This window comes from Diplotaxodon limnothrissa, linkage group LG11 (assembly GCF_057381915.1).
Source record: "Diplotaxodon limnothrissa isolate DT_005_m linkage group LG11, D_limnothrissa_male_GT1.1, whole genome shotgun sequence".
NCBI lineage: Eukaryota > Metazoa > Chordata > Actinopteri > Cichliformes > Cichlidae > Diplotaxodon > Diplotaxodon limnothrissa.
The window spans coordinates 11,682,990-11,971,347 of NC_140606.1; the positions used below are offsets into that span (position 1 = coordinate 11,682,990).

The 288,358-nt window shown below is 41.0% G+C and overlaps 7 protein-coding genes across 9 annotated transcripts; 2 read left to right on the top strand and 5 right to left on the bottom strand.

Annotated features, from left to right (window-relative positions):
* Positions 1-21,469: 21,469 nt before the first annotated feature.
* On the bottom strand, positions 21,470-100,707 carry bckdhb (branched chain keto acid dehydrogenase E1 subunit beta). Its single transcript, XM_085365101.1, has 11 exons — positions 100,418-100,707; positions 98,040-98,117; positions 97,778-97,846; positions 93,286-93,419; positions 89,213-89,368; positions 87,247-87,355; positions 81,858-81,955; positions 80,408-80,518; positions 52,546-52,632; positions 37,349-37,503; positions 21,470-21,928 (listed from the first exon to the last, which is right to left on the bottom strand). The coding sequence occupies exons 1-10, from the start codon at positions 100,593-100,595 to the stop codon at positions 37,363-37,365; spliced, it is 1,161 nt and encodes a 386-aa protein (XP_085221227.1). The 5' UTR covers positions 100,596-100,707; the 3' UTR covers positions 21,470-21,928; positions 37,349-37,362.
* Positions 100,708-101,989: 1,282 nt separating this feature from the next.
* Positions 101,990-111,007, bottom strand: ttk (ttk protein kinase). Of its 3 annotated transcripts, none has more exons than XM_085365104.1 (24): positions 110,920-111,007; positions 110,615-110,837; positions 110,426-110,532; positions 110,191-110,334; positions 109,924-110,035; positions 109,760-109,841; positions 109,527-109,642; positions 109,258-109,345; positions 108,999-109,107; positions 108,670-108,892; positions 106,821-106,927; positions 106,120-106,263; positions 105,830-105,990; positions 105,455-105,600; positions 105,069-105,195; positions 104,686-104,778; positions 104,415-104,572; positions 104,126-104,277; positions 103,882-104,006; positions 102,853-102,927; positions 102,580-102,756; positions 102,311-102,407; positions 102,141-102,226; positions 101,990-102,058 (listed from the first exon to the last, which is right to left on the bottom strand). In XM_085365104.1, the coding sequence occupies exons 1-24, from the start codon at positions 111,005-111,007 to the stop codon at positions 101,990-101,992; spliced, it is 3,009 nt and encodes a 1,002-aa protein (XP_085221230.1). The 3 variants fall into 3 exon arrangements, with proteins under 3 accessions (XP_085221230.1, XP_085221229.1, XP_085221228.1); XM_085365103.1 differs by having other exon boundaries at positions 105,830-105,999; XM_085365102.1 differs by having other exon boundaries at positions 105,830-105,999; positions 108,670-108,895.
* A 1,264-nt stretch (positions 111,008-112,271) lies between these two features.
* On the top strand, positions 112,272-119,743 carry ebag9 (estrogen receptor binding site associated antigen 9). The gene is made up of 7 exons (XM_085365105.1): positions 112,272-112,558; positions 112,881-112,975; positions 113,289-113,379; positions 113,506-113,661; positions 116,464-116,574; positions 116,953-117,044; positions 119,123-119,743. Exons 2-7 carry the CDS (start codon positions 112,893-112,895, stop codon positions 119,238-119,240), a joined length of 651 nt encoding a protein of 216 aa, XP_085221231.1. The 5' UTR covers positions 112,272-112,558; positions 112,881-112,892; the 3' UTR covers positions 119,241-119,743.
* A 3,609-nt stretch (positions 119,744-123,352) lies between these two features.
* Positions 123,353-131,062, bottom strand: sybu (syntabulin (syntaxin-interacting)). Its single transcript, XM_085365107.1, has 7 exons — positions 131,039-131,062; positions 130,643-130,829; positions 130,061-130,261; positions 127,787-127,886; positions 127,455-127,607; positions 126,048-126,203; positions 123,353-124,517 (listed from the first exon to the last, which is right to left on the bottom strand). The coding sequence occupies exons 1-7, from the start codon at positions 131,060-131,062 to the stop codon at positions 123,353-123,355; spliced, it is 1,986 nt and encodes a 661-aa protein (XP_085221233.1).
* An 11,009-nt stretch (positions 131,063-142,071) lies between these two features.
* On the top strand, positions 142,072-147,463 carry gdf6a (growth differentiation factor 6a). Its single transcript, XM_085365108.1, has 2 exons — positions 142,072-142,432; positions 146,502-147,463. Exons 1-2 carry the CDS (start codon positions 142,072-142,074, stop codon positions 147,461-147,463), a joined length of 1,323 nt encoding a protein of 440 aa, XP_085221234.1.
* A 38,712-nt stretch (positions 147,464-186,175) lies between these two features.
* On the bottom strand, positions 186,176-232,373 carry LOC146622397 (uncharacterized). Its single transcript, XM_085366808.1, has 7 exons — positions 232,249-232,373; positions 231,758-231,780; positions 230,843-231,510; positions 228,734-229,279; positions 227,891-228,088; positions 227,674-227,787; positions 186,176-186,286 (listed from the first exon to the last, which is right to left on the bottom strand). Exons 1-7 carry the CDS (start codon positions 232,371-232,373, stop codon positions 186,176-186,178), a joined length of 1,785 nt encoding a protein of 594 aa, XP_085222934.1.
* An 8,515-nt stretch (positions 232,374-240,888) lies between these two features.
* On the bottom strand, positions 240,889-243,683 carry eny2 (ENY2 transcription and export complex 2 subunit). The gene is made up of 5 exons (XM_085365109.1): positions 243,502-243,683; positions 243,180-243,260; positions 242,673-242,743; positions 241,761-241,835; positions 240,889-241,563 (listed from the first exon to the last, which is right to left on the bottom strand). Exons 2-5 carry the CDS (start codon positions 243,245-243,247, stop codon positions 241,490-241,492), a joined length of 288 nt encoding a protein of 95 aa, XP_085221235.1. The 5' UTR covers positions 243,248-243,260; positions 243,502-243,683; the 3' UTR covers positions 240,889-241,489.
* Between the last annotated feature and the right edge of the window lie 44,675 nt (positions 243,684-288,358).

The following is a 288,358-nucleotide window of genomic DNA, read 5'->3' on the forward strand; positions in this document are numbered from 1 at the left end:
TATCCTGGATTAGGTTCATGAGCTCGCATGAAGAGATTCTCTGCTCCTTCTCTCAATCCTTCAGCAGCTGAGGATTTGAACAGGCAAATTCCAGTTTTTCTGACAGAGCCAATTCTTCATCTTCCAAACAAGTTGTTTTAAGTTCATCAGTCCAGACAGTTGACTGTAGACGTCTATGGCATGCTAGTTATGGAAAATGCCCCGAGGCATATCTGAAATCCATGAATATTTCTCATGGTTAGGAGATGGTCACAGGAAGATGCTTGAATGTGCAGTATGAGTTGCTCTACCTCTGTCCACACTTGGCTAAGTGTTGGGCTAGTATATTTGCTATTCTCAGTCACAGAGAGATAATGCAAAATATTAATTAAAAAAACAGAGACCTTTAATGTTGTGCCTCAAATCTGCTCAAGCTAATTTTCCAGTTTTGGGGTCCAGCTCCTAATGCTTCTATTACCACTAGGACTACTTTGGACTTTACCTTTCATATCTGCTCCAGATGTTTGTTCAGCACCTGGTTCTTCTACATTTTCTTGAGCTCCTTCTTCCCGATGTTGCTGTCCGCTAGGATTGCCACATCTATCACAACTGTGGTCTTCTGTTCCTTGTCAACAACCACTACATTATGTCTGGTTGGTTGGCCAGCAGCTGTTTGTCTGTCTGGAAGTGGAAGTCCCAAAGGACCTTACTCCTGTTGTTCTCAACCACCTTTTGTGGTTGAGGACTTGGGGACTTCTAATCCATATGCAGCACAGATGTTCTTGTACACGATCACAGCCACTTGGTTGTGCCTTTAAGTTTATTCTGTCCCAACTTGCTTCCTACACCCTATTACTATATGTTGAATAGTCTCTGGGGCACAGGCTGCAAATTGGGCTCTGCCAGCTGGTACTTTGGGCTTGTTCTTGAGCTCCCATGATCAGAGCCTCTGTGCAGTCCTTTAAGCCATTTTTTTCCATCCACTGGTAGGATTTCTTGATGTCAGCCACTTCTTCCATCTGTTGATGGTATATCACATGAGGGGCCTGGTTTTCCATCGTAGATCTCCATCCTCATCACAGTCTTCAGGTGCCTGCAGCATTCTTGGAGCAGCTCATCTTGGGATGCCATCTTCCTAATACATTTGCAGATGCTCCATTTTTCATACCGGATTCTGGGGTTCACACTCAGTAATCTTTGCCTTCTCTCTTTCGCTTGTTCATAGAGCCTTAGTGTACTAGACTTCGAGCAAGAAGTTTTTGTGTATTAACATTAGTGTCATCTATTTCCTCCTATGGCCAACTTATTGCAACTTATTATTCTAGCTGGGTATCTGATGGCCAGTAGGGGAGCATGTATTGATGGCTTAGATCTCATTCTACCACTGAGTTGGCTTGTCAGCACCTGTTTTACCTTCTGGCAGTATTTGGCCCTGGCTGACCTTCATGCATCTTCATGATGGCCTGTGGGATACCCAGGTACTTGTAGCTGTCTTGTATATCTGCTATTCTCCCTTCTGGGCGCCTACACCCCTTCAGTCTCTCTTTGCAACCATTTAGTCACACCTACTAAACACACACACAAACTAAACTGTAGTTATACAAATGTGTGTGTGTGTGTGTGTGTGTGTGTGTGTGTGTGTGTGTGTGTGTGTGTGTGTGTGTGTGTGTGTGTGCGCGCGTGCTACGTGCATGCCATTTAGCCAAATATTTGCCTTTGGTGTAGGACTGGTCAGTGGCTGGGAGTTGGGAGACCCATGAAGAGAGGAGGGAGGGTGTGCCTCGAGCCAGTCGGTGCCTTTGAAAGGGGATCAGAGCAAGTTTTTGTCTAATTACTAACATGTTTTCACCTAGACATGTAAGCCATGGCAGAATCTGCTGAGTGACTAAAAGAAACTGAGAAAACTAAACAGTTGGCTGGGGGGGAGTACTGTTATTGAATTCAACAAGGAAATGCCACAGCTTGTGTTATGAAAATATCTTGATTGACCTAAGTCCTTTCCAGATTTAGTCTTTTCTTAGCATTGTTGTCCAGAACTCTAAAAAAGGCAAACATTATGCCAGCCAAAAGAGACTAACTACTAACTAAAACTAGACACTCTCTATAGAGAGAATTAATACAGCTTGGCAGTCAAGTCCATTTTCATCAAACTCCAGGAGAAAAACTAAAAAGAGCAGTGATATATGGTGAGACGTCTTTTGTATCTGAAGCCAACGTTGGCAGAAACTCATGGTCTCAATGAAGAATGGTTTTGCTACCTACACACTGAACCATTATTTTGACACCCTTCTATTTCACAGTGAAATCTAAGCTCCCTCCGAGGGTATCATTTACTGTGCGGCTGCCTTACAGTTTTCAAGAAAATTAAAATTAATGTGAAATAATTTCCAAAATTATAGCACACTAGAAGAGCAATCCCTAGCTGCTTACTCATTTGTGAACCGCAGACAAGCGAGAGACTCTGATTCACGTTTCACTTTTAAAAGAGTCTCAGCAGGGGAGTCGAGGGAAATGTCTTCCTGCCTCACCCACACTTCCTGTTCAAAGCCTGCCTCCATAGAGGACAAAAACCCAAAACAGCTATCAGTATTAAGACACAGCTTCCTCTTATCAGCTCTGCCACAGGGAGATTTACACAGTTTGTTTCCAAAATGTCTATTATGTCTTAAATCACCCGTGTCACCCATGAATAGGGCGAACAAACACTTGTCTTAATTACAAGCAGCCACAATATCCATCTTTTAAGCGATGATTCATTATTATTCATGAAAAAAAAATCAGCCAAAAACATTTGCAACTAAATCTTTACCAGACATGGTACCGCAGCTATTCACACTGTGTGTAAAAACATGCTACACAATAATCAACTCCATGTCACTGCAGAAAATAAACTAGCTTTCAGCTTCTGCAGTGAGTGGGTATGACAGCATTCAAATTTGAGCAGAACCTTCATACTGAAAAGATCTACTCCGAGTCAGTGCTCTGAAGACCTTGCATGCAGCAGGCAGCTATTGTTTCCTCCATTGTTCTCCGTAGCGACTTAAATAAAGAGAGTCTCCAAAGCCACACCGCTCTAAATATGTATTTCTGCTGTGCTAATTAGAGACTGTCTGTCAAGCGGGCACTGAGCCCAGGATGAGGGATGGCTAAATATACCAAAACAAAAACAAAGCTTCCAAATGGAAAATTATAAACATTTAGACAGAAAAATCAAGGTCAAAATTGAAAAATATAAGTGTGTATTTGCTTAACTGAAGGAGAAGTGCAGCAGCGACAGAAGTCTGTGGTTTGGTCACAAGTTTTGAGACTGTGACTATGAAGCAGGAGCTCTGAGAGATTTTAAAAAGGCAGGAAGGGTCACAGTGTCACTGAGGCAGTTTGCAGAAATTTCAGACAGAAAATGTTCTTCCTTCTATTTTAAAGTGGTTCAATTTAGATGAGCTGCTGCAAAAAGTGTTCTGTGATTCCACTAGTGTAATAAAGTGTGACTTTAGCAGGAAAGAATATCAGATATTATCATATACATAATGGTGATTATCTTTAGATTCTTTGGGCAACTTTAAAAACGTTGTAGCCACGTTTGCTACAATGAAAAAAACAGCAAACAGTTATCTAGTTTTATTTTTATGTAATTTGACGAGTATTCAGTCATGTGAAAAAGAAAGCTTTTACAGGACTGTGTGAAAAACTAAGTACACTCTTATTGTTTCCATACTTCAGCTCAATTCAGTAATACAGAGAAAACCCCAACAATCAAACGCGCCCCTTCGAGCAAGCACTTGGTGACAGTGGGAATGAAAAACTCTGTTTTAACAGGAAGAAAATGCTTGAAGAACCAGGTGTAGGGAGTGTTGGGTGTTGTTCACATTACGCATAAAAATTTGTGCCAGTTTAAACTATTAAAGATTGTAGTAGGTAAACTTATCATTTTCTCACATTTCTGTCACTGTTGTGTTCTCACAGTGGTTGTTGATCAATGGCCATGATGAAGGAACTTACCTCCCAGCCTATTGTTCCTTCAGTGGGCTGGTTTCAGTCATTATCCAAATGTTCTGTTTATAAGATTGAGGAACGAAACGTTTCTTCCACTGAAAACGCTACGTCCAGATGAACAGAATCAACTTTAGGAGGTTCTGTAACTGTTGTTTATTTTGTTAAATTCCCTCATATTGGATGTATCCTTGCAAACCAGCTCTAGGTTCAAGTTCATATGACATCCATCTGAGGAAAGTTGGCGCTGCCTGATAAAGACATTCTTAGCAGGAGCATACCAAAGTCTGAGCATATTATGTAGAAACGCAAAGTTCTGGCTTTTCCAGTCTCAGGGGGGTCGCAGGTCAGTCAGTTCTCATCACTGCCCCCCCAACCCTCACCCCAACCCCCCCACCCCTGACTCACTCCCAGCTCAGATAGATGTGCTCTGACTCAGCTTCCAGGAAGGTGAAATGTTTTACTGCTCGCACATTTCCCTTTTGCTGACCTCAAATGACTCCTCTTCTCCCTCCCTGCAAAATAACTGTTCCTTGAGATCCTTCAGCACCGCTGCTCAATGGCACATCTGACACAGCTGGGAACCGAGAGAGGAGTGAAGGGCTCTGTTTCTCTGAAAAGTGCGAGTTCCTTAAAGAGTGGAACAATAGAAGTCATGCCACAAGCCCTGACTGGTATGTTCAGTCTGTGAAAACATTACATTTTAAGGCACGATAGTGTATTTTCGAGCTCTGCACGAAGGCTGGCATGTTCAAACTGTGGAAATATGTGTCTAGCAGATGGTCTTGATGCAAAGACCGACAGAGAGTCGTGCCGATATCATGCTGTGCTAATGGTTTGGTAAAGCTGCAGTTTCTAGCTACTGACTGGCTAATATCATAGCAAACTGTTACTGTAATAAATTCTCTCATAAAAACTCTTCATGGAGGAAAAGCTCAATTTCCAGACCACTGCTGTCTGAAACTGCTACAACTGCACACACAATATATATGAGACAGTGTAAGATAACACAAATGGCTTGATGCGAATGTTAACTGGACTTTTCTTTGGTGCCTTTCCCATTTGTAGATATCGTATGAGCTGATTAACTGCATACTTATAAACATCCCAGAGGAAGCTATTTATCTCATGGAATGCAGGAAGATGCAGCCTTTATACAACTCTTGGACAAGCAGCTGATATCAATAGATCATTTTGTGATAAGCAATAAAAGTGGTTTACACTCGTTCTTCTCGATGGGAGCTTAAGTACAGAGGGACATCAAAGTGTTGGACAGAAATGCTGCATGGCAGATGCTGTTGATGAAGCGTGCCCAGACATTTTTACCTATTTTTAACATTCCTGCTGACCAGCTGCTGAGCAGACCCTATCTGACCACCTACAGCTGAAAGGATACTGGATGTAAGCATATTCACAGAATGTGAGATAGCATACTTAAAAACAGGCAACATTTACCTCAGATGCCACAAACCCAAAATTTAACAATAATCGGCTATAATGTGGAGATATCGCTTCTCTAGCAGTTTAGCTCATCAATCGCTTAGAACTGAAATGCAATGAACGTCTGCACTTTATAGTCTGGCGCAGTTATGTAGCCATGAAAAACTGAGGATGTCGCCAGCACAATGGAAAAGTAAAAACTCTTGTGACAGTTTCTAGATTTAAAGCCACCATTCGGAGAATTTGGAAAGAAATCCCCCTCTGGATGAGTTCAGAGGCAGTATTAAAAAATCAAAACAACGCTGAAATTCATCCATCCATTCTCTTAACCGCTCATCCAACTTAGGGTCAGGGGAGGGGGCTGGATCCTGTCCCAGCTATCATAGGATGAGAGACGGGGTACACACTCGAGATGCCACCAGTCCATCACAGAGCTAAGCGACACAGACACAACCACATACTCTCACATGCACACCTACTGGATTAATAATCCACAAATAACCTCACAGGAATGTCTTTGGAATTTGGTGGGAAACCAAAGCACCCTGAGAAACTCCATACAGTCACAGGGAGAACACAGATACTCTCACATACAAGAAGACTGCAAATCATTTTAATGCATTATCACATCTTTGTGTCAACAGAAATCAATCAGTATATTCTGATAAAAGCAGAAACCAGAGTTGCTCAGGCAGCATATTAGAAATACTTCCTTAGAGTCACAGGTTGATGGCATTTTTTATATCACAATTTGGTGTATGCTTATGAGAACACTTACTCACACCTAATCAAGTATATTTTTATTTCATTTGCAACATTTGCAAATAAGTGGTGGAAATGCTTTTTAGTGGTAACCAAATGAATTTTTATTCAAATTCAAAGGGGTATGATGGAGTTTTCTAAATTGTGACAAACTGGTTGCTGAAAACTGTTAGCCACACGCGCGCGCGCACACACACACACACACACACACACACACACACACACACACACACACACACACACACACACGGCCAGTCCAGTCGATTTCATGTTACACTCATACTTCCATAGGTGGTAAAAACTATGCCACACAGTCGAAAAAAATGACAGACCGTGTCCTGAGTTGAGGTCAGAATTTGCTAAACACATGTCATGGAGGCAAAGGAGTGTGGTGGAAAAGTGGCTATCATGTGTGTTCTTTGCAGACACAAAAAGAAGAAGAATGCTGTGACTACAAAAAAAGATGTTTTTCTAGATGTCTGCCTCATCTCTAATCAAACAGATTGTCTACATGTGGCGCACTGTAACAGTGTCGACTCTAATCCATCTGCCTAACATACTGTGTAACGCTGATACTTGTATCACTGTTATATGTTAGGCACTTTCAAAATGCAGGTATCACCTACACTCTTACTTCTCTTCTGTGTAACTGCATTGAGAGTATTCAAGGCTGCTGCTAAATATGCTGCTTACACAACATTTTCAGTAAGGATAACAATGCAGAAAGGCCATGTGAGAGATGAAATAGTATGTAAGGTTTGGATAATTTCTCATGTGGCTCTTTTAATTTTTTCTAAGCACTTTAAGTGTAAAAGCTTGTCAAATGGTTAAGCTAAGAAAAAATAATAATGGGAGTTCAGTTTTAAAGAATCTTCTTTAAACTCCAGACCAAGGCTTTATTCATTATTCCTCTTCACAATGTGAAGACTGATAGGCAAGAACAGCCTTCCCGTTGAAGAATTTTTCAACTTTCTTATAATGACTTTTCCTAGAACAAATATTAGACAAGCATTTTCCTTCTCTGTTTCTAATGCACAAACCTCAAAGGCTGCTCTAACAAAATTTCAAGTAAAATGACTGAAACTCTATTGAGGTGGAAGCTGACTTTGTCTGAAAACATAACTTTCGAGAAGTATGCCAAGGCCCTTGGAGTTTCCATTTGTAGGCACAGTACAAACAGTTTAAGCTAATTCACCAATTGGGATTTCAATTTTCTGTCCCAAATAACCCAGTCCAAATAGAGACCTGTTCTGTTTCCACTGTGAAGACAACAACAATGACATAATCTCACCAATAATCAGGATGTTACCTTAACCAAAAGCCTTTCGGGTCTGTTAAATTCACCTTCTCTCTTTGCAAACATCATGCTCCCCCACTCGCGCAGATGGGATGCATTTGTACAGTATCAGTTTTCAGACATAATAATGTGTTGTTACCACCAAGGTGAAGTGCAAAAACGCTGCCCTTCTCGAATGGGCAACACATAGAAACAGAACTTTCCACAGAGAGCCTTACATGCAACACTCCTGCAGTTAGGCTGGAAATTATTTCATTGCTAAACAAATTAGAGCCCCTTACGTCAGGTGACACTGAACTGCCCTCTGTCTCTAACAGGACGTCACTGGCACATTAAAACACACTGTCAAGCCAACAGCCAGGCAAAATTACATCCATTCAACCAAGAGTGTTTAGTATCCCCCCCACCACTTTCCAATAACTCCATTGCAACCAACTGTCAGACAAAATGGCCAGAACTTTTGTAACTCTGTGATGATGAAGAAAGACTCATTCATGATATCCAGCAGTTCTGCATGAGAGGGGAAGCTCTGATCGTAAGACAGGCAAATGTGTTTTGTGTTTTAGAGTCGTTCAGAGTGCCCTGTTTGGTTTTAAAGAGACATGTGGACAACACTTGAAAACGCGAACAGTATTTGCTGTGGAGTCAATTCTTAGGTCTTATGGCACTAGTGAACTAATGTACAGTGCATGCTTTGTGTCTGTGTGTGCACTTGTGACAGCACACTGCTTGCAGGTAAATGTTTGACTAGGTAATGAAGCTTTGAATAAATGGAACAAAAACAGCTGGTGTTCTCCATCAGTCCCGTGTTATTCTAGGAGGTAAACACTATGGTCTGGGTTTTTACAGGCAAATACACTTATCTCATAAGGACAGAAGTTTATAGGCAGTAATTTTATCCTCCGAGTGATTATCGAACATAATATAATCCACAGAGTTGAGAGAGATTTCAGTTCTGCCTTAAAGGGTAGAATTTTTAACACTTCGTTATTTTCTTTCCTGTCAAACACTATATGAAGGACTGACCTATAAGGAACAGCGTTCACGTGCCTCTCTGTCAAAGTTCAGCAAAGGCTTAGCTTTTTATCTCTCCATTACCAACAGGTAATAAAATGTAGGCTGTATCCTGTTCTGCATTAGTGTGCCCTAACTCCATGAACCTCTGAAGTCAGGGATCCTTTCAGATCTAAAGAGCAATTGGAAAGTATCCCGGCAAAGATAGATAACACAGCCTGTTCTATAAATAAAACAACTATAAAACAAAAACACAATAGCTTACTTTTAGCTTGAGAACAGACAGATGGCATAATTACAGTGTCAAAAAGGTTGCGCTGTGTAGTTATTGTGCTGTGCAGCTGTTAGTAAACCCATTACTAAGCTTCAACTCAATTTTATTTATATAGTGCCAAATCACAACTGCTATTTGTAAGGTAAAGACTTTACAATAATACAGAGAAAACCTCAAGAAACAGACAACACCCTATGAGCAAGTACTTAGTGACAGTGGGGAAGGAAAAACTCCTTTTTAACAGGAAGAAACCTTTGGCAGAACCAGGCAGTAAGTTTGGGGCAGACATGTGCTGCAGTTGGTTGGGGGATAAGGGGAGGAAGACAGGACACAAGACATACTGTGGAATAGAGCTGAATTTTAATAACAACTAATGATTGTGTGCAAATCAATCACAAGTGCAGCAAAATATATCTCTTTGCAAACAATCCCTTTTGTTTCAATTTACAGAAAATGCCAATTTAAAAAAAAATCATTTTAAATGTGGAACGACATTTCTATAGCAGACAGTGGAAAATGGCTTTTCTGTCATTTTCTTGTTTATCTATTGCTTAATTACTTTGGTGCAGTATGAATAGCAAAAGCTAACCCTGAAAACGACATGCTCCATGCACTTCGTCACACTTTCCAAAGCTGTCCTGTGGGGTGGATTGGAGTCTTTGCCAGGCCAATTCTGGACCTTGGGCCTTATGCTTGACACCACCGGTATTAACTGACAGTCGCCAGTTTAAACAGTTTCTCTTTGCTTGCCAAATCCTTTGGTTCTGTCTTTAACATTGTAGGATCTTTATGAAGCGACTTGAGACAACAGCTGTTGTGAACTGGCTCTGTATAAATGAAACTGAACTGAACTGGTTTGGGTCAGCTGGGCTTGCATATTTTGTGTAAATCTTTTATTCCAATCTATGACCTTTATGTGATGCATAAATCACAGTTTTCCCAACAAGAATGTTACAACTCAGCTAAGATTTACTTTTTTGCTGACCATAATGTTTTAAAGGACTTTCATGCAAAGGTAACACTTAGAGGCTTTTAATTTGACTGACAGAGGCCTTGCCACCACTCATTACTGAAGGCATGTTCAATACATCTCTGTTGCACAGATGTGAGCGGTCATGACATGCTGTACTGCTCATTTGACGTTTTTAATAAAACCAGCAGTGTTTTTCTTATCAGTAAAAATGAACGTGCTTCTCAGAAATTAGTTTCTAATTCGATTTATAGAGTTTATGTAGCACTGCAAGAAACAATGAAGTTAACGACAAATGAAGTTATTTGGTACTTTTTTCTGTCCACAACAGATCATTTACTTTATCACTATCTTCATTTTTTGTCTGCGTTAATCACAGAAAACTATCCCAGGCTGTTTGTGTTATAATTAAATATCACGTTGAATAAATACAAAGCAATCTCGTGAATTTGTACCAATGTTGTAAAACATGCCTCTACGACCGCTGAAATGTACAAAGGGCCACATTACAGGCTGAGCAGTTCTATAATCTCCACTCATCTGTGGTTGTACAGTTGGACATGCACCGGAGGATCTTCACCCCCCGTTGCTTTGCGTCGTGACCTGCCACCCTGGGTTTTTGAGTTTCATGTAAATTTAGTGTGTAATGACACACTGTCAAGCGCACAGATGCTATTATGGTATCCCTACCAAGCAGAGGTCATCTTTTGCCACCCCACCCAAAGGAGGGATCGCTGCGCCAACATGGTTAAAGGCCCTGCTTTCACCCAGACCAAAATGACATATGATTTTATCTATATATTGGCAAGAGTTTGTGGTGCAGAGTGCTGAGAATCCTATCTGAAACTGTACAGGCCAAACAGATACTTAAGTGAAGTTTTCTTTACAGGTTTTTATATGTGCTAAAATTTAGATTTCTTTGTTCTCTTTTGATTCATTTAGAGTCAAGAGACTTTAAACTGGGGAAACACTATTACAAGTGCCCCCCAAAAGTTTATTCTCTTCATCTGGACGTATGGGACAATGGGAGAAACATTTTGTCACTCATTCAAGTGATTTTTCAGGCTCAGCTAAATGCACTTTTCCTCAACCTTATAAACAGCATAATGACTGAAACTAGCACCACTTACGAACAACGGCTGTGAGGTCAGTTTCTTGGTTGGGACAGTGGAAACGTAGGAGGTACTCCAGCCAAGTCTCTAAGATTATGAGAAACAGGGAAGAGAGCATTTGGCATGCAGACAAGTCCATCCATCCATCCATCCATCCATCCATCCATTTTCTTCTGTTTATCCAGGACTGGGTGCAGCAGCCTAAGTACACCTGGGGTGTCCTGGTGCCCAGTCATCTCCTCCAGCTTGTCCAGGGGAAGACCAAGGTGTTCCCAGGCCAGTTGAGAGGTAAAACCTCTCCAGCATGTCCTGGGTCTACGGCCGGGGCCTTCTCCTGGTGTGACATGCCCGGAACACCTCACCCATGAGGCGCCCAGGAGGCATCCTTGTCAGATGTCTGCACTACCTCCATACTCCACTTTCGATGTGGAGTATGGAGATGTGGAGCGGCTCTACTCTGAGCCCTTCCCGGATGGCTGAACTACTCACCTTATCTCTAAGGGACATGCTATCCACCCCACGAAGAAAGCTAATTTTTACCGCTTGTGTCCATGATCTTGTTCTTTTGGTCACTATCCAAAGCTTGTGAACATAGATCAAGTGGTAAATTAAGAACTCAGCTTTACGCTTAGCTGTCTCTTCAAAATAATGGACTGGTATAGTGTCTGCATGACTGCAACCGAAGCACCAATCCATCTGTCAATCGCTCACTCCCCTCACTTGTGAACAAGACCCTAAGATACTTAAACTCCTCCACTTGGGGCAGTAACTGTCTAATTGTATAAGGATCAAATGGCTTATAGCAGCAGGCCACACCCCATACTCCTGAAGCACCTCCCACAGAACACTATGAGGGTTTTCCATGGGCTCTTCAAAGTCCTCCAACACCCGAGTTTTTGCTTCAGCCACTGCCCGAGCTGCTTTCTGCTTGGCCTGTCAGTACCTATCGACTGCCTCCAAAGTCTCACAGGCTAGCCAAGCCCAATAGCACTCCTCCTTCAGCCTGATGGCTCCCTTCACCTCTGGTGTTCGACATCTGGTTCAGTGGTTATCAACCACTTTGTGGCTGCAGCTCAGTGCAGCAGCAGCGTCAATAATAGTGCTGAACATGGTCCATTTGGACTCAATGCCCCCAGTCTCTGCTGCTGTCGAAGCTCTGCCAGAGGTGGGAGTTGAAGGTCTTACGGACAGGGGGTGCGTTCTCAGCGCACCCTCACTATTCATTTAGGCACCCCAGGTCAGTCAAGCATCCTTCCCTGCCACCTGATCCAACTCAATACCAGATGGTGATCAGTTGACAGCTCAGCACCACTCTTCACCTGGGTTCATCCAGAACATATGGACATATAGATCTGATGATACAATAACAAAATTGATCATTGGGCCGCGGCCTGGGGTGTCCTGGTGCCACATGCTCTTAGGGACATCCTTATGTTCAAACATGATGTTTGTTATGGACAAACTTTGATTTGCACAGAAGTTTAGTAATAGAGCACTGCTTGGGTTCAGATCTGGCAGCCCATTCCTCCAAATCACACCCCCCTGCAGATCTCTCTTTTGCAGATCTCTCATGAACGTAGAAGTCTCCCAGTAAGACTACCCTCCTTCAAAAACCCCACCCAGGGACTCCAGGAAGGCTGGTAACTCTGAACTGTCATGGCGCAGACAACATTCCCGACCCGAAGGCCCAGGGAACAAACCCTCTCATCTACTGGGAAAAAACTCAATGTGCAGGCAGCAAGTCGAGGGGATACTAAGATACCCACCCCGGCCTTCCGCCTTTCACCAAGAGCATCCCCAGACTGAGACAGAGTCCAGCCTGGAACCAGGAGACGGGTTCCAGAAGCAAAAGCTGTGCATTGAGGTGAGCCTGACTATACCTAGCCGGCACCTGTTAACCCTAACGCACTAGCTCAGGCTCCTTCCCCACCCGAGAAGTGATGTTCAGATGTCCCAGTTGGTAATCTCAGTACCAAGAATAGATCAGCCAGGGTCTACGTCCATGGCCACCACCCAGCTCACACTGTACATGACCCCTACGACTCCTCCTGTGGTTGGCGGGCTTACCGGAAGGTGGGCCCATATCCCTTTCAGGCTCGGTTGGGCCTCATGGACTAAGGCCTGGCCACCAGGCACTCGCCCGTGGGCACCTTTTCTGGGCTTGGCTCCAGGGCAGGGCCTCAGTAACCCTATGCCAGGTAGGGTGAACTGTTTCCTAGATCTTCCACTCATAGGGGTTTTTGAATCACTTTTTGTCTAGTCCCTCACCCAAGACCAATTTGCCATGGGAGACCCTGCCAGGGGGCAAACAAAAACACAAAACCCTGAAATCTACCAGTACACTTCTAATACAGCTGTCCTAAATTTATGGTTTTTGCAAGCCAGGATCAGAGCTACATGCTTTGAAATGTTTTTCTTTTCTTTTTGTTTGCAACAGAGTCGATTTCTTGGAAGCTCAGCAAACATCACTGATGGAGTTTCTTGTACAGTTCACAAGGCTGTTCATGTTAGTTTTACAAATCGTTTACAAAGTGACACATTGAGTACATTTGCTCCCAAAATATTAAAAGAAAATAGGCAAGTGGCGCACACTGTGACACACATCTTGATTTCTATGCTCCTAACAAGAAAAAATTAAAATTAAAAACAACTGAAAGAAATAGCCAAATCTGCAAAGTGAGTAACATTCAGAAGATTTTCCAGATGGCTGTTTTACATTAAAGCGTTGGGACTTTCGCTGGGGGTGTAGATTTGAATTTAAGCCATCCTGTTGAGAATTCTGGGCCTTATAGCCCTTCCTTTAAAAGTCCCAGGCAGGCAGCGCCACAGGGAAAACATCACTCTATTAAGTTATTATTCACACTTTGAAGTCCTTCTCACCTTTCTCCTAAACTCCACTCAGCTCAGCATTTAAGGCACAAATTAAAAGCAAAGGCCTTGAGGCATGGGGCCATCTGGTCCTTCGTATGCCTCGGCTGTACATTTCATTAGCAGGCTGATTTTTCTTTCCCCACAGCATGAGACTCGGTGAAACAGTACGTACTGAGGGCAAGAGGCAGTAAGACATTTTTACATCACTTAGCATGACTGTTTCTAAACTGAGCATATGGGGAAGAATCTGACTAAATTGCAGTTTTCACATGCAACTGCAAGGAATGAGAAGATGAAAGAATGATTTGAAGATCAAAGTGCTATGTTTTAACATACTACAAAGGCAAAATGGGGTTTTTTTGGTGTTTTTTTTAATTTGCTTTGGAATAAAGTAAAGTGTATGTAAGTGCCAAAATTGCTTTCATAGTGTCTTTCACCCATTTATACAATACCATAAAAATTTAAATTTATACATCAACACTATAAATTCCATTTGTGTTGATGTAATTCAGACATGCCTCTGAAATGATGATCTGTAAACAATGAAAGCACCTGTATTCTTAAAACAAATCATAGGATGAGAATCTAGCAAATTTAGTTATCATTTGATGTCAATTTAGATCTGTATAAGCTGCACCCAGTTATATTTTTACAGCGTTATTGCATCAAATGATTTAGTGTAACACGAAGTGTAATGTGAATGTGAGTCACTTGTATTGAAAAGGTCACAGGAAGCCACGCAATTGCAGGTGCCCTAAGCTCTATGAAGCATTTTAGCAGCTTTTTTTTCTTGGGTATTTGTAGACCTCATAAGACAAAAATGTAGAGACTATCTGCTTACACATTTTTCACAGTTTAGCCAAAAGCTTATTGGGAAGGTTAAAAATGAGTATTATTATTATTCATTGTCATGCTTTCTTGAAGATAAAGGGTTTGGTAATAGTCCGGTTTTGTTACATGTCTTTTTATCTTACTTCCAAGGAGCCAGGCTTTCATTGTTGGACAATGGCTCGATCGATTTTAAATCCAGTTTTTCTACCAAGGGTGGATGGGTGGCTGTTAATGAGTGTTATTATTTCAAGAATAAGCATGACCCAAAGAGACCAGTGCATACATTACACATTCATTTAGACAAGCAAAGATGCACTCAGGATTCAGGTCAATACTTTCAGGTAAAAGTTTTGCTTGAAGGGTCCAAACACTGTTGTGCCAGATGATTGCTAGAGAAGAAAGAACAGGTTAGAAGTGTTTCCAATGAATCTAAGGAATGAACTGTGAATGGACACCTAACTTGGGTCTCTTTTCTGAGTTGCAGGTGGGGAAGGCAGATGACAGCTCTAGAGGTAAGAAGTGGTAGAGGGTGAGAAAGCAGATAAATATTCTAGGGTGAGTATTGTTGAGGAATTGCCAGATCTTCAATAATTACTTCCTCCAAACCATCAACGTGTCTTTTAGACCCCATTCCTACAAAACTGCTCAAAGAAGTCCTGCCATTAATTAATGCTTCGATCTTAAATATGATCAACCTATCTCTAATAATCGGCTATGTACCACAGGCCTTCAAGCTGGCTGTAGTTAAACCTTTACTCAAAAAGCCATCTCTAGACCCAGCAGTCTTAGCTAATTATAGGCCAATCTCCAACCTTCCTTTCATATCAAAAATCCTTGAAAGAGTAGTTGTCAAACAGCTAACAGATCATCTGCAGAGGAATGGTTTATTTGAAGAGTTTCAGTCAGGTTTCAGAGCTCAGCACAGCACAGAAACAGCTTTAGTGAAGGTTACAAATGATCTTCTTATGGCCTCTGACAGTGGACTCATCTCTGTGCTTGTCCTGCTAGACCTCAGTGCAGCGTTCGATACTGTTGATCATAATATCCTATTAGAGCGATTAGAACATGCTGTAGGTATTACAAGTACTGCGCTGCAGTGGTTTGTATCATATCTATCTAATAGACTCCAATTCGTGCATGTAAATGGAGAGTCCTCTTCACACACTGAGGTTAATTATGGAGTTCCACAGGGTTCAGTGCTAGGACCAATTCTGTTTACATTATACATGCTTCCCTTAGGCAGTATCATTAGAAGACATAGCATACATTTTCACTGCTATGCAGATGACACCCAGCTCTATCTGTCCATGAAGCCAGGTAACACACACCAATTAGTTAAACTGCAGGAATGTCTTAAAGACATAAAGACCTGGATGGCCGCTAACTTTCTGCTTCTTAATTCAGATAAAACTGAGGTTATTGTACTCGGCCCTGAAAATCTTAGAAATATGGTATCTAATCAGATTCTTACTCTGGATGGCATTACCTTGGCCTCCAGTAACGCGGTGAGGAACCTTGGAGTCATTTTTGACCAGGACATGTCCTTCAACGCACATATTAAACAAATATGTAAGACTGCTTTCTTCCATTTGCGCAACATCTCTAAAATTAGAAATATCCTGTCTCAGAGTGACGCTGAAAAACTAGTTCATGCATTTATTACTTCCAGGCTGGACTACTGTAATTCATTATTATCAGGATGTCCAAAAAACTCCCTGAAAAGCCTTCAGCTAATCCAAAATGCTGCAGCAAGAGTCCTGACAGGGACTAGAAAGAGAGAGCATATTTCTCCTGTTTTGGCTTCCCTTCATTGGCTTCCTGTTAAATCCAGAATTGAATTCAAAATCCTGCTCCTCACATACAAGGTCTTAAATAATCAGGCCCCATCTTATCTTAATGACCTTGTAGTACCATATCACCCTATTAGAGCGCTCCGCTCTCGCTCTGCAGGCCTACTTGTTGTTCCTAGAGTATTTAAAAGTAGAATGGGAGGGAGAGCCTTCAGTTTTCAGGCCCCTCTTCTGTGGAACCAGCTTCCAGTTTGGATTCAGGAGACAGACACTATCTCTACTTTTAAGATTAGGCTTAAAACTTTCCTTTTTTCTAAAGCATATAGTTAGGGCTGGACCAGGTGACCCTGAATCCTCCCTTTGTTATGCTGCAATAGATGTAGGCTGCCGGGGGATTCCCATGATGCATTGAGTTTTTCCTTTCCAGTCACCTTTCTCACTCACTATGTATTAATAGACCTCTCTGCATTGAATCATATCTGTTATTAACCTCTGTCTCTCTTCCACAGCATGTCTTTATCCTGTCTTCCTTCTCTCACCCCAACCGGTCGCAGCAGATGGCCGCCCCTCCCTGAGCCTGGTTCTGCCGGAGGTTTCTTCCTGTTAAAAGGGAGTTTTTCCTTCCCACTGTCGCCAAAGTGCTTGCTCATAGGGGGTCATATGATTGTTGGGTTTTTCTCTGTATCTATGAAGCGCCTTGAGGCGACTTTTGTTGTGATTTGGCGCTATATAAATAAAACTGAATTGAATTGAATTGAATCTTGGTTTGCAAGTTCAACTGGAGCCAAGGACACATCAAGCCATTCCATCGGGTTGCAGGGGCCAGCCAAAATACACAGCAGTAGGAGTTAGGAACAGAGATGACAAAACAAGGTCAGGAAACTAGGTAAATCACAATGTTTGAAGCAATGGTCTGGCCAAGAGTGGAGGTTTCAGCTAGGCATTTGTTCCAGAGGAGTGTTGAGGAAATGCGAAGCAGGTGTGCAGTGGACCAGAAAGTAGGGCCGAACAGTGACCCAGGGTACACTCTACCTGAGAACAAGATAGAAACAAAAGCTTCTAGGTGGCCTGCAAGCTTGGTCAGGGTTTGTCTTGTAAAAGTCAGAGATTAGAAGGGGAACCAGGATGTAAGCCCAATGAACCAAAGACCGCCCCTCAGGATCATAGGCCCTGACCCTGCCAAGGAGGACTGGAAATCCCAAGGTGTATCTGGCGTGAAAGTTCTGGTGAATTTTCACAGGTCCTGATACCATTCCAGGTATGTTGGAAGTATTCGGAGCAGGGGTACGGAAAATGGAAGATGGTGCTGAGCAGACTACTACTATGATGGGTTTGCACTTCTTTCGAGCCAATTGTGGAGTCCTCACAAGAGAGCAGCTCATTTTGTCACAGCTCATGTGAAGAATGTTAAAGAATAATCCCTTATGAGCTCCATCATTCCAACTGGTTTCAGCAACTGGGATGCAGAATTCGTTAATCTGATTAGTAATTCCTCTAGCATATCTAATATGCAGTTTGTCATGGTGGCAGAATATGGTCTAACACTTTCTTAAATTCTGCTCTTGAGTAAACTGAAAATGTACGAAATCTTAGACTGAAGTAAATTAATAAGGAGTATGACTAAAGGCTAAAGAACACTGGAGAAGAAAGCTTTGACAGAGGTTTGCCTGTCTTCAAAGATATCAGGAATTGGAAAAGCCTGAGTGGGAGGGATCACACTTACTGAAGCCTCTGGCAAGTGAGGAGGACCGAAAGGGTGAGGACTGAAGGAGTCTGGCATTTATCTTTTGAATTGCATTACTCAGCAGATCTAAGGATATATTGTTGGCCTGCTGCTTTTTTACTAGGAAATATCATCATATGAACAGCAGCTGAGTCTGCTGAGCCCACTGAGTGGTCAAATCATTCAGTTATATTTACAAGAATGAACAAACTGGGAAGCAGGGTTCCGGCTAGAACTATTCACGAAGACTACTTAAAGCAAAGCTTACCCAAGACTGTTCACACACTCGATATCGACTTTCATGCTAGTCAGAATAGTTTTTGCCTTACAGTATATACTACATTTCTATTTATGTTTGCAAGTTTCAGTAAATCGATGCACTTATTTCCCATTTTCTTAGCAAAATGTTGTTGGGAAACTGACATCCCTCCTATTATTTTATACTATATTTTGTTTCTCTTTGTTTTTGTGTTGTTCAGCACTTTAAAAACACACCAGGGCGGAGGGAGGTTTTGGAGTCTTCTCACACCCCCGTTCTCTGCGACCTGCTGGAGCGGGGGGCCGGGAGGAGGAGTTGGCCGTCCAACTGGGGTCTGGAGTGTGGGGCCTCCCTGCTGCTGCGGAGTCTGCTCCTCCCCACCGCAGGGAAAAAGGGTAACACCACCTGGGTCTGGGTGCAGTTTCCCCCTCCAGAGTACGCTTGGGGAGTGTGATTGTGTGTACAGTGCCTCTCTATGTCTGTCTCCACGTTGGTTGAGTGTTGAGTAATTGCATACGAGAGCATGAGGGTGGGAATGGATGCTTGTATCGGTGTGTGCCTGTATGTCTGTGTCTATATGTCAGGTTGGGTATCAGACGCCACCTCTCTGAGAACATCTCAGGCCCTCTAAGGCAGCGGTCCCCCATCCCCGGGCCTTGGACCGGTACCGGTCCGTGAGTCGTTTGGTACCGGGCTGCGAGAGTTGAGGCTCAGTTGTGAAATGTATAGTTTTCAGAGTTTTTATCGGTTTTCAGCATTATTTTGTTATCATTTTTATCGTTTACTCGGTTTTCCTGGGTCTTTTCACGTGTGTTATGAATAAATTTTCTTTTTTTCAGTACCGGTACTAGTTTTATTTTGTTGTATTTATCCACGACACCTTAAAGGCCAGTCCATGAAAATATTGTCGGGCATAAACCGGTCCGTGGCGCAAAAAAGGTTGGGGACCGCTGCTCTAAGGTATGGAGGCCTATCTCCCCCCACCACTTCCCCTGCCAGTGGCAGACGCCCTCAGACATCGGTGCGTTGGTGGTTCTTTGTGTCCGGGGGTGGGCGCCCAGGTACACACCGGCTCACTCCTTGGTGGCTGCTTATCGGGGCCTGGAGCCTGGGGCTCGCTCGGGCCACTTCGGGGGTGGGGTGCCCTCGGCCTCTCTGCCTGGGGCTCGCTCACTCTGGCACAGCTGGCTGCCGGCGGAGCTCACGGGCACGTCACTGCAACCCCCCCTGGCTTCTGCTCCGCGGCTGCTGGATGACCCCTCATCTGGGGCTCTCCTCAGCTCCTTCTGGGATAGTGGCACAGCTGCCCCTCTGTTGGTCTTCCTTGGTCTCTTGTGTTCTGGGGGCCTCTGGATGTCTGGAGTCTTGATCTCCTCCATACCTGCTTCATGCCCTGGTGGACGGGGCTGTGGCCCCCCACACCCTCTAGCAGATCATTACATGAAGGAACCTTTTAAATACAAGCGTGCTCATGCTCACAGGTGTACACACGGGTGCTCACACACACAAACTACACCATTTTTGGCTCCTACCTCAAAGCACACTGTGCGCTGTCGATTTTACGTGCTGCACAATAATGTTTAGTATTTACTGTTATATTCCCATATATCATTGTGATGTTGTTTATTGTATTGCTCTCGTTTTCTTCTGCTTGTTTTCTTTTTTCTTTCTCAACAGGTGATCCAGGTGATTGATATATGCATTTTTTGTGTGTCTGCTTATTTAGTTGGTTTTTGTTTTTTTGCCCTTTATCCCTGTCCCTCTTCTCCGCTGTTTTCCCCCCTCTTCCTTTCTCCCTTTTCTTTTCCTCATTTAAGTCTGTCCCGTATCTAGCAAGTGAAAATAAAATAAATAAATAAAATAAACAATAAAAGGTGAATCAAATAGACCATTTCGGCAAGGCTGGGATGGTCAATTTGGTAAAGTAAATCCGTTGGGCATCTTTCCTCGCCTTTAGACAATAATTCTGATGGCAAAAGAACCAAACGGGACAGGCAAAAGAACAAAACAAAACAAAAAACAAAACACACCAGGCTTGCCAAAGTGCTATGTAAATAAACGATGGTGATGATGATGATGATGAAATGTCAAGACAGGAGGGGTGACTTTTGCACAATACTGAATGATTTACAGTCTACTATATAATCCTAAAGAGAAACTGTACCCATTTCCACTTGTATACAGGTTTTGAAGTGTCTAACGGACATGCAAAGATATTTGCCGAGCACTTTTGAACGATTTGTTTTTTTTGACCTAATGATTACCTGACCAAAACTTTACAGTCATACCCAGATACTTAAATGATCAGCACATATATGTGGCACATTAAGCACTAGTTGAGGGCACGATTGCTTCTTGTCAGTGTTTATTAATGGAATTGAGGGCAGGTTTTCAACTACTGCTTTTATTGTCCATTGAGAAACCATAACTCAATGGACAGAAACATGCAGTAAATGGGCAAAGGCTCCCAACCACGATCATGATTGATTGATTCCATGTTGAAATCTAAAATGGCAAACATGGACAAGAGGTTTAACAAGAAAACTGATTTCCTTGTCATCGTTGTATTTTTACTCAGTTGTATATAGTATTTGTATTTGTATTCTATTTTTATCTTATTGTATATTTATTTTATTTTATTCTACTGTATATAGTATTTTATTTTATTCTATTCTGTACAGTTGTGTACTGTATTTATTCTTATTGTATTCTAATTTTTGCCTCATAACTTTTGCACTGTCCACTTCCTGCTGTGACAAAACAAATTTCCCACGTGTGGGACTAATAAAGGTTATCTTATCTTATCTTATCTTATGGAAGCGCTGATAAGATGGAAAAGCCTTAAAACATCCCAGTAATGGCCATGTGATAAAATTCTACAACTTTTTCCATCGTTTCACAATTTTACATCTTTAAATCAAAGCTGCGATAACAGAAAACCCATCATCTTTAGACTCCTCGCAGGCTGAACAAGATGAGCAGATGGCTGAAAAATCAAAAGTGGTGCAATAAATACAACAAAATATATTGAATGAGCAATAAAATATAGCTGTAAAATATTTTACCAGACCTCTTGAGCAGAAATTGTTTTCTGTTTCTAACATGACAAAGTAAATCCCTACAAATCCAAAACACCAAAACCAAATGCTTTCACCAAATCAGCATCTTTTATTTTCCTTAAAATCCACAGATCCACCTTTATTAGTACAACAAGGTTCAGTTCATGTCAAACTAAATTAAGATTAGAGCACAGTTGGACACATTCAAATCAAAAGTAACAACACAGAGAGGCAGACAGTCACAAATGAAACCAAATACACTTTTCCCCACAGTATCCAACTTTGACCTAAGAGATAACTAAATCACATTAGTTTTACATGGAGTTTCATCGAGCAAATGAAGTCACTTATGTCTTGCAGAAGAACAAGGCTCTCTAATTCAGAGATATGGTAACAGTCTTTTAGTTTGAGGACACAGAACAACATGGAACCCATCTGGTTACCGCTTTCTGATTGGATGGTCAACAAAGTGTCTTTTCCTGGCTGCTCTCCACTGTCTGGATGAAAGAAGAGGAAGAAGGAGAGGCGATCAAGTTCAGGGCTACCAGGAGTTGGCTCTGGAAAAGGAGAAAGATTCAATGAGTGAAGAACTTGGCAGTGTGCTGTAGATGGCAGATGAGGAGGAAAACAGATCTGGATGGAGATGTTGGATGTTGGATGCGATTAGAGATGTAATAAATGCCTCCTTCAGACTTACAGGCCAACATTTAAAAGGCTATAACTCAAGGTGACAGTAATAATTAAAAAGGAATTGCATAAGAGCTCTCAATACATTATTCAACATTTCTGGAAACAATCAAAGGACCAGAATCAAACTGTTAGTATTAGATTCCCAGGATGAAGTTCCACAAATCCAGGGGCATACCCCTGTCATCTATGTCCTGTTAACGCTTGGCATTAAAATGAGCCTTGGGTGGTCTGATTACAAGGTGGTAGGTATTTAAACACACATAATAAATGCTATGGCATTTTCAGAACTCTCCAGCTTCACATCAGGTACATACACTTTATGCAGAGTGACCACATGCACGTCCTCAACTACAATGACAAATCTATGGCAATTTATTTTGATTAATTTACAGTTAGATTAGCAAATCCAGACAGGTGTTACTACAACATTTACAAATTTTTTTACTGAGAAATTTGTACATAAACAGTTTTGGTATTTGCTTCCAATCAGGGTTACAACGTTTACAGTTTGTCAAATGTAATTTTTATGTTGGAGCACAGCAAAAGATACAAGTGCAAATAGAACAGTAAATGTTACAGTTAGAGATATTGGTAATCACATTATTGGTAACAACAAAGATACAGGAAAATATGTGCCTGATCTTTAGTGCCACTTCCCTTTTTGAAAGCAATAACATGAAGTTTAACATGGGAAAAATTACATTTATGGATATGAAACTTTGCAAGAAATAAAAGTAAAATGAGGCTGACTGTATTTGACAGTAAGTACTCTTCCCCCTGTTGGATTATAATATTATTTTATGCCATGTTATACCCCTAATTAAAGATTGTGAATTATTATGTAGTTTTAGTTTGCATTATTCTCCTGGATTAGCAGAAGGTGATAACTATTACATTTGTTAAACTGATTTGCATTACGTTAGACTGCTGATTTATTGTGAATGAATGATATTGTTTTATGATGCATTATACTGCTGAGTTATAAGAAATACTGTTCGCAGAAAGTCATCGCCTTATTTGTCTGATTAGAAGAGAACAGAACATACTGGAGTTTTCTGCCCCATCTCAGCAGGAGCAGATAAACAGGGAGCCAAGGTCATAGCTTAGGCGCTGTGTGAGAGAAAGCATGTGAATGTTTAGGCTTTTATGATTAGGTGGGGGCCACTAGAGGCTATAAGAGTTTGATCAATGCTCCACCATTTTGAGATCTGATGCTGTCTGCGTACGGTGTCCATCTCCCACGCGTGTGATCATTAAAATCATCGTTTGACTCAACCCGGCCGGACCAGTGTTGTTATTGTGGTTTTCCTCTTGTATCCATCCCCAATATTTGAATCCGTAACAGTTTGGGGGCTCGTCCTGTGGTATGGGGGTGGAAGTTGGAGGTTTGGACGGTCCGAGGTTGTCGAATGGACAGGCACAAGCCAGTGGTCTGACGTGAGTGGGCATAAGCCGGCTTATACAAAAGGTAAGGCACTACCTGTTGAATTATTTCCAAAGTGTGCCAAATTGGACACGATAAAATTAAAGTCTACTCACTGAAATTACTGGTAGATGTCTGTTTTGATTTTGATGAAAAAAATCTCATGAGTTAAAGCAGTTAGAGGCTGCTAAGAAATTGAGTTAGAGGCTCAAGTGTTTCAAAAAAAAGACACTGGTCTGACCAACCAGTGATGACACGACAAGTTTAGTGGTAAAAAGATTCACATTGTGACATGTTTTCTGCTGATTGATTAATACAAGTGATTACTGAATGAAAGAAAATTCCTTTTTTGGGCTTTTAAACATGATCTTAAGAATTTTAACATGTACCTGTGTTGTTCTGTAAGCTTGGTGGGTTATGAGTTGGTTATATGGTGAGAAAAAACAAAAAAAGGGGGAGAGAAGAATGACACAGGGCCTGGCCCCGTTGTTTCTCCCCTCTCTGAATAACACAGCCAACACAACATCATTTTCCTGTTCGTCTGTTTTTGTTTTGTTTGTGTTTTGTTTTTTCTCTTTATGTTTGATTACAGGCTGCTTTGTCGGCCTGGAAAGCTGAGGCTGACCTGGACTCCTGCTCTCCCCTCTACCATCTTTGCTCACTCCTCTACCATCTTTGATGTGACCCTGACCAAATGCTACAGCAGCTGGACCCACAACAACAACCTGCAAATGTCAACAGTGCTGCAGGAAAACAATCTCATGCAGCGGAGACAGAGAGCGTTAAACCCAAGGCCCGTTTCACTACACGGGGGAGATTTCCAGACAGCTTCAGCTGAAAGAGCTGTGACGAGATGCCCATTAAGCCCGGATGAAAAGTGAGGCCGAGCAAAAGAATGCTGACCTTAACAACTCTGCATTAAAACTGTGCAGGACAGTGACAGACCAACACGGATGATCGGGCAGCAAAAAGGGCGTGTAAGAGACAAGAGGAGTAACTGAGGTCAGGAGGCACCTCAGAATGGACAAAAGCACAAGAAGAAAATAAGCTGAAGGCACAGGTGTCGGGGCTCGGCCAGGAGCTGACCTCTGAGAAGAGCCGAACAGCAGAGCCGCAGAAGGCCGTGGAGCAAAGCAAGGAAAACATCAATAAACTTCAATCTGACGTGTACGGAAAAGACTCTGAGGTTTCTGCCCTCAGTAAGAGCTCAAGGCATCAGAGCAGAAACTGAGCATGGCTCAGGAGGAGCTGGCTGCTAATCGAACCCATCAGTCAGGCTTGGAGTCCCAGACACAGGACTTGAAATCAGGCCAGAGCTTGCTGGAGCAGGAGGTTGCCAAACCTGACCAGAAGCTTCAACAGCAGGAGCAAACCCTGAAGGAGCTACAGAAGCAAAAGGGTCAAGTTAAGGAGGAGCGGAACAAGGAGAAGATGCAGGACACTGGAGAAAAGGACTGCCTCAATTGGGGCCAGAACCAGTATGGACAGAACTTTGAGCAGCAGCATCAATGGATGCAAACAGACTGAAATGGAGGAGGGCAGGACCCCAGGGCACGCTTCAGGCCGTGGTTTACCCAGAACACCAGAACAGGAAAGTGATGAACACAAACACACACATCTACATGCACTGACTCAGAATGAAGAGAAACACACATATGAGCACATATGCACTCGTTGATTGAGTGAGAACTGACACACACACATGCGCGCGCGCTGAGTCAATTCACTGAGAAATGACATACACACACGCACACAAATCGAAATGCTGATTCAATTCACTGAGAAGTGATACACACACACACGCTTGTGCAATGAAGAGTGATACACACACACACACGCTGATGCAATGAAGAATGCTTTACTAACAAATGCTTATGCTGACACGCAAAATGCTGCACACAAACATCCAAATTCAGAATCTGTTACAACAACAAGAAGCCATTGATTGTTTATTGGTTAAATGCATTTCATCTCACCCAGAGGGCATTTGTGTAGATTTAGGGGACGGGGTCTAAAGCAGTTTGGTTATGAAAACAATGTCTGTGCGTGATGTCTGTTTATGGCTCAAGGCCTCGACTGAATTGATAAGGAGCTTGAAAAGGAGCAGGGGCACAGAGTGAAAATGATGAATTAACGGTGTGAGCCTTATTTCGGAGCGCCACATTTTTGTGATTGAGATTTAATTGAAGGAGGAACACACTGAAAAAAAGAAAAAAGAAAAAAAAAAAGGGGGCAGACAACGACACACACACCCCATGCATGCTATTGCTATTTATTGTGGATTAACCTGTCAAGGGCAAGAACAAAAGAATTCTGCATCAAATACAGGAAATCATAGCTTTCCTGTATTTCCTACATTGTTGGCATGCTGGTTAGTGCTGTTGCTTGACAGTAAGAAGCTCCTGGGTGCGGGTCCACAGTCTGGCTAGTTTGCAGTGGTTTCTCTCTGGGTATTCTGGTTTCCTGCCACAGTGAAAAGTCATGCAGTTATTAGAGCTAGGTTAATTGATGATTCTAAATTATCCATGAATGTAAGTGTAAACGGCTGTTTGTTTCTATCTGATAGACTGGTCGGCTGTCCGGGGTGTACCCTGCCTGGGAACCTATCACTTCAGGGTTATTTCCCGGCCCTGCTGTAACCAGGATAAAGATAGGAGGATGGTAGTTGTTGTAGACCCATTCAATTTTTATGGTAACCAGGATCTAGACTTTGTTGAACCGCATGCAATATGAAGACAACATGTAGTATTTAAGTGACCAAGTTGTATTTGGATAAAAGTTATTGAATAGTGTTGAAATAAACTGACAGAATTGAAGGATTAAAATATTCCAGGAGCTCAACTTTCTCCATCTGAACATGTTTCAATCGTGTTTTATGAACACAAAATGCACAGGTTTACTAAATATGAAAAGGTTGTGTTGATTTAACTCAGTTGTTTAAGTTTCTGCCAAAGCAAAACATTTGTGTGCAACCAGTGTCCACTATTGAATCAAGTAAATCCAACATGTTTTTTTTTTTTTCTCAGTGCAAAAAGGAGTTACGGTACCTGTATTCCTACACAATATTGTCCCGGGAGGGAGAAAAACTTTCTGGTGAAGTTTTGGTTGATTTTTGGGTTTTGCTTGACACTAGGTTTATTTTATTAGTGAGGTTTGGATTGTTTTCTTTCTCTAAGAGAGAGAAAGATGGTTTTATGCTTGGACATGTTTGCAATGGGCCCCAGTATTTGTTATTATATGAGTATTTTATTGGTTACGTTTGTTTTTGCCTTTGTTACAGTGCACTGAAATAAGAACATCTGAGAGGTGTGATCCACCGGTGGTGATGTTTTGGTATTTTGTGAGTTCCTGATTTAACAAATCAGCTCTTTAATCCAGGCCTGAGAGATTGAACTTTAAAACGCTATAAAATATTCTTACTGGAAACAGTCGCAACGTATCTTCCTCCATGATTGTAATGGGCTCTGGAGAAATTCACTTATATGGGACATTGATCACATGAGAAGTCCTGAGCCTAAAAGGATTGCAGCGAGTCAATCCAGTCCAAAAAAACAAGGAACTGTTTTCCTTTAAAATGATGATGTCATCTTGCTGGTGATGGAGGCTCGAATAGGTTGCGCGTGAGACTCCATTATCAGCAATATCGGGTATGAATGTGTGTGGATGTATGCATGTGACTGGACTGTGATGGACTGACGACTAAAAGTTTTAATTGACTTGATACTGAGACAAAAACGGTACCGACTTTAGGATTAGTAAATGTCCACAAACAATTCACCCAGCCTGTAAAAGAAGGGTGGATGTTTTGTCTTGCTTTGTTTTGTTTTTGCAGGAACAGAAGGATGACAGAGACTAAAGGGGGAGGCTGTAGCTTCACATGAGTGTGAACTGCAGACTTAACCCTTTGGTTGCTAATTTTGAGTTACTGATGTTTGCATTAAGAAAATTGTGTTTTAGTAGCTGTGTTTCGATTAATGTATCACATTATATTGTTGGGAAGGTTAAAATGCTAAAGTAAAGAAAAGGTTTGATTTCACTCATGACTGAGCATGTTATTATTAACCATAGCAGGCCACTGTAAATTGTCAATTAACCTTTACAGAGGTAAAAAAAAAAAAAAAAAAAGCCAAAAAAAGCCAAAACCCTCTATTGAGGTCTATGAATAACAGGGGAATGATAGGCTTGTCACATTCAAAATGGATATATGTAATAATAAACACTGGTCCGTCTTTTAGGTGCTTTCTTGAAATGGTCAGCAATTTAAAAGTAGGATAGAACCGACAGGGGCATGTGCTGAGAAGTGGTGCTGCACAAGAACAAGAGCGAAACAAAGAAAAATTATTGTGTTTAGCTTTGATACATTCAAATTAAAATGTACCATTACACTCAGAGGATCAATATGAAATCAAATATATGCTAATTTTGTATGAAGTACATGACTGATAACTGTTCTGTCCTGAGCTTTCGTTTTTACAGCACCCACTTGACCACACCAACAGTTTCTCGCCACCAAAAGGGGGTACTTGCAAAGAATAGGGAGGAATATCATCAACACTGGGAAAGGTAAGCCCCGAAGGGGGTGATGACACCATAAATTTCACTTATGGTCAAATTCTCAAAATTTGACCCCAAACATGAAAAATTCTTCAAACATTTAGAAACAGAGTGGAGTTCTAGATAAATATAATGTGCCAAACCACATGCGGATGGAGAGTTGGACTCGATAAGATGGTGAAACAACACGCAGTAAAATGTTGATCATATTGATTATGTTTATTCCAGTGTGCAGAGCAAGGTTAGTATCATTAACGAAAACTAACGAAATAATGAAAACTAGAAGTGAAAAAACATTTTTGTTAACGGAAATAAAATTTAAAAAAAAGGAAAACCAACTAAAACTGTAATGAGTGTTCACAAAACTAACTAAAATTAACTGAATTTATAGCAAAAATGTGTTTAGTTTTCATTGATGTGTGCGTGTCCTACAATAGTCAAGGGTGAAAATGAAGTTTAGTTTCCAGATTTTTTCTTGCTGTCTCATTATGCCAGCAGGTGGCAAGTACGTTAGTCGAGTCGTCTGTGTTGCTGCTCTGTCCACGCGCAGAATCATGTCAGGAAAAGTCGGGAGAAAGCGCCAGAGTCCAATTTGGGATTACTTTGAATATGACTGTGTTTTGGATAAAGCAAGTGTCTTGTAGTGGAAAGAGACAAATTAGGAGGGACATTTCTAAAGGGAAAAAAATCCCACCCACAAACCTTAAAGTGCATTTGAAAAGCTCACACCAGAAGGCTAACCTAGCTTACCTTGAGAAGGTAAGGGAGCACACTCAACCCTCATCCCCAGAAAAGTAAGTAAGTAAGTAAGTAAGTAAAATTTATTTATATAGCACTTTTTTAAGACAAAACGCTGTTACAAAGTGCTTCACAAGAAAACATATCAAACAAACAATATAGCAACATAAAGAAAGTATAAAAGCATATCAAAAAAAAAAAAAAAGCAATAGTACAATATAAATATAAAATAAAACAACATGTTACGCATTAACAATTCCCAAATGCCTGTCTAAACAGATGAGTTTTAAGCTGTTTTTTGAAAGAAGCCATCGTGTCGATGGTGCGTAGTGGGGGGGGTAAACCATTCCACAGTATAGGAGCCAGGGTTTGAAATGCGTGATCCCCCTTTGTTTTCAGACGAGTCCGTGGGATAGATAGACGACCGCTATCAGTGGATCTAAGAGTTCGCTTTGGAGAATAGGGCTGGAGAAGCTCCGAGATATAGATGGGGGCCCCACCTTGTAGAGACATAAACGTAAAGGTGAGGATTTTGAACTTATATCTATACTCAACCGGAAGCCAATGCAGGGATTTTAGTATAGGAGTGATATGGGAAAATTTATTGCTATGGGTCAAAAGCCTTGCTGCAGCATTCTGAACCGCTTGGAGCCGATTTAGTGAGGCCTTAGATACGCAGGAAAAGAGTGCATTACAATAATCCAGCCGGGAGGAGATAAAGGCGTGGACAAGCATCTCCAGTTCGGTTGTGGAGACAATAGTCCTGAGTTTGGCAATATTTCTTAAGTGAAAAAAGCAAGAGCGGGTCACGGATTTAACATGGACATCAAAGGACAAAGATTGGTCGAAAATTATCCCAAGATTCCGGGCAGTGGCTTTTATCGACGATGAAAAAGCACCCAGATGTTGACTAATCTGTGGCTTGATATTCTCCGGGGCTAGGATTAAGCACTCGGTCTTGTCTGCGTTCAACTGCAGAAAATTGTTTGTCATCCAAAGATTGATTTCCTTAAGACAGTCCATAAGAGTGGATAGCTTGTCTAATTCCCAGGATTTAAAAGAAATGTATAGTTGGATGTCGTCCGCATATAAATGATAGGAAATATTTTTGAAACCGCTAATGATCCGGCCTAAGGGAAGAATATATAGTGAAAATAATAGGGGGCTTAGAACCGAAACAGAAGCTAACCCCATGCAAGGCAGCGTGATGCATCCCGAGACAACAGGACTGGGACATCTACATAACTGTGTGAGTCAATTGCCTTCAAAAAGTTTATCAATTCACTTGAACCAAAATTACGAACACACGGTGCTGCAAGAGTTAATAGTTAATAGTCTCAACACCCAAGGATAAGCAGAAGAGCATGACTGATATGATGAAACTGGGATTTTGTTACACTTAATTTTTGCAAACACAACTAAAACTATAACTGAAACTAATCAAAACTAAACTGAAACGAAGGATTTTCAGAAAAAAAAAAACTAGACTAAACTAGCAAACAATTGGTAAAAACTAATTAAAACTGATATAAAATTGAAAATCTGAAGTCAAAACTAAATAAAAATAAAAACTAATGAAAATTGCAAAACTGTTAAAACCCTGGTCCAGACTGAGATGGCGTTGGACATCTTCAGGGCGGAAAAGGGTTGGTGTGACCAAGGTGTGGTTTGGCTTGTTGTATGTATATTTCGAGATGATATGGCTCTGGATGGACCAGTTACCAGGGCATGGAAGGAGGACAGACTCATTAAATGAGGAGAAGGAATTTTCTGGGATTGGAGATCCTCTGGGTGAGTGGTTGACTAAAAGCATACATAAAATAAAAGCTATTTTTCATTATTGATTGGTAATAGATTGATAATTGGCCACATTTACAGCTGTATTGACTTGTTGTGGACGCAGTCTACTTCATGTTTAAGCACTCTAATTAACAGATTGAAAATAGTGACATTAGAGGAAGAGTATGCAGCGCCACCCTGTCAGATGCCAGTGACGGTGGGGCTCAGTGATTAATCAGGTGAGCCGGATTCATGGCTGAATCAAAACATAGATTCCCCTGCTGTGGTCAGTAAGGGGAAAACAGGGGGAAATAAAATTAGAAGAGGCATGGATAAATGTTTATGTGTGAAGTTTATAAACGGGATAAAGGGGGTGTTTTACTGTTATTTTAACATCAGCATTATTATTGCATCAGAATCATATAACAAGCATTGCATTAACAGGGCTCTAGAGTGCGACCAATTTGGTCGCAAATGCGACCAAATTTTTCAGTGGTGCGACTAAAAGAAAAATATTTGGTTGCACCTGTGCGACCAAATGTTCGGGTAGCAAAAAAAAAAAAAAAAAAAAAAAAAAAAAAAAAAAAAAAAAATCTGCAACCTTCCCTGTGGTCAACAACAGACACACATTTTGCCCCTATCGTGGAATAAACCAATCAGAGATAGTAAGGGGCGGGACCTCTCTGATTGGCCGTGGTCCAGTTGAAAGTGCAGGTGGAAGTGGGAGGTGAGTAGCTTGAATAAAGCGATATCAATTCATTAAATCCTGAATCGACTTTTAAATATAACTGTGTTTTGCCAGAAACGCCAGATTCTCAGATTAAAGCTCACAAAACCATTTCAACAACAACCAAACAGCAAATGAGAGCAGGTACACGGATTCCACACAAAGACGTAAACACAGAGCGGACCGACGCATCAGAATCAACTTTTTCATTCTCGGCTTTCTCACCCGACGGCTCGTAGACGGACACGCTGTCGGAGCTTAGCGATCCTGATGCGTCCGGTCCGCGCTGTGTTTACGTCTTTTTGCGCTGATTCTGAGCTGCAGGTTTTGTCTCTCTCCAACCAAAATTCACCGAGCCAGCAGCAAAAGAAGCAGCAAACTGCGCTTCACTTTGATCAATGTCGTCATTAATTTTGCTGTTTTGCTTCCACGACTATTAAAATCACACTTCATGCACAGCTAGCTCTCTCTCTATCTCTCTCTGTACTTCAAGAACAGTTTCCCGTCTCCAATCTCTGTTTTCTGTATTATTCATTCGCTTATTACCCACCAGTCTACCGTTGTTTACAGCGCTGTCGGCTGCTGTCTTTTTTTCTTTTTTCACTTAAATGACCTCGGAAAAAAAAGCCTATTTTTTTCTGTTGTTCAATACTGAAGAAATTTAAACATTATATGTAGAACATTGTAGAATATTTTTAAGGTTATCTGCTATAAAAAGCCAGACCAGGAAAATCTTTCATGTTTTTCTGTGTTTTATTCTTAGTTACTTTCACACAAAGGCATCTGCTGTGATGTACTGATAAATGATCAGAATTATAATATTTCTGACTCTTCTGGCTATGTTGAATCGAATCGGGACTTTGAAAACCGGAATCGAATGGATTATAGAAATCAGTGATGATACCCAGCTCTAGTGAGCAGCCTAGGCACGACAGAAGTGGATGTAGCTATAATAGGAAAAGAACTATTGCTAACTTTTCTGTTAAGTTAAGGCCTGATCCTTCTGAAATTCATAGGCAGTGCTCTGACACGGTGTCATCAATCTTTGAATGCTGAAAAAGCACGGTGTATCCAGAAAAACACATTATATTATATAAATTATTATAAAATTTGTGTGCACCTAACTTTTGTGCCGGTACGCCCATGGCAAAAAGTTAGTCTAGAGCCCTGATTAATCATTTATTGAAGCTTTTGACATTGTACTAACATTTGTGTTCCATTGATGGTTATAACCTCAGGTTAATCTCCTATATACAGGTGTCGGGGTAATCATATGATCTTTCATTGCAGGTGTAACCATGATCATTTTTATACATATTCCAGTTTGTTGCTCATTATAGAGTTGTGCTCGAGTTAATAAGGGTTAAAAGCTACAGTCAACGCGATGTTTGGCTGATCTATGGACTGGAGTGACTTCGAGCATAGAAGGCCGCACGCGCTTACATAACACCGATGTCATGCTTTTCTTTGTGATCTTTTATTCAGTTATATCTTTTGCTAAGTTTTAAGTAGTGGCAGTTGATTAGACAACATTCAAACTCCTAAAGTTTGCAGATGACACCACTGTCATTGGCCTCATTCAAGATGGTGATGAATCTGCATACCGGCAAGAAGTTGAGCGGCTGGTACCCTGGTGCAGACAGCACAATCTGGAGCTGAACACTCTTAAGACTGTAGAGATGACAGTGGACTTCAGGAGACATCCCTCAACTCTGCTCCCCCTCACCATATCAGACAGCCCTGTGTCAACTGTGAAGACCTTCAAGTTCCTGGGTACAACCATCTCCCAGGACCTGAAGTGGGAGACCAACATCAACTCCATCCTCAAAAAGACCCACCAGAGGATGTACTTCCTGAGACAACTGGGGAAGTACAGTCTCCCACAGGAGCTGCTGATCCAGTTCTACACTGCGGTCATTGAGTCTGTCCTGTGCTCCTCCATCACAGTCTGGTATGGAGCAGCCACTAAACAGGACAGGAGCAGACTGCAGCGGACTGTACGGACAGCAGAAAGGATCATCGACGCCCCCCTGCCCTCCATCCAGGATCTGTACCTCTCAAGAACCAGGAAACGGGCAGGGAAAATCATCACAGACCCCTCACACCCTGCACACAGACTTTTTGATCTGCTGCCCTCTGGCAGACGGTACAGAAGCCTGCAGACCAGGACCACCCGACACAGGAACAGTTTCTTTCCCCTCGCCATCTCCCTTCTTAACAGTTGACCTGTCACACTGCTCCCACTGCCAGACTGCAGCTGCACCTTATGTACATTTTGTAGTATTCATTCCACCTCATTCATTTCTGTATCTTATGTATATAAGTTAGATTCGTTATTTATAGTTGGTTTACACAGCTTTGTGTATGTATGTGTAATGTGTGTATATATAGAGACGTGTGTGTGTGTGTGTGTGTGTGTGTGTGTGTGTGTGTGTACACATACAGGGAACCAAATTCCCTGTATGTGTCTGCACATATACTTGGCCAATAAACACAATTCTGATTCATTTAATATTACATACCTGATTCAGAGCATTACACACAGATCAACTTAACAATCTGCAAAACCTTGTAGCTGCAATGTTGTGTCTCCATAAGGGACAGTTGGCTCCAGGAGATAAGTGGGAGTCAGTGCCTGTCCTCGAGAAGGAGAGAATGTTCCTTTGCTGTGTCAGAAGTAGTCAACAAGTTCATATTCAAGTGAAGTTCATATTAATAAAGGTTTTGTTTCTTGGCAATTCTGCGGATGCAGGCTCTGGGCGGAGCCAGGAGTTGAACAGATCTAACATGACAATTAAATTGATTTCATTCCCTGGCACAGGATGACAGGACTGGAGCACCGACACTGGATAGAAGGTCTCATACTTTCTAAGATATGAGGTCACTAACCTCTTCTTTTCATTTTCTAGCTCCGTTGATTTGACACATGGGAATGTGTCAAAAAGGGGGGGGGGGGGGGGGGGGGGGGAAGTTGAGTTTTAACATCAAACAAGGGTTATATGAACATTTTTATGACTTCATTTGTGTTTTTAATAACTTAGGTATGGTAAAACTTAGGCTAAAGGCTAAAGGCTCCTCGGACAGAGGTTCTAGTCTGAGTACGTCTGAAGGGTATAAGGTAGCACCAAAATAAAGCTGTGGAAGAACTGGGGAGTGTCATCTGTACCTGCTATTGTTGTAATAATAGTTTTCTTGCATCTAAACTGCGCAAACACAGAGGTCATCTCACATATGTCATCAACAGGGGGACAAAGGACCTCAGGAGTGAGAAGAAATGAACCTGGCCACACTGGATTACAGGGTGTAGGTGAGCTCTTTATTCTAAAGAGCTCATCAGGGGGAATGATGGATTATAATATTATTTTATGCCATGTTAGACCCCTAATTAAAGATTGTGAATTATTATGTAGTTTTAGTTTGCATTATTCTCCTGGATTAGAAGAAGGTGATAACTATTACATTTGTTAAACTGATTTGCATTACGTTAGACTGCTGATTTATTGTGAATGAATGATATTGTTTTATGATGCATTATACTGCTGAGTTATAAGAAATACTGTTCGCAGAAAGTCATCGCCTTATTTGTCTGATTAGAAGAGAACAGAACATACTGGAGTTTTCTGCCCCATCTCAGCAGGAGCAGATAAACAGGGAGCCAAGGTCATAGCTTAGGCGCTGTGTGAGAGAAAGCATGTGAATGTTTAGGCTTTTATGATTAGGTGGGGGCCACTAGAGGCTATAAGAGTTTGATCAATGCTCCACCATTTTGAGATCTGATGCTGTCTGCGTACGGTGTCCATCTCCCACGCGTGTGATCATTAAAATCATCGTTTGACTCAACCCGGCCGGACCAGTGTTGTTATTGTGGTTTTCCTCTTGTATCCATCCTCAATATTTGAATCCGTAACACCCCCCTCCCCCCCAAGTTACATACTGGATCTCCTGTCCAGCCATTTTCTTAATTGCTTATTAAATTCAGGGGCGGGTGAGAAAACAGTGCTCAGAAGCACTACACTACCATACCACCCATACTGAATCTTACAAAACCCTCTAAAAAATACAAAGTCACAAGAAAATCAGACGTATCATTAAAAAAGCGATTTATTGTGTGGATGCCAAAAGGCATCCACACTGTTGAGTTCCTGTTTCTCTTTATTCTTTATTCCACTATTTACTAGTTGCTTCCGTACACTTTTTGGCACTCAACTACTCCCTCAGTTTTTGTGCTATTTTCACCGTTCAAATCTTAAAAAATTCTGCTCTTTCTGGCTATGACTTTTGGTGCTCATAACTTCTATAGTTTTTCAGATATTGAATTTTTTTTTTTTTGCAATGTTTTTTGCCCATTTCTGAATATTATCAGTGGCCTCACTGATTTTCCTTGCCGGGTTGACCTGTGTTTTAGCTCAGTGAGATGAGCATCCGTTCTCGGACTGGGAGGTCCGGGTTCAAATCCCACTTATGGCAACGTTTCTTTCAGTTAACAGTTAAACTTTTTTAACTCTTTTCAACACAAATTTCAGCTTTTTCACCACTTTTCAGCAAAATCTTCAGTTTTTTCAGCTGTTTTCAACAGAAATTCTGCTAATTGAACTCTTTTCAGCAGAAATTCTGCTGATCCAACTCTTTTCAGCAGAAATTCTGCTGATTGAACTCTTTTCAGCAGAATTTTCAGAATTTTCACCTCTTTTTTTGCCAAAATTCTGCTTATTCAGCTCTTCTGAAAATTTTTCAGCCTTTCCACCTCATATCAGCACAATTCTCAGCAGCTTCTGGCTCATTTCAGCACAATTGTCAATCTCTCCACCTCTTCTTTTTGAGTATGAGTTTGGCTCAGTGAGCTAAATAGCCGCCCTCAAACCAGGAGGGCCAGGTTCAATTCCTGCTCAGGGCAGCATTTTTTTTCCCTTTCAACTTTCAATTTTTTCAGCTTTTTTCAACAGACATCTTCAGCGTTAAGGCATCCACACTGCATTTTCGCAGGAAATGCAAATTTTTCTAGTTTTTAAATGTTTTGTTTTTCTTACTAAAGGATGGTTTCTGTTAAGAAATGGTTGAAAAAAGAAAAAGAAACGTATTTCTCACAAACTAAGCTATAGAGAATGATCGTCCTTACTGTATGCAGACACATGTGCAATTACCCCCTAACCGCCCTGCATGAGCCAGGAAAAACCCTGTCTTCACTGGAAGTAATAAGATGATGTCATCATCCCAATACCTCACATAAGATGACTTCAAACATCTGTATTCTGTACCATGCAGAACATTTGGAGAACCTGTTAAATGTTACTAGACAATATTAGATACACAGTAACAATTAGGACTAGATACGATCACGCACACTCAGCTAAGCTCTAAAAACAGATACAACAAAGATGGACCATGAACACTCTAGCTCTACTGAAGCTTACCCATGCAAGAGGTCAACTTTATTTTTCTCATCTCAACTCCAGTAACTTTATGGGCGAACACTATTTAATAGTTGGAGCGCTGTATTACACAGTTACATGAAAACCAGATGCCTTCATTTTTTTTCTTACTTATAAAACACTGTTAAATTGTTCCCTCTTAAATAAATTGAAAAATTTGGTGTTGGTTTAAAAACAATACTGTATGTTGTATGACTCCCAGAAACTAAGACTGTATTAGTCATTGTAGTTACAACTAGCAACCTGTAATGTTTGTAATTACCAAAATTTGCACAAAACCGTTCAAATGCACAATATATCCAACAGTGGCAACTACCAACAGATAAATAAAATGCAGTTTTGCATGGCAACAACATTTGTAAGTCTTGATAAAAATCCTCTACATGTGCAGTGACGGCTTATATGAAACACAATCTGAGTGTTTAAGAGAAGAGGCAATCAGATTTCCTATAATGATGCTTCTTGCTCCTGAAGGCAGGTCGTAGTTAAGACACCTTCTCATGTTTGCATTACTGATATAAATAATACATATTACAGGGTAGCTGTTGGCAGGCTTTAATATAGAATAAGAGTTAGAAAATTACATAATGTCCCATCATAAATTTGCTTCAAAAAGAAGCTGTCAGCTCTCTCCTACCTGATGGGGGTGGTTCAGTAGTTGATCATCTTCTTGATTGCTTCAAAGCACTTCCACTTGTCTGGGATGTAGAAGGGCTCAAAGATGTGCGGGAAGGGGGTGTCGTAACCGCAGACCCTGCTGATTGGAGCCTCCAGGTTAAGAAAGCACTCCTCCTGCATGATTAGAACAAAAGCCACCATCGTTATTTGTGTGGATGCTTTAAGCATCCACACTATTGAGTTCCTCTTGGGACTTCCATACACTTTTTGGCACTTAACTACTTCCACAATTTTCAGCCGATTTTCACCGTTCAAATTTTAAACTATTCTGCTATTTCTACTAATGTGTGCTCTGTCTTTTGGTATTTTTCACTATTATACTTTTTAAAATATTAAGCTTAATTTGTCCCATTGAAATGAATGGGAAACTTCTGCAATTCTGCTAAAATTTTCTTGTTTTTGAAACTTAACTACTTCCTCATATTTTCACGTAGAACAACCATTCAAACTTTAAAATGTTCTCAAATTATTGGGCTATTCAGGTATGATTCAACTTTTTCAAATCTTTTACCGTTTTACTTTTATGCCTCTTAAAGTTTTCAGTTGCAAAATTGTGATTTTTCACAAAATACATGTGTTGTTATGGTTGCTATGCACTTGGCTTCCAGTGTGCCACAGAAGGTTTTGCAGTCTTCTCTTCATGTCCGAACAACTTCTTGCTACTCACTCAATTTTCACTCAACCTCCTCAAATTATACATCAAAACGTAAGTATTTTTGCTGGCTTTCAGAAAATGTCACTGTCACTGTTGTGGAAGCTACAGATTTTTATCAAATCGCCTCAGAGCAACACAAAGTTTTAAAACTCTCCATAGAAAGTCAATGGAGAGTTTGTTCAAAACCAGCGCTGGATTTCTCTAATGAGAGGCATTTTCAAATTGTCATATCTCCGTAACAAAGCAAAGTTAAGACATGAGGCTTGTGTCAATTCATCTTCAGACACTGCTGACACTCACGGTCGGAGCAGTTTTTACAGTCATCTTACCGTTGAGCCATAAATTACGTTTGTTTGAGGGGTGGAAATCTGTCCTCTCAGTTTTCAAACTCTGAAAATGAAGCAGTTTCTTCTCTCGTCATATCTCCGCGACAGAATTACAAAGAGCTATGAAAATCGCAGTCAAAGTAAACCAAAGTCCGCTGATTCACCCAGTACTTGTGCTTCTATCCAACCTAGTTTTTGAGTTACACAACGTTTTGTAACTCCAAAAAACGGCGTTTTTCGCCTCTTACCGCGATCTAATTCTGACTGCTCATCACCCTGTTTTACAGGTGCTCGCTCTCTTCTCAGTGGCGCAGTTGGTAATGATACGGGTCTGAAGCCCAAAGGTCGTGGGTTCAATTCCACCTTGTCCACATGTTTTCTTCCACTACAAATTAATACACTATCACAGACCAGTAATTCATATTCATCATTTATTACAATTCTGCAAACTTTTATGATTTTACCAGCTTTTCTAATATGGACCTCAGATTCTTGTTAACAGTCCATGGCAGAAATGCATACAAGTACACAGCCTGATGAAGCAGACAGAAGCAGTACCTCTGATTGGTTCAGCATTTTCACCTCTTATCAGCACAAATCTCAGCCTCTTCTGCTGTTTTCATTAGCTTTTTCACCTTTTGTCAGTTACGTGAGAACCAGTTTGGCTCAATGAGTAGCTGAAAAATATCAGCCTCTTCTGCTGTTTTAGCAGGATTTCAGAGTTCAGCTTTTTCACTTGTTTTAAGCACACATTTCAGTTTCTTTACCTCATTTCACAACAAAGTTCTTCCTCTTCACCTCTTTTCTGCTAATTTGAGCTTCTGCTCCACAGTGCACATTTTCATCATATCTTTGTTTGTGACCAGAACTCAGAGGTTGGCAGAGGTTCGAATCCTACCTGTTACAGTTGCTACACATGTTCCCTGCTTGCATGCACTCTGCTTTCTTGACACTCTCCAGTGTATCATTACACATACAGCCATCTTCAGCAAGCACTTCTGCTTCTACACCTCTTTTCAGCAGATAATTAATAACTTTGAAAAATTCTGCTCTTTCTGCTAATTATTGCTTTTCAACTTTTTCAGCTTTTTTCAGCAGACATCTTTAGCGTTAAGGCATCCACACAGCATTTTCGCAGGAAATGCAAATTTTTCTAGTTCTTATTGCAATTCATCATTCATTCAGACAGGAACGTTAACATGTTCAGACTGCAACAACTATGGAAAACAGTCTTACTCCTGCGTGTCACACATACACTGAGTCAAATTACGGATTGACAAAGGTTAGGCCAGCAGAAACCTTAAAGCCACGATAATCCAGTAGTCTTATAAATGATGTGCAATGTGACTGAGGCCAACCTGTTATTGATTCAAATATAAAGAGATTAAATGGCGTAAATGAAAATGTTCAGTAAGGCAAAGATCCCAGCTTTTCTTAATGAGCTGTATAGATAAATGACCAAAACATCGACAAATCTTCTTTGCAGACCCACAGTTTGTTATCAAGGCTAGAGCATGACATGCACATTTTTAGCTAACTGTGCAATAGCGTCAAAACTTTTGCTATGAATTGTGTGCTCCTCCTGATCATGTAGTACAGATAAAACAGATGTGGGTAAAATAAAAATGATTTTATTTGACAGAAACACTATTTCTAAAATTCAGAAATGGACAGCGTGTATTTGATTTGAAGGGTTTTTTGACAGTTGAGAGGGCATGAATCTCTTTCAGACTTTTCCACCAAAGCAAGATCATCATCACTGGTACTTCCTCAACTCAGCACTTTGACCTTGGTGATTTGTTCTCGCCTTCAAATTTATATTCACAGAACTACTGACAGCAGAGAAACAAACTACACGTTGTAATAAAGATAAATTTAGGGCAACAGCAAAATGGTATTTGAGAGTTAAACAAACTTTACTTTGATTAATATGTATAATATGATCTAACGTGGCTCATTCAGACTGCTCAGAGCAAAGTATTACTGGGACAATTTGGACAGAGTACAAAACAAGCCATGACTCGTGTCTCCATAGTGGCTTTTGACCTCTTCCTGTGGAGACAAAGCAGAATGAAGCTGACCAAAACACACTGAATGGGACAAACCCCCTGATGAGTTACACGAACACACTAGGAAGCCTGTGCGCAGATTTGCAGAAACAGACCTGAAGTGCACTCTTTCCGATTAACCTTTCAGATTAAACTGAGCTGCGAACAACTCAAAGAAAAAAACAAAACAACAACAAAACATTATCTGAAGTTACAGTCTGATACCGAATGAATGCCGTTGTCTTTGCTGTTTGTCTTATGTCACCAACACCATCAGTAACCTAGCCATGCATGTAATTCTGCATTATGAACCCATCAACTGGCTGCCATTGGAGCACTCTGATAGTCGGCAAGGCAGGACTTGAATGTTTCACACTATGTTCTTCATTTCTTATGGAATGAGGAATGTCAGACTTGATGAGGAGATCTTTTATGCTACAGTGATTTTGCAGCCTGTAAAAGTGCAACAAGAGAAACTAAGACAAAAGAAAGACGACTCCAGCAGCAGTAGATTGCTGATGTGTGTGGAGCTTATGTTAAATGGTAAATGGCCTGTATTTGTATAGAGCTTTACTAGTCCCTAAGGACCCCAAAGCGCTTTACACATCCAGTCATCACCCCATTCACACACACATTCACACACTGGTGATGGCAAGCTACATTGTAGCCACAGCCACCCTGGGGCGCACTGACAGAGGCGAGGCTGCTGGACACTGGCGCCGTCGGGCCCTCTGACCACCACCACCACCAGTAGGCAATGGGTGAAGTGTTTTGCCCAAGGACACAACAACCGAGACTGTCCAAGCTGGGGCTCGAACCGGCAACCTTCTGATTACAAGGCGAACTCCCAACTCTTGAGCCACGAACACCCTGTTAGTACAGTGGAGGTTTCCAATCCACGTCTGCGACCGTCAAATAGGACTTTGATACCAGGGGTGTCAAAAGTCCCCTTAATTACTACAGGGTGGGCCATTTATATGGATACACCGCAATAACATGGGAATGGTTGGTGATATTAAAGTCCTGTTTGTGGCACATTAGTATATGTGAGGGGGCAAACTCCTCTAGATGGGTGGTGACCATGGTGGCCATTTAGAAGTCGGCCATCTTAGATACAACCTTTGTTTTTTTAATAGGAAGAGGGCCATGTGACACATCAAACTTATTGGTAATGTCACAAGAAAAACAATGGTGTGCTTGGTTTCAACGTAACTTTATTCTTTCATGAGTTATTTACAAGTTTCTGACCACTTATAAAATGTGTTCAATGTGCTGCCCATTGTGTTGGATTGTCAATGCAACAATTCTCCCACTCTTCACACACTGATAGCAACACCGCAGTGGACATGTATCAAGCTTCTCCATTAGGCAATCCAATGAACAAGTCTGGACTGGTACTCCTAAACCTTGTGGAAGGCCTTCTCAAAAGAGTGTAAGCTATTAAAACTGCATAGGGCTGACATCAAAATGGAATGGGATGTCAAGTTCATATGAATGTGAAGGCAGACGAGTGAACCCTTTTGAAAATATAGTGTATTTGTATATGTTTTTGTGAGTTTGACACTTCCACATTACCATTAAATTGCACAATGCTTTTTTAAGCCATATTTTTTTAAACTGGATGTGGCAGATATGATACAAAGTAAAATATAGGCAAATTAATATTTATTAATAAAACAAATTGTCATGTTTCAGCAAACTTTAAAGAGTTAAAAAAGAGGAGTGTACTCTCATCACTTCTTAATGAACATACAGAAAAGCAGTGTGACTGTGGTGGTGATGGATGATTGCTGTTTCACATTATTCAAATGGTCTGGATTCACATAAACCATGAAATACTAAGAAATATCCAATCATATGATATTTACACCAACAAACTAATTTTCCCGTCATATTCAACGGCCCCCATTCCAGGAGAAATACATACATGTATGTATTTCTCCCTCCTCCTAATTTGACAAGACAAGAGCTGCAAGTGAAGGCCAACTGCTGCTCTGCACTACTGTGCTCTGCAACTTCACCACACTTTTTAGAAACCTCAAAAAACCACTAAAGTACTCATGAAGCTTTCTCAAAGCTACTAAAACTATTTCCATTTAGAGAAGTGGTACATCACAACAGAGAAGTCTCATTTAACTGCAGGGTCATGCAGTCTTGGTCAATGTAAAGAATGGGGACTATCACCTTATTTATTCACCATTTAAACTGGGGCTTCAAATTTTAAACCAACAGACTGCAAAAGTGTATATGAGCTTATTTTTGTACTTCAAACAAGTTATGCAACTACTGGAAATTTGTTCTAACATCACTATTTGCATGGAAATAGGTTTAGAAAGGACCATTTATTCTGAGACCTAAAATCAGAAGACCGGATCGGCAAATGAAGACCTGTTTAGTGGTCATTGTGGCCTCTCATTTTGGTTACAGTAAAAATTAAAACCTAAACCCCACAGGGAGCTCCACCTGATTTACCATAAAGTATTTTCTTTCCCTGCTGCTGGCACCATTATTTGTCCAACATCTGGACACAGTGCTCTACAACTGGCAATCTGCTCCACCCAGCTAATTTACTGTGATTAGCTTTAATGAATGTACAGTGAATGGAGACAACTAGTTCAACAAACCTTCCTTTCCACTTCACTGTTCTGTTTCCTCCTTTTCTTGTGAACTCCAGAATAACCTGTGACTGATTTGCTCCAACAGGCTGTGGCAGATATTTTTCCATTTCTTTACAAGTTTGCTTGAGCGCGCTACTTTCATGTGCTGACAAATGTCCATGGCCTTAGGGTCTATGAAGGAGATTGAAAAGAGAACGTGAGAAGTAGGAGGGAACAAAAGAAGAAAAAACACACTTGTTCTGAACCGTTTTGTAAAGTCTGAAGCTTTCACTGAACAGTGGTGCTACTGTACAACTGCTGCAGACGGCAGACATGTTTTACCTCTGCTAACACAGAATGAGATGATTTGTAAACCATTTAAAAACTAGATTTTGTTGACATGACGTTGAAATGCAATGTCCGTATCTGTGAAGGCATCACTGATGCTTGAAGACGACTACAACTTTTAGAGCAACATGTGCTGTTAAACAGACAATGTCTTATTTAAGCAGGACAGTGCCAATCCACATTCTGTATGCAATCCAAGACTGTCAACGGGCACTGACTTATCACCAATTTAAAAAATTTGGTTAACAAAAGAGATCTTGAATTGCTGAGCAGCTGAAATTGTATATCAGACAAAAAAGGGCAGACATTGGCTTTTCAAAGTTCAGCAGCTGGTCTCCTCAGTTCCAAAATGCTTTCAAGGTGTGTAAAATTTTGCAAGGATGGCATCTGATATGTTCTTTTTGTGCTGTTACTTTTTAAAATAAATAAATAAATGAATAGTTTCAGTGATTTGTTCATTTTTTGTTCTAGTTTCAATCTACATTTTACAAAATATACCAGCTTCTTGGAATCTGGGCTGTTTCTTTGGAGATGCAGATGAATTAAAAGACTAGTTCTTTAGCCTTGCACATAGAATTTAAACACCATTAATGGCTTTTATTAGCAGATAACTGTGGCTCTCATACTCATTTACTGAAAAACCTGTAAACTTTGTAATGTCAAATCTCAGCGTTGAACAGGAGTGTGCTTGAATAGACAGCCTGGAGCAAAGCTCTGGCACTCATAATAAGATTGTATTTTGTTGGATCTGGATCAGTCTTTTTGCTCCTGTGCAGCCTTGACTGCAAAGCCCTGCTTTTTTACAGTATTCATTTGACAGCAGGATATGTAGTGAATGAGCTTTTGTCCAAGGTGAAAATGATGAATTTCTGTTGAAGACTGAAGAGGGGAAAAATACCACACCACATGATGCTTTCTCTTCATCTCAGGGTATTAGTGGAAGCAACAATGTGATGACCCTTGTCCACTGAGATTACAACATTGAGATCTATTCCCTGTCCGACTACAGAAAACTAGTCAGATGGTACCAGGGAGTTTGGTCTTTTTGTCTGGATCAGAGCTGTAATCTCCTTTAAATACATCTACTGGAAGTGGGAGAAAAGTACAGCAGTTTGACTGCCTGCCATCCCAGCTGGATGGGGGACGGCCATGCATCTCAGATTTCATTTAAATCTGTGTTTATCTTATGAGAGGTGCATCATTATATGTAATATACTTAAATGTCAGAATAAAAATATGTCAACAGGGCAGTTGCAAAAAAGCTCGAGTCCTGCAGTGGTGCAGGATTTAAAAATACTACATAGCGGGGGCTTAGAATCAAAATGATGATATTTAGATTGTCAGAAACACCCGCAGATTGGAGGTTGCAGTCAGACAGGGGTAGAAAAGAGCCAGTATCACATGCTATATCAGTTAAGAAAGTCCCAAGCCAAACCGGCTAGATTTCAGTTAGTGTTAAGTTCATGACTTCTAAACGTGTTTTTAAAGCTCTCCCAATGATAATGAGATGGAAGGACAGATACAGCATGTATGCAACATCTCTGTTCTGATCTTTACTCGCATAGTAATTGTAAGCTGATGCTATGCAAAGTCAATTTAATGTTTTGAATAAGTTTGCAAAGTAAAGCACAGATAGTTCATCGTGTTATGCTGAGTTAATGATAAGGCAAGTTGCTACTTATCGGATGTGCAGCAAAGAAGAAATGAAATAAAACTAAGAAATACAACAGAAAGGCTTTCGTGTCAGAGCTGTGAATGTGACATTGTTTTGTTGTTGTACTGTTGATATTAGACCTGTGGAAAAACCATTGAGCTCAGAAAGGATCCACTGTAAAGAAAAAAAACGGAGGCCTCTTTCTAAAGTTAGTGGGTGTGAGAACAATATGTGTGGGAATTGCAGTTCTTCTAACAATAAGAACAACTATACAGTGAGGCCGCTAGAGAAAATAAATAGATTGGATCATGAAAAATGCCAACTATAAATAACATTTTTTTTAAAAAGAAAAAAAAAAAGATTTCATCTGTCATCAGTCAGCTTCTTTATCTGAGAATTGTTGCGGCTGCTGTTGCTTTAGACTTCTGGTTTTATTTCATATAGGTAAGCCATTAACTTACATTACTGGCCTGGTGTGGGCTTCCTGCTGTTAAGCAAGTGATGATAATGAGCGGAAGGAGACCTTCTTAGCCAGTGCACTACATGTATCCAATCAAATCTCCTGAAGGAGCTTTCTTGTTTACACATTGAACTTTAAAGGCAGTTTAGTGTATCCCCTGATGGAGAACGACAAGTTGGAGGCGGGGGGCCTACCACTGTGGAGAACAGCGCCCAGGGCCTTGGGCTGCTTCTCATTCAGATGCGTCTGACCGGCAACCAGGAACCTGATTCTGATTTAGAAGGCATTTATGGCAGGAGATGGCAAGGCCTTCATCCTCGGCTAATAACAAGTGGGCCAGAGTGGAGACGCCAGCTTTTGAATTGTATCATAGCAGAGGACCACAACTCAACAGGACATCCTAAGCTGGATGTTTGATTCTGTTAGGTTTAATTACACAAGAATAATCGAAACCACTAGCAGTGGAACAATAAGCAGGGAATCAAAGGGGCCAGTGAATAACTGTTAAACCCCCACCGTGACAGTGCCACATGACTCAGTGCAATGTCATTTGTGGTTAGAGAGTGAAGCAGAAACTGGAGAACACCAAGCATAAGTTAGAAAACTACCATATTTGATACCCTACATAGGTTATGTTAAGTACACTCCAGTCTAATTGCTTGAAGCTGCCAAGAGCTATTGTCGTCCAGCGTGGTCACAATTATGCAGCATTTTATTATTTTCAAATGATCAGCCAAAGCAAGTACTTTTTTGGAACCTGAAGCTACTTTAGTCATGTCTGCAACGCTTTTGTAGGATGATTCACCATTTCTCTCTGTGCATCCCTGAGGTCCACAAAAGCATTGTCCTGAGCCTCATCTTTCTGCCCTACTGCGTCTGATCCAGACATCAGTAAAACACTTCGAAAAGGGCCAAAATGACACATCATTAAATCATGGCGGTGAGATCCAAAGCCTGATAAAGGAAACTTGCCAAGTCCTACCAAACACTCTTCTGTTCATAACACAAAACAGAAGATCGACTCCATCTGAGGATCTTTCTGTAAGAGCCCAAAAGTCTGAAGTAGATAGTAGTTGAATCCACGCTGTCTTCAAAATAACAGACTTTAGTTTAAACAGTGCTCCCAGGCAACTAAGTCCAGACTATACAAGCTTTACTGACAACCAGCGTATCTTTTTCTTCACTTGATTTCACAGTTGCGAGACCACACAAGTAAACAAAGAACTGTGGTATATGTTAGGACCTCGATTTTCCACAATACCACTAATCTGTCTCCAATATTCAGAAACTCTCCAGGATGTTATTGTTGTTGACGGGGACCTCTGACTCACAATCTCCCTAAAAGCTGTATTTTTAGAAGCTTTATTTATTATTCTTATTATTATCAAAGCTGAGTGGGACTGCACAATCACATTTAAATGGCCATTTTATTTTACAACTCAAAGGGAACACACATGACAGCATTTACTCTGCATTCAAGTGAGCAACAAAAGTTACAACAAACCAATCGCTTTGTGACTTTTCAAGCTGCGTCAAACAAAGACGGATTAACACTGTGTGCGAAGAACAAATATTTCTAGTAAAAACACATTAGAACTGAGGAAACCTCAGTGGTGAGCGAGTGGAAGGAAAACAAACTCAATGTTCTGGCAAAAAAAAGGACCATGCTTAACGTGGCACAACATCCCTACAACTAGTGACTAGTCTGATATAATTGCAGGTTTGATTCTTCTACCTGACCAAGCTAAATCTGAAAGTGTGTCACCTTTTCCTTTACAAATCTGCTGAACACATGAGTTCAGCTCGAATCATGACTCACAGCCCTTTTAGGCAACATACAAGCATGTTTTTGGTCAAAACTGTCAAGCAGAGCTGAGAAAGGTGCTGTCATGTAGCCAGGCAAGTACATCTGGATCACTCCGGCACAAGGCAAAGTTTGACATGCTGCGCTAGGTAATGCCGATCGTTTATTATGCTGTCATGCCACGGGCTTGTAACTGGCTGCAGTCTTTAAAGTGTCAATGGCGCTGTGCTCATTTATTTTTAAGCGGAATGGCTTGTTGTAAAGCCATCACACTTTTTTTTTTAGTGAGACTGCCTTTTAGAAGATCTTCAACGAGCCCATTACGTTCTCCCTGATGAAGGGATATCTTTGATATAATTCATGGTTTTAAGAGTGCAACAGATGCCAGTCGGTCAAGTTGCATCCTGTTGAAGTACAACAATCAGCAACCGTAAAGATTTATTTTCCGACAAGAGCATCCAAATCTCCCGAGGCCAGGCAAAAACTGCAGATCGATGCAATCAGTGAATACACCAACAGTTTACATCATCTGTACACAATGTGAAAACATGGGAATGAGGTGGATGACTCACTGGCCATTTAAGCCCTAGCAAACAGGGGAGGGGGAGAAGGCAACATCTGACTGACAGTAAATGAGCATGGGATCGATTTTTTCATTTGACAGCTCCAACTCACGAGCATTAACAAGGAAACTGCTCCAGGTAATGCATAGTGTGTCATGCATACAATTAGGCTGATGACTTTTGAGGAGGTGGTCATAAAAGGGGAGATGTGTCATTTGTTAAGACACTAATTGCTCATCTAGATGGGAGTGCTAGTCGCTGCTACAGTGAGTGTCTCAGAGAGAGAAAACACCCCACACACTGAAGATAATTACCCCAGAACACAAGAGTAGATGCAATTAGGATGAAGGGAAAGGGAGGGCTTTTCATTTAGTCATGCATCGTACTTAGCTCAGAATTTGGCATCGACTGTCTCTGGCATGTTGTGGTTACGGTGTGCAGACCTTTTGCATTACCAGCAGCAAGCAATATTTCAGAAATCCAATACGAGCAGACAGCTCAGCTGGATTCACAACCCTTAGATGAGTAGCATCGTATTATCTGTGCAGCTAACAGTATTTTTGCTGAGTTTTAGTCTATTTTGTTTACACTCTTGTGCCAAAATTGTTATTACTGTATAGGAGGTTGGGCTGCACGATTAATCGTTAGAAAATTGCGATCTCGATACATACTTATGTGCGATCTCATTTCCAAATGACAACGATTTAAAAAAAAAAAGAGAAAAAAAAAAAGACGACGACGATTGTACCGCATTTTGATCCGGGACGTAATCTGCATGAAAACAAGCGCTCACTCTTCCTGCTCAACAAATGACAAGGGCGGAGCCTTATACCACGTGATACAGAAGCTGTGCCGTGTGATGCTAAAATTATCAGGGAAAAAACAACAGAGAGCACGTCAGGGATGACGAGAAAGTGACAGGAGAAAATCCGTCCCGGTCAACCACCCAAACATCAATAACGGGAACCTTATACAGCGCTTCCCTATACACGTCAAACTCCCGCAGGCACAAAGAAATTACGGAGGCTATCACTTATCACCTGACCAAAGATATGGCTCCCATCAACACTGTGCAAAACGAGGGATTTAGGAAAATGATCAACACCCTAGACAAACGCTACACAGTGCCGTCCCGCAACTATTTTTCTATTGTTGCACTACCTGCTCTATACACGCAGTGTCGAGCAACGGTGGAGACGGAATTTCAAGCAGTACAACATTTTGCGGCAACAACAAAACGTGAGACATTTGTTGTTTTTATGTTTATTTATTGTTTTTATGTTCAGTCTCAACTGTTACGAAGTTGATGTGCAGTTAATAAGTGCAATAAATATTTATACTGGAAAAGAAAATCGTGAGAGAATCGTGATCTCAATTCTAAGCCAAAAAAATCGTGATTCTCATTTTATGCAAAATCGTGCAGCCCTAATAGGAGGCGTGATAATGTTCCAGGAAACAGCCCACAAAGGGCACCAGTGCAAGTAGTTAGAACAGCAGCTGTGCTGGAAGCTGTCTGGGCATACCTGAGAACATGAAATGGGAGATGGGCCAAATTAGAAATCAGGTTAAAAATGTTGTATATGCTATCATGTCATATCAGTGGTTAATTTATATGTTCAGTGAACAGTGTTTATTAAAATTTGATTGAACGGTTTGATGTCTTGGCCTGTATGCCCACAGGTTCCAAGCAAAAAAATGGAAATTCCAATATACTTAAGGAGAACCAAACAATGTCAAACAAAAAGTTAATATTAATAGATTCTGCCCATGTTACTCCTACGTTTCTACTGCTATCTAAGCTGATAATGCTCCAAGTTTGGGAACTGTAGTTGATATAGTACTAAAGTGGATGCCAGCAAGAAATATAATCATGCCGCTCAGTCTGTGAGTTAGCTGTGGGCTAGATTTTAAAAGACGCATTAAATGTTACTGAAGCAACTGAATCACTTGTGACACTGACAGAAGAAAGTTCCAAATGAGCTGACTATATGCCAGAGCTGGAAGTTTGCTTTATTATTTTGTGAAATCCCACAATATCAGGAATTTTAAGTAATCAGTTAGCTCTGTTTGCTGGAGGATCCACATGGGATCCCTGAGGATATCTTTAAAAGTCTGGAACTTTTTTGGAGTAGGGGTGGATATATGAATCAAGCTTCAGTGAAATCAGTTGAAAGTTATTTATATAGTACCAAATTACAAGAACTATAGCTTTATATTATCAGGTAAAGACCCAACAATACTAGAGAGAAAACCCCAACAATCAAACTACTCCCCGATGAGCAAGATTTGGTGACAGTGGGAAGGAAAACCTCCCTTTTAACAGGAAGAAACCTCTGGCAGAACTAGGCTCAGGGAGGGGTGGCCATGTGGCACATGGCTGGGTAGGAAGAGAGGACAAACACTAACACTAGTTAGCATTTAAAGTGTTTTATAAGAATTACGAATGCAAATAGCTGACCAAATTAATTTGACTAAGTGAAGATCAGCAAGTGTGACCACCTCTATAACGTTTTGGTAGTCTGGAACATTCAGGTGTGTTAATACAATGGCACAATCTTTAGGTGAGGGGAGGAAGACAGGACAAAAACACACTGTGGAAGAGTGCCAGAGATTAATAACTAATAATCAAATAAAAAGTGATATATAAACACAGAGTGTGTGATTGATCAGTTTGAAGATTGAGCCAAGAGTGTACCTCTCTTGAAACCATGCCTGGGTGTGTAGTAGGGCTGCTCGATTATGGCAAAAATGATAATCACGATTATTTTCACTGAAATTGAGATCACGATTATTTGACGATATTTATTTAACCCTTTAAGACCTACCATAGAACCAAGTCCACCAGAGCTTATATTATTTTTTTTTTTTTACATGCTGTAGTGCCATTTGTGGGAGCATTTCAAGTTGCTATACATCAATACAACTGTTATAGCCCATATTTTAATAATATGTATGCATTAAGTCCATAGTAATTACATAAATTGCAAAAAAGTGCAATAAACTACAAAAAAAATTGAAAATCGCTTTTGTTTTGTTTACATATATTTCTACTTGGAGAAATTTAAGAGGTTTATCCCTCAAAACTTTAAATACAATAAAGTTGCAAAAAAATAGTTTCCCACCACAGGAAATTTATTTTGAGTGTCTTCATAGTTTTATTTTGGAGATACAGCAATTTTTATATACTGCAGGAAAAACAAAAAACAATCCTATGATGCAAATTTGCAAAGAAAACAGCATGTGCATCATTTTACTGTGGGAAGTGTTACGAACAGCTGATAGTAACGGCAAAGCGTGTTTCTGGAATATTATGTTTTTGTTCCTGCAAGCGCTTTTTATGCAATTTTTGCAAAGCTATATGTGGAACGAAACCGTGACCGAGGACAAGCTGATGGCATCAGATGTAAGTACAACTCCTCCGGTTTCATATGCAAAACAAATTATTGCGCTAGCTTACACGGTTCAGATTCTACAGGGATTTAAAAATAGTTACGCAAAACGGAGCGTGCTGCTCTGACCGGCTTTAAAGGGTTAACAATAACTTTTAAAAAATAATATAAAATGGTGTGCAACACCACTGAAGTTTTGGTTTTTTTTAAACTCTCTTTTCAACCAACGGCAGTCACTCTCCAAATAACTTCTGCTTAGCTTTCCGAGCTTCCCTCGGGTCCTCTTAATCAGCGGTCTCCACCCTTTTTTGTGCCACGGACCGGTTTATGCCCGACAATATTTTCACAGACGGCCTTTAAGGTGTCGCGGATAAATGAGGGAGGGGCTAATAATCGGCTCAGTCATTTTTAATTATCGTTGAAAGCCCAGATCGTAATCGTGATTAAAATTCGATTAATTGAGCAGCCCTAGTGTGTAGTTCACGAATCTCTCCTAGCCAGGTTGGTGGAGCAATTTTTCTGGTGTATGTTATAGTGGTTTATAAGTTAAAAAAAAAAAAAAAATCATACTGCCATTGGCACTATAAAGTATAAGATATATTTATGCACATCTGACAAAATTGATTTTGAATTAATTCTATATATGCTCATTTTTCGGGAAATCACATCAACACAACTGCACATTCAACATTCAAGCCAACCATGATTATATTTTACCGCACAATGACTGGCAGCATAGTTCCTCTAGAAATACAGAGTCAACTATTAGCAGTCCACATTTATCAGTGAATCTCTTTGACATAGGAAATGTCTCTTTATCCATTCTAAGCTATTTTATGGAGATTAATTTTCACTCGGGCTAGAGAATATGTCTGAGTTTCTGTTGACTCATAGAAGGAATATCATTTCTGATGCAAACTGCAGTGGTGAAGCACTAGAGGTTTCTAAAGTGCCTTAATTGATTGCCTCTGTGAGCTGTGTGTCAAAGCCACTGCTGCAGCTCCAGCTGCTGAGCGTGCTGGTTAGCAGCCAGATTAGCTGGCAAGCACCTCTCCTTTGACCTTACTCATAATCTTTGCTTCATGGTGCAAAGATCGGTGCCTCTTCTCAGCTCTACTGTAAACCCAGCTCGGAGGCAGGCCTCTCAGTTTTCAAAACCACAGCTCTGGGGAAATCAGTTAGAAGTTTTTAGGAGTTTTATATCTACCCCTGGGAGACAGATTGTCAAATAAAAGTCAACTATAGCACACTATCAGCATGGACACACAATCAGTGACATGCATGAATGCATACACTCATGGCCTCCACTCACCTGTACTGTAGAGCTGATTTCAGAAGCAAAGCCTCCTGTTACCGGTGCCTCATGACTGATAAGCAAGCGTCCTGTTTTGACCACCGACTGAAAAACAAAAAACACATAAATAAATCAGTGAGCCATCTCTAAACTTGAACAAGCCTTATAGATGGCAGATATGTAGGATTATGACTGAGAACACTTCCAAAATGAAAAGTTCCATCGAAAATCTACAACACTAAATGAAGAGTTAAACTCATGCAGGCAGTTTAATAACTGTGTGATTTTTGGATGTGTGAGACACTGTGTAGAGGTGAAAGCTTAACTACTGGAGGTGCTACTCCTTCAGCTGTATGTGGGCAGGGAGACTGGTGTTACAGAGTCAGAACGATTCACATGCGGCCTGCTGTGGTCAGCTATATCTGCTTCCTTCCCTCACTGTGCATGTGTGTGAGTGCATTTATAAAATGGATATGACACAACCGTACGAGCTGGAGGGCTGATTTAGGCTGGTACACTGGGCCAATGGGACAATCATGGACATTAGAGGTCTCAGCCTCCCAGGCATTTGCATTTGGGTTTTCTGAAACCTGACATTACTGCACAAGGATGCCTCTGCTCCACCCGTTATCTACCACAACATAAAACCAGTACTATACTATAATCTTATCCACTTGCCCAGACCAAAGCTATGTCTGTTCTCTGCAACTTCAGCAAGCCTTTTCTTTTACCCTCACCAGTTTGTTTCCATCAATAAAGTTAAGAAAAACACATCTGATACCAGTGTTGAGCATATTTTTTGCCAGCATTGTTTTAAGATGTGCAACTTTCATGGAGTTACAAGAAGAGTAATCAAAAAAATTAGAACACTTTTTAATAATAGTATATTATCAAGTCAATTCAACTTGTGGGATATTGATCTGGTCAGTGAAGTAGCAGAGGGGGCTATTATTCAGTTTCAGCTGCTTTGGTGTTAAGACACACAATCTCAAGAGCATGGAGGAGATTCCAGGAGACGGGCAGTTACTCTAGGAGAGCTGGACAGGGCCGAGGAAGGTCCTGAACCCATCAGCAGGAGCGGTATCTGCTCCTTTCTGCAAGGAGGTACAGGATGAGCACTGCCAGAAATACAAAATGATCTATAGCAGGACAGTGGTGTCAATGTGGGCCCTGTCCTTACTGTGCAGCTCGATTGGCATTTGCAATAAAATACCAGAACTGGCAGCGCCACCACTGGTGCCCCATGCTCTCACATATAAAAGCAGGTTCACTCTGAGCACATGTGACAGATGTACTGCCTGTAAGACCATTCAGCAAGACTGATTTGGTGCTGGGTCAGTGATGATCTGGGGAGGCATATCCATAGAGCAATGCACAGAAAACTGCACCCTGACAATCATTAGGTGTTGAGATGAAATATTTGAACTTATTGTCACACCCTACTCTGGTGCCATGGGTCCCGATTTCTCACTAGTGCACCACAATGCCCGGCCTCATGTTAGGAGTATGCAGGCAGTTCCTGAAGGATGAAGGAACTGATACCATTGACTGGCCCCTGAACTCCACTGAACTAAATCTAACGGCACACCTCTGGAACATTATGTTTCGCTGCTAGGTTGCACCTACGACATTGTCAGGCATGCATACAAGCATGTGGGGGGCCTTACAAACTTCTGAGTACCATTTGGAGATCCTGCAATTAAATTTTGGCAAAAAAGACTGACCTCCTGTGTCATCTTTTCACTTTGATTTTTGGGGTGTCGTTGAATTTAGCACTGTTGATTGATAGAAATGTAATTGATCAACCAATGATGTGGCAAGCTTTCATTCTTAACACATTACCCAGTCCGTATCAGTATAGATATTTAGCATGATTTTTTGCTCCCAACACTAAGATCTGATGTTTTTTCAAAGTGTTCCTTTAGTGCTTTTGAGCAGTGTATATGACCAGCGTTTCCACTCATGGGCTCTGTGCATTTGTTTTCCACTGAAATAACTGTACCGCACAATACGCTCTTCATTTAGGCATGGCTGGGAGAACATCACATACTTTTCCATCCTTAAAAACCACAAACCAAACAGCCGTTGTAACCAAATAACCTGCTGAAAATAAGCATCACATGTCCATACGGCACTGTAAGTTAAGCCTGGGATTCACATACGCGCACAGAGGCAATGTTTACATTGCTGAGGTCCGGGGTTTTGGCTGTGAAGGACTAAATAACCGTGGCAAACTTGTGCCACTATCACTCACTTATTGGAGGCTAAATGAGTCAGGGCTGTGTCACTAATGTCAACATGCCACAGGGTACACTGGAAATATTGTGTTGCAGGCTGGGCTTATAGAAGTTAAACTTAACACAGTAGAAACCTAATTTCAAGTCAATTCACTGAGGCTGAGTGCTGTTTTTAGCAATCCATAACCAGCTGAGGTAAATGAGTTCAGTGTGCAAAATTCACTGATGATATGACACTATGCTCAGGAATGTGGAAGTTAATAACAGCACTGGAAGACAATAACAACAGTTGGCGATCTACACTAGAAGGAGGAATCAAGCGAGGAGCTGAGAGCTGGGCGATGTCTTGATGTGACATGTTGCTGTCAGCATTGCCTTGGCGAAATGACTCATCCAGGTCTGGTGAATAAACAGAGCCGCTGTCCAATCTTTTTCCCCGCCCCGATGGTGAACCCATTGCTCAGCTTATGCAAACACACACCCACGAAGACAATGCTAACATAAGTTCCAATTTACACTGTGACGCCAGCATCGCCTTGATCGATCCCCTCTTGTGGGCCATGTCCCCGAGGGAACACCCCTCATAGTACTCGCTGCACCAGTGCATTCTTCAGATGCTTATGACACAAAAGGAGCCTGCCACTGTTTATACAATATCGTGGGATAGAATTTCAGACACTAGAGGCTCAGGGAAAAAAAAACAAAAAAAAACTTGTGACCTATTTAATAGACTTGTGCAAAACCCATGCAGCTTAAATGCACAGAGACAGTTACTGGCAGTGTGTCAGCTAGCTGGCATAAGCTAAGTTAGTTAGAGCTACTTTAGAAGCTGTGCTGGATGCCAGCGCACAATATGACAATATGTTTGGAAAATGGCAAAATGCAGTAATGTCTGGGGCAGCTAAGTGGCAGCCGGTGTGCTGCTACAGTAGTTAATGCAATTTATAAGATGGGTTGAAGTTACTGCATTTAAGAGAAACAGTCAAAGCTGCACCGACAGATTAAAACCAAGAAACGTTTTGGTACCCTGTTGCTGACTGCATTGACTGACTGATGTATGAGTTTGAATTGATACATGCCTATGCTGGATATGATCAGGCTATATCTTGTTCAAACTGCAACCTTGCCTTGGATTAGTTCCTGAATATGAGACTTGGCTTTGCATTTGCTGTATTTAAGTTGTTTCATTTGGTGCAGAGCAAGGGTGGCAGTAAAAGGCTTCCTGTTGTCTTACTCTTGCATTTTACTGTACTGGCAAAAGAAACGTGTAGGAGAAAACACAAGCAGCCCATGCTGGGAATGTCATTAGTTTTACAAGTACTTTGGTAGTAAACCAATTCCAGGTCAAACAAAATGGATAATTTTGCTACAGAAAAAGAAAGGGAATCACCAAAGTCTTTTAGGAATTACTCCATTTAATAACAGTCTATAGATTTGAATCTAAACCAGCTTCACTGTGTCAGTGGAGAAAAAAAACAGACGATCACATCATCCGTACGAAATTTAACAGTGACCTGCTCCCTTTATGTTTTTTTTCCAGTCTGGACACAGACGTGTCTTTTAGACTGACAACATCCCTTGAGCCACCCTGTTAGTGACTAAAACATAGTCAAATTCAAACTTAGTTTCCAGTCCTCAGGATTTATCCTCGGGGGACCATGGACAAGATTTTAAGATAATCCATTATATACATTTCAATCTGGGACAAAGATAGCCCAACCAGTCATCCACCAACGTCTGTTAAAGAAGGAAAAATAAAACACAAGAACCATTTTATTCATGTCTATAAGGACCTACTATTAACAAATTTTCCCCTCTGTCTTTCAATATACTCTATTCAGCATCTACAGAAGGCCAAATGTAATTGGTTTGGTAGTCTTATTCCAGCCTATCCATGGCTGGATTTACACCTCAGCTGTCAGAGTCATTCACCTCACCTCACCACCAGAGGTTCAATTACATTACATTTAAAATAAAATAAAAAAGGAGGACACACACACAAACTCAGTTGTTCTTTTTACATCTCTGACAGGACCCTGTTGCAGCGCACCAACACAGTAATTGTGGCTGTGGCCTTTAACTTGGTTGCTTCCGGTTGCTGGAAGGGCTTTCAGGAGACAGAACCATGCGCTCTCATCATGCGGTTTGACCCTTTTCTCTAAACTCGTCCTGTCCTCTTATTTGCCCATAACAGCCACCTTCCATGTCGGTAAAACTGGGAGCAAAGCTGCTACTTTCAAGACAGCTGTGGAGCCAGGGGAAATACATCAGACACTGTAAGAAGATGACCAGTTAGATGTGTCCAATGCAAGAAATTATATGTCTTCAGTGTGCAAAAGACTGTTAAACATGTCATGAATCTTTCAATATAACCTCAGGAAGACATTCTGGCAGGGGGATCCCTTTGTTATGATTACATCATGGACACGTGCCTGATGGGTTTATTACTCTGCGGCTCATATCTACTGAATCAAAGAGCCTTTACTTACCAAAATAAAAGCAGAAGAACAGAAGACTGCAGCAATATTAATTGGGAGGATGAGAGTGGAAGTGAGAAAAGGCAAGTTGAAAACACGAGTTCGGAACGGAGACCGAAAATGTTCTTAAACCTGTTGTTTTAAGCACATTTGTGTTTAGAGGAGATCTTGTTCTGGTGAAGAAGAGTGCATTCAAAACAAAACTTAATTGTGAAAATCTATTTTATAGGGTGGTGAATGATGAAAAAACAACAACAAATGGAATACATTCAAATGATTATGTGCAGTGGTTTTAATGTATTAGTCTTTTTAAAAATGTTGATCTGCTTCATCTTTAATTTGTTCTATTGCACAACATTCTCGGACTGATTAAACTCTGAATCTGTCCTTAAACAGTCTGGCTTCTGAGAAAAACCAACAAACTTTAAGTTGTGCTATAAATCAGTAAACTTGTCATTTACTATGAGAATTTTCCCAGACAATAATTACACGTCCAAACAAGGATACACACCCAGGGCCATGCTTGATTTAAGTGCCAGCTTGGTCACTGACAGTAGTTTCCCTTTAGGTTAAAGACTCAATTTGGAAAAAATAAAATAAAAAATAAAATAATTAAATAAATAAATAAATGCAGTGCTCAGGTATCCCTGTCTAGTTAACTGGATGCTTGATGCAGCTACCAAGCCAGAGTCTCAAATCTGTATGAAGCTTGTTTGTTACATCCTGCTCCCTGCCCTGGCCCTGAGTCAAAGTGAAGGCTCCTGGCTCATGGTGGCTGGTGGTAGTTGGGCTGGGCGACAGCTCTGGTGGCTACAGCTTTACTACTCATTGTGCAGCAGGGCTGTTATTTGATGCCGGAGTCGTTCCGCTGGCTGCAGAGGAAATGTCATGTTTGCTGCCATTCCCATACACACCCAAACCTAATGAGCAGCATGGAGCCCATCTTCAGCATTTTCTCCATCCTCGCTACAAGGATTTGCCTTTTCCTCCACCAGGCTCCTTCCTGACTCTTGCTCCTCTGTGCTGTGGTCGGTCTGTCTCATTCTCGTCACCCATCTTTTTTTTTTTCTTCATTCCTCCCACGATCCAGCCTTCAAACCATCTATTTATCCTACTCTGTTTTCATGAAGCCTGTTTTCTCAGTCGCAGCGCTCACCCCAGTATGTGGCCTCACCACTCTGAGGCTGGCGGCCAATGACCTGGCATGGCCTCAGAGGCTAAGGTCAGAACTGTCACTCTCCCATGGCACATAAACTCAAACACACACAGAGACATACATACACACACACACACACACACACACACACACGGTGGGGGCCACAAAGACGGGAACAAATACACACACATAATTATAAATTATGTACCACACACTACTTAATCAGATTTGATTCGTTTACATTTACATTAAGCAGAAAGAAGACATCTAAAAAGACAGTAGCATATTTATACAGTATGTAGTTATCACAGAGCAGTAACTCATTCTAAAAGGAGAGTGTTCAGGCAGAAGTGAATAAAAACAGTCCATACTTGGAGCTAAACTGGGATGTGGTTTGACTGGTGCAGAATCACATAATGTGCCTTCAAAGTTCTCAAAACACATGTGAGAATGTTTCCAGAAGTCGTTGCCAACACTTATTTGTTGGATCTTTATTTTTTTTTTGCGCCACTAAATTGGCTGAGAATAATTTAAAAAGAGTGGCGATGACAAAAACAAAATGTGCTGTGCTTTCACTGTATGCCTACACACACACACACACACACACACACACACACACACACACACACTATAAGTAACTCCCCGTCTTCCCATATAATGTGCCTCCTCTTTCCTCAGGCCGTCCATCAAAAAGACAGGAACAGAAAGTTTAGCTCAGTGCCGCCACCGAGGAGTCGTCCTTGCCACTGGATCCGCTGGCTTTGCTCCCTTCCGCCGACCCTGTAATTGCGCCGCCACCACAGGGTCCTAACTCATGCGCCACCATGTGATCTCTGTGACAAATGAGAGTCGGGACGAGGCTCGACTGCTTGCTGGGGCCTTTAAAGTGGCGCTCAGCGATTAGCGGAGAGGGGTGAGTGCTCGGCGAAAAGGGGGCCACCGTTAAAAATCGCAACTCTGAGGGGGAGGCAGGGCGGGAGGAAAACACAAACACTCGTTCGCTTTCTGGTGCCGCAAAATCACTTGCTCTCTGTCATGACCGAGAGAGGGAAAGTGAGCACCAGGGGAGAAGAAGAGAGGAAGCAAGAGAGAGGGCGAGGGAGCGCAACAACGAAACAACAGAGGAGAACGTGTAGAACTGCCTCGATGCTGGGCAGAGGGCCAAGCCATCCTTCAGAGGAGCCAGGACGCCAGAGGAGACCTCAGACAGAAATAACTCCAAACATCCCATAAAGACCCATTAAAACCAATTCAACTCAATTACTCCCTGACGTGCACACACAGACACACATACTCACTCTACCTTTCTGCCCTGTAACCACGCTGTACCGCTGACTGTGTGTGTCAGTGTTCACACACACACACACACACACACACACACACTCACATGACTGCGCACACTTCAACTTGATGACAGCTCTCTGTGAGCATGTATAAGTGTATAAGCAGACAGTATGGTAATAAAAAAATCAATCAACCATTTTTAAGAGCCCTATAAAGTAATGTATAACATAACACAGGGGTGGTTTTCTGTGGATGTAACATCTCAACAACGTCTTGTAAGTAGGGTTCTTTCTCAGCAGGATAACCTGTATAAACTGAAATTATATAGAGTTTGAGACAAACTGGCTGGAATTTTTGACTTGGGCAGGAAAGCATGTTTAACACAAAGTCAGAGCCAGGACAACGCTGTAGTCTGCAGTGACAACACTACACAAGGCAGCTTGTTCGGCATTAAGACTACAACCGATACTGCAGGTGGTGGACAGAACAATGGTACCAAACAGTGAAGCATAATGTGGCCCCAAAGGATATAAACACTACCAGTTCAAAGCTCACAATGCTTGGGTCTGTCAAGGCTCATACAACAGCTATTTTATTAAAAGTGATTAGTCAAGAATCTTTTGAAAGAAAAGTAACCTGGAAAGGGAACCAATCTGTTTCGAGCCAAGACCACAAATGCTCTCAGATTGGAGCTTCTCCAACACAAGGATGTAGTACACTTCTCTGTTTTTACAATATTACAAATTGGGATGGAAATGTTGGGACAAAACAAGCACTTTGAAAGCATAACTTTGGGCTCTATAATGTTTTAATGCAAATCTTCTGTGCTGTGTAGTAGACCAGGGGCACTGCTACACATCTCCTTGTTGAGCAGGCAACCCATGTATCAAAGGCCACTGCAGGGACCCGGGTTTGAGTTGGCCCTGGATGTGCACGCCACTCTCTTCCTGCTTTCCTGTCTACTTTCTGCGCTGCGCTGTCAAATAAAGGCTTAAAAAAGGAAAATAAATCAGTAAAAAAAAAAAAATTATAAACCAAACAACTGATGTGGTGACACTGAAGACTATTGGATGATTAGTTACAGATTATACCCAGGAGATATATTTTTAGTCATACCTCAGAGGGATTTTTTTCCTTTTTCATTCCAATATTTTTTCTTTGTCAAAGAATTTGTTCCAAATGATGTCACATTGTTGTTTTCCATTTCTACTCTTAAAAATACAAATGTTTTGGGGTTCCGAGGGGAATTTCCCAATATGCAATTTTACTACTAAATGGAGCTGTTTATCCAGTTAATGTTTGCCATGGGTTCTAAATTAAAATGTCATATCATTAATTTTAAATGAGAACGATTCAATTGCTGCATTCATCTTCTATAAGGGGAGCTTCCCAGAATTAAAGTTATCAGAACTTTGGACTGATGTCACCAGATCTATCCGAGGCAGCTGGGGCATGCCCGAGTCATGTCATTCATAAGAAGGAGAACTGATGCTCCTACGCTGCAGGCCCCAAGCCGAGAAGAAAGTAATAATAATTATAATATGGATTGTATTGTCAATAATAGCTGCAAGCTGTATCACAGAAAAGTACAGATTTTAATTTTACAAAACGTGCAAATTTTATGATTGCTTCTTTAAGGAAATTATTCTTGATAATCCATTTATGTTAAATATGTTGTAGGATGAGGGTTAAAAACTATAAATGAAAGTCTGCTAACTGCAGTAAGTAGAGGTGTTGTGCATGTTGTCCTTTAAAATGGGTTTCCTTTAAAGCAGTTTAAAGCATCCGTCCATTTTATCCCGTTTATAGTAGTGTGGAGGGTTAAATCGTGTGCTGGAGCATATCCAAGATGATATGCTGGTATACCACCATCATGGTGGTTAACACAAAGACAGAGAACCATTCACACTTACAACCACAGATAGGGTAAATTTAGAATCACTGATGAACCTAATATGCAAGTGTACGGACATAAATGCACAAGGAGAAAAGTCCACAGAAAAACATCAAAGCCAACAACAAGGTTGTTGTTGGAATACCCAGACCTCTACATTGGAGAGACCAAACAGCCACTTCACAAGCGCATGGCACAACACAGAAGAGCCACCTCCACAGGACAAGACTCAGCTGTCCATCTGCATCTTAAGGATAAAGGTCACTCTTTCGAGGATGCCAATGTTCACATTTTGGACAGAGAGGACAGATGGTTTGAAAGAGGAGTGAAAGAAGCCATCTATGTCCACTGTGAGCGACCATCTTTGAACAGAGGCGGTGGTTTACGACACCAACTCTCTGCCATCTATAATCCAGTTTTGAGATCCCTTCCCAGACGCCTTAACGCCCACTCACATCCTGGGCCATCTGATCTCAGGAATTCGCATGATAAGGTGGGGCCAGGTTTCACAATGAACGCACCCGAAACTCTGGCTGATTGGGACCCACACCCAGTTTCACACCTTGGCTCAGGCGATTAGAGGATCATCAGGGGGTCCTTTTGTCCCTCTGTGGGGGGTTACTCCCACTAGGTTTATATCTGGGACTCTCCACCATTTGACCTCAGAACTGAAGAAGCTTCTCGGATGAGAGGTGAGACGTCTTCAAGTAACTTAAAGAAGTCCAGACGCTTTTCTTTGCAAGCTCCTTTGACTACGATGACCTGGATGACTGAGAACCTTCACAGACAACAAGGTTCAAACCCACAACCGTCTTGCTGTGAGACATCAGTGCTGCAAAGTTTGTAATGGCAATAGCAGAGTACTGAGGGAGACTCATTTCAGAGAAATAATGCTAATAAGATGATTAACAAATTGTATTATTTTGATTTCACACCCCAGTTCTTATCAAAGCGTAAAAAAACCTGCTAAATCAAAACAGTTTATACCAAAAGTCCAACTAAAAAGCAGACTGTCATGTATCCCATACACTAATGTGCTTTAAGCAGTTTAAAAAAAAAAATCATAGTTTCAATCTTTCTTTTTTCATTGGGGCAGTATAGGATATGCTGCAGTGCAAGTTTGTGTTAGACTATAGTTTGCCAAGGAAACAGCCCAGTAGAGACATTCAACTTTTATTGTGCTCTAAATAAAAACTGCCACTTTTAGCTTGTGACTTACTACTACAATTACTACTGGTACTACTACTACAACAAAATACCTTCAGGACTAAATGAGTATAATGTTATCAAGAGTCAGACCTTCTTAACAAATAATGTGACCAAAGAAACTTCCAGACACATCACTGAATAATGGAGGGAAAGATGCCTCATTCCATTTTTTCCATAAAATTGAACAGATACATAGACAACAATAAAAAGCAATTAAAAAAATACTCTGCAAACCTGGTGATGGCAGAAATCTTGAAAGCTGCTACAAGGCAAAAATAAAACAGGATTAATCAACAAAAAGAAGAACTCCTGCTTCAGTGCTTCACACACTTCCACAAAAGGATGTTGGCTTAATGTGTCCCAGTGACATTCCTACAGGAGCACAAGAGCATCTCAGTGGCCATGACATCTGGCTCACATCAACACTGTACACACAAAGAAAAAAAAAATCTGCCCTAAATCTATTCTCTCTTTTTGTTGTGTTGTAGACAATGTGAGCCTCATCATCAATTTCTTGAAAGAATTAATTTTTTGTCAACTGCTACTGGACATAAAAACTGCAGAAATGGTCTGAAGATGTTTTTCAAACGTGCAGCCTTCCTCAAAGATGTGTAGCATTTACATGACAGCAATGGTTTCATCTTTTTTTTAACTTTAGCAGCTTTTTCTTTTAAAAATAATCTTGTTATCATATAACAATGCTTCACTACATGCCACAGAACAGGCATGTTCTAATATGTTCTGACATCTTTTATATGAGATACACAATACCACTGAAGAGGCAGCTGATTAGTCTTAAATGTACTCTCTTTGTTTTATAGCCTAACACCAAGTCCAAGCATCCAGCCACAGTCAAAAAGAATCATCTTTAGCAGCAACAAGTAGTCAGAGTCTGGGATTATATTAAAACACACAACACAAAGAGACAGGCTAAATCCACCGAGATCAACCGTGGAAATTTACACAAAATGCTTAAAACCACCTACTGGCCGAGAGCCTTGAAAAAAAGTTACGCTTATTATTTATACACAAAACAGGTTATAGAGCTTCCTTTTCCTTTGAGATTCAAAGTTTGGGTCATGAGCTGTCAGCATAATGCAAGACAAGCACCACAGTGTCTACAGCCAATAATAGCTCAGCAAAAAGGAACTATCCTTCTGTCTTTGGATGGCTTAAATGGTAACAATGCTTTAAAAAGGAGCAAAGATTTGTATATTTGTCTGCACAAGAGGCTAATAGCACATCTCAAAAACGTGCGTTTCAACCAAACAAATCTATCTTTGGAGTTTGCTTCCTGCCACAAAACATTCTGAGAATCCAAGTTGCCGTCAGACTATGAAAAACAAATAAATAAATAATTAAAAATTAAAAAAAAAATTCTAGCTTCAGTACGGAGGACATAACAATTCTGACTGAACTCCATGACGTGCAGTCAAAAAAAAGTTGCCAACACTTCAAAAGTTAACAAAGCCGATAAAAGTTCTGAAAAGATAAAAGTAAAAAAGAAAAGAAAAACATGAACATATTTAATAGTTAGAAGAGAGCTGATGTGAAAAGCAAAACATAAAAACAGTTAAGATTAATGACAAATTATTATTACTTTTTGGTTTCGGTTTATGTAACTGACTTGATGATTTACAGCTGACTTTTAAAAGGAGCTGGAAAATCACTCGGCAAAGGACAATATAGTAGTGTGTGTTGTATCTGAGCAGACCTCTTGGATGTCTTTCTGTCCTTGTGACTTCAGACGTTCTGCGTTTTCCGCTCGGTCTTGTTATCGGCCTGCAGGCTGACCTCGATGATCTCAATCTGCCCACACCTCAGGCCAAAGCTACTTAACTGAACCGTCCTCTCCAGTGGAAAGCCTACAACCTGGCCCAAAGAAGCAACAGGCAGTCCAATTTATAGTGCAGACTGATTTTAGAGGACTTATTTCGTAATGAAAAGGGCCACTTCATTTATCATTTTCCTTCAGCAGCCGATTCCCATACCCGATTTGGATATTTGCATCTGCCGTCAACACAATAAGGCAATTAACCTGTTACAATACAATTTGGAGGAGGGTGTGTGGGGCTGAATTGTCGTAATCACTGGCTACAGAACAACTATGACTAATTTTCAAGGTTTTCAATTTTCAGGACTGTGAGTGTATATGACTTTTCAATGTGCCTTGATGTGCATTTGCCAAATTTAAAGGCCACATTTCTCCAGTGAGTGACACTGGGAAGAATTTGAGAAATCTCCAGTGCCTAGCTGTGGAATGTGAATGCTCGGTACTGCCAGGAGGAAGGCTGGAAAAGTGGTCAGTAGCAGACAGACGAAAGTGGAGGGGGGGAGACATTGGAGGAGACAACCAGGGGAGATTACTATACCTTGAATAGTCTGGTAAACCACAAATTAATCACAAATTTTGTGATTTACACGTCTAATCCAGATAAAATTATCCAACTGCTATGAAGTCAAGTGCTGGTTTCTTCTGTTCCACTGCATTACGCAATATTTTGAGCATCACCGTCGGTGGAGAAAACGAGGAAGGAGCTGGATCCATCACCGAAAAACTAGCATGAGTAGTTTTCCACTGATATAACCACCGAAACACTGGTGTAGCAGTCCTGCTTGCTTGGGTCTACAGAGCTCAGTGTTAACATTGTAATTATAGACACAGGGTACAATAATAAGAACGTGGGGCCCAAACTTCTGTCCACTTTCTTCATGCGCCATTTTTCTTCTCGTTTGATTGATTCCAGTGCATGTGTGACAGCGGGCCAAAGACATTAGGGATGCTGTGGTGGGCCAGTAAGCAGATACTGGCAGAAAACCCCTCGCCTGAAAGGGAAACAGAGGCATGAGCCCCGGCTTGTCTGTGAGCTAATCGCCAGCAGGCTGCTTGCCCCTTCTCTGGCCCAGCTCCAGACCACAGTCAGATAAAAGCAGGCTCTGCTTGCTCATTGAGATGAGTGCTGAAAGTGGGCACCAAGACACTACAACAGATCCAGACGTGAATCCAAATATATCTAGATTTGAACTTCTTTAAAGTCAAAATGTATCTTGGATTATACAATAGTGGCTGAATACACAGCCAGCTGAAAGGTTTTTTCCTTTGACAGAAAATTGGGGCTTACAATTATTTTCAATTTAAAAAAGAAAAAAAAAGAAAAAAGGATGGTATATTAAAAGAACCAGATTGACATGAATCTCATGTAATGTAGCGTAATATATGAATGAATTTAATGTATCTGATTAATGACTAAACCAATGGGCCTCTCCATTTACACGCATTATTAAAAACACATTATTGATATGGTGATTTTACCTCATATATTCAAGATTCAAATTAGCTGGCAGCTATATTTTTCCTGCATATAAAAATTGTTGGTGCACTCAAGACAGATTTTAGCTGCAGCCTAAGGAAAATACTTAAACTACATAGCATGCTCCTAATGAGACTACGGATGGTGTCCGGAGGAATATTCTACCAGATCTGGATAACAGTATCAGTGAGGTCCTGGACAATCTGAGGTGCAACCTAGCAGTGTCGAACAGACTGAAACAATGTCCCAGTGGTGTTCTACTGTATTTAGCAGTCAGGAGAGCATGAAGGACAGTCATTGGTATCAAGTCCTTCATCCTCCAGGAACTGCATACATCCTCTTGCCAATTGAGGCTGGCCATTGTTGTGCACCAGGTGGAACAGAGGACCCACTGCACCAGCATAGGGTCTGACAATGGGTCCAAGGATTGACCCACCATCAACCCTGTCATGCTGAACGATGTTACAGGCAGCACTGTGTGAAAAGCACAGGCTGCCAGTGGTGGAGCTGTCAATTCTGGTATTTTATGGCAAATGCCAATCGGGCTGCAGGGTGAGCACAGGGTCCACAAAAGGATGTTGGGACATCAGGCCACAATTATGATGTCTGTTTCTGATTTTCTAGTCAGAAACATTCATACCAGTGTCCTGCTGGAGGTCATTTTGCAGCTCTGGCAATACTTACCCTGTTCCTCCTTGGACAAAGGAGCTGATACCAGTCCTGCTGATGGGTTCAGGACTTTCTATGGCCCTGTCCAGCTCTCCAATCTATCCATCCATCTATCCTCGTGGGGACTTGCCATTGACATAATGCTGCTTACCCTAACCCTCAAAAATGAATGCCCAACACTAAACCTAACCATAAACTAATTGCAACCCTGATACCAAAACCACATTTTGAGTGTGATAAATGCATTCAACCTCATAGGGACCTGGATTTTGGTCCCCGCGGGGGCTGTTGGTCCCCACCAGTATAGTAAATTTCAGATTTTGGTCCCCACCAAGATAGTAAGAACCCGTACACACACACACACACACACACACACATACACGCACGCACTGAACATACTCATCCTGGCTCTCCATCTCTGTATCTGGAGGCCAACTGTTTCTATCCACAGTTGTCTGTCCACATGATTATCATAATGAGTCTTTAGCCAAGTATGATCATATTTTAAAATTAAGCATGGATGGGTCACTTCTACTGGAAGTTTCATTGAAATTCAAAGCGCGTAGGTGGCAGTGGGTGCGGCTGGAACAAGGCCACGTCAAATTACTTCAAATGAAAAGAGATGTCTCTGGCTTAGATGGGGACTTTCTTCAGTTTGTTAGAAGTGAGCCGTTTCCATATCTACACCAAGAAGAAGAGACTTAGCTGGGAATAACTGGAGGGCCGTGAACATGATTTAAGGTTGGGTTTCATCTGCATTACTGGAGTGACAAACTAAAATCAAACACATGCAACAGGAAAATTAAAACCAAGTACGAATGCTCTGAATAAGCTTTTGCTGACAGACTCGAGGCCTTTCTTTAAACTGACCACCTGACCTCAAATCAATGCTTGGCAATGTGGAATCATTTATAAACTGACATCATCATCATTTATTTATTTATTTACCTCCGTAACTGAGATCAGGGTGAATGGAGAACAACTCTTGATGTTTGTCATGGAGTTATAAAAAAAAAGCTGCAGCCAGATGTGGCAGACCAACTGACTCAAACATGGAGAGCCTCAATTTAAAGGTTTTGCTCCATGAGGAAAAATAATCATTCAATCAAAAGCTCACTTAACCACAACAGTTCTAGCACTCACGCATTTCAATCAGGTTTTCCAAAACATGTTTAGAAGAGGTTGAGGAGTATGGCGGGAAAAAAAAAAAAATCAATGCACTGATATTGACTCTCACCCCCACCCCCCACTGGAAACACACATCACGCTCCTTTATTTACCATAAATGTTCTAAAAGTTTTGGTTTCATGTCCTTAATCGTGTTTTTATTCATTATCAGAAAACTGTTTCCATCTGAGAAAGCCGTGATCACTTTTCCACGGCCGGACATTAAAATATTTTTTGAAGCAACATGTCTTTAATATGTGGTCAAAATTTTTGAAAATTTTCCATCGGTCCAATTGTGTTCTGCTTGGTTGAAGTCGACCTCAAATGACACATTTTCCCCCTTTGTAATTATGGTAGGTAGTATTAAAAACAATAGCAACCGCAGCTGCAGAGATGGGGACAACACGCTGAACTTGAAGCCAAGCAGAGCTTGGTGGTGGCTTCTATTTGCTTGCATCTCTTTCCACTTGAGTGAATGGCAAACAAACTGATGTCAGCGTACCGGCTGGCTCCCCGGCTGCTTCCACACACACACTGTGTTTACCTGCAGTCTTTGCCTTAGGACATACATTTACAGCCTGAAGCCATTAAGAGAGAGTGCAAGTTGAGCGTAGATGTGATAAGAAGGTCTTATCTGCTACAGTGAGTCAACAGACTCCAGCGCACTCAGAGCACTCATCATAACCCGCATCAGTTCCAAGAATCAGAACAGATGCTGATGCACATCGCTCCCCAAGTACGGCTCGCTGCAAATCTTCCTCCTCTATTAAGCATCCAGTAAATTCTGCCTTTGTTTGGGACTCTGACATAATGTTATTTATATTTTATAAGACCTGAGATATTGGTGCATTCGTGCACTGTGTATCCCTAAGTGACTCCTCCTGCATGTGTTAGAGAGGGTTTAACAGGTTCAGCCAAACTGGTTGCATCACTACAAGGGTTGAGATCCAGGCAGCGCTACAGTCACAGAGACTTCAACTGGAGAGCAGGCCAAGAGACATCTATTAAGGAAGAAAGCTATGCACATTATAGAGAGGATCGTGAGCTGGAGAAAGCAGTTACCAGGTACGCCAGAGACCTACAAGTTATCTCACGTCCCAAAAGAAAAGCAACACAGGCAGCACGGCTGCCAGACATACACAAACTGCAGTCAGTCCAGCAACTTAACATGTCTTTTATCAAAGGTTTCATGCCAGAAAATGTGAATTACTTTAAATAACTTGTCAAAGCAGGTTTTATGTCAAAAGACAAGTCACAGCCGCGACAGGTTTGAGCAACACACGATGCAGAACAGTGCCTGTTAAGTTCTTTAATAGGCTGTGCTAAGCTATTATAATATCCCTCTGTTGTCTGTAGTAGAGGATTCAAATTCTTCACTTAACCTAAGCCTCCGCTTGTGTTTGCAGACCACATGTTTATAGCTGTACTGTGGTGTAGGGACACTCGCTTGAAGTCACGTAGTCCTACAGTTCCTAACATAGAGTCAGGCTGCGCTTTCACCCTGCTCACCGCTTACGACTCCTCACTGTTGTCTTTAATGCCATGTCATTGAAGATAGACCCAATTGTAAGACAGTTTTACCACAGCCCATCCAATTCTTCCTCAATGGTCTCTAAATCACAAAACTAAATGCTGACCTCCTTCACCGGCCAGATAGATCCATGCTGCATAAACAAGGCCGCACACAAAGTTGTTTGATATTTTAACCAGCTGTAAAAACACGTTGCCAATGAAAATCAAACCGTGATCATAAAAGGTTTGGGATTCTCAACATAAAAAAAAAAAATTATACCTGATATATTCTTCCTACATCTGAGAAGACCCCTTAAAGGACCGCTACCAGCGTGGTATTTTCTGGAAGTGTCACACAGATCAAGTCTTTGGCTTTGCATGTTTCTTCTGTGTGTATGGTTTTTCGTGTAAACAGGATATAGAAGACAGTACAGTGTTTCAACTACAACACTTTGAAGCATATGATGATGAGCACTCAGTGGAAATGACTGAAACTGTGACTGCCAAACTGCAATTGTTTACTGGCACAATGCGGAAAAAGACAAAAAAGAAAAAGAAAAAAAAGAACAAAGGGTCAATCTAATAACACTACGACATACAAGAGATAAAGACAGGAAGATGAAAGATAGTTACTTGCAGTGCATAACACAAAGAGATACCAACACAACACAGGCTATAAACAACTTTCTTCCCGAGGTGATATTGCACAGACAGCTTTTTGGCCCACTGTATTTCTGCAGTTTGCCATTTGCAAAATGTTAATTTTGTTAAGAAGTGATGTAAAAGTTATGAAGAAATGCAACAAGCACTCCGACTGTCTGCTGATAGTTTTATGTATGATAATGCACAAGTTTAGCATTTACAGCTTGCTTTCAGCGTTGTTAAACACTGATCGGGAGGAATAAAAGGGGAAAGAAAGCTCTCTCTTCTCAAGAGCCCATTTAAACAGAAGAAGCATACTTTCACATGACTTAGGAGTTTTATTGATGACAAGTGTAGAACTCTTCTGTGTGGGTTTCCTATGAAACGAAACTTCATTTTGGCTAAAAGCAGGACATTAATATCAGTGGATTTTGTGTTTTTGCTGGTGCTAAATCTAAGCATTTTATACATGCTGCGCCGATAACTACAAAACTTTAAAAAATAAAAAATAGACTTATCGAAGTGTCTGAAATGTAACATTCCAACTTCCCCCTTAGTGTGTTTGTTGGGCAGCTTAGATAATGTCACTTCAGAAAAGAATATCGCCCATATGGTTTTCACTGCCCTATGCATAGCCAAGAAAACAGTCCTCATGAACTGGAAAAATAAAAATAATCTTAATTCTAACCAACATAGAAATTATCTATTAGATTACATTAGTCTTGATACAGCCTCTGCCACCACATCAGATCAATTGCTCTGGGCTCCTTTGATCAGCTCCATCACCTAGTGGGGGTGGGGGGTCATAGTTTGGTCCCGCCTTCACTGTTGTGATTGGTGTGGGGGTAGGGACAGGCTTAGGGCGTCGGGGGGTTCCCCGGAGGCATCTTCCTTGGGGGGCTCAACCCGGGGTAGCGGTCATGTCCGGTTAGGGGCTCTGTTGGCTCTCAGGTGACTGTTTCCTCGCGGCTGCGTGCAGCGGGGCTAGGGGAGGGTCTGTGCTGACGGACGTGGGTTACTGACCTGGTAGCCTGGCTGCCCCTGGGTGGGTCCGGGATGGGCGTGAGGTTCTGGGGGCGCTCCGTCTCTGGGCTGGGGCCCGGGCCTCGGGGGCTTGGGTCCTGGTTGGTGTGTTGCCGGGGTTGTGGGCGGGTGGGTGCATGGGGGCCCAGCCCTGGAGCAGGGTGCCGCCGGTGCATCGAGCCACCTGGGGGGCTCTTCAACTGGTGGGGAAGATTGTCACATCTTGCAGGAGCTTTCCTCTCCTCAGGGGCTCTCTCTACAGGAGGGGGAGATACAGGAGAGGTGGAGGAAGATCTCAGCCTGGGTGTTTATTGTCTTATGTAGTCTGGAAGAAGAGTGGATGGTGGGGTGGGTGCAGTTTTCTCTGTGGTGGGGTTGGGTGGACTGTCCCGGGCTCTGTGGGGCCGGGAGGCGCTGCTGCGCTGGGCCCCGGTCTGGATGGGCCTGGGCCCCCTTTCCCTGGCGGGTCGCGGAGTATGGGGGTGCCTACTGGGGTCAGCGGGGGAGCTGGCCCCAGGGAGGGGTCACTTGCCCCTCCCTTCCTTCCCTCCCCATCTCCAGCTGCCTCCCTCTTCCCGCTCCACCACAACCACCCACACATGCAGGACCTTGGAGTAGGGGTATGTCACCAGGGTGCAGAGGAGGCCAACCCCCCCCCCGTCCCCTTCTGGCTGCCTCTGCCTCAATTTTATCCCACAACTTAGACATTCACATTACTCACACTCTCATTACACATACATATAGGATCTTGGGGGTGGGCACGATACACAGAATCCAAAGTACCATCAGGGTGTACACCCCACCCCTGGCATCGTTGCCCACCTCTCAATGTTAAATACACGTAGACATTGAGGGCCAGCAGGAGGGACCATGCGCTTACCTGCTGCTCTCTGGCAGGTAGCTCCAAGCCCTCCTGGGTTTTAAATGCACCTTAGAACACACATGCATCAACACTACAATGAGCGGGTGGAGGGAGGTTTGGAGTCTTCTCTCACCCCCATTCTCTGCGACCTGCTGGAGCGGGGGGGCTAGGAGGAGGAGTTGGCCGTCCGACTGCGGTCTGGAGTGTGGGGACTCCCTGCTGCTGCGGAGTCGGGGCGGTCTGCCTCCCCCCACCGCAGGGAAAAGGGTAACACCACCTGGGTCTGGGTGCAGTTCCCCCCTCCAGGGGCAAGGGTACCTAGACCCGGTTTGTAGAGTACGCTTGGGGAGTGTGATCGTGTGTACAGCGTCTCTTTATGTCTGTCTCCACGTTGGTTGAGTGTGGAGTAAGTGCATATGAGAGCATGAGGGTGGGAATGGATGTTTGTATCTGTGTGTGCCTGTATGTCTGTGTCTATATGTCAGGTTGGGTGTCAGGCGCCACCTCTCTGGGGACATCTTAGGCCCTCCAAGGTTTGGAGGCCTATCTCCCCCTACCACCACTTCCCCTGCCAGTGGCGGACTCCCTCAGACATCGGTGCGTTGGTGGTTCTTTGTGTCTGGGGATGGGCGTCCAGTTACACACCGGCTCACTCCTTGGCGGCCGCTTATCGGGGCCTGGAGCCTGTGGCTCGCTCGGGCCACTTCGGAGGTGGAGTGCCCCCGGCCTCTCGGCCTGGGGCTCGTTCACTCAGGCACGGCTGGCTGCCGGCGGAGCTCACGGGCGCGTCACTGCAACTCCCCCTGGCTTCTGCTCCGCGGCTGCTGAGTGAGCCCTCATCTGGGACTCTCCTCAGCTCTTTCTGGGACAGTGGCGCAGCTGCCCCTCTGTTGGTCTTCCTTGGTCTCTTGTGTTCTGGGGGCCTCTGGATGTCTGGAGTTTTGATCTCCTCCATACCTGCTTCATACCCTGGAGGACGGGGCTGTGCCCCCCCACACCCTCTAGCAGATCATTACATGAAGGAACCTTTAAAAAACAAAAAAACAAAAAAACAAGCGCGTCCATGCTCACAGGTGTACACACGGGTGATCACAGCCACAAACTACACCCTTTTTGGCTCCTACCTCAAAGCACACTGTGTTCTGTTGATCTTATGTGCTGCACAATAATGTTTAATATTTAGTATTTACTGTCATATTCCCATATATCATTGTGATGTTGTTTATTCTATTACTCTTGTTCTCTTCTGCTTGTTTTCTTTTTTCTTTCTCAGCAGGTGATCCAGGTGATCGATATATGCATTTTTTTTCTCTGCCCGTTCTGTTGGTTTTTGTCTTTTGCCCTTCTCCCCCGTCCCTCTTCTCAGCTGTTTCTCTTTCCCTCTTTCTTTCTCCCCTTCTTTCCCCCAGTCAAGTCTGTCCCATATTCAGCAAGTGAAAATAAAACAAGCAATAAAAGGTGAATCAAATGGACCATTACGGCAAAGCTGGGATGGTCAATTTGGTAAAGTAAATCCGTTGGGCATCTTTCTTTGCCTTTAGACAACAATTCTGATGGCAAAAGAGCCAAACGGGACAGGCCAAAAAATAAATAAATAAAAAATTAATAGCATAGATAGTATTGCAAACAACCCAGCACCAATACAATCACAGTTAGAGACCCACTTTCCAGTTCATAGCTCGCTTCCATTTTAGTAGTAGACTATTAATAAGTAACTACTGCACCGCAGCCTCAGTTTGTCTACACATTTTATGGCTGACTGGCTGTTGCTGCAGATACTCCTCTCACAAACCAGGAGAGACTGGGTTCTCACAAGGCAACAGAGTTACTTGGTGTTATCCTCAGGCTACGGTACATGTTGACGGCAGCACTGGAGATGGGGGTGAACTAATAAGGACTGAATTCTTTCTTTAATTACCGTTTCGTTGTCTGCACTTGCCCTTGCTCCTCTCTGCTTTTCCAACTTGAAGCTAAAGCTAGGCGCTCTGTAAAAGGTGCTATTGTCCCCAGCATCTTGCCTCACTGATGCATTTGCAGTTTGTGGATAACCTGATAGTCTTTGTAGTTTGATGCTCTTCATTACCTGTGCAAACTGGGTACTGTGCATTTTAGTTTTCCTTTTTGCCTCACTGGGGACAATATAGTTGGTACTGTTTTCTTTTTTGTTGTTTTTTCCCCACCCAAATTCTTCTTTCACTCTCACCCTGCATCCACCGTGTCGAGATTTGTTCACATCACAGGTTAACTATGATTTTAACGAAAAGCATTTCCTGAACCTCTATCGATTATTGCTATTCTGAATTCTTTTCGCCATAATCATGTCTTAAAACTCTGACATTCTGGCAGTACTAAAGATTGGGAAGTTAAGGAAGAGCCACTGGAAAACAGAAGAGAGAGGGGGAAAAAACCCCTTGTGGAGGTCCTTGGGGCATCCTAGGTGTACAGGCTGCTTCCTATAAGGACCTGTGCGTGAACCGAAGACTGAATTATAAACTGGCCTCGGTCAGTTCTTCACTGGCCAGATTCGGAGTCTGGAAAACCTGAGAATGAGGCTGAATCACCAACGGCGGACCAAAAGAATAATGGGAGTAGCAGAGATATTTTGTAAGCCTCCCAAGTGGCCAATTCAAACAAATGTAGGCCCGTGTAAGAACAGATGAAAATGTTGGCAAAATGCTCATCAGCTCAACAAGAAAAGCTGTTAATCAGTAGGGAGTAAAGCGGTCCACTTAGCAAGGAATCAGCAAGCTCTTATGTAGCATCTTTACACAACTCCACACGTGCGCTGCCCAAGCACGGCAGGAAGACTTTCCACAGAGTATCATCTGAGCCGTGGGTCTGGCAGACATAAACCAGCCATTTTGTTTATCCCTTAAAGAACGACTATTACATTTACTGGAACGCTTGAGACACTGGGACAAAATTAAATACACTCACTTTTTCTGTATTTTCATAGAAATTTCTACCCATGATTCCTTTTGTCAACAAGAGGCGTGAATATATTTATATCTGAGTGTAGCTGGTGGCTGCCTCAACAGATCCCTCGGGAAGAAAAAGGCATGTTTCTCTTATAGTATAGCTTTAAAAATTTCTACTTTGAAGACACATCGTGCTTCACTATATACGTGCACACTCAAAAAACGACTCACGGGCTATATATATATATATATATATATATATATATATATATATATATATATATAAATAAACCAGCTAACCACAGACTGCACATGCATGCACAAATCCTCCACTCAAAGGATACAGGGGGGGAAATGTGACTCATCGGACATGAGAAATTTTAATTGGCTGCCAACAGCTGGATGTGTGTCTGCAGCCTATCTCACTGCCTGCACATTCGCCGCTTCTCACGTCCAGTTAATAAGCAGCACAAAAGGGCTGGCTTTACGGAGACGCGAGGCTGCCGGAAAAGCTGGACACCAGGTGTACAATCTTTTGAATTAACAATGTCTTGGCTACTTCCTCTCTAAACTGAAGAACACAACTTGTCCTGAAAATTTATTTATCAGAAGAGAACACCCGTTTCAAAAGGCTCCAACGAATCTTAACTGTTTATTTACTGAACTGAAAACGGTTCCATCTCACAGTGCCTCGGTCAATGAAATGATAAAAATGTATTTTAAGACATCCCTTGTGTAGTAGAGTTTATCTTTTAGAGTCATGTTTTGTTAGTGTGATTTACCCGTGGGGGTTTCTCAAATGTGTTGAGAAATGTGAATCTCGTAAGAAATAACAACTAAAAGCCTAGTTGCATATCATATACAGAACACACTGTTCTCCATGCTTTACTATTTAACGTATATCGTATATATTACTTTTTCAACTTACAACTCTACATAATTAGGGAGAGAAACCTCTAATGGGTAGCATATATGATAGCTACTCAGCCCAAATGATGTCCTTTATGGAGTGCAAATTATTGTGGGGGTATCTCTTTTTGTATTACTTTTGTGTAACTCACCTTTTCCAAAAAAGCTACGCAGACAATAGAGTTCTTATAGGAGTGCTGTCTAGTGTGTGGCTCAATCAGTTTTTTTATGCTTTTACTGAGAGGGTGCAGGGGAGGTCAGTCAAAGGCTTCCCACCTGGGTCACTGATGGCCAGCCAAGCTAAGTCAGGAGGAGACCGTTTCAAGTTACCTACCAAACCTACCAAGACAAGGCTGTCCACCTAAACTCACAGGCCGAACAAGGAGAGCGCTGATCAGAAATGCAGCCAAGAGGCCCATGGTGACATGGCTGCAGAGATCTACAGCTCAGGTGGGGGAATCTGTCCATAGGACAACTATTAGTCGTGCACTGCACAAAGTTGGCCTTTATGGAAGAGTGGCAAGAAGAAAGCCATTGTTAACAGAAAACCATAAGAAGTCCCATTTGCAGTTTGCCACAAGCCATGTGGGGGGCACAGCAAACATGTGGAAGAAGGTGCTCTGGTCAGATGAGACCAAAATGGAACTTTTTGGCCAAAATGCAAAACGCTATGTGTGGCGGAAAAACTAACACTGCTCATCACTCTGAACACACCATCCCCACTGTCAAATATGGTGGTGGCAGCATCATGCTCTGGGGGTGCTTCTCTTCAGCAGGGACAAGGAAGCTGGTCAGAGTTGATGGGAAGATGGATGGAGCCAAATACAGGGCAATCTTGGAAGAAAACCTCTTGGAGTCTGCAAAAGACGTGAGACTGGGGTGGAGGTTCACCTTCCAGCAGGACAACGACCCTAAACATAAAGCCAGGGCAACAATGGGATGGTTTAAACAAAACATATCCATGTGTTAGAATGGCCCAGTCAAAGTCCAGATCTAAATCCACTCGAGAATCTGTGGCACGATCTGAAAACTGCTGTTCACAAATGCTGTCCATCTAATCTGACTGAGCTGGAGCTGTTTTGCAAAGAAGAATGGGCAAAGATTTCAGTCTGTAGATGTGCAAAGCTAGAAGACACAGACCCTAAAAGACTGGCAGCTGTAATTGCAGCAAAAGGTGGTTCTACAAAGTATTGACTCAGGGGGCTGAATAATTACGCACATCCCACTTTTCAGTTATTTATTTGTAAAAAATGTTTGGAATCATGTATAATTTTCATTCCACTTCTCACGTGTACACAACTTTGTATTTGTCTTTCACGTGGAATTACAATAAAATTGATTCATGTTTGTGGCTGTAATGTGACAAAATGTGGAAAAGTTCAAGGGGGCCGAATACTTTTGCAAGCCACTGTATGTATAAAACCAAGCACCTATCCATGGAGTTTGCCTTTAAAAATAATAATGAAAGAATAGGATATTCTAAAATTGTCATTGAATTTGAGCATAGTGCTGTAACAGCAACAGCATAATGCTGTCAGTTGGTCAAATTTCTTTCCTCCAAGATATTTCACGATTGACTGCAAGTTATATTACTGCAAAGTGGAAGCATTTAGGAACCACAGCAGGGTTGTAGAGTGCACAAATGTCTTCGATGCTCTACCGACTCAATAACTACACAGTTTCAAACCTCCTCAGTATTAACATCAGCACAGAAACTGTGCACCAGCAGCTTCATAGGACATGTTTCCATGGCTAAGTAGCTACTGTAGGTGTCATATATAGGCCCACTACTTTTGTCCATATAGTGCATTTCTGGGATTTAAACTCACATAGACAAAACAGGTTTTTAACCAATGTGACTTTCTTTAAAAAAAAATTTGGAGTCAACAACAAATGGACTGATCAAAGATTCAGCATCAAAGAGCCATTTATAGATATTATACTTAAACTAGTTCTGCATGGGTGGGTTGCAGTGTGACGAAACTTAGATGGTTGTGTGGATTGCAGCTCTGCTGATTCTCAGGCATTTAAACTCCTGCCAGCCCAGAGCAGCTGCACAGCGCCCAGTTTTTAGGGCACCACTTGTGAGGGGTTACTGAGGGCACTCAGGGAACTGTACTACTGCCTGCTGTCACTGCCACAACAGTGAAAGCTTTCAACTGTGGGGTGTGTTTCTTTTTGTGCATTTTATAACATAAATAAGCAACAAAGTGTATGAAACTTTGAAGATTTCTATCTATAGTGTCACTCTGCTTTGTAGTATTGTCTCAAGACTGCTGAAGTTAGTTGATTTTTCATAAAACATAGTTTTAAGAAAGCTGAAAATTTCATTATTCTGTATATAATGCTAATTATTTTCCACATAAGCTCTTTTACACATTTGCTTGGTGAGTAAAAAAAGTCACTGGTTTGCATCCAAATTCCCTCTGAGGTTGGTATCAGGAAATCTGCCAAATCAAACATGCAGAACTACCAGCTGTGGTGACCCCTTGTGGTAAAGCAGATGCTGAAAGTAACTTTAGCTTAATTTTAATGCTAAAGATACTTTGCCTTTAAAAGTTGATTGAAAGCTAAAGGCTTTAAAATAAAGCTAAGTAATCTTTTGTAATATCAAAAGATCATTTGTTCCGTTAGCGCACTAATGAGTCGGCTAATTGTTTCAGCTCTAGCCAGTCCAATGAAATGTAAAGCATTTTAAATATATGCACAAAAGGCAGACAAACACAGCTTTAATTTAAATGCTAAAATCTATCTGTTAACACGTCTCCCATTCCAAATGAAAATAATGGCAGACATGTCTACCTCTGGATAACCAAAGGTCATCTCAGCATTGTGCCTTTGGCTCCTTTTATGCTTGAAATGAACAAGCCGTAGCATTTGGATGTCTCCGCAGCGTTGCATCTGCCACCTTTTATTTGTGATGGCAGGTGTTGCGTAAGCTACTTCCATTTGTTTTAGTTGTGAATAATGTACATCTGGCTATTTGCTTGCTTGTTTCTGATTAATTAAAAGATAAAATAAAAGCCGTTAATGCGTATTCCTGTGCATTAGTCTGGGTGATAATAATCGTGATTTGCACTGAAATTAATTCTGTGCCTTCGCTGAAATTTGATAATAGCCTGATTAAAAGGCTGTTTCACTGCTCATCCAGCAGAAGAGGCTTGAAAAAGAGACTTGTATCCCTAGAGTGATTAGTTTAATGCAACAGTGACTTTACTGCCAAATATGAAAGAAGGAACAGGCCCTGTGTGTGTGTGTGTGTGTGTGTGTGTTTTTGGGGAAATTGGTTTATGGGTTTGACAGATGTTTAAGGAATATTGGGTTGGAGGAAATGACAAGCAGAGATGTTGTTGACAAGCTCGAGGTGGCAGGCTTGGCATCAGGCCTGTTAAGCAGCACATAAACACACTATTCAATTTCATGGCAGTTGTTTTAATGGGGCACAAATTACAACAACAAAAAAAAAGGAAAAAAAGAAAAATGAAAGAAAGATTGCATGGACTTGAGAAGCCCCCTTGAACAAACTGTAACTGACTGCGGCTCACTCCGAGTATTTCCGTGCCAACACAATGCTGCAGTCTCTGCCATCAGTTCAAATTGACTCCCTATTAAATTACTACCCTCCTACCACAGTTTCTTCCTGCCTTTTAAATGCTGGTTATAAGATATGCTTGGCAGCAGGCGCAGCCTGGTGCTTGCTGATGAAGGTGTATCTTTCAGCAGAGGAGCATGAAACTTGGATAATAAACATGCGAAATTAAACAGCTGGTGACAAACAAAGATGGTTTGTGATGTATTCAAGGACCATTGCAAAAGGCAGCAATCCGAGTGTCAAGAGGATGCATGATTATGAGTCGTGTCTCACTGCAAGGCTCCTTAAGGTTTGACTTGACAGACATGCCTTTTTGTCTCTTCATAACATCAGACCCTCCCCAGCTGGTCTCCTGGTGGTTTAGTCTACAGGCGCTTTGCCCTTGGTGAGCAGGAAAGAATCTTTCTAGGCCACAATTCTCCAAACTGTCTTGTGTCATGCTCCTTCCTGTATTTAAAAGTAAATAAGGATGGAATACCCACTGGAAAGAAAGCTCCCTTCTCAAAGCCCGCCCAAATTAAATATTTTATTTTAGTGAGTGCCATAGCCTGTGTAAGGCTGAGGCAACATAAACTAGCAGTCGCGTCTTTCCAGCGGTAGAAGGGATCCTGTTTATCAGGAACCAAAGAGAACCACACTGCCCAGATGAACGTTGCCCAACTTTGTACCACAATAAACAAAGATCCAGTAGGAAGACGGTTCCTCTGACCAGCAGTATTTATGGCAAATGACCATCTAAATGAATAACAGATGTCAAAGTATTCAGCTTGAAACTCAAACGATATGATTCTTCAAATCTGATTATTTCCTGTTATTCAACAACTTTAATCATTACAGCTTTCATTTAACTGGCATTCTTTGTGCAGGACTGTGGACTGTGTTTTACATCTATTGCTCCACTATTATATATAATGCATTTATTCACTTACTTACAAAAAACAAGTGGCACCAAAATAAATGTTTGTGGTACTTTTTTTCAGTTTGCTCTGTTTGTGCTGTGTGCATGCATCTCTGTTACCTTGCAAACGGTTTCGATATCCCAGGGTAGGATGGTCTGTAGATCAATGACCTCGCAGGATACTCCCAGTTTTTCTTGAGCCATGGACGCCACCTCCTTCAGCACATGAATCTAAACAGGAAATGAAAAAGACTTTTCAGTCTGCCTTAAATTTGGTAACACTAAGTCTTACACTTAAAATAATGTGACAATAAAAAGGCATATTTTTATATTATCTCCAGATGCTGAAAACACTGTTGGTTTCTGAATGGAAAAACAAAAGCTTGTTCCTTTCCCACCACAATTCGGAATGTTTAGGAACTTGTTTACCGCTCTTTTGACCCATCCCAACTAAAAGCCAGCGCTTGACTAATAGTTTGTAACTTAACATTCATATTCACATCTTTGTAAGTGCTACTATGCTGGTTTACAGGTAGTAAAAATGCAATTTCATAATAATGACAATAATTTAAGAATTGCCTTTTATTTTACTTTCAGCTAAACCAATATTGCACCCGATTCAGAACAGACTAACAAAAAGAAAGCTGAATGTGAAAAGTCACAAGAAAAAGAAAAATAGGCGTAGAAATCGTCCTGCCTCATCAATTCATCACTGTAGTGTCTGGGTTCACTGAGTCTGTGTTTACTGGCAGCCATTTTTTCCCCCGATTGCTTCCAAACAAGAATTGCTGTGATAAATCTGAATGATCGCAACTACAATAGTTGTCAGCAGATGTGCCAGTTTGAAAAAATAAAAACAAAAACACAACTTCAAACTTATAAACAAGCATAATACTCAATAATGCAATTCTAAAGAATAAAAAGTTACATTGTTTGCTTATTATCATTTAAATAAGCGAGACGGATGAATGAGGGTGGTAAAGGATGCTGTTTAGAGAAAGGAGAATCATGTTTTCCTCTACTTTACTAGATCCTCTTTCCTCCCTATCCACCCTTCAGTATTAATAGTTAGACAGTTTCCTTCAGCACTGTCCGACCCTCCCCCTGCCACGCTTGAAAGTACATGATGCCCTGGATAAGCCTGTTAAAGTGGCTGGGTACAATCGAAGTCAGGGATGACTCCTGTTGAGTTACAGGCATCTTTATATCAAGCTGAGGAACATAAAATCTCACATGTGAAAAGAAAAAGGCCACAATGGAAAGTGTGCAGCAGACATGTAGTGTTAATAGAGAATCATCGACAGCCTTGATGTCGTGGAGAAGTCTGGGCAGATATGGTCTCTCAGGCTGCCTGCTGAGAGACCTTGCTGGGACACAAAGGGGGGCTAGGGAGAGACTTAGAGTTAATCCACTGCTACCCTCCCCGGGTTTAAATGTCATTTAGTAAAAATGAAACTTGGACCCTCCTATATTCCTGTGGCCATGGAAAATGAGTCAAAGATAGACTATAACATTGAAACTGCTCGGGTAACCTGCTGAGAGTGTGTCAATGATGAGTGTGATTGCCTACCTGCGTTCCCCAGGCAACCAGAGTGACATCACTTCCTTCCTGTAGGACCTCAGCCTGTGAGAGTGGGATGGTGTAAGGGTCCTCGGGAACCTGCTCCACTGAGAAAAAACAAAACATACACATTCAAAACCTCTACAAAATGTAAAATGAGCAACAACAACAAAAAAAACATTAATTCATCATTTCACTATGAAGTCTGAGATTTTTAGCTAAAATACTCCAACTCGAACTAAGCGTGCCTCTAAATGACAGACCAGATGACAAACTGATCAAATAACAGACCTTCAAAAACAAAACAAAAAAAAGATCCCTGCTCTTGAACATTTTATCTGGCTCACTTCAAATGCTTCTTTAGGCTTTTTCCAGAACCTCATCTCTCACCACAGCCAGTGTGCTTTTATCAGCACAATCTAATGCATGAGCTAATGAGATCCTCTGCCAGCTATGGGCTTGTAACTCTGATTAATCTTGACAACAACACATTGGGATGGGGTATCAATCAGAAAAGGGGCCACAAACGGAATATCAGCCCAAAAGAGGGAGCCTCGCAGCCAGGCCCTCTTTGAACTCAAGTCCAAGACAAAGTGCATGTAAGTATATGGTTTGAATAAAAGCTATTAAAGTCGTGGAAAACATTAGCACAGTCATGGAATTTATTATAACGCAAAAACTTATCATAAACTCAGAACTGCCATCACTTTCAAACAAGCGGCTTATTAGCAGTATTTATACTGCACAGATGCAAACATTGAACCTCTAAATGTAGCATTTACTGTCTTTGAATCTCATTCACCATCTTGGTTTTGGCTCCAAAGTTTGCACAGCGTACAGGATCTTAAAGTGTAAGTGGATCTTGGAGAACGTGAACTACTAAAAAGCGTTCCTCAAAGGCAACACAAAAAGTTAAAATTGCAATTAGGCGGAGTAATTGTGCTCTAAGGAGATGCTGAGTTTGAGACCTTTCTGGAAACCTTGAACGGCTTCCATGATCCTTTAGAGCCTACGAGTTGTTAAAGGAAAGAAAGGCTGCCCATCCCAACAACTTTGATGAATTATGTGCGACTCTCCTGTTTAGGCTTCCAGACGAGACAGAAAATTGGCCAATTGAGTGGAAAAATAGCCTTTTTCAGAAAGTTAAACCTGAATTATGAAAACTGGGTTACGGTTTAACAAGTGGAATCTTAGGTCCTTGCAAACCAGTATAACCTCAATGGGGCAAATGAGTGGTTTTTGTCCTATTGGAAGCAAAAAATTAGAGGCCCCAGCAATCAAAAAACATGACTTCATAATCGAGCAGAGATCATTAGAGGCATGTTGCACGAGAAGCTGGTTTGCTCTGCTCCTGTAGGAAATGAAAATAACCCTGCACATGCTACAGCTAAATAACCCTAACTTCTACTTCGTGACTGACAGCCTGGAGTTTGAAATCCGCTTCGTAACCATGTCTCTTAACAGGTGCCATTTATGGTCCTTATACACACACAATACGGTAATATTACGTTGAAGCACAGTACGTATTACTACGCGAGGCTCCTCGGTACCCGTAATGCTCCGACAATCCATCAAGCGGTGCAGCTCCGTAGCTTGCCAAAGTCGTACTAAAACATTTTTTGACAGATTGCTGAGCGCCGTGTACCACATTAAATCGGTTCGCGGTCATCAATCACAACCAGAATTCATACAAAAGGCGCGCTGTCAACTTTTGAGAAAATGAAAGGATTTTAAGCCGTGCATGGCGTTAGCGTGGTTAGCTCGTTAGCACGTTGACGCCGTCCAGCCCCACGCACGGGGCGATGCACAGTAACTCGTTAACGGAGATTTGCCGTGTCCATCTTGTGGCTGCAGGTGAAGCGATGGGGGAGTTGTGTTCAGTTAAGGAGAGAGGCGAGGTCGAGTAACGTTGCGTAAAGACAAAAGTGGACGAAAGAGGGGCAAACTTGTGGCCCCACAACTATAATTATAACGTAACATAGACTATATCGATATAAAGGCTATTGCCACATCTTATATCGCGTATAAAAACATATGGATATTTTTTTTAAAAACTCGATATATCGCCCAGCCCTAAATGATGGTACAGCTGATTTTTAAGTGCCTCTTACATGCAGATGATAAAGGATTCAGGAAGTTTATTCATGCAGGCCCATATGACAGAGAATATGCATGTTCTTTTTGTTTTCATATTATAATTTATATTTAATTGTGTTGTGGTTTCCAGTGTTTTGTGTTGTTTCACTTTAAATTTGTAAAAGGAAAAAGCTGAAAATTTAAATAGTTAGTTGAAATGTGAATAGTTGATTTTTTGTATTATATGATTTATTTATTACATTTTATGTGGAGTGAATAAATAAAAGTATATTTACGATGGCCCCTACAGACAAAGCACATACAAACTTCAAATCACGTACGAACTCTGAAGCACGTACAAACCCTGAAGCACGTACAAACTCCAAAACACGTAAAAACACGTACAAACTCCGAAGCACGTACAAACTCCAAAACACGTACAAAAGACAACAGAAGTGCTAGCCAGCAAGTACCAACGACCGGATTTGGTGTGTGGTAATAACAGGTAAAATATATATATATTTTTTTAATTATTTGACTAGATACGAATGCTTGTGTATAAATACACAAACAATACACATATGCTTTCATGCTTTCAATTGTGTAATTTAAGTGATCTAGGTAGCTCTATTTTGGAAGTTCAGTTCATGCTAGAAATGTGTTTTGGAGTTTGTATGTGCTTTTTGGAATTTGTACGTGTTTTGTCTCTAGGGGCCACCGCATATATTTATTTATATATAAACATATATAAATAAAACCGCAAATTTTTTTTACATTGGTAATTCCTTTTGTGCATAATTTTATATTATTGTTAATAATAAATTAATTAAAGCAACAAAACAACCTGAAGAGCCGGTTCGGAGCCAAAACAGCCGGCTCTTTTTAGTGAGCCGAACCGAAAGAGCCGGTTCTCTAAAAAGAGCCGGAAATCCCATCACTACAGTCCAATAACCAATGATAGGCGATATTATTCGCACAGGCGCAGACTTTTTGATGGGCGGAGCAATGTGATTATGCTTGGACTGATTTGCGCATTTAGAATTTATACGTTTTGTTTGGAGGGAATATTTTACCTTCTTTTCTTGTTTGTTTCAGTATTAAAATAGCTACTGTTTGGATTATTAATTTATTTATTTATTTGAGATGCGCCAAATCGCACAAAGACTTAACTTTATATCTGAAATTTTTTTAAATGTTGGCTGGAAGAGACATTTTGATTTTTAACTTAAACATGGGTATAATGGAAAAAAGAAGCCAGTTTCTCTTTGTTTTCTGCCCCACCCATTATGGTTTTTTTTATATTTAAACAAAATGGGGTGGGGGTTTTTTTTGGGGGGGGGGGGGAGCTACTGTCTTTGTTTCTGTTATGAGTTTGAGTAAATGAATGGCTTCATTTGGGCACAGTCTGAGGAGGGTCCATTTGCTCGCAGTTGGAAGAGGGTGCCCTTAACACAACGCTTCTCTTAGCTTCAACCAACATTATTAGCAAAATTACTCATGGGCACATAAATAAATAAATCGCTCTTGTAAAAATGATCTGCGGAAGGCTCGGCAATATCTCTCTTTTTCCATACACTATCTCACCGATCTACTATTTCGTCAATCCCACAAGAGGCAGACAGCATCAACAGTGAAATAATGCAAACAAAAACACCTGCCTTCTTCCTGGCTACAGTTATTGATGATAACTGATTTTATTAACTACATAAATCTGAAACATGACACATGTATTACACTCTTATATCCCTTATCAGTCATTTGTCAGTAAGTAGCTATAGCTCTGAGGTATTAAAGCCATCAATAATGATGAAAGTAAGCTTGAATCTGCTTTTATACATTTTGTTTTGTGCATTTCGTATAAAATCAAGGATAAACATAAATTAAGAAACAGAGTTTACTAGGGCAAAAGATTTCAAGTCCACCACAACTCTGTATTTTACTTTAAGGGCATAATCATGTTGTAAGTTCTTATCATTTGTTCTCCTTAGATTAACTGATTATTTTAAATTGTCTGTATGTTTGAATAAACGTGTTAGTTGTTATCTTTCAGTCTGTGTTAACTCTGTGATGGACTAGCGACCTGTCCAGGGTGTATCCTGCTTTATTCTCTGTAATAGCTGGGACGAGCTTCAGCTACCCATGACCCTGAACTGGATAAGCAGTTACAAATAGACAGACTGATAATCTATCTCATGGTCATAATAGGCCACTGACTTTGTAATAAAAAACTGCACTGCTTTAAAGAAAATGTATGTATACTTTTAAACACAACTTAAACTAGTAACAGTAAATCCTAATTTATGAAAAATTGACATGCCACCACAGCTGACGCTCAGACAACAATCAGCTCTATCACAAGTGGACAAGGCCAATAAAACTGCCCATACAAGCACATTGTTGAAATAAATCACATGTTATTGAAGATCTAGTAACTAATTCACCCCCTTTTTTCCTTGAAGAGAAAGAGTGCAGTTTCAACAGTATGTTTCAGTTTTTCCACATTCACTCGGTTTACGCTCATTACAAAGAAACACTGCTGTCGTAACTCAACGACATGACTCCTTACTTCAGTGTGGTATGGCAGCTGTGGGTGATGTCTTTGTCATTAAGAAGGCTGTGAGACTAACAATAATTCTGGTCTGTACGTCGAATGAAACAAACCCTTTAGACAACCAGTGAGCCATTCAATTTCTCCCACCGCCACACTTAACAAAGCCATCAAGCCCCAACTGGACTCTTCGGCAGGCTGGTTCTGCACTAGTTGGTATCGGTGGTTCTACACCACTTTTCTTAAAGTCTGTCGGTACAAGTCAAGTCTTTAAAAATTCATCTGTCTTAATTCTTGGAAATCAAATGACCAACATGTGGACGAGGCAGTGCTGTTTTACAGCAGCTTTCAACAACTGTTAACAGTTTATTATGGTATTGCTGGTAATGCTGGACACCGTTTACCCCGGCAGTGTTCCCAAGGCCACGCTGGCCTTGGGGCTTTTTCATGCTACCCATAAACACTGCACCCAAGGAGCGGAGGGGGGAGCGAGTTCAGCTCGCCACTGTCAACACTTCACAGACCATTTAGACGGCCTGCTTCACACTTGTGGCCCAGCTGATCTCAGTCACATTGTTTGTAGTCAGGCACATTGTTTGTTTGTCTAGCTTCGCACCTCTAAAGAGGGAGAACATTTGCTTTTCATAAAGAATCCAAGCAGAAGGTTGAGGGGGGAAAAAAAAAAAAAAAGCTGAGAGGACAACTGAACAAACATCAACAAAGCTTCAGTCGTGTGTTGATTTTACAGTAACATTTACACACAAACCAGCTTACCTGCTGCTCTGTACAGAATCTTCGGCTCAAAGAAAATGCATGGGTTCTTGTCAGCAATGCAGGAGAGGAGCAGCCCTTTGGCCTGAATTGGACTACGAGGTATTACAACCTGAGAAATAAATGACATCTGTTAGGCCAAAGAATATAATGAACTGACCTTAATGTTCCCTATTAAACAGAATGGAATATTTAAACGTTTAAATCGGTTTCACATTTCGACTGTAGAGAATATCATCATATAGTCCAACATGCTTTAAACTGATACCCAACTATACAAACTTAAACGCATACAAAAAGTGGTTTCAAATGAATTGCGGTGTTTTGCCCATTCTCTAATCGAGAATTGTAAGGTTCCAGATGTTTTATACTAAAAGATCCAATTGTCTCACTTTTATTTCAGGCGTGCTGCTTTAGCCTGCCTACTGACGCCCTGTATCGACAAGCCACTTTGCAACTCACCTACTCCTCTTTTTCATTCTGGATCTGATTTAATCAGTATCACATCTGCTGATATTGACATCTGCTTTGTTTTGTTTTGGGTTGGGTCTTGCTGTTCTTGCTGCCTCTGGCTCACAGGCAAGTATGCTCAACCCACTGTATGCATTCTACACGTGTGCTTGAAAGTGTAGTTGCATCCCACAACCGAGCCATGCCGCCCAATGCATGCTACTGCACACTACAGTGGTTCTGCTGTACTTAAGGCAAAATCCAGGTTTAACTGCAGCACTGTGTATTTACCAGAGCTAAATCATTTCTGTGTATTGAGACCGACCCTCAGAGGGAGGGAACCGGGCTGATTATGCACAAGGATTTATCAGTTTGTGACCTTATACTGGAAGACCCATTTATTACTCACAGGGGATGAACTGCAGCTGTAAACTTTACAGACCTCAGATGGAAGTATATGAGAAAACTCCTGGATTAAAAGTAGTTGCACTGACAGTATCACAGGACTGATGAATAATTTCATTCCTCAGGCCCTTTTCACACACACATACAGATGCTTTGTTCTCTAAAAGAACACACAAGAATTCCAAGTACACTTGTTTCCCTTTGTCATTATGGCGTGTTATAGTTTGAGGTGAAAAATGAATTTAATCCATTTTGGAATAAGGCTTTAACATGACAAAACGTGGAACAAATGCAGCATTGTGAATACTTTCCGGATCCACTGTAAGACATCCCCTTTATTCTACTCCTCCACTGTTGTAGTGATCTGTTTCTATAGTTTTTGCTTTCTTTAAATGCCCATAGCTGCCAGTCATATAATTCTGAATGGCAGAGATGCTAGCCTCAGTGATGAGCCTTGCCTCTTATGCTGCTTACTTTCATTTAGCTGACTGAAGAAGAAAGAAACCCAAAAAAGTGATGTGTGCAAATGTTTTCAAGTGGAGTTAGGAGGTGGCAGAGCTGAGATGAACTAGAGGTTCTACTGAAAACTGCATCACTACCTGCATCAGATATGCCAAATTCAAACAGTTCAAAAATGGCAGCAGAAACTCAAAAACATTAGTAGAGAGGGTAAAGAAGAGGTGCAATTCAAAGCAAAAATGTGGGTGCTCTGTTCTGAGCACCATTTCTTTGGAACACCGTAACTCTTCGACTGCACTTGAGGCAGGATCACAACCTTATTGTTGGTTTTCCTCAGGCCAGTTCATGTCCCCCTCCATCTCAGCACTTCTAGTGTAAGTAATCTAAACTGGACAGTTTAACTTATACTGTTTTGACTGTTGTGAAAAATTTGGAAATAATTTTTAATTGCATCACCACTGATGATGGTGCAGGAAAAGTTATAAAAATAATGAAATAACTAAAAATACAAAGAGTAATGATCAGCCTATTTACAACTTCTATATGATTTTGCTAGTAGACTTTCAAATTCTGCTTTCAGGTGAGAGATGAAATTCAGATTAAACGCCCACAAATGTCTAAAGGAAATGCATATACAGTGAAGCAGTGGACTGACCTTGAGGCCCGGGCAGTGAGCAAAGAAGGCTTCGGGACTTTGAGAGTGGTAAAGGGATCCATGGCCGACGCACCCCCACGGAGCCCGAATAGTGAGGTTGCCGCAATCGAACATGTTCCCTGAACGGTAGCGGTACTTGGCTGCTTCGTTGACTATCTGGAAAGTGATAATAATAATTTAGATTAATGCACCAGCAAATTAGTCCAGAACATAGTCATGTAAACATAAGGGAAACTACTTTGCAAAAACATCCCAACAAAAACAGAGCACTTTCTTTGGTTTCTGTGAATAAAGACCTGGCTTCATGTGTGGAGGCATTCTCTCTGCTATTCCCCTTAAAGATATTAAAACGTCACTTAATTTTTAACGAGCGCCATCACCTCAAGTGTCTTTGGTTTCTTTTACATCTACAGTTTCAGACACTGGGCTTCCACCAAAAAGGTGTCCCAAATTTTCCCTCCCCGAAGCTCAGGTGGACTGTTAATTCGCCTTTTACTACTCTCTAAGGTCAGTTTGGACTCCATCGTGTTAAGTGAGAGCGCAGAAGGCGAGAGGGATCCCAGTCAAGGCCCGACACCAGATTTAATCTACTGTTTGTCTGCGTCACAATAGGAGGGTCTTAAAAACTGGCTCCACAATCGCATATTTTGTTTCATGTCGCCTTGACATAGCAGCGAGACTCGCATTTATCTTGTGGAGGGCAAGAATACACAGGATGACACTGGTGTCAACATATATGCATGGTTAAACAGCAGCACTGCCCAACGTGCTGCTAAGTGTGTTAACGTCACATTAATCTTCTGTAGCAAAGCTTTGAAGCAGGGGGTTGTTTAAAGGGCTTCTTTTGTTCTGCTGATGTTTCTGTACAAGGCTGTAGAAATATTAAATAACAGACATTCAAGGTCTGCTGCAAGAAATATGCAGAACAAAGGAGATAGAAGCTAAATATGAAAAGCAACGAGTAAAAGGTTCATTTTTCCCCCATTCTGTCTGTCTTTGCTTGAAGCTTCTAAAGATATTGAGTGAGAGACGTATGCGAGGATGCTGACTGTCAATCACAACAACAGTTACTTCGAGGTGTTTTATATTGTAAAGTAAAGTAAAACAAAGAAAGTAAAGTAAGTAAGGTACTCTATTTGATTTATATGAATTCTTTAAGTTAAGATGAGGCCTCGTTATCCAAGACCTTACATGTGATGAGAAGGACTTTAAATTATGTTCTGGATTCAGAGCTAATGAAGGGAAGTTAATATGGGAGAAATATGGGTGCCACTAGGAACACTGAGAATACCACTAGGAATACAAATGCAAACGCAAACATGATCACATCCAAGACTTTTAGGCATCAATTTGAAGATTCAGCAACACTTTGTCTGTGACAACAGCAGAGCTGAGACCTGCAAAAGGTAAACACAGCATGTACCCGTACCACAAGAAGGTATATCAACTGCTTATCTGTAAACAGCCTTCTAATTTCAAATTTTAGCTGCCAAGATAGATAAAAATTTAAACCTCACATCAAATTCAGCACATGGATATTTACCCATTAACAGGTTTTCTAACCTGAACAAGTTACAGGCTTGATTCAGAGACCTCCTGTAACCCAGGTTTCTCTTGTGTTACAAGGATTTAAAAAAAAAAAAAAAAAAGCTTCTTCAGGATCTATTGTACATCCAAACTACTATACAGAACATCTGAACACCAGAAAACAGATCAAGCAAGCAGGTACTTGTTTCTGTTACTCTACATCACGGGTGTCAAACATAAGGCACGGGGGCCAGAATCGGTCTGGTAAAGACTCCAATCCGGCCCACTGGATGGCTTGGGAAATTGTGAAGAAGTGCATAGTTTTTCAACTTTTTGATATTGAAGTTTCACAGCTTTTCCGACAGATAAAGAGCTCCTCACTGCCATTCATACTAAATACTAGAGATGGACCGATCCGATATTACGTATCGGTATCGGTCCGATACTGACCTAAATTACTGGATCGGATATCGGAGAAAAATAAAAAATGTAATCCGATCCATTAAATATCACGAAAGCACCTCACAAAACTTGCAACACGCCGTAACTCGCCTCAGAACGTCGGAGCAGTATGCATCAGGTGATAGAGCGGCTGTGGCATGCGGGACCTGTCGGTGGTCTGGATAGCATGTGGAGCTTCGCTAGCAACCTGGCATTTCATCTCCGACAAAGTTATCCCCGAGAGAAGTAAAGCAAGTGTGTAAGTCCATCTCTGAATGTTTGTAAAGCATTCCCACGTTAAGCTTAACGAGCGACTGCCTCTCGCTCTCCGGCTGCTACTTCAATCGTGAAACTGCTAATGATCAGCTGATCGGCTTTTCTGTCGTGAGTCTCTCTTGTTTGTTTTTGGTCCACTTTGCGCCAGAAAGAGCAAACCAGCGGCTGAACAACAGCAGCACGTTTAAGCTTGATAAGCTGTTGTTACAATTTATTTAATATTACTTTCTACACCAAGATCTTTTTCTACGTAGCTGACGGCTGGTAACTGTGCAGGGGCGGATCTAGCAAAGTTTAGCCAGGGGGGCCGATAGGGCATTAACAGGGAAAAGGGGGCACAAAGACATACTTTTCTTTCTTATTCTCATTTAAAATGTCGAGCTTTTAATAAATAATTATCTGACACCCAAAGTTTTAATTTGATGTAAAATGAATAGAAGTCAATTACTGTATATAGTGACTATTAAGTCTAATATATATACCCTAGTAAGCTATAGTACATTTTCCTTTGGGAAGGTACCATCTGTGCAGTCTGCAATTTTGTTGAAGAAAGATGTTGAATCTATTTAATATTTCTTGAAAAATAATTGATTTCTGTGTATTTTTTTTCACACTGCATCAAATTAAGGTTGATTACGTTGATTAAGCATCATGAGGTGGAGCGTGAGGGGTGGTTCCCTATTTTTTATTTATTTATTTTTGTTGTTGCTGGGAGTTGGAACCCTATTAGTTAGGTTGCTTAATATTTACGCTAAGTACTCTTTAAAATACCAGAATAGGGAGGATGGTGTAGGTCTAAGTTTATTAGATTGATCAGTATTGCTGAACTATGAAATATTTTTTTTGTATACAGGTATAACAGAATAGCTTTAGTGTAGTTGTTGTTTTAAACTTGAGTATGAACTTGCAGACTTGCAAAATGCAGCAAGATATTTTAAAAAACAGTTTTGTTGATTAAAAAACACTATCGGATTCATGTCGGTATCGGCAGATATCCAAATTTATGATATCGGTATCGGTATCGGACATAAAAAAGTGGTATCGTGCCATCTCTACTAAATACTAATTAAGTTATAAATTAACAATTAAGATTCTTTATTTGTCCTTGTAGAAAGATTTAATGACATTTGTTGGTGGATTAATGTAGTTAAAAAAAAAAAAAAAAACCAGTAATAAAAACAACTACAAAAAAGTCATTAAAAAAAAACACCTATATGCAAACAACAGGAATACATATACAAACATTGTCTTGACTGTTATGGCAGTAAATAAAATACAGAAAACTTATTTTGGTTACTTACAGAATTGCAAACAATCCAATACTGTACATGGAAATGACAGAAAAGTTCTTATTTTCCACCATCTACTCTAAAAAAGGTCTAATTTCTATATAATCTATATATTTATTTATTTACAGTGGGTCCATTTTTCATGATTTAGCAAAAACTTTTTTAATTTAAATGTAAACTCTTTTTTTCACACTACAGACTGCATGCAGGCCACAATGTAAAATGAATGTGAGATTTCTGCTCAGCATCACAGACATCACTTACACTTTTTAAAAATTCATGCTAAGCCAAAAACAACTCAGGCTTCAGACTGTAACCATTGGAATGGGTTTAAAATTATTTTGGTAGCAGTCTGAAAATTTCATGTGCTTTTTTCCCCCAGTACGTATGAAATCACGAGAGCTTAAAAAATACTGAAAAAAAAAAAAAAAAATACAGCAGATTTTTAAAAAACAGACAGTTCCTTCATGGACATGTTGATATTTCTGGACCTGTACGAATACTCACATTACTTTGTCACAGAGCAAGGCAGCGCCATACCTGGTCAAAAGCAGGAAAGATGTAGTCAGCAAACTGGATCTCAGCGATGGCTGTGGCACCAGCGACAGCTACACCAATGCCAAATCCCACAATCCCCTGCTCACAAAGAGGAGTGTTGAAGACTCGGTCCTTACCTGGTGACAAGAAAAAATTAGGAAGGTAACACACACACACACACACAGAAAAAAAATAAGTTCTCACTGAGCTTTTAAGGTTTCAGGTTTGCTGGATAATGCATTGATTCAGAGAAATTTCTGAGACTTTTCACACCTGACTGAGGAGATCCCAGAGAAACCCACCGTTACAATGCCATGTGGTCCTAAAATAAATGAACTGAGAAGCTGATGACTTCTCCTGAGCTGTAACTAACCAAACCTGCAACAAACACACAACCCCCATGGAGTAAAAACAGGAAAGAAAAAAAAAAATACTATTTTGCAATCTCCACCCTATAATCTGAGAAAGAACCGCAAGAGTGTTGCACTAAATTTGGGCTGAGAATGTTATTTTTTGCTCTCATCTTTGTGTATTTGCCAGCCCAGTGCTTTTTCTGTTTCTCTGGGAAGTGTGCTTCTCAGCAGCGAAACTCTGCCCTTATGTGCCCTCTGGACTCACAAAGTTCAATTAGCAACCGCGGCACCACAACCAAACCCCCACCCCCACCCCTCGGAGGAACACACAATTAAGTGATCAAAATTTAGTGCCTCGCTGCTCAGACTGAGGCCGACCTCAAAAATTAAAAAAAAAAAAAAGCAGCCTCATGTGAAAGTGACAGTAAATAACGTGTGTGAGCTTCTGTGTCATCAAAGCAATCAGTAGTAAGTAATAACACAAAAAAGCCTCCACACACACACACACACACACAAACACACATCAAGTGATGCCAAAATAACTCTGTTGTGTTGCTGTTTGTGCTTCGTGAGTCTAGAATGCAATTTTAAATAGATGACATGGAACTTTTATAGTCAGCTGTCTGACACCCACACTGCATTCAGTGCAACGGGCTAAACGGGAGTGAGAGGAGAGCTAGTGCGCTGTAGCTCTCACAGCAATCAAGCACAGGCAGCCAGAGGTGGAAGGAGTGATCACTGAGGTGAATGCATCGGTCTCGTAAAAAGCCATTCATATGGAGTCCGCCCTGCATTACCCCTCTGTTGTGTGTAATGGCAGCGGGGCAGAGGTGTGTGCCATCCTTTTCAGTACAGAGAGGAATAAAAACAGCTTTGCTCTCGTCACTGTACACAAGGATGAGATGGAAAATAATGATCCCTTTCCAAAAGGTCAACACTTCTGACGTCAATGAAAACAAAAAGGCAGCGCCCGCTACTGTAGGGTGCGTTTGAGACTTCTCGCCATTTCCAGGCTGCATACAAATATCCACCGAAAATGTAAACAAGAAAGGAAATCTATTGACATCCAATTAGCCAATCAGCCTTGTGAGAAACGAGGAAAACAATTAAATTCTGTTGCTGCACACACACAGTCAGTCTCCACGCTTGTGTTATGGAGTGGCAGAGTTTAATGGAAGACAGTGTGAGTTGCTATTTGGGTGCTGTTGCCATGTCATTAGACATTTGTGTACCCAAACAGATTTACTACTATGGTGGTCAATGATACAACCAAACCAAAGTGGTCATCTTCTTTTAAATAATACGTCATAACTGAATGACACTGTGGAGACAAAAAAAAAAAAAACAACAACTTTTTTTCCTCCTTTTTAAATGCCAAACTACATTTTTCTCCACAGGTTGAAACTGAAAAAAAAAAATTAAACTTTACCATGCAGGACAGCCAAATGCAGAGCATTTCCACCAAGCTGTTTTTTATTAATGTGCCTTTTATTCTAGAACACAAGTAAATAATTTTAATACTTGTCATCAAAACCAGAAACAAATGCAAACATGCTAAGTCACGAAGCATGTGGCCTAACTGTCCACTGAAACTCGAACTGCTCCAGTGGAGTCGCAAAACGTAATGGCAGGGGGGAGGGAAAAAAAAAAAAAAAAAAGAGTCAAAGGGGGCCTGCGAGGTGATTCTAACCTTCCTAAAATCAGTGCTTTAAACAAAACAGAAACGCCAAGTTTCCCACATTGCTTCAATTTATTCGCTTGAGGTTTGATTGGCACTCTTTTAATTAAGTCATGTCTTGTTCTGCGGTGGCCCACGAACAGCATCTGTGTGGAGAATTAGCTCCACCAACTGTTTCTCTGTGTGGCCAACTCTTAATAGTCATTCAACTCAAATTCAGGGAAGACATATTAATTAGTGTTGGCCTTTGAAGATTTTCTTGATATTTAATTAAAATATGTACTGCTTTTGGTTGGAAACTTGACCACAGCCTGAAAAGCACAAGAATAAAAAACAAAACAAAACAAAAAACAAGCTCAGCAGCTTCTTCAGTTTAAGACCAGGCAGACATTGCCTCATTTTAACCACGAATTAGTCACAGAACTTAGACTCTGCAGGCTCAAATTCGATTTGTCATTCAACACAGTCTGCAGGGGGCTCCCTATCTCAGTTTTCCCACAATTCAGCATTAATTAACCCTAATGAGCTGTAATAACATCAATGGGATGCATCAAGGTTATACTCACCGTCCCTAAGAGTGGTTCCGCCAGAGGTCTCTTCTTTTTCAAGGAAGAGACCTCCGGCAGAACCAGAGGAACCTGGCTGTCTCTTTAATACAGTACTTTGAGACAGTTACTGATGTAAATTCTTGTGAATCAGATTGATCTCAATGAACGGACCTGTTCTGACCCTCGTTTTAGACAGCAATGTGCCACAAGGCATCTATGAATTATGGGTATTATAGCAGACTTATTAAGCTATTGCTCATTTTCCGTCACATACTGTATATTATGTTGCAGTGGTGTTTGTAAATATGGCCAAAATTTCAAATCAAGAGGTCAGCATCTGTGCAAGCAACCCTTGACTGCTGGAAGCTTAGGCTTAGCTCTGCTGTAAATGCTCTATTTTAGTATTTTTGTTTCCTACTCTTGGCTTTCTATGACATCAATAAGGTCCCTATCAGGTCCCTAATACGCTGAGCTGATATAAAAGCCACAGCTCATAGTCTGTCCAATATAAAGGTGAGCCGATCCTATTCAAAGTGAGGAGTCAGGTCATGACAAAAGTCCAGTGTGAGTACACTGTTACCAGAGAGGTTGCAGGATTAAAGCTGAACAGACAACAAGTGTGGAAACAAAAACAGAAAAAACCCAGTCCTCACATTGCCTGGCAGTCTGTCACAGGTTATATGGACACTTGATTAGAAATGGAACAGAGGCATCATTAACATTATTATTGACACCCGATATTTTCTGACTATTACAAGTTAAAATGTTGACTGTCAGAGCTGTAGAGCAGCAGCTGCAGCATTACACTCTTTAAGGATTTGGATCTCAATGATCAGGCAAGATTAAAATTACAATTTTCAAAACTTTAACAATATACTGTTAATGAATTCAATAGTTGTGATAAAAACGATTTTTTAACTGCTTAAACAAATATAATAGTGGATGTCACAAAACAGTATTTATGTCTGTGGAGCTCTGCATTTCAGTGCCAAAAGTTTCAGTATATCTTGTCCACTGACTGCATTATACATTACACCTGTGCTTCTCCGGCTGTCACTGAGACTGCATACAGGCCAGATCCTCTTCACCAGGATCTGTCTGAACGACCTGCAGGATTCTGAGTGTGCTATTTAAGAATATCAGAAAACTTCAGAGAAAATAATGAGCCCCAAAAACAAAACTTATAACAGTGAGCTTCATACTATATCAGCTCATTGTAAGGCTTCCCCTACAACGACTGACACGTGTGCCAGTAGCTCATGCTGGTCCTCTGGGTGAAGGCTAGGCAGTACCTGGCCCTTCCCAGAGCAGTGGGTGGTGAGATTCTCAGCAGTGTTTTGCTGCCATCTAGTGGCAAAAAAAAAAATCACACCGACAACAGGTTACTAACATTTTTTTTCCTTTCAACTATTCAGGTGTCACTTTTGAGAGGGATTCTTAATGTCTACCGTGCATTTGAAGAACCTAAAGACAAGTCAGTCTTTGGTCACAGTGTAAGATTTAGCGGACTTTGCACTATTTCCAAGACTACAACGGGGCTCTTTTTGAGATTATTTTCCATGATGCTCGTAATTGTAATAGTCAAGGTGAAAAACCTTTAAACAATGGAAAAGAAACAGAGGGAAACAGAATGGTTACTCAATACTTCACAATGCTGACAGAGCACCCATTGTTCAGCTGCCTGAACTTCACCTTCCATGAGCCAAAACAAGCAAACGTCAATGAGGAAAAAGGCTGACTTAAGACAGCTCAAAATTATGTTCCTTACCACCAATATACCAACCAAGAACAACTTAAATTAGGAGGGAAAAATTTTTATGATTTTTTTGTGATGCCGTGCATTGGTACGCATCGCTGAAATCAGGTAAACCTCGTTTGTTTTAAGGTCAGCGTTAAAATAGAAAGCAGCATCTTACCATATTTGTCCCTCAGCCCCACTGTGCATCGGAACACTCCACCGAAGGCGACATCTTCCCCAAAGATGACTGCAGAGAAACAAGAGTACAATACAGTCAGCACCGTTAGTGCTCAAGTACGCAAGAGTGAAAAATACTGAAAACTCCTTAGATTAAGCCACTTTGGATGTTTTAGATTTCAATAACTTGGACAGCTTGATTCATACTTTCATGATTGTTAGGCAGCCTGGAGGTTTACAGAGTGTGTCTGCGTGCCTTTTACCTGCGGTAGGATCGCTGGCCAGAGTGTTGTCCAAGGCACTCGTAATGGACTGGAACAAGTTCATCTTCTGGGTAGGACCTTAAGGTGAAACACTTAATTTAAAAAAAATGAAGAACTTCACACATAAAAAAATACGTGTCTTAATGGTTTTACACAACTAGGCCTCAACTGAACAGGTACTGCAGGAAAAACACATCAACTGTGATTTGATTTCCTGTTTTCAATGGAGTACACACTGTGTTACAAATTAAAGAACACAAAAGAATAGCATGTTTTCAACAAGGGCAGGAAAGGAAAAAAAGCAAAGAAAAAATGATACAGCATGGTTTTACAATATTTGATTACAATATATTTTTGCAATTTATTGTATATTTTATATTACAACATTGCGATATTGTATTGACGCAGGCATGCCAAATATGGATATTTTAATAAATAAATTAAAGCACAACAAAAAAGAGGGCTCAACTCGCTTGAAAGAAGGCAACCTTTCTGCAATCATTCTCAGACAGGTTGTCGAAGGTTTGCAAATAACTGCTGTTTAATTTATAAACGCATACAGATTGCCACCATGTTGCCATCAATCTGGATGAATATTTATCAATGAGCACAACTCGATAGGACCTGAGCCAACTGGCTACCAGCTGGTTGTATTCTGGTTATATTCCTACAGAACAGGAAGGCTGATGAGCACAAATGGAGTAGTGAAATGTGACTTTCTGTCCATACAGACAACAACAGATATGTGATTTATGAGGATTTATAGCAGTTAATTGCTGTATTTTTAAAAACATGTTCAAGAGTTGGCAACTTGACTTCACTGAATTGCAGACTGATAGTAGACTGACACCATCTTTTTTTTTCCAACAACAAAAAACAAAACTAAAATCTGATAACATTATTTTATTGGATAAGACAGATATTGAAAAAGTTTAACTCTGAGTACATAATTTGCAGTTGAAACAATTTGAAATTGAACTTTATGTTTTGAAATACTCAGCTTATTGCAAAATGTTAAAAATTTGGATTAAAGTATTGTGATAATATTGTATTGTGGGGTGTCAGGTGATTCCCACCTACAATTTTCAGTACCATGTTGTGATTCTGGATCAAGTAAAAGTATATTATAGAATAAGCAATCGGCTTAGAGCCTGGGACTAGATCACACTACAAGGAAAAATTAAATACATTTTTAGTTACTTCCTTAGTAGCAGCAGGTAGCTTTGAATGTTTTATTTTCTCAGTTTTACACCAGGTGCCCTTCCTGAGCCAAGAGACAGTGTCTCCTCCCAGCATCAAACCAGAAATCTTTCACTTGTCTGGCAACAAGTAAGTCGAGGGCTGTTTTCTGCAATGGTGTGTGCTATTGCTTTGTTATTTCAGCATTCATTAACCAGGTAAAAAGACTGGACCCATTTACAAGAAGTCGTATGAACGCTGTGGCTATGAACCCACAAGATGCACGAGCTTTTCATGTAAGTGAAACAGAGCATCCTTTGGGGGGCCTAAACAAAGACACTGCATTAACCTCCTTGGACCTGGCGTCCACATATGTGGACATCACATTTTGGGTTATTTAGACCAAAATACTCAATTTTGCTCTACAAGGGCCTGATATCCACTTACGAGGACATTATACTGCTACTGTTCTATCAAAAAATTTAAACGAATATCCTCATACGTGGCTCTTATTTTCCTTAAAAACAAAAATAAGGTAAAAAAAAAAAAAAGAAAATCTGGTAATTCTTTGTTTTTACATTCATCGGGCCCCAATATGCCCAAATATCAAAGAGAAATTAAAATGTATGTTGTGGAAGAGTTCGGGTCTTAGGAGGTTAAACATAAAATGTCCAAATCCCCATTTTGGTTTATTCTAGAATAAAATAATGATAATAATAATAATAATAATTTAAAAAAACACCACCAACAACACACTGGTGAGCCTTGCCGTCAAGAGTTGAGGATAATACTGTAGGATCCTTTCCATGATGAGGACAGCTTCACAACAGCTTCACAAAAGGACGATGAAGGTGGAACTCCAGCAACACTTACGGGAAGATGAACAACATGACAGTATGTCACAAGACCCTGATGAAGGCCAAAAGACTTAAAGTCTTCCCTTAAGTGTTGCCGGAGTTCCTGCATTGTGAATTCTTTCATTCTCTCCATGCACCTTGGAAGTAGGTGAAGTTGTGCCAGAAATGTTTTTGCTCTGACTTAACAAGTAAACAGAAGACCCCACGTGCAGCTGTTTCACGCCCTTTAACCATACACGGTGTAATTCACGGTGACAGCTCATTTCTCGGTTGAACTGAGGACATTCCAGCGGTATCAACACGACCCGCTCCCCCATGTTAGCCGGTTAGCCAAACACTCACCGTACTGAGACGGGACGGGGTCAGGCTGAAAGGTAAAGTGTGCCGCATGCCTTCGTTGTGTTTTTGTGCGGGAGCTGCAGTTCGGCGACAGTTTTAGCAGCGTGGTCCCCAGGGAGCCGGGAGCGATGGAAAGTTTCGAGTTTGCACCTCGAAGGAAGAGCCGAGCAGCAGCCGCCATCACTGTTGTTATAAGTGAACAGGGAGGGCAAGATGAACCTACGACTAAAGATCGTCTATTAGAGCAAGCTCCCAATTCTAGCGGAGGGAATTGTTTCGCTCCCGATCAACTTCCGGGACTTTCCCAAAAGCTTCAGTAAACGACGCTGAGAGATTTCATGCTAGCTTGTTTAAAACAAATATTGCTATACTCATTAGAATACGAGTAGGAGAGACCCCACTCTTTGTGATTTCTGGGAATGGTGGCGGAGTGAGAGCTCTTTTCTTCCTGCCTCAGCCTCAGCGAGTGAGGCCGTGATTGGTCAAAAGGGAGGGTGGTGTGCGCAGTACGTACAGGTGTCTAAAATCGTTCACTAGACGCAGTTTCAGTTCTACGGAAGAGGATTAGGGCCACTGGGGGAAAAAAAAAGTGGGCACGTCTTTTTTTTTTTCTTCTTTTCCTGAATTCTGAGAAAAAAGTCAGAATTCTGACTTTGATCTCAGAATTTAATTCTTACTTTTTTCTCAGATCTTTTTTCCCCAGTGGCCCTAATCCTCTTCCGTACAGTTCCCTGTGATGTAATTCATTTATATATATTCATATGTATTTCATATATTATTTTATTTATCAACTCACGGTACAAATGTATAAGTATTTTTTACAATAGTATATGAAAATTTCTACATTTGTGTGTAAAGCATTTGTATTACAACTCGATAGTATTACTGCCCTCACAGGAAGAAGCTTCAGGTTCAAGAAAAAAAGTTTCTACATGTCAATGGAAAAAAACAAAGCACAAACTCTTATGGTACAATATAGTATGTTTATTGTATTATACTATACTGCACAAACTGATAAGCCAAAACATTAAAACAAACTTAAGTGAGTAACACTTAGAGATTCTACCATTCGTGTGGATTTCTGAAAGGTACTACCCACATAAATTCTGTTGCAGACCAAGCACATCCTGTAATGGCAACAGCACTCCCTGAAACTGCTCAGGAAGGGTTCAAAAACACACAGACAAAGTTTTTTCCTGATCTCCTCAGAATCTGAAACAGCATTCACAGGATGCACTGAAACAAGCCAGTCAATTCCCATGGGACTGAAAGTCCATCCTGCAACCGACAGGATCCAAATGAGCCACTGCCAAATGTCTGGCATCTCTGACTACAGGTCAGAGCTTTTGGGGGGTTCTTTTGGTGATTTAAACAACACAATACTAAACAAGTAGTTTTAATGATGGCTAAATGGCTTGTGCTTATATTTACTAATGAGTAAAAATGAAACAATGTGCTATTTTGTTTCAAGAAAAACAAAGATATTGCTTTGTTTATCTCACAAAAAAGGGAAACTTTAGTGGTTATGAGTGGTTTAAAAGAACCAAATCAGCCACAACACATTTTCCAGGGCAGTTAAGATGATGACTTTGCACACTCTGCAACATCCAGCTTCCTGCCACTGCTGCACATTCTTGCCAAATTCTGTGACGATGAGAGAGCAAAGTTAGCGCTTCAGAAACTTGTTTAAGAAGTCTGAGAAGAAATTTTGGGAAGTTATTCTTACATTAGCAGCTCGAATGATGCTGTTTGGAGACTGGAGGGCTGCGAGGTCTGTCAGGATCTTCTTAAGATCGTTGTTAGAAGGATATTCTGGAACAGAGTACAGGTGAATTTCTAACGTTAACCTGGCATCTTCTTAGTACACAAACTTGTTACTGATTGATGTACATGTACCGTGTTCAGGTGATGCTTGTGGTTTGAGCTGCAGATACGGATGCTCCAGCAGTTCTGCAATGGCAATTCTCTCTCTGGGGTTTCGTACCAAGCATCTCTGGTAAAAGGAAAAAAAACAAAAAACAAACAAAACAAAGGCTGAATATTTTTATTTTACATGACCTCAGTAACACTTCTAATAAAGACTCATCAACAATTGATTGGACAGATTCTCATTTTAATGTGTGTAAAACTGTAACACAGAAGTCCCATCTATGGCATCGTTTCACCTTCAACACATCGAGCAAATCCTTCTCCGAGATGTCAGGAAACTCTATTTTATGGGAGGGATCGATGATGGCGTGCAGCTTGCTGATCTGGTTGGTGATGCTTTGGAACGGAGTCTTCCCGTAAGTCATACAGTACAGAATACATCCGAGGGACCACACATCACCTTTGGGGCTGATCTGTTGAACAAAATTAGCAGAAGGTGTCTTACCTACTGTTGCATTCTCGGTTTGGTTAGTGACTCTGTCAAATCAGTAAAAACGAAAGTAACACACCTTTGAGCGTGCTTTTCCTGTCTGGGATGACGTGTCTTTGATGGCTTCAGGGGGCATATAGTTCAGAGTTCCTACCTGTGTTGACAAATGATTACGTGTTACACATGTTAAGCCATTTTTCCCAACTGATTGACATCCTTAAGCTGAGCTGCAGCTTCAACTTATTTAACAGAACTTAAATTAGAAAACTGTCATTTTCTGTTGTCCCTCACAGTATGCTCATTTAGAGTTGCTTTGCATGGTTTGAAGTTCAAAATCATTCTTCTGTATCTTGGTGCAATCCCTGACTTCATCCAGTGTCTGAAGAGTTGCCGTTTTAGCTCTGCTTCAGCCTTCCTCTGATTAGCATTTTTACCCAGTGAAAAGCCGCTCACTAGATATTCTCTCTCTCTTTCCTTTAAAGACCATTCTGTTTTTTGAACTTCAGCAGGTCGTTTCAAAGATGCTACAATATACTTAGGACACCACCCCTGCAGAGATTTTGATTTATTAAAGCAAAAGAAGAAGAAGAAAAAAATCCTCAAAAAAAAAAAAAAAAAATCCTCAAAAAAAAAAAAAAAAAAAAAAACCCCACACAGGTGAAATAAATTTCTTTAACAATGGCTCTGTTGCTGTAACTTTCCCAGTAGGCCATGATCACAGGCCGACAAGCATCTGGGCCGCACCTTAGTGGAATGCACTTATTCATCATACATCTGTGTTATTAATTCAATGTGCTTTTTCCTGCGATGTCAAAACATCTGCTGGTCTATTGGAAGAAATGACCGTGGCCCTCCATCTATCTTATCTGAAAGACTCTGGAACAGATACCATTTGTAGCCTGGGACTGGAAGTATGCAGACATTGACCATGCTAACCAGAAAATGTCTGACTATCAGGCTATACTGGACAGTCTAGCACAGATATCATCACCCCTCTAGAGTCCACCAGATTGTTTTCCAGCAATTTCATTCCTTTGTAGTTTGATTGCTTGGGACCCAAGCTGACATGACACACGAGAGTTTCAGTGTATTAATTAGTATGACTTACTTGTGAATCCTTCATGATGCTCGTTACATCTGGTTGGATTCTGTTTGCGATGCCAAAATCGATCAGTTTCAGCGAAGCATTCACTATGACGAAGTTAGCTGGTTTCAAGTCGCTGTGGATAATTCCTATACAGAACACACATGCAGTGGTTAGAAGTGACCATCAGTTACTATGACATTTATGACATTTGAACAACACTGAAAGTGGTAGTCAACTGATAGTGGGAGGCACAAGAGAAATGAACCGTGTTTGTGGATGGTGTGGACGGCCTCCAGCATGTTCTTCCAGTAGAACTTCCTCTCTAGAGGGTTCACAGTTTTGCGCTTTCGCAACCAAGTGTTCAGATCCAAGTTTCCACACTCCATCAACATGTAGATGTAGCTGTTGGTTATTTCACTGAAAGAAACAAACACAACCCACAAAAAACACAACCATCAGGACATTTATTGAGGCAGAGATGTATACTTCAGGTAAACAATAGAAAAAAGGCTGCCTAATTTAAAAAATAATTTCTGGATAGGCTGTGCACTCACTAGTCATAGAGCTTTATAATCTGGTCGCTGTACTGCTGCAGGTGGTTCAGATGTTCAATTTCATTTTTGTAACTCTCTATAGTCTGGGCGTCGGCCTCCTCGAGGTTCACATATTTCACTGCATACAGCTGCTTTTTATGATCGAGCACCTGGTAAACCTGGAGGGGGAAAACAAGCAGTTGTTTAAAATACAAGATTAGAGGCCGACTGGACTGTCAGACTGTGGTGAAATGTTTTTGGCATTATGGGAACTCCTTAACACTGTTGTTACCTTACTCGATCCCCCGCGTCCAATCATCTTCAGAATGAAGAACTGCTTCCCCTTAATCGTAATGGATTCATTGGACAACGCACTGAGGGAAGCCTAAAATGAGATCCAAACAAAGATACAGTTTCCCATTAAAGTTGAGAGTAGTATTTAAATTACTGCTGATATTTCCAACTGACTGAACTCTGTCTACTTGGCATTCAAGTAACTGTTTACTGTTCAGTCAAGCTGGGAAAAAAAATGTTTATACTATCAAGTGCTTTTCCCCACACACATCTAAAATCTTTAATTAAAAACAAACAAAACAGCAACAAAAAACTCCACAGTATGTTGTTGGTTTTTTTTAATGTATAAGACAAAACCAAAAGGAGGGCATGAACATATACCTGTGGTGTCTGGGCACACAACGTTTGATTTAGAGGTGTGCATGGCTGCTGAGCAGGCCCAGCTCTGTGTGCCGCTGCTGCAGAGGAAGACACTTCAGGGCCTCTCTTTACAACAGGAGTAATGAAGCTGAGAGGGGACAAATACAGGCATGCAGAGTGTGACATTTTATTTCAATAGAAATATTCTAGAATACAAAAGTATTAGCTTATTGATTTGAAGTAGAATTGACTTTTAGCGCAACTTTTTAGCACCCTACAATAAAGCATATATTTAAATACCGTTCCCAATGGAAACTAAAGAGCAGAATTACAGATATGAAAAAACACTTTTGCTTATGCTGCATATTTAAAGAGAGATTTCACAAATACCCAAGTCAGAGTATTACCTGTTAGCAGCTGGATATCTATTGCTGTTAGGCGTTTCGCAGACTGTTTGTGAGTTAGCTTTGGATGGAAGTTGGAGGGATGGTGTAAGGAAAGATTCTGCCAGACGAGGAATGGGTCTAGGTTCAGGGGGTGTTGTCTGTTTAACCTTATAAGGGGAAAAAAAAACAACAACAAAAAAAACGTTTAAGGTTTTGAGACATAATCAAAATAAATGTTTACATACATGTTCTAAGTGAAGATAATAAACACCCACCAAGTCTTTGGATATTTCACAGGGAAGACATAAGCTAACACCAGCTTGCATGTAGAAAAAAAACAAACTAAAATCAGTGTATCTAAAAATTTAGCAGTAGATTTAAAAAGGGCCATCAGACCTCAGGAGAAACATGCCGGTTGATGGAAGTTGGGATCTTCCACTCCGATAAAGGCTCCCTGCTCGCAGGTTTAGGCTGCTCTACCGAACGTCTGACAGGGACCCGAGCAGGAAGCTGTACTTCCTGGATTCCACCACATGCAGACATTACGGGAGCACTTGCTTGCAAATCTAAAAGAAATTTGGAAAATATATAATGCATTTAAAAAATAACAATGTATTTAAATTTAATTTAAATTTAAAAGCATGTTCAAGTTTTGACCCATACAATGAACTGACTTAGATCTCTACCTGTGGGAGGGTCCTCCTCACTGGTGGGCAGTAGCCGTTTCTCTCCAGCTTTAAGGTTATGTATGGCCATGTCCAGGAGCTCGGCTGGCTTCGCATTTAAAGTGTGGGCTTTGTGCAGAATTGAAGTTGCTTTGTTGACATTACCTAAAAAGAGGATAGTAGGGGCATAAATAAATGGCACTTCAATTATGTTTTAATGAACGATTGATTGATTAGTAGACATTCTTATGGCTAAACAACACAAAATACAGACAAAACTTTTCACTCGCTAGCAAATGTTTGGCATGCATTTTGAATAAACTATGCAGACATAGTGATCCATCGATCAGATCTAGACAAAAATCATGTTCCTTCCAGGTGTATATGGGACCTTATTGTAACAGATTACACTGAGATAGACATTTATTAAAGACATTGTGATTACTGATTACAATGATCTTTCTGTAATAAAGTTACACTACAGCAACTGGCTTCAGTTATGGCAATACTGTTTTTCTAAAGCACCGACTTAATTAGTTGCTTTTACAGCAGTACATTGCCGCTCTGGACTACCTATTATTTTTCCAAAGTGGTGCCACCTTTAAATTTAAATTCTTCAAGGAGGAGTCTTGAAGTTGTGCAAAACAATGTCCTTATTTGTACGAGTTGCTCCTTATTTTCAGCTTTTTGTTTTGAGAATGTGGTTCCAGAAAATTACATACCTTGAGAGACCTCAAACTGGGCATGTGCTATGTGGACAAAGGCAAAGGCTTTGCAGTTGGATCTTGCAACTATGAAGTGGTCCTGTGCTTCATCTGGATCCTCGATCCTCCAGAAGAAAAAGGAAACAATGATACACTTAAAGAGCAGTACTGATAGCTATCATTTGGTTGTGCCAATGCTTTTTTTTGGTGGGACTGAAAGGCTATGTGGACAGTTGACAGCACTGCAAAACCTTGGTCTTCTGTCAGTGGGTTTCATGATGTAGTCACCTGAAATGGTTTTCACTTCACAGTTGTGCCTTGTCAGCGTTTCACTGTGTAATTTCTTTCCCTCTTAATGGGGTTGGGACCATCTGTTGTGCTGTGCAGAAGTCAGGTCGGTACACAGCTGACAGCTCTATTTGACAACTGTTAGAATTCATATTATGGCAAGGACAAATCAGCTAAGTAAAGAGAAATGACAGTCCATCATTACTTTAAGAACTGACGGTCAGTCAGTCTGGAAAATTGCTTAAACTTTGACTGTGTCCTCAAGTACAGTCGCAAAAATTATCAAGCGCTATGATGAAACTGGCTCACACAAGGACCGCCCCAGGAAAGGAAGACCAAGATTCACCTCTGCTGCTGAGGATAAAGTCATTCGAGTCACTAGCCTCAGAAACCACAAGTTAACAGCACAACAGATTAGAGCAGATAAATGCCACATAGAGTTCTACTAGACACATTTCTACGTCAACTGTTCAGGCAAGACTCAATCAGGTCTTTAGGGTCAAACAGCTACTAAGAAAAGCAACAAGCAGAAGAGATTCGTTTGGGCCAAGAAACATAGGGAATGGACATTAGACTAGTGGAAATCTGTGCTTGGTCTGGTGAGTCCAAATTTGAGATCCAAATTCAAGATCTTTGGTTCCACCTTTGGGTGACGCAGAAAAGGTGAACAGATCATCTCCACATGCATGGTTTCCATCGTGAAGTACGGAGGAGGTGGTGTGATGGTGTGTGGGTGCTTTGCTGGTGACACTGTTGGGGATTTACTCCAAAATGAAGGCACACTGAACCAACTTGGCCACCACAGCATCCTGCAGCGACATTCCATCCCATCTGGTTTACATTTGGTAGGACCAGCTACCAATTAAGATGGTTTGGGATGAAATGGACCGCAGACTGAAGGCAAAAGGGCCAACACATGTTCAGCATCTCTGGGAACTCCTTCAAGACTGTTGGAAAACCATTTCAGGTGACTACCGATCATTTCACAACATTTCAAGGAAATTTGCAATAAAGATATAAATTATATTATGTTTTATCAGTGATTGCAGCTTGCAGGCAGAAGATTTATTAGTTAAAACAAAATGCATTGCCTTTTCCATCTTTGTTTTTCCAGTGACAACCTAATTCAAAGTGTGAATTTATTGCCACAAGGTGCTAGCAGTACCAATGCAACCATAACGACAGCATTATATCCAGAGGATAAGTCAAATGTAAGTGCAAAAGCAGCCCAGGTAGTGTATTCCTTGTAACTCCAAGTAAAAGTATAACTTAACAATTTTTAATTTAACATAAAAAAAATAAATAACAACCTTGCAACTCTTTAGGAGCCACATAATAAGATTCAAATCTAAAAATCTTGTTCCCACCTTTAGCAGAAATTTAGCAGAGTACTGTGCTTTGTTGAAAGCTGTTAAATTAGGAGGCTGGCATGTGGCTGAGACATGCTTGGCTTTGTCTCATTGTTTTGCCCACTGAGAAACATAAACGCATGGCTCCAACGAATCATTGATATCATGATTTAACACTTTTATAACAATTTATATTGGTATTATTGTGAATGATATGATGGGGCACTCACCCTTTTAGTTCTGCATATCGGACTAGTATTCTGGCGTAGGTGGCATTTTTGCTGTATTGTCTGACTGGCAGCTTGAAGAAGACTTTAGAGTAACAGTCCTTGAGCTTATTCAGAAGGTTGATGTCTGTGTGAGGGTTCCCTCTCTTCTCCAGGTTAGTCAGGTATGCCCAACATGACTCGGGAGAGTTGGAATTGACGACCTGATCGAAATTGTAAGTTACATCTGCTAGAAAGGAAAACAGTCATGAAAACAGAGAAGGGGACACAGTGTCTTTCATTCACACAACTATAGAAAATAAGATTCCACATGGAAATATGTAATGTAGTACCTTCCATTCTTGAGGCGTTCTTTGTGTAACATGTGTGAAGGAGAGTTGTGGTTGAGTCTATGGCTGCCTGGTCCTCCCAGGTGGATTTCTCTGGACTAAGAGCTGGTTGCTGAGAACACACACACACACACACACGCACAAAAGGATTCAACATTTCTTTCTTTGGCTCAAGCTAAGGTTCTTCACACAACAGATCATTAGAAACGAAAGCCACCAAGTGTGGAATTTGAGAGGTACAAATACGTTTATTTGTACTCACTTGAACACACACTATATCCCGATCCACAGCACTGTTCTTTGAGGAGGATAGCCCAAATATTGGGTTCATATTTGAACCAGATGTTTGCCTAAGACAGTGACACAAATTAAGCATGAACACTACCTGATATAGGTTTCATTGACACTGCAGGACATTACACGCAAAGTAAATTCACTTAATTACATATATTTCAATTGTATTTCTCAGATCATCCCACCCCCTGCCTACATTCACTACATTTTAACCAAAATAAATAAACATAAACATACCTGGACAAACTTGTGGGGATTGATGCATCGCTTCCTTTGGAGACCCTGCTATTATTGTAGTCATCATCATCATCCTTTTCTGGGATAGAGAAAGGTACTATGGGAACTCTTGCTGGCTACAAAGCAAAAATGTAAGAGCAGAACTTGGGATCCTCAAAGACCTTTTGGTAATGGGTAACACGGAACAGTTTCAAGTGAAAAAACAAACAAACAAACAAACAAACCCCACAGACCATTCCAACTGCTCTCTTGCGCTGAGATCCTGTCCTCCAGCCTGGTAGTTGGTCATCTGGTGCTCCACCAAGGGAGTCCCTCCTGAAGGACAGAGAACAAAAAATGTCAGATGTTCCCCCTTAGAAAAAGCCTTCTGGGAGGTTGAGAACCACTTTATTCTTACCCCGAACTAAAAATACTTGAGAGCTGCAAGTCACCTGTCCCATCTGACGTTCTGCTTACTTTTTGTAACTCTGAGCCTTTTTTGACAGAGTCCTGTGCATCACTGTTTGGTACTGACAGAAAGAAAACACAAAATATTTAGAAGAGAAAAGCATGATTGGGAAAAGGGCATTATTACATTTGAGCTCTATTGTGACTTTCTACTGCTGGACAGTCAAGTCAAACAGCAACATGTATATAATGACACAAGATAAACATGAATGCTCACCTGGTAAATTTTCCTTATCCTCTGAACTCCATAGTTGTGCTTTTCCATTCTGAATTCTTCGCAAAGCAGCCTCCAGCTGTTCTTTCGGTTGGGCACCCACCTGAACAGCATTCTGCAATATGTAGATGCCTCTCTTTGCGTTGCCTGGTAAAGTGTTAGAGATTAAATTAAATATTCTACATAGCATTTCTTGAGAACTGGCACATGTTTTGAAGGACAAACATCACATGTCTACCTTGAGAAATCTCAAACTGTGCATGTGCAATGTGGACAAATGCAAAATTCTGGCTGTGGGACCTTGCCACGTTGAAGTTAGGCTCTGCCTCACTGACATCTTGAATTCTAATAGAAAAAAAATAAATAAATGACCCAGTGAATGCACAGATGAAAATATAATTAAACCAAGAACAGCATTTCTACTCACGCTTTCAGCTCTGCAAATCTGACCAACATCCTTGCGTAGCTCTCATTATGACAGTGTTTTCCCAGTGGCATATTGGAGAACACCCTGGTATAAAAGTCAATGAGCCTGGTGAGGTGATTACTATCCAAGTGAGGGTCTCCTTTTTTCTCCAAGTCCATCAAATATGAAAGACATGATTCGGGTGAGTTTGAGCCAATGACCTGGTTAATATTGTCTGTGTCATCTGTAACAAGCACAAAGTGTCACAGTTATGCACGGCAATGCAGACATCTGGCATACATGACTACTTGTTAATCCTTTGTTACCTTCATTGAGATACTTTTTAATTTTGTTAAGCTTTTGATAAAGCATGGCAAGTTTCTGCTTTCTGTCTGTGTGCTCCTCTTCCTCCATCTGAAATGATGAGTTCAGTCAACACAAATAACAAATGAGCCCAAATGAATATAAGCATTTTGCTTGAATAACAAGAACACAAAATCCAGCACAGAAAAATGCAATTTAATGTTAATATGACGCGTTTATTAACAGTTATTAATAATGGGGAGCTAGGACTGCAGACATTTAAAAAGAAATCCAGAGCTGTTGTTAAAGGAGTAACCAACACTGAGACAATTCTCAGTATTTAATTAACATTAAGTTACCAGTTTTGTGTGATTTCTCATTCTAAGGTGAGGAATACCTAGAAGGTACTATATGCTGACTTGGTGAGCAGCAAGAAATAACCTAGATAACAAGTTGAAGACAAGTTACTGAACAAATGCTTTCCTTATAAACCTGGATAGCTTCGTGTTTACAATCGGGGCTAGCTCATTTTCCGGCTAGGTAGCATGTAGCAATTTTGCTCAAGATAACTTGCTCATCAAATCTCCCCACTGTGCCGAAGACTCGCGCACTCAAGTGAAGTTAAACACGCATTAGAACACTTTTAAAAACATGACGTTAAAGTGCAGTAAAGCGAAAACCATCTCACCGTGTTTAGGCCTGCCACAAAAAAGTCTCTTGCGACGGGAATTACAGCACAATACACAGGGAAAAAGGCTCGACTTCAACTGCCAGATTTCAAATATGCCGCTTCCGTTGGCGTTGTGTATTGATTGGGTCTTTGTGATGACGTCACGATGCGTTCAGTTTACAAACAAGCAAGACGACAATAATAAAGGATAAATATAAGGGAGACGCGTGTCTCTCTAAACGTTTTTTGAGAAGTATCTATAGATATTTACCAGCGCGTTGTAATTTTTATAAATACTTCTAGTTTGTATTTTGAACGTGTATAAATTGAAATATGCAAATATTTTTCAAGAAGGGGCTCAGAGCCGATGTCTGATGTAATCTCGCTGTCCTCATACGTGTCCTGTATCACCCTCAAATACTTGTCTACCACTTTTGACTTCCTCATGCAATACCACAGTTCCTTTCTTGGCACCCTATGATGCTGTATATGCTTTCTGTAGCTCCACAAAGACACTGACCTTCTCTATATGTGACCATCAACTCTCTCAAAGCCAGCATAAAATCTGTAGTGCAGGTTCTTCGCCATAAAGCCATACAGTGCATGTCTTCTCCATTCTCTCCTGTATTACATACTCTCCCTTTTTTTTCCAACAGCACTTGAATACAGCACAATCACGCTTCCTGTGTTTCTGCTCCTCCCAGTTCAAAGATGGCAGCCATGGGATAGAGACGAGAGACGACACAAATTTAGGACTTTTGTCATGAAACAAAACTGGGTTGCGGAGCTGATACCGCTATTGTTTTGACATAACAGTGAATTAAACTGTCACCGCCAATGTGTCGTCGTAGGAATAGTTTAAAAGGGTTCAGAAATATGTTTTCCTGTGGGCTAAGCTAGCAAGCAGAGGTTAGCAAATAAATGAACTTGTCTCTTCTGCCACACAAGAAGGAAGCAGTTGCCTTTCATACAGTCTATTGGCATCTTATAAGGTGAGTTTGTATCTTTTTTATGATTGTAGAGACGCATATTTTATTAGTAGGTACAGCTCGGTTGTTTTCATGAGTAAAGAACTTGCATTGTTAACGTTAGCCTTAAGCTCGGTCTTATTCTATGGTGAATAAATACGGGTTCGTATTTCAGTGAGGTGCTCGTGGCACGGCTCTCGAGATTAAGCGTTTATAAACGCTTACAGATTTTGTTTTCGCGCAGTCCTGTGTAAATATTCGTCTGCTTTGCTGCAAGTGGAGCATACAAGTCATGTCCGTACTTGCAAAATCAGATGCAGAAATCTTTCCTTTTCTTTCCCACCAGCTCAATTTCATCATGGCCATCTCTCAGTTCCGTCTTTTTAAGATCTGCACATGCCTAGCCAGCTTTCTTTCTTTCTTTAAAAGGTTAATATGCAGGTAAGCACAAATGCATTGTCCATTACAGCATGTATGAGACCTTTATCTTTACACTACTACGATATTTTTGAAAATAAAATAGGAGATATGGATTTAAAAAATATTGTTCTAGCTTTATGAAACTCACAGCAACTCACAGCATTTACCACGATTTTTGCATGCATCAGCACCACAACTAGAGATCCTTTTTTGTGCATGTGCTGGATGCAAGGTTGTCACAATGCACAGTAAAGAGATTTGATTGTGGTGTTCTGTAATGTGCAGTTTCTGCTTTTTATAATAATGGAGAGTTTAATTTCATTGTGTAACACAGGACTGGAAGGGGCCGCAAACTCAGTGGTGATCAAATAACTCTCCCAACAACAGTGGATTTTTCATCATCTGTACCAAAACAGGCATGTACTGCAGCAGTCATCAGCAACTGCTTTGAGAAGAGGCTGCCATACAGGAGACACAATTTTCTTGTTTTCATGAAACAAATAACTTTCAGGCACTATTGTGTTTTTATTAGTTTATTTTTGTCTGCACAGCCAGAGATTGAGGAATGGAGCTCTTGGGATGAAGAGGCTCCTACAAGTATTAAGATTGAAGGTGGCAACGGCAATGTCTCCCCTCCACCCAACGATGTAGATGAAGAGCCGGACTACTTCAAAGACATGGCTCCCACCATCAGAAAAACACAGAAGGTATGTCTGCAACAAGTCAAAGCAGTTTGTGCCGTGTCTATGAAAGTGTATAACCCCTTTAAATTTGTCTTTTATTAAGTAAACTTCACCTGTGAGGCTCAGCTCCTTAATTGTGGTGAACTTTGACAATGTTTGCTGAGTATACACAATTATACCAGTGTAAATATGACAGAAAATAAGGTGAAGTGTAATAGGGCCACTCTATGTCATGGAATTTATAGTTTGTTTATGTGGTTGGCTTTTTTTAACTGAAGAGTCGTAGGTGTCATTACAATGTCAGAGATGGAAAAGCGGTTATTTTTGTAAATGAGGAAAAACTGTAATAGCAAAAAAAAAAGAAGCCGTGACTATTGTGTTTGACGTAAGCAAACATGATACAAAATACAATGAAGATGCGGAAAAAAGTTGCCGCTTCAAAGGGAAAGGCTACTATTTGTTTTCCAACTGTTTTAAATGGATCCATGCCACAGAAAATTCTAAGAATAATATTATAACTGTAGCTGGTGTCAGGCTACTTACGAGGGGCTGTTAATAAAATGTATATTCTATTAGAAACTTAAGAGTAGCATCTAGAAGTAATTTGCACAAACAGTGTCGATCTTAGTCTTTGTTTTTTACTCAGTTTAGAAATGGGCAGATGTAAAACAAGAGACACGCAGTGCAGAGTTTCAATTATGTATTCCATTGCAATATTAAAACTTTAGCTTTGATTTCCTGTAATAACAAGAAATGGCATCTAATACAGTGGGGCAAAAAAGTATTTAGTCAGCCACCGATTGTGCAAGTTCCCCCACCTAAAATGATGACAGAGGTCAGTAATTTGCACCAGAGGTACACTTCAACTGTGAGAGACAGAATGTGAAAAAAAAATCCATGAATCCACATGGTAGGATTTGTAAAGAATTTATGCGTAAATCAGGGTGGAAAATAAGTATTTGGTCAATAACAAAAATACAACTCAATACTTTGTAACATAACCTTTGTTGGCAATAACAGAGGTCAAACGTTTACTATAGGTCTTTACCAGGTTTGCACACACAGTAGCTGGTATTTTGGCCCATTCCTCCATGCAGATCTTCTCGAGAGCAGTGATGTTTTGGGGCTGTCGCCGAGCAACACGGACTTTCAACTCCCGCCACAGATTTTCTATGGGGTTGAGGTCTGGAGACTGGCTAGGCCACTCCAGGACTTTCAAATGCTTCTTACGGAGCCACTCCTTTGTTGCCCGGGCGGTGTGTTTTGGATCATTGTCATGTTGGAAGACCCAGCCTCGTTTCATCTTCAAAGTTCTCACTGATGGAAGGAGGTTTTGGCTCAAAATCTCACGATACATGGCCCCATTCATTCAGTCCTTAACACGGATCAGTCGTCCTGTCCCCTTGGCAGAAAAACAGCCCCATAGCATGATGTTTCCACCCCCATGCTTCACAGTAGGTATGGTGTTCTTGGGATGCAACTCAGTATTCTTCTTCCTCCAAACACGACGAGTTGAGTTTATACCAAAAAGTTCTACTTTGGTTTCATCTGACCACATGACATTCTCCCAATCCTCTGCTGTATCATCCATGTGCTCTCTGGCAAACTTCAGACGGGCCTGGACATGCACTGGCTTCAGCAGCGGAACACGTCTGGCACTGCGGGATTTGATTCCCTGCCGTTGTAGTATGTTACTGATGGTGACCTTTGTTACTTTGGTCCCAGCTCTCTGCAGGTCATTCACCAGGTCCCCCCGTGTGGTTCTGGGATCTTTGCTCACCGTTCTCATGATCATTTTGACCCCACGGGATGAGATCTTGCGTGGAGCCCCAGATCGAGGGAGATTATCAGTGGTCTTGTATGTCTTCCATTTTCTGATGATTGCTCCCACAGTTGATTTTTTCACACCAAGCTGCTTGCCTATTGTAGATTCACTCTTCCCAGTCTGGTGCAGGTCTACAATACTTTTCCTGGTGTCCTTCGAAAGCTCTTTGGTCTTGGCCATGGCGGAGTTTGGAGTCTGACTGTTTGAGGCTGTGGACAGGTGTCTTTTATACAGATGATGAGTTCAAACAGGTGCCATTCATACAGGTAACGAGTGGGGGACAGAAAAGCTTCTTACAGAAGACGTTACAGGTCTGTGAGAGCCAGAGATTTTCCTTGTTTGAGGTGACAAAATATTTATTTTCCACCCTGATTTACGAATAAATTCTTTACAAATCCTACCATGTGAATTCATGGATTTTTTTTTCACATTCTGTCTCTCACAGTTGAAGTGTACCTCTGGTGCAAATTACTGACCTCTGTCATCATTTTAGGTGGGGGAACTTGCACAATCGGTGGCTGACTAAATACTTTTTTGCCCCACTGTATATAACTCTATTTGTTTGTTTTTAGCAAATCTATTTGTTTATTTTTAGCAAATTCTTAACTGTTGTCTAAACCAAGAAGCATGACATAAATATTCTGTAGGCATCCAGATACAGTAAAGAGTAAAGGTTTTGCTATTAATGCTTTGAATGCGATCAAATGTTTCTTGTGATCCAAACCCATGGCTTTTGATTGAAACGTCTTCTTTTGATACATAGCCTGATAATTCCTGCAGCCACTGATTAGAAGTTGTTTGAGTGCAGAAGTAAAGTGCTTTTAAAATGTTGGGTTTGTCATTTCTAGACATACAATTTTTGTAGTGTAACAGTGTGATTGCTTGAAAATCTCCCATTCTCAGCTTGTCCTTCCTATTAATAGTTGAGCAGCGATTCAACATTAACTCCTTTTACTTTGACTCTAAGCTCCTCTTCTTTTTTTCTGGTTTTCATATTGAAGATTGTGTTGAAGAAAAGGGAACCTTTGAACTATCTGGTGCCTGATGGCTCAGCAGGCTTCTCCAGCAGGTTGGCAGCCTCTCAGGATATGATGACTTTCATTCCCCCCTCAGTAAGTTACACTATTGTTGGAAGACTGTTTATGTTTTACACTCTGTATGCTAATAATTGTATAATTATGCAGGAGAAGTTGTTGGCCATCAAAGGAAAGCAAAACTTGTTTTATCAGTAAATAGGCTTGTGAAAAAAATTATTAAAGCTGCAGGACTTGAATCTTAGAAAACCCAAATGTCAGAATGACTCAGTAAGCCTTCAAAAGAATGCACCAATCCCCTTCTCTTATTCCACTGATTCAGTAAATTTTGATGCAGTTTGCAACACTCTTGTGTGAACTGACGTTTATGATGTATTAGACATCAAAGGCTCCCGACTAAAATGTTATCATAGTGTTATCTCTGTATATAAGACTGCAAACTGTCAATTTCCACAGGCTGAACTGGGTGAAATGGACACCTGGCAGGAGGACACAAATGCCTGGGAGGATGAGTCTGATGCTGCCTGGGAGGCAGAGGAGGTGCTCAGGTAAATGGGTCAAGAGTTCATCTGCTTCTATATACAGCAAATACCAGTTTGCTACCTTAACTAACCAGTTATGACACAACAACAGGAACAAGGAGTGTTTTTTATGTTATTAACCATGTTAATATACAATTCCAACACATTGTCATTGAACCCAGATTTGATTGCAGTAAAGACTGAGGAATGCACAACAACAGGTTTCATGGCCACATACAACAATCTGTCTGTATTTACACAGAAAAACATTTTTTACAACACAACACAGTTGTAAAAGATTATTATTCACAATCCTTGTGTTAATGCACACCAGGTTATAGTTGGATTTCTTAGCTGTCATCTAAATGACCCCAAGTAGATGCCTCCTGTGAAATGCTGTTTTTTATTTTTTATTTTATTTTTAATTGTAATTTTTTGCAGACTAGGGGGAAATTATGTTAAACAAGAGAGTGATCAAACCTTTTATTATGCAAACACATGGGTCCCTTGCATCTCTTCCTCACACCTCCTACCAGTGAGGACAGAGGTGTCTAAACTGAAAAATAAGAAATCTTTGCTTCCAGTCTTACAACAGAATTTCTTAATCTTGGTGTAAAAAACATAGATTGTTAACATAGCTGGTTATTAGCAGTTAATTCATATTTAGTTCCTCTAGTTTCCTTTAGCTTATCCTCTATTACAGGGGTCTCAAACTCGCGGCCCGGGGACCACTTGCGGCACACGTCACCGGTGTTTGCGGCCCTTATATTGACTTAGAAATATAATACAGTTTGGTCCTTGAAGTTACTTTTTTTGTTGGGGAGTATTTATTTGTTGCTGAGTGCAATGTTAAAATAAGTTCTTTTATAAGCAGAAAATTATCTAATATGAAGGCAATATGGGCAGAGAGTACAAACATATGTTAGTTCAGTAAGAGAGTTATTTGTAAAGAGAAAAATTTTCGCTAGCAGTCAAAAACTAATGTGTACACTTATGCCTGCATTTTTATTTTGTTAAATATGAATAAAATTATAGCAGAAGACCTTTCACGCGTGTGGCCAGAGAGAGAGTACCAGAGTACCATTATGTGGTAGTTCAATGAATGGCTTCAGTTAGTTAAGAGTGAGGAAAAAGAATTGCGTTCACGTTTGCAATTTTGTCTTGTTATACAATATATTAAAAGGAAAAAAAAAAAACCCCACTGTATTTTCAGAAATATTTTTGGGTGTTTTCTTGTTTGTTTGGGGTTTTTTGTACTACTTGAACACTAAAGTGGATTGCCAATGAGATGACAGTGCCAGCAGTGGCCCACAGCTCATATAAGTTTGACACCCCTGCTCTAATAGATGGTGTTATTTGTTCAGATTAAAAAAACAAACAACAACATAGCTCTATAAAAGTATTTTAATTTTTCATTTGTTTTTATCTCACACAACTCAAAGAAGTCTCGTGAGCCCATTATGCTCGCCGTCTCTTGTCCTCGTGAACGGCACTGCACGTCAACAGTGGTCTCGCATCCGCTGCCGAAAGCTGCACTTTGGCATTTCGGTTGTTTGTGCACCTCACGTCTTTGTAGTTAGAACACGAGTGTACAATGTTGGGTTTTTTTGTTTTGTTCTTTTGGGAGGGGCAGGGGGTTATTGTTGTTAGTTAGTTTTTTGTTTTTGTACTGCTATTTGATGATCACTACAGATGTTCAGGTATTCACAGATTATACAGATACAGATGACTTTGTGGGAAACCCCAAACAAAAAAAAACTATTTCTTTGCTTCTGGTTTTGACTTCTCTTCCTATGCTTGCACTGATGTGGAAGATTTGTCTGAGTGATGACCTATCATTGAGTAGAATACGCCAGCCGGTACTCGCACCCTCAGTGCAGTCATCACTTTTCTAAATGTGTATGTTCATTTCATGGCCACCAGATGGCAGTGTTTGATAATACTTTGTCAGCAGTGGCACAAAAAGCAGGGTTTTGTTTTCCCCCATTCTCAGCTGACCTAGCTTTTGGTGACATGCTTTGGTGTGACATCACTTCCTGTCACCTATTATTTTTATTATTTTTTTTATACTATAATTTTGTGTTTTGCTTTTGTTTTTTAAACAGACAACAGAAGATGGCTGAGAGAGAGAAGCGCTTCATGGAGCAGCAGAGGAAAAAGATGGAGAAAGAAGCCCAGAGAATGATGAAGAAGGAGCAGAAAATTGCCGTCAAGCTCTCATAACATTTTAAAGAGGCTCACTTTTGAGCAATTGGGGGTGGGGGAGGGGCAAAGATGCTAGCTCTGTCTTTAAAGTCACCAAACCTACCAGGATTCTTACTGTACACTACTCACATGTTAGCAGATTGTCCTCCTCCTTTTTTCCACCAGCAGCATTTTAGTGTGTTTTCCATCTGCAGCGGCATAAAACATGGCAATGTTGAGGGCAGCGGGTATTCTCACTCTTCATGTGGCAGGGTCATTTTGGTCTTTAAGGGAGATTTAAGGGAGATTTTGTTAATACCATCCAGATCATTTTAGGTTAAAGGTCAGAAGTGGCTTTCTGAGATAATGATTAAATCTGTTGGAAAATCTTCCATTTTGGATTTTCCAGGAACATTTGTAAATAAACCGGTACTTGTGCTACCTGTTGAAACATACACAGGGAGTACATTTCTCTCTTTTTTTGTAATTTTTACAACCTCAAAAGGCAAGGACGTCTAATTTATTTTATGCATCATTGAATACCAGTGAAATCCCTTGGTTTGCTTGATTTTTTTTTTTTTTAAATATTTATGTCTTTGTCTGACAACTGATCTGTTCGCTGTTTCTTTTGGTTTTTTTTGTTTTTTTTTTAAATGAATGATGCTTTTATATTTCACATTATCTCCCTGTGCTGTATGGCCCTTATTTCGCTGGAAATCTGCATTAAAATGAAGGCTGGAAATTTTCAAAGTGCGTGTGGATACATGATGGTAGACTAGAACGTAGCCAATGCAGATGTTAGCTGTGGGTTCCCATGGTAATCTCACTGCATCTCTCTGCCATTGACTCATTTTTGTCAGCCCTTAATATTGAAGGAGAATTTCCAGTGATCGATGCGTCTTTTTTTTCCCCTTTTATCTTGGGGGAGGAAATCTTACTCTGCTGTTAAATAGTTGATGAATTGTCTGCAGAGACCCAGTACTTAAAATACATGGGTCATCATCACAATGGACACTCATACAGTAATCTTGGCAAATAATAGGCTGATGGATAAACGTTTCCTAGCACATCATTTTAAGTAAGTGCTTCTGACTGAGCATCTTGTTATGCATCATTGTAATGAAATTCCCAGTCAGTGTTGTCATGGAAACATTGGCAAGTGCAGATACAGCATGTGTTCATCCATGACTTGTGATAAATGGTGCAAAGCAAGTCAAAGAAGACATATCTGGGTTAATATTATTCAATGATTTACTGACAAATTTTCTGTTAAAATTTCAATGATAAAATGAATATGAAAATAATTAGAGCATGAATAGATTCAAGAATGAAATTAAAAGCAGGTGTGGATTTATTTTCTTTGGAAATGCCCTTTCCCCGTTATTTTCACTGAGAAAGGCTGCATGTCATGTTTTCCTTTTTAAATTTTGCACGTCGTGATTTCTTTTTTTCAGAAATTAATCATTAAAATCCTGTTTTCACACATGCTTAATGGTAAAAATAGCAGTGGTTGAGCACAACATAGGACTAATATAAAGTAATGAGTCCAGAGTTGACAAATTGTATCTCTGCTGTATTAGACCTACACGGGTTTTTAATAAATTTTGATTCATATCTTCGACTGAAGATAATCTGGCTACGCCTGATATGTAAATAGTAAAATAACTCCAGCAACCATTGTGGGAAAGGTAATAATTTTTCATGAATACAACCTTTATGTTCAGGCTTTTTCACTCTCTATGAGTGTTTTTTAGGTGTCGGCCACTTGGCAAACATCTTGTTTCTACAGTGAAATAAAACTCTATTGGAAAGAGCTCTGTAAAATGTTACCATCAGTGATGGTCCCCAGAGGATGAACCTTACCAATATCTCACTCTGGTTTTTATTGAAATTTGTCAAGCTATTGGTGGAATTGCCAGTACATTCCCGCAAAACAGAAATATGTATAGACTCTTCCCTTGACATCATCATGTTAAAATAAAATTGACCTAGAACTTTCTATTTTTTAATCTCCTACCTGCAAACCAGCCTCATGAAAAATGCTGCAAACTACAGAAGTGAATAAGGGGAGAAAATGCGACAAAACCTTGATGGAGTGACACAAACTTAAAGATTGTGTTAACGATTGCACTTAGTTGGAGATTATGTATCGGAATTTCAGGAGCAGGACCACGCCTCCAAACACTCGTTCTGGTTGTCATCTATATAGGTTCCCCCAGTTCTGCAAGCTGTTCATTCTCGTTTACGTGCCCCACCCTCCTTGTTCTCAATTCTTTAACTTCTTCACTTCTATTTAGTGCATGGAGATCTGCCAGGCCCGGGAGCCGTTGCTAGTCCCCTTCGAGGCCTTCCCCAAACCGCAGCTCAATTCATGTCAAAGCATTCATTTTTACCTACTAAAACGCTGTCAAACCTAAAATGAGGACATGGGCCCAGCTATTGAAATAAAGAAGTGGAGAATTTATTGTATCATAATACTTTCTCAAGTCCATAAATGTTAGCAATGTGGCTAATAGGCTAATGTAGGATGGTTACCATGTTGTAAAGCATTTCTTTTCATGATCAATCATTTACGCATTAGAGTCAAGCGTCAGCATGCATGAAGATTCCAGTATCAAAACTGTCTGATGCTAAACTGGCCTGTAGAAGGTACTGACGGACTATTGTCATCACACATCTGACCTCCATCATAATGATGTCAGTCCCATCTACCTGGGGACTCTGCCGGCCTGCCTGCCAAACCTCTCAGAGACTGACCCACTTTCAGAAAGGGAAAGTGCAGTCATCAGTCTTCAGAAAGGGGATAAGCTAAGTGGGTGCAGTCACATCCAGTGTTCTTTTATAAAAAAAAAAACAAAAAAAACTGGCGTGCACTCATGCTCAAACCAATGCTTGCCCACTCATTTAATCTAGCATCCCTACACTGATATGAGGATTACAGCATCTGATGATTCAGATGCCTTATGAACCGAGGAGTCATGGTTATGCAATGTCAACATAGCATTTCTCCATACAGCTGGAGCGGAAATGGACCCATTGTAGCAAAGATGTAAGTGTTAGCTCATGTAGATTTAATCAGCTTTTTGCTTTAATTTTCACTGAATGTGATGGGTATTATGCAATCACTAAAGGCTTATGTGAGCAGACTCAGAGCTGCACTGACCCAGTTTTTACTGGTGTAAGGGCAGGTTTAACAGCTTCTGAGAGATCCCAGTAAAGTGGATCTAATGCACTCCACAGTCAGAACCACAACCCAGGGGACATCTGTAGACAGGTCGAGAAAGCTTTTACGTAAGATGAACCATCACGAGAGCATGTTGCTTGCTGGAACTTGGGTTCTGATGAGATACCCCACCCCCGTTTATTTATGGGAAGAAAAAAAAAAAAAAAAAACTCCCATTGTTTTTGTCTCAAACAGGACCCTTACATAAGTCAAACTTGGAAAAAGATTTCCATGAATTTTAATAAACCCAAAAGCAAATGTAAAAAAAACAAAAAACAAATAAACAAAACACTACAACATAGCCAGAATTATCATGCTTTAATAATAAAGATGCAAGGACATTGATGTTACTACCAGTATTGCACATTGCTCAGGCACATTACAAGTGTCAGTTGCTTTGAAGCATTAGCTTCTATGAACAATACACAGGCAGTACCAAGTAAAGCTCTACACCCAGAATGAGGGGAGGAAAAAAATAAAAATAAAAATAAAAATTCACAAAACGGTGAACTTACATTAAAGCTTTGGCTGAAGGTTTAAGGTTACTTTATGAAGAAAGGAAACATTCCAGAACCCACCACCCATCAAACAGAAAGCAGCAGTCAGTCTTTCACCTCCTGAAAATCTCTTAACACAAAGAACTTTTGCTTTAAACAGCTAGGGACACCACAGGACTATGATAACACACAACCATCTACCCAGATGATCTGCTTATACATGTAAATCATAAATAAATACATAAATAAACTTTGTTATAAATAATCCCTTCCATGTCACCTCTTGGTAACTACAGTGCAAAAAAATAACAGTGCTCAAACCAAAATGACTGCATTGATATCAAGTGTTCAACGATGTCACAAATACTCTTGGAAAGATGCTTAAGTGCTTTAGTTCAAGGTCAGGGGTTTTGCATGCGGATTGGAAGCCATTACGCATCAGGCCTATGAGTGATGTGACGAAGAGAGTGCAATCCCATGATGCAGCAGCCCCTAATCAGGGCAGCAATGTTGTACACCGGAGTGCTTCCGTCCAAGCCATGCCGTGAGTACAGCCAAGCCACTGTAGGCAATACTGGTGCCGCTACTGCCACCAGATCCACGAGGAAGCTGTTGCTCCAGTAACGCTTGCCGACCACATCCAGTCCTGATGACAGATGAGAATCCTCCTCGCCGACAGTAAAGTCCAGCTCCTCCATGAATCGTCTGTTCTCGGAAGGCTCTGAGCAACATGTGCCGGAATCGGCGGAGGTGTCGGGGCTCTCTGTAAATGTGCTGGGTTGGGAAGGTGTTGAGTCAGGCTGTTTGGTGGTGGTGCAAATGGAGCCAGGTAGGTTTGGGAACCCTAGAAGACTAACTGGGGCTGATAGAGCTGCATCTCCTGCTGCAACCCCATGGAACTTTAGAAGCTGAAAGAGCAGAGCCTGCAGGTCTGGAGGCATGGGCATGATGTCGGCCTGGACTTCTTTGTCCTCATGTGGAAGTGTGCCTGAGGTGGCAACCATATCTGGTAGAGTGGGCTGGGTTCCAGTGGATGAATCGGTTGACTGTCTCTCTCCTGACAGCGCAGACACTCTGGGCCCAGACTCTGCACTGGCCCTCAGCTTGCTGCTACAGTCCTGACTGAAGTCCATTGCAGTGGACATGAAGACCTTCTCCAAAATGTCCGCTCTGTTCGCCATCTCATCATTTGCCAGCAGCCCGCTGTCTGCCATTGCCTCTGCTCCTTGGTATCCCAGCTCCATTGCACCTTCCTCATCCACCACCATCTTCTTCCCGCTGCCATCAGAGCTGTCGTACATAAAGTCCAGGGTGTTTTCATCTTGGAGGTTGGCACCACTCTGGGCGAGCTCCATGCTTTGCAGCAGGGACTCCAACTTCCTGTTTTGGATGTTGATGTCAATGAAGTATTTCTGAATTCCTTTATCTTTTTCCATCAGACTGCTCTTCATGGTTTCCACCACCTGACGCAGCTGCTTGATCTCTTTGCGTGCTTCTTTGAGGGACAGCTGAGCCTCCACCCGGTGGCACTCCTCTTCAATCCAGTCCTCCCTCATTCTGCTAAGCTGGGCTTTAAGCTCCTCAATCTCTGTCTCTCTAATAAAGAGGGAGGAAAACATCCAAGTAACTTAAAGGAACAGTTTTTGAATACACACTTGTGAACTTTACCATGTAATTTGTAAAGTTTGGAAAAAAAAAAAAGCCACTTATATGCCAAGTCTGAAGCTATACATAGTTTAGCTAAAGACTGGATGTTCTGGGGGATGGCTGTGACAACCCACTGTGTGTGGGTTTAGGTGGCTAGACATTTACTGTTAGAAGAGAGAAATACACCATATGGACAGAAGTCCTAGGCCACTTACAAATGCCGGGAGTTTTTTTTTTTGTTTTTTTTTAAACAAAAAACAAAACAAAAACACTGCACTTATTGAGTTTGTAACTTTGTGTTTTCTGCCACTTTAATACAAATGTCTGTGAAGGTTCATGGCCTGAATTCAAAGGGGGGAGTGAATAACTATTCAGTTTGAAATGTATGAAAGTATGTACAGTTACACATTTATGTAAAAAAAAAAACGTAATCAAATAGGAGGTCATTAGTTTGCAATATTACTCTGACCTAAAATTACTGCTCATGTCTTGAATTTTGTGTCGAAGTGGCAGGTGGGCCACACATGGGCCTTAACACTTGACATATGACTGGGTAGCATTATCAATTTAAAGCCAACAACCTGTGTTGTTTATGGTTTTTGAATAAAATTTAAGAAACTTTTGTCTTGTATTTTGATTAGAGTGAAAATTTAAAATTGAGTGGGCACCATGGGATTCCTGGGTTTTTAAGTGGGCCACCTACGAATGGCTGGTGTAACCTAGCTACCACACTTTTAATAATGGATTGCATTTATATAGCGCTTTTCAAGGCACCCAAAGCGCTTTACAATTCCACTATTCATTCACTCTCACATTCACACACTGGTGGAGGCAAGCTACAGTTGTAGCCACAGCTGCCCTGGGGCAGACTGACAGAAGCGAGGCTGCCATATCGAAGCGAGGCGCCATCGGCCCCACTGGCCAACACCAGTAGGCCAGAGGAGACAAGTGTCTTGCCCAAGGACACAACGATCGAACCGGCAACCTTTCGGTTACAGATGAGCTTCCCAACCCCCTGAGCCACGGTCGCCCCATCTATTAATCCATCTAGCCCCAGCAATGCCATTCCTATTGATTTCTTACTATGCCTCCTTTTTGTCTTAGTACACATTCAAAGAAATTGTAGTAAAGTAAAATAAATAACTCAAATTTTCACCCAAAATAAAAATGGCATATTTTGCCATTTGCCCAGATGCTCCTGTTTGAGTCTTCATGCTAAACCACAGTCCCATATTTAATGAATGACAAGGACATTATTTAATCCATCACTGTTAAGCGCAGCATACGAATAAAGAAACACTTTAAAAATATGCTTTGCTATGCGCAGTCTCATGCAACACTCCTTTTCCAGGGGGTTTAGACTTCACAAGATGTTACTGAGGAGCAGAACTGCAGCATGCAAGCATTACATCAGCACAGCAGTACATTTTTGCTGTCATCCTGTCTTAAAACTGAACAGCTGGACATGAGGCTGCCAACCTGTCATGGACTCTGTTCTCAGACTCCAGCAGTTTGGTCTTCAGGTGTCTGATGGCCACTTCCTTCTGCTGCAGAGGGGTGAGGTACTGCTCAGGGTTCGGAGGCCTGATTCCGTGGTTGTCACCACATGAATGGTAGCAGCCCAGACCTGCCCTTCTGTTGGGCAGACAAAGAGAGGGAGAAAGGGAAATGAGGTTGCCGGTGGATGTTTACACCTCGGAAAGTGATTATCTGTCATTCATCAAGCAGACATTTTTAAACAGCTGCAGAAAACAAACCAATTTAAAACTTCAGCTAAATTCTCCCCACAGAATGTAATTAGTCGGAGTCAGAGTGCTGTCAGGGCAGATGCTCCCTGAAGCCTGGAATTACTGTCTGACACAGGATTACTGACATGCAGGCAACAGACTTAAAATCCTAAAATGCTGAATACAAGCAGCGTTAGCTAGCAAAGAAATCACCTTAGTGGAAAAAGCCTTGGCAAATGTCCCCTACATGTCCTCAAATAGGTGTGTCATCATGCTCAGAGAAAACTAATAAAAGGATTCCTGTCACCCCCCCAAAAAAGCTAGCGGATTTGGATGATATGCAAAGCAGCATTTAAGACGCTCTCTTTCACCAGCACGATATCCTAGCAACCTGGGTTACTCTAGGCTTTGATGCAAATATGCTGCATCCCTGCCAGAAATAGATACAGCCCTGGAGAAAGCAGCATGTGAGGGGGAAGCAATGTCACATGACACTTAGCCAGGCAGAGGAATGCTGACAAACCGCACGTCTTGGAGTGACAGGACTGGAGGATTATGATGCACTTATGGAAGCTGTGAGCATGGAAAACAGGGCAGATTCTGTGTCTGCACAGAAACTAAAAGGGTTGAGTGTCTATCGTTTGGACTGCTCCTGAGAGTGGATTTTTAAAGTGAAGGCTTATGCAGGGCTGAGATGCAAACTAGCGGAGCCTTTCAAATAATCTGCTGCCTTAAGCACCATGTTAGAAATTCAGTTTTAGCAATATTTAAGACTCAGGCAACTGTATTCTGTTGTATGAAAAATTTTATGACCCTGTTCTCTTTGCCAAAGCAAACTGCTTTCGCTCTAGTTGCAGATGAGACCCAGTCAGAAAGGTCACTGTCTGGGTACCATATTCAGACATTTGCTATATTAAATCCCCATTAATCCCAGCTACAGCCACATCCTAGCCAGCTGCAAGAGAGGAAATGATAACTGTCTGAGCCTAATCCAGCCACCCACTCACTAGTGGTCACTGCACATGGCCCGAGCCACAGCCTAAACCTCTACAGTCTCCAAAATGTACCTGCTTCTCTTACAAAAAAGGTTACACTTCAAACACATTTAACAGGAAATAAAGAGAAAACGGCAAATAAGCATGAAATCTATATTTATTACCTAGAAGTGGGGCTGGAGGTGCAGCTGCTGCTGTTGGTTGAGGAGGCAGCTCTTGGAGGAGTTCGGTAGGGAGCGTAGAGTTCTGCATCTCTGTTGGCTGCTGGGTTCCCGGCTGGTTTGAACACCGGAAGTGGCCTGATGTGAGTGCTGCGACTTAAGATGAAAGAAAAAAATAAAAATTAATGAGAACAAATAAATATGGGTGTTCATTAATTATTATTATTTTTTTTAAGTGTGTATATGCACACTGCAGTCTTGCTGGATAATGCATGTCTTGAAAACTTAAGTTCAAATCTGTTAGTGATTTATGATGCACATATTAAACCTCATACCTGCGTGAAGGAGCTTTCTTTCCAACTGAATTGGAACTGAGAACCTCCCTGGTCTTTAGGCTGCCTGTGCTGCTGGAAGAGCTGAAGTCTGCCTCACTACCTGAAGGAAGGAAAAAAAGCACAATGTCCCAACAGGATAAAACAAACTGTTGAACAGTCATCTTTAGTGATGCAGAAACACTGACTGATTCCTGCAAGTGTAAAAATGTGGGTTCTACAAAATTATGTCTCCTTTTTTTGGCCGCTCCCTGTAGAGGTCAGCACAGCAGATCATCCGCTTCCATCTCAGCTTATCCCTTGCATCTTCCTGTCACACCAACCCTCTCCATGTCCACCGGGCTGCTGCATCTTCGACACCCTCTGTCCAATATATCCACTATCCCCCCTCTACGTATGTCCAAACTATCTCAGCCTTGTCTCTCTTTCTTTGTCTCCAAACTGCATGACCCAAGCTGCCCCTCTGACATACTCCTTTCTAATCTTATCCATTCTGGTCACCCCCACTGAGAAAATCTTAACATGTCCAGCTCTGCAATCCATACATAATAGTAAGTCTCATTACAATCTGGTAAACCTTCCCTTTCACTGTTGCTGCATGATTCTGTCACATATTATCCCAAACACTCATCTCCACCCACACTCTTCTTCACCTCTCCTGTGCACCATCCATTGCTTTGGCTCGTTGACCCCAGGTATTTAACTTCATCCACCTTTACTCCCTCTGCTCCTTGCATCTTGGCCGTTTCACCCACCTCCCTCTCATTCACACGCATGTAGTCCGTCTTTCTTCTACTGACTTTTATTCCTTTTTTCTCCAGACTCTCTTCAAACCTGCTCCCTACTCTCACTACGTGGCACAGTGTTGTCTCCAATCATCAGAGTCCACGGAGACTCCTGCCTGACCTCATCTGTCAACCCATCCCTCACCAGTGCAAACAAGAAGGGGCTCAGAGCCAAATCCTGACTCAATCCCATCCTTGCCTTGAACTCATCTGTCACTCCTACGACACAACTCACCACTGTCTCTCTGTCTTCTTACATATTTTTCTGCCACTCCTGACTTCCTCATGCAGTCACACAGTTCCTCTCTTGGTACACCATTATATACTTCCTCTGGATCCACAAAGACGCAGTGCAACTTTTGATCACCGCTATACTTCTCCAGCAACACTCTGGGTTCTACATAATTTAATGAGGGTCAATATAAAAATTAAAAAAAGAATCCTACTTAAAATTCCTGCTAAAAGAAGCCAAAAGTTACCAGCTAGACATATAGCTCCTGCCTTTAAACCACAGCCCAAGTTAATTTGAGTTTAATGCATGAGAGCAATTCATTTTCCCAACGTGCCACATTAGAAACCGAAACCGCTTTAGATTGAGTTTTGTTGTGCATTAGAAAACCATTTTCTTTTTTAAAAAAATCACAAACAATCCTTCATTCAGCAACCACTGCAGGATTATGGTGTTTATATCTCTAAACAGGATTTCCAATAAGATTTATGAGCAATCTATACTAATGCTTAGCCAAAAATGAACCATATCATCATAAATATCACTGGAACGTCACAATTAGCCAATGCTATCCAGCCTTATGCAATCTCTCTCTGCTGTTGTCCTGTTGCAGCAGGACAAAGGCTTGAGGCCTGGGCACAGAGATGTAAGCAGAACAAAAGCAGGTCATCATTTTAGAGTTTCAGTGATTCAAAACTGAAATCAGAGTCATACCTGAGTAGTGTCTTTTTCCATTAAACAAAACCATATTACTGTTTCCAGTGACAACAGCAATTAAAACTGCTCAAATCTCAGTGATCCTCCACCACTTTGTGAGTCAACTAAGAGTCTGTGCACCTTCAGTGAGCTGACCTCCTGCTAATCAGCCTAATTGGTTAAGCTCCCAAACATTTCTCCCCACCAATCAGTGCCCCTTGTTCAGTCTGATTATTAATCAAGCATTTCCCCCCTTTGCTTCAGATTATAAGAGAAAAAAATTAATTTTCTGATTAAAAAAAATGCACAGATACACAAATGGCTCTTCTCCCATTCACAATTTTCTTTTTAGTAAGCAGCTGCATCCCAGAGTGGGAAATTGTTATGTGATAACCATGCTGCACTACAGAAGTCTGTGAGTAGAAACAAAACAAAACTCATGAGTGGTAACAGAATCAAACCTTAGGATCAGATGATAATACAGCAGGGCTAAGCTGAAGATTTTGAGATTTCTTGCTTTATCTGAAATTTTGTTTTTGTATTTTTCTCAGTACTCTTTTTTTGTACCTCTGGCTTTCATGGCCGACCTCAGCTCCCTCTTGTGCCTCGGCGCACTCCGTGCTTCACCGCTCCACTCGGCCATCACCCTCACCCTCTTCACTTTGGTCTTGCGCTCTGGGAGTATCGGCGATCCGTGGGCACTCTGCTCTGAGCCTGACGGGGTTTTGGAGGGGGACACAGACTGACTAGTGGGGCAGCCGGTGTCATCTATTGTAGACAGGCACACAGACAGTAATAGCCAAGAATGGGCAGCGCAGGGCAGGCAGTCAATCGCAACCTAAGTTTGCTCTCTGGCAGATAGCACAACAGCTTTTACAATGGCTCATCACCACCAGAAAGTAGCTGTCAAGTAGTTTCTGTGGTCACACACATTCACTCTTTGCATTTTTTGCTCTGTTTCTTAATAGAGGCTAGTTTGGGAGAAAACCAAATAAAGATGCTATTTCTTTTTGAGCGTGCATAACCTTTGCTTAAATTTTTAAAAATGTTTGCATTGTAGTATTGTCATAAGATTTTTCAGCTGACCACCAGTCACGTTCATTTCATATTAGGCATGTCCTGCCCTTGCCCTGGAGCTGAGCTTCTTACCAGAACAAAAACTGTTGGTGCTGATGGTCCTCTTGGAGTGCTCGGAGCTGATGTCACACTCCCTGCCCTCCTCCTCTGAGAAAGGGGAATCAGACAGAGGCGATCCCTTGTCTTTTGGTCGGAAAGGATGGAGGACCAGACGTGGGATGCGGCTGCGGGGGCTCCCTTTCTGTGGTGATTTGTTTTCCTGTTTATCAGAGCAGGAGGCACTGATGTAGTGCATGTATGATAACTATGATTTTCTTTTTTTTTTTCTCTTGAATTACCAAACGATTTAGTTCAGGTCATATTTATCATTAATTATCTTATGATAATAACTGCAAGGTTGCAGATATTTTTGTTTTATCTTTGTTTTTATGGGTAAAAAAGAGTATTTTGCATTCAGTTAAGACTCACCTCATATTCTTGGAATGGTCCCATCGTGCCTCACGCTTTCTCCTCTGATCAGTGTGAAAGAAGAAAAAAAGATAAACAGGTAAGTCACATTCCTGTGGACCATATATAGATAAGAATTTTGATGTGGAAGTCAAACTCATAATAAACAAAAGCCCTCTATCTGAACCCTGTTACACCACTGAATCCCCCCCCCCCCCCCCCCCACACACACACACAGACAAATGCCGTCTGGTACAGCTGGCACTAGAAGCCTGAAGGCGGACTTGGCACAACACAGGAAATAAATAAAAAAAAATGCTAAAAATAAACAGTGGGCTACCTTTTCATATCAGGATCAGTCGGCCTATAAACAATCAAATGAAGCCAAGGAATTACAGAGAAAATCCAAATGAAAGGAGATTATGTAAAAATAATTATGAGTCTACATCTATGTAAGACTCTTAATAGTTGCAGAGCTTCATTGTACAAGCATGCTGATGTTAACGTACAGAGGTTTGGCATTTCTCTTTACTGTCTTAGCATGCTGAAGTTTGCCAATGAGCAATAAAGACATGAAGAGCATGGGCTGAAATGTCTTTACCTTTGCAGGAAAACTATTACATAATGATGCTAATCAAAAGTTCAGAAAATCTAAGTTTTAACCCTAACCCTGGACAAAAAAACAAACAAAAAACATATGGCAGAAATGAATTTTAAATCAATTAAAGGAACACTGTGTGAGATTTAATGGCATCACATTGTAAAATGGAACAAAATTAATCCTTTCATTTCCAAGCATGATGGAGAGCTCATAATCGTGTTGATTCAGTCTAAATGTGAAATGTCCTTTCTAGAAACCATATTCGGTTTGCTTGTTCTGCTCAGCAGCATGGCAGAATTATTATAAGATGTGCTGCCTATAAAGGGCTCGTTCTAAACGTACTTACATCTGTAGTTGGACGTGATAATACCTCTAAATTCTACACACTGGACCTTTAACTCAGTTTGCTTGTGGTTTTGGAACAGTTCGGTCTTTGTGCAGATGCAGATACAAAGAGCAATCTCTTCATGTTCAGCTTATTCATCAAAGTTATCCCAGATTAAAATGATAGATATAAAGCACAGTAATACAGTAGATGAGGCCATGCTAACTCTGCTTATCAGCTGTCTGTGCAAAAAGTGAAGGGCTGCCTGCCAAATGCCACAAAGTGCTTCAATCAATGAAATCTAATGGATGCTGGAGCGATGCTGTAGCTTCTTTTTCTATAAAAGGGTTTGAAATAGAAGCCAAAGCAGAGGGAACTCTGGTCTAACGCTGAACTTTTTTTTGTACATGCACATTTAAACAAGAGAGAAGCATTTTTTATTGATGCTCCATAGCTAAATAATGCAGATCTTCTCTCACGCTTGAATAAACTTTACAAAATTACTTTAGTTCCTCTTGCCTGTTGATTGCCTCTCAGCACCCTCGAGTAAGGGGGTCAGTTGCATAAGTACATACAGATTCTTTTTTGGGGGTGGCATTGGGAATTATGTCATTGACCCCAGGGCCTGTGTGCTGCTGTCGCATCCTTTGGCTCTGATCTCACCTTCCCCCCTCCTACATTAAAAAGAAAAGTACTTCGATCACCTGCCTTTGCAAAACTAAGGACCCAATACGACCTATTATCCATTAATGAGTAGCCCAGAAGTGTGCAAAATCCTCCTTTCCAACCCACAAAGGACCAAACTGAACTGCAAAATTAGAACACAGAGTCTCAGGACTCAAACTCCACTTTCATCTTCTTCAAAAATAGACTGACGTGTTCTGAATTGTACTGCACCACTTTATCTTACACTTTTATTCTTTTGGTTTTCAGGCATCCACAATTTCATCCTTCGCTGTAGTAATACACAAAAGCCCGGTGCAATAGCATGGCAGAATCAGATTATAGGCACCAAGCAGGGCCGGGCGACTGCTGCCGTGCCCTAGCAACAGTCATAGCAACTGAAGGGGATAAGCTGTGCGAAAGAGTCGAGCTAGAAGGAACCAGTTATGTATGAATGTGCACAGAGTGAAGGCTTCTGCTGCTCATCCTACTCAGCCCTTCGCTGATGAAATATCTGGAAGTGTTGAAGGGGAGGTACCATTCAGCTGCTCGATGCTTTCCTCAGACTGAATGAACATTGTGTACTCTAGCCAGCGTGTTTACGGAGCATCGTGCCACTGATTTGATGAGATCAATGAATATTTATATTTTTATATTTTTAATGGATTTTCTTTTAACTGTGGCTCTCATTAATGGGTTTTAAAGGTAAAACAAACAACTAAAAGACAAACCTGGATGTGGATAAACTGAAACAAGAGCTGAGCAGAGAAGATGAGATGTGTGATTTTTCAATCAAAAAGGGTGTGGTCAAGAGGAAATGTGGATGGTGGTGTCAGCCTGTCTGACAGTTTTGGTGCTGACTGAAATGTGGTGTCTAAACAACTATTAGGAAGCACCGCTACCAGGATGACAAATTTTGGAGGTGATGCCACCGAATGGACTGACGTTATGCAAAGCAAAGGCATCCATGGTTCCCTGACTCGACATGACTTTATTGATCTTTTGACTTCCTTTCTAGTATCTCTCAGAGGCTGAGGTTTTCAGTTTTGAATGTAGTGTCTTAATAACAATTGGCTGGAAAAAGAGTGGTCTCAGTGGATTCTGACAGTCTGCTGATGATGCTGGGTGTTTTAGCTTTACGATTGGCTATAATGACTTTCATTGTAAATATATAGCTCCTGTCAAACGTCTCAGTCAGAATAAGCCTATGCACTGAAACTACCTGGTTAAATGAACTAAAGAGATTTGCTGGTTCCTTTTTTCTACTTAGCTTTGCTTGAGGTTGTTTTTATTTGAACTGTACGCACCTTGGTTTTGTAGTATTGTGTTACATTGTGTTGACACTGATTCCTGCCCATCCATCTGTGGTATACCCATATTTGATGATTTGACTGCGGCCAAGTCTTTCCACTCGCACCCATACATTCGATCCTTTACTTGTCTCTAGACAAAGTTGATTGGCTACCTGCTGAGTAAGAGGCTAAGAACTGCCTAAGGTGCAAAGACTCCCTTTAAGCAACAAACAGCCAAATTGCCTGCATATATGAACAATAATCAATCCAAAAATAAATAAATAATAATTTAAAAAACTGTATTCCAAACAAACTTCATGGGAGGTTGCTGATTTAGTAAGAAGATGAACTGGGAAAGGATGTTTTATAAGAACTGTCAGTGGGATACAAGTAAACAAGTCTTTAAGCCTCCACTGGAGCTACTCCCCTCATCCAGATGGTGTTGTTTTAAAACAGCATGGAGTGGGCGTCAATAATAATTCCCTTAATCCATCCCAGAGTATGTGTTTTTTCATAATGGTGGTGACACACATGAACTAATGCGAAGCTTCTCATTCCACTTTGACATTAACGTCATAATGCAGTCGGTACATTTGCTGTGTTTATTACTGAGGCATTAAAATTGCTTGATTTCTGTGAAAACCAGCTGGTGTTGACTCTTGTTCCCCCTCCCTTTGCTGAAATAAAAAAAAGGAAAGATTCAATTGAATGATTTCAATCTCTCTGCTGAGTCACATGTCATACCTGCCACTTTTATTTTAAGCCCACCAACCCTTAAACAGACTGCATCATAAATGCATGATGTCAGTGCTTGGAAGTGACTTTCACTTTCAGCATGAAGCATTCTGAAACTAAAAGTGACTTTTGGTAAAATAGCTTCCAGCCAGTACAGAAGATGTGTTTATGCAAAAGAAAACCACAGTCAACAGAATTATTCTCCATATAGTGGCGATCATTTTCGTTTGCATGTCTTTCCAGTGCTGTCAACACACCCAAAATAAAAGAGAATTTGAGCAGCCATTTAAACCATCATTAATAAACCCTCGGACAGCGCACCATGTGTTTACATGCCTCCCTTTGTTTACCACAGCTCCCTTCAAAATCCATTTTTCCTTTTCTTTTTTTAAACCGAGTACTATAAAGCCTATTTAGATAATATCGTACCAACAAATAAAGCGGTTCTTTTCATATAACCATTTAATAGTTGCTCGATTTACATTTTTATCCTATCGCATCCAGCCGTGGGATTTTTGTTTTGTTTCATGTGGCGCCCCCGCAGTTTCTGGGAATGTTTACCTTAGGCGCTGACATGTCTCCATGATAACGATGTGCGGAGTCAGCTACAGGACGTCTCTGGCTGTAAACAACTTCAAGCATGGGGTGGACAGATTTCATCCAACATGTCATATTTATGCGCATAGGCAAAAATATCATGATTGGAGAAAAAAATCTAAAGAAGACTCGCTCCTGAACTTGTAAACAGCTCCACCCCTCCCCACCTGCTGCCATTCCTAAAATAGTTTTAAGGGAAGATTTTTAGAGGCTAACACGTATTTGATGCGACATGGTTTTCAATAAGAGGATCAAAACACAACAACACCTGCCTGGATGGTGGACGGTGACGTTAAACGGTGATGTCTCTCAGAAGGATGCGCGTCAGTTTGGGTGAAGCACAAAGGGTCGTTCCTCTGCTGGTGGTGCCAGCCTACGCGCTGCTGTGTGGATGTTGTGCGGATGAGAGCTGAGTGCAGACTGACGACGCACGCGATTGGGCAAGAAGTGAGACCACTGACTGTGCGCGCGCAATAAAGTGCCCGCCATCCCAAGTGTGTTACATAACGAGCGGGGCGTTACTTAACCACCGAAGCCCCCCCCCACCGTGTAGCGATATGGACTTTGTACAGCAGTACACTGCGTGCTGTCCACGTTTCAATTTTACATACACTTTAGTCTATACATTATTCTTAGAAATGCACATGATGCAATAGTATGCTATATTATAATACCACGTCCCCCCGACACTGCAAAACTAGATTTAACAGGATTTAACATCGATCGAAACCATATCATCTAAGATTTTACATTCCCTGCACGGATTTGCGGCATTCCTTAAAACCATCCCAACGGATACAAGTTAGAACCGTTTAAATACCAGATATAAAAATGTCATCTGCTGTACACATACAGAAGGTTGTTTTTTTTTCTTTCTCGAATATGTACATGAAGGTAAACACTGTCTGCTGACTTGCTGTCGGGGCCTGTTGGCTCTCCATGGTGCTGAAACTGAGGCCGATTGAAATACGACGCTGGCGCTTTAAATGCCATTCATGCCGTAACGTTTACAGATTCTGCAAACACACACATACATAAAACAGTGTTTTTGTCACGCCGCTGACTGGCAAATGTGCTGAAATCAGAGTGACAGACATAAAAATAAAACTTTGAGCGCGGTGAAATAACTCGACTGTTAATGTTTTTGTCTTACCTCATTTATTTGGATTTTCATCAGCTAATTCCAGTCGTTTTAAAGTGGATTCTAAATGGAAACACAGCACAGTGACTAAGATGCCAGCGTGCCACCTCTAAGCAGGAGTTTGTCTTGTATCACGGAGGACCTCTGCTGGAACAAGAAGACACTGAAGCTCGGTGGGCAGTGATGCTTTATTTAAAGATGGTAAACAGAACAGCTGAGCGTATGCGCGTTTAAAATCAACTACCATTTTTGCCCTCACAGGCCTACTCCACAAAGAGCAGCTCGACATGAAACAGGAGGGAAAGTAATAGTAGCACTTTAATGTAGCTGAAGCAGTTTCAGTGTCCTAACGTTTTGTTCACCGTCCTGCTATAAATGTGATTTAAAATGATTTAAAGGGTCAAATGTTACCTTCCCCAAGCTGTTATCACTTCTGGAGACCTTTAGCTCAATATCAGGTTATAAACTTAATATATCGAAGACTCAGATTTTAACTTTTAATTATAAGTCAAATCAGGAAATTAAGTCCAAAGCTAACTTGAATTGGGATTTGGAGCAAATTAAGTATCTTGGAGTAAGTATCCCTAAAGATCTCTCAAAAATATATCATGCAAATTTGAAACCTTTGTGCTATAAAATAAATGAGGCTATTAAAAGATGGAACTTAACAATTTCAGGAGTGGGACAAAATAATTTCCAGGTTCATATGACAGGGGAAAAGATCATGAATCAAGTACCAAACTAGCTGGCTATAAAGATAAAGGGGGGTTGGGGTTCCCATGTTTGAAAGATTACTATGTTTCAGCTCAACTGAGGACCCTAGTGTGTTGGTGCAATGTAGACTACCAAGCAAGATGGAAAGAAATAGAAATAGTTGCCTCAAGAGATTTTCCAATTCAGGCAAACTTAGGGGATGTGACACTTATTAAAAAACAAATTAATCAAGGAAACCAATGGATTAACTTGCCTTTAAAGCTTTGGTTACAATTTCTTAACAAGAATGATTGGAATGAAGAGACCAGGATCTTAAGATGGTGCTCTTATGATCTTGATTTTTTTACCCAATAAAATAGATGCGAGATATAAAAACTGGGTAGGACAAGGCTTAACGGCATACTGTATGTTTTATGATAAGGGAACTCTTAGGGACTTCCAATCAGTAAAAGATCAATACCAGTTAAGCAATACGGATTTTTATACTCAGTAAATGTGGATAAAGTGACCAAGCTGTTATATGGCATTTTGAGTCTGGCTGCCCGAAAGACTATCACTCAGAAATGGCTAAGTGTGAAAATTCCATCACTAAATGACTGGCACGAGACGGTCTATGGGTTGTTTAAAATGTAAAAAAATTACCTTCTCGCACAGATTTCAGTATGACACGTTTGTTGAGATTTGGGACAAATGGAAACATTACATTTTGTCAAGGCGACCCGAATTTGTTTGAACCTCTGTAATCCTGTATGTCATATTTTTGAACTGCTATATAGCTAGATAGATAGATATATATGTATGTATGTGTGTGTGTGTGTGTGTTAACTAGATGGTACACCTGTTTGTTTACTTGTGTTTTTATAGGTTGTGTCTTACTTTATGTTCCTTATCAAAAAAAAATGTATATTTTTGTTTGTGGTAAATTCTAAATTAAAAAAAAGATTTTTTTTAATGATTTAAAGGGAGCACAGATATGGGCAGGTTTTTATTAGGATCTATTTTGAACTGAAGCATATAGGATCCTGCGAACAACACTTGTGACCTTACAGAGACCTGCCATTGCAATAGTTACTATCAATAAATCATTAAATCAACAAGACTAAGGGGGCAATATTCAGTATTTTCAGAACAGTAACTACCATTAGCATAGTTTATCAATGTATATGGAAGCCAGACAGCCGAGACTAAACAAACTAAGCACAAAACAAAGGAATTTGTGTTTGGTCAAAAGTGTTCAATAAGGTTGAGGTCAGGACTGCAGGCGGGCACTCCAAAATTCTGGAGGTAGTCTCTGATAAACCCCAATCTGTGGGGGTAAGCATTGTCATCCTGGAGGACAGAGTTTGTTTACAGACTGTGGAGATATGGGACTGACACTGATTGTAGAATCTCATCTCGCGGCATTGAGATCATCTCCAGTGATGATAAGCCTTGTTACCCTATCAGTGCAGCAATCAGCATAGCGTTCTCCGGATCTTCTCCATACTACCTGATTATCCAACCGCTGTAAACAGAATTAGGACTCATCACTGAACATAACATTCCTCCACAAGCTCAAGTTTCACAAGGTCCACCACAAATGGACCTAACAGTGAAGGACAGTCATGGCAGGTCTCCTGGCAGGCCTATGAGCCTGGAGATTGACTGTGTGCAGTCTGTTCCAGATCGTCTGGTCCGTCTGTCTCTGACATCTCCTGTTAAATGGAACGTGGCCTTCAGTCTCAAGATGGTACCAGAAAATGCTGAAACTTGGTTTTGTGAAACACTGGCTTGAAGTTGCCCCATGGTGTAGACCATATCAAACATAATATGCTCAGAACCAACACTTATCAGAACAAACACCAACTGATACTGTGGCAGGATCCATACTCACAGGTGTTGCTAATCAGATGCTAATCACCTGATTGTCGTCAACAACAGAATAAGCTGTTTAGCAATGACAGAGAAGATTTGTCAAGTTTTTAACGGACAAAACCCACAAATTCATTGTACTTACAAATGTGGCACCATTTAAGGAAATAAACAGGTTTTCCAACAGTGTAGAACTGTTTGCTAAGAAGCATTGTTACAACAGAGAAATCATTACCCAAACACACATCTCCTTCCTTTGTTGATAAGTTTATTTGTTCTGATCATCATTAGCTGTCTGATTCTGATGTTTGGGATAACACTGGAGTCTTTCGCCATTATGATAATTTTCTTCTGTTTGCTACTAATGCAAAGAGACAGACAAGATAAGGCCTGGGAAACTCAATGCAAAATCTGAATCAAAACTATGATGCTTCTGACCTTATGTGTTGTAAATACATTTACACAAATATCTGGAATGATCTCTTTAAAGGGGGGCAATTGTGCTCATCTCCACTGACATATTTTTGTTCCCAGACTCTACTAGAGTAGCTTTGCATGATTCACAGTTCAAAATAATCCTTGTTTATTTTAACTGGACCATGATGCAGTCCTCTCACTGTCTGCTAAAAGTTCCTTTGAGGACAACTGCTTTTTTCTGATAGTTGCCTCTTGCCAACAAAAATCTTGAAAAGCAGCTGCTCATGACAAGAACTGCGCACCCGAGATGACCACAGTAAGGATATCTACTCTTACTGACCAGAGTAGGAAAAAAAATCCCCTCCATCACCAAACTCTGTCTCACAGTCTGCTCTGCTTTAAAACAAGTGGCTAGGTTTGAGTGAAAGCTAATCACGAATAAAAGTTTCAACACCAATTACATTTTAACCCTTAGCTACTCCCACGTTGGTCTCTGTTCTGTTCGCGGACGTGGGAAACGTCTTCCCTCCCTCTTGTAATGTACGCTAGAGGCCATTGGAGGTCAGCAGAGTCTCGACGAAATCATTTGAAGGGCTCTACGCCGAGGCTGAGCGTTTTAACTTTACAATGTTCACACCACTGAGTTACATTTAAACCCAGGAACCTTTTCGGCTCTGGTTATTTAATGACATTTCTGCCTCTGAAAACCTACGCCTACTCAGTCATTAAAGTAAAAACGGAAAAAGAAAGAAATCATCAAATGATATTTATCCTGAAAGTTAGTTTTCCCTACATTTGGTATATTTTTTGTAAAATATGAATAATCTTTAAAGATTTCTTTAAAAAATGTCGCAACTTTACGATCACTTCGTTTGTGTCTTCAGCGTATCTGCGCTTAAACTCTAATCTAACGTCATCGTCCTTGGAAGCTTTCACGCTGTCAGACTTACCGATAAGGAGGGCTGTTAGTCCCTTCCAGTGTTTCTCAAATTTGACAAGGCCTACGCTTAATTTTTCAAACTTGCCAGTGAAAAAAACACAGGCTAATAAGAGGAAACAGTGAAATGTCTCATATAATTTCATCCACAAAATTAGATAGGGGAGACCGGGGATAGTTGTAACGTCGGTCAGTTGTAACACTTTCAATTTCTCCAGTCAGGGCTAAGTTTCAAATGATGTGACTCATCCTGTACATGCCCAATTCAGTTCTTCTATCACATGTGAAAAATTAGCACATTTTGGCAAACACGGACAATTTAAGAAGAAAAAAAGTAATTTGTATGCCAAAAAGCAAGTTTATTTCAATTTCTAATAGCATTGTCTGCTTTGCAGTTAAACTCATCAAACTTAAATTATGTTATTTGTATGTCTATGGGGATATATTCTGTGTAGGTCTTTAGTGCTAATGTTTTAGCCGTTGGCTGTAATGTTAGCTAGTTCATGGCTATAGGAGTCTGGGTCAGTTGTAACAGCAACAGTCTGGGTTAGTTGTAACAATAATGCAGATTTTACAACTTACCACACTATTACTTTAACTTATATTAAACAAGTTGGGGTAATGACATCAGCAGAGAGGTTCACTGGTCACCTTTGTATATGCGGTTAATGCCATTGGCAACACAATTCCTCCGATGTTTGTGTTCCCACGCATACGTTATGCAGAACACTTTGTCAGAGATGGGCCAGTAGGAAGTACTGGTAGTGGAAATAAATCAGGATGGGTCCAAGAAACAGACTTCTTCATCTCTCTGAAGCACTTTGCAAACCACACCAAGGTAAGCCATGAAAACGGTAATTCAGCTTCATTGTTATGTTCAAAGGTTGGTGCAAGAGTTGTAGGTTACAATGCCCACTGAGCCAATGAGGCCAAACTCAAGAAAGACCAACCACAATTAATCAAATTTTCAGTTGTTGAAAATTCCATAATTTGTCTTTTTTTTAGGGGTTGGTATATGTTCAAACGCTAGATTTCTGCATTCTGTCACACACACACATAGCTACATAACTAGATCTAAGCGCATTCAGGTGTTGAATAAAAAAGATTACATTTTAAGATTTTGTCAGTACCCTTATTTCATTGCGTTACATTTCACCCCCAGGATATGTTACAACTAACCCAGACTATGGGGTTAATTGTAACATTTCACTCTCTGTGTTTGAGACCATACCATGCAATGAGTAATTGTGCTGCAGAGAAAATAGCTGCACTATTTAATAGCAGAGACGTGTAAATACTTTGCGTTACATTTTGAATCCACTACCTTAAAAGAGCTCCAAGCTACAGACAGAAATGTCAAAAATGTTACAACTCGAGTTTTTGCCATTCACAGTAAATCAGATTTATCACGTGCACGCATTTTACTCACTGATAAATCAAAAAACATTCCAAACCTTCCCACACTGTTATTTCCCCCTTTCACTCTGTCCTCTAGCATGCACGCTTTATAGTACGTCTGTGACATAAAATTGTTTGGGAAGCCCTGCACTGAGCCACCATGTGGGCGTGTTTCTTTTCGGCCCAACAGTCTCCGCTCTTGTGTGGAGTCCAGAGCGAAAAACGCACTTCTTCTGGTGCGGCCGGAGAGCGCAAAAGTTAGCTGCTCTCAGACCCTGAAGCGCACACCATCTCTGGCTCACGCAGCTCCTCGAATTTAACTTCACTGCGCGGGGGAGGGAAAAAATTGAGTTTATTAACATCTCCCGGTGAATGTTCCAGCCATGGACGCATTTCGAGTCATTACGATATATCTGGGCCTCCTCCTTGTTTTCCTTGGGAATATACCGTGTTTCCAGTCTGCTGCTATCATCTCTCCCTCTGCGCCGAGGAGGAACAGGGGTGCCAGGATCCCACACCAGGATGGACAAAGCTCTTCCAAATTCCTAAAAGACATCTTCGCGTCCTCTCATCCTGTCGCGGGACACCACAAAGAAGATCTAAAGGACGCTATTGTTCCGCATGAGTACATGCTCTCCATATACAGGACATACTCTGCTGCAGAGAAACTCGGACTAAACGCCAGCTTTTTCCGCTCTTCTAAATCTGCCAACACCATAACAAGTTTTGTGGACAGAGGAACAGGTTGGTTTCTTTCAGCTGCTGTCTCCATCAGCTCAGTCTTGCATAATTTTGTGGCACAGTCCCCCCCCACTCCCCCACCCACCTTCAGACGGGTTTAATATTCTCCTTGTAGAGGTTGTTAAAATGTTGCTAAGAAATGACAGTAACGCATAACGAGTGAAGAACAAGCTGCTTTTACGCACACTTTAAAGCACCGTGCAGGCGGACTTTTACGCACACAGTATCCAGTGAGATTCTTAAAAAATGTGCTGAACAAAAGCAAAGATTTGAAAGTTGCAGGTTTATTCATTGCTCCTGAACACTGCGCTGATTTTCGTGGTTATTTATTTATTTATTTTTGGATGTGTTTTCCCCACGGTTGACTGAAACATATAACTTTTCTTTCGAGTATTATATTACACTTAAATTAACCTCTGGGCAACACGACAGTAAAACACTAATTGAGGCGCTCTCTAGATGAAAGCTGTAAATCACTGTCAATGCAGGCTGTAGCAAAAGCTATCCCCGCTCCCAACCTCCACGTGAACACAGAGAACTTTTGCCCCCCCCAACTTAAAACACTTGCTGTGAGTTTCGTGTTCGGTTCTTTTACCCAGGAATCCTTAAATAATTATCCGAGTTTCAAACGCAAGCACCCCAGTCCCACATATATTAAAGCGTGGAATCTGTTGCCTTCATGGTGCCCAGTTTGACCAACTTGTTCTGACAAAGAGGGGCTGGGAGGGCCGGGGGAAGAAGCGGGTCGGTGTGAGAAGCAGGTGTTTGGCTCAGTTAACGTGTGTAACCAAGTGATTTGACCGGCCCGCGAGAACAAACACAATCTGATAAACACTAACACATCCAACACACACAAGGGGACATACGCCGAGTTAATCTTTGAGGGAGAAATAAAAGCTATCTTTGTTTGCGTCCCCTCCTGTCTGAAACACTCCGAGCCTCGGCTCCAGGACGCAGACTGCGCGCTGCAAAAAATGTCCATCCTGAGCTGTTCCGTGGAAGCATATCAGCCCCAATGATGCGCAATTGAAATGATTTAACTAATAATCAAATGTTTTTCTTCGCTTGTCAAGAAAATTGATTTTTAAATAGATGTATTTCAAGTTCATAGAAAGCAACCAAAAATGCGCAATGAAAATAAAAGCGGTTCTCTCACGCTCGTGTTCTTTTTAAGACAGAAAAAAACAAAAAAAGAGAGAGACTTTGTTGGGGTGATTGTAAATTTGTTTTGCTCGTCCGTGCAGCCATTTCTTGCAGTGTGAGCTGGTTTGATAGGAAAAACGCCTCACTCTCTCCTGTGATTTTGATGTGATGTGTCACTAGCTGTGACCCCGAGCTGGACCCTCTGAGAGCTGCTTGGCATCGAACGGCTGACTGGAGTATTTGAACTCGGTGATCTAATTGAGTTTTCATGTCATAACATATCAAACACTGTCTATTCTCCCATAATGACCCAACTCGGCCACAATGGGCACATCACCAAAAAAATGACGAGAGAGGAAAAAATCGAAAGGGAAGTTTCGTCGCTGTGAAGTGGTTTGTATTCTTTTTTTTTGCCACCGCCACTTTAATTACGGAAAATTATTTTTCTTTCCGTTCTTTCAGCTCAAGTACCTTCGGTTACTTCTGGGATTCCTCCCAGCATCCCTAAAGTGTTGCACTGAATTAACCTGCACAATGAACCTCAGCTGGGACATTTCCCTATTTGAATCACCTCCATCAGGAAACACGGGGGAAGGCTTTTTGACGCGGAAAGTAGTAACTTTTGCGCATGACTCATGCGTGCAGAGATAGCTTTTTTTTAAAAAAAGACCTGTAGCTTCTTTTGCTTTCACACTTTTTACATTTTTTTTAGGTAGATGAAATTTGCTTATTAACCAGGCGGTGTTTCCTGGAGGTCAGAAAAGGCAAGATCAGAAAAGAATAACCCGATTCTGAAAATTACTTTTGGCACTTGGGGTAACTCATTAAAGCGCAGATGGTGCAGCCTGGCCTCTCTCTCTCGCTCTCTTTCTCTATCCCCCCTCTCTCTATCCCCCTCTCTCTCTAAACAGGCATAGATGACAAAAACATGGTTTGCATTTGCTCAGATACAACCAACAAGGTCACAAAAAAGTGCACAGGATGCAGGCTTTAACCACGCAATAAAATCTACCGCACTCTCCCCCAATTATCCGCCGTCAAGCGTGTTACGCATAATGGAAAAAATTGGCTTTGTGTATAATACTCAAATGAAGAAAAGTTTGTAACTTTCTTTTTTAACTGTCTACAAAAATAACAAAATAATTCCTGCAGTCAGTCACTGACAGTCCCCTTCGCGTTTTAAGGGGGATGTTGTCGTTGGCAGGGATGAGATTAAATATAAGAGGGAAAGTACTTTAATGAGGAATATGGGAATTGAGAACTGTTAATTATTTGGTGAACTTGTATTCGATCTGTTTGAGGTCTTATAAAAAAAAGTAATGCAAACCAGACGTGCAAAGTCACTGAAAGGAGCACAAGGTTTCAATCTGCTTTTACTGTCTGACTCGGCTGAGATCACAGGGGAAACTGACAACCGCATTTAAATATCTCTATGGAGTAACTTTTACAAATCAGACCACGAGGGCTTTTCGATCTAGCCAAGTCACTTTAATAATATGAATGAATAATAATAATAAAAAGAATCACGATAAAATACTGATTTGACTAAAAAAGTGCGCAGTAAATCACAAACAGTTGAAACATGTTGAGATATTTGTATAATAAAACTTTAACATTTCATATATTAAATCTAAATTCATTTTTTCGTCTTTTTTTTTAAATTACTTTTTTGTGTTTTACTGAAACTGTTGAAGCTCCTTTGGGGTAAAATTCGAAAACAGTAAAAAGCACCGGGGAGGGCGAAAAAATTCGCCATAGATGCAGTTTTTCCCCCTTTCAACACACACACACACACACACACACACACACACACACACACACACACACACACACACACACACACACACACACACACACACACAAAATTAAATAAAATGTTTCCATTAAATGAGAAATTGAATACGTGCTAACACCTTCTCATGCAGCCTGTCTCGGTGTTAAATTCCAGTCTCATTGCTTCGCCTTGATGAAATATTTGTTGACCTCCTGGGTCTCCAGTGGGGAATAATGCATTAATTGTGTATTGTTCAGCTGAGTGTACAGTATGTCGCTTGGTCCGTTAGTGTCTGGCAGCGCTGAGGACCCTTCGCATCACAAAGCCCCTTGTTTTTTTTTTGGGGGGGGGGCGGGGGGGTTTCTTACAAACAAGACTCAGCAATAAATCTCTCTCCCCCTCCTCCAAAAAAGAAAAAAGAAGAGAAAACTAAATAAATTTTTTTCTGGTGCTCTGGCTGCTTCTCAGACTTTTAGGGAAATAATAGTTTCAGGCTTCTTCTGCTCAGCCAGAGAAGTGGAAATTAATGATCGGTCTGTCAGCATGTTGAACGAAAGCGTGGGTATTTTTGCGAAAATACACTGGCTTTGATTAAAAGTGGCACGGAATGCAAATATTGGCAGGTTGTTCTGGAGTTTTGTTCGAAAAAAAAATATTTATAAAAAGTGTTCACGTCATTCCCGTGATTTTCGGAGAAATGTGATATCAAGTGGGAAAAAAAAGACAGAATTTATAATTCATCTCAAAATACGTGCACGTTTTGCAGGAAATTAAATTAAGAAACCGCAAATTTTATATAAGGAAGCTTTCAAATAAACTCTGTGAGCTTAACCTTCATCCCGCCTTTAGCCCTATAAAAGTTTTAAAAAGGCGTCATTTCGAGAAAAACAATTGTTTTAAGTTCCATATAATGGTATGAGTTGTTTTCTTTTTTCAATTCCCCTCCAGACTGGGGACTTGTCAGCTGCAGTTTGTTTCAGTCAGGTCCAGGGTGGACATTTGAACAACAAGAAAGAGAGAGAAGGCCTCTGTGGGAGAATGTGAGCCCCCCACCCCCCGACCCCCTCCTTCCTCTCACCCCTCCCGTCCTCCCTCTGAACACTGTACACCCTAAGTGAATCTGACTGCAATTATTTTCTCCTTTTATCCCCGCAGACGATCTTTTGCACTCTCCTCTGCGAAGACAAAAGTATCTGTTTGATGTCTCAACCCTTTCAGAAAAAGAGGAGCTGGTCGGGGCGGAATTAAGGATATTTAGGAGAGCGCCCGGGGATTTGCAGACTTCCCTGCAGAAGACGGGCCTCTACGACATTCAGCTCTACCCCTGTCGCTCAGACAAGCTGCTGGACTCCAGGTCCCTGGACCTGCTGGATTCCACGAAAGCCGGCTGGGAAGTGCTGGACGTGTGGGAAGTGTTTAAAGCGCGCCAGCATCATTATCACCACCCCCATCGCTCTCGTCACTATCAGCAGGAGAACCAGCTTTGCCTCCAGCTAAGGGTCACACTGGGCAAATCGGACACCGAGGTCGACCTGAGGCAGCTGGGGCTGGACAGGAGCGGCCGGTCCCAGCAGGAGAAGGCCATCTTGGTGGCCTACACCCGCTCCAAGAAGAGGGAGAACCTGTTCAACGAGATGAAGGAGCAGATCAAGTCGCGGAGGTCGGTCAGTGAGAAGGAAGTGAAGGTGGCAAAGGAGGAGGGGGTATCTCCGCTGACTGGGGCCAAAGGAGAAGGGCCCAGGCGGCGGAGGAGGACGGCGCTGGGCAACCGGCACGGGAAGCGGCACGGGAAGAAATCCAAATCCAGGTGCAGCAAAAAGGCTCTGCACGTGAATTTCAAAGAGCTTGGCTGGGACGACTGGATCATTGCACCCCTGGATTACGAGGCTTACCACTGCGAGGGGGTGTGCGACTTCCCCCTGAGGTCGCACCTGGAGCCGACCAACCACGCCATCATACAGACGCTCATGAACTCCATGGACCCCAACAGCACCCCGCCCAGCTGCTGCGTGCCCACCAAACTCAGCCCTATCAGCATCCTGTACATAGACTCGGGCAATAACGTGGTGTACAAACAGTACGAGGATATGGTGGTGGAGCAGTGTGGGTGCAGGTAGCGGCCATTATTGTGAAAAAACAAAACAAAAAACAACAACAGAAGATTGTTAAAGATACTCTCAGTGGGTTCAAGGCTGAAGGTAGAAAGTCCTCATGGGTCTCAAAGCGTTTTGACGCATGATGCGCCTTGTTTTTATTCAAAAGGGATGCGCGCGCACGCACGCACACGCGCGCGCGCACACACACGCACACACACACGCACACACACACACACACACACACACACACACACACACGAGGCCATATCTTTTATTTATTCAGACTCAGTCGCATTAAATTTCACTCTCTGCCTTAAAGTGTTAAGCACAATATTTCCCAACTAGGCGTCAAGTATCATAAAATAGATTTTTCTTGTTGTTTTTTTCCCAAAAAGTGCGATGTGTCCACATGGCACGAGGAGAAGGGCGTTCTGATTGAGATGGGGGGAACTATTAAGTCCGACTGCGCACATGTGCGTGCCGAGGACAGCGGGCTTTGCCTTTAAGCAGCGCTTTGTTGTAGCGTGTGATCCTGGCAGCCTGGCCGGACTCTTTTGGGTATGTGCATCCAGGCCTCAAATGTAACTGTCCAGCTGGAGTCATTACAGGCCCGAGCAAGTGCCCGTTGTAAAAAAAAAACAAATAAAAAAAAAAAAAAATGAAGGGGTTGATCTAATCTACCAAACACAAACACAGACTGGTCTGAGGAGAGGTGATAAGACGGTGGTCGTGATGGTGGTGGTGGTGGCAATGCCTTCAAAGAGATTTCTTGTTTTTCCTTACTGGAGACCATCTGAAAGGCGCTGGGAGAGGGCGCATTTACGGACAGAAAGGACACAAAATCAGACTTAATGCGTGAATGAAAGAAAAAAAGAAAGAAAGAACACATAACTGAGGCGTAATTTCAAGCTCAAAAGTCGGCATCTTTACAAAATGCACTTCCACAACTGACTGCGCCAAGGACATGTGGTCAGCTGAATTCGTCTTCTCTGATGACGAAAAAACAAAATATTAAAAAAAGACAAGAAAAAGAAAAAGGACTCGCAAACGAGACGTTATTTAAATGCACATTAGCTTTGAATGCACTGCTGTTCGTTTTCTTTTTGTTTGTTTGAGTTGTAAATACTTGTACAGTCCCCCGCCCCAAAAGAACTCTACAAAGTGCAACGAATGAAGAAATGAGAAAACGGCATTTCTTTGTAAATGTACAAAAATGCACTCAAATCGGTATAATTTCTATTCTATAATTATTTTATTATTTGTGATGTACAGAGTTTTCATGATAATCATATATTTCTTACGTGGATAAGAGTAATTTAAGGTGTATTGATATTTTGCAGAGGGTGGAAAATACCATTATTAATGTCTACCTCATAATTGCATATAGGAGGTGCATTCAGTTAGAGTGTAAAGAGCTTTTACAATGATATATAAGATCATTTATTTACATATATTACTGGCTAATATTCCACACCATTACTGTACAAATAAAATTCAAAAGAAAGCCCACCAGTCTGGCCTTCTGATGATTGATGCCAACTATTCTTTTAAGAAAAATTCTTTTGCATTAATTTGATGTGTTTTTAAGTCCAGTAAGAACTTTGCAGGGGATTAGTTTCTGGGGAAGCTATGGGAAGGCAATAAGATGTCTTTTTAATCTGTTGATACACTAAATTGCTTGCATTACTGATTCTTAATCCCTTGCATTTTCCACCCTTCATTTTCATTCATTTTCCCACTCTCGCAATATTCTATCTATATTCTATATTTATCTTAATAAAATCCTTCCTCTCATTACCTGAAGAAAAAAAGAATCACCTGATACTACTTCATTAGAGTCTCTCTGAGTAGTTTTACTTTTATTCCCTGAATGAGATGTACAAAGTGCATCCGGTCCACATACACGTTTCCTGGCAGGTCAGATCTGGTCTTAGTGAACACGTTCTCATCACAGACCACAAATGTAAGTGTGCACTGACTGGATGTGTCAGAATTGCCCCACATGGTGACCATCCACAGCGAGGGGAATCCACTGACTTGACTGTCGCTGATATGACACTGAATGCAGCTATTTCTCAATGAATTAGTCCTGCCTGGGTCAAGTTTACTTAATACTTTAATGTTTTCCAATCTGTGGATGAAAACAGGAAAAAAAAAGAAAGCAAAAGAAGGAAAATAAAAAAGTTTGAAAGAAGGGATAGCTTCCATAGAGTGCTATCGACCTTGGCCTGGAAACAATTAGGAAATTGCTTTGAAATGTTATATGTTGTCCAGGCTCTTGTACAGTATCATGTCACTCCCCACATGTTTGCTACGCGGAAACAGAGGATGCTAAGTGCACTCTTTAGCGGCCGCTGCAAATGACTGACACAACAAGCATTCCCCTGAGTATAACCAAATGCCCCCCACCCCAAACAGGCCACATTTCATCATTTCATTCATTTCATTTATTTGTTCATTTTCAGGCACAACAAATACCTATATTGAACATAAAATGCACAAAACATGTCTGGAGAACCATCAACGGGGCGCTACTGTGAGAGATATGGTGCACCACCACAGGACTCTTTTCCGCACCAGAGATGAAGACTTTGCAGCTGATTGTGGATTAGAGAAACTGTAAAGTTGCTCAATCAAGTTGAAATTTCTAAGCTATTGCGTATTAACTCGTGCAGTAAACTTTTGCTGTTTGATTTATATTTATTTGACAAGTCCCTCGGTCTGGTGGGCACTGGCCTGGAGGTGAGACGGGATTTTAAGGGAACAGTTAAATGGCGATGAAAGGGAAAGGAATGCTTTGTTTACCCCGCTTCAATCCCTCACTCTTAAGTTGAACGTTCCTATAAAGTTCTCCATCACAACTGCGTTATTGTCCCTTCATCCACACCGAGCACAGAGAGAGAGAGCGAGAGAGCACAAAACCAGAGTTGTGTTTATTTGAAACTCGGTCCTAATACATTAGTCTAAGCAAACCAAAACTGGCAAAGAGAGGGGTCCTTTTCATCAGAAATGTGGAGAATGTATAACACAAATAGTCTTGACACCCCACATCTGTGCATGGAGGCTCCTCTTGAGAGAACTGTAAGGCTGCCCAAGTGAAGATCTACAAGGTGCTGTACTCAGTGAAAGCCCGGGAGCGTCTCCAAGAGTTTAGAAAATGTCTCGGCTCTTCTGGAGACATAAATGCTCCTCATACTTAACGGCTCTCTTATCAGTGATGCCCTCAGCAGCGACAGGAAAGGCATAAATCACACTGATCGTCCAGACAGCAGGGACCTCTAAGCGAGTACAGAAACGTATTAAACCGGCATTAAGAAGCATTAGAAAATGCTCTGCGAAGGCTTAGATGCTGTGCTTTGACTTGCTCACTGGAGACATGAAAACACAGATGAGAATGCTTAGATTTGGCCGAGGTCTGACTTTTAAACTGCTACTGATACACTCCAGTAAGAATACAGTCAATTTATTTAACAGTTTTCTTTCCTCACATATAATTTATTTATTTGACCTCCATTTCCGGTTTCCCAGATAGTGTCGTCCCTTCAATAATAAAGCCAGACATTTCTTTCCAAGGCAGTGCAAGGTGGTGCTTCTCTGGGTTCAAACAGACGCAGAATAAATTGACTCTCACAGACTTACCCCACATTATTCAGCGAGTGTGAGCCTCTAGACGTATCTGTGTATCTGTGAGCGTGTCTGAGTGGACAGAAGGGCAACGGCACACACAGATGGGCAGATGAGTGGTGCAGGAGAGGAGCAGATGCCTGAAGTGACCCCTACTGCTGCCTTTCATTGAACCACTGGCTCAAACACAAAGGCGGGGGCTGGCCCCTAAACATTTAATGCACTTGCCTCTGCTTTAATGCCAGAGGTCACTTTTTTTTTGTCTTTGCAGTGAGTCATAAAAAAGTAAAAATGTATTTGTAAGGTTTCCTTCTTCTTCTTTCTTAATTTTTCTTTTCTTTTCTTTTCTTTTCTTTTCTTTTCTTTTCTTTTCTTTTCTTTTCTTTTCTTTTCTTCTTCTTTTTTTTTTTTTTGCAAAAAGACAACCCAAACTGCTCAGGTTAGCAGACATTGTCTGAGCAGAGAAATTTAATAAAGTCTGGACAAACACCCCCAAACCCTAAACAGCTATGATGTAACAAAAGAGACTGGGCTGCTCTCTTCTAACAGGGCATCTGCCTTGTGTTCCTCCAAGGTACAAAAGAAAGCTATCCCTGCCTCCTGCCAGGCCATACGGTAACAGGAAGACAGCAGACACCTCCGCTTCACCACAGATAACCTGCTAATTGCATTAAACACACTCCCAACTGGGCTTTTGAAATGTGAGGATGAAGGAAGTGTATCTTATTGCAGTTGCAGTCGAATGCCACTTAAATGTTTCAAGCAATAGAGCATTGTTTTCCCGAGCATGAAAGTCTACTTTGTAGCGTCACATTAAAACACATTTAGAACCTTCAAGAAACAGCAAAAGCTCAGGCTGATGGATCTGCGTTGAATACCTGTCCAGAGAAACCAGTTTGTGTTCTGTTTATTTTCTAAAGGAATGTCTGAGGGTGCCCTTTCACCCCTCCTCATCCATTCACTGCCCCTGGTCTATGTTACAGATGGTGACCCAGGTCTTCGCCATCCTTGATTAACAAGCGCACCTTTTAGGTTCTCCTGTGGATCTCTGCATAAAGGCAGCTTGTCTTCTTGTGTGCTCAGAGTCCATCTTTTTGTCTTTACGAGAGCGCATGTGTGAGTGTCTGAATGAGCTCAAGTGAAAAGTAAATTTACTCAGTTCGCAGTGACAATGCTTATGTTTGGGAGCACGGTAAGGACGTAACCTCGCTGCCAGTTTACATCCGTGCAGCGGCTCGAGAGCAGAGGGAAGGTCACTGACCAGCGGGCGCCTGACTCATAGCTTTCACTGGCCTACATGCTTGGGCCACTCGAGTATGTGTTAGGTCTAAAGTTTATGTTTTGTGGTAGCAACCTTTAAGGAAAAAACAAGAACTAATCAGCAAAGTGACCCCAGATTATGCTGGAAAAACCGTTTATGGCTTAGAAAAGAATCTGATGTGCCAGCTGTGCCATTCTTTCTGTCCTGATTGACACCGACTCAGTGTCGATTAACTTTTTTACTGCTCTACATAGGTTTAAAAATGATTTGAAAATGGGTGGTATCGAAAAAGGTGTTGGTTCTGCATTGTAAAACAAGACATAGAGGCAAACAAACATGGGTCAGGGGCAATGAGGCAGCAAGACATGAATCTGACTTTGGAGGGAGGGGGTGTAGCAGGAGGACTTGATGGACAACTCCACAGCTCGGCAGAGGCAGAGCTTTCACTTAAAAATGGTGCCTGGCCTATCTCAAAAGGTCAGAGCCCAGAACACTAACACACTACATTAATCATGAGAGGTTGCGGCTTACCTGTCTAACGTTTCAACCGTGTGGTACAGTTAACCTCAATTACGCTTGATTACGAGGTGTGGAAGATGCAAGGCCCGAGCCGGGTCTTGCATAAGATCAGGCATCAATAATGCAATTTTATATTAGCTGTGGGAATGGACAGTGGGGCTTCATAGGGGAGAAGCATCCAGGGGTCAGTGAACAGGTTAAAAATGGAACATTGCAACATAGTTTTCTCTGGGCCTCAAGCGAACATCTACACGCAGAGGCCTCAAGCCAGGATAAAGCATAAGCATATGCAGAGACATATGCATGTGAGACACAAACACATACACCAAAGCGCTGTGTGGTTTACCAAAGAGAGCTAAGGGCTTCATGCTGTCCCAGCCCCCTTCTTGGTAATTGCCCCATTATGTGTTGGTGGTAGATGGAGCCATTACAGATGTTTTATGACGGGGGCCATTTTCATTTTGTCTTCCCAGTGAGGGACAGATTTATGGTGCAAGACAGTCTTCCATTCAGTGGTAAAAAAAAAAAAATAAAACCCTCACAAGTGCGTTTCTTAATATGAAAACACACACACTGGCTTGAGTTTATATGTGTAAATTCACTGCATTGTCTTTATGTTAACCTAACATGTTCTGCCCCAACCCAGCGCAGTGCAGTGCCCAGGGTCTGTGAATGAAGTTGCTGGCAGGAGCTTAAGAGATGAATAAATGTTTGATGGCCTCGTGGAACAGGGTGCACTTCATGGCTGGTCGTCAATCTGTTGCTCAAGTTAGAAGAGCGGGAGGGAGGTTTGCTGGGGGAAGACCTCCTCGAAGAGTCCCTGGTCTGTGGGGAAACAACAGGCCTCGAGTAAAACCGACTCTGACACTTTCTCACCAAATGTTATCCTACCAAAAAAAAAACCCTCATAAAGGGCAAAGTAAACAGCAGTTAGATTTTCAGAATTAATCTCTTTTAGCTTCCAGTGAAGTGTTTGAAGTGCTGAAGACTCTTTGGCTGCGTGGTTTCTTTCCAGAGGCTGTTTTGGTGTGGTTCCCCAGAGTTCCCGTTTGGAAATCAAATCTTTTAGCTCAGTAGCTTTTTAATGCCAAGAAAAATATTGGTCGTAAATTGGTGCCTGAATTGGCAGCCTAATTACAGGGCTGTGGATTGAAAATTTACTCTGCAACTCATGGCTGCAATTATTAAGGTTAACAATAGGGACAGTGGGGTAGAGATTGCATAGCTTCAAAAAAACTCGGCTTATTTTACGACCCGCTTAACCGACGCAGGGATATGTTCTGAAATAGGAGCAGGTCCTGCTCTTTCTTAGAAACCATCTCCTCTTCGTGCACAAGCTGCCGAGAGTTGTCAGGTACAAGTCTTTTAACAAACAAAGTCACCAGAGGAACACTCATTATTAATCATTTACTAGGATAGCACAAAGAGAGACTGGAGAGACTAGATAGCCCTGAGGACCCAGGGGTTTGTGACTGAAACGCAGCCTCATCGTGTTGCACACACACCAGTCACTGTGACACTTCCGACACCTCGCTCCTATCAGCCCTACCTGCCCACTGATGATTGATTTTTCTCCCTGCGAGATAGATAGTTAGAAACAAAGCCCTTTGCTGAAAATCGCACCACCGTGGCCTAAAAAACAGCAAGCTTCCAAAAATGCAGCTGTTTCGACTACATACGGAAATCCCACCTGGCTCGAAAATGTGGGACGTGGACGCGGAGCTGAGTGAATGATGTATGGCTGACCACGTCCGACGTTAGTTTCTGTCAGTACTCTCAAATACTGCTTTTTATTCACTGCAACATAAATTCTCCTTTTCTGGCATGAGGAATGGAGTGAGGTTTGTTTGACCAGATGTAACTTTATCAGCGGCTCTCTCTCTATCTCTCTCTCTTTCCCCCCGCTATTCTTGTGTCTCTCACATCTCTTAGCTCAGGCACAAAAAAAGGGAGCTCTCACACAATATTTCTGTTTGCCGTAGTCTGACCTCTTTGTGAACTGCGGTAAAGTGAAAGGCACTTTCAGCCGGGGGGAATCGGATGGCAGTAACCATATGCCTTTCAACTGATACAAAGGTGGGAAAGGGGGAGGCCAGGGGTGTGTGTGTGTGTGTTGGGTGGTGTAGTGGTGGCGGTGGTGGGGGGGAGTTGCATGCTAGGGTGAAAAGGAAAGTGCTGTGCTGCATCTTTTTGTGTTGGTAAAGTGGTGGTGGTTTAAGGTCGGAAGGTTTGGGGTGGGGGGATATTGGGTGGGTGTGGCGCTGAACTCGAGGCAGTGTCCGGCTGACTGGCTGCTGGGGGGGCCTCTTATGGATGAGTGCAATGAGTAAACAGCATTCCTTTCTCTGTCTGACCCTCTCTGTCCCTATATGTCTGTCCTTCACATAATGCACCCCCCCCCAGAAAAAGGCTTCCAATACAGAATAGAGCAGCAACTCCTGCTACTTGAGACCTGTTAGAGTTCAGGGCAAGAAGCCCCTCAAAAAGCCCAACAATCGGACGATCTGCAATGATGAAACTCTAGGAGCAGGTGGAAGGAAGTGCACGCTATTAATATTTAGCACTATCAACCTTTAACTTGTAAGACCATTAAACACGTGATTTAAGAAGTCAATATCTCATGCAAAAAAATGCTCCATTAAACAATGACTACTTATCGTCATTCAAAAACTGCTGTCTAGTTGGCTACTGCAAATGTTAGCTGCATGTCCAATTTCTTATCAGCCACCCCTGTACCGCCCAAGTTGTTTCTCAGTGGTGGCACACAGAAGTGCAGTTGCTGAAAGTCCTGGGTTTGATTTCACTGGTTGGCGTCTTTCTGTGGGGAATATGCATGCTCTCCTGATGTCTGGATAGTCCAGCTTGCTGCAGTCCAAAGATTAGCACGTTAGGTTAATTGGAGGTTTTAAATTGGCTTTAGGTGTGAATGCTTGTCTGTTTCATTGTGTCATCCCCATGACAGACTGGCGACCTGTCCAGGCTGTCCTGCCTTTTGTCCTGTGACAGCTGGGATAGGTTCCCCCACAACTGTAAGTAAAAGCACTATCAGCTATTATAAAAATGACTCACTTCGAGCTTGTTGCTATGACCTATTATGCCATGTGTATTTATGTACCGTATATTGTAGTGCTGTTCTTTTTCACAGTAACTCTTTGTTAAATGCACCATGCTTTTGCCATCGCTGTTATTCTCTCACTATGACGTATGAGTCTAAGTGCTCTCTACAGGTCTATCAAGACTGCATCTGCACTTTGGTCTCCTTCACATGAACTCATTCTTTTTTTAAATTTGGTCTAATGTGACTGAAATATAAAGCAGTCATGTTAAGTTGAAGCAATACTGTTTAAGAACGCAGATCATCAGCACGATAGAGGAAAAAGTCAAAATAACAGTTACGTTTATTCAGTTTGAACTTCCTCACAGGTCAAAGGTCAGGAACGACTGTGGAATGGCAGTGCTGGAGTTGTTTGGGATTCGTTCATGTATTTATTTATTTGACTCAAGGCTACTAACACAATAACTTGGAGCCCAACCAAAACACACCATAAGAACAGAACAACTTGCTCCTTAGTTCAGGACACAAATATTTAATATGGAGGCTTGATTTAAGGTTGAAGATAAATTGGAGTTCGTTGTGAGGCTAAGAAGTTTAGATCAGTGTAAGACACTGTAAGTGATGGGAGCACAACTGTATTTGTGTGTGTGTGTATGTGCGGGTCTATTTTATGTCCCCCCCCCCCTTCCCTTTACACTTAAGTAGTTAGTTGTTCTAGAATGTGTTTTTTTTTTTTTTTTTCATATTTTCATAGTTTCAAGCTTTTTCAGATGAATTTACAGCTAATAGATTTGCAGCTATCTGTATCCTCCCTTTGGCTTTGTATCCAGCAACTGCTAAAATCTGTGTGGGTTCAATCTGAACTCACCTTAAAAAAATATGAAAAAAGTGTAGAACTTGCACCACATGCAGTGATGATAAGATGAAAGAAACACTCATTTATATGTATGAGTAAAAGAAAGTTGGTGTTCATCTATGCTGAGTATCCTCATTTTCATACATTCATTAATTCCTACTAACCTGTACTCATCTATAACAAAAAAATAAATAAATCATATAACATATTTAAAATCTCCGTTACATTCAGCTGTATTGTATGTGTCCCCATGCCTTTCCCATTTGGTCAGCCTAACTCAAAGGCATAAACCTATTTAAATCTAGATGACATAATGAAATTTAGATGCAAACATTTTGCGATATAAAAAAAATAAGCCTAAATGCTTTATCGAGTTAAAATCGTGACCAGTACGCTGCCGATATGCATGTACACATCTTAGAATGATTTGTTGTCTTCTTATCGTTCTACAGTCGGTAATCTCTGTTTATGCTTACAGTAGATATGGGGAGCCAACATGTTTAGTAGGAAAGGCGAACAGACAGGAAGAAGGTTTGTTACAGAAGCAACATTAATCTATTCCTCTCGGCGCTCTTTGAAGAGCAGCGGCAGCTATGACAGGCTAAACGTTTCCAGAGATGTCACATTTCCACAAAATCTAGGGAAGGCTCTTGCGAGCACTCATCCTTTCATGTTTGATTGTGTGTTGGAGATCCTATGATAAACAGACGAGGGTGGTGGTTGGGGTGCTGGGTGGAGGGAGTTTCGGGAGAGGGGCTGCGGATGGGAACTTGCTCTGCTGCCTGGTCTGCTTTGCCACCGGATCCAGATGCTTTTGCAAATTACCTCTTTGTCTACTTCAGAGGGGTTCGAAATGAAAGTCTGAATTAAGATCTGGGGTCTTGCTTCAAACTTCTAGGATTGCAGGGTTATTGCACTGAATCTGATTAATCAGAGGCAAACTGTTCCATCCAAACCTGTCACTTGTGCACTTATTGGCCCAAAAAAATGCACATTCACCCTCAGACAGACATAGAACAGATGCTACAAGCATGCAGAGTGGCTCATCACTGTGCGATCGTAGCACAACTGGATAACGCAGGTACATTTAACACCATGTGTCCTCTGGAAGTTAAAGACACTTGGTGTGAGCAATTGGAAAAAACTTTAAATACCATAAATAATGCTTAGTCAACACACTGACTTTAACTATCTACACACACACATTCTCTTCCGGTCTGTGAGGCTTTGTGTCCCTGTTTGTCAGTCCCGTCCCGCCGTCTTCTCCAGTGCTGCTGAAGTGTTTTGTGTCTCAACACTCTGTTACACAGTCATAAAATTCTTGTGGAGAAAACAGAGCGCTTCCAGCTGAACCCCAGAGAAAGGGCAGTAAAGAGACTAAACTGAGGCAAAGAAGCAAAACGGAAAGGGAGGAACAAAGTTCTCATAAAAATAAAATAATAAAAATACCAGAACGGGAGAAACGTCTTTTCATCATTTTCAAAACGAAGTCTCTTAACAAGCTTGTGCATTAGTACATTCTCATGATGGAGTGCCATTCATTTGTCTGTGAACCTATTTAAATTGCACCAGTGCTTCCTTACAGGCTCATGAATAAAATAAAAAATAATACAGACTTTGTTTTTTGTTTGCAAGACCAAAAATATCTGTGCTCGTTGAATGACACTTTCACCTCACGGGGACATGAGACTGCCTGTCATTACATATAGCACAAATACCATTGCGGCATGCACAGACAGACAGTGCACAGATGCAAAGCATTTGTGCTCATAATCCTGCACCTCTGGGGAAGTTGGTGGCAGTCTTCTCATGGTCTCTGGATGGTGTGGTCACAGATCTCCTGGTGAGTTTGGTATGAGCTATTAGGAAAGGAAGGAGGAGGCAGAGAGGAGGTAGTGGCAAAGGATGAGGAGGTGGAGAAGGAGAGCATTCCTGATTTCCAGCCAGGCTGATCGGCAAAAGCCTGCTCCTCATCTGTCCCACAGAGGCAATGCTCTCTGGAGCCTGCAGGGTGTCCTGTGCCTGGCACATCTTGTTAGCATGAGGAGGAAGGGATGAGCGAGGGTGAAACTGAGAAAATGAGACTGGGAAAGCAGGGATAGCTTGTTCTCAAGCTTGCTGCTCGTTTGCTTTAGCTTAAATTGGGGATAGGTTGCATAAATGCATCATTTGAATACATATAACATCACAAGCAAAGCCACAGGAGAGCCATTCATTCTTCTTTCACTGCCGAGCCATTTGGCGCATGAAAGGACCTTCTACAGGGGGAAAACAGCCCATAATTCATGGCACGTTTAATCCATAATGTACAGTGCTTCCTTTTGCTGGGTGGGACAGGGGATGGATCAGGAAGCAGATTCTTAGCAACGTCAGTTCAGCTTCTACAGCATAATCAGTCAAATTAGCTGCAACTCTTACCCTTATTTTCCATGTTAACTTTAGTTTTTTTTATGGGGTCTCAATGAGATCCATGTTTTTTTTAATAATAATAATAATAATAATAATAATAATTTTTGCTTTTCGTTCTGATTTCATTAAAGCCAGTGTGTAGATAAGTACTGAACCTTAAACTGAGCATGTGATTGCGATACTTTATAATGCATTTTAATGCACATAATGTGCATTGTGGTCGACTGTTTAGTAAGTTATTTACAGACCAAAAAAAAAAGAAAAAAAAAAAAAGAAAACGAAAAAAAGTGCAATTTATCAGTTTCCTCTCAGTGATATTAAAATATAAATCTCCACTAATAGAAAATAAAGAAACAGATTTGTTTGGGCTCTTCAAGGGTTTGTGCTACATCCGCCACCGATCACAAGTAAACCAGACTGTATAGAAAGATCAACACAGCCTAGTCCAAGCTTTACTTTCATTTCCAGTTTATTTTGGAAGCAGAAGTGATCGTCTGTGGATGTAAGAGGCAAAGTTAATGCTAATGCTAGCCAGCTTGGTTAGCAAGTGGCAGCCAATAGAGTGCATGGGTGCACCGTACAGCCACCCTATAGTCCAGATATATCAGACCAGATGTGGACAGACAGATAGATAAGCATGATTTCTGAAGCATGATGTCAACTATGATTTTTGAAGTGTTAAAACAATATTTTTGTATGGTTTATTAAATTGTACATTGAGAACCCAAACAGTACAATAGCATTCAAGGAAATCGGTCAGGAAACATCTGTCTGTATGTCTACAGTAGACTTACTATTATAGATTGGATTGCAGAAGGGTTTTTTTTTCTGCTTTGCACATTTGTGAACACATTGAGGAATTATCTACAGTTGTACATGTTTTTTTTAAAAAATGTACATTATTATTGTTCTTACACCTGCTTATTCCTGTTTAGGGTCACTAAAATTGGATTCAAACTGCAATGCATAATGTAATGGTTTGTCTTTGTCTGAAGACACGATTCGACTGATAGCTATAACATACAGCCAGCCATGACTCTCTGGCTTCGGTTCCTGGAGTCAAACTGAATATGAATGCATCTGTGCACAGTAAACCTTTCTGTTGTGTACTTCGTCTGGCTGCAACATTCTGCTAAAGGATTTTGAAGCTGCCCTTTTCTCTGAAAAAAAAGGAAAAGAAAAAAATGCACTTCCCTCAGACTTCAAACCTCATCCAAAAAGTGTCCAGATGGCTGAAAAAGATGGCGAGAAAACACTGAATGAAAGAGCAGAAAAGGCATTGCATCTATTAGTTTGTGTCAATAAATGCATGAATTTACAGACATGTCAATTTTATGAGCCTCTGGCTGGAGTGCCAACGCTATCCACTAACAGCTAGTTGGCCAAATAAAATGGCTCAACTATTTATGATTGACTGTGCTCACAAGAACAACAGTTAAAGTCTGGCATACTGTGTTTGCCTACCTAAAGGAATTTTTTATTGTGTGTGTGTGTGTGTGTGTGTGTGTGCATTTAATACTATTCTGACCATCTGCTGTGAAAAGGATTGTTCACAGTCAGTGTTTTATACATATGTGATACAGATGCGCAGGTTTCCACGCATAATTCCAATTTCACTTCTCAAAAAGAAACAACTTGTCATTAAAGAACCTGATCTTTTCCTGCACAGCAAAAATCACGAGGTATTTGAAATTGATAACACCCCCACTCCTCTGCCCCCCTTTCAGAAATAAACGACTGCTGTTTGCTGAATTATTAGCTTTACATACTACCGTGTGTACTTAACTTGGCTTGGAAAACATGTGGATTGAAGTTGTTGCAACCACCACCACCACTGTGCTCTTCACCAATCACATCCCAGGCCTCGCAGTGTCATTTGAGGTGGGAGCCCTTCTAGGAGGGTTCGAAGTGAGGGTGTGTGGGTGAGTGGTAGTGGAGGTGGTGGTGGAGCGGAGGGAGGGGTTGCGTGGGTGGGAGTTAGTTCTTAGCCAGACACTAGGCTGAATAAATAAACCCGGAAACATTAAAAGCCCTTTTCCCCTTCACCTTTGAACTTGTGCATTAGATTATGTAAACATACATCACGACATTTGGACATAGCGTGCTCTGACGCAGCGCTACACACTCCGACTGCTCTTCCTCCTCTGCAACAGCAGGGTCTACCCACAGGCTTGTCTGCGTGGAGTGCAAAGAATCAGAAATAAAAGCAGCACTGACTATTATATGTTTTTTATTTAGTGAAATGAAATATGAAGAGCCTGCCAATGCACACTGGATTACTAGCGCTCAACAAAGCTATGTCTGTTTGCAGTTCCATACTTTCAGCTGTGTCTATTTGACCTAAAAAGGGCTTTTCCTCACTGTACTGTCCTTGCACAAAACCATCAAAGACTAAACAAAACAACAGCATAATTCTTACTAACATTATTTACTAATTATTCAACCACAGTGTTACCTGGACATTCTGAAGTACACATTATTGCATGTGCAGCAAAATAAATAAATAAATAAAAATCCATGTTAGAAGCAATTAATGAGCCCCACCCATTTGCAATTTAAACCTTTTTGTTTACCAGAGGCAGCCAATCAAAAGAAAGTTGGGTTAAACGAAGGAGGAAGGGAGCTCGATTTTGCATGAACTGAGGAGCTGCACCAAGGCCCCCCACTATAGGATGTATATATATATATATATATATATATGTTAGGGGTGCAACGATACTCGTATCGATATTGAACCGTTCGATACAGTGCTTTCGGTTCGGTACGCATATGTATCGAACAATACAACATTTTTAATTTATTTGATCAACTTTCCTTCTGACGACGCTGTCTGTGTTGAGCGCTCAGTGGATCTGCGCTCGACAGTGCAGCCTAGGCGGAGTAGTCGAACGCAGATTCACTGAGCGCAGGGCAAGCTAGTGAGACAGAAGTTAAGCTCTCCTTGCAACATGGCAAATTTAACCCCCCCCACCCTCATTCAGATCTGGCGTTTGGAATTATTTTGGTTTTCATGTGAAGTATGACCCTGAAGGTAAGCGCGTCATGGACTAAAGTAAAACAGTATGTTGGATGTGCCACGCAATGCTCAATTACATGGGTGGGAGCTAGTGTGTTAGCGCAGTTAGCTCGTTAACGTGTTGGCCGTCCAGCCCCATGCACGGGGCGATCCACGGTAGTTCGTTAACGGAGATTTGCCGTGTTGTGGCGTTAACGTCATTTCAACGGGATTTACGCTGACAGCACTAGTGGGAACACAACGAATATGACTGCACATTTACGCGGACATCATCCTAGTGCAAAGACAAGTGGAAGCAGACAAAAACAACAAGCACGCATGCTATAAACTTTACCCGAGTCATTTAGACAGCCGTTAGCACATGATTCTCCTTATGGGGTCCTGATATGTTTAATATGCTGCTGAGAATATAGCCCAGAAGAAGCGTATAGTATAGCTTTTATTTTGGAAAGAGCCATTTCTCTGTAATAAACTCTCTTTTCCAAAGATGAGTGATTCCTCAATCAGATACAGGGCTCGCAAAATCGCTAGACCGACGTCTAGCGATTTTTCCAGTTGGGCTACCAAAATCTATCTCTGCCCTGCCCGTCAGGCTATCGTAGGAAGGAAAAATATATGTCAATGCTTTTGCATTCTTTCAGAAATGTAGCTGGGTAATTATGTCATTGGCATCGGTGAGTCACTGTCAATATGTGACATATTGAAATCGCGTTTGAATTTGCGCTTGTTTTTTGCCTTCACTTTGCAATTGCGCGAACTGTGTATAGAGAGCGACAGCACTGATCTGTGAGTGATGATAATTTGTGCACCAATTCCTCTGACATCGTCTTATTAATCGTTAGCTTACTATGCAAACATGACAAGTGAAATCTCCCGCAGCAAGCTTAAACATGTGAGAGGTTGATCGCGCAGAGAATCGCTGAGCTTATGTGAGTGAGTGTGTAAAAGCATTTCAGTTCTGCTGAGCCAAATAAGACAGGTCAGGGTGAAGAAGTGACAGCCAAAGAAAAGCTTACCACAAAACGGAGAAGTTATGACAAATGAGACTATAAGGCAAAAAGAAAGTGCAGCTTTATGGTTTCATGGACAAAAGAATTTCTGTGGCTGCAATATGACGAGCTAAATAACCAGGGCTGCACATAAGTGGTCCGCAGGTGCGCATTCGCTGTCAAAATAAAAAACACGCACAAGGGTTAGGGTTAAATTTAAAAACTGTACTTTTGAGTTAAAATATATATTTATAATTTTAATAAATGACAAATTAAAAAGGCATGAACATTTTTTTTGTATCGAAAAAATATCGAACCGTGACACCAAAGTATCGAACTGAACCGAACCGTGAATTTTGTGTATCGTTGCACCCCTAATATATATATATATATATATATATATATCGGTATTGTAATTGCGGTTACCCTCACAATCCAGGGTACGATATAAGCGAGTTTTTTTGTTTAATAAAAAAATATTGTAAAGCAGTATCAGTAGAAATTGAATCCCAGGGGTTAAAAAATCTGTCCTGAGTCAGAGTGTTTTTTGACTTTTTGCAGCACACACTCAAAATACGTAATGCGTGCCCATGTGAGGATGAGGTGTTCAATTCAGTTTGACATCATCTTTTTGAGGTTCATTTGGTGCCGGTTCAGGCTGGTGACAGAGCACCAGCCATTTCAAAGAGTGCTATATTTAAGGCAAAGGAGGATGAAGTTACTGTTGTGTACTTCTGAAGAGCAACCTGGGTGGGCAGAAAGAAGAAGGCGTTTGCAAATAGGGAGTCAACACACACTTACGCTGGTTTAAAAAAAAAAAAAGATGAGGTGGGGACCAGAGCTGAAATGCAGATCTGAGGTAAGAATGCAAGTGTTTCATCTTTACAACGGAAATTTAACTTGTGGGGGATCAGGTTTGTGTCCCCAAATAGAAAATGAGTCCCTGTAGTGTCTCGTTAGTTGAAACGAAGGCATCAGAAAGAGTCATTAGCCTACTTTCCTTACCAATGCCAATGCAAGGTTAAGGAAAAAAATGTAATTTGTTTGCACTCATCAAATAATGTTCCTTTCATGCTTTCATAGGTATGTTTCTTTGTTTAAGCCTCTTGTAGTGTGTCAGCATGTTAGTGTGCATATGACCTGCATTATCCTGCTTTACTTTGGTTACAGAGTCCTCAGAGTTTTTTTTTTCATTCAGGAGCTGGAGCCCTGAGGCAGACAGCAGGGGTTCCATACTTAGTTTCCTGTAAAAAATACCTCAGCACTCCACATCCTAATTAATGTGAAGGGCATGCCCAAGATCCCTATAAAATCATACAAGACTATACCAATTTCCTGGTAGCTTGCTTGCTACATGTGCTTCTTGTTCGTCAGCATAAGAGTTTCCTTCCCTGCAAACCTCATGAAGATTTATACACCACCACCATGCCTGCTTCCCCCCACCTTTCATTCTTCTCTTTTGCAGCTTTTCTCTCCCTCTCACTGTGATTTGTACTTTATAACATGATACACGGAGAACACACTTTCTGTCCCTTTTACTCTGAAATAAAACATGAAGATCTCATGAAAAGGGACTGTCAGGGCAACATGAGAAACACATGGCGTGTGCTAGTTAGATGAGGAAGGGGTTTAAATCATTTAGCTTGGAAATGTTCACATGTGTGTGTTTGGGATTGCTGCGATTGTGTTGGTGAATTGGTGCTGAGTTATAGAGTCCAAAAAAACAGACATTGAAAATTATAAAGAAAAAGACTGATTGCATGCACGGCTGCACCCCGACACTCAGAAACGGTAACGTAACCCCCTGTCTGAAACGTAACAGATCCCCTTAAACATGCATACACACACCTACACACAAACACAGACGTGAGCACATACACAAAGCATGCATACTACCCTCTGCCGTATTCTTATCATGTTTTCCATGTGTATTTTATTTTTTATTTTTTAGACTTTCAGTAGATCTCAGAATCTCTTGTTTCCATTGCTCTTCACGCTCCAGCTATCCAAACACACAAACAATCCAGTGTGATGAAATTTCTATTTGTGTTACATACAGAGATGTAGTTTTAGTCCGTAAAAAGTGACAAAAACATTAGCATCTGCTGCACTCTGCGTAGGAAGAAAACTTTCTACAATGAAAATTAAACTTAAATCTGAGCAAGCACCGAGCACGCCACCACGGGAATGTGAAATTCACAGAGAAACCCCCGGATCCCTCCACCTACATGACCGCTGCGGCACCGGGCAAACCTCCACCGGCCCTGCTCCAGCTAAACAGGTGAAATAGATTTAACAGCGATAGGACTCAGTTCTGCTGAATCTTTGATTTTATTTATTTATTTATTTATTTTTACTTGCATCTATTTGAAAGAGTGAGTGCAAAAACAAACAATTATTTATTTTATTTGCTGGAATATGCATAAAATAGGTTTAATTGTTAAACAAATGTATTCAAGTCATAGACTGATGCATATAGTTTAATTGTTGCCTGATACAATGTGCATAAAGTTAAAAGATTAAAACTAATAAAACAAGTTTCATAAAGAGACATTTGATGGATTATAGAGAAAAATAGAATTGGGCGAAAGGTCTATTGCTTTATAGTGTATTTAGGTTGTGTATCATGTTTTAAAAAAGTAACTAAGGAATAAAGTAACTTTCTACTTTTGAAAATAAGTAATCAGTAAAGTAACGGGATTACTTTCTTGTAGAAGTAATGAGTAACTAATTACTATTTTCAAGTAACTTGACCAACACTGATTACACAGAAACTTGAATTTCAACTTCCAGAAGAATGAACAACACTGGCTTTGCAATGGAATTCTGTTTTTTTTGTCAAATATAAAGCTTTGTGATCAATGTTCCCTCTAATTTTTCATGTGTCTGAGCGAACACACAAACTCCCTGTGCGGTCCCTTGGACCACTGTGAGCAACATTAGACATGTGCACTGTGGACACGCCAGCATCGAATCCATCCAAGTTACATGGTTTATTAAAATAATCAAATTACAGCATTTATGTTAGACTACTTTTAATTAACTGCTTTAGCCCACTTACAATGAAAATTTAAAAAAACTTGTTCACGACCTGTGTAGTATGTTAACACTATTGGAAGTAAAAATAACTTGAACTCCAATTTGAAAACACAACTTTCTTTCTTTCTTTCTTTTTTATGAAGCTCTGACTTGTATTATGAGTATGAGTCTGTGGTCTGGGAGAGAGTCCTGTAACTCTCTGTCTGCAAAATACAGTATATAAAGACCAGTGTTGGGCAATTAATTATATAGTTACTTCTTCAGAAAAGTAACTGAGTTATGCAAACAACAAAGTTTTTTGCAGCTGTTTACCTAAAAATGCAGCCAAGGCGTTTTTTTAAATAAATATTTCAAACTATTTACAGAACAATCAGCTGTTCTGCGTCAAATTTAATGCCACACAAATTATTTGTGCCACTCCAAAAAAGAATTTCTGTCCACTATGAGATAAAGGAGAACAACAGCCTGATACCTGCAGGCCTGACAACAGGAGATGTATCACTGCTGTAACACCTGTAACATTCAGCAGTCGCCTCATTGTTCTTACACACACAACAAAACTATTGACTACACTACACACTAACTACACAAGATTTGCACTAAATGTCGCAAATCTCTCACATCTCAAAACACCGCCGTCACTCCTAAAACTTCCCCCTTCCTAAACAACTAAATACCATGTTGCCATATCATTTTTTGATTGGTTGACATGGTACATTTTTCCACCAATAGGAAAGGGTGGGGGTTTATTTGGTTTTGTTTTTGCTCACAGGTGGAGAGTGCTTTCAAGCGCTTTACTTAAAAAACGCTGTTTTTACCGTTTCTTACAGCAGTAAATATAAACAACAATAGTATTCAGGAAGAAAACCAAACAGTGCATATTGTTTTTTTAATCATAACTCTGGTTTTACGTGGCCGATCAACACAATTTAAAAACTGGTATAAAGTCCACACTTTTCCCGTCAATTGTTTCGTCTGTCCTGCTCACATCTCCAATGGTTGTTCACGTTGTCATTAATGTGGCTTCACTCCACATCAACCACGCCGCTTTGCTAGCTAAAACACCGGTGTTGGCACATAAGGACACTGTCATAACCTTTCAACAACGTTGATTAGCTGCGTATATATGAATGTGAATCACATTATTGGCTGGACTATGGGATAAGGTGGCATCGTTCTAATCCCATATGGGAGCAGCCAGTCACTTACTGACTAACACTGCAAAACAGAATTGTTAAATTATTCATTTTAATTTCAATTCAGGTTAGATTTTTTTTTTTTGCGCGCAATGCAGATTTTCTGTGCGCAGAGACCGTGCCAGCAGTGCGCAATTGCGCACACGCGCAGCTTAGAGGGAACATTGTTTGTGATATAACTTTGCACATAATTCTCTGTGTCCAAATTTATGCAGCAGGGTAACATCCAATTTCATCCATGTTGCACAATTCAGCATCTGTCCATTTACATTCAGGGCCTCTAATCAGCAGCAGTGCAACAAGGTATTATGTTAGACTTTCAGGCAGGTGAGTGGTGTTCACTGGTCGTCGCAGACCTGCAATTAATTTTGTCCTTTATAAGTGCATCAACCTAACATTAGCCAAGTGTATCATAATTGAATTGTCATAACTTTAAACTTTTGTTACTTTAAGTGTATCCCAATGAAACAAATACAGTGAATATGTCAGGAGTAGTGTCGTGGACGAGAGAAGGAGGACCCAATCGCTGGACTCACAGGCAGGTAGGTGAAGGTGGATGTTTATTGCAGAAGGAGTGAGCAAACAGTACAGAGGGAGGAAAAGGCTGGCTGGCTGGCTAGCTGGCTGAATGAATGAATGAATGAATGAGCAAAGGACTGGCTGGCTAACTGAACATACAGACGACACTAACATCAGACGTACATCAATGACACGACAAGGATCGGATGGAACTGAGGACTTAAATACCTGCTGGGTGATGAATGATTAGAAACCGGTGAGTACGCAGCTGAACTTAGTCTGACTAATGATACATGGAAATAACTGGAACACAATACGCAGGCGGTATGCTGGCACAGAAGACACAGATATGAAAATAAACAACATGACAAAACAGAAAACACTGGGTCAACGACCCAGGAACCCTGACAGAATACAGCTTTAAAAAATGTTGGAATCGCGGTTGATCATATTGTGAGATTTTGAAGTTTGTGAATGGACTTGAAACTGGGAATTACAACCATTTATAAGTAATTCTGTCCTTTTAAACAGTGTCAGCTAGGCCTACACTGTTTAAAATAAACAAACAAATAAATAAATGAAAAGGAAAATGGCCTGGTAGCTTTTTGTGAGTATATTATCTTTTTTTATGGAAGTTTATGGGCATGTAAACTTCCATTCATGGTTACAAATGTGGAAAAAAATCCATAAAAATTAATATGGACAATTCTTTTATTTTAAAATATTGCATTGTATTTTGTTTATATTCATTTTTTTTCCTGTATACCTCCACTAACACTCTTAAGCCTCTATTATACCTCCCAAGTATGCAAGTCTGCTATAGTCTGCTCAATTTTGTCAGACGGCTAGCGTGCATACATACCTGTCCATCATGACACCTGCGGACTTTTCACTATAAAATTTTTAACAATGCTCCAACTACACATGTGCTCCCTGCAGTGGACTTCAAGCAGTCTTCAAAAAAGTATAACATGAGTGACAGCTATCTGTGTGCATATCCACAGTAGAGTATAAACAAGACATTACAGGTAGTGCATTGTGTACACTATGGCCATGCTTGTGTTATGCATGAATTTTGACAGTTTAAGTGTTGTTTCAGATAAAACAACCCCCTCATCTTAAATTAATTCTCAGCAGTCTTTGAGTTATCACTGTTTTACTAGGTGCCATAACTAAGACTGAATTCTTTAAAATCTGAGATCACACCTTCCTATAAACATCAAACCACATAAAAATAGACGTGATATAAATACCTGAAAAAAAAATGCAGCACCGTTGGCTGTGCAGTTAGCATTTGGATCAGGGATTCCTTTAATCGGGGTGGTGTTATTTTAACATTTGTTCATTAATGTTTAGCATATCTTTCTTGTAATTCACATAAAAATACAGATCAGCACAGCTTTCAGTTTGAAGCTACATGTCTTTAAATGGCTTGCCTGAATGTTTCCAAAATCAAGACTCAAATATGGCAGTGCCCAACATTGGCTCATGGATTCTGCCTTTATGCTGGCTGGAGGATGAATCATCTGCGTCTACTGAAGTCCTTTACACAGACCAGGTCCCAGCTCAAGGAATGTGTGTGAGTCACTGCCGCTCATCGGACGACGTTCTAAGACTTGCCTGCAGCTTCTCTGCCTGATCACACCCCAGAGACCCATTCAATCAAATCCCCATATATTCTGTAATTAACTTGACCTGAGGACTTTATGCAATATTTGTGTTTTACTGTCTCTTTTAAATGCCAGTTATCATCCTGCAGGTTTGGAGGTCCTAGAGCAAGAACCCTCCCCTAAGCTGAGCCAGTCAGGTAGAACTGAGCCTGTTCTTAGCTGTGACCCAGCTACCCACCCAACAACCCCACCCTTTTCTCTCTCTTTCAGGGTGTCTTATGACTGACCAAGACAGTTTTATTAGCCTCCAACCAAGTCAGCAGGAAAAGGGCAGCCGTTGCAGGGTCCTAGCAAACACGCTGGTTGTGGAGGAAACAACTGGAAGAAAGGACCAGATTTTTACTGAGAGACTGATGACGGAGCTGAGAGAGGATTGATAAGCAAACTGCCTGGTTGGAGAGAAGAACTGCGAGGTCAGGGGACATGAGGAAACCGGCTTGACTGAATGAAAGGAAGGGGTGGAGATGAGCCCCATAAAGTTGTTTAAAGTGTGAAAAATTTTTACACCTTTGTCTGCTCACAACAGGATTGAGTTCTAGACTGAATTCTAACTTTTCAGATTAACCTGGTGTTTTTTCACTTCTTTTTTACTCTAACAAACCCAAACTGACCAAATACTAAAGAAGATATCAAAGCATGTAGAGGGAAGAAAGAAGAGAGTAAGCTTCGATGTGTGCATGTTATGTACATACTAAAATATGCTAGTGTCATTCTCTATACTTACATTACCCAAACTTTAACTGCTTCTGCTAAGATGGCTGGGCAAGTGATGTGAATCCTTAAGCATCTGCCTATTTGCCTAGCTTATTTCCAGGTGCTATTGGAGGTTTAACATAGTGAAAGGACCCAGGCTGGGTAGCATATGCCGTCTGAGTATGTGCACAGTCAAAGGTTAGATGTTCCAGAGGCCTTTAATCAAGAAATGTTCTCAATTTCCTCCCTCCGTGTTCCTCTTCTTGACCTCTGGTCCTCAAAGTAAAGTTAGACGTGTACTGTAACACCCAAGACAACACAGCTCTTTAATCTTCTGCTCCTCATTAGAATTACTAATGTGTCTGCAGCTGACGAAAGGTGTGTGACCGCTTGCATGTGCGTGTTTGCATTAGTGTGTGCGCACACGTGCATGAATCCATGGATGTGCATCTCTATTTGGCCAGGCAGGGTAGGAATACTTGAATAACAGCCTAATAAATATCAGGGGTAGGTTTATTGGTTTTGAAGCATATTTGCCATTTGTTGGGAAACACAAAACCGTGGAAGGTTCCTGGCAAAGTGGCAGGGTGGTGCTCTTTTCTGGGTCACAGAGAACGTAGAGGAAATCTATTCTGACATTAACAGGCTGCTATAGGAAGTGTTTTTGGATTAAATTAGCTTGGCATTAGAAGTTGGCCGGTCTGGATCGGGGGTGAGGGCATAAGTGTGAGCAATGTTGGAGTTATGGAGGTTCAGAGGAGCTATTTTGCCCTGATCATAGGTGAAGATGATACCAAAGTGGAGGAACACAGAGGGTGAAGGTGTCGTGCAGCTGCGATCTCTGTGAGAGTTTAATTATGCCCTGGGCAGCAGGGTGCGTCACCAGTCACAGATGACAGAGCTGGAGGATGAATCATGGGATGGATGGAGGCCGAGACTTGCCGGTTTTGAGGTGCCGGGGAACCGTGGAGAGACTTGGTGTATGGGCGGGGTAGTGCTTGTTGTTCCTTTAAAGCCTCTTTAAAACTCTTAGGTACTGGCATCAAGTAGGTGCTCATCCAAATGAGGATGTGTGAGGGGGTAGATTTTTCACTGCCAACAGAAAACCCAGCAGGAGATGTTGTTCTCAAACGAGTTTGTAGTAGTGAAAACACCAGACTTTTTTTTCTTTCTTTTTCTCAGGGAGTATGTAGCTTCTGGTTAGGCTGATTCTACAGAAGTAGTTCACAACCTGATTACCTCTAAGGGGTCACAATCAAAACCTGAGAGAAAGAGCTAAAGCTAGTTAGATAGCTAGCAAGTTAGCTAAAGCTTAGTTTATTCTTCTAGCTTTGACTGTTGCGTGTGCCAGCTGTGACATCATCACAGCCCTATAACGTTTTTATATTAAAGCTTGAGGTGCACTGGAATCACTGCAATCTTCTCCTGAATGATAGGTGTCGCCATTCAGAAAAAAGCCCCTGTTCTCAGTTCTGAACTGAGAACAGGGGCTGAGTTTCTGAACATTGAATTAAATGTTGAATATAAAAATGTACCTTTACATTCATATAGATTAGATTAGATGAAACTTTATTAATCCCTCGGGTGGGTTCCTCCGGGAAATTCAGTTTCCAGTAGCAAAGCACCAAAAGAAGTTGCATGTTACAGATACATTAAGGGGAATGAGAGTAAGGATATAAGCATAAATACATCATATATACATATATATAGATACAGAATATACAATATGGATAAATAGGATTGCTCATTTGAGTGAGTATATTGCACAGTGATTATTGCACAGTCAAATATAAGAAAAAAGACAAAACAAAACAACAACAACAAAAAAAACCAAATATTGTAAAAATTGCACAGTGTAGAAAAGCACCTACAACTCAGTTGCTCAGTTCATATTCAGAGGGTGTAAATGTTCAAAAATGTTCAGTTTGAGACAGAGCTAGCTATCAATGTGTACACGCTATGAACTGAAACCTTCACCTGACACTTCAAATTAGTTAGTGTTTTAGCTCCATTGATGCTTTTTTGGTGCTCTCATTGATGCTGTGACACATAATACTTTGCAGACTAGCTTTGCAGATATATTTTATGTTATGAAGGTTGTTGGTATTTTAAAGTCTTTTACAATCCATATCTCTTTTATTTGCTTTCATTTGTTCTTACTATATTTAAAAAAAACCTCAAAATTTTCAAACTAAAGGCATTTTTCTCATTGTGTTGCATATATTTCAGAGACATTCCAAGTCCAGATGTTTGTACCTGCACAGTGCTGAGTCGCTCTTGTAACCAGGTGACTTGCTGACCTCTATAATTTATCATCCTTTACATCCTGCGACTTGCACAGGAGTCTCCCCCCCAACCCTGAATTTTAAGAAAAGGAGGGAAGCTCTTTGTCCTTGAAGGAGGGTCACAAAACCTGGAATGCACAGAAGGAAGGAAGTTGCAGAAGCAAGGCTATCTGTACTCAGCGCTTTCCTTCACTTCCCTCCTCCTTTGTTTCGCGCTTGTTCTCTTTCTGATAAAGGAGAGAAGGGATGATGGAGCAAAGGAATAAGGAAAACCCTTGTGTTGAGGGGACTGTGCATGCACACGCACAACTGTGTGTGTGTGTGTGTGTATATATATATATATATATGTATTGGGAGGGTTAAGTGTTTCAGAGGTGGCCGTCTCCCCTCCCATGCTGTCTCTCATCACACCGTTGACCCCCCAGGAAGCTTTAGATGTCCGTCTGGCTTCATAATTCTCTTATCGAACTAATCTGGGAGATAAGAAGGGGGGAGTTGAAAGTGTAAACCCAGCACCACGGCCCTGGAATCCAGTTGCAGTGGGCTCATTCTTTACCTGTCTGCTTGGGAGACTTGTTAACTTTCTGTGTGCTGTGTGTTGCATTGCACTGAGACTTGTATACAACGGCTTTTCTTTGTGTGTATGTGCATATTTCTAAGTTTGTGTGTGTGTGTGTGTGTGTGAAGGTAAAGCCCAACTGATAGAGTTGCCCCCCACATGCATGTCTGCATGTGGAGCATGAGCATGATTGATCTGGGCAGAGGTAGTGGTCACATCCTGAACTGGAGTTGATTTCCTCTCCTCTCTAAATACAGACCTGGTGTTTATCATAGTTTCAGTGTCATGTTTGTGTGTTTTTATAGATCAGTGCTGTTATGCAGGGTGGTAGGTGGGTAGAAAAGGTGGGATACGGTCTGTGTGAAGGACAAGAAAAGGAAAAAAATGAGAGGTTGAAATCAGAGAGTGTTCTTTTTTCACTCTCCTTCTTTCAGGCATAAATCTTCAGGCAGACGGAGCGGATGCAGCTACTGCAGTGCTAATTAATCGACTGAGGTCAAAAAGTTCTGGGCCAATCTGGCAGATTTATATAAAATGTTTTCACAAGCAAAGATGCTGCTGAATGTCTGTTGTTTTCCCTCAAATATAAATACACCAAAAAAAGAAAAAGAAACTGTTTGTATATACACAACCTAGCACAGAATACATTTTAAACTGTATCTTTAGGGTCTTTTTACCTTTGTTACTACCAGCCTGTCACAAAAACACATCATCAAACATCATCATCACCTAATGAAAAATGGTCTCAGTGGAAGTCTGGCTGTCAAGAAGCAATTTTTAAGGACGAGAAACGGGGGGAAAGCTGAGGTTTGGCAAATTACACAAGAACGGAACTGAAAAGGACAACAGGGCTTATTGGAGTGATGAATCCAAATGGGAACATTTTGGTTTAAATTGTCAGCAGTATATATAGGGGAGGTCAGGAGAGAGGCTCAACAGTGAGTGTGTGTGGTCATTTGTAAGACATGGTGGAGGTTCTGTCATGGTTTGGGGCTACAATTCAGCCAATGGATAGAATACCTGGATTGAAAAACACAGAACGGAACAGCATAAATCGTGGCTTGGCCTCGATATGGTCCAGACCTCTGCGTTATTGAAGCAGTACGGGATCATGTTGACAGGGAATGGATCAAAAGGCAGCCAACATCCAAATAAGAGATTTGAATGTCCTTCAAGAAGTCTGGAAAACTATTCCTGAAGACTACACAGAAAATGATAAGAAACCTGTTTGAAAGAATTCAAAATGGCACAGTGGCCCGTGAAAATGGGATGGGCTGAAGCTCAGATTCAAAACCGGAGGCTTGAAGTGCAGTGTAACAAAAAATCTTTATTCACAATGTCTGTAGTCTTAAGCAAATTGAAAACTCAGACTATATTTAGTGAGGAGCATAAACTAGACGTCTGAGACAATAACTAAAATATGACGGATCACAGGGACTGGGCGGGAAGAAATATGGCAGACCAGGGCACTAAAACGAATTGTCAGAGGGGTCCAAAAGAAAGTTGTGAGTTAATCCAAGAATTATAACACTGAGCCGCCCTATGTGCTTGCAGGTGGAGACTGTTTGGAGGGGAAGGCGTGAGCCAAAGGTCCAGGTGAGTACAGAGTGCGATGCAGGGAGGCAGGCAGGAGAGACTGGCAGTTTGGAAGGATAGAAGTTACCAGTAGCTGCAACCAGAATCCAGGAGAGCTTGTAACGGTGAGGCTTGGTAGGTGAGCTCCAGATGCCAACTAAAAGACAGAAGAATGAAGTAAGCAACACACTATGATACACCAAGGAAACGACGAGAGGGCGGGAACTAACTAAGGCTAGCAGACAATCTGGCCAAGACTGGTTGTGCACGCTGGTCATAAATACTGCCGAAGTGATTGCCATCAGGTGAGGAACAACAAGGACTCCACCTAAAGGAGGGGCACCGATGCAATGGAAAGTTACTCAGACCCGCCCAGACCATGATAAAGATGTGTTGAAGAATAAAGGTGTTCAGAACTAATTTTGACTTTTAGGTTAGTTAGAATTGCATAATCTTTGTTTGTTCTGTTATTCCATTCACGTCTCCATGCTACAATGAATAACTGCACCTATTTCCATTTTTCCTAGGAAAATATAAAGAAACAAGGGGTGGCTTGACACTTTTGCACATCCCATACATCCACACACATCACATTCACATCCATAGCAAATCGAGAATCACCTTGCATACTTGCATAACTTTTGGATTGTGTGACCCGGAGTACTCAGAGAGAACCACTGCATGCACAGGAGAACATTGTCCATAATTTTATATAGAGACTCCTGATCAAGATTATTAAATGCTTCCTTTGTCACATACACTGAACAAAAATATAAACGCAACACTTTTGTTTTTGCTCCCATTCCCCATGGGATGGACGTAGAGACCTAAAATTCATTCCAGATACACAATATAACCATCCCTCCCAAACAGTGGTCACAAATCAGTCCAAATGTGTGGTAGTGGGCACATCTGCTATATTGAGATAATCCATCCCACCTCACAGGTGTGCCACATCAGGATGCTGATCTGACATCATGAGTAGTGCACAGGTGTACCTCAGACTGCCCACAACAAAAGGCCACCCTGGAATGTGCAGTTTTGTCTCACAGCAAAATGCCACAGATGCCACAAGCAATGAGGGAGCGTGCAATTGGCATGCTGACAGCAGGAATGTCAACCAGATCTGTCGCCCGTGCATTGAATGTTCATTTCTCAACCATAAGCCGTCTCCACAGGCGTTTCAGAGAATATGGCAGCACATCCAACCGGCCTCACAACCGCAGACCTCGTGTAACCACACCAGCCCAGGACCTCCACATCCAGCAGGTTCACCTCCAAGATCGTCTGAGACCAGCCACCCAGACAGCTGCTGGAACAATTGGTTTGCACAACCAAACAATTTCTGCACAAACTGTCAGAAACCGTCTCAGGGACGCTCAACTGCATGCCCGTCGTCCTCATTGGGGTCTTGACCTGACTCCAGCTCGTCGCCGTAACAGACTTGTGTGGGCAAATGCTCACATTCGATGGCGTCTGGCACGTTGGGGAGGTGTGCGCTTCACGGATGAATCATGGTTCACATTGTTCAGGGCAGATGGCAGCTGAGAATGTCCCAGTTCTTGCATGGCCAGCATACTCACCGGACATGTCACCCATTGAGCATGTTCGGGATGTGCTTGACCGGCGTATACGACAGCGTGTACCAGTTCCCACGAATATCCAACAACCTCGCACAGCCATTGAAGTGGAGTGGACCAACATTCCAAAGGCCACAATTGACAATCTGATAGACTCCATGCGACGATGTGTTGCACTGCATGAGGCAAATGGTGGTCACACCAGATACTGACCGGTTCTGGGTCCCCAGACCCCCAATGGCGCAAAAAACTGCACATTCCAGGGTGGCCTTTTGTTGTGGGCAGTCTGAGGTACACCTGTGCACTACTCATGATGTCAGATCAGCATCCTGATGTGGCACACCTGTGAGGTGGGATGGATTATCTCAATATAGCAGATGTGCCCACTACCACACATTTGGACTGATTTGTGACCACTGTTTGGGAGGGATGGTTATATTGTGTATCTGGAATGAATTTTAGGTCTCTACATCCATCCCATGGAGAATGGGAGCAAAAACAATAGTGTTGCGTTTATATTTTTGTTCAGTGTATATGGGAAACATTCATTAGATCAATTAAAATCAATCTCAATTTTACTGTGGGATGAACTCTTCAGACAATTCTTTCCCCCCAGTCATTATGACTGCAGGCTGTTCAGCATTTCCTCTATGGTGCATGCTTCACACTCTTCCTGCCCTGTGTGTAATTTACCAGAGTAGTTTCCTGTGCTTCATAGTTATGAATCACTGGCTGGCTTCTTTGCCAACAACATGATGACGTGCTGCAGTAATAGATGGCTTCTTTTTGGGTAATTAATAATCAAAGCTGTAATTTAGGTGCCCTGGATTTGGAGGGCTCTTAATAAAGTTTCATACTCCCGTACTCCCTCGAGCAGAATGACTCACGCAGTGAACAGGTTTTTGTTTTTTATCATTGCAGGCTTCATTTTCTCCTTTGTTGAGTGTTTTATTTCCTCACTATCATACACATACTCTATATCTTTTATGGCAATATGCAAGACTTTGCAAGATCCATGAAAATAAGAGGAATGGCATCTTCCTTAAGCCTCTCCTTGCCATGACACTGTGACCTTAGCCCTTCGCTTCCACCTCTGCAGCATCTTCAGTTGAGCTTTAGATTATAGAGCAAGCTGTCTGGAACTTCTCAAGGATATCGCAGGAATTGAGTAATCGCATGGCATGACTAGATCCTGCCCTTTAATTATCCCTCGCCAATGTTTGCTGGAGCACTTTTTTTTTCTCCTACAGTCTATTTTCTTTCTATACATTTTCCCTCTCTTTGCTGTGCTGTCACTGTCTTGCTCCTTTCATCTGGGTCCTCAGCTGATTGTGGGATGGAGTGAATTGGAGGGTACAGCGCATCCAATGACCAAATGACATACCATCACTGACACGCCACTCTCTTCTTCACGTAATGACTCTTAAAGCTTCCAGCCATGTCCCCACAGGCCAGACTGTACCCTATGCCCTCAAACTGTTTAATCTCTGTGATTCATATCTGACAAGTCAAAACATAAGCACTCACCTTTTAAACACTACACGAAGAATTTACAGTCAAGTGAACTCCAAGCCTTGAATAGTAACGTAGTTAGCTGTTTCATTCAAACTAAAACTGAGAAAAGCTTACATTGGTTTGTGTTTTCAGAAGAAAAAAAAAACTGGGCACCAGTTTCATCTTAATTATTTCATCTTTCCCAAACCATCGGCTTAACCAACGATTTAAATATTCTAAAATTGCTGTTGATCTTGTATTAAAGTTTTTACGGTAAAGTTTCCTTTAAAGAAGATATTCATCTATTGTTAACAACTGGTTTTCAATATTTCCACAGTCAAATGAAGGAAAACTGTGGTTGGCATGTCCAAAATCATTGCGACCGTGTGCAGTGAACTTGCAGACTTCTTGTTGCCTTTGAAGTATTTGCTTTGATTCAAAATGACTGTGCTGCATCAAGATTAAGGTGATAAAATAGCAAGATTGAGTTTGCATTTATGTGCAATAGTCACACAGTGTGATAATACAATGATTAACTATGATAAAAAGGAAAATTCTGAAATGTATTGCCCTCTATTATACATTTATTTTTATATACAAACACATAAATTCTCATTAAACAGAAATTCACATTAAGTACTCAGATCCAGAGTCCACTTAGAAAAGAAAAGTTACATAGTTACTTCAGGAATCTTATTGCAAAGTGGCATAGGTGGTCAGCAACCTTGCCTTTATATAGGTATATAACCAGAGTGCAAAAATAGCTGGTATTTGTTTTTTAAAAAACATGTACACAATCACCAAGGGAATATAAGAGTATGCAACTACAGAACATTACACTGCCATAAATATCCTGTAATGCAGTGCAGCGTGACTATGGCACCTGAAATCTAATGTCACCACATCTTTATGGGTTTAAATACAAGGATATACAATAATACAATCATTTCTTTCACTGGTGTTTTGAAAAAAAAGGATCTTCGCTTATTTTGAATGATGAGGAAATGAGTTGAAAATAGCTCATTATGGTTGTGTTTGCATTTATTTAGCCATCTTTGGAAGGCTGCGTTGACACAATGCCAAGAAATGTAAACTCCCAATCATGGCAGGGCATTATTTTCACTACAGTGCACTGCAGCAATCTAATGAACTCATGTCTAATATCCAAAATGTTTATTATGGATGCTTTTCTCCAATACTCACTTAATCAGGAATAATGTGATTCACGTCAGCCATATGTTTCTCATGAAGTTGAATCTTGAGGAATGTGGACTTTGGTGAGAAGCTGCTATGATTTGTGAGGTGTGTGTGCGCGTGTGTGTGTGTGGTGGAAGGACAACAGGGGGATGGGAGCCTGCAGGGGGATTTTCCCTACTGCACAGTCATGATGCTCTCAACCTGTTTACCTACAGAGTGTCCCTCCTTCTCTTTCTTTCACAGCTTTACACCCACTTACTTGCCCGTGTGTTTTTTAAATGTGTGTATATGTCTATTTCCATGTTTGTGCAAAAGCTAACATGCATGCAGTATTTGCTCTTGGCAGCGACAATGTATATGGCCAAATATCTACACGTTTCCCAGGCTTTTAGGCCAAGCCTAGTCCCCACAGTGCGACCCCTGACACATGGGTCCCAGCCCATTTTGAGCTCATATAGGATGAGGCAATGCAGAACCTGGGGAGGTTAGCAGTGAGCAGACACTAGTCGAAGTGAGGACAGGCTCTCTCCCTCTCTCCTGCTATGTGTGTTTCTGCCTCTCTAATATTGCTCTGTTACTTGCTCTGTCCTTTGCACACACAGACGGGAGGAAAATGCATTGCCTCGCTGACAGAGTTAGTTGGATTGGGACCCTGTCTTCCTCCTCCATCTCTCCCAGATGGTCAACACTTTGGCCCGCACAGAGAGAGAGAGAGGTTGTGAGTGGTGGTGATGATGAGACCTTGCTCGCTCGCCACACGCCTCAGCTGACTCCAAATCGAAGGCTGGACTGCAGCAGCCCTCAGACCTGGAGGGATGTCTTGCTGATGCTAATGGCTTCCCCAGTTTCACAGCTGATCTGCAGGGACAGTCTCAGACTGCGCTTAACTAGGACAGATCGTGCAGTTAAAAAAGTAGCTGAAGCAGAGCAATTCAAATTTTGCTTTGTGGTAACAGTTTTCAACATCTTTACATGACTAAATTTTAATATTAAATTGATTAAATTGATTGATTAAAGTGAATTGGTGAAATCCTCATCATATAATAATCTTTCATTTCACAGAATCTCCCATGTAGAACAATGCTTTACAGATATGCTTTTTGTCATTACTTCAGTGAATTCTCACATTGGCATAACTGAGCTGTTTTTGCGCAGAAGCAAGTGTCACTGCATAGATGACTTTACATTATAGATACTGTGTTTAATTCGTGTTATGGCTGACCATAGAACCCTCTGGCCTATTTAATATGACAGCTCCTTTTTCTGCTTATATAGTTTGAAAAAGAGGAGAAAACGTCAAAAATTACTGCTGTCCTCCCACTGTCAAACATCTGCAAAATGTACTGGAGTGCCACTGGATGGCTTCAGAAGTGCTAGCTTTTTGCAGAGGTTATTAAACAAAGCGCTCTGAGACTGGATGATGAGGTAAAACTGCCTGCCTTCACTGCTACAAGTTAAATTGTAGCTCCAACCTAAAGTCACTGCAGAGGTGCCAAAAGCTGCAGTCCCTGGAGTGGCTACTTGAAACTGATTCCAAAGGTGAGTCGGTCGCCATAGATTCCTCCTTTTGGCTCAAAAACAAATAATTAAAAAACAAAACAAAACAACAACACTTGTTTGACTGGTGCATCACTTTTGACGCATTAAGATGTTGATGCATCAACATATAGACTCCAGAGACAAATATGTGATGCCATGTTTGATACTTCCATCCTTTATATACAGCCTAAAGTGTTAGCATCGGGCTCTTTGATAAAAAATGCAAGATGACTGCAGTCCTAAACTTGTGAATAGAATAGAACATTGCAGCATGAGATACATTATTTAAACCCTTTCAGAGAAGGCTGTGAGCCTAAAAAATTTGCTAGAAACACGGTCTTGTTCTATTGGGTGAAATTGATTGCAGTGCTCAGAAAGTGCATGTTGAATGGTTTGATGTTGTTGCCTCCACACAATGGAAAGGGACCGTCTGTTCCAACCATTTACAGCAACTTTGGGATACCAACAATCCCATTAGCTAGGTGTGTGGGGATGATAAGCACTCCTTTTTCTTTGTCTGAAAACATGTGCCGTTACTCGTGTTTTTTAAAGAGCCGTACATTTAACCACTCTACTACTTCAGCATTCGTATTTATTAAAACACCAAAATATACACTTAGGTCCTTAAACCTGTAAATCTAAATAATAACATCTTTATTCTTTTTTCAGTTAACTACTTTGAAAAGGTGTATATTTAAGTTACAGAGATTGAACTGTTTGTTGTCTTTTACAACAACTTTGACCACCAGGTTTTGTCACGCTAGCCAGAGTCGACTGTGTTCCATGAAGGTATAGAGCAGGAGGAGCGAATAGATGAATGTGTGCATGTATTTCTTGCCTTGCAGAGGATCCCAGAGACCCCACCCTTTGACTAAAATGCCACAATTAGTGCAAGAGCAGCCTGGATCACATCACATGCAGGGTATGTAATTGCTGAAGAGTAACGCAGCCTCGGTTTCTAAACAGCTCTGTCACAAGGGGCCGTGCAGAAAGGCTTTAGTTATTTCTCAGCGGTCTAGTTGAAAACCATGACCATGTGCATTATTCTATGTCTTTTTTCATTACAGCAGTAAATAAATACTACCACTTTAATCGTACAACAGAGATGAAAAAGGAGAATTCCTTTTCTATTTTGTAATATCTTCTCCCTTAGAGGACGATCACTGCAGGGTTCCAGTTCAGGCTGGATTGTTTCCAACAGCTCAAAGGATCTCACTGCCATACCTTCAGGTCCAGTGTACATCTGTCCTTATCACATCCAGCCCTAATCACAATCCCTGACAACATGATATGCTCCTTATAGACCCAGAAGGATCTGGGATTTTCTTTTAATTGCACGTCTGTCTTTATAAGCTCACTGTCTTATTTAAGAAACTCATGGCTGTTTTTAGTGGCTATAAACCATATCTTGTAATTTAGGCAGATAGGGGGACCACTGGTGAGGTGTGTAGTGGCGTGCGTGTCTTGATATGACACTGGCTGGCTCATTTTCACCCCAGGGGATCCCAAGGCAGACTGACGCACACACACACACACACGCACACACGCACAAAAGTATGTGTCATCAGGGGCTGAAAGAAGCCAATCCTATGATCAAAGACGGGCTTCCATGGGGAATAAGGTTTTCAGACATTATGATATAGCTGGTGGTGCGCTGGCGTACGTCTAGTGTATGTTAAATATCAAAGCTCTGATTCAGAGGATTTTTGAATGTTAACACCAGTTAAAAGATTAAATGTTCCTGTAGCAAGAAATAAAACAACAACAAAAAATGAAAAAAACTGATATTCAAGATAAAGCATGTCCAATTCTAAGCTGTCATATTGTGGCTTTATATAATATTTATATAATAAATATAATAACTGACAAGAAGCTGAAACAGCTGACTTGACTGATTTTAAACGGTGTAGGATTTTTTGGTTTATTTTTCTCTCACCGGATGATTAGATTCATGTAACAAAAGTAACTGGGAAAGTTTAGCACTTCTTCATCAATTTTTGGTATCACAGCAGAGAACATTTGGTAAAGTCTGCTGGACTACCCTGCCTCCTGAAAAATGACATCCAAGGGAGTGACCTGGTCCATTAAAGTGTGTTAAGATTTTTCACATGTTTGAAGACATGCATGCAGGCATTTGTGTTTGTAGGCTGGATGTCACTGCATTCAACCTCATTGTTATCACACAGTTATCTATTGTTGATTTTAGCTATGCAAGGGGAACCTCTATGAAAATTTGCCTCTTGATAATGATGGATAAGCATGGCAACGTGGCGATGTTAGCATTCAGCCACTTGTGTTTTTTATCCTGTCTTTCTTGTTAACTTCAATTGTGTGAAAATTAGCTGAAGTGCAGCTAAACCTTTTTTTTTTGTTTACTGTTCTTTTAATCGAATTTAGAAATCATGAGTTTTAGACATCATGAGCACTTTACGTTCTGATGTAGAGTAGAAAAACGCTATATAAGAATCAGTCCATTTACTATTTACCTTGAAGCAGCTGGGCTACAGCAGCAGAAGAACACACTGTGTCACTTCAGTCAGCTAAGCACAGGAGCTGACCATTCTGAGAATAGTTGGCAAGTGTTTGCAGACAAGTTGGTATCTTTCATGCAAACTATGCACATGCATTTTATTTCCATAGTGGCCAATGGCTACCAGATGGTCACAGGCTAGTCACTGGCACAGGGTCAGGGCCCCCTGAGGTGTAAATGGGACCAAAATGAGCAGTGAAAAACATATTTTCAGAAGGTGAGTGAAGGATAGAGGATTAGGGACAAGTAGACTCCTGTAAAAGTGGGATAGCTGATGCATAGTTAGCCTACTTTTTAGTATTATTACTCAAAGGGATGGTTCCCTTCCCACTGCGGTGATCAGGCTCCTCTATGTTTGTTCAACCGAGTGGTTCCATATGGAAGAACACACCAGTGCAGCATCTGGCAGCGCAGAGAGAAGAGACAAACAGGTCTCCGGCAGACACGTGTGTGTTCACAACAACTAACCACTACTGTACACAAGTCCTTATGTCAGCTGCATGCGTCAGGATGATGCTTTCCTTTTTTGGGGGGGGAAGAGTTCCTTAAAAAACATTTTCTATGTCAGACATTCTTTAATAAACAAAAAGTAACCACAAAGGCTTAAACGACTGGTTGGCGTTGCTTGGTAAAAGCACAATGGTTTTAACACTTCCTTAGATGGGGAATTTTGCCCCAAGTAAGGAAACATTATTTTATTAACCTCCTTGTAGTCAAACACACACCAGAAGGCAAAGAACAAACACATTTAAGCAATTAACAGGCTACCACGGAGCATAAAGACACATGGTACACTGTTTGGTTCAAACTCCTAGAGAAAATATGTTAATTTCTAAAGAAAGCCCAGACAATTACAATACTGTAAAAGTCACACAGATGCACGCAGATTTGTTTCTGACAATAGTGAGCAGCATGTCTGTTTTATGGATCAGAGTACAGTAAATATATATCAATATAATTGTTGTAGGCTTACCATAGTGCATTGAACATCTTTATAAACGTATTAGTGCAGTCATTAATCAAACTATATGAGGCTGTGAAGTACATACATAATTCAGCCTCTTAAATGTAGTCGAGAAAAATTGTAAAATAACACAAAAAGAGGAGCTACAAACTACATTTCAGCCTAGTACTCAGGCAGATGTCCTTTGTTACAATCAAGCACTGCTATGCCCTAATTGCTTCAGACATTTAAAAATATCCAAGTACATAGTTTGAATTTTTGCACCGAACCATCTTGTGTTTACTCTCAGTTCTGGCTTTGAGCTGTCATTGGTGCAATCAATGCATGTGTAAACCCAATGTGTTAGCGCAGCCCAACACAGCGAGCAGGATTATTACCAACAGTAGAACTCTGATCCTTCGACATCCAAACATTCCTCATCCCGTGGAGAGAGGTGATGGTTTTGGGTGTTGAAGAGGAAGTTAAACAATGACTCACTTTACTGACAGGCAAGAGCAAATCAATATCACATGTCAGAGAAAGTCCTATTACAGCAAGTGCTCACCTTGGTAGTTTTTTTCTTTTTTTGTTTTGTTTTGATTCTTTTTCACCTGAGTTTAAACACTTGAACATTTTGAGAAGTCACCGCTTGTTACTTTTAAATGGCATAAATAGTAGCGGCAAGCATCTAGCTTGCTTTTAAGCCTCCCATGGTCCTCTTTGCCCTGCTTTTAGTTCCCCCTTCCTTGCCTCACGTGGCCTGCAGTCTTTTTGGGGAGGGGGCTGAAGATGAGGCACTGGGAGTATGAAATGGGGGGACTGGGTGTAGATGTTGTTAACCCTTGTTTCACACCAGCTGCTCAATATGGGAGGGTCACAGTTCAGCCTGTTGCAAACTTAATATACATCAGGTGTTCTTCATTTTTCAACACCACTGGCCCTTTTTAACGTGGACGTACACTAGCAACACTATGACCATTAAGTTCCTGCAGTGGTGCTGAGCGTAGATGTGGTCACATTTATAACTTTTTACCTGAAACACTGAATTATTGTTGGAAGCAAAGCTGCACAGTTAGTCAAAACCATATCATGAATCTTACTCCTATTTCAAAATATAAAAACAAGTTCTTTCTGTAATAAAACCTTTTGACTGTGGCTGAGTAAATTTGTTACAGTCACTGGCATATCTTTCATTGGACTGTATACCATTGCCTTACTGTAACTTATTTTATTGGGCATAAATGTCTCAGCGCTGCCATAGACCATGCACAGTAGATGGTAAACAAGCTTTCAACTGCTCGATCAAACTGTCAGTCAAAATGCTCCAACACAGAGCTCACAGCACAAACCAGTTCTGCTTTGCCTCTGTCTCGTACAGCCTGATTCACACTTAACATCAGTGTGGTTAGGCAAGGGCATCAGTTTCTTTGCCTCCACGCCGTGACTGTCATTTAGAAGTGAAAAAAGTCAGTTTCTGCTTTTCTTAACGTCAAACTGCCGTGGTTAAAGAAACACGCACAGCTCACTACACCTGCAACCTTCATGGTTGTTATTCTGACTCTGGTGATGGAGTGGGAGGGATTCGGCTGAGGCAGGCTGGGCAGGGAGGAGAGTATATGATCACTGACCCTGGAGATATGGTCACCATTATCTCACCTCTAATTGTTGATTGATCTGAGAGGCCCTGGAAAGGTGGGTTCCTCAAGCTTTTTTTCCCATGCAGATTAAATCGTACAGCTTAAAGTTGTTTCAAACAACATGGTTGCTGGCGGGTCAAAGGGCAACTGCATACTAGTGGCTAATGGTAGCAAATAATGTCAATCACGCCAAATGAGCTGCTGGTGAGTCTCGCTCTTGCTTCTCACTGGAATCTGAGGAATGAACTGGATGACAGCTATTCTCTCCAAAGAAAGCAAACCCTTTTTATCTTAGATTGGAAGATCACTTTTTCTGTCATTTCCCCCCTTTTTTGATAGATATAAATGTTCAACATATTAACACTAATGAGCTAAAGCTAAAATGCTAGCTTACGTACTAGCAATACCGGTGACTAAATAACAATGTATGTATGCTAACACTGTTGAACAAGGCCAGTCCTGGTCCTGCAAAGGCCCTTGTGCATGGCTACGTAGGGAAGGGACATCTGGGAGCCGTAATCTAACCAGAGATGTAACATTCCCATAGCTCAGTAGCCCTCACCCCAGGTCTCTTCCACCGCTATAGCACTTTCCACCCAACCCTTCACCCTCCCAGCCTCCTTCATGATCTTCCCGCTTGGCTCCCAGAAGCAGCATGACTGCAGGGGAGAAGCAGCAGACAGGATTAAGGTGTAGGGGGGCCAGCTGCAGAGGTTCACTGCATTTAGATTTACATCTGTCCCCTAAGAGAGATCAATAACCTTTAATGTGGGAACTGTCAAAGCTGTGCGACCTCATATTTTAACCTCAATATTTTCGGGTGCTGTTTTGTCACATTGAATAAAGACTTGATAAAACATCCAGTTGAACTTCAGCCTATTTCCGTCTAAAATTGAAGTGTTTATCAGTGTGTGTGTTTCTGTGTTGGTGTTGAGAGGACAAGTGGCAATGAAAAGAGAATAAGTTAGGATGGGTTATTTCAGAAAGAAAGCTCAGTAAAAATTCTTTGAATGAAAAACACACACATGCCACTCTCAGCTTTAGCAGTTTTATGGTCCAGGTTTAGCACCATGCTGCATCAGAGTGATTGATGTACCTCTCAGCAAGGACAATGTGCCGGGTAACTGTCTGTGTCAGGGAGGGCTGCTAGTGCACTCCAGCTGGCCTAAAGTGTGTGCATGTGTCAAACAGCAGAGCAGAAACTGTAGTGAGTGATGAAATGCAGAGATAAAGATTCTGAACACTTACTATCTTTTGGGTTGTTTGGTCCTTTAAATGTGTAATAAAAGCTAGTTGTAAATTAACCACAATAAATTAACCCCTGAGACAGGCTACACATATTTTACTGATATTATAATGTAGTATAGTGGTAAAACAAGTAGACAAAATCTACTTTGATTGACAAATATTACACTTAATGTTATACTTTGAAGTAAAATCATTTTATTTATTTATTTGTTAATTAGGTCTGAAATGCAGTGTTTCTGTTTGTGCAGCACAGCATTTCTGGTCAAATAGCAAAATAATACCAAGATTGCAAAAAAGAAGAAAAAAGAAAAAAAGAAAAATTAAGGATCATAATATATTCACTTAAAAAAATCCACAAGTCCTTTTGTGAACTTGCTTATAGGAACTATTTTCTTTTACCATTTTCTATCTAGCAGGTGCTTCACTGAGAAAAAAATTATAAAAGCTTAATTGAGCTGTTATGTTAGCTACCTATATCTGTTTACTATAAACTTCAATCTAATTTATTTTATTTAAAGTGGCAAATCCCAACAACAGTCTTGTAAGGTATAGACCCTACAATAATAGAGAGAAAACCCAAGAATCAGGTGACTCCTTATGAGTGAGCACTTGGTGACAGTGGGAAGGAAAAACTCTCTTTTAACAGGAAGAAACCCCTGGCAGAGCCAGGCTCAGGGAGGGGCAGCCATCTGCTGGGATCGGGGGTTAGAGGAGGAAGACAGGATAAATTTACAAGCTTCAGTATAGCAAGCACCTTTGACTTAACCTCAAAGAGAAATTAATATCAGCATTAAAGATATAAAACAATATAACTTGATTTTCTAGTCCACTTTAACTTTTAGTGATATAGCTGGGGGGTGGCTACAAGAGGACACAACCTAACAGTTAATCTTAATAGGTTACTATCTTGCAAGAGTGACTTTTTTTCAAATCCACAGGGTCATGATTTGCAGCATGCATCATCTCTGCATTTAATATCTGCAAAACTCTAACAAAAACTGCTTTTAATGAATTATTATTCATAAACACAGGCAACTTTTAAAAATAAATAAATAATGGAGCTGATTGAGTCTAAGCTATTTCCAGATAACTGTTCATGAGTTTGATATGCAAGCATTATATTTAGAAGATAGTCACAGCTGTTGGTAAATGTAGAGGAGAAAAAGTGCAGTGGCTGTCACTTAAGCCACTGCAATGGAGTAGAATTAGGTTAGAAAAAACACAACAGCACCCTCTATTTAAATGTGCTCAGATACTTTCCACTACTACAGGGGCTCTGTGATTCATGACATGAGTTTTTGAGTTCTTGTACCCAAAAAACTCCCTCAGCCTCAGTCTTTTAACTCTCTATCCCTCTTTGTTCTAAGTGACAGACAAGAGCTATATCACAGTAAACCACAATGACACTCAAAAGCAAGTATTTTTACAACCTGCAAGCATCAGTGACCAAATCTAAAAGATTGGTTAATTCCGTTGTTGACCTGATTAGCGACCAGTGGATGTGTCTATGAGAGGCAACCAAGCCTTTTCAACTCAGCAAGGTGCCAGGGAGAGAAGGTAATGAGCTTTAAGCTGCACTGCTATGCCTTTCCCTGCTTTTCTTTCACCAGCTTTCAAGTCCAAGCTTATTTTGAAGAGGAGGCTCAAAAGTTATAAACCCTCATAGTAAGTTTTAGCTTCACTTTGCCAAACGACTCTGACAGAACTTTTGGACAGCGGAGTGCCGCGTATGGACCCCCCCCCCCCCACCTTCTTGTTCTGTTTTAAGAAGGAAATCTTTTGTTGCTTTTACTGAATCCCGTCAGAGCTTTAGAAGCCAACATTAGAGACCGAGGGATAAAACTCAGGTTGAAACAGGTCAGACGACTTTTATTTAATGCCGAGCTCTTACCATCCCTCATTCTGTCCACATGGGTGTCATAAGTACAAGTATGTGTGGCAGTATGTTTATCCATCTGTTTTAAGCATACAGGGACTTTTCCTGGCTTTTTGTATGTGTGTATGACAAGTCTCGCAAAGATCATAAACATTACCGCTCCCTCCTCACTCACCATATGCGTTTCGAGGAGCCAGCGAAACAATTGGGTTCAGTTAAATTTGTCACTCTAAATTGACCCTAAAAACAATTAAGTCATAGGGACCATTAACTATGTATAACCATCATAAAACATGTTCCAGCAGCAGAAAAAGAAAAGGGGGTAAAACTGTGGTCACAGGAAATGAGGTAATAAGGACTGCACAGCTAGTCAACCTGTCTTGCTGCTGCACTGCCTTGCTGACCTGAGGGGAGCCAGATGAGCTTTTTTTTCAGGGTAGGGAAAGGAAAGGGAAGGGTGGCTTAAAGGGGTGAAGGGGTGGTGGGCATGAGGGCGGGGGGTGAGCGGGGGGATTTGAGCAAAGCACGCTCTCTAATCTTGCACTCAGCCAAGCGATCTCATGATGCAGGAGGCTTAGCCACTGCAGTGAAAGCAATCTAATGGCCAATGAGTAATCAACACTATTGCCTGTCTTGACTAATATCCCTATGGCCTAGTCTGCTGAAGCAGGGAAACTTCTCTTTTCAGGCTCTGCTTCACAGAAGGAAGGGAGGGGGCAAGAAAAGTGTGTGAGACAGAAAATAGAGACGTAAGTATGTATTTGATTTACTTTTGGATGAGGCAAAGACTTCCTTTCCGACTATCAGGAGTAACATTTGTTTGGGAGACTCTGAGGAATTTAAAAGCTGTCACATGGTTGATTCATTCCCATAAAGCAGTATGTTTTGCATGCACAAAGCCCTTTTCCCAGCTTGCTTAAGAATTTCAGCATAACCTGCATGACTATAATCAAGGGATCAACTGAAGGATAACAGAGAACATAACTCTTCAAGTCTCCTCAGAGTGAAAAAGCAAAACATGCACCATGTCCACGTCTGGTTTTAAAGTGTCCTCATCGTTGTATTTTGTTGTATTTTGTTTTTGCATTTCAGGGGTTTCAGCTGTCCTGGCATGGTGCTCTACACATGGCATGAGAGAGGGACGCTAAATCACATGGACTAATGAGAGGGGGGGTAAGAACAACAATAACAAAAAATAGATTTATAGGATGCATTAAATGACTTTTGCTTAGTTGGAAGTCACCAGTGAAAACTCTGTGGTATTTCAATATGCCCACCCCACCCATTTTCCTGTGATGGTTGAATACACCTGCCAGGTGCTAAAACCTGCAAATGGGTAGATACAAAAGGTGAGGTAACCACATGCTAGTCTATATTCATGTATTTTCTTGGTATTATTGTACAAAGTATTTGCTTCTCTTTCATTAAAATATTTTTATAGTTTCTCACAATACAAAAGAAAACTTGCTTCTGTCTCTTTTGGAGCCATTTTTTAAGAATCAGTTCACACATTTAGCTCTTTGCGGGTTTGGCAGACCTCAGAACAGATGAAATGTTCAAATAAAAACACTTCAGTGGATGATAAGTCCAAAGTGTATCCATTCGGCAATCAACATTGGTGTAGTTTTGACATAAATAAAGAGATGAAGTCTCAACACTAATGGCTATAAACGACTGAAACATTATCAGAGCCGTCTGCACAGTTTCTTTCTGTTATTTTCCCCAACTGGGGAATTGCTTGAGTTTATTGTACGATACATTTACTGTACTAATAGGGAAATATTCTCATGCCAACATAGCAGTGGCTTTCTATAATTGGTTCAGTTTGTGCTTTACCCACTAAATTCATCCCTCATCATTACGTTCATTAAGATTAGTTGCTAAAAGCTCTGGCATGCCCATTTATCCCATACTCCCATAGTGACTTTGGTACTACATGAAGGAATTTCAATGTGACATTATAACCCAAACTGGGAGAATTATGTTCCAGTCCAGAGTAAATATGAGGTTTCTGTTCATTGCTAATAGCTTTTTTGTTTTCCTTAATTCTTGTTTTATTCAATGTACAGTTAGCGTTTTGGCTAAAATTGGCCTTGAGGTTTTGGTCCGAGATAAAGGGCTTCAGAGTGAATCGCTCCACCAAAGTCAGCGACAGGATCCATCTCTCAGAGAGAAGAATAGCAGTGAAAGCGGAAGCCAGCTAACCTCTGTCAAAACTGCCATCCATCACTCGGCGTTTTAACCTCGGCCACACTGAAAGACAGCCAATTACTTGGGCCAGTGGATGAAATAAATACGTCCTCACATTAGGGCCCATTACCAGGACTCTCTCTCCCATTTCTCCCCCGGTCTGCAGAGGGACTGAGCGGGTGGCTCAGCCCCCAGACCATTATGTCTGTCTGACATGCACCAAACTATAGCCTCCGTTGAGAGGTCTCCATCCACACAACCACTATGAAGCACTCTAACCTCGGAGTAAATGGCCAAAACTACTCACTCTGACACTGACAGAAATATATCCCTGCAACAGTCTCAGTCATCACTGATTTATATGGAAGAGTTTTTTTTAAACTTTACTATTAACTTGGCTGAATTTAAACTTATTTTATTCATTCATTCCTCAGCTAAACATTTAATAACAAAAAGCATATTTCAAAATTTTGATTACTACATGTTGTCTATAACCATGGAAATCCCAATGGCAAGTCTAGCAGATGCTAGTTCAGATACAAACCAGTTTCTTATAGAAGCATCGACTCACTTCTTGGTCCTTTACTCATCCAACATGCACCTGCACAGAATCACTAAACTAGCATTAACCATCCACCAGCCCTGTAAGGTGGTTTTTGTAAAGTGTACAGCGTTGAGTCAAAGGGGATTATTAAGGAATGAAACTGTGAAAGAAAAATCATTTTACGGCATACAGGCAAATACAGATTAAGAGTCCCAGTTAGCCGCATTTGTGTGAACTGTATCAGTGAATACACTGTATGAGTAATGGTGCAGTGCCTGCTGCAGTAAAGGTTGAGATTTATTAAGGTTTCAAAACAAAATGAGGCACCATAGCAGACAATTCTTGTTTCTTCCTTCTGTCCAAATATTGGGAGATATTGTTATTGTCCATATGTTCCTGTCATGTCTGAATTAATCCTGATGAACTTGTATGTGGAAGACAAATGTGTCTTATATATATACACACACATATATATAGGCTTATATCTACCCAGTGTATGATCATTGTATACTGACCTGCTATTATGACAGATTAGCATTGGAGTGCTGCCTAGCTGCTACCATTAGCTACATTGTCGAGAGAGAAAAAGCTCAGACATGTATAGCTACGTCTGTCTTCTCTTCAGAGGGCTTGTGGAGAGGCTCTTCATCAGTCCATTAACCACCTATGCTACTTAACTCCTTTTTGGTCCCATGGATCTGTATTTTAGTTGATTCCAGGTGTCCAAAGTTTACAGGCATCTATTTTTTTCCCCCTCCAGAACAATAAACTCTGAGAGGCCTAAAGCAAAGGGGTCTGTGCATGGAAGAGGGAAGGCAGAAAGAGCGAGAGCGAGAGAGGGGCTCTGTTTATTAGACAGCAAATAGCCGGCCAGTGGGTTTATGATGTGGAAGGTCATTGTTGGTTAATAAGTGGCCACATGAGTGCAGGCAGGTGCTGTGTTAACACCTCCTCTTAACTTGCCTTTCCAGCAGAGCCCATTCATCAGCCCGGTGTTAATGAAGGCCATATAATTAATAGGTGGATAGGCGAGAAAGCCCCCTGAGTTAATCAATGCAGACCTGTTTGAAGAGCGGGGCTAAGATGGGACACTGGCTTTTCTAAAAGGGGTGGTGGTGGTGTGGGTGGGGGATGTCTTGGCTATGAGAGTGTGAGCCCTGTAAGAGACGCGCAGGTCACCGAGACAGAGAGCGAGAACGCTAATGGCTTTGGCTCGCTGCATCTGTGTATAATATGTAGGAAGGAAGGCAGTTTAATGCGTTGATAAACAGTTTTGGAAGAAAGATGAAGGGCACTGGAGTAATGTGCACGGTGTTTCAGCGAAACAGCGCAGAAGTTCAAATGATTTAACCTTTTTTTTTTTCTAAGTCAGTATAGCTTAGACTGTTTTCCTCACCGCCTTGCTCACTCCTTCACCTGCCCCTTATCTCCACAAATGGAGTGTTGACTTTCTGGTCTTCAAAGGAGAAATACTGTCAGGCTGTTGCTAATGGGGATCAGGAGAGGCTACTGTTCTGGGACTTGTCAAGCCCTGTCCAACCTGCCATCCTGCCCTGAAGTGTGGGAGCTATTTAACCTCTCCTCCTCTCTCTTTCTCACATTTTCCCTGTTTCTGCCTCCCACCCCTCCTGTTCCTCCATTAGCTCTTTTTTTCCCTCTCTCTCTTTCTTCCGTCTCACGCATTATGAATTTTACCTCTCATACTTACTGCATGCCATCATATGTCATCTGATTAGGCAGGCAATGTGAGTTTTATTTAGATAAGTAACTGTACTGTATGTGATCAGAGGGAGGCGTGCATTTTTGTGGAATGATGCCATCGCCTTCAGTTCTGATCTGATGCTGGAAGCTGGTGGATAATCACCCATCAGTGCAGACCTGCACTTCCCCCTTTGCCTCTACCCTTCACACAATAGATACACATCTTTAGAATGGTGCTTCGTTTAGTTGCTTACATCCTTGTAATAGTTTTCTTGCTGTGCACATGTTTGTGTCTAAGAGTCTATGCGCATGTATACATCCCTGTGTGTGTGTTTTCAGTATATTAGCTCATATTTCTGTGCAGTTGTGCGTGTGTGTGTGTGTGTGTGTGTGTCTGTGTAGAAGAAGGCTTGGAAGAGGGGTGGGTGAAGCTTTACAATGGTCAACTGAAAAGAACCATTCTTTTATTCAGCAATTAACCCCATCTGGGTAAATAATACGCTGTTGTGCAGCCGAGCCGTCACTGTTATGCGCCGAGCCCTGAACCTGAGAGCACTTCAAACAGCAGCCGGTCACCCAAACGATGACAAGATGCTGCAGAAACCGCTTTTCACAAAGTATATAATGCAAAGTATTGGGTTTCACTGTACAGTTTAAGAAAACCAGGAGATACCTTAGAAAGAGAGAGAGAGAGATGGAGGGGAAGACGGGGAGAAAACGAGAGAGCAGGAGGAAGAAGGCTGAAGCACGGGTGATATCACAGATAACAAGTCTGGATGCACTTACCTGCCTGGAAACCTGATCGTATTATTTTAAATTCTGGGAGCTCAGGCACTTAAAAACTGAGAGCTGGGGACTCTCGCAGTTGGAGGGAGGGAGGCGGTGGGGGGGTAGGTGGATGTGGGGTCGGGTGGAGAGGAGGGAGGGAGGGATCGGGCTGTCCCACTGTGTGGATATATGGTGTGAGAATTCAATTTGCTCATCTCCTGTTATCATAACTCAATTTCCCCGTTTCACACATGCACGGACATGTGGGTAGAAACTCCATCGCACATTAACGGTCCATCCAGTCACCTGACGAGTGAGGGAACTTCCTCGAGGAGGAGTGCAGGTAATTAACGTCGATCAGGGCCGCTGCTCTCCAGATTTACGGTGAGAGAGAAGCGAATCTGATCTCACAGACGTGAGAAATGATGAGGAGAGGTAGGTCGACTGCATGAAGGGGCCCCGAGTCTCATTAAGCAGAGGAACTGATCTTTCCACAGAGATCGGGGCCCATCGGATCCCCATTATGGTTCTGTTCCTGGGGGCCCCGTTAACAGCACTCCCCTAAGCCCTTTGGAATGAGATCTGGCTTAAGAAATGAGTCTCTTGTGTGGAACGCATAGCGCTGGGACTCGTGGACACACGCCAAACCACTAAGGGATGCAATATTGGTGTCAACTGTCACTTTACAGGAACGTATTAAAAAAATATTAACATACAGATATAAATATAATGACAGATGGATTAAGTGGCTCTATGGAGCTGCAGGTGAGCAGATTGTTGCTAGCAATAGCAATACTAAGAGACTACAATAAAGGGCAGTTACAGAAAGAAAAGGAAGGGGCTAGAAAGCAGGAAAAAATTACAATGGCAAAAATAAAATGTCCCTGATTTGTTATTCTTTTTCTGGCCTTATTAGTATAAAGGCTAAAGCTAAATTCATATATGCAACATTAATATGCATCTTACTTTTGTGTATTCGATACATATAAATATTTTTTATATTTTATGCAAATGTCCTGCCAAGGAAGAGTGCTACACACAGGCCACAGCTAGAACCACAAGTCACATGATGTTCACATGACGCTCAGTGATTAGAATAAATGAGAGCAAATCCACAAGTGGAGCTTTCTTTTTTTTTTTTTAATTAAGTCATCCATTATGATCACTGTTTGATTTCTTTCTTAAATTTTTAGCAACATTGCATTGCTGCTTATCATCTAATGCACTAAAGTGTGAATAGACTTTGCTTTAAATGAGCATTATATTAATGGCTGTTGTCTAGCATGCTAAATTAAACTGTAGCTAACCTGGCATAAGGTTAGCTATGCTTTAGCTAACGAATAGGCCACCTCTAAAGTAAAAAACGAATAAATAAGAAGTTAGCAGGAAAGGAGTAAGGATGACAAGAGATTGGCATAAAACAAACAGAAAAGGGAGAAAAGCTCTATTTTAAAAAAATGAATAAACCTAATGAATCATGCGCTCTAAAATATACATAAAACAATCAACAGAACAAATACTCCTGCAGTCCACATTGCAAAATATTGCATCATATCTATTAGTGAATTTTTATTTATGTTTTTCAATGACAGTAAAACGAGTTACGAGTTTTGGTCCACCGCTGTGTCAATAGAAAAATTTCAAACGTCATTTAACTGTGACCTCCACTTGCCTCTCTCAATTGTTTTCTGGTTTTCTATTTTGCATCCATTTTTTAGATTAGTAATGATCTACACAGAGTGATGAAAGTTGCAAATTCTTGTGTTTAACCTTGGCAGTTGTAGGCATTTTTTGAACCAGCTTTGCGTCTTTGCTTCACTTGATTCCGCACATTTTTTTCTCTTGCTCTCATGTGTCCTCGCAGACATTTTGCCTAGCTCTTAAATTCCTCTGGATGGGTTGAATGCCTAGCAACAGATTTCAAATTAGCCGTGGGCCATCTACGCATAAATGTAAATGGAGGACAAGGGTCAGTGGGGCTTGCACCATGTTAGTTAGTGTACATTTGTCATTTGACAACAAAAATGCATTACTTAAATTGAGCCGTGAACACAAAACCAAGAGGAAGGGGAGTGGGATTGTGTTACATGCGCTGTGGAAAGCGTGACTGATTCAACTAATAATAACATCAATTTATTTTTCTTTAATGAAAAATTCTTCACACCGCTTTTTGACATGGGGAATAAACAAGCGAGGGAGAGCTCTCATGTCGAGCCCTCAGCTGTGCATTTGTGTATTTCTTCTTGCCAAATCATGGTTGGCAGCATGCTGGGGCCCTGTTATTACCCCGGAACTAATCTTCTCAAATCAAACATCCACGAAATATCAAAGCGCCAATGATTTGTATGTTGTTCTTATCAAGTTGCAAAATCTGCAAACCATGGCCAGCTCTCAACTTGTGTAATTTCTTAAGCTAACGGGTAAACATCCTGTGTTTACAAAGCAGATAAATGTCTTAAAGTTGTTCATTCCACTCCTGATTCAGAATAATAGCTGGCAGCGAATGCTGGATGTCAACACATTAAAGATCTTTAAAAATGTTTATGCAGCACTGTTTTCCTTTTTGTTTTTTTAGGTTTTTATCAGTAATCAAGCTCTTTAGCGTCCTGACAGATGATGCAGCTGCAAGAGCTAACCCCCCCCCCGCCCTCAAAAAACGCAGAGTGACCATCCCAAACGTTCCGTCCTCTCTCTTCGTTCTGCAGTTTATTATCTAATCAGCTTGGCCCTTGGACACACAGCCACGCTCAATGGACCCAGACCACATGGCCAATAGAGCACCCAACAGACTGTGTCATCTCAGCCTGCTGAATCAAAAACAAACACAGGGGCTTGCTCGCTGTTTTGAGGAGACCAGGATTAAGCGAGAGGCCTTCCCACCCTCCTCCACTGTTTATTTAGCATGTTTACACTCCTTGAGTTTGATTTATTCCTATGTCTTGTCACTGTTTCATGCAAGTCCGACTAGTTTTTTTTTGCAGTTTTGTAATGTTTCCTTAGTTGCTGGCAATCTTTTAAATCTGCAGAGTGAATTCAATTGTCTTAAAATGCCATATTCATGGCTGCCGTAGATTCTTGACAGCCTCCAGTCAAATCCCCACGCATTCACACCCACACACCTTTGGATTACCTCAGTGCAGAAGCGGGGGACGGAGTCTGGGCAACAGCACAAAACAAGACAACAGGCACAATTACAAAGCAGCCTGGAGACAATCCCGCACTTTAATGAAAGTCCAGTTTCCACTGCCCCAGGTAAGTGCTCAACGTGATTGTATCTGTGAAACAATTACACTGTCACAATCAAAGGAAGCTGCCTTTAAATGGTCTGTCAAGGCCCTCAGTGGGGCTAATAATCACTCATCTCTTTCCCACTGTGTCACTGAGGTGCTGAATCCTGCCTTTGTTCTGCACATCACCTGCCTCTCAATAGACTGCTTGGTGTTACACTTCAGGCACTTAGAGGGCCACGCTTTCAAAGCGGGGCCCCGAGGATATGCGAGCTCTGAGTGGATATCCAACAACTAGCACTTCCGAATCCCCTTTTTTGTCCAGCTCAGAGTTGGATTTGCTGAACAAACGTATATTACTGTAGCTGTTTCTCCACTTCTCCACTTCACTCCCTTGTTGTGGCAAGCCTGTTTTTTCTTTCTTTCTTTCCCTCAGGAGGCCCAGAGGTAAGCTGCAATCCTGGGAGCAACCAGCAGCCGAAGGGAGATAACACCCACTCCTAATTTATAGAGTTATCACATATCCTCACCGGCGCATAAAGTGCATCCGGTTGCCTCCAAGTGCCCAGCGGATTTCCATTTTACTCCTTCTCTTTAAGTTAATACCTGTTTCATGTTTAACATCAATTAAAGGTATAAGGGTAATTAGAGAAGACATGGGAGAAAAAGAGGGTATCCTGCAGTTTCTCTTCCACAGTTTAATGATTCGCCAGCAGCCCGACATGTGGCATGTCTGGAATGTTTGTCCCTCCATTCAGAGCATGAGAGTTATTGTGTCAGGAGAGGGAAGAAAAGGATCTATGCAGCTAAGTCTGCGTGCACACATGCACAAGGTATTTGTGTTTGAGTATGTGTTTGTGCCATGTTTGTAGGCCCAATGCCCGCTGGTTGTTGTACAGAAGGGTAAAGAGAAGGTTAGATGGTTTTAAATGATCCGCTAGTTGATCCGAGTTTCCATTCTTGTCCGCGAGAACCTCTCGTTGCAGCTGGTTTTGGTTTCCGTGTTTGACTGTACAGAGTAAAAAGGCTCAAATTTATACGTTGTTTTTCCTTCTCTGTATCCTGCCTTGTCTGTTCTCCACTGCAGGGCACCCACTGCAACTTCACTCTTTCTCTGTTTCCCACTCTTCATTCAGTCGATCCCCGGGACACCCCATTCATTTATTTTTTATTAAACTTCAGCACTCTCCGAGACTCATTTCCTGCGGTTACTGGTGGAGCAGAGAGCACGCTGGGAGTTTCCCAGAGACTGGCAGGGGTCGGGAATGATGCCGGAGGAGCAAAGATGGGGGTTGGTTTGGTTTGAGATGGTGAAAGAAGGAGGGATCATCATTTTGGGAGTGCCCTGTCACCATGGAATTTATTAGAAAACTTACTCTTTTCTGTTACAGTGTAGTTGGGTTAAATAAACACCTAAATTGGTTTTCAAAACCAAATACAATAAACTGTAAGCAGATGATAACACTGACGTGAAAAATATCATATAGAAATGGCACCCCATAGACAGGCATTTTTGTCCCCAGCTATAAAAACCAAAGCTCGGCAGGAACGACATGTTGCACTGTGACTTACATGTAGCATTTTTTGGATGATTTATTGCCATCACCGAAACACTTTAACAGGCAAGCTGTTTTTCCCCTTCATTTAGGTTACATGAAAAGGTGAGTTATTGCCACCACTTGATAAGAGCGTGATGACGTAGCTGGATTTCCTACTCAAATGATCAGGTTTGTGGTTTACAGGACAGCCATATATCTGGTGTCTTTTTTCTACATTCCCTACAACTTTTCACATATGCACTTTACATGCATTTTTTTTTTTACAGGAATTGGCCCATTGGTATGCCAAGTATATTGGAAAAATGTGTGGCGCAATTTATGACCTCAGAAATGCAGAGCAATGTGCAATAGTCTTGAGAAACCCCCCCATTTCTTTATATTTTGCCTCCACGGAGTAAAACAAAGGACAAAGGACAAAAGAAGAAGTCACAAAAAAACTATCTGCAGCAGCTCAACATTTTCTGAAAGTCATTTCGAAGTAGAGAAGGCTGAGGAATGCCAAACTATACAAGAAGTAGACTGAAAATCAGTGGCAACAGGTCTGAGAGATTAATCTAAATTTGGCATTTTTGTTCAAATTGTTATCATTACGTATGGAAAAGATCAGGAGATGGATACAACAGTGGGTGTCTACAGCCATGTATATATCATAGTAAAGGCTCTGTCATGGTTTGGGGTTTCATTTCAGCCAGTGGTGTTGGGGATCTTGTCAAAATTGACGCAATTATGAACATAGAAAAGGTTTTTATACACCAATAGTAGCTTCTCCTTTTCGCCTCATATACAGTATAATCTGGGTGGCTGTATCTCAGGAAGTAGAGCAGGTCATCTACTACATCATAAGGCTGGTGGTTCGATTCCTGGCTGTTCCAGCTTGTATTCCAAAGTATGTTTGGGCAAGATACTGAACCTCAAGTCGCTCTCCAATGCAGCCATTGCAGTGTCAATGTTAGAAACACTTAGGTAGAAAAAAGTGATGGCATGTTGTATAAAGTGCCTTGAGTGTTCAATTTGACAATATAAGAATCAGTTTACCATTTATTTCAGTAGAAGTTTCAATAATTCACTGCACCTACTTCTCACTTTCCTGGAACAATATGAAGAAATGAAGGGTGGCTCAAGAGTTTTGCACAATATTAAATCCTTTTTATACAATTTTTAAATATATTTTTATAGTAGTATTAAAAAGTTATTTAGACAGTCTTTAGCTTTTTTTTTGTCTAAATAATATACCTGGGCTACTGATCAATAACATAATGAATCTTTTTTTTTCATTTATCTTGTATTTTTATATGTAAGAAGATTTTAAAACTGATCATGATTGATTTTGGGGGCAATCATACACTTTATCTGATTATATGAAATCTAACTGTCAACATCTATGCACTTGCATCAGTCAGCAGTCCTTGGCGCCCCACACACTTAACCAAAATTAAGTGTTGCTCTGGTTCTCACATCCGCTTGTATAATATTTCCCCCCCCCCTTTTTTAAAGGCTATGACCATATGGAAGGTAGGTGCCCATGAATTTTAATGTAAACACACACATACTATTCTGATGCATTTGCAACACACATTACATATGAATTATATGTTTGAGGGGGGTAGAAACATGTAGTGTTGTTTTCATGGTTTTTAAATGAACCATCTGGGTACTTGTTGGCAAAGACCCCAGAATTTACAAGGTTTATTTTCATTGCTGAAATAGTGTACATTGCACACTGGGGCAAGAGGGTTTGACACAGGGGACCCAAACAAGCATCTGAGCAATCAAATTATTCCCAGAAAATTATTATAGATGAAGTGCTTGGGGTATTATTTGCAAATCAATAAAAAAAAAAAAAAAAAGCATACGTGTGTGTCAGGCGAGTGTTTTATGCCTCAATTCCCATTAAAACACGGCTGCCATGGACTAAAGACTTCCAGGCCATTTAGGGCTGGGTAAGCCAATCACAAATGGGCTTTTAGGGCTTTAAAATAATTATGGAGTCAGTTACATTGTCAGGCATAACTCTGCTGTTTGTCAAACTGTTTACATTTGGCCTTGTGTTCAGTTTTCAAACAGCTTGTATTCAAACATGTGGGGCAGGAATCTAAGTGTTTGCTAATTTTCAAAATGAAGAGTTTTCCTGCTAAATGGATTGTACTGAATCATCTCCTGTAATTATTTGTTCATTCCTCTGTTCACTTAGGGTCTCAGTCAGTTGCTAATGAACATGCAGAGGCCAATCTTTTCTCTAAGCTAGCAGCTATTATAGCGAGGAGTTAGCACAAGATAACCATTAGCCTTATTTCTCACACCTTCATGTCTTCTTGTTGACTTCCGTATATTAAAGGAGACTCACCGGTGTTTCTTCAGATCCACTGTGTAGGAATCGCATACGTCCAGTGACTGATGCAACAAATTGGCAAGACCTTAATCGCGAGCCTCGATTGGAAATAAGTGTCTGAAACTGCAGGAATCAGGGTTAGTAAGTTTGAAATGAATGCCAACCTGATATTCATCACTCATTTCTGCAGACTCTGAGCGAACACGGATCAATTTGATTTAACAAATCTTTTGAATGCACTTTATTTGAGACAGACAAGATTTGCTTCATCATATCTTAAATGTTTACCTTAGGTGTCAAAGATATACAACAGTGCCAGAAGCAGAGGAATCTGAAGAAGATTGAGATATCTGAGATTCGAAATTTGTTGATGGCGATGATTTTAAAAATCACATCGATTATATGACTTTTCGAGTGTATTCATCTTAAAATGCCCAGCTAAAAATTAACTTTACTATTATGCAATTTACTGCAGAGGTAGCTGGGAAAATAACAAAGGTGTGTGAACGTTACGAGAATAGATTTGGATTCTCACAACTTAACAACACAATGACTCCACCTCCCCTTCTCCACCCTTTATCTGAATACCTCAGTTGAACTGCCATCCTGACATGCATTGCTTACGAGAGCATTCATCATGGCACAACAGTCTGACTTCCTGTCTCCGTGCTGACAGCGAGCTGTTAACGTAATGAGGTGCATGCTAGCGCAGAAGGTTTTTGGGAGACCGACTTGGCCTCCTGCTAACTGGGTACACCATGGACCTCACCAGGCAGCCCTCCAGGGAAACCATTTGAGCAATGTGACCCCTAAATACAGTAGATTAAATAATTAAAGATGACCATTCATTTTCAGTAAAGGAATGTGTATTAAAAAGGTTCATTACAATTAATCAGGATTTTTAAAAATAGTGTACATAGTAAAGGAGAGCAGTGGTTCTGAAATAGGGGAGTGGGGGAAATGGATGAGGCTTTGATGTGGTTCCCAGGGCTGTAGGCCATGCAGAGCCATGCTATTTCACCGTGAAATGCTATTACACTTCTGGTCTTTTGGTTGCCATCACCACAATTTCCTTTTTCAAGCTCTCAGTAGTTTTTGATTAAATGATCCCAGATCCTAGACATGTACAAATGTCACATGTCACAGGGTTTGCTTTATTTTGTAATACCCAACCTTGAGAATGTGATGAGTTACAGACTAGTGCTGTACAATACTACAAATTTTGGTATTAATCTGATACCAAGAAAATTATTTTAGTATTGCTGATTCTTTTAACCTATAAAGGAACTGGAGAATAAAGCAGAGTTGTCTGTTACTAACTGTAGATCTTTCATCATAGTTAACACTCATTCCGACAGCATTTTTACTGCTGGCAAACAAGCTGTACTCTGTAGAGTAATATCAGAGCCCCTTTGTGATTTCAATAAAATATTTTTCAGTTTCCATCACTGAACATGGTTCTTATCTGACGGCATCACCATTTGCCTTGGCGCATGACACAACAGACTCAAACAAATACACAGAAAACCAGTCAAAAACTTGCAAACTCTTTGCAAATACTGCAAATTAAATGGAGAGACTGATCAATCGTCCTACCCTTGATGGCAGTGTAATAATTTTTGTCCCAGCAGCCACTGCTGACATGCATTATTTAGAAAAATATCCATCCTTATCAGCTTTTCCCTATTCAAATGCACGCAACCACTTTACAAAAACAATTTTTGACTACTAAATGTGATCTAATTACATCGTTTGCCTCCAGTATCTGCCTCCTACACTTATCTGTCTATTGTGCCAAACACGTAACAGCTAATAAGCGTCACTTTACATGCTCGGTGTAAATGTTTAATGTTTGATGTTTTCACAGAATTAAAACTGAACACAAGTGTGATGTATGGATGTGGATACATACGTACTGTGGATATCTGCAGCTGAGAAAACTTGGTGTTCAGTTTCGCTGACGTTTTGACTTGAGCTGTTTTACTTTGTTGCTCCTTTCAGACTTTTAGTCTTGTAATTTAACATCCCAAACTGCTATATGTATCTAAAATAGCACATCAGCAGTGATCTTTGTTCAAATTAAACTTTAATTTAAAAGATAACACTGTGTACTACCAGCTCGTAGTGAACAGCAATCATTCTTGTCCATTTTGGCTCGCATGTCACATTTTTCCTCCAGTTAAGTCCAGTGACTAAAACACAGCATGTTGAGCAGTTTCAGCAAATTGGCCTCTTTTTTTTCTTTCTCTCTTTTTTTTCTCAGCGATCTAACCCAAACAGGAGATTCCATTTATTTTCTTTCAGGGGGAGTGTATTCTCTGGGATATTCACTGGCACTGGGATTGTTTGGAAAGGAGTGTCATTTGGCTCCCCTCTCCTCCTCCTCCCTCCACCACACCCACACTCCTCCCAGAAGTGTCTGCTGGTATCTGATTCCTACTGCTGGGATTCTCTGACAGGTTTAGCAGCAGCAGTGATAAGCAAGGGATGGGTTTAGAGCATCGCAGTTCACACTGATACTATCTCTTCCTGCCTTAATCCTCTGAGTGAAGTATCTACACACTTGTGTTTTAGATTTCGCAGAAATTTCGCCTCGATGATTGTGCTAAAAAAAAAAAAGGCAGTTACGAGGGTTGTGTGCATTTATCTCGCTTAATCCCTCGTTAAGATAAGAGCAGTGTCTGCAAATATAACAACCAGAGATAGAGATAAAGGATCGCATTTTATAGCGCTCTTTATGAGCAGGTTCTCACCTTACTGAGTCATCCTCTTTGTCATGGCCTCGCTCGACAGTTCTTGGACCCCAATAGCTCTGCTCACTTGTTTCATATCAGTGGATAATGTGCAGGATTAACTCACAAATGTGTTACAGAGCAGCTCCTTGCAGCTACACAAACAGCACGGCTCAAACTGGTGGAGTAGGTGTTTATTGCCGCTCTATTTATTTTACCGTGCAGTTTTGTTTTAGAAGTTGGAAATCCAAAAGAGCTTTTGGAACAGGAGATTAACATTGATGTTCTACAATAATATGACTCTGGTTGCACTGCTCAAAGCAAATATTTTTACTGACAACAGGCATGCGAGCATAGGACTGAATCGCAATTAGATTCGTTTGACCCTTTGGTTGAAAGGGGCCTAAGGTGGGACGCCACACTGAGGACATTGTACAATTTACCCCCCCATCCTCCAAAAATATTCCAAAGTCCCTGTGAACCCTGCAGGCTCCCTCCCTCTCTGCTCTTTTGATAATTATGAATTATTACAGGCTGGGGTTTTTGTTAGTAACTCTCTAATTTTGCAGATCATAATTGATCACAGGTGTGTCGTGGGGACTGTTTTTGAAGTTCTCTTCTTTCTCCCTTTCTCCTGCTCCCCCGCATCTTCTTCCTCTTCTTTGCTTTAGCAGTGAACCGAGGTCGTCTCCCAGGCAAGCCCCTGTTGGAGAGCTTCCCCTTTTCTTAATTCCAGGCGTTCCTTCAGCGTCTTAGACGAGCCGATGTCCTTTCATCCTCCTCGGTGGAAAGGAGGACACCACTAGCGCACACTGTCAGTCCAGCTGGGATGTGGCGCAACTCGCTACATTCCTCTTGTTGCTCTGGTCACTCGGGGTGTGTGAACATGTGTGTGTGTGTTTCCCCTCAGCAGAGCCTCCACAGCGTCCTCACAGCCAAACCATTTTGGGAATGGCTGGAGAGGAGGGGATATTGGATTAGAAAAAGGCAAGGGATATAAATCTCTCACAGAGGCTCTCCAGTCTATCTCCCATCCAGAGGATTTATGATGTTTAACAGACTCAAATAATAAAGAAAGAGAGAGGAAAAAAAACAATTCATGAAATTGTTTTTTTTTGTCTAGCAGCTTTCTTCCTTGATTGATTGTGAAGCCTGCAATTTCTGTGCGCTCCCCCCCCCCCCAGATGATCTTCATGTTTCCTTGAAACACACAGACACAAGCACACACAAACGAAAATCCAAACAGGTAAGATAAGAGGGAGGAGGTCGGTGGAGGCTTTAATTGTGAAACCCCCTGGTTTGGTAGATGTGTGTCCGCCCTGGGTGGTGAGCGGTGAGGTAAGCGTCTCCTCCCTGGAACACATTTCGACCAATTTATGTACAACTAAATCAATGGTAAGTATTTCCAGTTTACCGTTTAATTGCAGTCAGCTGGAACATGTTGCTTTCTGACACGGCAGAGCAGGACTCAGAGGACATTCTGAGGGCAGCGTGAAGGTGCAGCAGGTGTGCTCATGTTGTAGCATCTCGGTCCAATTCGCTTCAGAGCCGTGACTCACAGGGACTCAGTCTTTCCACCAGTTCATATTTTTTAATACGAAGTGTGAACCTCAATCTCACCTTTGTACAAATCTGATGTGACACACCAAAGACTTTTTTTCCCCTAGTATAGCGTGTGCACATATACTTCTCATATATGACTTTGTGTGTGTGTGTAGGCACGGGAGGGTTGTAGGTAAGCAAGACTCCAGAAATCAAGTACTTCTGCAAGAGTCAAATTCAATATGAGCTGAGGTCGTGATTGGTTAAAGGGGAGCTTTTGCCCCTGGACCTCACAATGAGGTATCTATTACAGCAACTACCAAAGAAATGTTCTTTTAATTAGCCACATTCATCTTTTTTTTCAGTGTTTTGACAGAAACTCTTACATAAACATACATCAACAAAGCAGAGACTGACCAAAAAAAATGCATGGTCATTTTTATGTTTGACAGCGCCACTTGGAACAATAACAGCAGTGACCTTGGGCCGCTGTGTTTTGGTCGGTTCTAGTTTTTCAGTTTTACTTCTAATCGTCCTGCTGCAGCACCTGCAGTAGGTTTTTTTGAGGGGGAAGGGAATTTTAATAGCCAACTATTGCCAATCATGTGCACATCATTCGTTTTTTTCCCCTCCCTCCCCTTACATGTTACATAAGACTTCCCACAATCTGAAATGGATTTGGACGGTAATGTTCTGTTTTTACTTGATCCAGTTGTAATCTTTCTAACTGCCTCCATCTAAACCAATATGGTATGCAGCTGGAAGCAAATTATTTTGTTGACAATGTTTGCTTGTAATTTTGTCAGTGTGATAATTCTTGGAGCGCTTTGTGTGTGTGATTGTGTTGTCTGGCTAGTGTTTGCAGCAGGCTGCTTTGCGGTCAGACAGCTGATCTTGGGCAGGAGAGAGCTGGTCTACGGGGACAGGCCTGCATTTGGTGTGGGCAAACTCAAGACGGCACAGCATTAAAATTCCTGCTCGAAAGTGACGTGAAAGAGGCGAGAATGAGTGAGTGAGAGAGAGAGAACAGAGGAGGTGGGGGGCTTCGGGGGTAGCCCGATGTGATGAAACCCTCGCTTGTTGCTGTTCGTGGCCCTCATTGTTGTCGCCCCCACAGCAATTGTCGGGGCGCTTGCCTGTTCTCCATTATGCCACATTTCCATGTAGTTTCCTGTCAAATATATAAAAAAAGGCTGGTGTGAATTTTACTCAACCTAAAAACACGTGTGGACATTTTTCCCCACCTGGCGCAGCTAAACTGGGGCGGAATGCTAAAATGTGCACTGAAGCAGGGGAGAGATGATGTGCTACACCAAAGTGTTTCACAACAAACACTCTCGAAGCCATCAGGCTGTTCGCTGCAGGGCTGTTTGGGCCGACCCACTTCTTTACAATATACAGGTGCTGAGGAGAGGGGGGAAAATGGAGAGGTAAGGCTCTGCAGTGCCACAGAACATAGTCAGTCTACGTGCTCTGATGGCGTAATGGGAACTGCCAGCTGTGGCCTTAATTACAGCACAGAGTGGTGAAGGAGATTGGTCCTGTTTTTCTTCTAGGACTCACAGCTTAACCGATGTGTAGACTCCAATGTTGTTAAACCAGATGAAGGGCATCGCTGAGAGTTCTGCATCAATGAGAGGACAGAAAACAAACCTGCCTGAGCTTATTCATCACACAGGGCAATAACTGCAACACAAGCCAATCAAATAACTGGTAAAGCCATCATAAGTCCCCAACTTTTTGGGTGACCCAATAGGTAAGTAGCTAGGTGCAAAACAACACCATCAAAGTAGTTGTAATTCAGATGAAATAATTCATGAAAAGGCTACAAATTCACTTGTTAAATATGATAAGACAAATGCTATATTTCTATATGTATGTCTATATTTCTGCATGTAGATTGAAGGTATACACACCTTCAATCTGTTGAGTGACATACTACTGTACCAGCACCAAAAAGCTATGATGAAATGTACTGACATTTTTTCAATGAATAAAAATAAGATAAAAATGTTTTGGCGAGATGAGATCTATTCACGAAAAATGAAGTTGTGTAGAAAGGCAGGACATATTTTGTGCAGTAAGGTTAGTGCACAGAAACTGTAATTTGATCAGGTATTAGAAAAAACAGACTGCAGTATATACTTGTTAAATATTTGTATTTAACAAGTATATATTTGTATATATTAAATTAGTGTTCACCATTAGAATGAATGGCCTAAAAAATAAGCAACTGCGTTAGCATGACAAACCACAAAGTATGCATTGTAGTTCCAGTCAAATGATCTCTCTAACCAGCTTCAGGCAAAAATGGCAACTTTGCATACAAAATGTGTCCTAATCTTACAGATCAGTTCTTGTGGAATTTCCCAAGCAGATCCACGGTCCCCTGAAGGTGAAAGAATTTACATTTTAAACACCTACAAGTTTTTTTTTCTTTTTACTCCTTTTGTTATTTTTTGTCGACAAAATGAAAATTTATTGCTAACGTTCTTTGAATTATGAGCTAAAATCTGAAGGTCAAGCACTTGACGTGCACGGTAAGTCAGACTAAAGTCACTAAAATACGCTCCTTTGTGCTGTCTTCTGTGTTAACAATATGCACGATGTGATACACGTTCATTTAATCAAGGCACAATACCGCAGTTGATTTACAGGTTGTGCATTACCTTGTGACCGAGTGAGCCAGCAGCGAGCGTGGGCCTTGGTGGTAATGTAGTGCTAGTGTAATGCATTGTGCTTGGCTGCCTCTTCTGAAACATTTCACTAATGGCATTAATGTTCTGAGTGCTCGGGTCCTTAGCTGTGCCAACTAAAGGGGAGGGGGAAACGGGGAGACGGGGAGGGGAGAAGTTGAGCAGCAGTTGAATCTAAGCAGATGGCACTTGTTTTACTTTCTTGCCTGGCCATCTGGAGTTTACTTAAACTGATGACTTCATCATCAAACACTGGCCCACCAGCCAACTATGGCACTCACCACACACGTATACACACACTTACGGGATACAACAGCAGCAGAGTGACTGTGTTATGGTGTCGCACTTGAGAAGCGTATGCATGTACTTAGGTGCCTGTATGTGTGTGTTTGTGTGGTGGTTCATGCAGGTTTGTGTGTGTGTTTGTGTGTGTTTGGCACATCTTTCTTTTGCAGACACACACAAGTGTGTTTATAAGAACCCGACCTGTAAAAATGTCATCCCTCTGTCTCTTCAGTCCTCATTCAGAGTGACATAATACTGGCCTCGGGGATGGCATCATTAAGCAAAATGTCCTCTGGCATTTTCTAACTCCTCTGTCAACTACATAAAACTTTAATCACTGCAGTCACAGAGGACTGATCCCTGTCCCAGCTGAGCTCCACAGTCTCCAGGAGAAAGTCAAGAGCAATCAGTTGACTTCATTTACTTGGAAAAGCCTGTTTGTGACACCTGTGCTAAGAGACGTAAGCACTGTAAATGCACAAAAGCAGCGCAAGAACCACCCATAAAGTTGCAGCTTTTCCCTAAGAACTTCATAAAAGCTGAGTGATGGTAAGAATAACCACTTTAAGTAGGTGATGTACTTTTTTCCAAAACACAACGGTGAGGTGTGCTTGAAGATCCACACCAGAGTTTGTACAGTTATAAACTGTAAACTGTAAATGTTTGGGGCTATTTTAATGTTTAAATAAGCAAACACGGGGGCTTTTGACAAATTTGCATCAACTTATTTGTCTTTGAATCTTCAAGCTGTTTGGATCATAAGGATCGCAGCACACAGTTTAATGATCTGTTTGATGGCTTCACGTTCATCTACCGTGGTTTAGTTACTCAGGCAGCAGCTACGCATCATTTAACCCGTTGGAGCCGGTGTGGAGGGGCAGAAATCGAGTCATGAGGCTGAGCTGAATGAGACCACTGTGTAACAAAGGGACCCTGCTGAAAGACTTGCCATAATAAAGTAGAGAACAAAGAGGATAACAAAGGACTTGGGAGATTCCTCACGTATTCTTCTTGTGGTTTATAGACTAGCTGCGGGGCTAGTGCTCAATTTCAAGCACAGAGGAATGTGTTTGTTGTGGTCAAGGGCTTTTCAGGTTAAACATGTGATAGTTCCACTTTGTACTGTATGAAATCGAAATCGTTATAAAAACCAGGCACATAGAGCTAAGGACTATATATACAAGTACACAGTCCAGGATCTTGTATACCAGCTGTGTGTAGTTTCCTCTTACTGCAACTTACTCTTTGCCAAAGCTATGTTCACACTTCTGCTGTCACATTAGGAGCCCAGAGCAAAATGCCGGGGTCAACAGGGACAGGACAGGCGTGGGCTCCTAGTGCTGGATGCCCTCACTAGAGTGATGCTGGTTGTTTGGCTCATCCACAAGTTTAATGCTGGACAGCAAGTGTACAGTACAGGAAAAGTAAACAGCAGAGTTGATTATGGGCTCCAGCTGCAGCTGCAGCTCAGAAACATCCTGAACTGGATGGACTGCTGTTCTGCCCAGGATGTGGCTGTTATTAGCATAATTGTAAGAATCTTTCAAATGTAACATATATTGCGGGTATGATAAGTAAGGAAACAAATAATTGAACCATATTTCAACTCGGATTAGGAGTGACATTTTTGTTAAACAGGTACTGTACTCTGTATATTTGTTTTGCTGCCCATGTCAAACAACGGACTGCCTATAGATTTCTTCTCTTTCAATAAATACCACCACTTAACCCCCCTCCCCCTCATATATATATATTCCACATATATAAACATATATGATCTCCCCCAGCATGTGTCTGGAGGAAGGAGTTGAGGTCGCCACTGCAAAGAAAGTGAAAAAGCTTTCAAAAGCATTTCTCTTGGCCCACTCGCCCCTGAACAAAGCCTGCTGTCAACTGGTCAAGGTTTCACTTCCTAATTACCTTCTCCTGGGGCACAATGGCCACGCCGCTGCCTAGCCCAGGCCACTCTAGACACCAGCATTCTTTCCCAGACGAGTGGCCCCCTACCATGGACCTACAGTCTCTAAGGAAGTGCTAGATGCATGGTTAATATGGCCGATATGACCCCGGTCTGCAGTAGTATATTACATTTAGATATTGACAAATCACTCTGCGTATGTCATTGTACCGAAAAAACCAAACACAAAAAAACATGTCTGGTGATAGAATAACTATGACCTAAATGTTTTTTTCTTTCATAATTCTAAGAAATCCGATTTGTATAAGATCACATTCCTGGTGCTCTTTTTCAGTGCTAAGCTGATTCTTTGATTCATGCACACCAAGGCTTTTTATGGCTGTTTTACCTCAGGTTAGAGGTTGTGAAAAGTTCACACAGACTCACAACTAATATAGCACTGTTTCCTCTCTAAAAATCTATCCTTGCTACTGTAAAACTTCAAACACAGTCAGAAGAGAGACAGAAAAAACCTCGACGTGAAACGCAGCCGTGGCTCAAACTGGTTCCTTATTGACTAGAGTGGTGAGTGATTTTCCCTGATGCTCCTTTGCCACCCAGACTACTCCCAAGAACACCCAGACAGGAATTCCACTCAGGCTTATCTCACCGGCCCATCGACTGCCACCACCACCACAGAGGAGGATGAGGAGGAGTGGAGGGAGCTTGGTCTGAGGAAAAGGTCAAAAGGGTAAGAGGGGGGTCTCCTCTGGCTTGGATTAGGGGTTAGAGGAAACCTGTTGTTGGGGTAAGCAGTTCATTTGTGTTTACCAACAACTGCTCTGGGAGATAGCTGTCAGCGGTGTGTATGAAAATTCGCTGCAAGGGGAAGCTGCAGTGGTTGGCCTGAGACACTGAGGAGCAACAGGTTCACAGAAAGATAACTGACGAGATGCCTGGACTATCAGGGGATGACAGTGGGGGTAGAGGCGATTTGAGCTAATGCTGTATTAGGTCTTTACAGCTGTGTTTTTTCCACTTATTGCTAAGATAAACTAAGCCCCTCTGTGACTTTTTAAAGTCATCAAGATTGCTTTGGAGTCATTAAAGTTATTGGAAGACAGTAATAAGACGATTATTTACACACTATATACATAACTATAGACTAAATGTTGTCTTAAAAATCTAAACATTATAATAGACTATTTCAAATGAAGAAGAAGCCAGTTATAGCCAACAACTAAAGGTATCTTAATACATAGCTCATTAATCAAACTGCCTCATAAATGTAAATAAATCAGCCATATATTGAGTAATTTTGGGCAAACCAAGCAGCAAGCAGCAGTCAACATAGCAGAAACTTCAGTGATCTTCTTAAAGGAAATATGGCCACCTGTTTTGGCAGTATAGGGACTTTTTGTGCTGTTGTTTGAAAGCATTATCTAAATAAATTTGTATTTCAGTGCTCACAGGAACATAAAAACTGCATTACTGTCATGCCAATATAAGTTTCTAAAAGCTTTTTAACACCTGGAAGTTTTTACTTTATTCCAAACCTTTAATAATGTGAAATTTTCACATAGATTTCAAGCCAGGATTTTGTGTATGTCAAAATATCTCTGTTTATACATCCAGTAGACAAGAAGCTTTGGCATTTATTGGCGTGGTTCATATATGTTTTTTTTTTTTTTTCTTTTTCTAAAAAAAAAAAAAGGTTTTCACTAGCCAAACTTAGCATTAGCAGGAAACTGGGATACTTGGATCAAATACACAGCCAGTGTTTACAGTGCTTCCATGGGTGATTTAAGCTGAACTTTAAAAGGAAAAAAAAGCAATCTGTCATTTCAACTGCTGTGAAAACTCATGTCAGGAGAGCCGTACTGTCCATCTGGCAGAATACGCAGTGAATGACATTTCAGATTTAGCACTTCAACAAGAACAAAACAAATACCACAGTCTCTTTATCACATCACCATAGTATGTAAATACTTCTTGTAATATAAGTGTAAAAATAAAGTTTTAAGAATGAAAACAAGATGGTGACAAGATGGTGATGTGAGTAGCTTGCACAGTCAATCACTAGCATCTACTCCCTATTGGTCAAACAAAGGCCAGAGTTCTTTTATGTTTCTGTCTTTCCTCCTTTTTCTCACTGACTAAATCAGACTTATACATATTGTCACTCGTCAGTATCCAATTATGGGCCATCCATGTTTAGCCTCCTACAGTTTCACTGGGCCTCTTTTCTCTAGATTTCGTGGTGTTTGCAGTGCTGAAAGACGCTCACCGAAAAAAGGAAAAAAGAAAAGGAAAAAATGGGACTCTTTTTGTTGGACAGTTCTGATTTTAAGTCACCGGCACTCTAATATCTGGGGAAAATGAAGCTTGCTCTTACTGCTTGTTTATAGTGTTTTAACTAAGCTAATTTATACTTTGAGCTTACGCTCATGAGCACGGTCAATCTTTTCATCTAGCTTTCAGAAAAAGAAAAAAAAACTTTAAATGCTTATGCCTTTCATTTTTGCAAATGTGCCTGGGTGACATGGACATACAGTCCTAAACCACACACAGACTAACAAGCAAGATTACACAGATTAAGCAGGTAATTGTGTTGAGACTGAGCTGGTAAGCTGCAAAGGAAAAATAACTGGTCTAATCTGTTTCGAGAGAATTTTGTAAGCAACAATTCAAAAGTAAAGGATTTTTTGTGTGTCTGCCTGCGTGTGTATATTTCTGACTCATAATAATATTATATCCTGTGACATGGAAAAGTTAGAATTTAAAAAACATTTGGAGTGTTAATCTTACATTTAATATCTCACAATTTACTAGGCAGAGCTGCCACTTATGTTGCGCACATTTAACAGTTACAGAAGGTAAAGTTCTTCCTGTAAATACCTCATCCATATATGTAAAACTTCACATACGTCATCCTTGGCCTACTGAAAATGATCATCTTACTCTTTAAGGGTCATGCATCCGCTCCTTCATTCCTTTTGTGGTGCTGTTACATGGGGTCATGACCTCCATAGCAGGAAGGATGAGGGTTGACCATGTGTGTGCATATATACGTGTGTGTGTATGCCTGTGCAGTAATGGCACAGTGGGAAGCTGACGATGAGTGTTTCAGACTTGAAAACTGATTTGCCCCTGAATTCACCTTTAATCTCTGATGGGTCTGGCCAGTGGTTGGGTCACGGGGTGGTACTGAGAAAAGGATTTTAAAAACTGTGTTAGGTTTTATACAGGGCAAACATGCCAAAAAAACCCTGAAATGAACATGATTTGAATATTTCTGGGGTATAACATTGTATGAACTTCTGCAGAAAAGCAAGCAAGCAAGACTGCACTGGCTGCATTGTGAGTGATGTTTACTGGGTTTACAACAGAGTAAAATAAAGAAACAAACAAAGACTTCAAATGTGTGTCCTGTCAGTTTAGACTCTAAATATTGGCAAATGCATCATTGTAGGAGGAAGCGGGTAAATGTGTTGACAAGGTGTATGTGGAGTGGAAAGAAAGACCAGCTGAACAACAACCAAATTGGCTGTCTCATCTCTCTCGCTGATCAAAACCATGCGACTAAAAGTCACGACAGCTGATTTCCTCTGTCTACTGAGAGCAATTCAAATCTAATTGATCTTCTTTGTCTTTGACTTTGAAAAAAACAACGACTCTCATTTGTTTAATATCCTACTGAGTGGGCTATTGCAGCCAAAAAAGAAATGTGTTATTCATCCTCTTTGCCTCCCCTTTACTGTATGTTCCTTCCCACTTCGTCCGATTGGATCTTCCTCAAAGATTACAAGGATGTTTTGTTCTGCTTCGTGTTACAATCTGCTGCCGGTGGGATGGCCATGTTATACTGCTGCTGACAGTGGTCGGGTCTGGTGCATTTGCCGCACAAGATGTTGGAGTGGAGCAGCTTTATGGTGGGCCGACGTGTCTTTCGGATTAATAATTTTGTGAGAAACCGATGCGCTGGCCAGCTGTAGTCTCCAGGCGGTTGTAAGTTACAGGAATCCAAAATGGAAAAAAAAAAAGTGTAATTGTGAGTTTCACAATGGAGAGGAGTCTATTTGAACAGCTGCTATAGTTTCTTTTCAGCAGAATTCTGATGGCTAATGCGGGATAACAGCCATATAGAAGAACATATTTTTAAAAAAGTTTGAAGGTTTTGATAAAGACTTGGACAGAATAATAATAATAACCACCACAGTGGTTGGTTTGAAGAGAGAGATTACAAAGGAATAGGCATTTAAACAGATCTGCATGGTTAAACAACCAAAGGCGTTAGGGCAACAATGGAAAGTGCCATCTCTCCAAAAATGTCCCAGTGATTGCGGCCATTCCTTTTATGTGAATAATGCTGTTTATGTCAGGGCTCGGCTTTTGTCTTACTGTCCTTCAGACATCTACATTCTGTTGGCTGTTTGATGTTTCAAAATACTTCATACAGTAAGCATCCCTATGTAGAGTCTAGCATCAGGGGCCTTCCACCAGTGGAACGTGCAAATGCATGTGTGTGTCTTAAGTGCTGTAGCCCAGCAGTCATTGAAGGGCTTCATTAAAGAATGGAAAGTATGTGGCCATCTCTGCAGGCTGGCCACAGCACTCACCTGCACCATATATGCCCAGTTATGGCCAGAGTTCAACCCAGCTGAGTAAAATAAACACTGCCCCCTACGGGTTTGTTAGTACCATTGCAATAAAAATGAAAGGAAACAAGATGTAAGAGAGCAGATGGTTTTTAATTCCTTTCTTTTTTTGACCAAAGTGGTAAATGTCACCACGCTTAAAGCTACACCCTGGCATGACTAATACAAATAAGGGTTTTCTCAGCTTTAACACCACATTTCATCATTCGTCAATCATTGCAGAAAATCTGAGGTATTTCTGTTTTTCTTTAAGCCATTCAAACACATCTGAGACCCTGCTTTGCACCATTCCCCCCACAAATCTGTTTGCTTTTCATTCAGCTTTTCCATCCCGTATTAACCTTTTTCAGACAGAACAATCAGTCTTCACAGAGCTGAACACACAGAAGTCAGGCAGACCTCCATCATGGCTGCCTTCCCAGAGTTTCTGATCACAAGATATGAGTGTGCATGTCATCAGTCCCAATTTTGTAAACGTTTTATACGCACGTCATGGCGCTCACTGATACTGACGGATGTACATATGCAGATGCAGTCATTCGCAGTCCTAATATCCGCCTCCTCTTATGCTTTTACATATGCCAAGGCAGACCCTAATCTGTAAATGAAGCATGGGAGGAATGAGAGCTCTGTGGTGAAAGAGTTGTTTAAGAGCAAAATGTGAAGTGGACAACCAAGCAAATGATTTCAGGTTAGGTTCTGGACTGACAGACACAGCAGCAGCAGAGGCCACTGAAACACCATGCTGAGAAGAGAGATGACGAAGTGAGGGCTGAGTTGTGAAACAAATACATGCAGGGCCTAAAAAAGCCCATCACAGTCAATCAGGGATCAGCTGCTAGTCAGGGAGTAAAAGAGGGGAAACTTTACCCCAACTCTGGCCCTCCTGAGTTGGCCTGCCGTGTGCAGCGCAGGGGAAAACCACTGGATGTCACATACATCTTGATTTTTATGAATGCTTTGATAGCTCCCCTAAAGGCACTCCCATGACCAGGTGGAGGGTATTTATATAAGCATGTCAAAAAAGCAAAAACTAGGGAAAAGGATATTTGCTGATCCCCTTTGCTCACACAGAAAAAATCTTGCGGTTATTCTAATTGCAACTGGAAATAATTATCTGGCTGTGGACTTTGTACAGAGGGTCACTTGAACGCACCCTGCCCTGATCACCAGGTGTAAATGGTTGGTGGGTGGTTGTGACTGATTCATGGCTGTCCAAGTGCAGAGAAACCTGAATTCCTATAGCTACAACTGTGTATATGTGAAATTAATGTGTTAGAAGTGATACTTGATGAAAAATACTTAAATTACTTGTAAGTTGAAAATTAACAAATTTGCCACATGAAGCCTGATCAAAATGCTATATAATAATAATGTAACCTGCAAAGATGCCACATTGCATTTTGATAAATATATCACAATGTTACATTATCTAAATATTCCTCAATATTCAGAAATAGCACCTACATTTATAAAGAGCAGCTGAGTTTGTATTAAAACTGTTGCCTCTGGAAGTTCTGTCGCCATTTGTTTGAACTTAATAAGATCTACAAGATTTACAAGAAGGTAATACTTCATGTATATTTCAATTATGATGATATCCAATTTGCTCACTTCTTTAAAATTTAGTTTGTACTATCAGTTATAACTGAGGTAAGATTTCAAACCATAGACAGTATAAAAGATGGACATAGCTACCATTGCATCACCCACTGCTTGCTGAAGTCCTCTTTTGAAACCTCAAGTTGAGGGTTTCTGCAGTCACCATCTTTGGTTGCAACAATGGTGAAGGTGTGACGTGAAACCACACGCCTGTTGGCCAATTATTTGTGATTGACAAGCAACAACTAACCAATGTGGTCTCACACCACAGATAATCACTCCCTTTTGAAACATAGTATAACCAAACTTTACAAAACAGATTAATTATTTTATTAAATACGGCCCTAAAATGACTGTCTGAACCTATAAAGTCAGCAGGAAGATGTGTACAGAGGTCAAGAGAGAAAGCTGTTTTCTCATAGACTTCTATATGGCTAGAATTTCTTTTAGCAACCACAGCTTTCGCCATCTGGTGGCTTTCACATAAAGTTGCACTTTCTGTGTTTTTCCAATCCAGAAGATGCTGTATATCTATGTATTATATTTTCTTTGCTTTAAACATGCATTTAATGGATTTGTGAATTGCCATCATAGTCCAATCCGTATTATTCTAGAAATGACCAACAATTGACAAAAATACTTGAAATGGTCTAACAAACTTCACAGATAAATCTAAATATGCCAGATAGCAGTAGAAAACCTTAACTTTGTGATTTTGGGGTTTAGCGCTCTTACGCTAACGCTAGCACTAGCTAGCTTAGTTTGCAAGCTCTATGTGTGATTCAGTGTGATGTTAAATTGGATGCTAATTTTGGCTTGTAAAAATTAAACTTAAAGCTAAATGTACTTACATGAAAAGCAAGATTAAACAAAATTTGTCTTACTGCTGTATCCAGTACATTTTAAAAGGTGCAACTTTTATGCTAAAGGCAAACGGTTTCTGTGTTGATCAACAGATTTTCTTTAATCTTGTTCACCGTTCAGAACAGAAGATTCTCCGCTTTTTGTCTCACTTTTCACAGTTTCATTACAGCTCGAAGAATTATTTGCAAGTGTTTGCAGACAAGTCAGCATCTTCTATGCAAACTATGGGTGACCGGGGGCAATCTGCTAGCAATCAAAGCAACTGCAAGGAGGGTTTTTAGTGCAGCAACATATACCTATCTGTGAGAAGAGAATTCAAGTAACCTGGGGAATATACTTTTTTCCATAGTGAACTATGGCTGGCAGATGGTTGCCAAATGATGTCTAGGCTTGTGTAACTGTAACCTTAACCACTTGACCCTGTATCACACATCCAAACTGGTGGACAAGGTAACGTCATGTGGATAGCAGTCCCATGACTGCAGAACCTCACTAGAGTAATATCTGTTAAACGCTAGTCAACATTAGACACCATAACTTCTTTGTTATAGCTAATTGACAAAGTCCATTTTTCATTTGTAATAGGACTGCTATTTCCTTCAAGAAGTAAGAAAGTCTTGGTTGTAATATAATACCTATACACACTGAAGTTTTTAAGACATTTAAATATACACACATTAAAGAGAATGCACGAACCGTATGTGTGGAGAGACAAGAAACAGCTGCCAGCCAACGAGTTTACAAGAGAAAATTTCAAATACGCCTGAAATCAAATCAAAAAGCACACAACTATGCAAGCCAGTTCCCATTAGTGCTGTAAGACCCAAGACTTTATTGCTTCCAACACTGTAAACGAATTCCACGCATTGTAGTAGTCAGTGATAATTAGGATCTGTTGAACACCTTCAGTTTCCACCCAGCTCTCTCTTACATATTCAGTATCGCTGCTCAGTAAATGCCTTTAGTTCTTTAATGGTCCCTGTGCAACAGAAAAAAAAATATGGCAAAGGAAGTTACAATCTGTAAGCATGCTCTGTGATGTGACCACAGCTCAAATACATTATTCATAGAAATTAATATCACAGCTTTGACATTGAGAAGAAGATGAAGGATAAGCTTCTCATCATGTGTTAAGTTTTGGAACACATGGTATTTATCCAGAAAATATGGTGTATTGACAGGTTTAATCTTTATCTCAGAGACGAGGGAAATGGAAGCAGAACAGGGATTAACCCAAAACGTTTTCTTTTTTCATCCTCTGTGAAATAATGCTGGCACAAACAGCTCTATTAATGGGTTATTTTGTTTTGAAGAGCTCATTGGAGAGCAATGAAATCAGGCTATTAAATCTCAGCTGTGGATGTCAAATGTGTATAGATGTGCTTATTAATGCACAATATGCTCGTGTTTATATATTTTTCCATTGCTAGCTTTTTGTGCATGAAGCGCACACTTCTGTACGCTACAGCTGTATGTTAGCGTTTCGCCTCTTCTTGGTTTTGTAACGTGGTAACTGTGCAGAGCGAACACCAATGTGCCAGGTCTCGGTTTAATGAATCCCACCTGTAACACATTTGCACATTCATTCCTCTCCAAGGAGAAATCCTGTTGCCAAAGCAAAGCCTGAGCGCAGTGGAAGTGTGCAGCTCTGCTGAGTTACAAATCTAAATAGTGTACCCAAGATGGCTGCTGATTCATTTAGAACCTGATGACTTTGGAGTTCATGTATGAAATCTATATATTTGTATACATTAACATTTACGCTACGTCCAGGAAACAGGAGAGGGAAGGTAAAAGAGAGGCCTTTGGAATGTCAGAGAGAGACCCAGGGATTTCACTAACATGAATACATCAAATGATTCATTTGATGGGTAAGCTCTTCACAAACTGTATACATACCAGTATCTTAGATGATAATTAGGCCATTCATCTAGGACTTTTCCATTATCTCAGTCTAATACCTCAGTAGCCTCTGCACATATTCCTGTGTGTACGTCTTCCCTAAACCCCTCAGAAGAATCCTTCTTCTCAGAAGAAAGATTCTTCTGAGGGGTTTGGGGATGATTCATACATCTTTAAGAAAATCAAAGTGAGGCCTTTGTATAATATATTGTAATGTTATGAACTGTTAAAACAAAATACAGTTTTCAAATCAGTTGTCTGATGGCACACATATAAAAGTATGTTAGCCAGGTTAATTCAATTTGATTCAAGACTAGGAGTAAACTCAGTTATTGTGCAAATGTACCATTTATAATATTGAGGAAACCATATAACCATAAGGTTGAGTCACTTGGCTGAGTGATGAAACATTTTCTCCACTGGAAATGTTACGTCCAGACAAACAGAATCAACCTTTTGGGATTAAGTTACCTGGATGATTGAGCATGCATCAAGATTTTTCTCAAAATAATTTTTTTTGCTGACAATATATATATTTGTTTTTTTAATCTGACACATATATGGTAGGACTGTATGGTGGTGCGATCGTTAGCATAGTCGCCTCACTGCAAAAATGTTCTGTGTTCAAATCTAGGCAACTAGTTACTTGAGACAATCAACTCTGGGGCCTTTGTATGGAGAGCGTTTCTCCATGCGTACCTCTCCTTCCTCCCAAAGTGCAAAGACTTGCATGTTAGGTTGATTGGTGACTATAATTTGGCTGTAGTTGTGAATATGACTGTACTTGGTTGGCTGTCTCTCTGCTGGTATAGACTCTAGCCTCAGATCCTTTTTGATCTTCTGAGTTGTTTGGTGATCAGGTCAAAATCCTGGACTTTTTGATTTAATCCATGAGTTGTTGTTGTTGTTGTTTTTTTTTTGGATAAATCTGGGTTTTTGTATAGTAATTAATTAGTGACTTCTGTATCTCATTTCTAACGTGGGTGACAGTTAAAGCTGAATCACTCATGACATTTGCTGTTGTTCATTTTGGTAATGTTGCTCCCAGCTGGTGGTCCTAGTAATGAGCAATGGGGGTGGGTGGTCAACATTGAATAGGATGCCAGAGATCTTCTGAAATGCTCCTTCAGGGCCTTTTGCATTTAGTCACCCTGAGCTCATAATAGTGTGACTAAAGCAATTGTTCTCTTAATTAAAGCCATTCGGGTCTTCTGTGGCGTCCTCCCCCCCCTACCCTCAGGTGGGACTCAGGTGATAAGGCACTGAAAGAGAAGATGTTTTTATATTGTTAATCAAGACTGTGCTCATGTTTTTAGAGCAACAAACAGCACCGTAAATTCAAAACAGCAGTGGTTTAAGAGTAACCGAATAGCTGGGAAAATCATTTATACTTGCGTGTAAAACAGTCCTCCCCTAAATATCCAGTTTGCATATTCAGCTGTTCTGGCATAGTGCAATCCATGAAATGACCGCATTTAAGTCATTGTTACAGTGGGTCATAACATGCATCAGTTATTCTCCAGCTATCAACCTACCACATGAATGACAGATTTGCAACTTCTCTTTATTTTCCTGAATTTCGATTTGAAAGGGTTGCTCCACCTTCAGTTCTGACCACATCTCCACATGTGAAACATTGTGCCTGCAGAACACCATTTAAACTTTAATTCTTCATTCTGAATAATTCACAAGCCCGAAGAGTGTTAGAAGGTTGAAGAGCCAAACTAGAGCATATGTGAAAGAACAGTTGGCACACAAAGAAAACTGCCCCAAAACCTTCAAATGGAAAAAAAAAGAAAAAAGAATCTGCTGGGGCCATAGTTTGTTTTCACCTGAAGTAGTCATTTATCTTGGCCAGTGCCCAACACTAAACCACTGTGTATGTTTCTATGGTCTCAGTGGGTTTGTGTGTGCACCACAGCCACTTAAAGAGGTGGGGGGGGGGGGGGGGGGGGGGGGGGGGGACTGCTGTTGTTCAGATTTCAGTCCTAATCTAGGAATTGTGAAACCACACTGTTTCCTTGCACTTGAAAAGCGCTTGGCATCTTTTTCAGCTGCAAAGGGCCTGTATACACCAGCTCACATGAATCATGCAGATGAGTTTACAAAGTATGCTTATTTTATTTCACTGTGGTAAATATGTGAAAGCAGTGATGATGATAAAAAGGTTATTGTGGTTGTAGCTTTTCATTTTTTATCTGCTGTGTCAATAGCAAAGAGCGGTGGCTCTTAACTTTCTCAAAGCAAAGCCAAACACCAAAGAGAGCTACTGAAAGATGTAATGTTAAGTCCAGGTTTCTCTGAATAAACAGTTCTTTTTAGTATAATGTATGGTTTGTCACTTTGAGGAGGCTAACACTCGAATTCTAAAGCTGCACTTATCAACGTTATTGCCAGTAATGACAGGATAATGAATTCATGTGACGAACCCGCAGATAATTATTGCTGGACTCTGCATTGCCTGTCTGCACTGAATTCATTTTCTTCTGCTTATTTAATACATAGTCGTAGCGGGGCTTGGGCAAAGCTGGGGTTTTTTCAGCTAATCTTCCCATTTTTTAATGTAGTCTAACTTTAATGTTTGGCCACTGTCAGTGTTCTGGGGAACCTGATTTCAACAGAAACAAAAAGGTTTATCTTTTTAAAAAGATCTTATAAACCTACTGTACTGAAGTGCCATTTTGTCAGGACAAGCAAGGCAAGCAGTGCTTGTCCTGCATAATTTAAAAACACATCAGTTCAAACATACCAAAGTGAAAGTATTCCTTATCTACAATCTCTGGAGGTTTGCTTGACCAGAAGCCACTGGAATCTGTAGTGTTTCTTATTTTCATGTTTATATATTTGTCCTGTTAACAAAGCTGGGTGAGCTGGGATACAATAAACTGTTTTTTTGGTTATTTTTCTGTGCATTATGGACAGAACCTGCTGTCTTTGAATGGAGACTCACTGTTCTGCCCCTGGCTTTGTTCTCACTGTAAGAAATGTTACCACAGTAAAACCATTTGAACTCATGAACTCATGGTCCGTGTAGTGTTTTTAAACATTTTTAGATCAATTAAATTTAATGAAAAAGAGAACAAAGATATTTTAGGTGCTGGGTGCACAAATTACACTAAAAATTCATTGTCCAAATCTAATAAATTGGTGATAACAGAAAGCATTTAGTAAGTAAGTTTGAAGTAAAAGGGCAAATTAGAAGTGTCAGTTTTGTTTGTGTATACAGATACTAATTACAACCATTTATGCTTTCCTCCATTTCCAAACTCCACACAGCAGACTGTGAAGTTAGATGAGCTCAAATTTCCTCTCAAGTTGCTGCACAATAGCAGCAGAAACAAAGTCCTCAGACTGGGAATTTACCACCTCCTTCCAGTCAACAGCCCCCTTGGGAGTTTTCCTGAATAAGTCCCAGACTGCTATGTAGCTCAGCTATCTCGCTGAACTACCGTGCAACCAGCTACTTCAAAACTGGAATCCACGCACTCTGCACTCGGCAATAAATCAGTGGGTTAGCTGGACTTCCTTGGAATGCTTGTTGACTGCAGATGATTGTAAGTCCAAGCAAGGTCCAAACCTTATCAGTGTCCAACACGTCTCTGTGTAATCACAAATGAAGCAGAGATAAAAGCAATTTTCCTAGATCCCTGGTTCTCAAAATACGGCCCATGGGCCAATGGCACCCCTCGGTAACATTTTGTGTGACCAGTGATGTAACAAGGAAAGAATTTATGCTTTTATGTATCGTATCGAGTTTACGTCACGCTATACTACCTATTTATGGTGCAAATCAGCTTTAACTAAGGGAGCACTTCTCTTTCATTTGGACTCTTCTGTTGAAGTTATTATTATTATAGCTGACTGAAACAGGTTGACAATTAATAGTGCTTGAGTTCTGTACATTTTTTAGGTTGGCCCTCTTCAGATGATGGTCAGGCATCAAAACTTTGAGAATCCCACCTTAGTCACATAGATTGCTATAGGCAGTTGCTGTCCCAGCAAAAAAATATCTAAGCGTTCTGCTCTGGTTATGATTGTTAACTTGTATGCCACTAGTGTGTGTCTTAAATATGACCCCTCTAGTGTAGTGCACAGGATGCATGCAAAGTGTTTTAGGTCACTTTCATGACCTACTCCTGGAATCACCCCTGTTGCATGCTGTAACACCAGGTGTGCATTTTTGCATTTGATTCAACTTCAGGAAACACATGTTTTTGGTGTCCAAAAGTGGCATCACCAGTGAAAATAAACACAGCGCTCAAGTTATTCTTCTTACCAAGGATTTGGAATGTAAATGGAGAAAAAATATTATTGCAGCCAATTCAACCGAGAAGCACTTGCTTGCTGCAATTAAGTCAAAAGTTTTGATTTGCCAGTCCCTGTATGCCATGAGGATTTCTCACCCGTGTCTGCACCTGACTTCGCAAAAACAAATCTCAGAGACTGTACGACACTCAGAGACCACGTTCCAGTCTCAGTTTGTGATGCAGTGTAAGTCATTCAGCATATTTTGACATGCAAATATGGCCCTGAGCAAGCTTTCAGCTGACCCCTTCGGAGACTTGGGTGGGCTCCCGAAATACCTCCCTTAATTTGACATGACCTGATTTGGAGGATTTCAGTGTTATTACTCCTCTCGGACGTGTGGACTCACATGCGAGGCGTGAGGTTGAGGGAGGTCTTCCCGGAGCTGTTATGAGAGCTGATGTGAGACAACAGTGGTTCGTGCCTGGAGCAAAAGGGAGGTGTATTTAGAGGGAGGGATCGGAAAGAGAAGGAGGTGGATCACATGAGTGACAGAAAAGAGGGAACAGTGGGGGCTGGGGGCCCGACCTGAGTTGTCCACAGGTGTCATTTCAACATCTCTTTTCCTCTCATCTCTCTCTGTCAGTCTCTGGTCCTCCCAAGCCATCTCGCTATTGTTGTGTTGGAAGTCCTTGAGTTTTGACAGCTGTGCTTGGAGTGCTGTAACAGCAGTCTGGAGGGAAGGGTGTGTATGTCTAGCTGTGTGTGTCTGATAGTTATAGTGGATGCGGACACTCTAGTGTGCAGCTTCTTGGTACACAAATACTGGTGTGTGTGTGTTTGTATATCTCTAGAGGGTAATCCTTTTGGATGAAGACGCGATGATGATAGAGAATAAATCTGATTTATGAAGTACCTTGTGGACCTATAATGCAGCTCAGTTTGCTTTTTAAACGCCAGTTTGATATGTGATGTAATTATGCAGCCAGAAGAGAATCAAATTGTAAAGAAAGAGTCCCCAGGCGTGCTTGCACTTCACTGAAGCAGAGGAGCAGCTCAGGGTTTGTTTGTTTTTTACGCAACCTACTTTCAGCATGCTAGTTGAATAAGAAATAATAAACTACTGTCATACAAACACCTTGTGTGACATTTGGTCTTGACAAAGGCTGCAAATAATAAGTGAAATTGCTGAAATACTGGCCTACTCACCTCAGGGGTGTTTGAAGTAGTTTTTTTAAAATCTGGTGTTACTTAACATTATACAATTCAATTTACACCGATGGAGAACGGAGCAGGTCTTTCACCCTCATTTTAAGGAAGGGAGTCACCAGTCACCATAGAATTCATCCTCTCGGGACAGTGGATGCCTTGAAAACAAGCTCCTCTCAATCCATCCAATAGTAAGTTACTTTTTAGGCTGCGGCCATGCACTGTGGGCAAAACTAGTGAAACTTTCTGTCAGTGTAAAGAGGTTTAACTACACATTTGATCCCTGTGATGTCATAATGTAAAAAAAGAAGAGGAATTTTACCATGACGTTTATATACATGATAAAAAAAAAATGCTGCTGTAGTTAGTGACAGAAATGTGTCAGCATGACTGTTTGAGCTTTTTTTTTTTTAAATTTAAATTATTATTATTTTTGTGGGCTTACTGTAAAAATAAGCCTTTCTGTCATTAATTTTTTGTCTGTTACTTAATTACTTTGGTGGGGTATGGATGCCCATGGGGTAGCTCTTTAATATTAGGAAAAGCAGTAAAAACCATAAAATTACAGTTAAAAGTCCTAAATTTATGCCCTCCTTCACACTTCCAAGGCCGTTCAGCGAGCCATATTTGAGTCTTTGCTGGGCCAGTTCTGGCCCCTGTTCCTTATGTTTTGACACCTGTGCTCAAAGTGACAGATCAATACTGACATTCCTGGAGTCCTTTTAGTGCAGCTTAAAGCCATAGCCATAGCCTTTGAGTGCCTGAATTTATGTGCATGTGCCTGGGTGCAGATACACCTGTATGTTACACAGCTACCTTTTCAATAAAGGTGGCTTAAACAACTGTGCAAGAATCCTATTTACTTAATTATGTTGCAGCTGGTATACATTTTGTCCTGACTGGTGTAGTAGATGTTAGATTTGTATTGTTGATTGTCATTTATGCTTAGAAATATTTACTCATATATGCTTAGAAGTGTATATAATCATTGGTGGATTGAAAGGATGTTTCATCCTAAAGTAACAGCTCTGTGTGTTAGGGAGTGCATCCGTTCTTCTAGAGTGTCCTTGGTATAAATCACATACTCCCTAGGAGAGTTTATCTTTTCTTGTTGATTTATGGTATAGCAAGCACACGTATATCTGTTTAAGTATAAGAGCCCTTTGTTCAGATGGACCGCTAGACTCCTGGCACCAGCTTTGGGGAGTCTTCACAGGGTCACATCTGGACCACACACACCTATGTAAGATGTCATATGTTAATGACCCTATGCATATTCATGTAACCACAATAAAAGGAGTGCTATGGGGAGCCTGGCTGAGAGTCTGACGGAGGCTAGGTGGTGGGACGACACTCGGCCCCAGCCAGATTTCCCTCATGCATGAGTAAACCAGCCTGCTTGTGTCTTGCTTTGCAGTGTAATTATATTGTCTTCAACGTTCCAGCGGATAGGTACAAGCTACAAACCTATCAGTAGAAGTGAGGTGAGCTTGGGAATAAAGCAGGAATGTGCAGTGGGTGAAAGGCAGCTGGTGGCTGAGCCCTGCTGGGTCGCAAGGGAGCAAGGCCACGGCAGCCACATGAGGCTCAGCTGATTCACACACCCACAACTGATTCACACAGGCAGCCTGGCCTCCCTGTCCATACATATCTATAGTAAGATCAGAGGGACAAAACACAATGTGTGTGAAATAGATGGGGCTGGATGATAATGATTATAAAGCACAGAGCCGATGGAATGGTTTTAACAACTTGATGCTAATTAGAATAGACTTGTTGTTAATCATCTTTAAGCCTGAAAGCTTATTTGTGTAACGGAGCGGAAAGGCTGATTATGTTTCCAAGATGGTTTGTGTTTTTTAAAAGGAAGGAAACCTTCCTCAAAGCGGGCAGAGCAGTGGAGCCGCCGAGGGAAAAGCACACGATACAAAAACTGTAGAATTAAAAATATAATTTATTATATTTAAATAGTTAAAAAGGTAAAATGAATTAAAACAACCTTGGCCAAGGGAAGACACAATAAAAATCAATAACACACAACATTAAAAGTCCAGTGGAATCCACCACGGCCTAAAAGTCACAGAAAAACTAAGAAATCCAGCGTAGTAATAAAAGAGGGAAACCCAGCAGAGTCCTCGCCTTCCTCCTCGCATTCCACGTCCTGGTGCACTGAAGAAAGGGAGGGAGCGGCAGTCACTATTCCTTTGGCAGTTTACTTTATAAAAAAGGATAAGTCAAAGACTTACCCGGGTGGGCAGAGCTCTCAACTCCGCCCGCCGCTTCCTTAAACTGCAATCGGCACCGCGGTCTCACTGCTTCTGTTCTCCCGCAGTGCACGAGCTGGCTCTTGTCGTTATTGCCACTTGACTGCCGCTACGCGTCCCTAGTCACTGGTAATCTCTTTTCCTCCCCAGTCGCTGGTCATCTCTCGCTCTCCAGTCGCTGGTAATCTCTTTTCCTCCCCAGTCGCTGGTCATCTCTCACTCTCCAGTCGCTGGTCATCTGCTTCATCTGATCATCTCTACTCTCTGATCGTCTCTCGCTCTCCCCTCTGATTGTCTGTGTCTTTCCTCAGTCTGTCTCGCATTCTTCGTGTTGCATCCTCTGTTGAACACCGGCTCCAACCCTTTTATGTGTCATTGAGCACTCTGTAAATTACCTTTCCTCTCCTCTTCAGGTGTGTCCAATTAGTCAAAACGGGGAAAAGGGCGGAGTCTCTCCAGGACAATTTGACGATAACTAAAACATGCAAACTAAATAAAACACTGCACAAAATATAACCAATACATGCAATATAAAAAATAATAAGTACACTTCACATTAAAATACAGCACAGCAAAACAACATCCGTCCTTCCCTGGATGACATCCCCCCACACTGAAATATTAGCAGTCCCTGCTAATGCTCTACCTCTCTATAACGCTCTGGTGGAATCCCACGCGTGGTCCTACTGGAGCGTCTAAGGGACATACCTGAATCACTCTGGTGAGGTGACACACAGTCAGTAAGGGGTAAAAACCCATAAAACACTGGCGCTGGGAAATCCGAAGGGCCTGTGGTCGGCTCCTCCGTAGGAGGGGTAAAGTCTGTTTGAGGAGCAAGGCACACTTTTAAGGCATTTCTATGTAAAGTTTGTATATTACCCCCCTTTTCTGGTTTGACCTTATACACTAAGCCCGTATCTCCCACCTGTTCCAACACCACATATGGCTCAGGAGACCACCAGGAACACAGTTTTCCTTTGCCCTGTCTGTTTCGATCACGTACCCAGACTCTCTCCCCGGGCAACAATGGAAGGGTACAGCCTCTTTTCTCATACTGGCTTTTGTGTTGGGAGGCTGCACTACACATCTTCTGCCCAGCCAATCGATAAGCTAGGGAGAGCTTCTGATGATGGGAACACACCCACTCACTCAAACCCTGCCTCGCCTGTTGGGGGCCCACACCTAACACCACATCCACAGGCAAACGTAAATGCCGACCAAACATCAAGTAGGCAGGTGCGTAACCGGTGGAGCTATGGATAGTATTGTTATAAGCATGAACAAGTTCCGGCAGATTTCCTACCCACTGGCTCTGCCTAACTGATTCTAGTGAGCGAAGCATGTTCAATAGGGTCTGATTGAAACGTTCTACACTACCATTCCCCGCAGGGTGGTAAGGTGTCGTGCGGCTTTTAGTTATACCATAGGTATCACAGAGTTGTTTCATTAATGCAGATTCAAAATTAGACCCACGGTCGGAGTGGAGTCGGCCTGGGCAACCAAACGGCTGTATCACATACTTCCATAAAGCCTTTACTGTAGTCTCTGCTGTTTGGTTTATTGTAGGGATAGCCCAAGCGAACCGCGTAAACAGATCAGTCACCACAAGTATGTTTTGATAAGTGTCAGTTGGTCGGCCTAAGGACAGAAAATCCATGCCTACAACCTCCAAAGGGTATGAGACTGAATTAGGGTGCAGCGGAGCCCTAGGTTCTACCCTCTCCTTTTGTAGACTACAGGGGACACAACCCAGATGAAACTGACGTACCTGCGCTTCCATGTTAACCCAGTAGAACCGCTGCCGTATCCGAGAGAGGGTTCGATCTACCCCCGCATGGGCAGCAGCCTCATGGATCTTCCGCCACACCTCATGGCACCTGGAACTAGGACACACAACTTGATGACGAGTCTCCTGGGTATATTCGTCCGACACTTTACGGCACAATACTCCGTCTTTAATAAAAAGTCTTTTTTGCTGCTGTAGGAGTCGCCGCACACCATGCGACAATGCCTGACGTTCTGACTTTGTAGGTGCGACCTGAGCTTCCAGAAGTTGTTTTACCACTTGAATATCCGGATCGTGAACTTGTGCTTCTGCCCAGTCACTCCCCTCTACCTCACAGGTCAATTCAATGGCTGCTGAAGTGACTCCACGCTCTGATCCAGCCCCCTCCAGGTGCTCTGCTGGGACAGTGGGGAATCGAGAAAGGGCATCAGCATTAATATTGCTCTTACCCGAACGATACTTGATCTCGTAGTCGAAAGAGGCCAGCTGGGCAACCCAACGTTGTTCTACTGCGCCCAAGCGAGCAGTCTGTAAATGGGCCACAGGGTTATTATCAGTATACACAACGAATCGTGCACCAGTCAGATAGTCTTTAAACTTTTCGGTAACCGCCCACTTAAGGGCTAACAGCTCCAACTTGAAAGAACTATAGTTTGCGTCATTCCGTTCCGTGTGGTGTAAACTTCTGCTGGCGTACGCTATTACCCTTTCTTGGCCCTCTTGAACCTGCGCCAGAACGGCTCCCAGCCCGCGGCCACTGGCATCTGTATACACAATAAAGGGAAGAGTGTAATCTGCGTATGCCAAAACAGGTGCCTGCGTTAAAGCTGCTTTGAGGGCCTCAAAGGCCGTTTGACATTCTGGGGACCACTGTACTTTACGACGGTCTGTTCTCTTGTTCACAGGGACCCCTGTCAATAATGCATTTAAAGGGCGTGCGATTTGAGCAAAACCGGACACAAAACGTCTGTAGTAACCAGCCAGGCCCAAAAAGGATCTGACCTGTCTGATGGTATCAGGGACCGGCCAATCCATCACCGCAGAAATCTTATCCGGGTCTGGTCTTACACCATACTTATCCACTACATGCCCCAGAAATTTCACCTCTTGTTGCAGGAACTCGCACTTGTTCGGCTGTAACTTCAACCCATGACGCCACAGCCTCTGAAACACTTCATCTAGATGCTGTAAATGAGACGAAAAGTCAGGTGAATAAATGATAATGTCGTCTAAGTACACCAATAAAGACTCGGCAATCTGTCCACTCAAACAGTGCTGCATCAGGCGCTGAAATGTAGCGGGTGCATTGCACAGACCAAACGGCATCCGCTCGAACTCAAACAACCCAACTGGGGTTGTAAAAACAGTCTTTTCTCTGTCCGTCGGGTCCATTTGGACCTGCCAGTATCCACTGGCTAAGTCCAGGGTGGAAAACCACTTCGCTCGAGTAAGGCTTGTCAATGTCTCTTCTATTCGTGGCAAGGGGAAAGCATCTTTATGCGTCACCGCATTCAATTTTCTGTAGTCCACACAGAACCTCCAGGCGCCATCCTTTTTTCTCACCAAAACAATGGGTGCAGCCCATGGGCTACAGCTTTCCCGGATAACTCCCTTTGCCATCATATCTACCAAGAGACTCCTCATTTCCTTATACATTGCGGGGGGCAAAGGACGATACTTCTCTCTAATGGGAGCTGCATCACCTGTGGGGATACAATGATGCACCAGGTCAGTCCTCCCGAAATCTTCGTCATCTTTAGAGAACACCTTCTCCCATTTAAGCAATAAAGCACGTAGCTCGCCCTGTTGCAGTTCAGACAGGTCAGGTCTTTCAATCAGTTTATTCATCTCCTCAGGTAATCTCTCCTCCTCCGTGGGGGCGCCACTATCGACCAGAGCCACCTCCACCACACCGTCCGTCCCAAGGGACAGGCTCAGGTCCTGTGAGCCATGTACGTCAGCTTCATCCACGCAGGATAGCTTTCCCAGTTTCTGGTAGCGACCTATAAAAAGAGGATAGGGGTGTGGGTTACAAATCCTCACTGGCACTCTCCTGGCCCTTACCATGACAAGGGTTCTCGCCACCCCCACATCAGGGGTTTCAGGCAGTGCCTCCACCAAGGCACAATAATCTGTTCCTTGCGGACCCGTCTGAGTCCGGCCCCACACCATTATTTCACTCCTCGGGGGAACTTTAATTTTGCGTCGGCCAGCTAGCCGTACATACCCCACCATTCCGTCCTCCACTGTACTTGCTTCTATCCGTCTGCATGTTGCGAAGGCAGTCCTCCAGGCCTGTTGATTCGTTAACTGCTGTGGGGCAGGAGTAGTCTTTTCCGGCCACTTAAATACATTCCAACAGGCAGTCACAACATTCATACCAATAATCAGTGGGTGAGTGCAATGGTCATCTTTTACCACCACAACCCCGCGTCCAGGAACCTTAACACCTTCTATTTCCATGTCCAGGACAGCATAGGTGGTATAGGGAATTTCCAGACCATTGGCGGCTCTCAGCCTAAAGGCGGTTGGAGTTTTCTCAAGCCTAGCCTGGGAAAAATACTCATTAAACAGACTCTCCTGTATCAAAGTCACTTGTGACCCGGTATCCAACAAGCCTTGAAGCTCCACCCCTTCGATCACTATCTTCACTGTTGGACACTGCCCAATAAATGTTTCTGTGGCCCTTAATTCCTTAGGTGAACCAAAAAACCCTGCCCCTCGGACCTCAGCAGCAGGGTCATCTAGTTTAAACTTGGCTGGGAAGACATGGAGGTCTGGCAAAACCTAGCTATATGTCCTGCTCGTTTACACCTCCGACAGATAGGCCGACCTTGTGCATCCCAGCTAGCATTTGATTGTCGCGGTCTTCTCCTAAACTGAGGTGCAGGCGGAAGAGTAGCTACAGCTGGCTGAGTGGAGCCTCTAATTTCCTTTACTAGCTCTTGTGCCAATCCTTTAATTTGTGCCTTAACATCCTCCAGTATCTCCTGTTTTAACACCTGCCTCCAATCTTCTTTCTGTTCAACCTTAAAAGGAGCATGAGACTTATTTACAGACAGGCAGGTTACCTCAGACTGGGGCTGTACATGTTCTGAGTCTAGGAGCAGTGCCTCCTGGCGTATGGCAGCAAAATCTTGGTCTGGATTACGCCGCACATAGACCTTCAGTGCCTGACTTACAGGGCCCTCCCGCAATCCTAGCAACAATTGATCTCGCAGGGCTGCATCAGAGGGGACATTATCTGGATCATGCTTTCGCAACCTACAGTATAATTCTCTTAACCGCAAGATAAATGAAGATACGGTTTCACTTGAGTTCTGAGTGCAACTAAAAAACTGTGACCTAAGAACTGGGGTGGGGACACGATCACCATATAAAGAGTCTAAAAAAGAAAAGATTTTTTGTACTTGGTCTCTTCCACTGGTTTCAAGAACACTGACCTGACGTTTAGCCTCACCTGCTAGCGCTCCCAACACAATAGCAACTTTCCTCACTTCAGGCAAGTCTGAGATCCCAGCAGCCCCCGCATCTGCTCCTTCCACTCCTGATATTGCACATCCTGATCAGGCCCTTTAAACTTCGGCAGCCACGGGGCTCCGGGATATACAGGCATCATCATATTTGCCATTCCCCTGGCTAACCCAACTGCTCTTGGCTCCGTATCCTATGTCGACAACGCCAATTATGTAACGGAGCGGAAAGGCTGATTATGTTTCCAAGATGGTTTGTGTTTTTTAAAAGGAAGGAAACCTTCCTCAAAGCGGGCAGAGCAGTGGAGCCGCCGAGGGAAAAGCACACGATACAAAAACTGTAGAATTAAAAATATAATTTATTATATTTAAATAGTTAAAAAGGTAAAATGAATTAAAACAACCTTGGCCAAGGGAAGACACAATAAAAATCAATAACACACAACATTAAAAGTCCAGTGGAATCCACCACGGCCTAAAAGTCACAGAAAAACTAAGAAATCCAGCGTAGTAATAAAAGAGGGAAACCCAGCAGAGTCCTCGCCTTCCTCCTCGCATTCCACGTCCTGGTGCACTGAAGAAAGGGAGGGAGCGGCAGTCACTATTCCTTTGGCAGTTTACTTTATAAAAAAGGATAAGTCAAAGACTTACCTGGGAGGGCAGAGCTCTCAACTCCGCCCGCCGCTTCCTTAAACTGCAATCGGCACCGCGGTCTCACTGCTTCTGTTCTCCCGCAGTGCACGAGCTGGCTCTTGTCGTTATTGCCACTTGACTGCCGCTACGCGTCCCTAGTCACTGGTAATCTCTTTTCCTCCCCAGTCGCTGGTCATCTGCTTCATCTGATCATCTCTACTCTCTGATCGTCTGTGTCTTTCCTCAGTCTGTCTCGCATTCTTCGTGTTGCATCCTCTGTTGAACACCGGCTCCAACCCTTTTATGTGTCATTGAGCACTCTGTAAATTACCTTTCCTTTCCTCTTCAGGTGTGTCCAATTAGTCAAAACGGGGAAAAGGGCGGAGTCTCTCCAGGACAATTTGACGATAACTAAAACATGCAAACTAAATAAAACACTGCACAAAATATAACCAATACATGCAATATAAAAATTAATAAGTACACTTCACATTAAAATACAGCACAGCAAAACAACATCCGTCCTTCCCTGGATGACATCTGCCCACCCAGCAAGCTGCACAGTCTTCCACAAAATTAGCAATAATCATGAAGGTCAGCAGAGTTCTCCCATTTTCCCAAAAGCAACTGTTGACCACATGTTCACGTAGCTAGCTCTGAACTCAAAACTAATAAGGCGATTGCATTATCACAGTCCGAAATGACTTCTATGAAGCAAAGCCAGGAGTTATTATTTCTTACTGAAACTGACTCACCACCAATTAGCATCAAAATAACCAGCTGCATTACGGTAATGAAATGGCAAGCACTCAGGCGTTGCACTTATCAGTCTGCTCATAGCTGCGTCACACCATAAAATACTTACTTTTTCCTCCTGTTTGCTCTCCAAACAAACTTTATCAGCTAATGAGTGGAATCCAGGACCATTTCAGGACAAATGTTCTACACCTGCACTTACTTCTCATCACTTCTTGTTATATACCGCAATTACATAACTACCAGGCTAGATTCACATCAGTATAGACTGAAGAAGTCGAATATCTGTGTCTTTATATATCTCACAGCCTTTGAAAATGAGGAGTAATGTCTCTTTGCCATAGCAGGTTTTCCTTGGGTCTTCCCCTGCTGTTTCTGGGACAAACAAAACATACAGCTGAGTTGCTTTCAGGTGCTCAAAATAAGGAACATTCTTCTTTATTTCACTCCCAGTGCTTGCCTGAGAAACTCATAAAAGGACAGGACTTTCTGTGGTCAGGTAATAACATGGCATGCATTGTCATCAGCTGAGTCACATAAATGCTCCATGACATGCCAACCAAAGAAGATATGTCTGTTTATCGTTAGCTTTAAATTCTTTATGAATGAAGTGCTTTTATGCACCCGAAAAACTGTGGGGAAAATTGAGATCGTATAAGTACAGGCAAGGAGGGGACTTATAATGATGTCCCACAGAGAGTTTATCCAAAGGACACAGAAAATTCAAATCAAAGCAAAACATTCCATGTGTATTTCCAATTTTCTTAATGAATCAGCAGCAGTTTAAATGACCTGCTATGTCTTCTCATGCAGAGTGCTCACTGTACTTCCCCCTCTGTCATCTGTTCTTCGGCTCCCTCAGCTGGTCGCAATTGGTACTTGCTGCTCTGCAAAAACCACGGCGTTCGTGCCGAAATAGAAACGAAGAGAGCAGATAAATCACTGCTAAACTGAGTCAAAATAAAAACAACCGCTTTGAAATGAACAGAAACCAGAAAGGCCCCCGAGAAACATTTTAACAAGAGCATGAAACCGAATGGGCGCGTTTGAGTCACAAATTACAAATTGCTGGAGATTTAACCAGCTGAAAGATATTTCCTTATAAAAGCGTAAAGGTCAACATGTTGACATTGTTCGCTGATAGTCTGCTCCTTATCGAGGAATGTTTGCAGTAATTACCTGTTTATGATTGATGGAAATCTTGTAGCAATAAAATAGCCCATTAAAATGCCAGAATGTGCCCTGGTATGTTAAGAGGAAAGGTGTACATGAGTTTAATTAAAAATAAGGAAAGGCTAAGCTGCAGATAAAAAAAACCCATCTTAACACTTTGGCTGTGCTAGATTATTATTAGTTGCTATGATACCCACATCCTCTATTCTCATTTCTTTGTCAGAGCCTCCTGTGGTTTAGGGCACTATATAAAACCTACTGGGCTGGCCTTCTGGCTTCTTTTTGCTTGCAGTTATTGTTGCAGTGCACAAGCCATGCTGTTTGGTTGCTCCAGCTGAGACGAGAACCCCTACTGGGCTTTTCCCATGATGATGAGAACCCCACTCTTCTCAGCCCAGCCAGCAGGCAATGGATAAGGGCCCCGAGCTGCTCCTACATCCACTCTCTCCCCTTCCCCGAGGCCTCCTGAGCCACCCTCTTTCCTCCCTCCATCCTCTGCCTCCTTTAAGTTCCCTTAAGTCATGATCTGGCCCGTAAATTAGTGCTGGGAGAAAAATAGGTTCTGTAAGATGAAACTGGGTTTCGGCTTGTATCAGCACACGACTCAGGGGAGACAAGAGAGAAGAAGCAGGCAGTAAATCCATTGGAGTCCACTGATAGCGCCTGTTTGCACAGCCACTGCCGCTTCCTTTGATCAAATGGCTGGGGGAGCGGGGGGTCGTGTGGCACTGCCGAAGGTCAGCTATATATTACACTCCTAAAAGTGATTACTGAAATTCTTAAGTGAAACCATTCTGCTGCCAGGGTGTGCTCTAATCCCCTGCAGCGTTGTCTGGGCCGGGGCAGGGGCTGGGGCCTCTCTGTGGATCTGTGCGCCCAGCACTCTTTTTCTTTCTCCCCCTCCTGCCCCACTTGTGTTTTCTATCATCAGAGCAGGGCTAAAAGGAGCCCCTACATGGAAACATGGCCTATCCTGTTGCAATATCAACTGCTGGGGCTTGGAGGAGAGAGAGCGTGCGAGAGCAAGAGAGAGAGAGAGAGAGAGAGAGAGCGCAAGAGGGGGAAAGGTAGTGTCAGGAAACAGAAAAATGCACACACTTCAAAGGCTAGAGCAGCAAATTAAGGGTTAGGCATTGGACACGACAGTAAGTGGCCTTTACATCAGAAACAGGATAAACAATGTCTGGATTGTGTTTCGCTTCTTTCCTCCGTGTTGTTGCACAGAGACCCCCCGGCTTTCCCTCTACACACTGGCTGTGCTGTAGGTAAAGCACTAAACCAACTCAATAAAGCTTTTTTTTCTTCCCCCTTCTTTTTTCTTCTTTTTCTTACAATGAGCAAATAATTTTCATCAATTGAGCCATGATGAAATGTTTTGTACGCGAGCCACCGACGTGTGTAAATGAATGGAAAATCTGACAACACGTGCGCAGAATGAATGTGTATGAGCGTGTCACAAAGCCTCTGTTAAAATTCTGCAATTTTATGACTGGTAGCTAATTCATGCCACAGCGTTATACCATATCAAATCAGTTACAGCGACTTATAAAACAGAAGTGCTGCTTCGAAGCATCACACACAAACAAGCATGATGAGAGAAAACCGTGCGAGCGATTGCTTGTGTGTGTGTGTGCTTGGGTTTGAATGTGTGGCTCCTACTGCACCAGCATCACAGTTGAGCTTCAGCCAGCCAACATGATCTAAACAAGAATTATGTGAAGTCAAGCTCTATGAAACTTTATACACATTTGCTGATCATTACCTACGATTGCTTTGTGTTAACTTTGGCAGACCCACTCTGGCTCTGGGACTGAAAAAGGGGGATGATGTATTTCCTCTTATTTATTATTTGCACTGGGCTACTGAGAGGGAAAAGGGAGGGGAGGTGGGTGAGAGTGGTATGCCTGTGACTGGCGCACTGATGCCAGGAATAACAGAAAGAAACTTGCTCTGCAGCCTCATTAGCTTGTAGCAGTGCAGTTCCCAGGAGACTCAACAGAATGTAAATACATTTAAAACCCTTCTCGCCGCAGGATGCTGCATGCCAGCGCCTCCGTATTTCTGCTCCTCTGGGCTCGCTCGAAACGTGAATGCAGACAGCACCAAGCGCTGCAAGTGTGTAGGCTTCAAAAGAGTTGCAACCCCATGTTGCACGTCTCATAAATTCTAGTGGGGGAATTCAAAGAGAAATTTATCGAGCGTGGCATTCACATGTGTTGACAGTAAAGAGGGCCAACTGCACATCGGGTCTTGAGAATTTGGAGGTGCACATTCTCCCTTTCTCTCTCTTGGTTTTGAAACACCCTTTTTGACCGTTTGCCTTTTATGCACTGTCTTTGCCCTTTCCGTTAAGAAAAAGTCCTATAGCTGTGTTGTATACGTAAGAAAGGTTAGATATCCTGTTGTAAACATGAGAGTCATTTATGAACACTGCTTGGCACGGAAGATTTCGTGGGCACTTCTTAAACTGTTCCCCATTGAAGCAGGTGCACTGTTATCCCAAATAAGGAGATGCACTGTAACATCATCATTTCCCAACATTGTGTTTATAATACAAGCACATTTCTGCCGCATGTTTCCACCCTGAGCTGCCCTTTTCTTCAGATAGTTTGTACAGTATGAGAAGTGTTTATGGTCTTTGAATGTTGCCAATTTCACTGGAGAGAGAGAGAACGAGAGAGCACTGCTGAGTACTGCCGAGCACTGCCGAGCACTGCCGAGCACTGCCGAGTACTGCCGAGCACTGCCGAGTACTGGGGCTCAGCATACGGGGCTACACATTTGGCTCTTTCACCTATTGACACAGCTGCTGTCGTGCTGTAGCGGTCTGATTCTGGGAGTGGTGAACGTATCTGCACACACTTAACCTTCATGCACATAAGTGCACATGGTAACACACACACACAGACCTATAACACGTTTGTCTTCTCCTTTCAAATGTCAAGTGCACAGATTGATATTGACTTTGCTCTTTGTTGTTGCCTGACTGATTGTGGCTCATTCGGAGGATGCCACGAATCATTCTGACCATCAGCACCTGCAAAAATCTCTGCCATATCCACAGATGCGTCCACCTGAACCAGCGAATGAGAAGAGGTAGTTGTTAAATCATGTTTCACTCATTGTTTTTCACAACTTTAACTTCTTTTTATTGATGTGCAGAGTCATCTGGTTACTGTACAGCTCCTCTGCAGAGCAGTTTGGGTCCTGAGCCGAGAACAGAGGGTGAGAATGTAAATTTGAAAAACAAAAAACTATATGATAATAAATTGCATCATTGGGAATTCAGTCCAATGTCAGCCTGCAGTGCGCCACAGTGCACCTAACCCCCCTTTTACTGTATATGCAAGGGCCCGGAGAGATCTGCTGATAACATTGGGATTAATGCCGGCCATTAAAACGGAGCGTGTGTGCTGGGTTGAAGGGGTGCGTTACATTTGGCCTCTGCAGCACCACTGTATATCAGCATGTTGTCACCTGAGCTGATGTCACAGCAGGTCCTTTGGCTAAGAAAACACACTCTCTGTCTTGCGTGGGCGACGAGCGCAGAGTCACTCTCCACCCGCTAATGTGCTACTAGGGGCGGGTCATTTGGAGTTCATGGCCTATGTCAGTGCAACAGTGCATCCATAACCAATTAGGTGTCGTGCATGTGTAACTAGAGAAGCATTTTAATAACCCTCGTGATAAGGTTTAGTATACGGTGGATGGAAAACCACAAAACAAAGACAACATCTAAACTAAAACAGAAATGAGCTCTCTTTTAGACTGTGGTAATTTATGTTTTATGGATACCCCCACCCCCCAGCTCTCATTGAAACACTTGAGCACACTTGTTCATTTTGTCCGGTACCCTCCGAGGACCTTGAAATGACCTGACAACCAGGTTTTTAGTAAAGGAAACATGTCCCCTCCATGAAGAAGGTCACCCCTGTTCATCCTTCCAGGATCTCTCCCCTCTGCTGGGAACAGTTTGTTATTCTGGGAAGTAAAGCAGCACCAGGCTTGTCATTACAGGATCATGGCTCTTCTTCGCATCCAAGTCCATTTAATCAAAGGACAATGTTAATTCACAGCACCAGCTGGGTGTGATTCGTGCGGCTGTGGGAAATAACTTTTTTCTTTCCCCCGTCAACTATTTTCAAGCTGTTCTCTCATTTGTCACATTTTTGTTCTGGTTCCATCTTTGAAGGGCCAGGTGTGAAGCTGCCTGCTGTGTTGATACCAAGGATTACACACTGCACATACAATTGGGCCCTCATTTACACTGGAATACAATGGAAAGCACATGTCCTAGGAATGCATATCATTTTGTTCTCGCATAACTGTCTACAGAGTAAATACAGACAGAATACCAAAGGCAAAAAAGTCATTCTTTCACTCTTATAAAATGCAATCAAAAATCAGAGGGAAAAAACTATAAAAACAATTGAACAATTAAACAGAACTCCTGACCTTCTTTGGGGATATGGGTAGCATCTCGACATCAAATGTCATCCATATAAGTTAAAAGATTTCTGAAATTCACAGCACAAAACTATTTTTGCAGCATAACTCAATTTTTTTGGAAGGTCCAGTGATCTTATAGGTTGAAAAACTGATTTTATTTCCTTCATAAAGTGCCTACATGTAGAAGACAAGAGTGCTAGGCTAGGCTAGCAGTCACCAGTTGTACCACCCAAACTTAAACCTTAGTTTCGGCCATAAACGTATGTAAATGTAGTCAAAATCTAGTTCATTCACACAGAAATCTGGATAAATGTCCTGTTTCTACCTTAAAAATGGGCATGAGAGGAACAATCTGCAGCTTTACCAAGACCTGGCTGACAGGCTTTGACTCTGCATAGCAGGTGTATTTGAAGTTAACAATGGGCTTTAAGTCAGGAAATGATTTGGTACATAAAGACATTGCATCAGTCACGTTTAATTTATAATGTACAGTGGGGAAAAGCATTATTTGATCCCCTGTTTAATTTGTTAAGTTTGCTCATGAACAAAGAAAGAAACTCTCTAATTTCTATGGTAGTTTAATTTTAATGGAGATGGACAGAATATCAATCAAAAATATAGAAAATAACACATTAGATAAAAGTTTGAAATTGATTTGCATCTCACTGAGTGAAATAAGTATTTGATCGCCCAGCAAAACATGATTTAATACTTGAAGGAGAAACTCATGATGGTAAGCACAGCGGTAAGATGTTTCTTGTAGTTGGTCACCAGGTTTTCATGTCTAAGGAGGGATTTTGTTCCACTCCTCTTTACAGAAACTCTCTGAATCCTTCAGGTTTCTTGTCTGCTGCTCGGCCACTCAAAGCTTCAACTCGCTCCTCAGATTTTCTATTGGTCTGGAGACTTGCTATTGAATTTTGTGACTCTAATGTTCTTCTTCTTTAGCCACTGCTTTGTTATTTTGGTGGTATGTTTTGCTAGAAGACCCAGCAATAACCCATCTTCAGTGCTCTGGCTGAGAGAAGGTTCTCGTCCAGCATTTTATGGTATATGGCCCTGTTCGTGAGCCCCTCAAGTCAGTAAAGCTGTCCTGTACAGAAAAACATAATGCTTCCACCTCCGTGCTTGGCTGTGGTGTTCTTTGGATCATAATCAGCATTTCTCTTTCTCTAAACACGGCCAGTTGAGTTGATCCCAAAGAGCTCAATTTTGGAGTCGTTTACATATTCACTGGCAAACTTTCAGATGGGCCTGTACATAAGCCTTCTTACTTATCCCACTGCACAAGAAGCCTGAAATAGAAATATCAGACGTTTTGTGTATTAAAATAATAACATAAAAGTAGTAGGATAAATTGCGTTATACATTTACCACTGGCATAGATGAAAATTGGATGTTGGAATGATAATATGCAAGAATTCGATTTAAAAAATTTTTTAAATCAAAGTTATCAAAGTGAGTGGATATGATTTTCTTCATGGTTTACATCATCATGATATAAAATACAATCATGATATCAGCAACTGTTTCCACCTTGTGCCCATAAAACAAGTCTGGACAGTAACTGCTTCAATCTGAAGGAATTTGTTCTAAAAATGACTTTCTCCAGTTCAAAGAAGAAAAACCTTTATTTAAACAGCACATCTCATGTACAAAGGATGACTACATAAGCAAGGTAGGTGTATTTACATAACTGTAATAGCGGGAGGCATAGGATTGGTAGAAACAACTAGATCTGTCAGTACTTTGTGTGATCAGCCACAACATTAGAACCACTCACAGGAGACGTATATAACATTGATTACTTCATTACATGACATTACCATGTTCTAATGGGAACCCTTTAATCCCAGCATGCATTTGTTGCCATCCAAACATTGTGGAAAACCAAGCATTACTCCCCACTCTGCCACACTGCAAACACTGATTGACAAAATGACAGAAAGCCCACGGCATTGACCAAGGCACAGAACGGCCAATCTGACAGAGCATCCTCGGAATGAGCTGGGACAATCCCGAGGCCAAATCCCGCAACGCACAGGATTTAAAAGTATGCACTGCCAACATCCTGGGGCCAGACAAGACAGGCAGGTTCTGTGTCTGTGGGCTGCTGTCAAAGCAGAATATTAAGGAGGTAGCTTTAATGTTGTGGCTGACTGGTATTTGTCTCTGAAATGCATTAAACTCATGAGAAATATAAATCTGTATTAGGGTAGTATAGACAAGTGGTGTAATGAAACATTAATCCAAATTATGTGGCATGCTGAGCCAAGAAGCCTCTTATTCTGTGTAGAAGGTCTTTCTTCACGCTGTCTGGCACCAAGGCTGCAAGACAAAAAAAATTATATCCGTTGCTGTGAACAATCTCTGTGTCTAAACTCACACAAACACAACCTTGCCAATTTAGATCATCTAAACTATTATGTTTTCATATATAAACAATACGGGAAAAAAGGAGAGCCTAGACAGGAACTGATACTTATAGTACACACGGTTTCATTTGAATAGAGAAAGTGAGGTACCTCTGCCTTTGGGAGTGATTTCTACAACCAGGTCGTCCACAGTCACGTGCTCCAAGCCCTTTTCTTTGATGACTTCTGCATATTGAACAAAAGCAAAAGATGAGTCAGTCTCACATCAGTCTACAACAAAACACAACCGCAAGCTTCGTTCCAACATCTAGTTAATGAAAGGAGTTTCTACAGTCAAACTTTAGCTTCAGCAGCTAACCATGTGCATGCCAAGAGTGCACTGTCTTCATGTCTTCAACTGGCTTCAACAGGACAAGGGTGCTAGTCTCGCCTAGGGGAACACATTTCTATGCTCATCTCATCAAGTCTTTCGACTTTTCCTCACATTGTTTTATGAACGAAGGATGTTTTCATGCAGATTGACAACATCCAATGATCTCATTTCAGTTAATGTGTCTTTTCTTTTGATACGATAATCCATAACTGCTTCAAATTAAGAAGGATAAATTGTTAAGACAGGGCATGCACTACTGTGCATCATTAAGGCTGGGCACAGTGAAGCCTGGGCTTTGGCTGGGTTGTGCAGCGACCCCAGGTGCTTCCACCTCAGGTATAAAATGTTTATTCTAATGCTGACATTTAGCAACTTTATTACCACATGCTGTTGGGCGCTGTTATTTTAGGGTTTCTTTAATAACTTCAAAACAGACATTAAAGGTCACTTTAATGTCAATATAGTAGAGATGGCACTGGTTACATATTAATATAGTTTAACCAGTCAGATTTACAGAAAAACTATATTTAAATATGCTCCAACTTTCATACAGTAATCTACATTTGTTAATATATCAGCCTCTTTAAAACCACATCACACCACCTGAAGTTCAGTTTTTGTTTTTTTAATCCTATAACCTGACCATATTGATGTGACATTTATGATAACAACACCACTGTTCTCTTTACCTTTGCAGTGAGCCTTCATCTGGTCCTTCCATCCGCACTCAGTGAGCCTAGCCCTCAGTATCTCTTTCAATCTGTCCATAAGATACAAGCACATATCACACTGCGCCCTTATCTCCTAATGTTATGAAGTTATGAATAACAGCTGGAAATCCCACTGTTTCATATAAACACCGTCAGCTTTACAAACATGTTATTCAGAGTGATGCGTGCCACTGAAATGAAGATGTGATAAGTGCAGATACTTTCTAGTTTGAAGCATCAACCGGAGTTGAGTATTTACTGTTATATGAAATGTGTGCCTAGTGAACATGTAGCAGCCACATGTTTGCTTTACAATAGCTGGTAATGTCTTTAACTCAACTGATGCACTGAGCACTACTGACGTACTGAAACGTGACAGAGCTTGTGCTTTATAGAAGCTTTACAGTCACACATGCATGGATTCAGCTAGTTACAGTGAACAAATACGAATATATCATTATTAAGAAAGGGCTATAACCGACTCACCTCTCTCTTTCTCCCATCTCGGTCAACTTTTGGTTTATTGTTGCTCTCATTCTGGACTCCCTACTCATAATCTTTGATTTCCTAAGAACAACAAAGAACACACCGTATAGTGAATCCAGAGGAAAATCGGGCTAATGTAGCCATGTTAGTTCATTAACAACAGTAACCCGAACGTGAATGTGCGCGCGCGCGCGTTACCACGTTACACCCACGTTACTAAAGTACTTTAAACCACATTAGTTCCCATTCCCAGCATTCAGGTCTTTAAAGCCAGTAAAAATGTGAGCTTCACAACCGAAGTCAAAAGTCAACATTTACTTACACTCCGGAGAAAGTTGAATGACAGAGGTCTCAGTCTTTACCAGATTCGGTAAGCATACGCTACATCAAAAATAGAAATGGCGCTATACGGCGCTAACAAGCTGTGCTTTAAGTAACAAATACCCGATTCCACAAGAGATCCACGAAAAGAATCACAAGTTGTTTTTACTTCGCGGATTTAACCATCACGTATTACACTCCGAGAGGAAACACAGCTGCGTTCAATGGTTCCTACGCTTCGCAGACCATGCAGTGCAATACTCTAATAGGTCACGCGGCGGCGGTGTTGATTACGATATGTACTCTAATCGAAATCTGCAGCTCACTTTGACCTTTAGAGCTCCTCAGCTATTGGTCCCTGCTGCTGTATACTGTGCCTTACATGCATTTTATTAGCTTGACCTGGTCACCAGCTTTTCAAGACATGACTTGGATGGGTTAATTAGAATCAGAATGAGAATACTTTATTCCCGAAGGAAATTATGTGTGTTACAGTTGCTCCAAGACAGTAACATTAACAGACTAAACTAAGTAAATAATACAATAAGTTACAGAATTTACAAATTTAAGAAATAGCACTAAAAGAATTTACAAGTTTAAGGAATTTAGTTAAGCATCTGTTTATCTTAAAAACATGATAGCTGGTTGACTGTAGTTCGTAGTTGTATTGGAAATGCAGTTAAAAGTATTGTTTGAAGCAAGCACAATCAGTGGTATTTTGAGATGGGGCAAATAAAGTATTATTCATTTAGTTTCTATGAGCAGCATTAACTCTTCCACAACATCTCTTCAGCACAGGTCTTGTAGAAGAGGTCTGCTGCTGGAAAGCAGTCTCAAATTGGATGCCAAAGAAAGAAAGAAAGAAGCTTTAATGCTCTGCAGTTAGATGCTTTTTCATGTGTGTGTGAGAGACAGCACACACACTACTCAGACACTACTGGTCTGAGTTTGCACGTGTCACATCACACATCCAGAAATTGTAAAACCCACTACATCTTTATCACTGTATACGTTCTGATATGGTAGTAAACAAAAGTTCCAAAATAGGCTCTACTCAACATTGCAAGTACTATTTTGTATGTCAGTGTGTTTTGTGTATACATATTAGTTAAAAAAGTAGACAAAAAGTCAATATTTTTCTATATATACAATATATAGAAAATATTAAAGCTTAAATACTAAGTGCAAGTGTTCAGATTTTAGATTACAGATGACAGCTGCATCCAGCTACGAGCTAATGTTAAGCAGGGCAAATTAAAAATACAATTCTTAATCAAATTCATATTAACAAGTAATGAAAAGTATCTAAGGGAAAATGGTGCATGCAGATGATGGAGGGTCTGGATAGTAAACAAAAGCAAAGCCTGAGTGTTCTCAGTTTGGGCTCGATAATGTGACTTGATGCAAAATGAACGAGGCTTCTCCAGATCAGCTTTTTTATGGTGCACAGAAGCCCAGTAAGTGATGCCTGGTGGTTGTTTATTCATGTCTGATGTTGTTCATATACTCATTACATACCACAGTGAACATATTCGCCTGCTGTTACATCTTTGATAACACCTGAGAGACTCTGAAAACTAGATGAAGGTTTGATAACAGCCAAATTGAGTTTTTTGAGCTTCACATTAAACTGCCTCTACTTTGCGAGACGAAGAGTAATATTAAAAAGGGGGAAAAAGGAAAAAATAGTTGGAGAGTTAGTCAGAAACAGCCACTGTAAAATGACAATGCGAAACAAAGCTGGCGCTGCACAGGAGTGGCGTGAAAGCAATAATACTGGTGTCCTGGAGAGCACACATCAGAGTTCAGATGGTGGGGCCTAGAAAAATGCTTTCATGCAGAGAGTTGAAAACGAAAATGAATACCTAGTTCGTTCTTTCTGCTGAGCACAAGTGGTGCTCCAAATACCCCCAAAACACTAGCACATAGGGCATCTGTCTATTGCAATAAAGCCACCTGTGACTTGGCTGGTACATGACACTTTTTTTAAAGGTCTGGGCATCCAGTGTTGCCTTTTCTTCTCATAATTTGTAAAAAAAAAAAAAAAAAAAGCATTGCCTTTGAAAACCTTTTTTTTGGTTCCCCCAGAGACTTCTGCAGAAATGTTCAGTTTTCTGTCTCACATAAAGACCTCTAGCTTCTGGTGAACCTCATTGGCATACATCATTTTTTTATTCCCAGCATTGTAGTAAAAAAAAAAAACGAAAGAAAGAAGTCATTGAATGGTCAGCCTGTGTCTTCTCCAGACTGACCTAATATGTTACATTCACTCATTTACTTTTTGGTCAGTTGCTCATTCACATATTGCAGACTTCCATTGTTGTTTTTTTATTAACCTGAACTTGGAATACGTCGGATCTTAAAAAATGTGACACCACCAAAGAAGCCCTGCTTCTCAAAAGGAGGAGCTGTAATTATCCCCACTTGTTTGGCGTCACTAATTGATCATTTAAAGTTCCCTTCTGTTGCTCATTTTACATCATTAAGCAACATTTAAATCTTAAAACAACAACAACAACATAACTATGTCGCAGAAAGGATGCACAAGCATTTTTGTGTTCATTTTGTGAAGAAGTGGCAATGCCAAATAAACTTACAACTGTTGTTCTTTCAGGCACATTGATGCATAGCTACTTTAAAAAAAAGCATCTATCTATATTTTTGATAATCATTTTAATGCAGGAGTGAAAAGCATCTTCATTTGCAACAAGCAGTGCTCCTTTTCCTAAGCAGTTCAATCTTTTGCAGCCATTTTTCTGTGCTCCCCACCTCCAGAGTTCTTTGTATGAGAGAGGAATGATAAATGGATTTAGCTTTATTAATGTAAAAGTTAGTAGAAGCCTGCAGATATAGCTCCACTGAGAAGAAATGTAAAAGTGAAGTTTTAAGGGCACAAAATGCCTTGCACAGATGAGTGAAGAAATCTAACTTTCCAACGCTAATGAAGCAGACTTGTAGAATACAAAGTCTTTTAATAAGGCAGGGGATGGAGAGGGAGAGGAGAAACAGGAAAATAAAGCAAATTCAAAGGTCATGATTCATGCCAAAAGAAGACTCCCTTACTTGTTTGAGTGGGAAATTCCTCCCCCTGCATTGCCTTATGTCAGACTGATTGATGCAGTACCTGCTTTGGGATGAGTAATGGTCTTCTGTGTGCATGCAGGACTGCATGACAGAGAAAACCTCTCTGTCTGTCTGTCTGTGTGGGGAGCCTTGGTTAACTATCTTCTTCTCTGCTGACATTTGGTCAGTGAGATGAAAAGAAAATGAAAAGATAGAGAGGGTTTCATTGCTGCTGTTGACCTTTTTTCATCCCAAAGACACTATAAGGAGTTCATACTACTGTTTATGTTTGTAGACAAGCACATGTGCCTTTAGCTTGAGAGGGGGAGAGCTCCAGTCTCCACAGCTTGGTTATAACTTTTTTTCCCTTCCAATCAGAGATTTTCAGACTCTTTATCTTCTCTCCCTCCTCACCTCTAATACTGACATAGTGTTGGTCTATTACCACACTTATCTCTGCTGGAGCAGCCTGGGGCCGCTGGACAGGTAGCTGAAGAGATGTGCTTCGCTTCTAGCAACGCACAGGACCTACAGGGATTTAAAGTTGTTGTTTTTTTTAAATTGGGTACCATAAGTCAGAAGATGTGGTTCAGTATTGGGCTTTTTTGAAGAACTTATAGTTCTTTGCTCAGTTTATTGTGATTCTATAATTATTTTCTTGGTTGTCAGAACTCCCGCTACATGATTGTGCTGCATCCTGAGGGTCACTGACCCACTACTGATCATGTGAGTCACCACATGAACCAAGGTGTGAAAAAAAAGCATGGGTCATTACAATCACCGGGGGTTAAAGGTGAAACCACTGTGAAACCTTGCCCCACCTTATTATGTGACCTATTGAGGCCACCTGAGGCAAGACGTGAGTGGGGGTTGAGGCAGCTGGGAAGAGATCTCAAGACTGTAGTATAAGTGGCTGATAGGGGCACTGGGATGCCATGCTTGGAGAAAAGTCTCCTGAGTTTCTCTGGGAAACCTGCTACATAAGGGTGTGTGAGACCCCAGTGTCATCCACAATGGCTAGGTGCTATGCTAGCCAATGACCCTCAGAACCACTTCCAAATGGGATGACTCCTCCCCCTGGGGGAAAATACCTGGGACTCTCTGTCATTTTTAGAACTGAAGAAGCCTCTTGGATAAGATGGGAAATGTCTTCGCAAACCTAACAAAGTCCACTAGCCTTCTTTTATCAAGCTCTCAAGACTATCATGACCTGGGTCACTGAATCTACACAGACACACAGGAGAGAAGGCATTAAAACTGGATAATTCTTTAAATGAAAAGCTGAAGATACTTCCCTGAGCTCTGCTACTGGTCATAAGCCCCGTGACTCTGTCCTAGAACTCTAAAATTGTGCGTGCAGAATTAAATTAGCTGTTTATATGGCTTTGCCTTCTAGCTGACAACCCTGCACCACCGCAAGAAGTCAATTCAGTGTTGGGTGTGCTAATAATAGTTGTACTGCACTTCATGCTTGGCATAAGGAGAGGCTGCGAGATGCAACAGGAAATAAAGGGGTGGAAACCATCTGCATTTGCCCAGTAAAAATAAGTTCAAAATGTTATGTGGAATATTGAGTTCGACTAGGAGAACCATGACTGTCTTTTTCTGTGATGTCCTTTTAGCTTGGAATGCAAAGTAGTGCATTGGGGGAACAACTGTAGTAAGAGAGTCAGAACAACCAATTTAATGATGAACTCATAAAAATGTCTTTCGACGTTTGCAGTGATGCCAGAAGTGTCTCCGTTGTTCCCGTCACTCACCGAATCACCTCTGGTGTGACCCAAGTTCCGAGAGATCATTTCCTGCTGCCATCTGCTTCTCAGACATTTTCCAAGACATACAGCAAGCATCAGCACAGTCTAGATGACAGCTCTCTTACAGTTCGGTACCCCTCGTCACTCTTCTGCACAGGCATCAAAGAAATTTCCAGGTTAATGTTCCTTCTGCTCACCAATGTCTCTTTTACGTCATCTTCTCTGTTCTGTGTGTGGACTCTTGTGTTTTTTTCAGCACCCATGGTGGCACATCAGTTGCAGATTAACTGCCATAATTGCTCTTGCTTTTGCATGTCTCTGAACCCGGAGGATCATCGCTGTTTTGACCACTTTATCTTATCCATTTGTCCCAAAATCCGGCAAACTCTTCATTCCGACAGTCATGATGGAGCTCGGGATTTTTCCACAATGCTTTAACTTCAATCCAAACTGCTCACTTATATAAACCTTCTTGAATGTGTAGAAGAATAAAGAACATTATTTCTGTCAAATCACGACCCAATAAAGTTATGTTTAAAAATAGTTACTTCACAATTAAAGTTTTAATAAACCGTTGCAGCTGTGCCAGATGCTTGAATATGCACATCAGCATCAGTTTAAAGAGGTACTTATTGTTTCTGCATGTTGTGTGATGCTGCATGCATTTATTAAAGTCAAATAAAAGAATCTTCCACACAGCCAGCTGCATCAGTACTGCTGTGAGACTCTTAATTTCATTCATTAAACCTGCATGACAGCACTGTAAGAATCAGACAGTAATGTAATATGTTTAATATCTGCCTGGGTAAGAATAATATCTGTATTTTGACACACATTTTAGCATGATACAGTATGTGATCAACAAGATACGAGTCAGTGTTTGATAAGAGAAGTGAAAGAGACAAAATACGAGAAAGCTGATTTGAGATGCTGGAGATATGTGTGAGCGTACTGTTACTGAGTAAAGACACCCAAATAGAGGCTTTGGTTTACTCTGCAGAACAATCTGAACACAGCTAACGACTTCATTCTCTAAAAAATGCCTGTTATTCATCTGAATCCAGCATACCTCTTCAAATAAGCAAAACTACCTGAAACCACCCTCTGAAAACCAGAAATACACGTGACTTAGCCTGAAACAGGTGTGGTGATGACTAGGGCTGCCACAAACGATTATTTTGATAGTCGACTAGTCACCGATTATTTTTGCGATTAGTCGACTAATCAGATCATCATCCATTGGAGGTACAGCGTACAGCTTATTGCACCAGCAGCATCTGGTCTTATATAACTATCATTAGCTTACAGCTTGAAGTGTTTGTGCTAACTAAAAATAAAGACAAGATGGTAGTTTATTAATTTTTAATGAAATTTGCAGATTGTTTCGGTGAAGTTTAATAAACTCCTTGCTTTCTAAAATATAACAGGACACCGGAGTATATTCTCCAGCTTCTGATAATCAGCTGTCTGCTTGACAGTTTTAGCTGTGCAAAAACTATAACTTTAATCTCAGCCAAACCGATTTACTCAGGAACAAATAAAATACTAAAGAAAGCCAAACAATAACATTTTTAAGTTATCTAAGTGACTTATATATATGTTTAACCTGACTAGCGAAAGACGGCGGTGGGTTTGAAAACGATTTGCCGGGAGTCCGGTGTTCTCACGGCTCTAGTTAGCCTTGCCCCCGCCTAGCTAACGAGCTAGTGGGTAACAGACGTCTCCGAAAACGTCGGAGCGCTTTTGAAAATATGTGGTGTCTTGATAAACTGAGCAGATATTTGAGGTTTACACAGCTACATTCTTGCCTGAAAATATGTTAAAGGTTTATTTTGTGACCCAGAAAGAATAATAAGAGTAAAGTTAAAACTAACTAGCTGCCGCCATTGTTGGAAGCTGCGCTATGAATTCTGGGACACAGCTTCTTCTTCTTCGGGGTTTAATGGCAGCTGGCATCCTTGTACATGCAGTGCTGCCATCTTCTGTTTCAGTCCGTTATTACACTCTTAAATCCTACTACTCATTCCTGCGTCCTTTGTGATCTTACAAAGCTTCAAACGATGCGTCGACTATTAAATTAGTCGTCGACGATTTTAATAGTCGACATAATCGTGACTAGTCGACTAATCGTGGCAGCCCTAGTGATGACACAGTGATGACTCACAGTTTTCAGCAATTAGTAACAGTTGCAATCAGCACAAAACTGGTTACCCAAGCCATAGTTAATCACCTTGCATGATTCATGTTCTCCTCAGGGGTTAAAGTGGACCAGAACTGCATTGCAACGTTCAGTTAACGAGTTATTAAGTGTAAGGCAGCTAAACACATAATGATAACAAGTGATTTCATTTTTCATGCGTTAGGACTTTGCGTTCCTTCCAACTGACGCCAGTGACATAGGAAATTAAAATGACCCCATGGTCCTTGGCTCACACTGACTTGTCACTATCTTACTTTTTCGTTTCTCGCCCATGCTGTATGTTCATGTATGCAGATGTTAGTGAATTTTGCTGCTGTGATATTTCAGCATCTTCAGCCCTAAATCGGTGGGGGGCCCCCCACCGATGGGGGGTGATTTTCCTCCCCAAGGGTTTGACATCTTGAAAGACATACAAATCGATATTAAATAAGCCCACCACAAAAATTTAACTGTGTTGTTACTATGCACCCTCAGTAAATCCCAATAGTGTTTTTTTAATGCAAAAGAACAAAAAGAGGGTTTGTGCTGGTGCTGCGTCAGGTCTAGAGAGAGACAGGGCTCCATCATCTCAGTGATTTCCCAGGGCCTTCACTACTTCTGTCTGTCATAATAAGCAGTTTTCTTCTGTAGTTTTGCAAAAGTAACTCACTGTTGCAAAAGAAAACCCACAAGCTAGGTAAGATACATAAATTTGTTACTTAGGATATCAACACAACTTTATTGAGAACTCACTTCATCGTGCTGATTATTGAATTTATGATTTCCACCAGAGTGGCTAATGATGTTCATTTTGGCTAGCCAAAATGAGAAAACCATCCCAGCTGTCACAGGATGACACCAGTCTATCGCAGATAGAGACAGACACCCATGTACAAACATATTCACACATATGGCCAGTTTAAAATCCCTAATTAACCTAATCCCATGCATGTCTTTGGATCGTGGGATGAGCTATGAGGTGATGGTGCAAATCACTGCTCCACTGTGCTGCCCACTGATCACATCAGAGATTGCTCTATGCCTATACGGTGCTGGTGCTTATGTTTAGTCAGCATCCTCTTCTAAAATCCTGGTTTTTAGCAGCTATTTCTTTTGTGGCATGAATGTTGATGTTTTTACTGATTAAAAGTGTTGGAATGTAACTAAATGCATTTCCTTAAATATTCAAGTATGCAAAAATTAGAGGTACATGTACTTTGCTGGATTTTTTTTCATTTTATGCAATCTCACATAGTAAGACTGCTACTTTTTACACAAAACCTATATGCTAAAACCACATGGTTTTGATGTTCCTCTAAAAATGAGCAGTGAACAAATCAGGCACTTAACAACAACTCCATAAGTTGCCTCTGTCAGTGCGCCCCAGGGTGGCTGTGGCTACAATGTAGCTTGCCATCACCAGTGTGTGAATGTGTGTGTGAATGGGTGGATGACTGGATATGTAAAGCGCTTTGGGGTCCTTAGGGACTAGTAAAGCGCTATATAAATACAGGCCATAAGTACTTGGCTAATCTTTTCATCTAAGATAAGATAAGATAAGATAAGATAACCTTTATTAGTCCCACACGTGGGAAATTTGTTTTGTCACAGCAGGAAGTGGACAGTGCAAAAGTTATGACGCAAAAATTAGAATACAATAAGAATAAATACAGTACACAGCTGTACAGAATAGAATAAAATAATATACTATATACAGTAGAATAAAATAGAATAAAAATATACAATAAGATATCTAGTTAATGATCTCCCCAATTTCATTATTAGTTGTTCCTGATTGTGTTTCAAACACGAGCCAAGGTGTGAAAAACCTTGGCTCACACCTTGTGTGATCATTAAGGGGTCCATATCCCTCTTTGGGGACACTCCCATAGGGCTTAAATCTGGGACTCCCCACCATTTGAACTGAAGAAGCTTCTCGGATGAGAGGTGAAACGTCTTCAAGCAACTTAAACAAGTCCAGACACTTTTCTTTCCGAGCTCCTTAAAACATCACATAAATGCAACCCTATGAAAGTGAATTTTAAGGAACACTTAAAAAAATATGTCACGCTTTGTATCCTCAAGTTCCTAAAGCCTAAGGGTGTCATGGCTATGTGCAGGCAGGCAGGGAGAAAGGACCCAAAATGCAGGACTCAGAGGCAGATGTAAACTCAAAACACTCAGCTTTATTGCTGGGCAGAAAAGGAACATAAACTTAACTAAACTGGGAATACAGAAATTAGGCAGGCAGGCGGCACAATTAACGTGAGGGTGAGTAGACGTTAACGATGCAACACTGACACAGAAACACACTGGGCTTAAATACACTGAGGGAGTCATCAAGGAATTGGAGACAGAAAGGGAACACAGCTGGGAGGAATAAGACCTAAAGAGACAGGGAGCTGGAACACTGACATCAGACAGGAACAAAAACCTTCAAAGTAAAACAGGAAACAAAACACACTTTACTAAGACACGGACTAGACAGAGACAGACTTGACACTGACCAAAACCTACTGAATAATAATCATAATCAAAACAGTATCACTGATCAATCAGAACATAAATCATAATCTAGAAAAGCTGGGTCAACATGACCCAGAACCGTGACAAAGGGCCCTTGAACCCTTGACTTTATAACAGCCAGAAGGGCTGAGGATCTAAAGCTAAACTGCCTTATATGGGGTCAGAATTTCTGCTATATAGTTTGGGGCCGTACTCAGGCGTGAAGTGGAAAATCTTGTAAATTCATTCTAAAGTAAGGTAGCCACCCACATGGAAAAGAAATAGTAAAAACTTACATGATTTACTCATGCAAGTGGCCACTTTCTCATTACTTTCATACATTGTTTTAGTAAGTATCCAAAACATACAAGTTTCATTTATATAATTTTTCAAGGGATCTTATATCTGTTTTCACTCTTATATGCTTTTCATACAAGTTTCACACAAGACAGATACAAACTTTATAAGATTTATATATATCTTTTCCATATGGGCAGCGAAGGATAGTCAGGACATGATGAACACAAACTATTAAAAGCTTTTTAACAGAAGTGTGACCTTTGATTTGTGTCAAAAAAAGTATAACTGACTCTGTTTAGTTGCCATGCAAGGGCATCGTTTTGTTCTGGAGATGACTCTTCTTTGAAGGAAATGGGAGTGGTTCTAAAACTTCGAACAGTATTTGAAAATACAAGCAGGTTTCACATCTGCAGACCAGTGAGACTCGTCCTGTAAATTTCTGATTTTCAGTTTAGAAGTGGAAGAAAATGCTCATATCCCTGTGAAAGCAGCTAAGCATTTTCAGGGAAAGACATGTGCCCTCAGATGGTTTTGCCATGTGGGAGGAGGTAAGTAGAAAATAGAATTCTACCTACAATGGAACCCCTTCTTTTTCTTCCAAACTAGATTCTTCTCTGCGCTGAGGTTGACAATGGTTAAATTACCACATGCAGCCAGGCCCAGTTTCACTAAGTGAATTACAGCTGAGCTGCGCTGCAAAGGGGAGCTGCCAGAGGGCGTAACCGATAAACCGTGCAATGGACAGGAGACAAGAACCCTTGTTAAGCATCTCATCGTTTGGTAAGATGGCAAACCACAGGACACCTGGACACCTTTGACGCATCGTAGCCTGCCTGGACCAGTCAGCACTGGGAAAAGTCATTACATTGCTCTGCGATGTGTTACTGCCCAACACCTGTTTACATTTTTGATATGTCAGACAGAAATATTGAGAGAAATTAAGAAATAACTCACAACTTCTAACACTTAATGCACATTTTTTAAAATGTATTAATCTTAATAGCCTCTACAGACCTAACTTCAACTCATTTGTAATTATTTCCAGATCAGGGCATTAAGGCAGGAGGTCTTTTTTTTTTTTTAAATCTTGGACTCCACTTCTCCAATCATTTCCCTGAAGTGTGACTCATGTTGCAAAGGTGTACTTATTTTCTCCTCCTTAATGAGCTCAGAAAACCCTAAATTGAGTTTATACTGAGCAGCTGTATCTGGAAGCGACTGAACTGCCAGCGTGCGGCACAGGTGCTTCTTCGAAATGATGTGGTGCTGAGTTTTAGTTGTATTTGGTGAACTGGTATGGTGGGGTGGGGGAGGGGTAGCAGTCACAGTGATGTGATCGCTCAGGCGTTCCTGTTTGTTCTTGTTGGTGGTGAAGAGTGCTCTGTGTGCTCTGAAGCTCCCTGACTTCATTAACCAGAAGGGCAGCCGCACTTAATAGATTGTTCGCTTTGTGAGAAACATTCGTCACCTTACAATATAACACACAGTCAAGGAGTCATGGCTTAACACACACATGTATGCAGACACACAGATATGTGGCTTCATGTTGTTTCTGGTGAGTAAAGAAAAACAATCACCTGCAGTCAGAGCTTTGACAGAGCAGTTCTGTCATGATCACTGTTGCAGGGAGACAGAAGCAGTTATCATGGTGTCAGGGATGGACGAGCAGTGCTGAAGTATTTGGACTTGTTGTCACAACTCAGTATTCATCACTGCATATTGATGTGCTTCAGCGTTTCGACACCACTATGTGTGTGAGGATGAAAAATAAGGATCAGTCGCATTGCTTTTTTACTTTAGAGTGCGTCAGCATTTTTTACATGTGGCCATCCATCATTTTCTTAACAGCTAATCCGCCTTAGCCTTGTGGGGGGCCGGGCACATGGCCTCCCTGCATCAAGATGCAGGCTACACACTGGATATATTGCCAGTCCATCACATGGAATCAACACTTTTCCTTCAATAATTAAATGTCAATAGCACTTTTGTTTTGTCAAGGATGATGAAAATTTCAGTCTTAACAGTCTACTATATTCTTCTGTATTACAGTTTCATGAAATATATCCATCTTTAGCCAGTAGCTGGTAACAAGTTTGGGAAATCTCCCTCGAGACAGACATAATAGATCTGATGTGATAGGCTAAAGTCTAGGATGCCTGGATGTGGATTTATGGGAGGACACAGCAAAGACAGAGTATATTCAAATTATGCCTGGCAAACAGAAATTTCATCATTGCAACAAAAATCTCATCTCCCTTATATATTTATCAAAATGCTCCTACTCTCCTTTCCAAACAAGATTCCTCACTGTATTTGTGGTAATCACAGCCTCTTGAATGAGGAAATTGTTTACGCAGCTAATTGCATAAGAGCAGAAATAACGATGAAAGCTGCAGGGAACTCTAAGTGAAAATTATGTTCTTAATTCACGCCACCTGTTTCACTAAAACGTGCGACATGTGACTATAAATATAAATGTAACGTCATCAGAGATCGCAGCCGTGTAGAGGTTTTAAAGAATAACTAGTGATTTAAAAAGTGCAGTCAGCCTTATCTAATTCCCTCCTTCTTCTTGGTATAGGTCAGATTTCTACTTGAGTGCATTTCAGAATTGGGCTCAGAATCACTTCTCCTTGAAATACTATATCCGAGCTGTTCTGTGAGCTGGGTCATGGGTTCAGAGGTATTCACCCTGAAACTGAAAAGGTTGATGTCCAACATAAGGAACAGACTGAATTAAAAATATAAAGACAACCTGGTCATCTCCTGGAATTCTGTGCCCTCAAACTTGGTGCTGTAAAAGCCTTTTACATTTCTTCACCCGAAACGTTCTGATCACTTTAAACAACTGCTGTGTAGAATTCAGTGACATCTGGTAAAGCTACAGGCTGAGACCAATTAAATGTACCTCCTTCGCTGTTTTTAATCATTTAGATGAGACTATAGGGCGACGTGTGCAGGATGTACGCTGCCTCTCACCCTATGACAGCTTGGGACAAACTCTAACCTTGAACTGGAATACCAGAAGAAAATTGATGGATGGACTGACGGATGGGTCTATGGTATAGGTCAGATTTCGTGTCAACATTAAAATGTAAAAGTCCCTACAGAAAGTGTTTGATTTATCTGTACATCTACCAAGTAAACACAAAGGGCTCTTATTAAGCAATCCTATTATTACATAGCATTATGAACACTTTCACTTTCATTCCAGTTTAGCTGATACATATCCATTCCTACACACCTGCCCTTTAAGACTTTACACGACTCAGCTGGCATGTTATTTATTAAAATTAAAAAATTATAAAATGAGACTGAGATCTTTTGTGTTTTGCCTTGCTGTTACATTTCAGCTTTATGAACATGAGAGTAGTTTGTGCACCATCAGTGTCTTCTAATTTTTAAGAAACAGAGACCAGGTAAAAACATCTGGGTAAGAACATTGCTACCCCAGCACTGGATAGTACCCATGCCATTAGCACGACAGTTTAGGCATCAAGACTTTTAAAAAGATGACACATCATTTTATTTGATGTCTACAACATCAAATCATGCAATAAAACACACCTAATAATTTGATTAGTCTAGCATAGAAAGTAAAGAGTTAAGGATATAATATGTAGGTGGCCCAGTCCTGTATGTATAGTATCTATTCATTTTGATTCAGCAGTTTATTTGTTTTACAATCTATTAATTAGACACTTAATTAGTATTGTTTCTCCTTTTTGCCAGTCTCTGGCGTTGCAGCTTAGTTTGGTTCAGATTAAAATATCTCTCTCTTAAAAATCATCAATAATATCTCTAAAAATAACCACTTGATGAGTTACCATGAAATCTAGAGAAACTATTAAGGTCCCAAGGAGATGAAAGTTTCCCTTGAAGAGTTTCTAACTTGCTGTGTTTGTTATTTTAGAATTTGTTTATTTTTGGCTGAACGCTCTTGCCCACTTCGTGCAGTATTTGGGTATTATTATAACAGTTGACACTGGTGTGAACACAGTTTTTGTGTCTGCTCACTGTGATAAAGGTAATCTTGTTTAGCACACCCTCTTAACAAACCCGAGTCTCTGTTTCTGACTTTGAGGGCAGGACACAATCAGCCCAAAAAGTAAACAGTGGCTTACATGCTGTTTTAACATAACAAAACAGTGTGATTGTCTGATTAAAGAGGACTTGCTTCACTTTAAGTTAGGCAGCTCGACCAGTCTGATGACATCTGTGAGCTTGCTGCTTTGCATTTCATCGTAGTTTTTCACCATGTGTGGATGAAAACGTAATTGTAATTGCTTCCCAAATCAGGGCCCCTTCTGAAATTTGCAAAAAGGAGATTAATGTTTTTAACTGTATGAAATATGACATTTAATCACAGCACCGGTGCAGACAGCCTTTACAGTCAGTACATTTTCTAAATTTCCTCCTCCTTATCTCAAAGCTTAGAGACTGAGCTCTGCACCCATACACAAATACCATCCTGTTTAACCACAACATGCCACTTTAAAACTGTCTAACTACTCTGTATACCAGGTTGCCACAGTTACAGCCAAGTGTATGATTGTAAATGGCGGTGTGCCGGAAGTTGTACAGTGCAGCGCATTGTACACTCGCTGAAATGAGGTCAGTGAGTATCTGTCATTATTCGGATTCCCTGAAAAGGTTAATGTACTGCCTTAATAATTCTCCTCCCCCAGCTTTTTCCAGCGCGCGCTTTATCTTCATTTAGTGACCTATTATGCCATGAGAGCTGAAGAGACTGGTTTTAATGTCACAAACAAACAGAGCTGTTATGGCTCATTTCGTTTTCTACCACTGCCCTGATTTCCTTTCTGTTAATGAAACGTGGCCTTCCTCATCAATTCTGCCTATACGCTGGAGCATTTCCAAAGCTCTATAGACCGAAAAGCATACAGCTTTATATTTCTTTAAAGTATGAGTTGTAAAAGGCAAAAACCACTAAACCTTACCAGGACACAGACAAAATGAATTTTAGGGAGAGAGGCTACCTCACCTCAAGACTGCAGTGCACAACACATCATTATTGCTCTGCTCTTTTGTTCTTTTACTCTAATGGACTAGCTTTTAACACATTCTCTTAAGAGCAGCATTTAAAAACAATGTGAAAAGAAATGACAAACAAAACAGCTAAAGCAGAGTTAAGAAGGCTACGTGATGAAGTCATTACTTCAGTCTCCATTTTATGGGGGGAAAAACAGGTGTTTTAAAACGACTGAAATACCAAACACTACTTTATGCTGCACTTTAAGGATGTTATATACTTTTAAAAAAATTTACCTGTTCATATTAATTAAGCAGCCCCTTCTATTTCTAAATCTCAGTGAATTTATACATTCAGTCATTAGCATAATGGCTGCAGCAGCAGACAGCTGCAGAGCCAGAAATAATAAAAACAAACACTTGAAATGTGAAAAAGGCTATTTGTACTTTCTAGTTAAGAGTCCAAAAGAGACCCTTCAGTAACCAGCCTGCTGAAGTTCATGATGATCAACAGACTGGTGAAGAAAGGTGATTTAAGTATCTTTGAAAATGCCATGATTTCTCATTCTAGATGGGCTGATCTGAGTATTTTACAAACCACTGAAATACTGGCATTTTCCCACACAACCATGTTTTTTAAAGGTTGGTGTGATAATGAATGTATGGTAGACCTGAGAGGTCAAATGCACTGTAACTTAAAAGAACATCAGCAAGTAGAACGCTGCAAAAGTACATAAATAAAGGCAAAAGTTGAATAAAATTTAAATAAAAGTAGAAAAACAACAACAACAAAATCTCATAAACACAACAGAAGTGTTTTTTTGTGAGAGATTAACGTGATGGAACAACAGCAACAGTGATGGAAACCAAAACGTGAAGGACTGCCCTGAGACATGCTTTAAAGAAGTGAAGGATTCATTGGTGTTGTGAGGGAGGACAAAAAGATGCAGGTAATGTGTGATCTGCAGGTCTGCATTCAGCATAATGATTCAAAAAAACTGGTCTAGATCCCAATATTTTTGAGAATTTTCGGCCTATTTCCAATCTACCATTCCTTTCAAAAATTCTTGAGAAAATAGTTGCCACACAACTCCACTCACATTTAACTAATAATAATCTGTATGAACAGTTCCAGTCTGGTTTTTGTCCCTCCCATAGCACTGAAACAGCACTTATAAAAAATAACCAATAACCAAGCAACATTAATCGTCTCCATCCTTTTCTCACCCCACATGCTGTAACAGCAGTCTGGCGAGGAAGGAGCGGTTAGCAGGTCCAGCGGGCATGTGGTTTGGAGGTTAGCCGGATAACACGGAGCCAGTCAGTTAAATCCAATAACAGACCTTTATTCGCCGTCAGCAACATTACACTTTATAAGCCAGGTCTCCTTGGCTGTACTCGTCCGAACCTACATGTGCGGGGATTCGTACTGCCAGCGCCAGCTTGTCACAACAGTAAGTAAGGTGTTTTCTTGGAGCATGGAACATGAGCAGCATGGAATGGCTGCCGCTAACAACTCACACACCCACTAGGAGACCCCCATAGCTACTACAATAGTTGGGCAACCCCCTCTAGTGGTGCTATAACCCAAAAGGTTTGTTACAATGCCACTGCCATTCTTGTCCGTAGCCTTGTTACTTCCCAGATTGATTATTGTAATTCACTTCTTTTTGGCCTTACTCAAAAATCCATCCACAAGCTCCAACGCGTCCAGAACTCTGCTGCCCGTATCATCACCAGGACCCCTTCTGTCCACCACATCACTCCTGCCTTGCAGCAGCTTCATTGGCTCCCGGTCAAATATCGCATCAATTTCAAAATACTCTTGTACACATTAAAGGCTATTCATCATCTCTCTCCTCCATATCTGCTATTTTATTTGTTTATGTCTTGTGCTTTTATGATTCTGTAAACTGCTTGCTTTTATGTTGCTTTTATTCTACTGTGTACAGTGACCATGAGTGTTTTGAAAGGCGCTTTCAAATAAAATGTATTATTATTATTATTATTATTAATACTGCAACCTACTGGGATGTCACCGTTAATGTAATTATTTCCCCTTGTGTCTTTCATACTATAACATGTCAAAATGTTTCCTAGGAAAAGACAAAAAATGTACACTTTTTGTCCAACTTAGTGTGTAAACCCAAAGTCTCCAAAGCAAATCAAACAATTTGTCGATACAGTCAGTTCATTACTGCAAAATATGGAGGACACCCCCCCCCCCCAAAAGACAAATGTGGCAAGTCATATTTCTGTTATTTATTTGCTTCTGTATTTGTTGTTCCTCTTATTAATTACTAAGTAGTATGAATGCATTCATGTTTTAAATTCATTTATGCATAGTTCATGTGTTCATTTTCTTCTGCATTTTTAATTTCTTCATTTCTGCATTCTCAGTTCAATTGAGTTTAATTCTATTTATATAGCGCCAAAGGTAAAGACCTCTTTTTTATGTTTTCAATACAATTCAAATGAGTGAGCTGCCATCATAAATGTATATTTTTTTATGTTTTGGGTTTCAGTAGTTTCTAAGAAAAATAGAAATTAAAACATGAATAAAAATATTTATTTTGTAAACACAGTTATAACTTTGTTGCACTTGAATGTTAATGGTTAGTTAGTGGAAGAAAAATGGACATAATAATGACCACACATTGCTCACTGTCAGATTGATACTGGGTTTATTATTTCTATTTTGCACTTAGAATTAACCTCCAGGTTGTGAGGATCCGCCCAGCGACACCAGCTACTTTTTTTGGGGTCTGACTGAAGGTTTTACACTTGAAAATGACAAAGTGAAGATTAAAGAGAAAGAGAAAGTGAAGAGTAGGCCAGTAAAGTAAAAACCATTGCTTTAATTTCACTGTCACCCCATGCACAACTATCTTTGTATTTTTTATATATATATTTTTATGTTACTGCCTGAGTGCCTGCAGTCCCTCTGGACACAATCTACTTTTTTCTTTTTTGTCCTTCTTCTTCTGTCTACAAAGGCAGTGTGTGTATGTTTCTGTCAGAATACATTCAATAAAAGGAAAAAAACTGTTGACTAGTGTGACAAGTGCATTTTAATGATGTATGAACTGCTTGTTTTCCTTAAATAATTTAGGTGGCTCTGTGACCTGTGTGAACTGGACTGAGCTGTGGCAAGCCATTCATTGTGTGCTATAGTGATTGTCCACCTTGTGTATGTATGCTTTTCTCCTTAAGGAGCATTAAAAAAACATTATAACTGCAATGAAACAGGTTACAAGAGCAGCACAGAGAAGCTGCACAGGAAATATTAACACCACTTACAGAACTCATACCATCCAGTGATACTGACATTGACCTACTTTTTTCAGCCTTTAATCAACAAATGCTATCTGTGTGGAGTTAGTATTCATATGAAAACCTAAAGTTTTAAAGGATTACTGAACATTTTGTTTTTGTCAGATCTTGCAGATCTTGGAGAGGAATTGGAAAGGGTTGGGCAGTGAGTCGATGCCTTAATGTCATTAACTTGTTTGTTTGTTTTTTTAAAATTTGGAGTTCAGCCATAATGAAATACAGAAATTTTAATTGCGGCACTGTTGCATTAGAATAATGGGCCCAGAGAACAAATCTAACACAATTTAATATTAGAGATGCCCTGCAGAGATTTTGAATGCTAGCAGTGTTATAAAGCAGCCGTTTTATGATGGTTTGCGTCATCATGCGTGCATACAAATACTTCTGAATCCACGCTGACTTGTTGATCACCCTCTGGCTGTAGTAACAAATAAAAAAATCCTTTAACGTTGACAGGGAATAAGAAGCTAACAATCATAAATGAGTCAGTATTTTAGGATACACAGTCGTTGCTACAGCTGCTACAGATCCGCATCACAGATGTTATTGACCAGCTTCATTTGGACATTATGTCCAAAGAACCCTGTCTCCAAAGAATTTTCTTTCTACAATTTAAATATGAAAGTAAATACAAATACATTTCAAAAATGTGTTTACAGTTCATTTTCATGCTTTCCTGCCATCTGTCTTTCTCTGATCATCTATCTTACAGTAGATGCATTAGACAGGAAGCTACCTGTCACCCTGGTAACCCAGAAAACTGTGGAGAAGCTTTGACTGTTGTTAATTATTTAGAGCTTCGAGCAACTGATGAAGAAAGGAACTGCCCTTTCCTTCATGTTGATTGTTCGTTTTGCAGTGAACATACTGTTTGGTCTGACTTTGAGAAGCACATTTCAACAACATCAACCATTGCATTATAATGCAGCCTAGTGTAACTGCAGCTGGATTCCCTCAGCACTATCCTTCGAGATTTTTTTTCCTTTTGAATTTAATTTCACATTTCATTTCCTTTTCTGCTAAGCTCAAAATAAAGTGTTTAGGAAAAGACACAGAACATTAAAATATAATTACTTTTTTAAAAATTTTGCTGTTCAACCCACAACCATGATCTGATTGATAAAGGTCTTCTGCCTTATCCATCACCAGTGTCCTTAGAAAGACTTTTTTCTAATAGTACTGTGTTTTATAAGAGAAAGTAATGTTTACTTTAGCTTAATTAACTGATGATGCAGTTGAGATTTGAAGGGAAGGGAGTTTTCAGGCAGCATAGCTACCTAAAAACAATGCATTCGTACAGTTTGTCATGTCTGAGTGTGGGCAGGCAGGAAGAGAGGACCCAAAATGCAGGACTCACTGAGGCGGAAGTAATTCAAAACACACAGCTTTATTGCTGGTAAGAAGCAGAACAGAAAAACACTAACTAAACTGGAAGAACGGAATGAGTAGGCAGGAAGGCTGGCTGGCAAACGGAGCACACGGAGGAAGCGAGGGTAAACAGACGTTAACGATGCGACACCGAGTAGGGGAAGACACAGACACTAAATACAAGAGGTGAACGGAGCAAAGAGGAAACAGCTGGGAGACACGGCTGACGTTGATTACACTGACGAGACAGGGAGAGCACAAAGCTGAACGCACTGACAAAGGGCACAGACCTACAAAATAAAACAGGAAGCACACGCCAGACAGAGACAGACTCGTAAACAGGCATAATGACGTCATGGACAAACAGAGGGACATACGGGCAGAGAAGACTAAGCACAGGCAACCTAAACCAAACATAAGGGCAAGATAACAAAACCTAAACCAGAAATAATCATCATCAACATCATCATCAGATAACTAAAGAATCAGAATATAATTGTAATCAAAACAGTATCACCAGAGAATAACTAATCCATAATGCAAAATAAACCAAAACATAAGAAACTCAAAATACTGGGTCGACCCGACCCAGGACCGTGACACAGTTAATATGTAACAGTACATTCCACCCAAAAAACTAAAAAAAAAATTGTACAATACATATTTAAGCAATACATTTTTTTTTTAAATAGGCAGATGTAGCAATTGTTATTTAAAAATGTAAACTCTCAAATTTTTTATTTTAATGTATCAGAAGGTTCAATAAACACTTAAAAAAATGTGCATTTTCTCGCTATTATTCAGATCTTCAGGCTTTAAAGTGTTAAAAAAAAACTTAAGTCAAGTGGTTCCACACAATTTGTAAAAACATTTAAGTTGACTTGAATTATGTGTGTCATTTGTGTTTTGGTGGGTTAAGTTAACCCTCTCAGGCTCAAATTAAGTTTTTGTTGCTAATGCACAAAAGAATACCTGCAGTGGTACTTCTGAGTAAAAAAAACCTCATAAAATATGTATGTGGGGTAATCAGGTTGTTAGTTTTTAACTGTTGCAAATCTGCAACGCCTGCCTTGAGAGGGTTAATGGCTTTTTGTTGAACATTTTAGAGTAAAAAAACTATTAATTTTTTAGACGTTGCTTACCACAATTGATTGGAACCACCTGATATTTAAAGTAGATTTTGGAAAAAACACAAGGGAAAAAACACATAATTTTTTTAATGTGCACAGTATTTAATTAAAAGACACAAATGACTCAAGTAAACAAAAAACAAAACAAAACTGTTTGATCAGTAAATCCAGTGAAAGACATTTCTTCAAAACCAAAAATAGTGGGATTGATTTTATTCTATTTTATGTATTTATTTATGTTTGTATTTATTAAATGAGTGGTGTCAGAGACCAAGCAGTAAGGCACAAGGACAAATGTGTACAATAAAAAGCTTCTTTTTTTTAAACTTTAATTGAATGAAAGATAATTAACAGTGTCCATGTAATCCAAAATAGTGTTAAAAAATCCAAATTAGTTACTAAACAGGCCTCATGTCAAGATAAGGTCAACTAAACAAAAACCCCATTAAGGTTAACTTAATGCCATGTCCCCTGCTTGTTGAATCCTTCCATTTCCTGCTTGTATAAAAGGTTCTCTCGCACAGCTGACTGGTTCTTTGGAGCTGGGGGAAACCCAAAAAGTACATTATTAACAAAAAAGGGAGGGAAAAATAAGACAGAACTGTCAACTAAATGTGTATACCCATATTAGAAAACATCTGCCTTGGAAAACGATGATATCAAAACAAGAGTTTGTACCCTCATATTTAAATGTGAGTAACTAGTTAAAGTGACAAAGAAAAATACTAACACTGAAGGCTGGCTCGCTACGAGAGGTGTGAAATACTTGCATGACCCTTGTGCGTGCATGCTTCACAATATTTGAGCATGTGTGTATGTGCATGCATACATTTGCATGTTCACACATGGGTGTCTTAAGATTCTCCAGCATCCCCTGTTGGCTCCATCTCCCTTGATTGACACTTGTGCCTACAAGTGGCCATCTGCTCCTTGTTTATTCAGCCTGAACTGCAGCTGGTATAAGAGGTTGTAAATCAGGTAAATTGTTAAAGAGAGCAGTCTGTGTTGTGGCCTGAGGCCCATCTGTTTTGTAGTGAGGTGGTAGGATGGAAGCTGCTCTTCAAACTGTGGACAGAGTTAATCTAGGGTTGCTTACACAGGATCTGATAATACACTGTGTGTGTGTCCATGTGTTTGCATCCAGGCATTGGCACTGAGTCAATTTCTGTCGCTTGTTATGATGTGATAAAATCCCACTATGCCTCTCTTAAAGACTCTGATTAGATGCTCACTTCTTGAGCTCGCTTGATATTGATCTCAGCTTCTTGAAATTCATTTGGACGACTGTCAGCTAAGCTGCAGTACATCATTTTATGGTGCCAACTCAATCTGAGCTGCAAACTACCTGCGCATTAAAAAGCATGATATCCTTATTTGATAGTGTCATCTAATGTTAGTATGTAAGCATATTGCTGGTGACATTTCATTCACGGAATCCTAATAACGCATCACAGGGGAGTCAATTTACTGATGAATAATGCATTAGGAGATAATAGGGCACACTGTTTATGGAATAGCATTTATGGCTGTCATAATGATCAACTCCTACACAATGATCTTACTTACTGTGCTCTCACTGTGCATACTGCCCTTTTCTCTAATCTTAAGTCTTCCATCAAAGAAAAGCAGTTGAAGATGGAAAATGTGGCTCTCTTACATGGTTTCATATGTGTCACCGCCTGTGTTTAACTCCAGGACTGAGATGAAATCTGATAGATTAAAGCTGCTGGGGATCCAAGGTTTCTAAAAAATGTATCAGTGTGACATTTCTCATTGATTTTTGGTTCTCTGTCTGCCCTCTCCAAAAACATTTTCCATTTGTATGTCCCTGTCTAAAGCCTTTTAAAGTATATCACTACTAATTCTGCAAGATAACACGCTGGGACAAAATGATCATCTGCAAAAGGCACTGCAGCACTGATGAAGCTCTCGGGCCAATAACCAGATTCTGTAGTCCAGCTACACACAGGCTTTGGCAGTGGCTCAGCACTCAGGCAGAGAGCGCAATTTACCTCCCACATAAAAGCATGTCTGCCACACTTTCACTCTTAAAACAACATTTTTTTAAGCTGTCCAGTAGGATTTTGATATGTCACACGGATTGGGATGGAACTGTCTTGTTTACATAGAAAGAGGATAGTATCCCCAATGGCCAGCTGTTTTTCACCACTCCAGCAGATCACCCACATTCACCTCTCTTGCATCTCATTTCCCTCTGCTGCTGATAACACTCTTGATCCTCCTTTGCTGCTCTCGTCTGGCATTCATAGCCTTTTCCAGTCTTGATTTAAAAAGAAAAAAAAAAGAATGAATATCATCCTCAGTGTTTAAGTGTGTGGAGCCAAGATAATGTACTGCAGAGTACAAGTACAATATTGCAAAGCAATGTTGTTTCAACAAGATGGTAATAAAATGTCAATAAGATGCAGTCAGTCTGCTACCAGGTTTGTAGCCGGGGGGTCAACAAGGGTTGTTATATGATATCTAATGTTAATAATACAAATATTAGCTGTAATAAATCAGTCTTCAACACATTTGTGTTTACTCTCTCAGAGCAGTCTCATTTTGAGAAAACTTCAATGTTTAAATAAAGAACATTTGGGGAAATTTTTTGCTTTCTTGCTGAGCACAACAAAAAGAGAATCATACGGCTCTTATTCTTTGCATACAGTCTGAAGCTCAGCTCAATATAAATAGAGGGAAAATATATAAACAGATACCCTGCCTCTGTCCAAATGTAACAAATTTTGCCAAGCAGTGCCTCTCACGAACTGCGCAAATTGTAGGGCTCGATGTTAACCACGCAAGCTCAACGACAAGCTCAAAGTGGACCGGGTGAATGGACTGCGTGGGCGTCTCCAAGTACAGCTGCTATTTTGGCTAATGAAGGTGCAGCAGTGCAAAGTGCAAAAAGAACTGGATGAAGTGGACCTTAAATTGGATGGTTTGGTGATTAATACATTCACCCTCACACAATCGCATCGCTGGTCTCTTTGCAGTGCAACAGCTGTATGAGTGACGTAAGCACATGAAAAGGGGCGTCTCAACTAAAATGTGCTGTTGTGGAACACCACGACCTGAACACACACCACCACCTCAAATCCACATCCAGAGGCAGATGTTACAGGGTTTTATTGAACTGTCACAATGATGATAGGAGTAAATATTTTACATAACCAGTTAGGTTATTTCAGTTGCATTTGTGATGCTTTTGCCTATCAAAATGTTACATTATATATAACAACAGCATTTGCAGTGTTATGCAGTTCAAGAACATAATGCTACTTTTTCGAGAAATAATAGGCAGTGGTACACAGCAATAATGTGCTAATAATGTGCTATTCATGCAGAATGCAGGGTAATGAATAATGAGCCGCTGTGATATGTGTAGTATTGAATATGGCTAGGTTTTAACTGAATGGTGTCATTTGCATATGGTTTAATGTGAAATTGTTGCATCTGGGTATATACTGTCCTTCAATGTAGTACATCTAAGGATAGAGAGGATGCAGATTTACTAGCACTTGCATCCTGCTCCTTTCCACTCTTCTACAATCGTTGACCATGGCTCATTGTTAATACACTTCAAGCCACATTCATCCACTCACACGCACACATTTGTACAGCACTTTCACGGTGCTTTCACAGCAACACAGGGACACTGAAACATGTTGACCGGGGAAATGTTGAAGGAAAAGCTCTATCATATCTGCCTTATTAAGCAGCTGTGGATCACAGATCCATCCAGAATGCTTTGTCATTTCTGCGTCAAAAATGTCAATTTTTTGTACTTTTTTTTCTTTTTTAGCAATAACAAAAAATATAATTCATGCATCTTTAAAGAGCAGGATTGATGGGTAAGATAACGGAGGGTGAAAGGGAAGAGAAGAAAAAGAATGGCAATTTTCCCAACACTATGTTTTTTTTTTTTTGTTTTGTTTTTTAACAAAAAGGAAAAACCAAGAGACAAACAGAAAAATAAACATAAAACAGCTTCCTTTCACACGCACACACAGACATGTGTTCTTTTCACATTTTTTATTGACTAAAAAAACATAATAGAGAAAACTATTCAGACCGCTCTGTCTGATCCAGAACGTCAAACCATTTATGATTAATGTTTGTGCAGTTTGATTATAATTGTGCCCTTGTGGATAGAAAACATTAATAAAAAAACAACAACAAGATAATAACAAAACAAACACATGTAAGAATATCTTCGGGTTTATTGGGGTTATTTCTTTTTCTTATAATCTTTTAACCCTGACCTCTTCCCCAAACTTTTCAATCTTTGAGCTCTAACAAACACATTTACACAGCCATTTAGTTCACATTCCTGGTAATTTTTTATTATTATTATGGCCGGTGTTGCAACTGCTGTTGTATTTCATAATTAGTGCATTTTTCTTTTATTCTCATAAAAAGGTCTGGATGTTTTGCTTAAGGCCCAGAGACCTCTTGGCAACCATCAGCCAACCACTGGTTGAGAGAGTGGTTGCGGGAGGTTGCTGTGAAAGCAAATGTTAAAGCCCCATTCACACAGTCAGTGACCCAACTGCCAGGGAAAAGTGTATATTCTATGACCAGTTGGTGGGTGATTGCAACAACTCACCAGGACCGTATAAAGTGTGACGCAAACCAGAAACCGTGTTGCCTTTAAAGTAAAAACTGGATGTTTTAAATGTGTTGGTTGCAGCTTTTACCTTCAGGGCAAACATTTTCAGCTTCGGGTTTCATTTCACTTTTTTAAGTTAAACTACAGGTGTTTGCAGACAAGTCAGCATCTTTATTGCAAACTATGAGCAAACTGCTAGTAACCAAAGAATCTGAAGGACGTTTTGGCTGCAACACCCTCTTTGTGATTGAATTCACGCAGCGAGTGTTTCCTGACACAGGATGATTTGGCAGGGCTGGCAGAGTGCAGCCAATGATGATGATGGGCAGTGTTAATTACCCTCTGCAATATACAGCTTGAAGATGATTGGCTCCAAACTGATGACCACACCGTACTTAAAGAAGCAAGTTCTTCAGAGGATTTATTCACTTGGCATTCCAGCCACCAATAACTATGATATATTGCTGTGTGGCAGGCTGTCATTCAATTTGAACACCTTTCTCTATTTTATATTAGTTAAGGAGGTATGTTGCTGTATTTTGGTTGGTTTCTATTGGTAAGGTTACCTCAGTGGGTCTTGGGGCTGCGTGGAACTTGGGTCTTTCATTTTTTGTCTCTGCCATCCGTACACAGAGAATACAGGAGCAGTTACACATGTTCACATTAATAGTTATGGTGTTGACTGTAGGTGTGTCTTCACTGTCACCTCTTTGCAGTGTGACTTTCCTGTCTAGCTTTGTCACCTCTCTTGTTTGCATTTTTTCCTGTCCCTCTTGTGTGGTTTTCTTTGGGTAATCCAGCTTGCATGCAACTGCTGTCAAAATGGTTTTGAGTGATAAGTAAGGTTGACAAAGGACTACAATAGAGTTGTTTTCACGCCAGATAAAGCGTTGGAGACCATTCTTTTAAATTTTGCCTCTTTTGAATATATTTTTATAAATCAAACCAAATTTTAATCAAGAGCATGAAATTTCAATTATCAGTTTCCTTTGCAGTTTTTTGCTCCCACTGTGACAGAGTATGAAAAGGTAGTTGTTGCCCAATGGGGAATATCAATTTTTGAAAAGTATAATGGACCTCAGCTGTGCCGCCAACAATGCACAGTAAGTTGTATTCAGAAGGTGAAAATGACAGAAAAAAACTAAACAAAAAGGGGGAAAAAACAGACAGGATGGTCTATATGAATCCCACAAAAGGTGGCTTAGCAATGTTTTGGAAAAGACAAAGTAACCCTTGACATCCACACAGGTGGACTGTTCCACATTCCCTAAGCAACCCACCCCCATCATGAGTAGGTCAAAAGGTTACAATTAGTTTACACATCACACTTACATATCACACTTTCCATATTTTTGTGCAATCTTGTGCATGTTTATAAAATTGGTAAAAAAACAAAAAAAAAGAATTGTAAGTGACCAAAAAACTCACTCTGGTTTTACATTCATGAACTCTGTGTTCAATTAGAGAGTTAGAAATATTTACTTTAACACGGACGGATTAGATTTAACCCAAAATCTCAACACTGCTGATCAAGATCCAATTTGCCCAGGTTAGTTCTGTTATCTGGTCACTAAATTTCCTTAAAATTTTTATATCTGTCATATCTTATTATAGAAGAGTATTTGATTTTTCAAAAAAAGGTTTGCTGCTGCCGCATATACCGGTACCCCATAATGTCAAAGTATTACTCGATTTACTCTTTTTGCAGTAACAACCTAAAATATCCCACTGCTGCTACTTCTTAATAACAAAAGCTACTGCCAGCTGCTATAAACTGTTGGCAACTACTGTTTTACAAGTCCCTGAAGGACTTGCATTAAGTCCGCCCATCAGTACGTAAACAGAGAAAAGCTGTTGCTATGATTGCTGAGTTCATTTTCATAATCCTTATGAAAGCCAAAAGAAGAGCGATAATGTCAGTAGGCACATTTCTGTCAACACTGTGCCTTAACCGTGACAGCTCTGCCCGGTGAGGGAGCGTCAAGAGGCTCATCAGTGCTCCAGCAGCCTCCCTTTGCATGGCCTGCCCTCCATTAACATTTTATTCTGTCATGCACTATTGTGATAAGCCCATGTCTTCTCAAGTGCAGGTGAAAGAGGCTGACGGCTCATTTGCAGCAAAAATGGTACGTGGCAAACAGGTGGACTACATGTGGTAGTGTATGTGCTCTTGTTATGTAGAAACTAAATGCCATATTTTCTTCTTTTGAAAACATTTGCTTAAGATGTAGATGTGTATTTGTTAATGCGTGCCTCACATAGTAATGGCAAATAGGCCTGAAAAGCTTTGAAAAACCGTCATTCACACACTGGAGTGTGTTTTGGAGTGGATGTACTACAGTATTACTCTATATTGATATTTCGCAAGAAAAAAAAGTTAATTTTTTCTGTATGGGTGGTCACATATTGATCAGTCTTTCCATTTGCTCAGAGCTTTGGGATATGAACATTTGACCATTGTCTGTTCTCATAGTAGTGACTAGAGATCTATATTTTTCTACTGCAGCCAGTGAGCACACTGGGATTCAACGGTGGCTGACATTTCTCCTGTCACGCTATGTAGTTTGGTCTAAACTGAGCCTGAGGAAGCAGTCCACATCCAGCCACCACCTGCTGAAACATGCCAGCGCCATCCACAGCTGGAAAGCCTCGCTGGCAGGTGGGACACTGTGTTACATCTTTTATTAGAATTAGATAGGTTATGTTCTAGATGTGAAAGCATTCCCTCCTGACTGCTTTATTCACTCTTTGTCTTAAATTAAGTGCACAACACAGGGTTGCTTTTTGGTTACCTTAAAATGTTTGCTCACTACATTTGAATAGGAATGTAAGATGTGTAAATGTCTATGCCTTTTATAAAAAGGTGATAGTCAGACTAGTGCAGTGTGCTAAAAGTTGTTACAATATTGTGACACAAGCAGGCAAGTGGCTGTGGCTCAGGTTCTAGAGCAGGTTGTCCATCAATCAGAAGGTCGGTGGCCCAATTCCCAATCAATTTATGTCCAGGTGTTGACGTGTCCTTGGGCAACATACCAATCCCTGAGATGCCCATGATGGATTCATCAGAGCATGAGTGTGCATGTGACTGTTACATATAGTGCTTAGGAGAGGATGAAAGGCTGTATGAGACTTGTAGTAGTAATTGCTTTTAGCACTTAGTAGAGGAGTACCAGTTCATTTATTAATGTTTTTATATTTTTATCAAACATTTACTCACTTATTTAAATAATTTAAATTTCAATCAAACCTTACACAATATGTTGCTGAAGCTGAAAAATGATAGGTGTGAAACTTGCAGACATTATAAAGGAAGGTGATACACTATACTGTCAAAATTAATTGCTTGTCTGCCTTCACACACATATGAACTTGAGCGACATCCCATTCTTACTCCATAGGGTTTAATATGATACTAGCCATCCTTAGCAGCTATAACAGCTTAAATTCTTCTGGGACGGCTTTCCACAAGGTTTGCTGGACGAGAAGGCCTGGCTTGCAGTCTCCACTCTAATTCATCCCAAAGGTCTTCTATCAGGTTGAAATCAGGACTCTGCACAGGCCAGTCAAGTTCTTCCACACCAAACTTGCTCATCAATGTTTTTATGGACCTTGCTTTTTGCACTGGTGTGCAGTCATGTTGGAACAGGAAGGGGCCATCCCCAAACTGCTCCTACAAAGTTGTGAGCATGAAATTGTCCAAAATGTCTCGGTGTACTGAAGCATTAGGAGTTCTTTTCACTGGAACTAAGGGGCCGAGCCCAACTCCTGAAAAACAACCCCACAGTATAATTCCCCATCCACCAAATGTTATACTTGGCACAAAGCAGTCAGACAAGGACTGTTCTCCTTGCAACCACCAAACACAGAATCATCAGTAAGATTGCAGGATGGAGAAACAGGATTTGTCACTCCAGAGAAGACATCTGTTCTTGAGCTAATCTCAAGACCACATGAAGTTTGGAAGTCTGAAGCGACTGACTCCATAGAAAGTTGGTGACCTCTGTGCACTATGTGCCTCAGCTTCCGTTGGCCCTACTCTGTGATTTTATGTGTTTATGTGTGATTTTATCTACCACTTTCTGGCTGAACTGCTGTTGTTCCCAATCACTTCTACTTTGTTGTAATGGAACAGTGGATTGGGGAATATTTAGCAGAAAGGAAATTTCATGACTGGACTTGTTGCACAGGGGGCATCTTATGACAGTACCACACTGGAATTCATTGACATCCTGAGAGCGACCCATTCTTTCACAAATGTTTGCAGTAGCAGTCTCCATGCCTAGGTGCTTTCACCTGTGACCATGAAAGCGACCGAAACACTTAAATTCAATAATTTGGAGGGGTGAGTGATACTTTTGCTAACGAGTGTGTAAAATCTGGAAAACTGTTAAAGCTGCATTGTATCTGAAGGTCACCAGATGGCAATAGCTGTGATTGCAAAAAGTTCTATGGTAGTCAACAGGAACAGCAACAGCTTCTTGACCTAGCCTTTGCTTTACAGTTAATGGGCAATCACTTTCTGATCGGGTTTCACATCTGAAACATCAGTCTCACTAATCCTATTGCAGTTCTCAAACATGTATTTTCCTACCACATTTGGTAGAGGAGATTTGGTATTTGGTGTTGTATTGATCCACTATTCATCTCAGTCATCACAATAGCTTACACTTTTGTCACTCAGAACTCTAGTTCTCTCACTTTCCTGAATACTGTCCAGTATTGCACTAGTGTTTTCAGTGAAATTACTTCAAAAATGTTTTCAAATATGTATGAAAGAACAGTAAGATCAGTAACACACTGTCAGTGGTAGCAGTGAAACTGCTCTTCAATGGAAAGCAAATCTAAACACATGTTCTTTGAAGAGGTTAAGTTGAAACAAATGAAAACACATCCTACTGTTTCACATGTGCACGTCATGACAATGCTAGTTACATACAAACAGGCCTATAGCCTTCAGAACTCCCATAATTCCTCATTGCACTGATTTAACATTGTGCTGGAAATATTCTCCTGAGATGATCCATATTGACATGATAGCGTCTCACAGTTGCTGCAGATTTATCATCTGCTCATCCAAATTTCCCCTTCCACCACATCCCAGAGGTACTCTACTGGACTGAGATGTGGTGGCTTGAAGGCTGCTGGAGTACACCATTTTTCTAATCTTCTGTTGCCCAATTATGGTGAACCGTGCAAAATGTAGCCTCGGTTTCGTATTTTTAGCTGACAGCTGTTCTGCATACTGTTGTCTGCCTATCAGCTCAAAAAAGTCTGGCCATCCTACTCTGACCACCGACATCACCAAAGCACTTACACCCGGAGAACTGCTGCTCACTGGATGTTTTCTCTTTATCAGAACATTTACTGTAAACAAAAGAGATTATAATGGCAGTGTGTATGAAACAATGAGAAAGGCCAATTTGATTTCTGTTTCTGTGTTTTGAGAACTGCATTACAAGTAGTCAGAATGATTTTTATTCTGTGAGAAATGCGCCAAAGCGATTGAGAAAAACATAACACGTGAGACAAAATGAGTGACTGAACTCATTAAATGAATTCATTTTTGTTTCTATACATTGAAAACAGAGTTTAAGTTTATTTTGTAAATTGTGGTCATACTATTAGTCAAAAAGGAGTATAATCTATGGTCTACTAATTGGCTAACAACTTGTGATTGAAATTGTTAGCCAAAGAGCAAGTGGTTTCCATTTTTTACACTATCTGTGCACACTATCAGAAATCAGAACAAAGTATACAAACTTACAACCTGCTGTAGAACATATCACAAACAACAGTATAGTACAGGAAAGTCACACTGCATAGTAAATGTATAGTATATGCTTCAGTGTAATTAGCAGTGTCATGATATGCACCTATAAAACAAGGCTGATAGCATGTCTATTTGTTTTCAACTGAAGGACAATTTCAAGACTGGCACTAACAATGTGTTAGATGCCTTGTTATTTTATGCATATTAAAAAAGAAAGAAAGTGAATTGACTGAAAACAGTGATGCAATATGGGAGAGTATAAAGGTAATTGAGAGTTTAGAGTTCTGACTGACAAAAGCACAAACTGTTTTCATGAGTTGTCAGAGAAGGATGAGAAATGCACCAACACAATGATGAAAAAATCTTTAGTAGTGCTGTGTAGAAACAATAGCAGTGTGTACAAACATAATGAGAAATCTTAATGTGGGAGAGGAAATGCGTTACTGATTTGAGAACTGCATTAAGAGTTTTGAGAATGACGTTTCTCATGTCAGACCAGCATCACAGTCATCAAAGAAACCTGTAAACAAGAATTAAGTAAACGTTATGTATGCTGTTTAGAGAGTAAGTGCAAATTAGGCAAATTATCTTTTCCATATATTTTCCATATAGTAGTTGTACTTTTTGATTAAATATTTAAATGATGTTTTTACATACAGCTATCACCATGGTAACGTACTTTACAATGTTTTAACCACCCCTATTCATTCATACACTCGTGGCAGCAGAGGTGTCAGGGAGTGACTAACCCTGCAATTAGTGGACAAGCTGCCCTCCCTCTTAAATTACAGCTGACCTGACTACAATACATAAAAATGTCTGCTTATAACTCATAACTAAAGACCATTTTTCAGTAAAAATATCTGCCATTACATTTTTATGTTAAGTGTGTCTAATTTGAATTGATTTTTTCTACATTTTAATGCTAAAGTTTCAATTTTTTGGTCAAATGTATACAATTTAATATGAAATTTCTATAGTCAAAAATATACAACCCACCTAATAAAAGAGTATGATTAGCTTTCTCACTTTCCCTTTCCCTCACCCTGATGAGAAATGGGCTACTGGAACAAGAAGGCATCGTTGGGCAAGAGACAAAAATAGGGCGTTGTTTGAATGCTACTACGCAAGTAACCCTGGTGGAAGGAGTTCCAGTGTAAGATACACCAGAGAGATCGAAGGCAGTAGAATAAGACAGTGGTTCTCCCCGGAACCAGCCAAGGTGTACTGTCAGTGGCAGGGGAACAATATGAGAAGGGCAACACCAAGGCTGGAGACGGAGCAATACTGGAAGGGCATATGGGTGAACGACGCAACCCATAAAAGCAATGCTCAGTGGCTAGTGGATCTGAGGGCAGACCGCAGTAACCTCCCTGAACAGGGTCCAGTAACCATCACAGTATAGAGTTGGTCTCCAGTATGAAGACTTGGACAGCACCAGTCCCCAACATAATTCATGCCTACTGGCTGAAGAAGCTGACTGTACTCCATGAGTGTCTGGCAGCACAACTGAACCAGCTGCTAGTTGACGAGAGACACCCGGAATGGCTAACTGAAGGTCGGACAGTCCTGATCCTCAAGTACCCCCAGAAGGGACCGGTCCGATCCAACTACTGGCCAATAACCTGCCTCAGTACCACATGGAAGCTCCTGTCAGGCATCATAGTGGCTAAGATGAACAGGCATATGGCTCAATACATGAGTGGGAGACAGAAAGGGATTGGCAGGAATACCAGAGGCGCAAAACACCAGCTACTGAGCAGCCTAGTCTTGCAGACCAGCTTCCTGACTTACTTGCTGACTAACCTGTGCATTGCCTGCATTGATTTCAAGAAGGCCTATGACTCGATGCCCCACACCTGGATCCTGGAATGCCTAGAACTATAGAAGATCAACAGGACCCTAAGAGCCTTCATCTGGAAATCATTGGGGATGTGGTGGACAACACTAGAGGCCAACTTCAAGCCCATAGCACACGTTACCATCAAGTGCGGGATCTACAAAGGAGATGCTCTGTCCCTACTGCTGTTCTGCATAGGCTTGAACCCCCTCGGTGAGATCTTTAACAAGACTGGCTACGGATACTGACTACAGAATGGATCAGTTGCCAGCCAGCTCCTGTACATGGATGACATCAAGCTGTATGCCAAGAGTGAACGAGACATCGATTTACTGATCCACACCACCAGGATATACAGCAATGACATCGGAATGTCGTTCGGACTAGAGAAGTGTAGTCAGATGATAATGGAGAGAGGGAAGGTAGTCATTTCTGTATATATCAAACTACCAAAAGGCAACACTGCAGACATAGAAGACAGCTACAGATACCTGGGGATCCCACAGGCAAATCGGAACCATAAAGAGGCTTCAAGGAAAGCTCCAACTACCAAGTACCTGCAGAGGTACTTGGTAGTTGTGTGGCACCCTGAGTATTTTGAGCATCAAGAACAAGTCTCAGATGTGTTCAAGTCTCAGAGAGCAGTATACAAGCACTACGTACATTTATGTAAAACTGATACTTATTTAACATGTTTGGAGTGTAATTCTTGTTTATAAGATGTTTAATGTGACCGAATATGAGAGTTTTTTCACGTTATCCATGGGTACCACTAGTAACGTTTGTGCGCTAGCTACGTGATGTTAGTCTCCTCCATTCGACTGTATAACCGTGTTGTTCCATCAGAAATATGAAAGAAAACTGTTAGCTGGTTTCAATTAAAGTTATAGGATGTAGATTCTGGTGGTGTGGATCAGTGAATTGATGTCTCATTTACCCTTGGCACACTGCTTGAGCATCTCCTTTTTAGACCCCACACTTGATGATGGCCTGTGCCATGGGCTTGAAGTTGGCCTCTAGTGTTGAACGCCACATCCCCACTGAGTTCCTGATGAAGCCTCTTAGGGTCCTGTTGATCTTGTAAGATTCTAGCCATTCCAGGATCCAGATGTGGGCCTTCAAACCATAGGCCTCCTTCAAGATTCAAGATTCTTTATTCGTCACATGCATAGTTATACAAGTATAACACGCAGAAGTCAGAAAATTTTAACTTTCATACAACACAAATCTACTATAAACATATAATTTAGTATAATGGGATGTGGCTTTGGTGTCAGATATAGTAGACATAAGTTTGTGAATTAAGTTTCATGTTACACAAATTTGATTATTATTACAAGTTTCATTTGAAAGACTGAAAATTGATCTGCATCATTTCCATATGGGACTTGACGTCAGTAACAGATATGGTAATGAATACTAAATGTTAAGCATCAAGTATGCATAACTACATCTTTGCTTAATCGTTCACCTTACTTTACAGACATCGAGGTTAGAGCATATGACAATGCATACATGACTGATTTCCCCTCAGCCCTTTTTTTTTTAGCTAATTCAGCGCACGCACTGTTATTGTGTAAAATTAAATTATGGAATGATCTGACATGTAATTGTGTGGTGACAGTGATACTTTTTCAGTGTGACCGGCGTGTATAATAAGGATGAACATTTCACCATCACTCAGGCTAAAAGCACCATTATTAAAAGGGGAAAAGCTTTTTGATGAATGAATCTATGATGGCATTAGGTACAGAAACCTTGTCTACAATAAAGCTTAGAGTATTCAAACTTCTGAAGTGAGAAGCTCTGAAAGAAAGATCACTGTGTCTAAGCTCTGTAATTGATTTTCTGTCTGCTATTTCCAAACTCCTCTTACTGCCTCACTCTCTTTACCTCTGCCTCTCAGTTATCCCCCTCTCTTTGTCTCCTTATCCCCTTCTGCCTATGCTCACCACCTCACTCAGCCATCCATCGGGTTTGTCCTCATTAATCAAGCGTGTAGGCAGCATGAAGAACAAGGGTATGTTAATGTTCTCTGTCAGGAGCCTGCTGCACTGTGCTCATGCTTGCCTGCCTGGTTACTCGTCTTTCTACCTGCAAGCCTCCCCTCCTGTCTGCCAGTTTGACTGTAGGTGGCCACAGACCAGCAGGGTTTAATGAGCCATAAAGGACAGAGGTTTTGACATGGAGCTTTGCTGTCCATTTACGTCAGACCTGCGAACACAAGTGCAACCTTTCTCTGGGGTCTTGCCTCAGTCGCTCCTCCTGTCTGAGGACAAACAATTTGATCTCAGCTTTGGTCTTTTGCTTGGTCACTTCTGCTAATCGAAAACAACAAGCTCATGAAACTTGGAAAGCAATAAAATCATGTGTAATCCATAAAATGATAAGTTGTGGAATCATTTATTAGGTGTCAGAGGGGCTAATGACATGCCTGAGCTTGTCCAAATTAAATGTATGAAATCAAACTGAGAGCCTCACATTCCTCCAATAGAAGCCAGCATGAACCCAAAATAACTCGTCTCATCCCTTCAGGTACCACTTCAGCCACTGAAGAGAATGGATGGGTGAGGTAAGTGAAAGCTGCTCTGGGCATAACAACTCAGGTGAAGCACGGAGAGTAAACCACAGACCTGAGAGTTTGAGGTTATTTTCCTTTCCTGGCTGTCAAGGCAGATCACACCTCTATATGTTGGTCTCTGTATTAAAAGAGAGTAGCATTTCCCCCTGAGGTTACCATGCTGTTTGTCACGGAAAATTTTTAGATCATAGGAAAGCCTTATAAATTTTCCCCATATATAGTGAGTGATGCTACCTTCTTACAGAGCCACATGAAGTTTAGTTTGTGAAGTTTTCTTTTAGTATAGAAAATGCACTTAAATACTGACCTTAATGCAGACACAGTCGAGCTCTCATTGGAGGAGGTTTTCTCTAATCGCAACAAGAAATATTGAGTCTCCACTAAGAGGTTTCTGTATGAAGCCACAGGTGCCTGTTAAGTGAGTGGTTTTCAAAAAGGTCAGGACATTTTTCTCAACGCTCATGCTGATGCCTTGTTTCACAATAGCAGGCCTCTGAGATCTCTGAGCAAACTGATTCATTCTGTGTAGCTGTAGCTTATATCAAAATCACCACTTGGAACAGTCAGATCTAGGAAGAACCTGCTTGTCATTTGAAAAACAAAGAAGCTTCCTTAATGAGAAAATAAATAATATCATAGTATAGTCTCACATTTTAAAAAGGAAAATGAAAAAGATATTTATTTCATATCCTAGCTGTCAGTCTTCTCTATCTACAGCCCAGATGGGCTACCTGTACCGACTAGTAACCAGGCTGTCAAATCTGCTATGCTGCTCAGAAATATAAAGTATTGGATCCACATCCTAAAATAGTTGTATATGGTGGACAGAAAAAACAACAACCTGAATTTAAACTGATTATAGATTTGGTCACCTGTTGCTTCAGGCTCCAGCTCATTTGTTTAATTATAGGTGACTAGAGATTTTCTTTATTGGTGTGAGTGAGAACTATCAAGCAGATGGTAAATTTGTTATCCTTTAAGCACAGATCTACTTTCTTCAGGTAATGTTCAAGCCTGGATGTGCTATTTTTTATGTAACTGTTCATAAAATACTGCTATAAAAGCGTATTTTGTTCAGAGTACATTGGCCAATATGAGTGAGGAAATGCATGCCTTTAGTTCAGGCTGCACCACTGTGTTTAAGACTTTTTTTCCCTTCATGTTGTAACTTTACTGCAGTTTGAAGAAAAAGTCCAAATCTGATCATTTATGTAATCTAATGTTTTTCCCACATTTAAATTATACAAAACAATAAAACCCCCGACATTTACCTGTGTTAATTTAAAATACTTGAAATGTGCTTTCACTATTGTGCTTTTATGTAAAAGCACACATAAACAAGCACACATATCTATAAAATGATTTGATTATACGATGAATTCTTTCCTTATGCCACATAAAAGTGAAAGAGAATTTAAGCTTTTTGTTTTGTGCAAAATAGCTTTTTTGACATAGGATGAATTACAGTGTAGCTTTAACTGAACTGTGTGGTTTTTAAAATTCCTCTAAAAAAAACAGTTACTGTGCTATCAAATGACTTCCCCACCCCCATCCAGATACTGAAAAAGAGCCAGTGCTGAGCAGCTGACAGGCGACTCCTCTGGGAAGCTGGAACAGAGAGAAAAGCGGTGATGCAGTGGCTGAATCCTTAAATTGAAAGGATTGCATTTTGCTTGTGTGAGAAGCTCTTAATCATTTCAAATGAAGTTTGGTATAAAGGCGTGAATGCCTCATTTATCAGACAAAGAACTTCCGATGTCTCGGAGCAAGACAGTAACATAAAATGCCAGACGGTAAGTCACAAACTGAGGAGCACCATTTAAGACACAAAAGCAATGTAAATAAGAGGCATTAAAAAAGTAAAAATAAAATGAAAAGGTTGTTAGAAAACAAAAAATGTAAATAAAAATAACTGAAATTAAAATAGCATATTGATGAGTTACAGCTGAATTAAGACACTTATGTTTGCCTGTTTTCCAGAAAAACATAGAAATTGGTGAGTATCTATTGTCCCCAGGCATCACCATGGTGATGGGGTGATGAGTATCATTAAATAAATTAGCTTTTGAAATAGTAAAAAAGAGGAAAACGACTCCAAAGTTGCCTTGGCCAACTCACAGAAAAACAGCGTGATTAGGAGAATCGTGTCCGGAGCTGCATACTTATATGACCTTTCCTCTGGCTTCTCCTTAGGTAATTATTACTTTGATGTCATTGAAAAAAAAAGGTCCTTAACACCAAAGGAAATGGCAGGGCCATATTCAGACATGGTAATAAGCCTACACCGGGCATGATTTTGTAGTGACACCATGCTGAATACGTAAATGCTATTGGAAGAATTGTTGGCAATTATTGTAATGTTGCGTAACATGTTTGTGAAATTACATTTTCAGTTACACATCATCTGTGAGGTTCAGTACAATGTTAGATGTTACACTTAATGTTTACAAAGTGACCACGCAGGCCTTATGACTCATAAGGCTGCCCTAAAGGCAATGTTTGTAATAAAATTGCTCCTATTTACCATCAACGCGTAATTTTGGACCAAATTTGTTTTCTAATTAACTGCAGTTCTACACTCACTGGCCGCTTCATTAAGTATACCCTGTTAGTATCAGGTTGATCCCATTTACCAGTTGCCAGGGCTGTCTTGCTTCCTCATGGCACAGATTCCAAAAAGGTGATAGAAATATTTCTCAGTGATCCATATTGACATGAGAGGCTCATAGAGTTGGTGCACATTTGGCTCTCATGAGAATCTCCAGTTCCACAGCAACCCAAAGGCCTTTTGGTCTATTGGATTGATATGTGGTGACTGTAGAGGCTATCTGAGAACAAAGTGTAATGTGTACGAAACAAGCTTGAGATGATTTGAACTTCGTGACATGGCATCCTGCTGGAAACAGATATCAGAAGATTTGTATACTGTGGATATAATGGATAAAGGTCAGCACTGTGGCAGCTAGATGGTAAAGTGACACAAAGTTTTAATTAACCACAATATGAGATTATCTACTCTCAGTTTCCTGTTCTTAGCTAACAAGACTGGCATCTGGTGTGGTCTTCTGCTTCTGTAGTCCATACGCTTCATGGCTTGGCATGCAGAGATGCTCTTCTGCATACCTTGGTTGTTGCCTTCCTATCAGCTCAACGCAGTCTGGCTATTCTTCTCTGACCTCTGACTTCAACAAGGCATTTTCGGCCTGAGAACTTCCGTTTCTTGGGTGTTTTTCTTAGACCATTCTCTGTAAACCTATCAGTTGGTTGTTTGGAAAAATCCCAGTATATCAGCAGTTTCTGAAACACTCAGACCAGCCCATCTGCCAGCAACATCATGGCACATTCAAAGGCACTTAAATCACTATTCTTCCTGATTCTGATTCTCGGTTTGGACTTCATCAGGTCATCTGGACCATGTCTATTTGCAAAAATGCTGCCATGTGGCTGATTAGATATTTGTCTAGCAAGTAGTACACTATTTTTTTTTTTTTGGCAAACATTTTTAAAATTTTAAACAGATGTTTCAGGCCATGAGATGGATCCAAATCCTTTACACCCTCTCCTCTGTGCTCTATTTTAGACTTAAGAAACCTTACAGGGTATTTCCAGCTCGTGTTTTATTTAAAACATCTATTGGTGCAACTTTAAAGATCCATTGACTGTGCGAGTAGTTGAGTCCATGAGAATCCTATTAAAACAAATAGTTATTACAGCGTCTCCGATGAAGCTGTCTAATTCATAATACTGTGCAGAAAGCATGCAGTCTGCATTGGTAATATATGCAATTATACAAGATATAGTTTGTGATTTATGGGCAAAGCCAGTTAGACAGACCAGTTCTCCCTTCAGCTTTAATTGCACTCCATGGCAGGCAGAAGCTGCTACCCGCCAACTGTAACAAGGCTCACAAATCAGCCACTATTTCCCTTCACATCCTGCTTTACTGCTGAATAAGAAGGCAGCAGCTTATGGGAAAAGTGAATCTCTCCACAGACTAAGAGATGCCAGCTCTTTTATAAAGGTAATCAATTGTAGTCAAGGAAGAACTGTAAGTACTTTCTGAACAGATCGTGCTATAAATCCTTAAAAAAAATGAGAAAGATTTCAGCCAAAGTTCATGTTGGGAGCGTGACTAGGTCATTTCTGAGATGAAATTTCATCTGTTATGATGGTCCAACTACTGTAAATGTAATATTAGTGTTTAATAAGTTTTGCCTTATTCATGGCTCAGAGTGTGTTTTCTTTAAATTAACTCTATGTAGAGTACTGCTATGATAGTGTAAGGCTGATTCAATCACATATTAAAAATAGGGGATGGCTGTAGCTCAGGAGGTGGTGCAGGTCATCTTCTCATCATTATGTTGGTAGTTTGACTCCTGGATGCTCCAGTGGGCATGCCTTCAGCAAGATACTAACCCCAAGTTACTCTCTGATTCATGTATAGGACTGTGGATGTTAGATAGAAAGCACTTAAGCATAGAAAAAGTTCTTGCGATTGGGTGAATAAGCCATGCTCTAGAAGAGTACTATATACGACCAACTCCATTTACCATTTACATCTCACATGCAATGACAAACACTATGTGAATATCATGAAGTAACCCTATCAATGATTTGGTTTCAGGAGAGCTAGCCAAATTCACTTCTCAGTGCTATTTACATTACTCTGGATGAGACACCACCTGCCTGACTTCCAGACATCCATGCAATTATCTGCCAATTCAGTGCATGATTGGAAGCTATTCTGGAAGTGTGTGTGTGTGTGTGTGTGTGTGTGTGTGTGTGTGTGTGTGTGTGTGTGTGTGTGTGTGTGTGCTTGCTGGTGGTGGTGATGGTATATCAGGTTTAGTTTGTGTTGGACAGCATTCAGCATGTAAAGACTTGATCCAGCTCCTGTCCTTTTTAATAGTGTCCAGCGTGCAGGTTTTAGAAGATTCATGAAAGAACATGTCTTTGTTTGACCATTAAGTACTACTGTTTGTGTTGTTACACACATACAGATATCAGGGTTTTGATAATATTACAGCCTTGTAGAAGTATTGCAAATACTCCAAATGTCAGCTCAAATGTATTTGTGAAAAGGGAAAGGTAACAGTTTAACTGGTTTATACAAAATAAGGTTAAAATACACACACGTACAAATCATGAAAATTAGGTCTGTTTTCTGTCTGAAAACAGAAATGTTCTTTGGAAAAATGTTAATGTTAATTTCTGTATTAAAACTGAAAAAAAGAGAAGACTTTTGTATTCACTGAAATAAGATGTCCTGTAGCATTTGAATCCACCATTTGGCTGGGTTTTTTCTGCGTTGGCAGTTTGTGGGGTTAGATTAATATAGTGATTGTAAATTGCTCATGAGTGTGAGTGTGAATGGTTCTCTGTCTGTTTGGCCCTGTGACAGATACATGACCTGTTCAGGGTTTGCTCTTCCTCTTACTCTATGGTAGCTGGGATAGTCTCACAGCCACCTTGACCCTGAATTGGACGGATGGATGGATGGATGGATGGATGGATAGATGGATGGATGACTTTAAGTAGTGGGCTTGTGGGTTGAAGTTTTAACTGGATAATAATTTGCAGCTTTTAGCTGCTCCCTTGTCACAATGGTTGCCACAGCAGGTAGGCCCACATGTTTTGACTTGGCAGAGTTTTACATCAGATGCCCTTCCATATATAGGCCTCAAGGGATTTGTGTCTTCAGCAAAAACCCAACCAGCATCTCTTTGCTTGCCAAGCAAATGTGTAAACTACTACACAATGAGCCACCTATTAGACCAACTTCCCAACTAAGTCTTAAAATGCTAAAGGCATGACCTTAGGACTTTCAGGTCTAGCCTCTGACCTGAAAGGTTTTCTATTCTTGATATTCAGTAGAATCCAAATATAAAACATAATCTTTTTTTTTCTTTTTCTTTTTTTTTTTTAGACAAGATTACCCTGAAAACAGTAGTAATACCACTTTCTACAATTGCAATGCATTTCCGACATTGTAATTGTAACCAGGATGGGGCTTTGCGTAGTCTTTATAATCTGCTTAGATGTGTGAGGCGCTTAGAAAAATCTACTGGTTTTGACTGTGAGGTTGTGTGAAGGTTGTCTTTTTGTTTTAAAAAGAAGCACTGCCTGGCAACATTTTGGCTTCTTGATCATTTTTACTGACAGCGCCTAGATTTGAAGCACACTCTCTACTCCAAAGTTGATAAAAAAAAAAAATACAATCCTACCAACACAAGTAGTGTAAAAATTAACCACAAAAAGGAAATGTCCCTCTCTTCCATAAATCCGTATGTCCAGGAGTGACTTCAAACCTTATCTTTAAAGTCCTTTTTATGTCAGCATGCACAAAAAGGTTTATTGAACCTGGTATGTGGTTTTGAATCTATAAAGATGCAGGGTGGAGGTCATATCTGTGTACCTGTTATTGGTCCAAGTTTTTTTTCTTTCTTCCTTCAGCTCAGTGCTGGTGCTCTTCTGTGAAGGTGAGCCATGACAGGGTCATGATTCTCCTGTTGGTACTTTGATTCAGGCATGGACCGTAAACAACTGCTGTCTTTTCATTTTAAGAACCTATGCTGCTTGAAGTGGCTTCAACAACAGGGCAACTCAATATTATGGAAAAGTTTGTCTTTATCTGAGCTTTTACTGTGAATTTCACGAGGTAAGAATACAACAGAAATTAATCTGGAATATTTTAGACAACCTTGACTGATGAAATTACATTCCCTTTCCTTTTCTGTACACTCCCTTAATTTTCACTCCTTTGGGGATACAATTTAACAGTGCTAGCTCAAGAGATATGCATAGTATGCAAACCTTCAGCTGGAACTGTAAACAAAATGGCATGCACAATCATCATAATTTAAAAAAGAGATAGAAGCAATATGCTATAAATTTACAAAACCATTTACTGTTAGTTTCTGAATACTGGACGGTGCTTTGGAAAAAAGATGAAATAACCTTTGGATTAAATGGAAAGTTTATAAATAAGTTAGGGTAAATGTAATCTGCTTTATGCATTCACTGAGTTGGGATTCACAAAAAGTTATTCTGACAAGTTTAGAAAAAAATGTGTTCTTTATTAGCACGGTGTATAGGATATGAATACAAAGTTCAACAAAATGGTCATTTAAATTCCTAAAATCAGTTTTATGTCCTGGCTGGAAGGTACAGCTAGCCATTGTTGCTCGGCAACGTTGCTATCATCTGTCAGAAGAAGAAAGGCAGGACCAAGGTCAGCAAGGCTACATGTTGCTCACCTCGTCAGCAATGTGACGGGAATGCGAACTGGAAATTAAATGTGCTGCGCTTTACACACACACCTGACCTTGTTCCCATCAACTGACCAAAATATTTTCTCAGATTTTTTTTCTGTTCACATTGCTTTTTAAATCATTTATTCTTTGCCTTTCTTATGTTCAGTGATTGCTACAAAAAGTTAAATCAATTATCTTTCTTTGTTTAGCAAACTGGCTGATTTCCTTCAAACACTGTGTGTGTTAACACACAGTGTTAGCAACAATTTGAGCAAATAACTACAAAGCACTACATTCAGGTCTGTGGTGTTTGAATTGTACAACCCCCCACCCCACAGCAAACATGAGCTAAATGACCCTAAGCTCAATACGCATCCATATGGAACTTTTCACACACAAGAAAGAAACTGGAGCACCAGCTGAGGAAACACTTCAGCCCTCTTTGTAAAAGAAAACCCATTTTAAAAAGCTAAAAATATAAGCATCTTATCTGCTGATTCATGCTGACTGTAAACATAATGTTGATGCATGTTGTCCAGCTATTGTTTAATTGGCACTCTGAGCTTTTCAGTATTTTGCATCACTGAAGATTGAATATATCCTTAAACACACACACACACACACACACACACACACACACACACACACACACACACACACACACACACACACACACAGAGGGACAGGGAGTTGGCTAAAAAGTTTGGCTGTAAGAGACATCCCACCACCAGTTTCTGCAAGTCGCTTTGCAACCCACTTCCAACCCAACTCATCCTTTCATGCTTTTTCAGACTTAGCAAATATCACGACTGGGTTCTCTGTTCACCAGCTCTGATGTTCAATGTTTGCACATGGAAGTGCAGGAAGGTCTGTAACAGTGCAGTGCATATTAAAGTGATGTATGCTTGTTGCTAGTTCCACAGGTGGAGATTGACAGTGGATGGGAATGATCATTATTTAGTAAGTTGCTGGTTCAGTCCCAAGCTCCTTATTTAAATGTCGTAGTATCCATCTATCCATTTTCAACCCTAGATTACAATGTCTGTGATTAAAGAAAATTGCTAAAGAGCTGTATGAAAGCCTAAATGACTGAACGTGGCTCACAGTGTGTAGCTTGTCCAGTGATTAATCAGGCTAGAAATGTGTAATATAAATGCCATCAAACTGGAAATATTAGTACATTTCCAATTTAATGAGGTGATGGTGAATTAGGCAGATTTTAGTCATCATTACTGCAATACTGTCATCTGTTACACAATTGGATTGTATGTTTTTACATGGCAGGAAACACCGTCAGTTGATCATGCTTGACAAACTGTATTTTGATTTGTAAATACTACACACACCTGTATGTTTTTATTGTTAAAGTGTAACTTTTAGTCTAACAAATGCAGCTTTCTGTTCAAGTTTGGCTAACACGGTTTGTGTGTATGCCAGAAACAGCCCAATGGCAGGTCACAGCTGGCCCCAAAAACAGCTAATGCACCCAAACAGGTGGCAGAAAGCACTATGTAGGGTCATCTCTGTAGAATTTCATTATAAAATAATAATTTAAATTGTAAAAAATATAGGAGGCCCCGGGGCCGACCTAGGACACACTGGAGAGATTATATCTCTCAGCTGGTCTGGGAATACCTTACCTTAGCTTTCAATCAATGCTCAGGTGGTACTAAGGGGCCCAAAGTGTGCTCAGAGCAGTCTAGCAATTTCACTCTGACTTCTAGCTTCAACAAGACATTGTCATCCATGAACTGAATAGTTTCTCTCTTTTTTGGCTCATTCTCTCTAGAGTCTAGAGAGGTTCTCTATGGTCTAGAGTCTAGACCATAGAGAACCTGATTGTGAAGGAAAATCCTAGCAGATAGCAGCAGCAGGTCAGCCCATCTGGCATCACCAACCATGCCATGTTCAAAGTTACTGAAATCACTTCTTGTCCACTCTTGAGGCTCATTTTGAACTTCAGGATGTTGTCTTGACTAGGTCTACATGCCTAAATGCATTGGGTTGCTTCCATGTGATTGGTTGATTGGCAGTTGAACAGGTTTACTTAAAAAGGTGGTCGGTGAGTGTATGACTAGTCAATTTGCAAACAAAAACAGTCCCTTCTAATTCCACGGGGGGGGGAGCAAACCAAGAATCCTCCCTAGCTAGCTCTCGTGTGAGGTGCTCAGGGGA

Excerpts from the sequence above, each read along its gene's own strand:
- gdf6a (XM_085365108.1), top strand. The coding sequence starts at position 142,072 with ATGGACGCATTTCGAGTCATTACGATATATCTGGGCCTCCTCCTTGTT. Across the intron at positions 142,433-146,501 it reads TTTTGTGGACAGAGGAACAG|ACGATCTTTTGCACTCTCCT; the intron begins GTTGGTTTCTTT and ends TTATCCCCGCAG.
- eny2 (XM_085365109.1), bottom strand. The coding sequence starts at position 243,247 with ATGAGTAGGGAGTCCAGAATGAGAGCAACAATAAACCAAAAGTTGACC. Across the intron at positions 242,744-243,179 it reads GAGATGGGAGAAAGAGAGAG|ATTGAAAGAGATACTGAGGG; the intron begins GTGAGTCGGTTA and ends TCTTATGGACAG. Across the intron at positions 241,564-241,760 it reads AATCACTCCCAAAGGCAGAG|CCTTGGTGCCAGACAGCGTG; the intron begins GTACCTCACTTT and ends TTTGTCTTGCAG.
- ttk (XM_085365102.1), bottom strand. The coding sequence starts at position 111,007 with ATGGAGGAAGAGGAGCACACAGACAGAAAGCAGAAACTTGCCATGCTT. Across the intron at positions 104,278-104,414 it reads ATTATAAAGCTCTATGACTA|TGAAATAACCAACAGCTACA; the intron begins GTGAGTGCACAG and ends TGTTTCTTTCAG. Across the intron at positions 102,059-102,140 it reads GCATCATTCGAGCTGCTAAT|AATTTGGCAAGAATGTGCAG; the intron begins GTAAGAATAACT and ends TCATCGTCACAG.
- ebag9 (XM_085365105.1), top strand. The coding sequence starts at position 112,893 with ATGGCCATCTCTCAGTTCCGTCTTTTTAAGATCTGCACATGCCTAGCC. Across the intron at positions 112,976-113,288 it reads TTTAAAAGGTTAATATGCAG|GACTGGAAGGGGCCGCAAAC; the intron begins GTAAGCACAAAT and ends TGTGTAACACAG. Across the intron at positions 116,575-116,952 it reads TGACTTTCATTCCCCCCTCA|GCTGAACTGGGTGAAATGGA; the intron begins GTAAGTTACACT and ends CAATTTCCACAG.
- LOC146622397 (XM_085366808.1), bottom strand. The coding sequence starts at position 232,373 with ATGATGATGCCTGTATATCCCGGAGCCCCGTGGCTGCCGAAGTTTAAA. Across the intron at positions 231,781-232,248 it reads GGATCTCAGACTTGCCTGAA|GTTGAACAGAAAGAAGATTG; the intron begins GTGAGGAAAGTT and ends GCTCCTTTTAAG. Across the intron at positions 231,511-231,757 it reads GAACAGAAAGAAGATTGGAG|CCAAGTTTAAACTAGATGAC; the intron begins GCAGGTGTTAAA and ends ATGTCTTCCCAG.
- bckdhb (XM_085365101.1), bottom strand. The coding sequence starts at position 100,595 with ATGGCGGCTGCTGCTCGGCTCTTCCTTCGAGGTGCAAACTCGAAACTT. Across the intron at positions 80,519-81,857 it reads TGGTTGCCTGGGGAACGCAG|ATTCATGTGCTGAAGGAGGT; the intron begins GTAGGCAATCAC and ends TTTCCTGTTTAG. Across the intron at positions 52,633-80,407 it reads ATATCGAAACCGTTTGCAAG|TCGGTGGTCAAAACAGGACG; the intron begins GTAACAGAGATG and ends TTTGTTTTTCAG.
- sybu (XM_085365107.1), bottom strand. The coding sequence starts at position 131,062 with ATGGGACCATTCCAAGAATATGAG. Across the intron at positions 130,262-130,642 it reads CACCAACAGTTTTTGTTCTG|ATGACACCGGCTGCCCCACT; the intron begins GTAAGAAGCTCA and ends TGTCTACAATAG. Across the intron at positions 127,608-127,786 it reads AAGAAAGCTCCTTCACGCAG|TCGCAGCACTCACATCAGGC; the intron begins GTATGAGGTTTA and ends TTTCATCTTAAG.